Consider the following 265,917-nt stretch of genomic DNA (forward strand, 5'->3'; position numbering starts at 1 on the left):
ATTCCAGACAAATCGCTAATTATGTTCTTTTAGTCAATATTTTCACATAATATTTGTCTTAATGGGAGCAATACCAAATTAGACTATTTTTCTTGAATGATTGTGGTCTTCCCATATTTTTTATTAATTTCAATTTGTAGAAAATTTGCTTTTCTAAGGCAAAACCAACTGAAGCTGAGAAGAAGATGTTTAAAGCAATATGTAAAGTTGGGAGTGAGCCATAAATTCTATTTATCATGTTCAAACGTTGTAATAGAGTCAATATAATGAATTATCTTAATCACAGAATATGCTATAAAATTTCAAAATTTTATCATATAAATTGCTATCTCTTATATCAATTCTTTACTATCTCTAGAAGCAATATTTAGATCTACATAATATTATCGAAATTCTTTCAAAACTTTGATGCTAGAATATTATTTTTTAAAAAAGAAGAATGGCAATATCTGGTTATCTTTCTCTCTGAACAACATATTGTTATCTCTAGTGGACTTACAAAAAGTTTGGATGGAAATTAATATAGATATGCGTGGTGTCGCATACCTATAATATCAGCAGCTCAGGAGGCTGAGACTGGAGGATCACCAGTTCAAAGCCAGCCTCAGCAAAAGCGAAGTGCTAAGCAACTCAGTGAGGCGCTGTTTATAAATAAAATACAAAATAGGAATGGGGATGTGGCTCAATGATTGAGTACCCCTGAGTTCAATCCCCAGTACTCCCCCCCCCAAAAAAAAGCAAGAAATTAATACCCGGATTTTTATATATGAATCTTAGCCTTTGGAGTTATGGAAACTCTTTAGTCCTTTCTTAAATTCTTTTTATGTTATTGAAGTATCATTTTTGTTACATGTTTAACCTGCAGATTTCCTTAACTTAGAAAAAAACGATTCCTCTCAAAATTTGAGCACTATTTTTTAAAGAACTATTTGTATGGTGTTGGTGATGTTGTTCACAAGTTGTGTTTAATGTTAGTAACACAAGCCAACATTTCTTGAGATGACTGTGAATAATACAAATTAAACTTAGTCCTATTTTCAGCAACCAACTATGATTCACTGTTTATGTAAGGATATGCTCTTGTTTCTCTTACCATGTTTAAATTAAATTAATTGTTTTTAAGAGCATTTGGTTGGCATTTCCACTAGATGCCTAACTATGGTTGAAAGGTCAAATTAAATATGCCTTGATCAAAATATTCCAACTTCAATAGATCCAGGATATACTGTACATAATCTTTGAGTTATTTCAGAAAATGTGATATGTTCTGACACACCTGGCCATGTCTTCAAGTGACCAATTCAAACTAGGCATATGTATATAGCAGGGGCTGGGGATTGTGGCTCAGTGGTAGAGCACTTGCCTTGCAAGTGTGAGGCACTGGGTTTGAGTCTCAGCACCAAATATAAATAAAGAAATAAAATAAATGTCCATCAACAACTCAAAAAATTTTTTAAATGTATATAGCAAAAAAACAAAACAATTTTTGACAAAGATACATTCATTTGGATTAATGCTGTTTTGCTCAAAATATTCATATAAATATCCAAAAAACACAATAATCTCATATCTTCATCTAATAACACTCAAGAAGTCATAAAATTTGCCCATTTGAGGGATGTGGCTTTCTTCCTCTTAAAACAGGCAGTTCAAAGTTGCAGTTCAAGCCAGGCACGGTGGCACACACCTGTGATCCTAGTGGCTCAGGAGGCTGAGGCAGGAAGATCTTGAGTTCAAAGCCATCCTCAGCAATGGTGAAGCACTAAGCAACTCAATGAGAATCCTGTCTCTAAACAAAATACAAAATAGGGCTGGGGATGCGGCTCAGTTGTCGAGTGTCACTGAATTCAACCCCGGATACCCATTGCCCAAAAGAAATTGCAGTTCATATTTCCAAATTGTAAGTTTGATTTGAATAATTCTCTTTTTTATTCTCATAGTTTTTATTAATAAGTAAATTCCTATTTAGTAAAGGATAGGAAGTTATAGACATTTCCTTTCATCTGTTTAGATTGTAGGTTTTAATTTTCTTATTATATGCATCATCTGCATAAATCTTAATGAAATTAATCATTTATGTTTTAATTACAAATTTTATGTAGGTCTTCTAGTCAGAATTGTTCATTTTCATTGTGCACAGTCCTAAATAGTTCATTCTCTTTATCATTTTTTTACAGCTTTTTTAGGAGCTCAAGGGTTTTAATTTTCCTATTACATTCTTATTTATGTTCATTCTCATTGGCCTAAAGGATTTTAAAATTTTCTTCTTTCAAAGAGTACAAAATTTGAATATGCTTTTATTAAAAACTCAGTTTAAATATGAAATATTTTATGAATAAAATAATGTTTATGTTTTTAAGAAAGCTTTCTTTTATAATGCTTAGCTATTCAAATTAAAAGGCAAATAGGAGTTATATTTGGTAAATATCAAAATTTTAATTCAAAATTTGAGTTGAAATTTTATGTGATATTTAAATTTTTACCCACGCTATCTCAAATACCATTACAAAATCAAATTATTCACAGGTGTAGATGTCAATGGCTATGTATTTGTCAGTAGACAGTATCAGGGCTATGTGTTTTGAAAATTTTGTATATTATGCTGACTATGAATATCTAAGCTTAAGAGTAATGTGAATGTTTAACTTTGTAAAACATTCCTCATCTGCCATATGCAACCTGTGCTAGTTGGTGAGTCTCTGTGGATCCACTAATTGGAATGCAAAGAGAAGCCGGAAAATGGACAGTCTACACTGCTGGGAAATGATAATCCTTTATATAAGAGCTCACTGCATTCATGTTATCTGAGAGGACAAATTTGACAAGTTAATTAATTTGTTTTTTTTTCCTGTTAAGAGCTTCTGTCATTCAAACCTCTCCTCTTGGTAGGGAATATCCATCTTATAATGCCACAACCCACCAACTTGATTGTATTTGGACATAAATACTTTTAATTTTGAGGACAAAGGGCAAGAGACATGGAAAAAACATTTCTCCAGGGGAGTGGAAGTTGTTATTGGAGCAGATGTTAGTGTTTTGTGTCAGCACTGGATACTGGATCCCAAGGGTAGAAGCATCTCTGTTGTTTTTTTTTTTTTTTTAAATTGATTTTTGGCTGTTTGGTGGGACCTATAGCAAAAGTCCCTTGGCCCAAATTAAAAAGTGTTACTGACACTAACAATTGTGTAAAACGTTTTCATCGTAATAAAAATCTCAAAAGTTTAGTTTATTAGCATATGTATTTGTGATGAGAAGCCATGACAAATTTTGACTTTATCTCTACTGGTACCTCTCACGCGTATCAACAAGACTCATTCTCTATCTCGAATTTCAACCTCCTCCTTTTCAGTTGTAGACATTAGTGGCTACATTTTTACTTTTCATCCGTTTCTCTTTTAGTTAAAAAAAAAAAAAGGAAATTAAAAGAAAGGAAAAAGCAAAAAAATATTTTTTTCTAATAATTGTACCGCCCCAATTCTGAGCTGTGTCCAAGGGAAAGGAATTTTGTGATTGCTTGAACTAGATTATCTACTTATGTCAGTCTTGGGAGAGATGGGGTCCCTGCTGGTCATGTGATACATGACGGTCCTTCAGAGGTACCTTCCTTACCCTAGACGGGATGATTAGTCAGAGGTGGGAAGACAGCCCCAACAAGGACAAGGTTTTCTGGGGATTATATGAACTTTGAGATTTCTTTACTCAAAATGGTCCAGCACTAAAAACCATGTAGGCCTAGAGATACCACAGACTATGTTGGCCACAAACTTAGAGAATGCCTATCTGAGGAAGGAAAAAAATTAAGAGAAAGTGAGCCCCTGGATCCAACCTTACCTCACTAAGTGATACGAATAATGTCTTCACCAGCTTTTTCACTGATGTGACCAAAAGTCCTGACAAGAACAACATAGACAGGAAAGGTATTTGGTGCTCACAGTTTCAGACGTCTCAATTTCTAGAGGCCCAACTCCATTGCTCTGGGCCCAAAATAAGGCAGAACATCATGATAGGAGGGTGTGGAGGAGGAAATCAGCAACAAGGAAGCAGAGACTGTTCACGGGGGACAAGATATAGACCCTGAAGTCATGTCCCAGTGACCCACCACCTCTAGCTGCACTCTACCTGCCTACAGTCACCACCCAGTTAACCCCTGTGGGTGGACTCATCCACGGATGTGTTGATAACACTCATCATCTAATCATTTCACCTCTGAGTAATCTTGCACTGTCTCATTATGGGGGACACCTCACACCTAAACCATAACAAGTAATTACATTAATTACATTCTTTCATTCTCCCCTCCCTTTCTTATCTAATCCAGTTATATTTGTGTCACTTATAATCAAAATGTTCCGAATAATACATGACCTTCCTCCCACTGCCTTTTGGTCTTGTTACTTCATGTACTTCAGCATTTTCAACATGACTTCTCCATTCAAGTCCCTGTGACACTGAATAAGAGTGAATGAAGTCAACGATGGCTTACTGTTTTCCCACATATGGAAGCATTCACTACATCGTCTGGCATTTGTTTCTTTGATGTGTGTATTATTATGTGCATGATTACAATGGAGGAAATATTTGCTTGCCCAATATCAACAGGTAGAAAGCCACTGAGGCAGGATTCAGCACCTGGACTATCTCCAAAACCTAGACTTTCTAACCCTCTCTCTCGCTGAATCACCAGTTTAAAGAAGAAATAGCCTTGTTTGTTGGTTGATTTGTTGTTTGCTTTATATGCCCTCGATTGAAGTTCTCTTTCAGTTGCTTTTCTCTTTGTCCACCACATCTTCCCATTTACTCCTCTCCAAGAGATCATGGATCTTTCCCTCGGGTCTGAAAATCAATTAGTGAAACTCAGGTTTGCCTTTCAGATTTCTTCTTAGAGTTTTTAAGGTTCTTCAGAATTCCCAGCACCAAGTACAGACCCTGACATGGGCTGGGTGGCAGGCCTATGGCTACATGTTGGAGAATCAATTTGAGTCACTGATTATTTGCCACTTCACTACTCAAAAATAACAACTGTATTTGCCTTGACTCTTTTCTATGGTAAACCTCTTTAGTCCTTTCAATTCTTCTGCACATAAACATGTTCCAGCTGAGGAGGGTTTCAGTTATTATAGTCTTTCTAGGTATGAAGATACAGTTCCTCAGGAAAATTAATTCAGTGCTCACAGAATGTCAAAAAGCAAACAGACCCATGATAGTCCATTATAGGAACAATCAATGAGTTTATCACAGCCTTTATTCATGGATGATAATTATTCATTTGTCTATCACTACTATTAGACTATCATCTCCATGAGAGTGGAGACACTATTTGTCTTATTTTTTCAATACTCAGTACAAAGCACTTGGCTTCACACCTGCACTTAGGCTTTATAGTCAGACTAGTTGGGTTCAAATCCAGGATGACCTCAGCAAGCTACAAAATTTTCATGAAATTTGATTTCCTTCTCTTTAAATGGGGGATAACTGTCATTCCTGTCTTAAATAGTCATTGTGAACATGAGGTAGTCCACCAAGTGTTCAGCAAGATGACTGGCACACATTAAGCACTCAAAAACTATTATTAAATCCTCAATAAATATTTATTAGTGAATTACTTATAGGTTCCAGATCTTTAGTATTCCTGTCCTGAAACTCTCCCTCCAATCCCGTTTGATAGTATTCTGCTCATTCAAACAATACATAAATGGGATGTGATCAATGGGATGTCACAAAGACCAGCCCCCTCCCTTTTGCAAGGTCAGCTTTCACGTCTAATTGGGAGATAAGTCCTCTCAGGCTTTTTCAAAAGTGTGTCCCTTATCAACTTGCTCAGGGAAATCCTGGGGTAGAAATCAAGAACTCACCAGATTGGAACCTAGCAATTAGGGGGATGGTTTTGGCCTCAGCATGAGGTGTAGACCTGAGGACAAACAGAGAGGACATTGTCTCCCCAGTGCAAACAGGTCTGGATGGGGAGGGAACAAAAGCTAAAACTGGGAAGCAGGATGGAGATGATGATAAAGATGTGCTTTATGTGTCAGCAAATGCCAGGCTAAAGAAATAAAACTGTACTTAAAACTATTCACCCAAAAATAGTCTGTACCGGGAGAGCTTTGCATGTTAAAGTAAAGTGACTTTGTCCTCTGAAACAGCTGTGGGGGAGGGGTAGAGCTAAAGAAGCGAGGGGAAAGCAAGTGGGTCCCAGGGCGTGATCGGGGGAGGAGAGACTCCCCTCTGCTTATGGGATGCTAGTGGAAATGGGCTCACTGGCAGAAGGGGTCCAACTGCCTGCTGTCGGAAGATGCTTCCGGCGCCTGCTTCATTGCATGTTCATGGAAATCAGGTGCTTTTACCAGCCCAGATGGACACTGCTTGTGTCTGTGCCAACATCCTGAACTTTTGGGCACTGAACGGTAGCCAAAGGGTTGTGTCCTGACTAAATCATCGCCGTGGGCCCGGGCCCTATCACTGTTTTTTTTTTTTTCTCCCAAAGTCCAGAGGCCTTGGGAACATATAATACAATAAATCCTGGAGCCCTGTGGGACCAGCTTGCATTTAAAGGCACTCTGAAACCAGGAGAAAATAGTGTGATCAGTTTTATTGGTTCTCTCAAGGAACATTTATGAGAATTCCCATTCAAAATCCATATTTCCGACTCAGATTTAACATTCCATAAATAATAATTTTCTAATGCCATTAGTATTTTCCACTTATTATTGCTTTATTTTAATGCTTTCTCTCCAAATTTCTACCTCCAAAGGGGCTCTGTCCCAGCACCCTAAATTCTTTTCACAAAAGCCCAAGTACACATCTTATCTGAATCACACAGAAAGCCATTATCAGCTGGGGACTCGGCTTAAATTAGTTTATCAGATTGGCTTCGGCTACTTAACAGAGACCAAAGTAACTGAACCTGGAACACAGTCCTAAGTAGAAGTTTTAAAAGTGTCTTACACTCCAAGGTGAAGTGCATTCAAAGGGGTGTAAGTGGCTCAAATTTCCTAATCTAAAAGCAGGTGTATCCTTTGAAGGACTACACAGAAAATCAACAATCCACTTAGTGAAGTTTCTCCTTATATTCTTGGAGAAATTTGTGAATGTGAGAAGATATGTTCTTAGGCATCCTATGTCGCAGAGCAAGTGACATAACACAAATAGAGCGATGAGTTTCTGTTTTCTGTTGTATTCTCCAAGAAGCATTACAAATCAAGAGTGCATGTGTCTAACACTGACTTAGAGAAGCCGTTCCATTATTGAGAAATATATCTTGACAGGAAAAGGTCAATTCATCAATCAACAGAAACTTTATAGTGTTACCTTTTCAAAGCATCCCTCTCCCTTTTAATTCCAAGTTCTACAAACAATAACAATAAAAAAAATTTAATAGTTTTTAGTTCCCTACTTTGGCCAATTGTTTAACTTAGTCAAGTCACCTAAGCTTCTGGGGTATCTCTTTAATAGCACAATGAAAAATCTGAGCTAGAGAATCACCAAGTTTCTCTGAAGTGCTAAAAGTTCGTGTAAACTATATAATTTGCAATCATAGCTCCTGCGCAGGACAACCCACCAACAAGTCACTGTAAAAGAACTGGTTCCAGTTCTTAAGGTTTATGTAACGTGCACCTTTTACTACTTAACTGTTCCTGCCTCTATTTACCAGAGTCTGAACCAAATGGTACATTTCATTGGGGTAATATTGTTATTCACAGTAAATACCATGTTGTGTTTTAAAAGTGATGTTATGCTGAAAGAGAGCCCAAAAAAGCAGAGAGCATGGCCTCAGGCATCATAAAGCCTGGATTTGATCCCTTCTCCACTACTTAAAGCTGCATGACTTGGGATGGTTATTGGTACTCTGGTCTTGTTTGCTTCAGAAAGGAGATAAACATGTAAGCTACTTTGTGGGGTTATTGTGAGAATTAAATGAATTAATACATTAGGGTGTTTCAGAAAATTGCACAGCTAAATCATGTCTATTGATTTTCACAAGGATAAACAGATATTTCCAAAGACTCTTCCGATGAAGCAGCTGGAGGATGAGTTGAATTGATTGGCAAAGGTCAATTAAGAAGAATCCAGTGCTGAAAGTGGACTCCAGGCTTTCTAATTTCAATCCTAGTGATCTCTCCACACACTGTGCTTCCCCTGTGAAGCCAAGAGCTGGGTTTGACCACGGATTGGTCTGATGAACTTCACTCCAGTAGAACTCTGCCTGCTAGGTTAGACTTCACCCCAGCAGCTAGCTAACCATCTCCAAGTTTTGTGCTTGAGGACCTACAAACAGGGCTAAGTGCTACCCAAGTTTCTGTGTGGAGCACAAGCTAGTATCATATCTTCCAAAGACATCTGTCTTTACTACTGTCTTTTCACTGGAAGTAATTAATCTCTTCTTTTGACAGCCACGTCACTTTCTCTATATCTTTTAGAGGATTATTCACTTCCTGGCAATGTTGAAGCACCCTGCAAAATTACCATCTACTCTGCTACACTGTTCAGTCCTTAGTGAACTGTTGATGTCTGTTCATTTTGCACCCTGTTATGTATGCTATAAACTTCTGTTAGTAGAAGGGAAGAATACATGAGTGAATGAATGAATGAATGCATACTTGAAGTTTGGGGATCAATATTAAGCCTCTGCAGAAAGAGAGAATATAATATGGTTCAAGTAAACTTTGAGTGGCAAAAATGTACCTAGCACTTTACTAGATATTCAAAATGTATATTATACTCTCTTAAAAATTTTTGGACAAGCAAAACTTATATTCAGAAATTATACCTGAGGGGAAAATAAGGAAATGATATAAGAGAGTAATAGTAATCCTCAAATTAGGATGCTTCTCCGAAAATTCATTTTAAGTTAGTTGTTTGAAGTTTGAAGAGCATCTACCTATGGAAACATTGTCATAAATTTTATGCTGTGTTTCTAGTATTGGTCTATAATATTTTGCCAGAAAAGTCAAAGATTAGAAACAGCTTTAGGGTTTATACGATCAAACTCTTATTTTGTAGAAGAGATAGTATGACTTTCTCAAGATCACACTGTGCGTGAGCTGGGACAAGACTTCTGATTTTAAAAGCCCTCAGTGATAATAATAATAATAATAAAAAAATTGGGCTGGGGATATAGCTCAGTTCATAGAGCACCTGCCTCAAATGCACAAGGCCCTGGGTTCAATCCCCAGCACCACATTAAAAAAAAAATCATCATGACAGTGACATGTTCTTAGGTACTCATCAAATGCCTATGTGTGGCAATGACTGTACAAATAAATGCATTTGTGGGTGTATGGGGGGTGGTCGTGGGGATTGAACTCGGGGTGTTCCACCACTGAGCTATATCTTCAGCCCTTTTTATTTCATTTTATTATAATTTTGAGAGTCTCAAAAGTTGCCCAGTCTGGCTTTTAACTTGTGATCCTCCTCCTTTAGCTTCAAGAGTAGCTGGGATTACAGGTGTGCACCACCCATGCCCAGTACTGTAAAAATGCCTTTTACTCAAGCGACAAACTAAAGTATCATTCTTCTTGCTTGCTACATCTCCCTCCTCTGCCCATCTCCTGGTTCCGTCCTGCTGATATTACTACCTAGGTACTCCTCTGACCCATCCCTTCCCCCATCCCTCCCATCCCTTTCCTAGTTCAAGCCATTTCACCTCTTTTTCGGCTCAATACAGCAGCTTCCTAATTTGCTCCCTCAAACCCGTTATCTCTAAAATCTCCAAATTGATTTATCTAAAATAACTTTTAAAAAAAAGTAAATTAAGTTAAACTCTGATCATCTCATTTCTCTGCTAAAATCCTAATGATACGTCCATGCAGCCTACCAGATAAAAATGCATGCTCCCTAACTTATTCTACACTCTCTCCCTGGTCTCTTTTATTAAAGATTGGTAACAGAGATATCCCTTTGCCTCTGTCTCCAGGTTGCTTCGGTCCATCCCCTGAAAATTGATTTTTGAACTCTTTACCCTCTGGATGGTGAGAGAAGAAAAATTCACTTAAGCATTGCCGATAAGAAGTGTGAGCATGTAGCTCAGTGGTTTAGCAACTTGCTTAGCTTGTGCAAGATCCTGGTTTGATCTTCAGCACCTGGAGAGAGGGTGGGGAGAATCATGATTGATAACATCTGTGAGGCAGAAACCAGGCTGCATTCAATGACTGAGGTGCCAGAGAATAAGAGTGGTCAGGGGTTCAGATATGGACGGGCTAGCTGTCACTCAGAAGATTATCCCCAGAAGGCTCTACTGGAAGGATCCTTTATGGCAGCCAATACTTCCAGGCCTCCTGCTCTCTTATCCACCAGTCCCAGTCTCCTGCCTAACTCTCTAAATAGCTGCCTCGGGGACTCAGGCAGGACCCTGAGCTTTTCCCCTTCTGTGTCTTCATGAAACCCTCCCACTTCTTCCCTCAGACCTTTCCCAACAAAGTGATTCCACTGCTCTTATGTGTTAAGAGTGTGGGCCAGATGTTGGCCCAAAAGCCTATTTACAGGTTATTGTCTGGGCCATTCAGCCATTACAGACAATGAAGCAATTTTCTCTCTCCATTTAAACCCAAAGACTGATCATTTTCCTGATGAGGGGAAGTTAGGCTTCATTTTGCATCCCAATGTGATTAAGAAAAGGGAAATGGGATGGTATTTATTTAGAAGAGGGCATTCTTAGTGAACTTTAAGATTTAGTTCAGCATCACCACTGAAAGAAGCTACCCTGACAAGCAGTAGTTCCTCCACTCCCCTCTGTGTTCTGCGATAGGCAGGGCAGTGTCTGCAACACCAGCCTCACCACACGGTGTTGCAATGACCTGTTTTCTGCCTATTTTCACCATATCCATAAATTTTTTCTGAGAACCTACCCTGTCCTATACATCTTTGTACTTTTTTATCCTAACAGTACTCTCTGACACAGAATAGATGCTCAATAAATTATTGTTTTACTCTATTTCATTAACCCCCTTGGATGTTTGGAGTAAATCAGAAGGCAGGCCTTTGTCCTCAGGGAAGTTACATCCAATGTAACCTCTATTATTAGGACTGCAAATAGCCATCTTTTTCTAATGTGAAGAAAGATGAGGCACCAGGAATCATTCTACAGAATGGAAAATACATAAAAATAGCTCTAGCAAACCAACAACCAACAGCTCAGATGAGGTTGAGTGGCCAGCCAGAGGTGTGATGATTTAGCTTCAATCAGAGTCTTGTAATAAAAAGTCCACCAGGAGCCCAGGGGTTTTACATTCTCCCCAGGGTTCTGAATGAGAAATATACTTTGTCAGGGTGTGGCAGCTACTCTGACCCTCCATGCACAGAGTCAGAGGCCAAAGAGGTCTTTAACAGATACTTCTTTCAAAGCAGTTTAATGTTAAACAACCACAACAAAAAATCCTACAGTCTGGATAACAGTTGATTTAAATAATAATAATAATAATAATAATAATAATAATAATAATCTCACGGAGTCTGAGGCATATACGAAGGGTATTTAGAAGAGGATGTCCTTATAGGAAAGTTCATTCTTACCGAGGAGATGAGGCATGCTCATGTGCAATTGGCACACAGATATCTCTCTAATCTCTTTTCTCTGAATTGCAAAAATTGGCAGAGAGGCAAGATCTAGTGGTGATGAGGGACTTCAACTAGCAGGACATCTGCTGGAAGTCTCATGCAGAACATCTGATGAATTCTTGCCTGGTCTTGCTGACAACTTTATCTCTCTGTAGGTAGAAAAAGCAATGAGGGAGAACTGATTCTCAAGACTTAATTATGACCAGTAAAGAAGACCTAGATAAGATGTGCATGTGTTAAGAAACTGGGAGAAAAGTGCCCCTATTGTTTTCAAAAAACTAATAATAAATGATAGGGTATCCCCTGATGATAATAAAATATGGCAACCATCTTAATACCTTTTGGTAAATAGGTAATATATGAATAAATTAAGTAAAATATTCAGATCAGTGTACCCCAGACACGGGAGGAGTATATTCGTAAAAGTTCAGATTAGAGGATTACGGTCTTGTGACCTGTGATGCAAAATAATAATGGGATGGGAACTTCTAAGAAATGAAATTCAAATAAAATAATCATGAGTTATTCTGGAAAAAAAAAAGGAAAAGGCAGCTAACAAAACCCATGGGGATTCATAAAGAGCTCTTCAATGAGCTCAGATTGAATAAAGACTTGCACAAACGATAAAGAGGAGAGCATAACTCAGAACAAATTTGGAAGTCCACGAGGCCCTATAAGGACAATGACAATATTAATATTAATGTTTGATTTTTACTGAGGGTTTTACCAGGTGCTGTTCTCAACACTTTGGCATATATTAACTCATTGATTCCTCAGAAGAACATGATAAAGTAAGTGTAATATTTAATCTTCTTTTTACAAATGAAGGTTCTAAGAAATAAAGTGGGTAAGTTACTGGCCCAAGATCAAAAAGCCAGTAAGTAGCAAGAGTTGAAATTTGAATCCAAATAAACTGTTCTCTTAATAAACTGATACTCTTAATCCCTCTATTCAGTTTCTTTTTTACTTCTCGATGTTTCTCAGGGCAGTGTGTGGCACGTTAGAGCAGAATACATAGGTTTTTGATAGAATGATAGTTTCAAAAAGCTTTTATTGGACTATTCTATGTAAAATGAAGAAGAAGAAATAAGGAGTAAAAAATGAAGGTGGTAATATGGAAACGGACGCCAAAGAAAAGGAAGCCCTGTTAAAATTGTTTTGTTGTTACTTTTTCCAGAGAGAAAGTTTTAAAGTTGGAAAAGTAGATTAAACACTGCTGTAGTCTTGAGACCAATTTGAAGAAAGATCAAAGCTTCTCATTGCTCCAAAACATTCGCTGTCCTGGAATTTGGGGAGGTGCGGGATGGAGGTTGTTAGCCGGCCAGAAAGAAAATGAGGTCCATTTGTACTGAAATTCATGCATAGAGTAGTGGTCTGAGTCAGAGGGTGTCATTGAACCTAAGACTGAAAAAAACATCGAATCCAGTTCTGCGTCCCATTTTATTTATATAATCAACTAGATCTGAAGATTGTGTTCAATTCTGGGTGAAATATTCTGTGGGGAGTGTTGACTAATCATATTCCATCCATGTTCAGAGGAGTAAAAACTGATGGTGCAGAAGAGACATCATGCTGTGTAAAGATGTCTTAGAGGACACAGGCAGTCTCGCTTAGCTAGGTGTAATGTTTTCAGGTGACTTTACCATGCCCAGAGTGAAGTAAACAGAAGGTGGCAAAATGCATTAAGATCACTTGTATTATGATCCTTGGTCCCAACCTATTTTTCAGCGGTACATGTTCCTGGCCAATTTAGCAGAAGTTTAGCAGAAGAAAGAAACATGCTAGCAGAACCGGAACCGATTCTAAGCCAAAGGCTGTGCCCTCTGTACCAAGCTCCTTCATGGTTGCCCTCTTCAAAGACCTGAAGGACAGTCATGCACAAGAGGGGTTAGAGGGGTGTGCTTAGCTCTGAGTTCTCCAGTGCACACAATTTCCAGCATCCCAGTTCAAACAGAGTCAAGAGAATGGCCGTATAAGGGAGCATTAATTTGTTAAAGCAGTGGTACTCTCATTTTTAAATTTCACGAACAAAACAACAACTCTAATAAATGGAGGACTCATGTAGGATTAACAATTTTACCACCTGCTTTTCATCAGCTCTTTTAAAAAGGGAAACTGAACATCAGAGAATTGTCTACCAGTATACTGCCTTTATGCTTTCTGTTTTTACATGCTACAGCAGGCTGGTTAAAAAAAAAAAAAATGTCACAAATTGGCAACAATCCACAGACCATTATTTTGAGAAATATTGGATTAGAGAGTTTTTCAGGTTTTTATTTTTACCCTAATTTTAAAAATTGGACAACTCTAAATCACATATTTTGGTACTTAATTATGCCTTTCTTATATTGTATCTCACACCTTGAAAACTTACTCGGTGCCAAGTACTGTGTTAAAGTTTTTTTTACATGTGCGTCAATTTAATCCTCCAAATAACTTGATGTAATAGACACTTGCTGGTCCACTTTCAGTAGAAACTGAGCCTCAGAGAGATTCTGTGACTTGTCCCAAGTCATACAGCTGCCATTTGAGCTCAGACTTCAGCGCCTTTGCTCTCAATGACTGCTGCAGACTGAACGTCTGTGTCCCAACTAAATGTATATGTTGAAATTCCAGCTCCCAATATGAGGGTTAGGAGGAGGGGCCCTTGGGAGGTAATGAGGTTATGAGGGCTTGGATTTAGTTCCCTTATAAAAGAGACACCAAAGATCTAGAGCCTTTCGCTAGGGATGCTACATGAGGATGCAACAAGACAACAGTGTTTATGAACCAGGAAATCAGTGCTTACCTCCATGGAATCTGCTGGTACTTGATCTAACTCAGCCTTGACTTTTCATGGTTCTGGCTCCCCTTTGGGTTACTTCGACACCCTGCATCATTAAAAGGCTATTGGGGTTCGGTGCAGTGGTGTACCCCTGTGATCCTACCCACTGGAGAGGCTGAGGAAGGGCTGCGGAGGCAGCTCTGAGATAGAGCATCCTGGGTTCAACCCCCAATAACAAAGAGAGGGCGGGGAACAAACCTGTTGGGAAGAACCCATTTGGAGTTCAGTAATGGGGGGCCGGGCTGATTCTCCAAGGTGAGCAGATTTGGGATAATACAGTTATAAGGAAGATTCCAAAGAGATTAGAAGCCTGAGGTTTGACTCCTTGACTTACATTCATATAATGCTCAAGGTCCACCCATGGTCCAGTGTGCCAGAAGAGTGTTTGGTGTTGCTCTGCCACCTTCGCAAGGAAAGGCACGGTGATCTGCTGAGGACACCCAGCACAGACAGGACAGATGTGACTGAGCAGCAGCCACAAAGGTTTGGACTCCAGCTTGGCTGCAGGAGCTGCCCTGGCTGCAGCTGCCCACGTCACCTCTTGGAGGCGCTCACGTTCCCGGTTCCTTCCCGCAGAGCCCTCCCTACAACATTCACACACACTCCTGCATCCAGAACCAGGGCTCAGGCACTGTGGGCGGGTGAGAAGGGAAAGTGAGAAGAGCAAAATCTATCCATGACAACCCGAAGGTGGCAATAATCGCATTTACTTGAAAATTGCCTGAGAATGAACTACATGTTCCTGTGTGGATATGCAAACATATGCAAATGTATGCAAATGTGAGACCCTCTTAACCATTTTCTCCATCTGGATGTGGCCCCTTGTGGTGAGGCCAGAAGGAAGTGATGGATTCTGTTCAAGTTCTCCTTTTAGGCCCAATGTTTAGGTAGAGAAATATTCCTTTTGTTCTCCTGGCCATTCTCCTCCCATAACTCTGAGGGGCCTAAGGCACCTAGGTTAGCTCTGGTGTTTGATCCTCTTTTTGTCTAACGTAGAGAAGTCAAGTTGTCTGATCCCTTTTCCTTTCGATTTTCAATGACTATTATCTCTTCCTGGCCTACAGCAAGATGTCTAGGATTGCCTTCCACTTCCCAGAGCCTTAGCCATCTTCCATAAGACAAGATGGCTGTACTTGACTGACTTTAAGGTTCCTCCTAGAAGGTCAGATCTGAATGTCTTGAATTTATGATGTGAAATACAGCAACATGTGCTATTATGACTCACCACCAGCTGGAAATAGGAAAAAGAAAGAGCAAGGGCTTTGAAGCGTTTCTGAAACACAGACCTGGGTTCAGATCTCAGCTTTTTACGGTTCCTAGGAAAAGTTGCATAACTTCTGATTGGAGGGCCCCATTTTTCTCTTCAGTAAGAACAACACATTAGTCTGCAAAGGCCCATCCTTTATCCTTGATTTATGCATTAATATTCATAATAGGTATTTAAAAACTTATTATGCATCCAGCACTGAACTAATTTCTAGAAATCCAAAGGTAAGAAAGCCATAAACTCTGCCCTTTAGAAATTTAGTCTCATGAGAACAAAATACAAGGGTCGAGGTTACATATTGATGCTCAAGATGCTTTTGGAGCACAGAGTAGGCACACCTAAGTCAACAACCCAGCCTGCAGGACATAGATGGTGGTTGTGGGTCAATGGACACCTAAGCTATGTCTTGAGAAATAAGCAGGCAATGACCACAAAAAGGGAGAATTGTAGAGAGCTTTCTAAGAGAATCCTCATGCAAAAACAGGGAAACCCCAGAGAAGGTTTGGAGGGAGTATCTGCTACTCATGTCTGCATGATTGACAAGACTGGGAAGGAAGGTTTAGGAAAGGTAGGATGGACCTTGGGAACCATGGTAGTATTTGGCTTTATTCTGGGATGATGAGAAGCCAATGACATTCAGGGGAGGGAGGCAAATAAATTGGCATGTTTTAAGTCTCTCTTTGGCTGCAGGTGGAATTGTTTGGGGGTGAGTCAGGCTGCAGCCTGGGAGGCTCTTCGGGAGGCTGGAAAAGCTAGCTCCCCCATCTGCACCAGAGAAGCTGCTATGTGATCCAAGCCAGCATCCTACACTGTGGCCCAGAGATGCTCTCTGCACAGTTAGGAGGCAGGTTAAGTCTGTCTTTGGTTTCTGCTCTTGTCTTTGATTTGATTTCTTATCTCTCCTCAGCTGCTTCATCTCCCATTGCCCTTGACCCTCCTCCCAGTAACATTTCTAATACATTAACTTGTAAGCAGTGTCTATTTAATTCATTTTCCATGTTAGAGAGAGTTCTAAAAGAAAAGAGGAACATAAGATAAGGCAGTGTTTACCAATGAGAGAGAGAGAGAGAGGAGAGAGAATCAAATGGCAGTCACTTCAGGCATCCCTGCTGTGTGTAGAGAGGGGATTCAGCTGTGAGGGGCTCTGTGCCACCAAATGCATACGAGACCTGGCTGCTGGAATGGCATAGCATGGCCTCTGCCTTGAAGGGTATGGTGCCCAGATGCAGGGTCCAGAGCAGGAGACTGTGTGTGGCTATGCACATCATGTGTAAGCATGCTTGGTTGCCCTTGTGTCTGTGGATACAGGACAAGGGATACTGTGTGTGGTGACCCTGTGTGGTCTCCTGCGACTTGCAAAAGCACTGCTTTTCCACCCTGTGGCCAGCTGTGCAGTGCCCACCCTGACCCTGCTCTCCCTTTATCCCCGACGTACTGACCCTTTCCTGCAGTCACCTTTCCTTGGAGGCCTCTCCCACCCAGAGTAGAAGAAAGAAAGAAATGTAGGAAGACCTGTGCCATTTCGTGGGGAGAGGTTTGGGGAACGTGTACATTTCCGAGGCAGAGAGAGCCCGGGTAAGAATGGATGATGTGACTTTTTGTCACTTTTTCTAAAACATGGAAACTGTTCAGGGCTTGTCCCCACTGCATGGCAATTCTTCAGTTCTGAGGTGGAGTCTGGAGACTAGGGAAAGGACCTATCTGCCGAAGCTGGGCAGGAAGGACAAATGGAAGTCTGTGGATGAAGACAGAGGCCACATTGAATATTCAGCCAAATGTGGAATTCTTCAACTTCAATGTGTGAAGTAGTTGCTTAGGTTCTTGTTCAAGTGCAGATTCTGATTCAGCAGCAGGTCTGGGGAGGGGCCCAGAGTCTGCATTTCCTACAGACTCCCATATGATGGTGATATTGTGATCACAGCTCACACTTTTGAGTGACAGTAGAATATGTAGCACTTGTGTATTTTCATTGAGTTGGGGGAAGCTGAGCAGACAGATTCTCCCAGTGACTCCACCCTCTCACAACAAGGAGCTTCCAAATGACATCATAGTCCAAGGAATGGAAACCACAGGAGAGGAATTGTGAGCTGTGTTGGAAATGTGGTTGTTTGAGGATCCCCCAAATAAGGTTAGGTTTGATCAAGGAGACTTCAGAGGAACCACTACTTTTTGACAGTCCATGAGCATTTAATGATCTTCTGTAGATAATACCATAGGGTAGCACAATCGAGCCCAAATACCAGCAAAATGTCCACGAATATCCCCTATTACTACCACTACCATCTTCTCCCCTCACCTCCATGTTGACCTCTCCTATAAAGGACTGCTTCCGAGAGCTTCCTTATTAAACACCGTTGCAGGCAGATTCTGTTAGCCCTTTGGACACAAGGCTAAATGGAGAGGCAGGGACAGAGGTGGAAGGGTAATTCCCACAGTCCAGTTCCCATATGCTCCTGCCTTTGGAAGAACTTCTCTTTAGGTGGAATGGCCCCAAAAAGCAAGGAACATTTTCCCAACTGGCTGCAGGGTAAATTTTTCTTTAATACTAATAGCAATGTATTTGCTCTCAGCTGTAATTCATTTTACAGTTTCCACATCTGTCAGCTCATTTAATCTGTACATCAGACCTATGAGCTAAATGGGGCAAGTGTTATTACGTGATTCCTCACAGATATGAACATTAAAACTCAGAAAGCTGGTTAAGCGAGGTAGCACAGGATACATGACCCAGGTCTCCCAACGCAACCCAGCGCTCCAGCCAACCACCCAAGACTGATGTGTTACGTATTTCCCCCAAGGAATAAAAATGACTCTGGGAATCCATGATTAATGGCCTGGTACCTTGAGGAAACCCTATCTGGTTAGGAAAAGTTGTGTATCCCTCAACCTTCTCTAATTTTAGATCATCTAAGACAAGGCAAAAAAGGGAAACAGGGTGAATTAGGAAAGCAATTTCTGAGATCTGCCACTTCTATTTTTTTTAACATGGATTCTAGGAAAGAACTTCCCAGAACATGTGTTAGGCTTCTTTGCTTTCTTTTCTAGGACCTCTTGGTTTCTCTTAGAGCCCCCTTCGGCAAATTCCCAGGCCAAACCTGGGTGTGGAAGCAAAGTGGGAGCTGAAGTGACAGCTTCTGACCACTAGAGGGACCCCAGGCACCAGCTACATTTTCTGCAGTAATTGGTGCAGAGAAATGGTACCCACCTCTTGGAAAAATTCAGGTCAGGTGCACATCTGGCTAAGAATTCCTTCATTGTTCTACAAACCAGGTTCTGACGAGACCAAAGAATTCAAGCTTTAAATCAGAGGCATTTAATTTCCAGGATTCAAACAAAGAGATTAAAATCATCATAAGGGAGACCCAGACACCAGAATCTATGAATATGCATTTTTATCAAGCTTTTTCATTTAATATATTACCATAGGGCTCCAGAGTGTCTGGGTATCATAGTATCTTAGGTTTGGTAAAAGACTATTGAAAATCTCTCTCCAGGTGGTCCTGATGCTCTGCCATTTGGGAGAAAGCCACTGGACTTGTCCCAGCTCTATCCCAATGCACAGTGTGTCCTCTACCGCATTCTGATGAACTGTTACTACAGCCTCACGTTTTGAATCTGTTCTAAAACTGTGAACTCGCAACTCAGATTATTTCAACACTCTTATTCTCTTCTTGTTCATAGTCACGCCAGTTCTTTTTTCTTACAACAGCATTTCTGATTTGTGGTGTGTGTGTGTGTGTGTGTGTGTGTGTGTGTGTGTGTGTGTGTGTGTGTGTGTGTTGGTGTTTATCTATGCCTTTCATATTGGTCCCTAAAGTCCACAAGGGCAAGACATACACATGTTATGTTCGCCACTGTAAAACAAGAACATACATCAGTGTAGAGCAATGGTGTTCTTATATGCATTATTATCTATCTACCTACTTGTTCTTCCTCCCTCCCTCCTTTCCTTCCTTCCTTTCTTCCATTAACAGGAATGTGACAGCCCATCCTTGCAGCAGATTCAACTGTGAAAAGCTTTCTCTAACATTCAGCCAAAACAAGTCTCCCTGTTATTTCTTTCCATCCAGTGAGCCTAGTTCTGAAATATACACCTCTAATGCTTCTTCCACAGCACAACTATTCAGCTATTTAAAGATGGCTAAATATTTCCTGCACTCTTCCAGTGTAAGTCTCCCACAACCCGTACACACACCTTCGCTCCTTCAGCCCCGCTTTATAGCAGTAGCAGAGCTCTATTTTATCATCAATTTGGCCTCCACCTATTAAGAGCTTTAACTTGTTAGTGGTTCTTTCAACACACAGGTCCTAGAGCTGAGCTCTCCATTCTAAATATGTCCTGTCCAGGGCAGGGGTGGTATTGTACGCTCCCTTGTCCCGTATGCTGTGCCTTAATGCAGGTTGAATTTGCATCAGCTTTTTGGCTGCCATACATACTACTGAATCATCGTTAGCCTGTAGCCAAGTGAAACCTCTAAGTCTCTCTTACAAGAACTTCTTTCTGTTGAGCCAAGCCTTTTCCATTGCACTTAGTGCAATTGATTTTTTTTAAATGTAGGTTTTGCATTAATCTCTATTAAGTTTTATTTAATTTCTGTAGTTTTTGCTAGCTCAGTGACCTTCCTCCCACCCCTTGCTCCTTTCATATTCCCCAAAACTGTTCATAGATAGTCCCTATCCATCAACCAAGTCTCTGAAGAGAGCTGTGTTGTTCTAAGGCTTGAAGGGGACAATGGGGTGGAGGAGAAGCACGATTGTATTTTTGGCAGCTTCCAGGCTGAGGACAGAGGTAGTCCACTTCTTTCTCAGCTTTTTCTCAGATCACAGACAGGAGTAAACCAACCAATTATTGATCTATCTGTCTATCGATAGATCGATCTATCTATCCATCCATTCATCCATTCTTCTTTCCTTCCTTCCATTAGCAAGAATGTAACAGCCCATCCTTGTGGCACAGATTCAATTGTGAAAAGCTTTTCTTAACATTCAGCCAAAACCAATCTCCCTATTATTTCTTCCCACTGGGTATTCCTAGTCCTGAGCACTGGATGAACAGAACCTTCTACTCCAATGTTCCATGCCTATTCTCTCATCTCTGGGTAATTTTTTTTTTCAGTGTATTTGTACCTAGAATCTAGCACGACCATCTTGGAAATCCCCCCTTACATTTCCACCATCTCTGCACCTGCACATAAAGAACATTCCTAGAAAAAAAAAATATTGTCTAAGTGGGCATGGTGGGGCATTGTAATCCTTAGCTACTCCCGTGACTGAGCCAGGAGGATAGCAAGTTCAAGGCAACCCTGGGTGAGACGCTGCTATAATGAGCAGTCCTAGGCTCAATCTGCATTACCATGGGGGACAGGGAAGGCCCCGAAGCTTTAGTATTGCCCGTGAAACAGAAGACTCATCTGGAAAGTCTGGGTGCCTGAGGGCTTTGAGGTTCTCCTGTGTGTCCTGGGACCCACATATGTTCAGGGTTGTCCTGGAGAAGACCAGGACATCTTGAGAATCGAAGAAAGAAGGGAGGGGTTCGGGGTCACAAGATAGGTTCGGGGAGATGCTGATATCTAGAATTGCACCTGACTTATTTCTACCTCTTTCAGGACTTCTCACAGCATCATCAACTTAGTGGGCAATAATTTCTGTAAGTGACACGAACTGTATACCCTTAAGTGCCTTAAAGGGTTAACCAAGTACCCAGAACTGCAGGAAGATAGATTGCCACAGGGGGGCGACAGAGGCCAGGAGGTGAAAGGGGACTGGGTTCAGAGGTGGGGAAGGGGTAAGGCTGGCCCAAGCTAAGGGGAAACCGAAGGGAAAAAATCAACATGGAGACTGAAATGACCTTTAGTTTCAAGGGAGTGTGGCTCTCTTTTTGAGCGTGATGAAATCCGAGGAGGCGGTTGGACTCTAAATTTGATTCTGGGCCAATAGAAGTCTCCTGGAATTTGGGGAAGTGTCCTGTGACTCATTTTTCCTCAAGTACAGATGAAACATGACAGCCCTTCCCAGTTTTCCCCTGCTGTCCCAGGACTCTTCCTCCAACACATGCTCAGGAACTGTGGGGAAGTCCCATCTGCCCCCCACCCCCCACCCTCCGGCTCTGCCAGCCATAAATTGACACAGAAAGCAGGTTCATGGACCAGAAACCTAGTCCTGACAGTCCTTCAGGCTTTTCTGCCCTGAACGACTGAATGACATGAGAGAGAGGTGCCCTAGAGGACTTAGGGGAAGAAAGTCACTTTCCAACATTTTTCTGCATCAGTTATTTGCTTGCTTGTTCCTGTTCCCCACTGGACGGGGGCCCTTCTAGCAGGTGGTGCCGTGCTTTACTCACAGGGAGTCAGTTCATTCATATATTTATCCCACGTTTACTGAACTCTGACTACGCACCAGCCACAAAAGAGAAAAGGGTCTTGTTCTCATGCAGCTTACGCTCTAGTGGTGAAGGCAAACAGTGAATCAGGGAGCCGATAAAGGAACGAACAAGACAGATTCTTACAGGAGTGCCTGCTGCAAAGGACACCACCTGAGCACGTCGGTAGGGAATACGTGGGTGCACAAGGTGACCCGGGCCACATTCCATCTTTGAGGACTTGAGATTTTCACTGAGACACCATGCAACTCACACAGAAGGCACAGGAAAGAGAGTTCTGGATTGAAGAGGTGTCATGTGCAAAGACTCTTAGAACAGAGAACAAATTTGTCCATTTGTGAGACCAAAAAGTCTCCACCAGGCATAAAGCTTAGTGAGCAAGAGCCATGAGCTGATTGTGGAAGTCCTATGAGAGAGAGAGCAAAGCACTTGAGATTACCTTTAAGTATAGTAGGGAGGAACTAAATGCCAAATTTTGGGTATATTTTCTTAAAGAGAAACATTTGTCAGTTTTTCTTTTTCATTTCTTTCTCTCTCTCTCTCTCTCTCTCTCTCTCTCTCTCTCTCTCTCTCTCTCTCTCTCTCTCCCTGTGTGTGTTAATTATTGGAGGCTGAACTGGGGATGCTCTACCACTGGGCTACATCCCCAACCCATTTTTATTTTTATTTTCTATTTTGACACAGGATCTCCCTAAGTTGCTGAGGCTGGCCTTGAACTTACAATCCTCTTGCCTCAGCCTCCAGAGTCACTGTATTACAAGCATGCACTACCACACCGGACAACTATCACCAGATTTTCCAAGAGGTATATGATCCTTCTCCCTTCTTCCTTCTAAATAGTAGTCACACTTGATTTAAAGACAGAAGACAAGGCCCAGGCTATTAGAAAAACTAAAAAAATCAGAAGATACAGTTTGGAGCTACATAGGATAAGTTCTTTCAGACACTGAGAACTACGGAGGAAAAAAATACAATGATCCTTGGGGTCGATGGGACCTGAGACATCATCCTAGAAATCTTGAGGGGCAGGCAACTTTAAGTGCCCCCAGAGATGGGAGGGGAGAAATGGCAGGATACGGACGTGCTGATGTTAATGCTAGAAATCAAGTTTGCAAATGACCAGACAGTGAATTATAGGTATTTGAGAATTATAATAAAAGTGCATCTAAAAGATGCCCTAAAACTAAGTGCAATAAATACAAGGATACCTGATGTATCCCCCTAAAGTGTTGGCACCAAATTCTTCTAAACCAATTATCCAGAGGCCACCCCTTGGAGAGTCCCTCTTTCCTGTCTCCAATTGTTGAGGGAGAGATGACAGCTAACAGACATTTTTGCTGAACTGATTTCTCAATACTCCTTACCCCACTGTGTGCCCCACACCCCTCCTGCCCAAATCACCTAGATGTCTGGAGATGATTTGGAAGGACTTGGACTTGTTAATTAACCTAAACAGTCACATTCATCTGCAAGGTGCATTATTGTTAATTAAAACCGCGATTCTCCTTGTGCCCAGACGGCGGGCTGCAGTTGTCAGAATAATTAGATAGCATACGACAGTTTTCATGCAAATCCCTGGCAATTAGAGTTGGCGATGAATTGGGTCTGAAATCCCAGTGAAGTTCTCAATCAGAATCCCTCTGGGAGTGGCTGCAGCAAGACAGCGGTGGTGGGGATGGAGGACAGGGAAATAAAGGTGGATAAAAAGGTGTGAGGACCAGGCATTCGTTTCCTGGATCCTCCAGGAGCGGTCCCAGCCTGAAATACATGAATTACGAGCCTCGACATGATTTTCAAACTTCCCTCCAGAAACAAGTCCCTTTCCTTAATGCAAATTGACCCTCCCGGGGGCTTTGTGTGCTCCCCAGAGCTAGCCTCCACGGCTCTCATCTCTCTGAGAGGATTTTTCTTTTTGCTTAGCCAGGAGGCCCCATAACTCACACACCGCTAAAGTCCCTGCCAACCCTCAGATGAGATTCTTCAGGGTTCTAAGGAAACAGGATTTGTATTCCTGAAGAGTGGCAGAAGAGAGGCCAGGTTCAGACCAATTTCAGAGTGGTCGGTGGCATGCAGTGAGTTAAATGGACAGGGGCAGCTGGTCCCCGCGGAAAGCTTTAAAGAAATGGCTGAGGTCAGAGTTGGATGTAAGAAAGAACCATCCAGAAGGATAGATAGATAATGGCAGGGAAAGGGCAGCCTCTGAAGGGACCAGGGCAAGGCCAGCAGGGGTGGGAATGAGGGGCAGATAACCGTGGGGACGCCAGTCTCCAACCCACTCTGACCTCTTATCAGTGGCCGGCTTCTGCTCCTGCCTTTCTTTGGTGAGGGATGCAATAGCTGATAAGCTGCTCCCCAAGAGTCTGGGCTCTCTCTACCTGGGCAAGTGAGGAGGGACTGGTGTCTGTAGGCGCTGGTGGGGCTGGGGGTGGGGAGGTGGTCTGAAACCAAGCCTTCCTCACATCAGGTTAAGGCTGGAAACTTCTGGAAATCCAAAACAGCCTCTCCTTCCCCTCAAACTAGGTCAGCCTTTCCAATCCGGTCCCTGGTCAGGGAGGAGGGCAACATCTGGCAGGACTGAGAGAGTGAGTGGTCAGGGGTGACAGAGGGGGGGGCGGTTTTGCAAGGAGGCTGGAAAGGGAATAGGAGAAAAACCAAAAAAATAACCAGGACAGATTCACCGACGGTGGTGAATATCCCTGAGCAAAAATCTCGGTTTGTAAACTATTTCCTTTTTCTTCGTTTCTCTCTCTCTCTCTCTTGTCTCTCTGTTTCGGAATGTCCCCCGCGTCTCCAGCGGTCCCCCAGATCCCGCCTCTCAATTTGGGCTGCACCAATCGGGAGCTAAACCTGGCGGTTGCTAAGAGACCAGAGGTGGGAGATTGAGAGGCCTTGTCACAGCACCCACCCAGGACAATTCCCTGGGCCTTCTGGACCCTCCTGCCCGACATGTTCTCTGTTCTCTCTGCTGCCCCTCCCTTACCTCCTACTTATCCCCAGACCCAGAGTCAAGCAGAAAACAGGGAACAACTAGGCAGGGCCTGTTCTGGGGAACAAATGGAAAGATGGTAACTAGGCTCAGACAGACGGGAGGGCCCTGCTCAGGTGTGGCCAGCCTTCAGTTGGGTTGTGGGTGGCGGGAGGTCTTTGTGGCTTTTCTGGGAAGAGGTGAATTTGTTGGCAATGGAGGTTGTGCCCCCATATGAAGAGGGACTTGCTTCCCTTCCAATCGTCACCTAAACTTGGCCGGATACCGTGTAAGCAGAAGCTTCCGAGGTCATATTTAAACAGCCAGAGGATCAGGGGCATACCTGGGAGAGAGAGGGCTTCGTACTTTGGGGTATTGTGTGGGAAGCAGGAGGAAAGGTTTGTGTGGGAAAGAAACGTTAATTTGGTAACTGGGGATTGAAAGGGAAATTCTAGGGGATTCCAAATAGATGAATCAGATTAGGGCCTCCCCTTTTAAGTTTCTCCGTTCTTCATGACTTCTGGATTTTTCCTCCCTCTACACCAGAAAACAAACAAACAAACAAACAAACTGGGTAATTCATTTGTTTAAGGAGTAAATCCTCCCAACCTGCTTCCGTTCCCTGAGAATGGGGATTGTCACAGAAGTAAGAGGGGACAGGGACCCTGGAGAAGTCTGTGCACTTATACGGGGACATGGGGTTCAGATCCCGGCCCACCCGCAAGCACATGTAAAGAAATGTGTCATTACACACAGGCACCATCGAAAACGCATTTAGGTTCTAACAGACTGAGACACGGACGGACGTGTACACCACACACACACACACACACACACACACACACACACACACACAGAGGAATCAAGAATAAACTTCACCCTGGACTGAGGAATGTCTCTGAGGATACTTCTCCCTCCTTCCCCTCCTGCCCTGGTCTCTAAACAAAAGTCAGAGAGGAGATAAAAGACAGAGGGGGAGTCTACACATGGTGAACAGGAAAGAGGAAATATACCTCTGGCTTTATTGTTGTTCTTCTCTCCGTTTCTATCATTTTTTTTTTTAAACCAGGGGCCCTTTTACCACTGAGCTACATCCCCAGTCCTTTTTAGTTTTTTGTTCATTTGTTTGTTGAAACAGGATCTCACTAAGTTGCAGAGGCTGGCCTCAAACTGTGATCCTCCTGCCTCAGCCTCCCTAGTAGATGGGATTGCAGGCATGGGCCACCGCTCCTGGCTTTTTCCACTTTTTCTTCCTATCCCCTTTGCTCTCTGCACGAGCTTCTTTTCTTTGTTTACCTATTAAGCGTGTCTTCTCGTTTCCAGGGCTCATCTGCTCCCCTCGTGCTCCTGTTTCTCCTCTCTTCCCCCTTGAGAAGGCAGGAGCCTCACACCTCAAGAAGACAGGTGTGTGTCCCGCGGATGTTCAGACCTCATTCCCTTTCTCCCCAGGCCGGCTTGCGAAACAGATGCTGCCAGGAAAATCTGGCAGGAAATGTCCTCCTCTCTCTCCCTTCTCCGTCCTCTCCTCTTCATCCCCAGACAAAATCAGAAACTACTCACTTCCTAAAAGCCGGGTAAACTTTAATTCAGGCTGACAGGTGGGAAGGGAGGGAGGATTTGCTTTCAAAAGTGTCCAGATGAGAAGACCGTCTTGCAGGAAGGGGCAGGGAGGGCAAGGAGGCGTGGGTGGCCTTGTGGCAGAACAGGGCCACCAACAGGGGAGACACGGCACAGTGCAGTATGGCCAGGGCTTCTGCCAGGTGCAGGGCCAGGTCCAGGACCTGCTGAGCCAGACACGTTGGCAGCAGCAGGACCTTGGACCTCACCAGGGAGTCGAATCCCAGAACGACCCCGTGAGGCCACCAGAAAACGAACCAGACCCACAGGACGCTGATCCAGGGACATGGCCCCCTGTACAACGCCTTCTGCAGCCCCTTGGCTCCCAACAAACCCAGGGGCAGCAAGACAAAGATGCCAAAGCAGATTGCAGCGTGTATGGACTGCAGAGTCCCCAGGCCCCTGCTGGACGCCAGGGTGCACAGGCCATGGGACGTGTCCGTGGCCAGGGTGATTGGCAGCCCTAATACAGCAGCCATTCCCCAGAGCCCCACGGAGAGGCCGAGAGTGAGACCCCAGGTGTGGCCTGTCCCCAGGTTAGGGTCCAGGCAGGCGTGGTACACTATCAGTAGAGCCTGGGCAAAGGCCGAGCTGTACCAGAGCCAGTAGCCCAGGTGGCACAGGGTAGGGTTGTGGGCGCTGGTTAGCCCTGGGGCCAGAATGGGCACCGCCGTGCTGAAGAGGGCGCTTCCCACAGCCAGCTGGGCCAGGACGGGCCAACTGGGGCAGAGCCGCCAGTGGAAGGGAGATCTGCAAAGTGCCAAGAGGACCGCGCCACTAGCCACAATGCCCAGGACGCTGGCCAGGATGAAGAAGGGCAGCGAGGAGTCATCGAGCAGGTTACACGAGTGGCAGGGGGCGACAGCGTCCGGGATGTAGATGTCCCCGTAGGATTCCTCACCGTAGGAATAATTCCAAGCAAAGTCTTCAAAAAACAACTGACTTCTGTTCTCGGCGAGGGAGGATTCCACCTGGAGGGTGACACGCAGCAGAGGGGGCCATCAGAGCATCCGGGAACCCCACCCAGAGCCTCCTGGCACCTCGGGGACTTGGGAAGGGAGGTGGAGAAGGAGAGCCGAGGGAGGCTGAATAGCCCGAGCAGGGACAGGGTGTGGAAAAGCCAGGGAAGGGGTAGGACCGGAGGAACAGAAGGCAGAGGGCAGCAGGGTCATCCAGGACCTGGATGGAAGTGGCTGAGAAATGAAGGGAAAGGAAAAAGATGGCCAGGGGAGACTGGGGTAAGGAGGAGAGAAGGAAGCAGATTGCTAAGAGGAGACAGAGCGAGGAGGGGGATAAGAGACCACGAGAAAAGGAAGGAGCTGGGGGCTCACCCAGGGCCATGGGGCCAGGGGACAGGCAGTGCGGAGGGGCTCTCCCACTCACCCGGGGCAGGCAGTTCCCCATGGCACTGTGCGCTCAGGGCAGGCCGAGAGCAGGGCTGGGACACTCTGTCTGCAGCTGTGGTTCCAAGATAAGTGCTGAGGCCTAATGAAGGCCCTCGGGCTCTGGGCAGGGCCCCGGGGGCAGCGCTCAGGAAGCCTTACCCCCCACGCCCACTGCCTGCCTGAGCCCGAGGTCCACATGGGGGGCCCTGGCCCCGGGCTTCCTGTTTTGAGGTTGGGTCTGGCGGGTCAAGACAGTCTCAGGAAAGCACCACGGCCAGGACCAGAAAGGGGGCGTTTTCCCGAAGATGGAAAGGGAGAAACCTGGGGGCTTTCCAGCAAGTGGAGACTCTTCAAGCACAAGGAAGGAAGAAAGGAGACGGCCAGGGGCGGCGTGAGAGGCAGAGATAAGAGAAGAGCTGGGAAGCGGGAGAGCCATGGCAGCAGATGACCTCAGTGCTGCCCAGCCCCTTGGACGGGCTCCAAGGAGAGAGTTCCAAAGCCACGGGTGTGTGGGAAGGTGTGTGCACGGTGCTTGGGGTTGGATCTGTCCAGCCTCGGGTCGGGGTATGCATTTTGGTGGGGGCTGTTTGTGTGTATTACGGGGGCGGGGGGGTAGAATGATTTACCTGTGTGTGTGTGTGTGTGTGTGTGTGTGTGTGTGTGTGTGTGTGATGTAGCCATGTGCCCCACATCTGAGTGTGTGATAGGTGTTGGCGGCGTCTGGGGAGTGTGAATGGCTGTCTGAGGCGTGGTGTGCCGGTGTGAGAGGGAAGCAGGACTGAAGGAGCTGTCAAGGCTGAATCGTGACCCTCCCCTGGGGACTGAGGGAGCATGGGCTTCACCACCTATGGGCTCAGTGAGTGTCTCTTCCACACCAGGCAGAGCGCTTGGTCTGCCATGTTCAAGGAAGGCTCTTGGGGACAACGAGACACCATATTTTTACCCCATGGGATCATCTCTACTCATGTTTCTGTTGGGGACAGAAGGGTTCTGGAGTTGCTTCGTTGGCCTGACATCTCACAATAAGTAAGGTTTCTTCTGGGGGACAGGGGGGAGTGGAACTGCTAGTTCCCTGGCTGGCAGAAACCCAGGGCATTTCCCTGCTGGCAGATGCTCCTGAGCCCACGGCTCTCCTTGGTGGGCCCGCCTTCGCTGCTTTCCCAGGATCTCTGCTATTTCGTCACCCCCTTTCTGCATTTGGTTTCTTCAGGGCGGGCGTGGTAGCCTGGATTTGGGGAAGCATGGGTCACAGAACGTCCACGTCAGAACAGTGAGACAGGAGCTGGACAGGGGACACTGGGATCCATTTTTTTCAAGAAAGCATGGAAGGTCTTAACTCCAGTTCTGTCAAGGACCTTTATCTCCGTCACACGGAGGGGTACCTGGGGACAAAACACCTCAGACCTGGTAGAAATGCCTCCATGATCTCCCGGGGGTACGGGGTCTCAGTTGAACAGGAGGAGGGCTGGAAAGTTAAGTTTGGCCATGATCGGGTCACTCTCCTTCCTGGACAGTGTTGAGGACGCCTCCAAGTGCCAGACAGAGGACTGGGGGGACAATCGGATGTCCCACCCCGAACCCTCTCTGGAAAGGGAGGACCCAGCAAAAGGGGGTGAAGACACTCGTCTCCCCTGTTTCCAGACCATAGAGGCTCTCGAGAGAACACGGCAAGGACACGGCAGCCCCTGGAGATGGCAGGTGCCAGGTGCAAGGGATTCCGGAACAGCCCTTGGCTACTGGCAGCCCTGCAGGGTGAGAGCCGCAGAAAGGAGGCAGCGGGACGACACGGGTAATCCAGATATATTGAGGGTGGTCCCTCTGAGATTAGCACAGGAGAGTTAGAAAGATTATAAAGATACACGATCCCCTCCCTGCTCCCTGCCCCCTCCCCCCCATGGACAGACACACACAGCACAACAGCCCCGCTCCCCCCGCCCCCCCGTACAAATATGGCTTCTGTGTTATATGGACAGAGTGGTTCAGCTCGAAGAGGAAAAATCATTTTTTTTTTTTCCCAAAAGCGGGTGCCGGGAGACAGGAAGCCCAAGAGACCTGGGGCCCGAGGCTCCCTTGCTGCTGAAAGAGGAGGGGGCCCTGGCTTAGGTGAGGGGGTGGGGGTGCTGCCTGCTGTGCCCAGGGCCCTAACCGGGGGCTGGAAGATTCACAAAGGTATTACCTGAACTGAAGGAGTGGGTCGACCTGCTGGATTGCAGATGTCCCATTTTGCACGCCCCGTTGTCAAAGCAGGGAGGACATGCTGGAGAGGGGGAGGGGAATGGCCAAGAGCATCCGGGGTCTGAGGGGTGGGGTGGGGGGCAGGCCTGGCAGCACAAGGAGGGTGAGCAGCCTCATCTCCACAGCAGCCAGCTTGGCCACAGGAGGAAAAACCGAAAACCCCAAGCAGGGGTGGGGACCCAGACCTATGGATATCCACAGCTGGGAATCCAGGGTCAGTGCCAAGGAGAGGCCTGTGGAGTGCATAGCAAAGGCTGGGACCCTGACTCCAGGGCTTGGAGGTGGGATGCTGAGGGAGGGGCCGGATGCTCTGTGTTTCAGGGAGGGATGAGATGAACAGCTGGGCAAAAACACATCCCGGGACTGCTTTCTCTGAAACAGACGGGCATTGGGGGGTAGCATGGAAAAGACCCGATGGAGCAACATCCCAGGTGAGGTACAAACCCTGACCAGGTCTCCTCCACTCCCAAAGCCCTCCTCTCCAAGCTCCATGCCCCGTCCACCTGCCCAGGACCCCGGGTCCTTGGCCCTCCTCCTCCTCCTCCATCCCTCTCTGTTTCTCATGCACACAGACACACAGGCACATACACACCCACACACATTTACACACAGTGACACACACACACATGCGCACAGAGTTCACATTATTCCCTTAGTTTGGGCAGGAAACAGCTCAGTGCAGTGAAGCTCCTTTTAGTATTTTTGTTGTTATGTCTGCCTGGCTGCTGAGGGAGGAAGGACCAAGGGCTGGTAGAGGGGACAGGAAGGGGCACAGGGTGGCACAAGATGGAGGCGGAGTTGCCGAGCAATGCCATGAGAGGAGCGGTTGCCGTGCAACAGTCCAGGGTGGTCGGTAAGAGTGAGGGAGCCCTCGGCCGGGGGAAGCAGATGCAGTTCAGGCCCCAGAGCAGCGCCTCTCCCACAGCTGCTGGGACTAGGAAGGGCAGCCGGGCCCTGCTGTCCCCCGAGGCCTGGCTTCATTCAACGTGAGAGGAGAGGGGTGGACAGGGCTCTTTCCACCATCCATCCTTCCTCTGCAGATCTACCCTTCCTGGCAGGGGCTCATGCCCTCGAAGGGGCAAAGCCCTGGGTCCCTACATCTCCCAGAGACCTGTTCCGCTCCGCTCACCCCTTCCTCTTTGCGATAGGAGGGAGAGCTTCAGGGTCACCGGCACCTGTCTCCCTGTCCAGGTGACACAGCTGTTCATGGCTCACAGAGGAAAAGCCACCGCCAGCCCCTGCTCACAGCTTTCCCATTCCTGGGTTTCTGAAGTCTGGGAAACGCCTCTGCTGGGGGAATGGAGGGGGGAGGGCTGGGGAGAGCCCCACCCTCCACACCTGCCCTATTCCTTCCCCATTTCCTACCCTTCCACCTCCATTCGCCTCCAGCGGTCCAGGTTTTCTTTTCTTTTCTTCCTTATTATTATTATTTTTTTTGATTTTGTTTTTTTCGTTTTGCGCTTTTTTTTTGTTTGTTTGTTTTTGTTTTTGTTTTTTTGCTTTCCTCACCCCAGGAGCCCTGCCTCTCCAGCCTGGAGACGGATTTGATTTGGGATTGTTACAAAAATAATAATAAACCCAAACGCAGAGAAGCCACGGAAAGGGCTGAGGGTAACCCTCCCCTCCCCCCCGCCCTCCTCCCTCCCCATTCCAAACCGAGTACAAAACCGCACCCAAAGCAGACATTCTGTACAGGGGGGTGGGTGGGCTGGGGAGCAAGCGGGAGGGGCGGCCCTGGGGTCGCTCTGTACAAGTCCGGGTTGGTGACGGCCCCAGCAGTCCCCACGGGGCCCCTGGTGGGGGGTTGCAGGAGGTGAGCAGGTGCCCCTAGATGAAATACTCCTTCTTGTCATCCCCTCCTGACTGCCCGCCTTCTGCGTTGATGATGGCCGTGTCCGCATCTGGGGCATCGTCGGAGCCCTTGGCCTCGTGCGTCAGGTAGGTTCCTGTGTGGAGAAAGAGGCTCCCCGTCTCAGGAGCGGCTTCTGGGCCTCCGCAGTCCACCCTGCCCACTTCCACTTTCCCGCCCACCCACCCACTTGCACAAGGCTTCTGTCATGTCTTCTCTCACCTGGAGCTTTCTGCCCCCTACCTCACCTCCTTTGCATTTATTTGCTCCCAGCATCCCTCTCCTGACCACACCCCAATGAATCCCGAATCCTGCCCTGATTCATTAGAATCTCCTCTATAATATAGACAAGACAGAAGAAGAGAAAGAGGTGTGCATCTGTGTGTGGGGGGTCTGCACGAGCATATATATGTGCAGGTACAGACTGGTGATGAGGAACTGCTATCTCAACTTAGGAGTAGCTTTTCTTTCTTTCTTTTTTTTTTTTTTTTTTTTTTTTTGCATACTGGAGATGGAACTCAGAGGTGCTTTACCACTGAGCTACATCCCCAACCTTTTTAGTTTGTATTTTGGGACAGGGTCTCACCAAGTTGCTTAGGACGTCCTTACATTAAGAGGCTGGTGTCAAAATTGCAGCCTTCCTGCCTCAGCCACCCAAGCCAAAGGGATGGCAGGCGTGGCCCACTGTGCCCTGGCTGTGAGCAGCTCCTCCGTGTGCAATGCAGTTGAGAGCTGGCTCACAGGGCACCAGCCCATGCAGCTAGGCTACTGGCTGGAACAATACCAAGGCAGGAGGTCTGAGTGGAAGGAATGGAAGAGGCGGGCGTGGATATAGGAGGGAAAACAAAACTCCCGGCATCAGTGACGACAAAAGAGAGGAGAAAAGAGATGGGGTGAGGCGGAGGAGTGAGGAGCTCAGAGAAGGAAGAAGAGGCTAACCAGAAAGGATGAGAGTACAGGAAAATGTGGGATGGAGTCATTTCAGGCGCTCTCCGTCTGACAGCAGAGACCCTGGAGGCAGGGCAGCCTGGAGCAGGTGTCTGAGTGGGAAGGTTGGATTTTACTTGGATGATCACCGAGCCATCGGGCTTCACTGTGGAGTTGGTGGTGCTCAGTGATCATTCAGGGTTGGCTCTCAGGGGCTTGACTGCATTATTTTTTTCCCCTTCAAACTCTCCAAGGGGCCGACTGAGTACCTGCAGGCCCCTAATGTAGGCTTCTTCTCCCTGCATGCCCTTGACCCATCTCCCAACCCACCCAAGCTCCCCTCATGCTTCTGACCTTTGTGCCGGATCAAGTAGTGTCCGAGGAAGATGAGCAGGATGAGCAGCAGGAAGACGATGAACGCCACGATCCCGCCGATGATGGCATGGTAGGTGCTGCTGGACGAGGGCACCGGACTGGGGTCTGGAGAGAGGGAGGCACACGGTCAGACCTGGGGGAACCATTATCTCAGCATTCGAACTCAGCCCTGGGGAGTCTGACTCAGCAGAGAAAAGGCCCTTAACATCGGGAGTCCTTCAGCAAAGGGGAGCTGACATCGTTTGTTCTCAAGATGGCTTCGCCAAACCTGGAACATAGCAATCGTTTAAAAAAAAAAAAAAATACTTGACATATTTGGGAAAAAGTAAAATCTGCTCACATTCAATCTCCCAAGTTGATTTTTTTTTTTGGCACCAAAACTTGCCCTTGATCAAAGACCATTGCTTTAATGCCTGTTACCAACCTCTCTTTCTTTCTCACTTGTGGGTGATCAATTGTTCCTTCCCCTTAGGCCATGCCCTCTTACCCTCCGGTCTAAATGGGATTCGGAGCTAGTTCTTTAGGGGGCTTCTCAGCCTCGTTTCCTACCACCCTGAGATCAGACAGGGAAAGAACAGTGAAAAGCCAATGCAGCCCACTTCAACCCTGTGCGGTGGCCCACACCTGGAACCCCACGATTTGGGAGAGTGAAACCAAAAGATGGAAAGCTTGAGACCCGTCTTGGAGACTCAGCAAGACCCTTTCTCCAAATAAAAACTAAAATGCGCTGGGGATGGAGGTCAGGGGTCGAGCCCTGGACTTGTAGGTGGAGGCCCCAGGTTCCATCCCCAGCACCACAAGCACAGAAACCATCAGTAACAACCATGAGATATCTGCTTAGCATAAAGAAGAGTGTTCCTTCTCGGCAGGAAATCTTAATGCTCCAGTAAGCCTACGGCCTTTTGGCCTGTCTCAACAAGGAGGCCTGGGATTCCGACTGCACTGATCACCATCCAAGGGTCAAGGGACAAGGACGGACTTGTTTTCTCCCATGACAGTTGGTGTCTCTGCCACTGGATCCCCATAGCAACAGGGGATGGGTGTGGCAAAAACAGCCCCAGCCGTAAACAGGGACTCAAATATCCAGAGGCCAGTACACAGGCCCAGGACATGGCTCCGAGGTATCCAAAATTACATTAGCCACAGCTGTAGTTCTCCCACCCATGGGAGAGCTACTGTTTTACTGCTTTGCTTTTCAAAACTCAGCTTGAGTCTGGATGTCTCATTGACCATTTCTATACTTTTTTTTTTTTTTAAAAAACTTTCCTATCTCTGTCTTCTCAGGCTTGAGTAGACATGGTTTTTAGTTCCGTGCTTGTTTATGACTTATTTGAAAAGCAAACATGGAATCCAGGGCTGCTGATCTACATCTCCAGTCCTTAATTTTTATTGATTGATTTTTATTTTGAGACAGAGTCTCTCTAAGTTGCTCAGAGCCTCGCTAAGTTACTGAGGCTGGCTTTGAAGTTGTGATCCTCCTGCTCACGCCTCCCAAGTCACAGGGATTACAAAGGCATGCCACCATTCCTGGCTTGTTCACTGGTTTCTCGTGTCCCGCTTAAGAGATAGGGAGAGGATGGGTCCCTGTGTACCATGAGAGGATCGGGTGGATGTGATGGTATAACCTGGAGGCAGCTGAAGGAGTTTAACACACTATTTCCTTCTGAAATCATATATGAGACAGTGTACACATCGGAAATTAATCCTGGATAATTATTCCAGAAACTATGGATGTGGAAATGCTTTAGAAGAGCACAAGTTTCCACTGCCAAATGACCTCGGTAGAGCCCCTGTCTCTATATTTAATTTCATCCTTGGCAAGTTTTCCACTTGGATGTTCCTGGAAGCCAAATGCAGTAACTCTGTTGGCCACCAGGCGTCAGCACTGGCAGCACATGAATCAAACGGGACTCCCTCTGGGCTTTTAAGCACTGGGCAGAGAGAGGAGATCAGCAAGATACCAGCTGCAGGACACAAGAACTTTCTCTCACTGCCAATCACCGTCAGACTTGGTCTGGAGTGATCTGGGGGCAGAGACCAGACCTCAGTTCTTTGTCTTTGCTCCTGGCATCTTACAATAGCCCTGTTTGTTGTGCCGAAGCAGCTCCCCCATGCTGTGATTGGCTCCTGAAGTTGGAATCACCCATCTAGACATTCTGGTCCCAAGAACTCAGGCCTCTTATCTCCCGGAACTCGGCTCTTATCCCCCCAGGCCCAACACACACACACACATACACACACACACACACACACACACGCGTGCACACGCATGCACGCACATACTGTATTAATGGGCATTTCAAGTCAGAGAGTCTCTGAAGTTCCCACGACAATGCATTTTCCCTATACTGCAGAAAAGTTCGCAAGACTTTCTGGCAGGACTCTGCTGCCATTGACTCTGCTGAATCTTAAAAAGAATTCTTTGCAAAGTGTCCTAGAAGGGAACTCTTTCCTGGGTTTGGTGGTTGCAGTTTTGAGAAGAACTTCAGAAAAGGAGCATCCACTGGTCCCTCTAGAAAATACAGCAGCTGAGAAAAGATCCTGACTCTTTCTCTGCACAGTATAAGTTTCTCTCTTGTTTTTCAGCCCGGACCCAGTAGCGTACTACTCCCCAAAATCTGGAAACGACAGCAGCAACCTGCATCTGATAGTTAGTCCTGGAAGGAGGAACTCTGAGATCAACTTGTTGGCCTGGGAGATACACGTACACTTGAACCTGACAGGCTCCAGGGCCTCCAGGTGCAGAGTTATCCTCCTGAGGTTGGAAGATGGTACCAGTAGAGCCGCAGTTTCTAGACAAAGGCAGGTGAGAACCCACCCTTTCACTGATTTTCCCTTATCACACATCCCAGAGTAGACCTAGAGCCTCAGTCCTCAGCCCTCCCGGGAGCGAGCTATTTTTCCTTAACTCCACTCCCAATCCAGGTGAGGGGAGAGCTCTCGGGAAGTGGGAAGAAGAAGAGTGTGAGATGCAGAGAGAAGGGAGACGCTGGGAGAGGGGACCTGGAGAGCTCACCGTTGACATTGAGAGTGAAGTAGGCCGTGTAGCTGCCCATGTTGCTGATGGCAGTGCAGCCGTAGATGCCGCTGTCACTCTTGTTGAGGAAGGGGAAGATGAGGGCGCTCTCCTGGGTGGTCTTCAGGGGCGGGTCACTGCCCTCCTTCATCCAGAGGTACTTCTGGGGGCTGTTGGAGTAGAACAATTACAAGTGTTAAGGAGAGCCTAAGCCAGGGGGCTGGAGAAAGAAAAATAAATGGGGAGAAGGGAAGTCAGGAACGGATAAGGCTCAAGAAGCGGTAGGATGCTGAGGGTTCCAGAGGCGGCGGGTGGGGGGAAGGTGGCCTCTTGGGCTAATTCTAAAGGAGGAGGAGATTTCCTAAAGTCACGTCTTACTATAACTTGGTTCCTCGGGAGAGGCTAAGGCGCTAAGCTAGAGAGGTGTCCCCACCCACTTCTGATGTGTTTCAGAAGAAACGCTCAAAGGATGGATGTTGGACAGAGTCAGAGGGTTGGAGGCTCAGCTGGGACAGTGCAGGGGAGATGGAAGAAGACATCCGGTGAAGGTGACAATCTGAGAGTGTGGAGGTACAGGAGGCCAGCAGGCGGGTCTTACACGGGATTGCCTCGACCCTCACAGTGCAGCGACAGCTTCTGTCCTTCACGGGGATGTGGAGGGTCCGGCCTGATCATTGCAGTCGGTGTGTCTGTGAGGAAGGAGAGGTTGTCAACACAAAATTCCCCGTTCCTACTTAGGACATCTCCCCAATCTTGAAATCACCCAGTTACACACTATGGCTTTTACCCATCAATGTCTCCAATCCCTAAGAGGCTTTCCTTCCCTGAGACTAACCACCTAGAGATGGGGTGGTCTCAGAAGGTCTGCCCTTGGTGGGGCAGACCGGAGGTCTTCACAGAGCTGAGAAGGGGAATAAGTGTTTTATTCATGCCTCGCCAACGGCCTTGCACACCGACAGGACCTAATGCATATTTTTAATGGAACAAAGGCACCTGAACTTGACGCTGACAGAGTTCACAACCTCTAAGTTTTGTGTACTCCGCCAGGGAGCTTAGAACCGGCAGCAATGTTTGAACACAAAACAGCACTTCGAAGGGTCAGTCCAAACACAAAATGAGAGCTTTGAAACAGTAAGAGATGGAGGGGGGAGGTGTCATATTTTGGCTGCAAAAATGGACTGACACAATATAGATGAGCTCTGGGAAGGAATAATGGCATCTGCCATTGACGCCAAAGGGCTGCTTAAGAGGCTGGGTGCAGATGGTGGCTTTGAACAATGCCACCAGATGCTGGTTTAGAACGGCAGATAAAGAGACTGTGCTTCCCCTAAGGAAAAAGCCAACCTTAACAACCAGTTAATGAACGTGTTCCAATCAAATAAAACAGGCCAAAGAGAGTCAGGCCAGGTGAGAGAATGGGTGTTCTGGGCCCCCCACAGCCGCAGAAACCTCTAGCACAGTGCCTGGAGTACAACATTTGTTGCCTGACTGCTGATCCACACTTGGGCCAAAAGATCCCTGGAGAGTAATTGCCAGATGGTCTGGATTCTCACAGAGGAGTTAAGACAGGAAAGGGCCTTCTTTACCTGGCCAGAGAACAGGGCTCAGGGGAAATGCCCAAGGCCAGGAGCCTCACACTCAGAGCTGGTGATTATGGGGTCCTTTGAAGTTTACAGAGTTCTTTCATATGTATTGTTTCATCTAATCCTCAGGATAACTCAGTGAAGCCAGCAGGAGGCACAGAGAAATGAAGCTTTGGTCAAGATAACATAGCTAGTAAGCAAGGGCACTGCGGCCAGCTCATCCGTGTGCAGACTGAGTACCCTCCGAATGGTCAGTGGTGCTACTCTGCACCTACTTCATGTTCAAGTTTGAATAGTGGGTCTAGCCATTGATGAAATGGCATTGAAGTTAAGAAGAATACTCCACCTGATTATCCCATAAAGAGGTTAAGGACTTCAGTTATTTGCAAAAGCTGCCCAACTGTTTTTTTTTTTTTTTTTACTTTAGGTCAAGAAATCCACTATTCTGTTACTCTTGAATCCTCTACCTTTGGATTTTGGCTATTCTTTTCCCCTGGGTTCTCCGTACCTAAGGAAAGTTCTTTCAGAAAATTTCCTTATTTCTTCAGATGAGAAACTTGCAAGTGTCCAAACTTCCTCAGAAGTTTCTGTCCGTTCTAAAGGCAGATTCCATAGTGGGGATATAGATCCCTGGAAAGGGTGGGAGTACTGATGGTGACCGTGGACCTTTCAGCTCAGCAGACCAAGAAAATTCATGGAGCTGGGGCAAACAGAAGAGTAAAGATCTGGGAATAGTTGGGAAAAGATGTGGGAATAGCTGGGAAAAGATCTGGTAAGAGGTGATGGGTGCCCGGAAGACTGTATTTTCCTTGCATTTGTACTCTTCTGAAGTCATGGAATGTTAGCTCCAAAGGAAACCTCAGTGATCCCCTTTCCATCTGTCTTGTTTCACAAATAATGAGTCAAGTTCCGTGGGGTAAACTTAACGTCACTTAGCTAGAAAGTGGTGGAGGACAGACTAGAAACTATATCCTGGGACTTCTGATTTGCTCCAGTTATCACTGTAATTTGCAATCTAATTGCCTACGGTACACTGGCTTAACTCAGGGGTTGGTAAACTGACCCTTGGACCAAATCCTGCCAGTTGCACACCTTTGTAAATAAAGTTTTATTGGAACACAGCCCAGCTCATTTGTTTGCCTACTGCCTGTGTCTGCTCCCCTGCAGCAAAGGCAGAGTTAAGTGGTCGAGAAAGAGACTGTAGGACTCTCCTAGGCTACAATATTTACTGCTGGGCCCTTTACAGAAAGAGCTAAAGCACTGCTACCTGTGGGCTCCTTTTTACGTATTCACTTCCGTGTGTGTGTGTGGTGCCTCATGAACATTGGGCTCTCTTTCCTTTGTACCCAACCCCCAACTCATACCTGGTCCTTCTTCACCCCCAAGCCCATGACATACATAAAACTTCAATATGTTGAGAGGTGGATCTGTCAGCTCCCTTTAGAGATTCGTGGTTCACTGAGCACACAATGTCTGCTCCATCATCCTCCCGGGTAACCTGTAATGTCACCGAGCTGCTCACAGTGAAGGTCTTCCCATTGGAGTCTTCCTGTATTCGGGTCGGTTCTCCTGGGAAACAGAAACAGGAAGACACACACAGATGTGAGTCCTAACACACAGCTGTCACGTGGGCCCTCCTGAAGACACAGAGGGTGCGTCTCAACTTAGACAAACTGAAGATAGGTGTTACTTGTAATCCCAGCTACTCAGGAGACTGAGGCAGGAGGTTTGCAAAATCGAGACCAGCCTCAGCAACTTGGCCAGGTCCTTCTCAAAATAAAAAATAAAAAGGTCTGGGGATGTAACTCATTGACAAAGGACCCCTGGGTTCAACCAGTTGACAAATGGAGCTGTAGGCCCTGACACATACCCACATATCAGCCATTCCCTTTCTCTTTCTATCCCATGGCTCATATGCACATACACAGACATATACCCACCTTCCCTACACCCCCCTCCTCCTCCCGTAGCCCGAGCGGGAGGTACTCACCATGGAGTTCTTGGTCACCCTTCCTCCAGGTAAGCTGGGCTGCAGGTTTGCTCCCAGAAGAGTGACAGTTGAGCGTCATTGTGTCCTTTTCTCGTAATGATGATTTGTAACCAGTGATGATGGGCTTCTGTGGGATTCCTGCCATGGATAGAGGATGGCCAGGATAGGAAGGAGAGGCACCATGAGGTCACACTGCAGCTCTCCCTGTGGAGATAGCCTCTCTAGGGGTCAGTACATCTGGGTGCTATTCTGATTTAGAAAGATGAAGAGAAGACTGGAGAAATCATCTTTCTCTTTGATCTCCTTTCTGAGAACCAGAAGGGAAGACATAGGGAAGAGGCGTGCTAGCAGGAAGGTGACCATTCCTGAGAAAATACTATGTGACTGGACACCCCAGTGCCCAACTGAGTGGCCACAGAAATACTGTGAGACTCAAGGAAGCAAAGAGCAAATCGAAATACAGTATGAAGATGGTAGTCTATAAACGCCTGAGCTATCTGTATTGGAAATGATAATTAACCACGCATGTACATCTTCTGTCCCCCTCACCCGATTTCGGGAGATAGGTGGTACGAACATGATTATCCCTCCTTCAAAGTAAGGAAATGCCTGCTTAAAATAAGAAGTTTGTCCCAGATCAAACAGTAACGACAGCAGAAAGGATTAGAACTTAGGTGCTCTTTGCATTTTTATCCCATATGCAAGGGAAGCGCACGTCAAACTTTCAAAATTCTTGGAAGCCAGCCGGGCTCTGGGCTGCTGCAGGGGCCCACCTAGGGGGCGCTGTTTGCAAAGAAGCATGCTGGGGGCCTCACCCAGCACAGTGACGAGGGACTTGGCGGTTCGCACAGGCATCGTGAAGATGGAGCAGGTGTACTCGCCCTCGTCTGCCAGGGCCACGTTGCTGATGCTGATGCTGAGCTCGTGGGGCGTGGAGCTCACCAGCTGAATCCGATTATCTCGAAGGGCTGGAAAGATGGGGGGGAAAATGGGAAGCCAGTTTTCTACTGGCACCTTTCATGTTATTTATCTCGCAATCCCAGGTCTGCTATCTTTGGTGGGGTAGGGATGGCAGAAAAAAAAAAAATCTGCTTCTGAGTCTGAGCGGTCTTTGGCTCATTCAGTGACTTTTTTTGGGCCACTGGACCCTGTAGCTTAAGAGAGACTCAGAAAAGGAGGTTGGATCTCGTCGGCTTCTTTGTGAAATGCCTGGTACAACACTGATATCAACTGCCTGGTAGGGCTCCTCTGGGCTCAGGCCCCTCTAGGACTCTCTAGGACCCTGCGTGGTCAGGTTCAGAGCTGCAGAACTGAAGTTTCTCTGGATCCATGGAGGAGCCTGTGGTCTGCTGCTTCTCCAGATAGCACATCTCTACATTACTCCGTCTCTGGACCACAGGGACAGGACCCCTCGGGCTCAGCAGTCCCCTTACCCAGTCTATGTTTCCCTAGGAGAGAGAGAATTCATGGCGCACTACCTCTCTTCTCCCCAAAGTAGAGAGTCTGCTGGGCAGGATTAGACCACTGCAAGGAGGAGTCCTCGTGATCTTTCACTTGGCACTTGAGCACCACTGTGCCGCCGGCCACCACCGTTTCATCGGATGTCCACGGCTGACTATCTGCAAGAGGAGAGTTGGATTAGCAACCTGAGGAACCCTTAGAACTTCTACCCATTTCTGGGCCAAAGTCCATCTCAACTAACTCAGAACTATCCCAGGCTTTGGTGCCCAAGATCTCTGTGTCCTCTTTAAGACCTCATAGGGGACAGAAGAGAGGTGACAGTGGTGGTGGAGGGGAGACAGATCATATTTTCTTTTCCTTTGAATACATCAAAAAACCAGTCACTTGTGGAATGTTTTCTGAATGAACTGACAGGGCCACAAACCTTGAGAGGAATAAAGGCACCCCGAACCTGCACATACTATGGCACGTGTGTCTCTTCTAAAAGGTTCTACCGTTCGTCTTTGAGAACACACATCCATGTCCGTCCTCCTACATTTTGCCTCCCTGCCACCACCTACATGTCAAAGCAAAGACAGGAGGAGCAGTTGTGACTCATAATCCCCAAAACTAAAACAGGGAAGAGGCCCAACTAGTTCCCGGGTTGTACATTCATTTATGTAACAGCTAATAAAACTGCAAAAAAACAAACAAACAAAATATTAAAAAAAAAAAAAGACTGACACATTTTGACATACTTTTCAATATTTCTAACAAAAATTTTTCTTCCAACAAGTTCCTTAACACATTTCCTTTAATAGAAGTACTTCCCACCTCCCAACATACCAACCCAAACCACCATCCTGATATAAAGAGTTGAAGGTTTAAGTGATCACAGGGCATGGTGGTGCAGGCCTGTAATCCCAGCGACCTAGGAGGCTGAGGCAGGAGGATTGCAAGTTCCAGGCCAGCCTGGGCTACTTAGTGAGACCCTGTCTCAAAACAAAAAAAAATTAAAAAAAAAAAAAAGGCTCAGGATATAGTTCAGTGGGAAAGTGCCTCTGAGTTCAATCCCCAGTATAAACAAACAAACAAAAAGAAAAACTTGAAGTTTTCCTTTCAACACGATAAAAGCACATTTTTTTCTAACCCCTCTGTCCTGAGTTAAATTAAAAAGCAAAACAAAACAAAACAAAAAACAAACAAAAAAACTAATGAACAATCTTATGGATGAGCCATTTAACCTCAAATGTGCCTTGGAGACAGGCTCAGCTGGGAGCCCCTGAGTCTAGGACACCTGCTTCCTCTACCCAACATTGTTCTATGTCCCCCACAGCATGGATCCTGATTCCTAATATTGATTCCCTCATCTCCAGAATGACTTTCTATGACCCAACCACACTGACCTTCACAGAACTAATCCAAAATAAACACCTTCCAGCTCTGATTTTGAAACATCCACAAAATCTTCTCTAAGGCATTCAATTACCTAGCCAGCCTTGTTCCTGTCTGGATTGGAAACCAAGAAACTGACTTCCTATATTCCTCTATTAAGCACTTTCAAAACAATCCCATGTTCCTTCCTCTCCCCTTGTCCACTTACAATAGCCACTGACCTTCCCTTTCCCTTGACCATGTACTCCTTCCTTTCTTAGTCACCAGAACTCCATTTCCAAGAAATAGATAAACTGAGCGTTCCCAGCAGACAGGAACCCTGAACAGGGAAAGTATGTATGCTGGAGTTGATACCAAGCATCCACCAGTCAGGGTGTCTGTTTCCAAATCAGAGTACAAAGCCTGGTAGTTACTTTTACTGTTTAGAATGTTCAAAATAAATAGAAAGATAGATAGATAAATAAATACAATAAAAAGAACAACAATGAAGAAGACTTTAAGAATCATGGAATCTAATTACTTCATTGTACAGGCAGTGAGGAAATGGAGGTGAAATGACTTTCTAAGGTCACTCTAATTCTAGATGGGACTGGAACTCTACAGTCTGTCTCTCTTTTTATTGGATTGCTTCTCAAAGTAACTATTTAACTTGAGAAATAAAACTATGATTTTGAGATTAGCTTGCCAGTGACTGAGCCGGCTGAGTAAATTTGCAAGTGATATATTCTTAAAACCTCTCCGTGAAAGGTTTGAGAAACCTTTGATTTACCACAGCCACAGAACAATTTTTTAGCTAGTAATCCCTTTGTCTCCGGCTCCTTTTGATCATCCTTGATTGGATCTTCCCAGCACCTCTCTATTCTGAGTAACCTATTTCTCTGGAATCATTTTATTTTTGGAAAGAGGTGTAGGGGTACCGAGGTCTCTGTACTGGAGTGAGGGAAGAAGGAGGAGCAGGTGCACGTGAACTTGCTGGTGCAGAACTAAGAACTAAATGTCAAATGGGAAGGAGGAAAAAGTTGTGTGGTAATGAGGGGGGTGGTGAGGACATGGTGTGCAGGCAAGATGAGTGGCGGATGATGTGAGGATGAGCCAGGGATCCGAGGGACGTTGACATGAGGGGCCTGGATTCTCACCTTGACTGGCCAGCATGTCAGGGCTGCTCCAGACTGTGGAGCTGATGGGCTCGTCGAGTGGAGCCAGAGTTCCCAGCTCCAAATCCTGCTCCTGCCAGTAGCCTGGGGAGAGAATCTCCATCAAGGATGAGCCCTGCATATACTGCTACAGTTTGGGTCTATACTTTCATTGTGGGGATGCGGGAGAAGCTAGGCCCCTACGGAAAGGAGGCTCAGCAGGATACCTAAGAGAAAGGAGAGACATTAACTAGAGGCCTGAAAAAAGGAAGTGATTTCTCCTTTGACAGGGTAAATTAGAGGAGGATGCTACGTCTTATCACATGCTAGAGGCAAAGAGATCTTAAGGATCACCGGGTCCATCCAGTTCTTCCATTTCACAGATAAGGACAGTGAAGCCCAGAGAGACTATAAGTGGGTTGGTGGAGGGCAGTACAGAAACATGATAGATAACCAGAGATTTTTCAGTTCTTATGCAGGATTTTTTTTTTTTTTTTTTTTTTTGCTGCACCATATTATCTACCAAAATAACGGCAGGTTTAATAATTAGAAGACACTTCCACATTTAATCCTTTGACTAAATCTGTAAAATAAGTACCCTGGCATGATTCCTGTTTGGGAAGCATAACCAATGACTTGCCTAAGGTCCTACAAATTAGAACAAAGACTGGAGATTAAACGTCCAGATTCCAAATACAAAGCTCTATTGGTTTCAAAGGGAGACGCTCATTATCTCCGAGTTCAAGGTCAAAGGTTGAAAAAGCCCCAACGTGCCTTGCCAGATTGTCACCTCTTGTGGGGTGCTGAGTCTTAAGTTTTCCTTTTGGGCCTTCCGCCCCCCCCCCCCCCCCCCTTGCTCAGGCACGACACAACTCCTTTCTTCTTCCTCCTGGGCCTGAGTCACTCTCTTCTTCCTCACAGGCAGCTCCTAAACCTGTGTGTGTTGGGTACAGAAGTGTGGCGGGCCTGCTTCTCCAACCCAGACCGAACAGGCACAGGGACAAAGAAACTGGCCCCGCGAAATCCTTTCAGGATCTCCCGCCAGAGAGCCCCGAAGTAGCCAATCACGTGCCTAAACCCTCCGTGAGGTCACCGGCTGCTGAGCAGAGCCTGGGGTGGCCGCTCCTCCCTGGCCGGCCCAGGAGTCCCCGGGAGAACTTCACCAGTGGACCCTGCGCTGCGCTCCTGAGCCAGCGGGGGACCCGCAGCCGGGCGCGGGCGCGGGGGGCCAAAGGACAAGAAAGGAGCGCTGGGACCCAGGCAGGGCAGGTGGGTGGGTAGAGACCAAAGTAAGAAGTGGGGCCGAGGCTCTGGGTTCCCGGGAAAGAAACGGGGACCAGGATCAGGGAGACAATTGTTGAACCAGAAGAAAAGGGAAAGAGGGGGAGGGGGGACAGGGGGGAGGGGAAAGAAGAGAGGGGGAAAAGAGGGGGCAGGGGAGAGGGGTGGGAGTCAGGAAGGAAGGGTGAGTACCAGGGAGTCTTGCATCAGAAAGGGCTCTAAGAGAGAGCTTTAGAGGTCCACTGCCTCCGTGGAGGCAGCTCCCCTTTCCCGGACATCTCCCAGGAAATTTGAAAAATTGCTCTGTTCTGCCCAACTGGGGAGAGGGAGAAACCAGAAGCCTGTTAACAGGTAGCAAGTAGCAAGAAACCAGAAGCCTGTTAACAGGTAGCAAGTAGCAAGCAGTGGGCAGGGGAGGGAGTTGAGGGCTGCCCTCCTGAGAGGCCAAAAAAGGTGGGGAGGAAAGGAGGAAAAGGGGCCAGAGAAGGGTCCAGGGCTGTCAAGTCTAGCAGAGAGGCAGTCCCTGGATGCCCAGCCTTTGCCGTGCTTCTTTCTCTGGACATCAAGAATGGAGGAAACTTGAAGTCGGTGAGTGTCTCCTATTATTTTCCAGGTTGTGTGTCTGGGTGTGCCTTATCAACACACAGTAGAAAACCAAATGGGTTGTACAAAGGTGTAGGATGGTGGAGGGACAGAGAGAAGCCAGAGAGGGGGGTCTCTGCTCAGTCTCACAGTACTGGTACCCAGTGCACAAAATCAGCACCAAGCAGTGCACTTGCTCAGTTGAGCAGAGGAAATAGCCATCTTAGGGGACTTTCAGTTTGCAGAGTGGATTTTTCAACCATGAATTCCATTAATCTTGAAACAGTTCTAGAGATAGGTGGCCATCTTTAAGATGAAGTCCAGAGAGTATCTAAGGTGCACCCAAAGAGCATACCTCTTATGAATCCTTTCCCTGGTGGTGCTCCTCCCCAAAACTTTTTGAACAACTCCTGTTTCGGCGTATTGCATTGTGATGGACTTATTTAGCTCCCATTCTCCTCTGCTAAATTTTGAGCTGGTTAAGAGCCGGAGCCTCACCTTTTTCCTATTTGATCTTTAGCACTTAGCCCATCGTGGGCTGTCAGTACATTTAATTGGCTCTGGTAATGCGTTCAGCTACAGTTGGTCTTGTGCTAGGTGTACTGTTAATCGGGCAGAGTATGCACTGTGTCCTACAGCTTGGCTGTAGTCTTCGTTCTCCTGATTCTTCTCTCATCAGTGTTTTTTTTTTTTTTCCAGCATTCTGCTCATGTGCTTTTCTCCTTGTTTATATTTCTTTGATCCCTCCCCTCTTCCTGCATTTTGTTGTCACTGGTTTTGTCTGCATAGGAAGAATAAATGCAATGGTGATGTGTGTCATTCAAACCACCCGGAGTTGTCCAGATGAGGGGAATGGTGGCAAACACCTAAAATAAATGGCATATTTGGGATATTTATGATATATATCGCCTCTGTAGGTTTGCAGAGAACTCACGTGTTTTAAGAATGCTTAAGAGGTGACTGGGATTCCCTCCCCCCCTCCACCCCCCCTCCCCCCGCTGCGGGTGACATGTTTCTCTCTAGTACTAAAAGGTACTTATGATCTCATGTCTTCTCTTGAGAATTGTCTGTTTATGTGTCCAAAAGTTTCCTTGCCGTTTTTATGAAACTGTAGACCTGTACTGATAAATTCTGAATGGTCACTCCCCTGGGAGTGAATGAGTGACTGTAATGCCATCAACAGAAGCATGGATAAGTAGCAGAAATTAAAAGCTGGTTTATGAAAGGCTTGCATCTTCTTTGGTTTCAGATTTTATCAGTCATTTATGACATCATCATGATTTCCCTCAAAGAATTCAGATTGGACGGGAAGGGAGACCAGGAGTGTTCTGAAAGGGAGTTATGGACTTTGAAGTGGAATTAGTAAGAATTCTGCTCAAGGACCTTGGAAGGAGCTTCTGTCACATAAGTCAGACAATTGAGACCACACAACCATTACTGAAGGAAGGCCCTTGCTGTTTGGGTAGAACAATGGATGGATGAAAAGACTGGTTAAGAGCAGGAGCCTTACCTTCAGTCACATTGGTCACGTTTTATATGCTTAGAAACCTCCACTGACTCTCCAGATAACATCAGATGTGCTAAGCTGGCCTTCAAGGTCCTTTAACAGTCTGAGGTCAAATGCCTTTCAATTTTGTCTTTTCTCCACTAAACTCATCCCATATTCCAGGCGTACGAGCTATTTAGAATTTCATTTGCTCACCTGTGTCTATTCCCCTTTCTGTAATAACTTGGTTGCTGATGCTCTGCATCACATGTCTAAACCCTGTCTCTCCTTAAAGCCTACTGTTTGTAAGCACCTGTTTCAAGAAGCCGTCCCTGTTGGTCACACATGAGGATAATGTCACATTTCTCTCAGTTACAACACTTTATCTGCTTTTCTTAAATGATGAATCATTTTTCACTTTGTGCTTCACATTTAGCTTCCCTCCTAAATTATAAAATTTCTACAAGCAGGGTTGATATCTGATTCATCTTTGTACCCAATACTGACCCCATACATAGAGCATATTGCATATAGCAGGTGCTCGATAGATATCTAATTATTAAATGAATCAGATGCTGAACATCTACTATTGTGAGACATAGGCTCAAAATCTGTCCAGACCCAACAGAATAAGAAACATCAGGCCAAGGAGAGGGGAGACCTCCTGGAAATGGAAGCTCTAGAAATATACAAGATAGAGGGACTTCACATTTATCAATACTTTCTGTATGTCAAGATTCCAGTAAGTTGCTCCATATACTGTATTCCAGACAAGATTTTTTTTTTGTGTGTGTGTGTGTGTGTGTGGGGTACTGAACCCAGGGGTGCTTTACCACTGAGCTACATCCCCAGCCCTTTTTATTTTGAGACAGGGTCTCACTGAGTTTCCCAGACTGTCCTTGAACTTGCAATCCTCCTGCCTCAGCTTCTCAAGTAGCTGGGATTATAGGCATGCATCACTGTATATATGCTTTTTAAAATTGTTTTAATATTTATTTTTCAGTTTTCGGCAGACACAACATCTTTATTTTATTTTTATATGGTGCTGAGGATCAAACCCAGTGCCCCGCACATGCCAGGCGAGCACCTTACCGCTTGAGCCACATCCCCAGCCTCACACTGTATATGCTTTTAATAAGAAGCATTATCATGCACATGTTAGAGCTCAGTTAAAGGAAACTTGTCCATATAATTCATCTAATAGGGGTTGGGATGTGATGGACTTTGAACTTAGTTTTCACTGACCACACAGCCCAGGCTTTCTGCATCTTTTCACTGGATAGACTGTTCTCCTTTGCAGAATTATGTGTTTTGTGTGTGTGGTGGTCTGTTAGAGATAAAAGGGGAAAGATCCCTTTTTTGTGTTGCCTTCCGGGAACGGCTCCCCTAAACCCTATTCGTGATGCTCACCTGCGGTATGATAAGAACAGCACAGCAAGTTGGAAAGAGCTGCTTCTGTTGGCGGTGATGCTATGATTGGTGCCCACTGAATCACATTTTCAACTATATTTCTGCATTGTTCACTGTACCTTTGGTCCTCTTTCTTGTACCCCTTCCGTGATTCACGATGTGGGATTTTTAGTTAATCAAGCAACAGACATGTTTAATTAAAACTAACCAAATCTTTTCATGTTGTTGTAGCATTGTAGCACTTATGCTAAAAACGAAAAGATTATCTTCTTGTTTGCCTTCAGTTGCTTTGGGGCTTCTTGATTCTCGTCTTGTTTACCCATGGGTTCTGGTATCTTTAGGATTCTCAGCATTTTAAAGGACAAAGTAGCCCTTTCACCCACTGGTTTCCTTCTGATTGATTGTTCATATTAAGAGCAGCAGAGGTGGGAATTGGAGACTTACTAATGTGCTTCTTTAAAGCATACATTGACACCTATGATTCAGCTCTTCACTGCAAGCGCAGGACCTCACACATAGTAAGTGCTCAATAAATATTTATTGAATAAATAAATGAGTGACTCAAATGAATAAAAATGTATTATGTCTCCAATTTAAGTGACTCTAGGAGGGAAGTCTATGATAGTCTGCCAGTGTAATATCCTTGATTGCTTGGTTTATGTATCTTTCCTGCCCTGTGTGTTTGGAGAGCTACAGTGCCTGGGCCCTAGGGCTGTAAACAGGGTGCATATTAGGGATGGCAGGACCAGGGGGCAGGAGCCATCCTGCATAAATGCTGATGGTCTTACCAGTGCTTGGGGCCGGAGCCCCACTTCCCTGAAGGTAGAGAAAACCTGCTCCCTGAGTAGGAGTTGATGGGGATGATGATGATGGTGGTGATGACTCAGCATTTCTCTAGCTCCAGAGTTAAAAATACTGCTCCTCCCAGCCTACTTGTTATTCCTCACGACTACCATGACAGGTGGGTGGAGGAGTGTTATCTCCAAGGCAAACACATATTGGGGGCTGTGGCCCAGAATACTGAAGGGACCCACTTTTAGAAGGGTGTAGCCACCATTATTAGGAAGCTCACTGCTAGGCTGCTTGACCAGAGGCTCCCACTCCTAATTTCTCTCCCACTCCAGCGTCTTCGTGAATTCTTACGTGTGTTTGGGTTGTACATGGAAAGGAATGGCCCTGGTAAAATCAGGCTTACAGCTCGACTCCTGGGGCTTTGCTTTATGCTTGGAGCCACAATTCTGTTTGGCAGACAGCGGCTGATGGTGCATCTGGAGGAAATGGAACCCATCTGAAAGCCCCCGATTTGATAACTCTAAGATATGGGGGAGTCATTTTGACTTTAAAGCAAAAAAAAAAAAAAATTTCCCTTCTTCCCACAAAAAAAACCAACAAGAAACAAAACCTACCCTGATGATAAAGGACTCTCTTGACACTTCATTTCTGATAGTTACTCTGTGTAGCCATGATTACATCACATTTGCTGAAGTCACTGTCTTGGACTTGAGGTTGGCCTGTGTTCCAAAATATTCCCTCCTTCATTCCCCCATTCCCCTCTAATTTGGCCTGCCCTCCCCTATATTTGCTATTCCCTCATATCCGTGATATTCCAGCATGGTCAGGTGGAAGCTAGGCCCTAAGAGGTGGCCCAGGGTGTCTTCAGGGGCCTTCTGTGTTTTTAGGTGTCGGGTGTATGTTCCTTCTTTTCTGTTGCGCTTCAGGGATGAGCCTTGGTCAGCCCACGGGCAGCAGCAGAATGTCCTCAAGGATCTCCTTCCCTGAGTTCTGACACGCTCCAGCTAGCAGGCACTTAGAACTTCCCAGCTGAGTCTTCCCTGCTGCGGGAGCCTCCCTCCCTGATCTGGGCCTGGGGATTCTTGCTCCCTGCTGCTCTTTCTGACCAGGCTACCCTGCTCCTCCTTGCTCCTCCCTCTATTATGTCTGCTGCTGTCTGGTTTCTCCACCTGGAGCCTTGTTTATCAAGGAGTCTCTTGGGCCCCCTGTGCCTGCTGCCTCCTGGCTTTGCTGTGCTCTCTCCTAGGACGCATGCCAGATAGAATGGAAATAGGTGGTAAATGGGGGTGGGGACAGAATCTTCTCTCTTGCAAGTTTCTAGCATGTGGGCGAACCCCTCAACCTGGTAAAGCTTAGACCAGACATCTAGGATTTATAGACCTAGAGGTCTCACACCATTAGGTTATCCAAGAGATTTAGGGTCTGGAGGGACTCAGCCTGGGCTTCAACAGATTTTATAGTGCACTTCGCAGAGATCTTTTGGTTCTGCCCACCCCCCCCCCCAGGTTGAAAATGAAAGGTTTTTATTTCCTGGGTTTGTAATGGTGTGCGATTGGGTGAGGAGAGACTCTCTGGGGTAGTTTGGTTAGCTTGTTGTGGTGGGCGTGAGGGTGGGGTTAAAATTAAAAAAAAAAAAAAAACAACACTTATTTTTCTGTTAACTCTTGGTTCTTATTAAAAATATGGCTGGGGATACAGCTCAGTGGCTGAGCACTTGCCTAGCATATGTGCAGCCTTGGTTTCTCTAGTACTAAAAAAAAAAAAAAGAAACAAAAACAAACCCAAAAAACTCCAAAACAAAAACCAAACCAAACCAAACCAAACAAAACAAAAGCCCAAAACACATCACTTACTCAAAAATTTTCCATAGCCAAATGTTAAGAATAAAGTATCAAACTTATTTATTTATTTCATGTATTTCCTAAAGGACTGCAGTCAATTTGTATATCTGGTCATTTTCTACCGACTCCTAATGGCCAGAGGTGGTTTTTATTCTTATGATCTTTGATTCAACCAGAAAGGATGGAACTCATGCCCTTTCTGACTCTTTATTGCCCAAATTCAATAATTCTTTTCCTCTTTCTGTTACACCTCATTCTACCTAAAATAGTTTCCCCTCTATGATTTTTTAGAAGTATAGGCTTTTAGAGTTGTTTAGACCCTAAGTGGTATTCACTCTGACCCTCCCGTGTGTGTGTGTGTGTGTGTGTGTGTGTGTGTGTGTGTGTGTGTGTGTGTTGGTTTAGGCAGTGTTGAGGATTGGAGCCAGGGCCTTGCACATACTACCACTGCACCACATCCCCCAGCTCAGCCTTCTCATTTGAACAATGAGGAACCAAGGCTCAGAGAAGTTTAGGAGCTCAAGCGTGGCCACACCAGCAGTCAGTGGGAGCTGTGGTTATAACCCCAGTCTCCTGAGCCTGTTGTCATTTTACAGCAGGATCCTTGTGGACTAGCTTACTCAAGGCTTACGTGACTGATACGTGTGATTTCACACCCAGTGACATTCACCCTCCCTACTTCCCTGTCTCCCCTTAATGGTAGCGAGGAACCCCAGGACCCTAAACCTCAAGGAAACGAAATCTACTAAATATGAGGTTGGTTGGAGAATCTGGGGGCCAGGGGGAGAGGAGGAAAGAGTTCCTGAAGATGCAGCAGATGGAATCTTTACAAATTTCAGGCCTTCCTGGCATGTTCTAGTTCCCAAAAAAGAGGAGGCTGAAGGGCAGAAGCTACGGACATGTCCTTAGGAGCTAAAAGGAGTGACTCTGAGGTTGTGTGTGTGTGTGTGTGTGTGTGTTGTGTACGTGTACCTGTGCACATATCTGCCTGCGTGCACGGGCACTGTTGAGTGCCATGGCCATGCAGAATTGAAGTGGGAGACAGGGGCTAGAAGAGATGAGAGAGAAAAAGCAGAGGAACATGTCCTATTCTTGAGCTCAAGAGAAAAAAAATCTGGAGGCAGAAGTGGGCTTGTGGTAGGCTGGGGGTGGGGGGGCCCTCAGAGACTTAGTTAAGATTCCGAGGCGCAGAGGCTGGCAAGTGGGTGGCAGGGAAGGAGGTGGGGACAGCTGTTGCTTTGATTTGCTCTTGAGTCAGTGTTCTCGGTGCATTAGCACTGGGAGGGAGCCCTGGGCTGGCCCCCAACCCAAACAAGCCCCTCTGCCGCCAATATTGACTCGTAACAAGGAGAACTGCAGTCAGGTGGAAAGGGAGGGGGGATCTGATCCCCAAAGCGCCCCTTTCTTGGCTTAGCTCCTTCCTTCTAGGGCTGGGCCGTGTGGAGGTGGAGGAGCATCTAGCGGTTCTGCGCTGAGAGGCCGTGAGGGTGGGAGGGGGCAAGGCACAAGGGAGGGCGGAGTGAGGACTTATGGAGAGCTGGCTCTGTGCAGGTACTGACTCTTGTTGGGAAGATGACAGCTCTGAGCCATTTTCGGAGCGTCTGTTTACCCCATCTCCTCATTTCCTTCCCACCATGATCACACACTTCAGAAATCAGGATGGGTCTGACTTGGGCTCTGCATTCTAATACAGCTGAGTCAAGGGGTTGGACGCTGAGTTCTTAGATACCCTGTTAAACTGAATGCAAGGGGAGATTTTGTACCCTTTCCTTGAATTTGCCCTGCTTTCACACATATGTAATAGAACCAGGGGGGAAAAATCCCCCATCTGAAGAAAGTATTTGGGAAAAGATCCATTTAACTCCGTGGAAGGGCCTGGCTAGCTCCCTGGGCCTCAGGACCTGTCTGAATACACCAGTGGATTCCTTTCCCGAACGGTCTCCATCTCACTCTCCTCTGAGTTTTATGCTTTGCTGCAGATATTTTAGGATGATGTCTTGGTGCGTTGGGCTAACAATGCTTTGAAAAAGTTTAATTTGTTAGAAGGCAGGCAAGAAAGCATTTATCTCTGCTGGTTCTGATCTTTCCGACTTGTTTTTACTGCTTGCCTTCACCGGGTGATCAGAGTCAGGGTGCGGATGACAGGTTCGGGGCAACGGTTAGGAGCATTACATGAAGAAAAATGTGTTCTGCTCTACCCACCCACACGACTCCTGTTTCCCCGATTTCCCCAAGCCTCACCGAGATCTAGTCTCCCCTCCCCTCCATTCTTTTCACTTAAAAACTAAACAAAACCAAACTGTATTTCTAAAACAGCGGCACGTAGTTCACACGAGCCTTACTTTGTGCCTTCCTGGGAATTGAACTCTCCCCTGAAACAGACAACATTCCTCCAAGTCTACAGATCTCACAATCCCCCAAATGGCAAAGAATACTGTTTTGACAGAAATATATCTTCCGCGCTTCTTAAACCTTCACTGAGTGTCTCATCTTTGATGTGGATATACGCTCATTTTTGCTCTCTTAAGACGCATGCGTTCTCCAACCTGCTTACTCTTTTCCTCCAACACACATAAAAATGCACTGTGATTCTCATCATCCATATCTCTGTTTTTATTCTTTTTTTTTCTGACATAAACTCACAAGCTTTTATTATGACCCAGATACAGAGCCCTTTTCACATGCCCATATTAATCAGAAACCCTTACTTCCAGAAAACCATATGGCTTACACTCAGAGATTCTCCCCAAAGCAGAATTTAGGCTCTTTCTTCTGTTCAGACTCCCCAGGAGAGGGCCAAATCCTCTCCTCCCCAGGGCTGAGGCTCAGTCCATCTGTCACTGACATTGGACTCCAGGGCTTGGAAACCAAAAAAGAGTTGGCATTAAACAGCAGTTGAGGATAAATGAAAATATGAGAGACTCAGGGACTTAGTGATGGTGTTTTTGTTTGTTTGTTTGTTTGTTATATTTGGGTGAGATTATAGGATAGAGATTGGAGGGGAAACATATAATGTATGTTTGGAAAGATTTCATTCTTAAGAAATGAAAGAACTAATGAGTGCCCTTGTCCCACTGTAATTTTTTTTTTTTTTTTTGCATTTTGCTGGGTGACAAATGGTTAGGAGCAGATGGTAAAACTGGCCCCTCGCTTTATAATAACGGAAGAACTTGGCCGCAGGCTCTTTCAAGACTGAACATGATGATAGATCCCTAGCTACCTGTCATTGATGTACTTATTAGAGTCTTGCTGGGTTTCCAAGAAGTATCAGATACTTAAGTCAGAGACTCAATAAACGAGTTCACCTTCAGGAGCTTTTTACCCACCCTGTCTGAGGCTTTGGCTGGAATTCTAGATTCAGAATTGGAAGCAAAGAGCCAGGGCCTTTGAGGAGATGAAAAATAAACACGCGAAACAAGAAACGGCATATTCCCAGTGAAATCCAATATGGGAAGCACTAGTTCTCCATCTTACCTTGCCCATATTTGGGAGTCTATGACGGAAAGGGGAGAGACAGGTCATGGCCATCCTAGGGATGAATGGCATCGGCCTTCGTTTCTTTCTCTTTTCTCTTTTCCCTAGGGCAAGGTGATGCTCCTGACTTTCTTGACCCTGAGCTGGGAGTAAATGAGCTAAAGGTGCTTATAATTAGCAATCAATACACAATTAGTATAAGTCTAGCTGGGGTGGGGGGAAGGGAAAAGAAATCCTTAGGGCATACCGTATTTTAATTCTTTTAAATATTATTTAGCTTTCTTCTCCTTCTCCTGTAGACCCCCCCCCCCCGCACGAGAAAGGGAGAAAGAGAGATGAGAGGGTTAAAGAATCCCAGAGATAAAAGAGTTCACACAGTGGGATGATGTATATATTTAAAAATATGTTGGACTCCCTTCATTTGAGTGTTTCCTGAGACGTGTCTGTTCTTTGTGAGAACTGGGTCTTAGGGAGATGAGTAGGTGCCAGATACTCCAGCTGTTACTGTAACCCCCGTTCTGCCTTCCTGAAGGCTTACTCATAGAGATAAATCACTCCTATTACCTGTCCTTGAGGATGAAACTTCTCCTTGATTCAAATGAGGGAAGGAAGGAGGGGCTCTAGAAATTTATTCTGGAAGCCTGCTCCCCTGCCTAGATTTTGCTGTAGGTCATTCCTCAGGATAACTACTATATAAACTATCATGCAGAAATTGACATGGGTCAGTGAGCATTTAGGAAAAGAGGAACTTGTAGAATTCTGATGTGATGTGGGGAACCGCCTGGCTGGTCTAAGACGGACAGGGGCTGAGCATTCTCGGCGCTCTGCCATACGTTACGTCATCAGCTTACTGGCAGATGCTCTCAAAGAGTAGCAAAGTCCAGTTTAAAGATGTGTATACTGAAATCTGGGTGTGGTGGTGCATGCCTGGAATCCCAGCAGCTGGGGAGGCTGAGGCAGGAGGATGGCATGTTCAAAGCCAGAATTAGTAACCCAGAGAGGTCCTAAGCAACTTAGCAAGACCCTGTTTCAAAAAAACAAAACAAAACAAACAAACAAACAAAAAACAGGCTATGGATTTGGCTCAGTGGTTATGCGCCCCTGGGTTTGATCCCCAGTACTGAAAGAAAAAAAAAATGTCTATTGAGATTACTGCCAAGGACCTAGATTTTGGGTTGGAAAACTTCAGGCCATTTAGTTCTGTGCCAGATGGTTATAAAAGTGGGGGAAATGAGTCAGGGTTTTGATATTTGTTTTCTGTGTCTCTCATATATTGGATTCCTCTATTATCCATTTGGAAAACCCATTATTACATATTGTCTTTGCATTTGCTAAGGTTGAGGGGAAAGGGAAAATAAGTACCATGTCAGAACACTTAGAGTGATTGTCAGGCTCAGAGTGCTGGTGAGAGGTGCATGCTCATGAACCCAGTAGGACTCATTTTGCATTCCACATCTGGGGTGTACACATACTGTTCATATATGAGAAATAATGTAGTTCTGTTTTTAATCTATGAGTCCAGATATAGGAAAACATTTAGTTGTTTGGAGGCCATCTGAGGTCACCGTTGATTCCAGTTTCTTGAGAATCTCAAAATACAGTTTTTTTTTAAACATGAGAACTACTTGCTCTTTTATAATCTCCTACAGTTGATTAAAAAAAATGGTCACAAAAACTCACCAGCTCTATATCTAAGGGATTGGTTTCTCCTGGAGCAGCTCAGGAACCACAACTAAAATCATGTGTGATTGAATGGTTATAAGAACTCACCCGATCTGTAGCTCAGGGTTTGGTTCCCCTTGGAGCAGCTCAGGGACCACAATCAAGAGTGTGTCTGTGGTCGGGGTGGGAGGGAGATTCTAGCCCTGTTCTGAGAGCTGCACTATGGAGAGTAAAGAGAATATGAAGCTTGGAGGTAGAGCAGGACCATGGAGAGCAACGAGAAGAGCCTGAAGTGTCACTGTCAGTGGCTAGCACCATGGAGAGCTCAAAGCACAGGTAGTTTGTTCCACTGAGAACAGAGGAACTGGGATCATAGGTTAGGGCAGCCAGCTGTCATGTACGCAGACCTTGAACAGATATCAGGGTTTCTGTGAGGACCATGCTACACCACTGCCTGTTCTCAAAGACCTCCTGAAATACTTTATTTGAACCTGCCAGATATATATCCAAAAGATTGTACTAAAACATAGGGTATACCACCAGACTTAGTTTATGAACACATGACGGAGTTTATAATTATGTCAAATACCTAGGCGTTAGTAATGATGGTGCGGGTTTTACTTTGCAAGAACTTACTATGAATAAAGTTTGGCTTATCTTATAATAAAGGAAACAGTCCAGAGTTTGGCTTATCTTCTAATGAAGGAAAATAGTCCAGAGACCGACCCTGTGAGAAACCAGGACATGAGGAAGCCAAAAATGTGATGTTATGAGATGTTATCAGAATGCCTGGCACCCCAAGCTGCTAGAAATAGCCCATACTAGATACATATGGAGAAGAGGTATGGGGTCATGCCTCTTAAGAAGAGTATTGTCCTCCAGACTTAGAGACCTCCATGTTAGTTGGGAAAGTTGGTCACTTTCTTTCAACCCTAAGGGAAATTTTATTCAAGGAATAAGTGATTCTTTCTTCCATACTTGCTTCTTCAGTGAGAAGTGTGTAGTTTTACTGAGCCTCTGTTTTGTGAAACTTAACAGCTTCAGATGTTCATGACTCTTGAGAGTTTGGCTTCTTATTACTAGAAGGGATGGGTTTGTCATGCATAATAGAATTGGATTGGATTTTTACTTGCATAGTTATGAGCCCCGAGTATCAGCTGGTCTGACTTTGTAACGAATCACCACTGCTGTTGATCTTAGAGGTAGAGATGTGTCTTTGGGCCTAGAGACTTATTCTTCTTTGCTTTACAATGACATGGAGTATTTATTCTTAATTTGAGCTCTTAGAGACCTGTTTCTTTTCCTAATGGCTTGCTTCTCCAGGCTCTCTTTTTGATGGCTCTCTGTCTTTCTCTTAGGAGCATTCCCATGAGGATTGCTATTCTCAGAGCTTATGGGTGGACCTCTGGGACATGACCCCATACAGGAAACGAAATGTTCCAGTATATTGGCCTATAGCCACTGGTTAAACAGGAAATATGAAATTGTAAAATTAAAAATAAAAGAAGATATAATTACCCAAGCTTTCTAATGCCCTGGATTTTTTTCATTTCACTAGTCAGCAAGGAGTTGGTTTCAGTCCACAGCTTGCTTTTCAAAGAGAATCTGGAACCTAGATTGCCATCCTTAGATGAGGTTCCACTGACTGAGAATTAAATAACAAAAAGGGATGGCTGAGCTAGTAGACAGTTTCTTCCATTTTATCTCTCTGGTGATAACTATGAAGATAGTTTTCCTAGCAGGTGACTTAAGGAAAAACAGCTTTTGATCCCATAATACACATTGTTTGAATTACCAGAAAGTAGTTGACAGCAGCAAGGAGTACCAAAATAAAAATCTAAAGATTTACGGAGCAATGGCACGACTACACAGTCTGCTGTTTCAAAGTGACCAGAACACCAAAAAGATGCCATCTGTGGAATCTTATGGCTGCAGAACTATGAGTCACCCTCTCTAAGTGAATACTGAATATCCCAAACAAGACACTCTTGAAATTAGATCTGGACCTCCTTTCTTCTCCAGTTGGAAAAGGAAAGGAAGGAAGCCTAAGGGTCTAAACCGGGCTCCTTCCCTACTCTCAGCCTCAGGCAGAGGATTTTTGAATTGCAACCCAGGTTGTTCCTTGAGGATTCTAAGAGGGCGGGAAGCCAAGGGGGAAGGCAGCAAGGGCTACAGGTCTTACTTCTCTGTTTCAACAAGAATCGTTCTCCTTTGATCTGTTTTGCTTGTTTGAGAAGGAGTTTCACTGAAAGAACCACAGGCCTAGAGAAAACTACTGAAACCAGCCATGCTGCCAGACCCAGGGAGAGCTGAGGATACAGCGTTTGGCATGACTGCTGGGAAGGCTGTTGATAGTCCATGGATTGGGCTCCACATCAGACAGCCTGGTTCTTCATGGAATTCACTAAACTGTACTCTATCATCATTTCTCTGTGACGGTCTCAGCTTTCCTGTGCCAGAAGATGCCTGCGTCTTAAGGGAGAGCAGATCCTTCCTACTAGCTGCCACTGGGAAGAGAACAGGAACAGAAGCAGAACAGTTATCACTGCAGCTAGACCAGAAACTGGAAGGAATAGCTCTGCCAAGCAGATCCGTGGGCAGCAGTGGAGTGAAGGCCCGCTGGACTTCTGGAGCACATTGGGCACAATCTTCACACTGGGCAGATGGCCAGGGGGCTAGAGAATAGATGGCAGTGGACAGAAGGTCACTGGGAAGGAAAAAGACTTTCAGGTATGGGACAGTGAAGCACAAGGTTAAATTGCTATAACCTGGCCTGAAACAAAACAAGGCCGTCCGTCCATCTGTCTCTCTGCTAGGTCAAATCAGAGTGCTGAGCATACTGGGGAAGGAAGAATCCAAAGGAGGCTGGTCACAATGTTGAATGTCAAGCTGGGCACCAGAGCTGACCGCATTGGCATTGTACAATCCTAGGCCTTACATCCCTCAAACCTGGAGTTGCCAACTTCTGCCAATACCAGTGGAGAAACATAAGAAGGAGGGACAGGTGGCAAAATTCTGAGCTTTTAGCCAGAGCGCTAATGGCCAGGTTCAGGTATCAGTTCCTTGCCTTTTCCTGAATCTCCATCCCTCTTTCACCTTAGCAAGCTTAAAAAATTCATGCTGTACTCTGGGGAGCTATCTATCCCAGCAGTCCATGCAGTTTGTTTTCCTTATTCTAAATGCAAATAGCCACCCACCCACAACACCCCTGACCATTCAAAAGCATTAGGATATTAGGGCGTTTTAAACCTTCACAACCACATCTCTCCTCGTTTGGGTCAAACATTACCCATTAAGATATGTACTTCCTTGTCCCACGCCCAGGGCCTCCAGGACAACTCAGGGGTATGAGACACACCTCCTACATGATACTGGTCAGAATGACCTTCAGGACTGCTATCTGTGAGCATTCAATCCATGCACCTACCTCCCACCATCACAGCTGGCCTACTCAGATCCAGAACCTCAGGGGCAGAGTTACTTAAAGATGGAAGATCTTGTGGTTATGTCTCATACATCAGTATATCCCGAGATACTGCCCACTGGACAGATGCCCACTTTCTGTAGACCTGATGCTTTACAAGCCAAAACCATGCACAATGTGACTTTTCTTTGGAAAAGGACCCCATCTCCCATCTCCCTACCTCCCACCTCTTCCCTTAGAAAGTCCCCATTCAGAAGTTTCTGCCTTCCACTCTTTGCCTCAAGCCACTGCTCTGAGGATTATTTCTGAATTTGAGAATCAAGCATTTCTGTTTCTCTCAACTCTCAACCTGAGTAGGGAGGGGCTGGGTGCCCAAGTTGAGGACCAAGAAAGAATAGTGCAGTTGATGAAGGAAGACTGGGCTAGTGCACAGATTTACTCTAGTCTCTAACATTTATACCCTGAAGTAGAAGAGCTTCAGGCTTTGGGGAGGACATCAGTTCCCACTGCCAAACAGTGACAGTTTGGGTGACACTTGTCCCCTTTAACTCAGTAAGCAGGAAGGGAAGGCCAGGGGCTGCAGCTGAAAGTCCAGGCCCAGGAGGAGGGTCATTATTGAGGCACACACAGCCAGCAGCCTCTCTTTGCCTTGCACTTAGCCTGCTCTCTCCCCCAGGACTCTGCTCACCTCCTCTGTGACTAGGGTCATCAGAACAGTTCTCTGGAGATGGGGATTCCATGGAGGGGAGAGGAGAGGCTCCTGTCTCTGTGGTGACTGGGCAGGAACTCCCCTCAGGGAGTCTGATGAGTAGAGGGTGGAAGAGGTCAGCCAGTCTTCTGTAGGGAGGAGGGGATCCCCAGGGTCTCCATACCAGGGGAAGCTCTTGCACTATGATGGAGACAGGGCTGGGGGAGGAGGTCAGGCAAGGTGGAGCTATAATTCCTCCAGCACCCTGGCTCCTCGCCTGTTTTCCTCCGGATGAAATTCTCTACATCATCCTCTCCACTTTCAATCCCTCCCCTCTCCACCCCGCCCCGCCCTGTGCCCATCCTTGCTGGCCACTGGGTCCAAAGCCCAGGAGCCGCCTCCCCTTTTCTCCTCCCCTGCGGTTCTTCTGTTTTTCCTTGGCATCTGGCCGGGCAGAGCCGCCCTCCCCCCCAGCTCTCCTCACTTCTCTTTGCTCCGCAGAGGTCCTGTTCCCTCTTCTCCTCCCCCACAAGCCCACCTCTGACCGAGGCGGAGGAGAGTGGAGGAGGATACATTCCTGTAGTCCCTTCACAGCCCGCCCTCCCTCCTCTGGGGACTTGAGGCTCGGAGCTGAGGCTCCCTTCCTGCTCTCCCTACAAAGTGCCCCCATGCCACCCCATTAACCATCAGCAGCCTTTAAGAAGGCTGAGGTGCCCCCACAGCGCTGACCTACATAGCCTGGCCCTGGGCGGGAGGGGCTCTTCCCCAAGTCCCCTCACCCCTGGCCCCGCCTCTTTTCTCCCCTGACTCCCTTCCTTCCTCCTTCTACCTTTGCAAACCAAAGGTTTGAGTTGTAGACTTGGGTAACGGAGCTAGGTACCACCTACCCCACCCCGAATTGGGGGAAATCAGTGTTCAGCCCAGGAAAGCTTTAGATTTTTCCATGTGTCTTCCTCCCCAAACATCTTGATCCTTCCTTCTGCCCAACCTCCCCCTCCACCTTCTTCCCCCTCTCCTGTCTGGGCGTCTTTTTCCGATTCTGCCACCGCTAGGGATACAGCCAAACTGGGGCCCCCTCCGCCCTGTGTTGTTGTTTTGCTCCAAGGAGAAGCCCCCCTTCCCTGGCCCACGCCCCCCTCGGCAGCCTCACCCAGGCCCCCTTCCCTGCCCACTCGGAGCTCGCCCGCGGGTGGTGGTGGTGGTGGGGGGGGGACGGGCGGGGGAGCAGAAATGTTTGCACACAGCAGTTTGGGGGATGGCTCTGGTCACCCAACCCCTACCGACATACATACACAAACAGCCGACACACGCCCTGACTGAAACGGCGACAAATCTCACTCCGCCCCCAACACACACCGACACAGACATACACACAGATACTGACACAGAAACGCAAAACCAGACACCAACACAGACGCGCACACCCAGACACACACACACACACACACACACACACGCACACACGGACATCAACACCTCCAGACCCCGGGCTGCTCCTCATAGACATCAACCCCGAGGAGATGCAAACCCCGGGCGCATACGCAGATGACACCCACTCGACGGTGTACACGGGAGGGTGCACACGCCGGCACACCCCACGGTCCTCGGAGACAGGGATGCTCCGAGACAGACACCAGGGTATTACAGCGGCTGGCGACTTCAACCCCCCCCCCGGTTCCAAACAAAGCCAACAGGCTCCCACTCCGAACCCGGGCTTCGGGTCAGTCCCCACCTCCCCTGGCGCCGCCCCCTCCCTCACTCACCGTCCTGGGAGAGGTTGGCCCCGCCGGGCGCCCAGCAGCAGGCGAGGAGCAGGAGCAGGGCCAGGGCGGAGGGGGCCCCCATCGCGCTTCCCGGCCGGCTCCCTGGCTGGGCGCTGGCGATCGTGGGTCTCCAGGGACTGGGGCTGGGGAGGGGGCCGACAACGTCGCTGGCCGAAAGGGCGCCCCCCGAGCCGCTTCCAAGCCCGGGGCCGAGGCGGGGACCGGGAGGGAGCCGGCGCTGCTGCAGTCGCGGGGATTAAATAGGGCGCTCGGAGCAAACCATTCGGTTGGAGGTGGAGGGGGGGTGACGGGGGGCTGGGCTGGTCGCGGGGGGGCCAGGCTGCCGCATTCCCCATTCCCCCCGCCTCCCACACCCCCTCCGTGCATTGGTGGTGCCTTCCATCTTCTCCCTGCTCGGGCGTGGAGCAGAGGGAGGGAGCTGGCTCAGTAGTGGGACCCCGGGCACGCACCCCTCTTAGTCTTGGGGTGGAGGGAGGGGAGTCAGGCAGGGCGGTGGGCCAGCTGGCGGGAGCGGCCACTGCAGGCCTGGGCAAGGGCGTGCCCACTAGCCTGAGGTCCTCCAGCCCCGCCTTCTCCTTTCGCACTGGGGATCCCCCCAAATCCCGGGCTCCCCCTATCTATACCGTGCCCAGGGTTAACTCTCCCTTGTGGGTAACTAGTTACCATCCCCATTCTCCTAAACACAAACATCCCTTGTTCTTACCCAGGAGCTTCTAGTTATTTGTTCAGCAACAATTTGTGGCCCCAGCTCCAAAAACATCTTCTGGGAGATTCCCAGGCCATGGGTGTCAACGTCTCCTACAAATGCCAGTCAAGGAAATTACGTTCCAAAAAACATGATTTCATCTCAGACTGTCGTCCAACAAAGCAGCATAAACCAACTCAGTATTTTCTCCCTTAACTCTATTATACCCCTTTATTCCCAGCCCTTGCCCTCAGTGTTTTTCTTCTTTCTTAATCTTTCAGAAGATCTGTTGATCCTTCTCAAGTTTTAGTTAGTGAGATGCCTGCGTGAATGTCTGATCCACAGACCCTCTTAAGGACCCAGTGCATCTGTGACTAATGCAGCTCTTGTCCCCTAGACCAGAGACAAGATGAATGAGAGAGGCAGGGTGTTTGCACTTGCTCATGCTCCAAGAGTCCCGAGTCCCTGGTGTTTGCTGTTCTTTGTGAGAGAGGATCTCTAGAGGAGTTTTGGTACATCTTAGAAAAAGTGTCTGTCTGAGCTAGTTTTGTTGAAACTTAGCTTTTGGGAGTTAAATTTCTAAGTTTTAGGATCCTGGAATCAAATAATTTCAGGTATGTTAAGAGTTCTTAGAAAATATCTGATCTAACTCCTAAAGTATACTGGGATAACAGAGACCCCGAAGGAGGTTAACTGACCTATTCGGGGTTAAGCTGAGAGTTAATAAAAGATGCAGGTGCTGGCTAGGATATGGAACAATATGTTATTACACTGTCTTCCAATCCTGTGAGGCCAGGATTTTGTCCCTAGATGAGGGATTCGGGTGCCTGTTTTCCAACTCCCGGATCAGTTCTCTTTCAGTGCTGATCACTGTGCCTCCTTGTGCTCATCTTTAATGTTTGAGTAGTCTTTCCTTTTCCAAGATAAGGTATGTTAACTTTCTGTGATGTAGTTAATGCCTCTGTCATACCAGAACTCAGAGTCAAGGATGTAGAAAGCACTTTGTAACCAGTAAAGTCCAATCTATATAAAGGACTGTCAATGAGGGAGAAGCAGACAGGGAATATTCTCTGGATAGTCAGGATGCAGCTCTCCTGTCTTTCTCTTGCTGTTTCTAGAGCATATGGTTTCTGGAGAACATCTCTGCCTGCCTCTGCAACATTTCTTGAGTGCTTAGGTAGTTGTTATTATTTCTTGCAGGATGAACTTGCCTGACTTGATTGACTCAGTGACTTCGAGCTATTCTGCCTCCCTGGGTTTCTGGGCCACATTGGAGTCTCTGAGAAGTGAAGATGGAGGAGGTGGTATTGTAGGGGTATGCAGAGATCTGGGTGCTAAAGAAATAGGCTGGGAGGGGGGCATGGGGAGAGAAAAGGGGAAGGTCAGATTTTTCTAACAGAGGTGGGACCAGGTTGGCAGGAGGTTTAGTCCTTGAGACAGAGGGGAGAGAGAGAGAGAGAGAGAGAGAGAGAGAGAGAGAGAGAGAGAGAGAGAGAGAGAATGGGGGGTGGGGTTACAGAAGGAATCAGCTTCAGTGGGAGAGGATCCAGCTGTTCTAGTTAAAGGCTCCCAATGCGTAAAGAAGGTTGTCTTTGGAGCTGGAAGAAAACTTAGAGATCATCTAAGTGGGCTTAAGAGAGGGGACAGGGTAATGGGGGTGGGGGTGAGAGTGGAGTTGAGTGAGAAGGAGAGGGGAGGATGTGGGATTAAGTCCCTGGGTCCTCTAATTAATTGCCTTTTCCATCTGCTGCTCCTTAGTGATCTCCTTCTGCCTGTCCCTCCTTAATTCTCTGATGGCTGCGGGTCGGGGCCCCACCCTTTACTGTAAAGGCACGGGATGAGTACCAAGGGTGGGAGAAAGGAAGGAAGCTGTTTTGGAGAGAGAAGTATTAAGGTTAGCAAATGAGACTCTGGAATGCTCTTTTCCTACCGGCTCCTCTTCCCTTTTCTGCACCATCAGCATCATTTTGGCAGCAGTTTAGGTCTTGGGAATAGGAAGGAGTCATTGGCTTTTAGAATCATAGAGTAAAAGAGTATTAGAGTTGTAAAGGGCCTTACAGATGATCAAATTAATAATAGTACTTGAACAGACGAGGAAAATGAAACTCAGAAGCTTAAGTGACTTTCAGGGTTCAAAGAGCTAAAGAGGAAAGGACTTAACCAGTATCGGATTGGGGAGTTGGAAGGATAAGGATCTCATTCCCAGTATTTTAGAGCGATGCCCGAAATTTGAGGAATTCCTCATTCTTGCCTATCTCAGAATGGACAGGTAGTTTCTCCATGAGCTACTTACTCCTTCCTCATTTAAGTAGCTCCTTGAGGATCATCATTTTAGTGCTCTTTTCACCCCAGGCACCTTCTCACTTCTCCCTCCCTCCCCATGAAGAAAGATCAGCCTGCAAGAATTCTCCTCCTCGTAAAAATAGGTAAAGTAAAAGCATCCATGTTGGGTTGGGATCTCTATGGTTACTCCCTGCTCTAAAATGCTATGACATACAGTGTGCGTTTCCCAGAGACTTGCACAAAGTCTGGAGTAGGTTGCCTGTGGGATTTCAGAACTGGCAGCCACAGTGAAAATTGTGGGGAGCAGGGAAGGGGAGTGAAGAGAAGAAGGCTGGTTTGGCCTCCTGGATGCCCCTGTCCACTCAGCAACAGCCTGGGTAGCTGGGGGTGTGGAATGTGGTGCTGGCACCAGTGCTGGGCTGGACACAGCTGTGTGGGCCCTGGGCATTCCTTTCCCCACGCTGCTGCTGCTGCTGCTGCTCTGCTCAGGAGAGGAGAGGGAAGGAACTCAGCCTGCGTGGGGGGGGGCGGAAATTTACATATTCTTCTGGGGGAGGGGATGGAAGCACCTGGAGGGGAAAATCTCAGAGGACTTGGCTCAATATCCATTCAGATTCTGCATCACGCTCTAACCCTGCTCCAGCTCCCATTTTCCCATTATCGGTGAATTCTACGTAGGTTTCCACATTGCTTTCTTCTTCGGCTTTCCACCCAACTAATCCAGTACTCCTCATGCTGCTTCTCACTTCTATTATCCAGTTTTAATTAACACCATCCTTAATAATAACCTCCGTATGCATTTTAATTCTAACCTTAATTGAATTCTAATTTCAATCCTAACCCTAATCTGTTACAGACTTTAACTACTCATCTGAAGGCCAACCCCAATTTAATTGCCAGTTTTAACCCGCATCTTCTTACTAACCAGTTTTAAGCCAACCACCAGGAAAGCAACTTGCACATAGTAAAAAATTATCACAAGTTGCATTTCTTTTTTTTTTTTTTTTTGGGGGGGGTGGAGATACCGGAGATTGAACTCAGGGGCACTCGACCACTGAGCCACATTCCCATCCCTGTTTTGTATTTTATGGAGAGACAGAGTCTCACTGAGTTGCTTAGTGCTTCCCTTTTGCTGAGGCTGGCTTTGAACTTGTGATCTTCCTGCCTCAGCCTCCTGAGCCGCTGGGATTACAGGCAGGCGTGAGCCACCTCTCCAGGCTAAGTTCCATTTCTTGAGAAACCATCATGTGCAGTACTTTGTGCTGGGTGCTTCACATATACAGTAGTATCTCATTTTAGTGTGATTGTGATTCTAACCTCCCTTCCTAATACTAGGAAACAAAGGAAAAACAAGGTTACATAATTTGTAAATAGTGGATCCAGATTCAGGCCTGCTTGACCAGAACAGCTGTGGTCACTCCTCTTTCTGTTAAGAAATACTTTTTGATTTGGCTTTTTTTTTTTTTTCATTTTAAATGGTACATCACAATTTTACATAACAGTGGGAATCACTGTTACATATATGTAAATGAGCACCACATAATTTAATTGCATTCCCCTGTACCCGCCTCCCTTCCCTAATGAATACTTTTTGACTGAATTCCTCTAAAATCCTAAATAATACTGACTGGGGTGATTTCTAAAATTCTGAGTTTCTTAAAAGCTTCTTGTGATTAGCTTCGTTCTTTTTAAAAAATAAATAGTAGCACCAAATAGAAACTGGCTCTTCAAAATAAACTAGCCCCAAATCTCCCTGCCCAGAGACCCTATTGACACTTTAACACATTAAGGTAATTTATGGATAAAGTTAAAATATTCAAACTGTAGAAAGAAACAGACTGCAGAGAAAAGCCTCCTGTCCTTCCCAGAGTAGCCATATTGCACAACCCCAGGGGGCATCGTTCTAATTGGAGTTGTGGGCGCAGCAGCAGTGCGTCCCACAGCTTTCCAGAAAAGCAGATCAAGTCAAGGTAAATATCTACCAAATTAAATCACCCTGTGTGTGTATATGACTTAGGCATGAAAATCACCAGACACTTTGAATTTTATAATTGGCAAAAACTTTTAGAGGCCAGACTCTCTCGCTACAAAGCCCCTTACACTTCTCACAATATGCACAAGCCCTGTCTGTGGTATTCATTAACCCTTTTATGGAGGAGGACAGTGAGGTTTGGAGAAGTGAGATGACTGACCCAGGAGCACCAAGATGAAGGATGAGAGACCTTGGTTTCAAATGCAGATTTGTTTAAAAAAAAAAAATCCTTAGCCTCAAATCCTTAACCTTTCCACCTACCCGGAAAGGCTTTTAGTAGGAGGCCCTCTGGGCTTGGTTCTGAAATCCAGAAGGGGAGTTGCTTGATATTAGACAGGAGGACGACTTGGAAGACTGTAGATGGACTCAGATGGATATAGGAGGAGACAGGGCAAGGAGGGAGGGAGGCGGATAACTGCATTTCACAGGGAAAGGAGGAAAAGGTGAGAGAGTAAGAGTGGGACAGAATAAATGTGAGCAGAGACGGGACAAATTTTTTGTGATAACTTCAAGCAAAAATAAAATCATGTAATAAATATGTGTGTCACTATTGCTTCAGCGACAGGCTGATTGATGTATTGTGGAAAGACAGTAGACACATATAATCATCTGCAAACAAAAATGCGCATTTTCAGTTACATGGGAATCCGTAACCTCTCCAATAAAACATCTCCATGTTCCCCAACTTGCACTCGGCGCTCCAGCAATAGCAAATGGCTTGTAATTTCCCGAACATACTGTGTTGTTTCATGCCTCAGTGTCTTTGCACATACTATTTCCTGTACCGGGATTGCCCATCTCATTAGATTGGGTGAAAATTGTGCTTGGGTTTATCCATCCAAACTTTGATTAGCTTTTGCTGTCTCTGTGAAGCCTTCTACCTAGAGGTAATCACTTCTTGCTAAGTGCTACCACTGTATTGAATATGCACCTCCACTCTTACACATTTTTGTGTGTCGCAATGATCTGTCCACTTTTTCTTCTCTAACTGTGCACATTTTAAGGGCAGAAATGATATTTCATGAATCTCATTATTCTCAGTGCTAGGTGTAGATAGTAAAAAAAAATAGTAGATTCTCAGTTAATTCCGGATTAAGATGAAATGTTTATAAAGGCTTAATCAACTTTTTTCCATAAACCCATACATGCATGTGTGTAACCATACTTCACCGGTGTACTTCGTGCAGGTAGGTATGCATTTGATTGCAGAAATACATGCTGTGTAAGATAAAGTGATTGATTCTAATACACATATACAATATTTTCATCCACTTACTCAAAATACATTTTGTAATTCTTGGAATTGACCTGAGCATATCACAGCCTTTTACATCACTTTACTTTGTGGAAAGTGTTTATCATTGGAAGATAGCTTTTAATTTTGAAAATAGCCACGTATCTTTCAAATCCAAGCTTTATGCATAAGTTCGTATTCATACTGGGAGACACAAAAATAAGATTTTTCTGCAAAGTGATAGTAATAGATTATAGTTTGACTTAGATGTTGGTTCTTCAGGTGGTTCCCAAAGAGATATTCTAGAAAATTTCTGGGTAGAAACATGCTGGTCTATTTGTAAGTATAAATGAAGTCAAATAAGAATTTCCTCATTTTATAATCATGCCTGGTGAGCAAACTTGGTGTGTATAAGAACAGAGCTCCCTAATCATTCATTCATTTATTTATGGTTTACTTTCTATGTGGCATGCTGAATGCTAGTTGAAATTGATTGGTGGTTTGACCTGATTATTTTTTTTCTCAGCCTACAAAAGATATCTTATTAACTTTCAGATTTTCATTTTTTAAATTACAAAATAAAAGATTCAATGGATTCTCTTATCCCATTCCTAGTTCCCACATTTTGGGGCCTCATTTTCTCTGTGAGAGTTAAGGACAGGATAATATGCAAATACTTGATAATTAAAACCAATCTGATAGTAATGCTTTGCCTTTCAGAAAAAAATAAAGTGGGAGTGGATGTTAAAAATGCTATGAGAAAATTTCTATGTCTGGTGCTAGTCACTTGAGAGTACAACGATGAGTAAGTAATGAAACCTACTTGCAAGGAACTCATAGTCCAGTGGGGAAGATAGGTTTGCAAGCACAGAATTTCTATACCATGTGAAAAATGCTACCGTAAAATTATCCATGGGGCACAGTGGGAGCAGAGAAGAGGTAGAGATTAAATTTATGGAAAACTTTAAGATTAGGAGTTGTCTAGGTGTAAAAGGAAATGCAAGACCTTGTGAAAGAGGGAACAGTATATGCAGAAACAGCAAAGAAGGAAACCACATAGTTGTGGCTGGACTGAAGGGAATTCGTGTTAGAGATTGCTCTTTATTCTGCAGACAAGGAGGCATTGAAGGGTTTAAGCAGAGAAATGTCAGGGCCAGATTTGCATTTTAGAGCGATAACTCTGGCAGTGGTGGATGGATGGATGGGAGGATACACATCATTTGATGCAGAAGCCTGACCCTTCTGGGGACCACAAATTCAGTGCCATGATGTTGGATAGAACCCACTGAGTGTGGTCCTGTCTTGGATTCTATGGGTAAAGTAGAGAGAACACGCACACGCAGGACACTGTTATAGGACCTCGACACCAATACATGATGTCGACATTGCTGTCAAGAGGGCCAATTGAATGGGAGGGAGAGAGAAGCAAGCCTAAATAAGAGACAGACAATGGAGGTTCCACTCCACTCTCTCTGAGCTCTTGGACTTTCTGGTGATAAGGAAGCTTTGTAGGCTCAAACAACAAGCACTACAAACAGGGAAGTGAGTGTGTGTGTGTGTGTGTGTGTGTGTGTTTATAAAACATTTCATTCATGCATAAGTTTCCTCTTTTGTGCATGGATTTATTCATTCAGCATTTACAGGGTGCCTACAATGTGCCTGACACTTTGCGTATGCTGTATTACTTAGTATTTAGGCAGGGCCCTGCAACTTGCAGGTTGTATTTATAGATGAGGGAAATGAAGCCGGGGAAGTTTGGTAACTTCCTTTAAGTCAGTATGAATTGGCGAAGCTGAGATCTTAATTTAAGTGTGTCTCTAAACTCTCTGGTCCTTCCCATCTGGGCTTGATGAAAAGAGTTACCTGGGGGTACCTGTTAAAAAGAACACAGACACCCAGAATATTCCTGTTTCATATGCTAATAAAGAAGATTCCTGATCGGAATGCCAACAAGTGTTCCCGGCTGATTCCTACACCCTGAGGATCTCAGAACACAACTCAGCTTCAGCCTGCATCTTCTGACCAAGAGCTCATGGAGGGAACCCTGTGTGTAAATACTCTTAAAGAACACAATTGCGTTAAGGTTCCAAATTAGGGCTGGGATTGTGGCTTAGTGGTAGAGTGCTTGCCTCTCACATGTGAGACCCTGGGTTTGATCCTCAGCACCACATAAAAATAGATAAAATAAAAGTATTGTGTCCAATTACAACTAAAAAAAAAATTAAAAAATAAAAAAGTTCCGAATTAAAAAACCACCATTGAGTCATTCAACAAGTTTTCTTGACTATTCATCTCTGATGATCCCTAACATTGTAAAAGCCTGCTTAATCTGCTTTCCTGTTTCTTTCTTTTTTTTTTTTTTTTTAATATCTCCAGCCTGCCATGCACCTGTTTACCCCAAACATGTGCACTGGCTGATCGGAGTTGGAACCCTTCTTCTCTGCCCTAGGCTGAGCTGTTCTTGCTTTTGCAAATCAGCTTCAACTTCACTTTCTCAGAGAGCCCTGCCCATTCCATAGTAACTCATTTTTTAAAAATATATTCCTTTTTCTAATAAATATAAGCTCTACGGGAAAAGAAACTCTGCCTGCTTTGATCAAAGGTATATTGCCAGAAACTTAAAGGATATTACACATTAAAAAAAAAATGCCTGCCACATAACAGGTTCTTATTAAATACTGGTTGAATGGATGCATGAAAGAATCCGCTACTCATCACCATCTTTGGAGATGAGTGTTCAGATTCTTTGATTTTTACAGCTTGATTTTATAATTGAGAAGTCTTGTCTAAGGTCCAAAGTAAACCTCCGAGTGCCGTGTAAGGCTTTTCCCTCTGGTTCGTGAAAGAAGACATCCCATTCTGTTTACTAGCCACTATATTATGTCCCTCTAGGGGCCTTCAGACGGTTATTAAATTGTATCTCAACCTCTTATACATTAGGTGAAACGTCCCAATCCTTAACCTTCGGCCGGTTCCTTTGTCATTTCAGTACTTCTTGACTGATCCTTTTCTTTTAGATAGTTGGGTTCAGGACTGGTCCCAGTACATAAGTGAGGCTGATGGTTAGACGTTGAACACAAGATGGTATTCCGGTCCCTCTTGTATGTTTCTTGCTATTCTTTATTTTTAAACTGTCCTCTCTGGCTAACTTATGGTAGGTCGTGGTCCATTTGAGTCCTAAGATCTCTTCAGGACCCCCAAATTCTAGAGCTTGCTACTTCTAGAAGAGTTAATTCCTCATCAGATGATGCCTGTTGAAGATTTCCACCAGAGCTTCTGTGTGTGCTAGTGCCTGTGTGCACATAAGGATGATGGTTATTCCTACGATTACACCAGAAATAAAAGGGAATACATTGAAGGTGTTCTTGCTGCCGTAGTTAGCTTTCTGTGGATGCTGAAGGCCTACAAATGACTTGTGTATTCAACTCAAAAAAAGTTAACCGGGTTTTGGGCCCGTTTGAAGGAGACACTTCTGACTTAAAGGAGAAGTATGGATTTTGATGTTGGACTTGCCTGAGAGTTAAATACCAGCCGTGCCATTTTGAGATTAGATTTTAATTATTGCACATCTCAGAGACTTGTTATGAAGATAACTGAGGATATTTATGTGAAACTCCCAGCATCTAGAACTCATTCCATGCTAGTCACCTTTCTCAGTGCCTGCTCCTTCTTGGAGATGTGCCATAGACTCTTGTCCTGTGCTCATTGTGTGCAGGTAAAGAACTCCTTGGATCCAGATTTTCAGTTTCAGTCACTCCTTCCCTTTAACCCAGGTCTCTTCTGTTTAGCCTGCTCTCTGCTACCCTCGTGTGGCCACCCTGACCCCTTGTCATTCCTGATCCTCTGCCCCCTCATTGCGGTGACTTTGCTGTAATGCAGCGCCTTCCCAGCCCCTGGGCAGACGCATCCCAGCTCCTCTGAGTTTTGAATGCATACCTGAAACATTTTCCCAGTTTCACTGGTCTCTTCTCAGGTAGTGTTATTTCAGTTCTTTTAACCTCTCCTCATACCTTTCTACTGCGAATCTCACTGTCAGAGATGCGGCATGAAACACATCCCGCATCTTGCAAGTTTGGACCCAGTGAAGTCTCTTTGGGTTTCCCAGCATCCATTGCCTTGCTTGGCACCAATATCTCTGTCCCACAAATACTGAAAAGAACATGAATTTCTTTAGTTATGTAGCTGTAGAAAGCCCTTATTTTCCTTCTTTAAGTTAATGAGGAAGACACATCTACTCTTGCCTCGTGTCTTACGGTGTGGAAGGGTGGACCCAGAATGTCAGTGCTTCAGAATGAGGATGGACGAAGGATGTGTCTGCTCTCCCACTCTCCTAATTGCATATTGTTTCTAACATAGGGAATGAAGGATTATTTAGCATCGAGTTTGGTTGAAGAAAACTTTGTGGATCACAAAGGAAAATTAAATTTGGTGAGATAGCTTTAAACCAGACATGGGAGGGAGATATTGGACAATTTGGCCCTGAACATATTTTTTTTTCCTTCTTTTTCTAATGCTGTGCTGGGGATTGAACCCAGTGCCCACCATGTGCAATGCAAATGCTTTACCACTGAGCTATATCCCCCGCCGTTGAAAAGCTTAATCTTTAATCCAACATCAGTTGAAAAAAGAATTGTAGCAGGTTATTATGTGAGTTGATTAGTATTTAAATATGAATCCTCATTTTCAGTATAGTTAAGCTGTATTAATTTTTAATTTGTAAATTCGGTATGGCACTATGTTAAATTTCAGTAAGATGTTTTATGAAATTGACCAGACAATTCTAACATTCCCTTGGAAGAGAGAACCAAGAATAGGCAAGATTTTTTTTTTTTAAACACATGGGTATAAGGGGGAAACAGGGGTTTTGACCTGCCTTAAGGTATTTTACAATTATATCAATTATTGATAAGAGAGAGCATATCTACAAACTGACAAATTTAGTGTATGAAGAAGAAGTGCTGTCTTCATCCTGTAATACACGTGTAGTACATCATGTAATACACTTCTGATCAATGACCAGTTGATGGCATTGAAATCATCTGTCATATGTTTGTCTGTTGGGGTGACAAACATGTAACTCTAGCCTTTCCTAATTTCATTTGCAACAATATATTTCAGAAGGAATGGTGCTAACAATACAAATTTTTTAAACTACAGAAAAAAAATATTTAATCTTGGAGTGGGGCAGGCCTTCTTAAGCAAACATCAGAATCCATAAAGGAAAGAATTGGCAAGAGTTACTACATGAGTTTTTCATTGACATCGTTGTAAACACCATAGACAAAAAAATTTAAAAATAAGTTACAGGCTGGGAAAATCTTATTTACAACACATATACCAAAATATTAAAGTTTATAATAAACAAAATATCCAGTAATTAGACACGAAGGAGCAAACATTCAGTAGAAAATTGGGCAAAGGATAGGAGTAGGAATGATCAGAAGAAAATATAATTGTCCTATAAACATCTAAAAAGATGATCAACCGCATTTGGATCTTGAGAAATGCAAGTTAAAGCATGAAACAGGCCCTAGGTTGTTACAAAGCAACAAAGAGACCCATTAGATTGTTAAAAATTAAAACAGCATTCAGTGTTGGCAATTGTTTGGGGAATAGGCACCTTCATATATTATGAGCGAGAATGTAAATCGGCAAAGCTTTTTGGGAGATGCTTTGGCAGAATATATCAAAATTAAAAATGGAAATACCAGAGGTGCTATTTCTACAAATTGTGCTATAGATCTATTCACACATGAATGCCATGATTTATGTACAGAGGTGTGCATCACATCATTTTTTTTCCAGTGGTAAGAAATTGAAAACAACCCAGATATCCATCAATAGTGAATTGGTGAAATAAATAATGCTATATCATACTTTGTAATAACAGGTTGCAGTTAAAAAGAATGAGGTAAATTTATATGTACCAAGGTGGAAAAATACCCAAGATGTATTATTGTTAAGTGAAAATACAAAAGCATACACATAGTATTACTCCTTTGGTATAAAAACAGTAAAAAGCTTAAAACAATATAGGTGTGTATGTTAAATTTTATATACATGCAAATACGTATTAAAGGAAATGAATGATTGCTTATAGGTTATGTGACCTCAGGCAAGATACTTAGGCCCCTTCATATTTTCTTTTCTATTTTTTTTGCCTTCTAATATTTTTAAAATTTATATAGAACAGCGGAATGCATTACAACTCTTATTACATATATAGAGCTCAATTTTTCATATCTCTGGTTGTATACATAATATACTCACACCAATTCATGTCTTCATGCCTGTACTCTGGATAATAATGATCATCACATTCCACCATCATTAATTATCCCATGCCCCCTCCCTTCCCCTCCTACCCCTCTGCCCTATCTAGAGTCATCTATTCCTCCCATGCTCCTTCTCCCTATCCCACTCAGAATTAGTTTCCTTATATTAAAGAAAACATTCGGCATTTGATTTTTTGGGATTGGCTGGCTTCACTTAGCATTATCTTCTCTAACTCCATCCATTTACCTGCAAATGCCATGATTTTATTTTCTTTTATTGCTGAGTAATATTCCATTGTGTATATATGCCACATTTTTTTATCCATACATCTATTGAAAGGTATCTAGATTGGTTCCTCAGTTTAGCTATTGTGAATTGTGCTGCTGTAAACATTGATGTGGCTGTGTCCCTGTAATAGGCTTTTTAAGTCCTTTGGGTATAGACTGAGGAGAGGGATAGCTGGATCAAATGGTGGTTCCATTCCCAGTTTTCTAAGAAATCTATTTTGTTTTCTTTATAAGGATAACAGATACAGGAATTACACAGATGCCCTTAGGGTTGTATGATATGTGAGGATTACAGAACCTATTTCATATTGTTTGAATAGTGCCTGACACACAGTAGGCACTTGGTCAGTGTCCCTATTATTCGGATGCATCTTGAATTCCGACGATTATCATTTATAGAGTGGGAGTTTTAAGTCATCAAGGGGCTATAATTTTTATTAATATAGCATGTTTAATATTTTTGCAATGATTATGTGCTTACCTATCGAACAATCAAAAATCTAAAGGCTTATTCTAAAAAGATCAGCTAAAAGGTGATTACAGAAATCCCAAGTCCAGGTAAAATAGCCTTCAGAGCTGGGAAGGGGAAGGAGGGGCTCATGTTCGGGGTTGGTTATGGGAAGCCAGAGGGAGAAAGCAGACAGCTCCCAGCTTAGGCATGTGAGTGGCTTGAAAATGCTGAGCCGTGGAAAGATATAGTGGAGTCAGGAGAAGATTTTTGTGGGGTGCAGTATTTTGGGATGAAGGAAAGATTTGTGTCTGAGTTCAGATTGCTGTGACAGAATACAGCAGTAGGCTGGGTGCTTCAACACCAGGCATTCATTCATTTCTCATGGTTTTGGAGGCTGGAAGTCCAAGACAGAGGGATCGTCTCACTCAGGGCCTGGGATGTACTGCCTTCCTGTTTGCAGACCGCCTTCTCAATGTGTCCTTGAAGGGTGAAGAAAAGATCCTCTCTCTGGTGTTTCTTCTTGGAAGGAGACGAATCTCATCAATGGGGGTTCCACTCTTATTACCTAATTATGTCTCACCTCAAAAGGCCATCACATTGGGGATCAAGTTTCAACCTATGAACCTGGGAGAGACAGGAGCTTTCAATTCAGAGTAGTGGGCTTTGTTTAAGTCATGCTGAGTTTAAGCTGATAGGAACCCATTTAATAGGAAATACTCAGTAGATTGGATATGAAAACTGGAGATCCGGAAAAAATGGAATGTTCTACTATGTTAAGGTGGAATAGTAGAAAGATCATGAAGTTCTCAGGTCTCATTTCATGACTTCTCTATTATTATTTCCATTATAAAAAAATAATAAAAATTAAGAATGGTGATATTATTATGAAATGATCGCTGGGAGAGGACAGAGACCTCTTCCAGTGATTTTGGTTGTTCATTCCATTTATGTATTTATTTATTTATTTTCAGTAAACATACATTGAACAACCAGCATGTGCCAAGCACTGCTCAGACTGTCAAGAGCAGAAAGAACTTGAGTTGCTTACCATCTGGTGTGAGACAGACAGGCACAAGTTAATTATATAATACACTGGGCTCGGGGCTCCAGTAGCCATATGCAACTGGTTGCAGTAATGGTGTGAAGATGGGTGGGATCCAATCTGCTCCGAGTTGTACTGGATGTCAGGGAGGATATGGCTGAGCTGAGTCTTCAAGGAGGAAGAGCAGTCTTCCAAGCAGATGTGAGGGTGGGGGGAAAAGAAGGGCATTCCAGAAAGAGGCAACCTCTCTGCGTACCAAGGCATATTAATGAGGAACTAGAACCTTTATTTATTTATTTTCCCATTTAAGAAACTGCAAGTGCGTTGGTAATGCCCAACCAAGGCGAGGGGTAAAGATGGAGACAATATAAACGAAGTTGAAAAGATGGGTAAGACTCTGATCCTGGAGGGTCTTTAGCTCATCTCTAGGTGATAGAGAAGTAAGAAATATTGAGTTTGGCCTTCAAGAAAAATCTCCGTCGCTCTGCTGGTGATGTGGCAGATGGGTGGAAGAGGAGGAGGAGCCAAGACAGTTGCTCATAGACAGAGAGGAGTTATTAAAATATTAAAATTGTGCTTGTCACAGAGGATGAACTGTTTGAACTAAGTCGGAGGCAATGGCAAAGTGAGGGACAGATTTGAGAGCCGTGCAGAAGGCAAAACAGATAGACCTTAATAGCTGATTAAATTTGGAGGATCAAGATGGGGAGAGGAGTCTTCTCAGACTCCAGGATTTGGGCTTAAATGACTGGATGGCCAGTTTGGTCTTCCCAGTTCTGCTTTGACCAAGTCAGTTTTCTCCCTTCTGTTTACTGCTGTGTGTGTAGCCAGTTTTCTATTATCCTGGTTGCAATCTCCATTATAATTTACCTTGACTACTTACAAAAGCCTCCTCCTTGCCCTTCTGAAATCATCCACCGCACAGCCACCAGACTATCTAAAATGCAAATCAAATCCTAGTTCTCCCTTCCTTAAAACCCTCCACTGCCTTTGCATCTCCTGCAGGATTAAAATCAAAAGCCTTTAACATGACATCAGAGGAGCTTCACGGCCTGATCTCTGCCGCCATCCACTCTCTCACTTCCTGTCCTTGATGTTTAGCAACATCTCATTTCTTGTAATTTTTCACCCAGATATTTTTTTTTGGCTCTATTTTTACGCATGCTGTTCTCTAACTTTAGAGTGCCTTTCTTCCTCAGTTTCCCTCACACACACGCACACACACAGACACACAATCTATTTCCCAACTCCACTGTCTTTTTTTTTTTTTTTCTTTGTGAACTGGTTAGCAGCTGTTCTTCTTTTAAACCTCAGTTTAGGTCTGTAGCTTTAGAAAACTCCTCAGACTGGACTGGTTTCGCCCATTTTTATTTTTGCGGCATGCTGGATGTATCTCTACAGTTGAGAAACATTGCTTTATGACTCCCTTTATGTTCCTGACTTTATTAAGGGCAGATATGATGTTGTCATTATCTCTTTATCTTCAATGCATAACACATTTCTTGGCATACAATCGGGGCTCATAGGTTTGTGGAATGAACAAACTAATAAATTAGTGGGTGGAGAGTGCTACTACCATGAGCTAAGTTAGTGGATTACAAAGATCATATTTATGGGGCGATAGGAGCACGGATGTATTCTGCAGTTGAGATGGCTCAGAGTCAGAGAGATGACAATCTTTGGGCAGTGGAGTCTACCAATCTGGATTTCTTGTGAGATGTCTGATTTTAAGCTATGGATATGGAGGTTTTTCAGCTCTTAACTGATAGTGTGTGCTATATGTGCCATTCAAACTCACCCAGGGAGAAAATATAAAAGAAGAAAACCAAGGCATACTTAGTGCAGTATGTTTGACCACAGACCACAGAAAACTTTACTTACACTTTGCTATTCTCTAGAACACACATGCTTCTTGGATGTAGAATGTCTCCCAGAGGTATGTGTGTAAGACTTGGTCCCCAGGTATTGAGAGGCGGGGCCTGGGGCAAGTCTTAGATCATTGGGGGTGTGCCCTTGAAGGGGATATGGGACCTTGTCCTCTCTTTCTTTTCCCTTTCTCTCCATAGCTCATGCTAGAAGCAACTTTGATGGCCATCATATGTCCCCTACCATTGCCATCTAGCACATCCATCAGAGGCCTAAAGCAATAGGCCCAACTGATCTTACTCTGGAACCTCTAGACCTGTGAGCCAAATGAACCTTTTCTCTTTATAAGCTAATTATCTCAGGGATTTTGTTGCAGTGATAGAAAGCTGACTAACATGTGGGCTCATACATATTCATGGTGTAACTAAAAGATACATAAGATTATGAAACAATACATGGTTTTATTAGAGGGTAATGTCCTCTGGTATTTTCTTTTTTCATTCTGTCTTGTCCTTTCCTGTCCTATCCTATCCTACCTACCATTTCTCTCCTCTTTTATAAAAATGCAACCAGCATTCTATTTTGCTGTCTGATGAACACTGCTCTTCAGAAAGCTAATACTTAAGAAAGAGAAGGGGCTGGTGAAGGAATCTGGAAAGAAGGAATTGAAAAATAAAAACAAAAACAAAAACAAACAAACAAACAACAACAACAAAAAAACACTAAGAAGAGAATAGCATGTGCCAGCGAAGCCACTGGATTGAGTCTTTTTTAAGAATGAAGCTGTGGTCACAAGTGTGAAATGCTACAGGAAGGTGAAGTGAGACTATTGAATCTGACAATTAGGAAGCTATTAGTAACTTTAGCGAGGACACTTTAGCAGTAGCTGGATTGAAATCAATTGAGGAGTCATTGAGGGGAAGGAAAAAGAACCGGAGCCTACGCTCTTTTAAAAACAGAGACGGTGGGGCACAAGTCTGCTCAGGATTTTCTCACCTTTTATCTCATTTGTTTCTTATTCCGACCTTACAAAGAAGGCATTGCTCCTTGTGTGGATTTTTTAAAGGCAAATGTGTAATCTGCGTCTCAGAGAAGGTCATTCAGGTGCTCAAGGTTTCTATCAACACACAGTAAGTCGCCGCAGCGTGTGATTTAAACCCTGCTCACCCCAACTTTAAAGTCTGTACTTTTCCAACTGGACCATAATGCTTAGTGCATTTTTGTAATATTGGATCAGTAATTTAATTTCTATGGGCCTGAGTTTGCTAATCTATGTAATTACAGATGGAAAGGGTGGATAAAAATCACAGACTCCAGAGATATGGAAAGTAAGGAGCAAACATTCACCGACTTAGTGTTTTCAATTTAATCTTCAAACTGTTTTTTTTTGTTTTTTTTTTAAAAATTATAGAAGTAATAAGAGCATAAGCCAACATTTCAACTGATGCATAAGGTCAAAGGAAGCTTAGTTATTTAAAAAAACCCTCCTCTATTTTTGAGGATTCTGTGATTCTAGGCAGAGGTTATTCTATCCTTTTAATTTCCTGGTTTACCAGTTAAGATGGAATATAGAGCATTTTTGCTCTTCCTACCCTGCCCTTCCCCACAACGGAGACTATTTGGAGGATCAGTGGCACTATGGTGAAATACAAAGAGCACTGAATGAGGAGTCAGAAAACCTGGAACTGAAGAACAGCTGTGTAAGTGACCAGCTGATTGATTTGGAGCCAATCGCTTGTTCACTCAATTGGACGTGAGTTTCTTATGTTTTGACTTAAGGTAATTGGGAGGGAAATGGGCTGCTGAACAGCAGACCTCCCAGAGCTCAGTCACCTGAGGCTGCTTGTTCTGTGTTCCAAGTATGGCAACATTGTACCCCACCCGGTGGCCATTCCCAGGCCTGCCTGGCCCTCCTGTCCTCTCTGATGACCCTTTTCCTGGAGGCTGCCTGGAGTGGACAGAGGTCAGGATGCTGCACTGTTGCAGCATGATTTGGGGAAAACTTCCTCATGTCTTTGATCAAGGTGGTTCCTTTGTAAAAGGAAGACAATGATAATAATGTTCTCCCCACAGTCTGGGATAGTTCTGATGATAAAATGAGATAAAGAATTCAGAACACTTTTGTCATCCTCATTGGCTTTTGCTTGCTCTTCTTGGCCCAGTCCCGGAGATTAAACCCTGGGCCTTGTGCACACTTTTGGCAAGTGCTCTGCCACCCCGAGCCCCCAGCCCCAGCCACTACCATCATTATTCGTACTGTCTCATGATCATAGAAAGATAAAATGAAGAAGGACCATGAGAAATTCAACTCCCACATTATTTACAAGCTGTTTTTCAGCACTGAGGATTGAATCCAAGGTCATTCTGTCCCCAGCCCTTTTTATTTATTTATTTATTTTTTATTTTGAGACAGGGTTTCACTAAGTTGCCCAGGCTGGCCTTGAACCTGGGATCCTCCTTACCCCAGTCTCCTAAATCAGTGATGTTACAGGTATGCACCACCACGCCTGGTTGAACTCCCACCTTCTAAAGAAGAACTTGAGCCCGAAGGAGATGAGCTGATTTACTCTGGATAGAACACTTCCCCTTATCCCTGTCTTAAGTACAGAAATGGGATGTTCTTTAGGGACAGACTTTTGAAGGCGGCAACCCAGGTAGTCATTGAGTGTCATAGAAGGACGAAACACGTAGGACCTTTTGTGATTTGTCAGACCTAAGATTCTTGTGTAAAGAGACAAGTTTAGTCTCTGAGACTGTTTACCTCCTGAAACTTCCATAGTAATGTGTTTTGGCAGTAGGGGAATCGAACCTAAATATGCTCTACCATCGAGCTACGTCCCCCATCCTTTATTTTTTATTTTAAGACAAGGTCTTGCTAAATCGCTGAGGCTAGTCTCAGACTTGCAATCCTCCTGCCTCAGCTCTCTGAGCCACTGGGATTACAGCATGCACCACCACTATCATGTTTTTTTTTTTTTTTAATTAAACTGACACAATGTGAAAGAGGAACACCTAGTACTTGACTAGGTTCACCTCAAGGTTCCTTCCAGGATGAATGTGAAATGTCATCTATAGCAAGCAAATGACAGAGAAAGCCCAGTTCACCTGTAATATTCCAATGCTTTTGAATCTCTGTATGATTATTGACTCTTTAAGGATCTGCCTTCTGTTCTTTGATCTCTGGCCTAGAGTCCCTGACCTTTCGGGACCAGGGTCCCTCAGTAACCATAAAGACGAAGGAGACTGCTTTCCAGCTCATATCCATGGAAACTCAGTGCCGTGGGTATCAGCAGAGCCCCGGTCAGGACATTTCAGTTGTAAATCCTGTGACACACAGAAGTCCTAGGCAAAGAGTTAAAGAGGCACAAGAGTGTCGTAGAGCCCCGGGTATCTGAAGGTGAACCGGGGGGAGAACGGAAGTTGCCCAGGCTGGCCTTAAACCTGTGATCCTCAGGAAGCTGGCACCAGGTGGCCTGAGTAGAAAGGGACTCAGGAACAGACACTATCGGTTGTGCCTTCAGAAGGAGTCTGTCTCTGGGGAGACCAGGACTAAATGGATGATGGGTGAGAAAAGAAGTCTGAAGGATGAAATCCGGAGGGAGGAACAAAGGGCCTGAGGCTGAAGGGCTGATGGTGACTCAGACTCTGGGTAGCAGCCCAGCGTCATGAGAGAGGAGTCTGGAGGCTGGGGAGACTCGGGGAGGCTTAGGATGATGGCTAAAAGGCACAGAGGTCGAAAAGGGTAGTGGGCTGAGGCTGGGAGAGACCAGGAGCAGTGAGTCTGGGCAAAAGTGTTTGGAGTAGCTAAGCACCGAGTGGGGCTCGGCCAAGAAATTGAACTTTTCCAGAGAGCGACAGGGTGGTGAGAGGATCAGGGAATGCCAGCTGCAGAATGTGGGAAGAAGTGCGATGGACATGAGTCATGAGAGGTGCGGACCGAGGGGAAAGGGACATCTTAAAGCAGGAACTGACTGAGGGTTATGCGTCCTGAGGAAGAAGGAGACATTGGTGGGGATGGTGGAGAGGAACTGGAAGACGACAGAAGTGGGGACCCAAGAAAGCGATGGGCTGGGGGTTGGAAACAGAGGCATAGAGAGCCCACCTTCCACAGAGGAAAAGTGGGGTTGACACGGGGAGTTGGCACCAAAAATTGACGCATTTTTTGGAGGGTCTGGGTGAACCAGAAAGTTTTTTTTTTTTTTTTTTCCTAAATTCCCATAAAGATCAGGTGGAATCTGGTGGCCATTGCCCTTCCACCCATCAAAACTGCTGGCGCCCCCATCCTTCCCGGCCAGAGGGAGACTTGCTCTCCTTGGAGACATACTCCGGAATTGTCTAGACTGTTCCTGGAGAAGACTGCAGAGGCAGGAGAAAGACAGGGAGCTGAGAAAGATTCTATCTCCATTTGCTCCACTATTGTTAGGGGGTTGACGTCTGCAGGGAAGTCACTGTGACCTTGACTACCTCCAGGGTACAGCGCATTGACCGGTTCGAGTGGCCTGGGTCTACTTTTCTGGAATGCTTGCGAGGACTGTGTCACTTAGCTGGACTGAGCTAACGGGGAATGCTCTCTGAAAGCTGGAGATGAGTGAGGGAGGAAAATTGGCTCTGCATTGGTCTTCCTTGAGTTTGATTCTCAGGTTTGATTATTACCTGGATTATCTCCCATCTTCCTTCTCAGGGAAGAGCAAAGCAGGGTGAGGAGGAAGCAAACCATTTGCAGGAAGGAGGGACACAGGAGGCTTTGGGAACATGGGTGCTTCCGTGTGATGGGTTAGGAACATGCATGACAGGAGTCGGCCAATGAACAGGGAACAGGATTCCAGAAGGATGGAAGAATGGAAGGACCTTGGGTGATAGGTATGTCCATTTCATCCTTCTTTAAGGGCTAGGGAGTTAAGAGCTGACCATCTGTGGATTCTGCAGAGTAGGCCTGGCACCAGAGGCCCAATATTGCCAACCACCTTTTTCAACCTTCCTGGGAGGTGCTCACAGGAGCCATGAGGCGGGTGGATTCCCAGGGGTAAGCTAGTAAGAGGGAGCTGACGGACCACAGGTGGAGGTGCGAGGAGATGGTATATGGAAAGCATTTACACTGGACTGAACAAATAGGGTTGGGAATGTCGTCAGGACTGGAAGATGAAAATAAAATGTCTGAGGAGGCACCATCCAAAATAACCCTCTCTTTGTCTTGCTCGGGTAATATCCTTTAGTTTTTAAAATATGGACTAGTTGATATAGGTTCCTTTAGGAAAGCTCTAAGACCATGTAGAATGTGGGATTCGATTGTGATTTTTTTTCCCTCCTCTGGACCAAAGAGAGAAAATTTTTTCTTTTTGTATTTGTCATATGTATCCCAGCAACACTTTATGAATGAAATAAATGCATGAGCATCACAGTGTGTCTGTAGGGTCACTGAGTGGTATTCAATTAGAGGCATGAGTAATGTTTGAGTCACAGATCTTTGGAGAATTAAATCAGTATTTTTTTTTTTTTTTGGAAAGGAAATGCACTTATCTTCTTCTTAAGGGTTTACATAATCACAAATAGCATATACCTGCTTTAAAAGAAGAAAAAAATGTACTGTCCCCAGCCAATTTTGAGTGGCTTAACCTCATCTTTCCTGCCCCTTTAACGTTCTAGCTTTATTTGATTGTTTCCTACCTTATTTTTAAATTGGAAACATAGTTAGGAGACATTATTCATACTGTTGAGAAGCCTGTCTATCTTACGGATGATAAAAGATGTCAGAGAGACAAAGTTCAGTATTTTTGTTGACACAGATTATAAGTACAGAGTGTCCCTGAAAAAGTTGTGTTTTTTTTTTTTTCTTAGAATAGAGAGATTTCTGTGGGAAAGCGAGAGGAAGTTGAAGGAGGGGGATTTCAAGGGAAGGAAGAGACCCAGGCAACAGGGTCTCTGTGAGGCCTTGGAAACTTGACTCCTTATTTGCTAGGCCATAGAATGATTCCTTGTTTTCTGCCCTACATCATTCAGGGTCATATCCATATTGGAATTTACCTGCAGGATCTTTGAGGGTGGGATTTACCTTCTCTGTCTCATCCCCAGCAACCAGTGAGAGCATTGCAAATGAATGAAGCTCCCAAGGGAGTGGAAGATGGGGGGCCTCTACCCTGAGGTGGTGGAGAACACATGATCTAAGAGGCCGTGCAGCTTTGGGCTTAACTAGGGAGCGACAGGTTTCTTGGGTATAGGGCAGTGTCTTTGCTGAAACCAAAGGCTGTGTGTGTGTGTGTGTGTGTGTGTGTGTGTGTGTGTGTGTCTAAAAGATCATGGGCCTGGCAGGAAGTGTCCTCCCAGGCTGACCTTGCCTTTCCTTTGCATGTGAGCAGCTCTTTGCTGGCCTGTGAGATTGAGCTTCCCTTTGTAGACACCTGGGCTTCTTTGAACTGCTCCCTGACCAGCCCCTGCTTAGTGGCCACTTGGAGTACTCCAGGGTCTGCTGGCATTCAGTTTTTTGTCACAGGTCCTTGAACGAGTCTAGGGTAAATGTATTAAGAAAGACCAATTCTTTGCCTCCTTCTTATAAGTTCATAATGGACATTGTTTTCACTTTTCTGAGCGCCTGGCTGGAGGTCCTATGTGGAAGGCCATCTGGGTTGAAGCAGGTGTTGATTTCCCCCCTGGAGCTAGAGTCTCCTGCTTTCACTCCGGCCCTGAATCTTTTCGGTGGAACTTCCTACCGGGTCTCATTCTTGGGGCCATAGGATGGGTAGAGAGTGTGAGTTCAAGTGCTGTCTTGGAATGTGGAGAGTCCTTGAAGCTCTTCCTGTGTGGGTATTTATATTGGTCCCTTACTTGCCCAACGCCTGGTCTGACAGGTTAGGACTACCTTGCGTTATGATTGGAGTCTACTGTCAGCGTTCCGAGCTGTGGGTTGAGGAGACACCATGAGAGAGGAGGAGGGGAGTCTGCTCTCTGCTTTCCCTGTAACCTTTTGAGAGGGAGTAGGGTGGTAGACACTGAATCAAATCTTTGAATCAGTGCATTAGCATTGGAAGCATAGAGGTCAATTATCCCAGTGTGTCTGGGACAAGATAGGAGAAAATGAGCTGAGAGTAGGATAAGAAGGACTTGGATTAGACATTCCAAAGAACTGCCACAGTGGAAATTATGAACAACAGTGATAATTCTACAATCTTCTTGGGGAGGCTTTTGAAAATGGGAAAAGATTTTTTTTGGATCTGAGCTAGGTATGGGAGTCTTTTATATATGGTTATGGAGGGATAGTCAGTTCAATTATACTTGGATGCCTCTAGCTAACTTGGAAAGCTGAGAAATCCTCCTTTCTTAAATTAGGAAAAAATTTTTCCCTGAATGGAAAGAATTGTAGGGACTTAAGGGATAGGGTCGGTGCAGGGGAAGGGACACAGGTTTTCAAAGACTGTGTCCCTTAACTGTGAGACCCACTTGTATTTCATTAAAGAAATGCCACTCTTATCCGCCCTCCCCACGTGTACACACGCAAACTCTTAATTTTTGACACACACACACGTACACACTCACACTATACTGCTCCGTCTCCACTCCCAACCTTAATTCTAGTGAGGATGCTGAAGGCACAGCAAATCAGACTCCTGGTACCTCTTCTCTGGGCTCGACAGATACAATTCTGACAGCCGAGGAGTGGGCCAGTTTCCTGCAGCCCAGCTTTCTCTCCTGCCACTCTCTCTCTGCCGCCATTCAGTGTTTCTTCGAAGAAGCAGCTCCTTTGTTTCTGAGATCTAGGGTTTTCCCGAATCCCCCAGCTTTGCCCAGCCCCAGCCTCAGAATAGCTGGACCGAGCGAGCGAGCGACCAGGATGAAACCACAGTGAAGGAATGGGGGTGGAGGTGGAGATGGCTTCTGCCTTCTCGGCCAGGCTGGGTGCACTCGCCTTCATTAGCATGAGAATAGGAAGACTTTCCCGCATCCTTCCCAAGGGATGGAGAGGAAAGGAGAGCAGAGACTCTAGCTCTGTCCTACCCTATCAATAAAGATGCTGAGACTGGCAAAATGACCACTGTCACATTCCTCCTATCCTCCGAGAATCCTAGGACCCACAGTATTGAGGAAGGCTTTCATGGAGCTGGCTGGTGGATCTCCACTCCAGATTTTCCAGCTGTCCCTGTCCCCCCCCCCACCGCTCAGAGAGCAGGATGCTGAGATGGCTCGGTGATGCAGAAGGTATGTGCTTTTTCAGTTCTGGTGCTGATGCTGTGTGTGTGGTGAGGTCTCTGTGGCGCAATGGACGAGCGCGCTGGACTTCTAATCCAGAGGTTCCGGGTTCGAGTCCCGGCAGAGATGGTCACCTGGCAGGTGCCTCTTTTGTTTCGAAGGCTGTCCTGCTAGGTTGATAATTATATTTATTCCTCCCTGGAGGCTTTGGGGAAGAGAAAGGAAAGCCTTTTCCTTGGGAATCCTGGATCTCCTTCCCTTTTCCATTCCCTCCCTCTTCATTCTTTCTGTTTCTCCCTGACTGATTTTCCTTGTCCAGTGGAGGCTCAGATGTCCGCTGCATCTCTGCCCAGTCCGACCCACACAGCCTTTTTTGAATCCTTTGCTTCATAATGAGATAATTGATACATTGCGACCAAGACACCAGCTCACGGGTTCTGGAATCACTATGGTTCTCATCCGTTTTCCCTCTGGGAACACAAAAAGGCAGACTGACTCTTATGCAAAGGAGGAAATGTCCAGCTGTCCTCTAAGGTAACACCCACCTTGACCAAGCTCTTCTTTTGGGGGCCAGGAGATGGTTGGGTTCAGGAAGAGAATAATTCCTTGCACTTTGTCAGCTATCCTTTGTATTCCTGGGGCTTCGGGGGGACTAACGCTGATAACTCACTTCCTCTTACATTTCAGAGGTGAAATGTAATCATTACTCTCTGTCTCAGTGGAATAAACCTCACAGCAACACACTAATTACCAGTGGTAAGTTGGATGAGCTGGTCCCCAGAAAGGTGAAGTTCTTATGCTCAGATGCTTTTCACTGTGAAGTTTGCTGTACCCTTTCTGTTTGCAGGACAAGCTTTGAGGGTTGTGTTGTGAATTTCTTTCTTTTTTTTTTTTTTCCCTCCAACAAGCTGATGATCACCTCATCTCTCATCCTGCATTCACTTCTGTTCCCTGTCTCATCCAATGGGCCACATTCAGCCAGATTGGGAGCCTGGTCACATCAGGATGTAGCTCATGTTTCTATTTTCGGCTGGCCTGGCTCTCTCCCTTGCACATTGCTGCCTCTAGCCTATTAGCTGGAAGGGACGGCCCGTGCCAATGACTGACCTCCACCTCAGGTGAACCCAGGGAACCCCGACAGGACCCAGAGTCAGCACCCCTCTGACGTGGGACTCTGGAAGGACGGCCAGAGAACACAGCCATGGATTTACTCCAAGGAAGTTGAGGTTGGGAGAGGCAGAGGATCTCAATAACCAGTTTAACCAAACCATGCTAAGAGTGGGGAGAAAGATGAGAACTCTGGAGGGGGTTGGTGCTTTTTCCTTTGACATGTGTGTATTTGCAGCAAGTTGAGGCTCCCAAAATTCTTTGGAAGTGGTAGTCTTTTAAGGGGACTTAAGATTCTTGTCCTAAGAGCCAACATAACTCTACCTTTCTGCATTACCTTAGAGGAATGCCAACTCAGCTATGAATTATCACCCAACATCCCTCTAGATATGCCCTTTGGGTCCTTTCGATTATTGTTAACTCATTTTATTCTTGATCTATTTTGTTAAGGAAAGGGATGGTATATTTTCCACAATAATCCAAGCATTGTATGTTTTTCTCCCCTGCACCCGGTACTGGAGAATGGACCCAGGGGTGCTCTGACACTGAACTACACCCCCTGACCTTTTTAATTATATTTTGAGAAGGGGTTTTGCTAGGTTGCACAGGCTGGTCTTGAACTTGCAATCTTCCTTCCTAAGCTTCCAGAATAGCTGGGATTACAAGCAGGTACCACTCCATCTGGCTTCATATAGGTCTTTTGAGATGCCCCCGTCTCATGCTATTGTACTGGGCCTGCTCAACAGTAAGATGTCGGAGAGAAAGGAGGTGGTTGTCATGTGCATGGTTAAAAGTCAGGGAAGGGGTGCAAGTTCATTATGGCTCACTCTAGTATTTGCTCAAGCCTGGAAGCTTTTTGGGAATAATAATCAGACGTCATGGAATTGTGGGGTCTGGGGCAGGAGGGGGAACAGGAAGAGGGTATGTGCCCAGGTAGACACTGAGTTGAGATTTGTTCACGTTTGATCATCACCTGATATAGCCAGCTCCTTATGTGAAGTTCTATGCCAGTGACAATTAAAACTCAACCCTGATTTTAGCCTGTCATTTCTGTTTCCTAACAACTCGGAATCAGTGGACTTTGGTATAAGTTGCATCTTTGCCAATTTGCTTAACCTCTGAACTTTAATCTACTTATTTGTAGAAATGAGGTTTTATTCTCTTTCCTATACATGTAAAAGTGGATGAGAAAGCCCATTGTACAGTTCTGTACATAAATGTGGACTCTATTAACTTTCTGGTTGCTTTCATCTTGCTCTTCAGCATGGAGGAAAGGTGTCTGGCCACACAGTAGGGGAGGTGAGAGGGTCTGAATGGTTAACTCCTACCTGGAGCATCCGGGGTTGACTTTGTCTCATTAGCTAGGGCTGGTGCTGGCACAGAACAGGCCGAGAGAGAAGGTGGAGTGGATATGTCTAGTCACTGTGGTCCTCCAGAGCATGGCTGGTCCCTTTGCACCTCAGGGAACCTCACCTCCGCTGGGCAAGTGGAAGAGTCTGCAGGCCAACCCACTGGGTGGAATGAGAAGCTTCCATGGTCTTAGACATCAGCCGGATCTGGTTGTCTACATCTGTCTCGAGGGGTGATGCTTTGGGGACTTGAAGAGGATATCGTCAGGAACTGCAGGGAAGCTTTTCCGCATGGGTAAAATTCTTCTGTAAGTGATAGGAAATTTTCTTCTCAACATAGGAGGGATAACTCGTAATTTATGAATATCATAATTATCGTATTTTTAAAATACTCAGAATACAAAACAGAAATAGTTATTTTTTTTTTTAAAGTCACTTTACTGTAAGACTCAAATGCTTCAGAGGTGCTGGAGCTGATCATTAATTGCAAAGTATGTGGGCAGATATGTCTTATTTATTATTGTATTCTTAGTGTCTGAAACATGGTAGGCATTTGATGGATATATTTGAAAGAATTAACGCTGACTTAGATTGGCTATAAATTATGTAGATAGGAAAAAAAGAAAAGAAATTTCTCTTAGCTCCTAGGCAGCAGGAACACAGGCAATAGCTTCATGCATTAATTCATTCACTTAAGAAATATTCATCAAATGTTCACTTTGTGTCACTTTCCCAGGTTCCAGACACTGGCATCCAAAGTAGCAACCCCCATCACCCCCAGGAGTGCATGTTCTTATGACCGAGACACGAAAGGTTAAAACGTGTGTGTGTGTGTGTGTGTGTGTGTGTGAGTGTGTGTGTGTGTGTGTGTTTTACTTAGGATTGAACTCAGGGGCACTTTACAAATGATCTACATCCCCAGTCCTTTTTATTATTATTATTATTTTACATTTTGAGGCAGAATCTCATTAAATTTCCCAGTCTGACCTTGAACTTTTGATCTGCGTTGCTGGGATTACAGGTGTGCCCTACTGTGCCTGGTTAGATCGGTAAAATATCAAAACAGAATTTTAGGTGGACTTAGGTACTGTGGGGGAATTTTATGAACAATGGGGATAGAGAGTGATTTGAGTGGTCCTTCCGGAGGCCCTCTTGCAGGGAATGAAGACCTGAAAGACGAGGGCTTGGATGAAATCCAAAGACTGGTATTTCATGCAAAAGAATCAGCAAAGAGTGGACACCCTGAGGTTTGGACCAATTTGAAAGGAAGCCCAAAGATTAGTGTGGTGGGTAGAGAGGAGATGGAGAGAATTTTAGGGTCAGAGTTTAAGACTGGGCATGCCATGGAGAGCAGTGTTAATCCTGTCACATCCAACTCTGATTAAGTCCAGTATTTTCTCAAGTCTCCTCTATTCGCCTATAATTAAATCCAGAGCTAACATAACCTTCCTACTCAAATTAATTAAAGCAAATCAATATGATAGAGTAATTGTAATAACATATGAGAGAAATAAAAGGAAATAAACTGATAATAAACAGTATCCATTTTAGTATATAAATGCTACGTTCGCATTTTTCTTTCTTTATAAAGAATGGTCTTGAATACAGGAGCTTCATAGGCCAACCAAGGCGAGCATTGCTGCTCTGCTGACTTAAATATCATGAAAGAGGGCTGGGGATGTAGCTCAGTGGTAAAGCGCTTGCCTGATGTGTGAAACTCTGTGTTCAATTCCCAATACTGTGATAAACAAACCAACAAACAAACAAACAAATGCCATATATTTTAAAAATAAAAGGGACATCATCCATCAGCAGTGTCATTTCCAAATCTGGTGAAGACTTTTCATTCTTATTATTTTTTAAATCAAAGTCAAGTAAATCTTCTTGCAAAATACACAGTACACAGTACTTTGCATTTCTGGAAGATTAAGGAAGTTCTAAAACCATGCAAAAAAACCTCTCTTGTCTTTACGTATGTAAAAATGAGTTAGACTCAAGATTCAGATACCAGCAAATAGGATTTTGGTGGATGATTCCAACAAAGTGCATAACACAGGCAATTCTTTGCATGACATGCTCCTGCATGTCACAGGACACAAAAATCCCAGATACCCTTCCTCTCTACAGTTTTAATGGGGGTCTCCAGTTATTTGGGCAGCAAAAACTACCCAAATTTCAGACCACTCCAGAGGGCCTATTGCTGCCCCATCAGCAACGATGGATGTGAGCCTTGTGGCTCAGGCTTTCCTGCATGTTGGTGAGGGCTGCTGGTGGGTTTAGAGGAAGGCTGACAGGTTAAAAGGCTGTTGGCAGAGAACAGACTGGGTTGGAGCTGCAGGCAGGTTTGCACTTCTGCTAGGCCCAGAGCCTTGCAGAAGCAGCAGGGGGTGGCACTGTGGTTTCCAAGGGCTGGTTCTGCTGTCACCAGAGATGGGGAGTTTTATAATAGTGTCCACCTACAAAAGTGATTTATTAACTCTGGAGAGCAGACCTGGCACACATCACTTACATTTTGTCTGGGAACTGGTTATTTTTACTTATTGTCATTACCATACTTGTCACCTACCAGTGAACATGTTCATTTTGCTTGTATTTAAAATCCATAGCAAATAGAGCATACTCCCTAAAACAGTATTGCAGTGTTTATGTCCGTAGTAGCTCCCATAAATTATCATGGAACAGAGTGTCTTTAAACCTCCCTATGTCCTCCGCAGACTTTGGATGGATCTTTTTTCTTTTTTTTTCCCTCCTGTGATAGAAATACTGTTCTGCAGTGTTTCTTTTGAGAGAATAAATAGTGAGACATGGAATATTATGATAAGGGAAGCTGAAAACCATCAGCGCAGTAGAAGAAGCAATTTCATGGGAATGACACAGACCTGGGTCCAAATCTGTGGTCTTGCCATTTACTTGTGTGACTTGGGGCACACATTAGGTCTCTTTGAGCCTTGATTTCCTCACCTAGAAAATGGTCCACATCTTACCTAGAATTAATTAAGGGAAGATATAACAGTGTCTGGATTAGACAGTTAGATACCCAGTAAGAGCGAATGCAAATTCTGGCCTCCTTACTTTATGGATGGTTCTTTCAATCCATCTTCTCCAAATTGCATGTATCGAGCTAGTTTCTTTGTGTGAGCCTTGAGAGACTTAGCCTTGAACCGCATGTTTCCATCCCTTGAAAATGGTTGGGCTGAATGGAGGCCTGGTGGATGTAAACAAATGCATAATGTACTTTAGGTAATGGTTAACTCAAAAAGCACTTCTACTGTGAGCACGTTGGGAGCTCTGGATTTCTCTCTGGGGCCCTGAATAGAGAAACCCTGAAGCAATCCTTAGTCTAGCTATGGAAGCAAGGTTTCCTAAGCTCTGTGGAAATGGTCACAGGTCACCTTCTGTGTGTGCAGCAACACAGGAGTTTATAGCTAGGTATGCTGACATGCATGCCTATCTGGAGAAGGCAGGTAGACAGGCTCAAAATAAAACCCTGGGGAGCTTGGAGGAGATTGGAGATCAGGACTTGGCTGCTGCAATCCTGGGCAGGTCCCTATCCATGGATTCAGCTCATGACTCTCACTAATAACCCCCCCACCCCAATAATCTTGTCTTTTTTTTTCTTTTGCTGTATCAATAGACCACTTTTCAGGAAGGGAAATGTACCATCCAAAATAGCAGACCATTCAGAACCAGTTGTATTTATTTTGAGAGAACACGGAACATTTTCCTTTTCTAATTATGGCCAAACTTCTGACAGTGCTTTCCTCCCCTTTCTCTCTTTCAATGTGTTCCTGATGGCAGAAGAGAGTGATTGCTTGCTCCCAGGTTTCAGGACATGGCCCAAAGTGGCTTGTGTCAAGCACATTTCTCTGAACTCCTACACTTGATGTTACATTCTAGTACACATTTTGGGTTCTCATTCATTGTATCTGCACTTTGGAGGTATAAAAATTATTAGCTGGCCTCAAATCTTAGAGGACTAAGATATAGACTCCTGGCATACCCTAGTTATTAAGGCACAGAACTATATTAATATTAAAAGTGAGTTTGTGACACCTGAGGATCTGTTCTGAGATGAAAAGGCAGGTTAAGTAGATGGAAACTCATAAGGTCAAATGAATAAACATTAATTCACTTAAGAATGAATAAATATTAACCCATTTACTCTTTTTACAGAGATTAGTTTAGTGCCTACTATGTGCTAAACATTGAACTAGGTACAGTGATGAGCAAAAAAGAGAAAGATTATCACACAAATATATGCAAAATCTTAAGTTTGAATGGAAGAGAGCTCCATGGAGCAGGAAAGGCCTGTGGCTAGAGGAACAGGCTGTTTCAAAGAGGTCAAACCAACCTTCCTCCTGGATGTGTCTCTTGACTTGCAACGAAATGGTAAGTAGGAAAAAACTAGGCAAAGAATGCAGGAAAGAGCTTTGTAGGCAGAGCTAGAGCATACACCGAGGTGTTGTGGGAAGGGAAATGTCAGGTATGAAGAACTGAAAAGCAAGTTTTGTTTGAGTGCAAAGAGGGCGAAGGGTGGCCTGAAGTCAAGTTGGTTGGAGGATCAGGAGGACGGCCCCACAGGGCCTTGTAGTTCCTGTAAGGGGTCTTGTCCTTATCCCTGGAACAATGGGAGATCACTGCAGGGATTTAAGCCAAAGGATAACATGATCAGATTTGTATTTTGGAAAAGTGACTCCAGCTGCTACTCAGAAGGGTGGAAGACTGCCAGGATGGATGCTGGAGCTGAACCAGAAGTTTATACCAAGAGTTGTTGTGAGAACTGATGTTAGGTTGGGGTAAGGTAAAAATGGCGGCGGCGGCGGTGGTAATGGCAAATGGAGAAGGAGATGATTTTAGAGACATTTGTGAGCTAAACTGTGCAAGATTTGCCGATGGATTGGAAATGGTAGATAGAGGGAGAAGTTAAGAAGGGTGGTTCTAGGATTGTGCTCAGCCATGGTATGCAATGGAAGATGGCCAGATTTGAGAAAGAAAAGGGATGAGTTCGGTTTTGAGCTTCTAAATGTGAGGTGCTTTTGAGATCTGCAAGAGGGGACGTCACATTTATATGCAGTTGAGAGCTTGGCCAGGGTCTGAACTAATTTAATCTGGAATTCATCTGCATGTTGGAGGAATTTGTAGCCAAAATCTGAGGGCACCCAGGACAAAGTATTTGGAGGGGGAAGAAGAAGGGCCTAAGAATGAGTTAAGAGGAACTCCAATATTTAATAGCAGGGTAGAGAGGAATTATACCAGAATATTACAATTTTTGAAGCCAAGGGAGGGAAGGGAGTGTCCAAGAGGGATTTGATTGAGCATTACATACTACTGAGAAGTCAAGAAAGATGATAACTAAAATATATCCCTCAGAGTAAGTGACGTGGATGAGAGTTGTTTTGGTTTATATGGAATATTGGTAAGAAAAAACAGTATTCCCAATATTGGAGGGAGTGGGAGGTAGGGAAACTCAGGCAATGCATACTGTCAACTCTTGGAAGCTTGGCTGAGAAAGGATGAGAGGAAAGTGACGAGCTGGAAAGGATGAAGAGTCTAACAAGACTCTTTATTTTTGTTTGTTTTTCTTGCTTTAATTGATTTCAATTTCAAAAATAAATAAAAGTACACAGAATAGTATTATAGACCCTGGTGTACCCACCACTGACACACTTAGGGCCAAACACCTACCTACAGCTCCACCTATTTTTATTTATTCGTGGGACAGACATGAATTTATGCATGAAATCATTGGGAAGCAGAGTCCTGAATATTCAAAAATCAGATGAAAACCCATTGATGGCCCACATTTCTAAGAAGGTGGGAGGGGCATAGGATTCAGACTGTTGGTGAAGGGGTTCACTGTAGGTTACCAGAGGACCCGTTTCTCTGTTGCTATTAGGGTGTAAGAAGGGAGAGGGGCAGATGTAGAGGTGCATGTTCAACGCAAGAAAATTTCATCGGGCGGTGTGGGCAGGGGTACCTACCTTCCCCACCTACCTTTCTCATCAGGCCAAAGAGAAATTAGAGATTGGAACTTGGAAAATTCCACTCTTGTTGTTGGCTTGAGGTAGGATAGGATGGACTGTAGAGCTGCCAGAGGCCCTGGAAGTGGAGCGGAAAGTCCCAGAAAGGAGGGAGGCGAGGGTGGAATTTGATCCAGAGGTGGTGGTTCTGGCAGCCCTAACCCTAATTAGCTGTCAAAGTGGAGACCAGGACAAAGAGAGAGTGTTGGATATTTGAGAGCACAGACATGTGGACTATCTCTTGTGGAGAGTGAGAAGAGACTACTATAGCTGAGAGATCAGAGTATTTACTAGGCAGTGTTCAGGACTCATCTGGAAGGGTCAGCTTGGCTCTGAGGAGCAGATTCTTCTCACATGCACGGACACGGACTCCTGTAGGTCCAGCCTGTCAGTATTATTAGCCTTCATAACAGTGCTGTTGTTACTCTGTTCCCGAATGGAGGAATATTTCCGTGTGCAAATAAAAGTCCATGTTTTACACAGGGTGTGATATGCACAATCTTCTGAGTGTGTGGTCAGAATATTTATGTCACAAAAGGGAGGTGGTTTTCATCCTTACAAGGTAGGTGTGTTGAGTCCATTGGCACCTGTTTCTCATTAATAGGTCCAGGGCGCCACCTGCTGGACCGCTTGCTCATATGTACCAGCCCAGACTTTCCCTTTGCAACCTCTAAATTCTGTATTCTTGGAAGTCAGTGTTTTCCACTTACTGCATTCTTCCCCTATGAGTCGCGAGTTTCATCCTTTGCTTTCTATATTTGTAGGTCAAAGCAATAATATAAAAATATGTTCTTTTCTGATTTTATTTTGGTTATTCAGTCAAATACCATGTTTATCTTGCTTAAAATCATTTGTTGTCTATAAAGTTTATGCACAGTCTTAATATGTGAAAGAAGAAAAATAAAGGGCCATTATATAAAATAGTATGAATAAGAAATAGGTTACTAGATAAGGATATATGAAATACAAATGGTACAGAGAACAACCTTGCACAGAATAAGCAATGTTTTATTTAGCAATCTCTCAAATTTGGATTTGGTTGTCCACTTGATTCCTACTCCTAATTTTTCTCCTGTAGGTTCCTTAATTACAATGTGTATATATTTTTACCATTTTCCAAGCTGACCCTCAGTAAACTAATCTGCTATAAATGGGTTTTTAATTGTCTCTATTAACCTGAATGCAGTGCCATTAGAACTTTTCCTCAGGTCTTTAGGCCACACTACTAGCTCTCTCGATTTCTAGATGATCACAAAGTCATTTCTTTCTTTCCAATTTCCTCAGGCTATAAGAACAGGGAGAGAGCATTCTAACTTCTTCCTCTATGGTAATTCAGTCAATCACTTGTAATTATGATCATCTTCCATATATAAATGCAGTCACGATTCACACTGGATTTACAGGCATACCAGGGCAAAGTCTACCAAATCATTGTACAAGAAAAACATCATTAGTTCATTCACCCAACCAGTCTTTACAAAGTGCCTACTGTGGGTCAGGAGCTTTGGGAAGCTCTGGGTACCCAGAGGGCACAAGATGAGCATGACCCTGGTCCTTACTGGGCTTCTGCACAGTGTTGGAGACAGGTGTTAATGAAGTCATCCTGATACATTAGGGTGAACTCACTGTTAGAGGAAGTCCTGGGGGTCATCCTGGAGAAGTGACATTAAACCACGGAGGGAGGAGAGAACAATGAGATGCCAGGCTGGCTCTGAAGCCTAATGTGAAGAGCTAGATGGGGTGGGGTAGGTGGGGGCAAAGGCTAATCAACCTTTTTAAGGAGCTTGGGTTTTGCCCTAAGAATAAATATCAGTCAATCAAAGATTTTAAGTGTGTGTATAGGAGGGAGTGATGGGGGTGTCCAAATGGGATTTATAGCTTAGAAAGATGGTTCCAGTTGGAATTTAGAGAAGGACTGGAGGAGAGGCAGCGTGGGGACTTGTGCAGTCTGGCATTTGGGTGTATTAGGTGAGTGGAGAGGGAGACGGGGAATGAGATGTTGATTGGATAAGACTCTGTGGAAAGTGCTAGAGAGGTAAAGAGAAGGGCATAGTGTAAGATGATTCCTAGCTCTCTGGCTTGAGCAAACAGGAAGGGCCATTTGATGAGACAAGGAATACCGCAAAAGAAATAGATTCTCCAAATGGCCAGGAAGGGTAAATATTTCCACTTTGGACACATTGACTCAGAGGCGTCTTAAGATGTGATAGTAGATATACCTCATAGGCAGCTAAATAGATGAGCCTGGAATTCTGAAGAGACATCTAGTCCAGAGGTACGAGGTAGGAATGATAAGTCTGGTGAGAGTAAATCGATATCTTGGGAGTGGTCGATATCTCATAGAATGTGGGGTGAGATGAGAAGAATGGCTAAGAAGGAGCCCCGTGGAACCCATCATTTCAGAAATTGTTAGAGAAGGCAGAAGCCAGGAATTGAGCCTGGCCAGGGATTCAGTAAGAAAACCAGAGGGCTGGTGCTGCAGCCAATGAGATACGCCTCTCCTTTCTATTGCAAGTGCAATAGAATCAAATATAGCTGATGAAGGACTGTGGTTTCTTTTGAATTTAGTAGTATGTGGCTTGTCAAGGTGTATCCTAGTAGAGTGACAGAAGTCACACGAGAGTGAGTTCACAAGAGCGTGGGAGGTGAGGAAGTTGGAAGTAGGGGAGTACATAAAATTAAAATGTTTGCTGTTAAATGGGATTTTGTGGGTAAGGTAGGGAATGGAGGGAAAAGTAGGGTTAAGTGATGTTTGTATGCATTTATTCATTTTTTTTTTGCATAGGGAGTGGTTTGGAATACATACATGCTCATGGAAATTATCCTATAAAGGAAAAAAAGAAAAGGCTGAAGGATCGAGAGAGGGGATAGTCAGCAATTCAGTTCCTAAAAAGGCAGCTAGAGATGGTGATGATGATGATGATGATGATGATGATGATGATGATGATGATATTAATGAATTATTATGTCCTTCTTTGTGCTGGTACCATTTGAAGAGCATTATCTCATATCATTATTACACAGCCTCTCTGAGAGGGGAGCTATTACTGTTATCCTATTTTTTTTTTTAATGTAGAAATAGTGACAGCTGGGTACTAAGAAGAACCAACACTAGACAGAGTGGGGAACTAGGATTTGCATCCCGATTGTCTAGCACGAGCCTTGCACTGTTATCCATGGTAACTTATTGTGGGATCCACAGCCTAGCTGGAGACTGGAATCAGAGGTATTCCCTTTTGATACTGTAACTGTTAGAAGGTAGACAGGACAGGTATGGATACAGGTAAGTGATGGCTTGATTGATTTTATTAACTTCCTCGGAATGCCATAGTACATTGTGGCTCAAAAGTAACAGAAATGTATTTTCTCAGAGAATTTGAGTCCAGAAGTTCAAAATCAACATCAAGGTGTAAGCAGGGTCTCACTCTCCCTGAATAGGTTCTTTGATTTGGGGCTGTGAACCTTCAGTCTTTGTGAACATGTCTGTTCTCTGTTTCTCAAATCTCCTTCTCCGTTTCTTGTGTAAGGACACCTGACATTCAATTTCAGGCCCACCTTAAATCCACAGGCCCATCTTGAGATCCTTGAAGAAAATTACATTTGAAAAGATACTTTTCCCAGCTCTCAAGGATTAGAACTTTGTTGGGGCCCACTATTCAACCCACTCTAGTTAGGAGACGGAGGAAGTTTCTGTCTAGTGGAGTCTATATATTTTTTTTTTGAAAGAAGAATTTGAGTGATTTTCTGAGAGTTGAGCCCAGATGTAGAGGGATCAAATGTATGAAGAAAATGAAGAAATCTTGAAGTAATCACTGTTGAAATTTGGAGCGTCAGCTGACTAGGAAACATAGTTTGTGGATTAATGTGGAGAACCTAGATGAAGACTGTAATCATGAGTTTATAGTTGTGTGATTTTCTGTGCAGCGATGAGCAGCTTGGGTACAAACACAGAGAAAGCTGAAGGTTGAAGGTCTTGGAACTCAGGAGTTTTAGGACATATATATGGAGAGAGAGAGAGAGAGAGAGAGAGAGAGAGAGAGAGAGAGAGAGAGAGAGAGAGAGAGACTTATATAATTTATTATAAGGAATTGGCTCATGTGATTATGGAAGCTAAGAAATCCAGACCCAAGAAAGCCAGTGTATATAGTTCTGGTCTGAGCCTGAGGCCTTGGGAACTAGAAGAGCTGATGGTGTAAGTTCTAGCCCAAAAATGAATCTGAAGCTGAGAGCAGACCACTGTCCCAGCTTGAAAGGTGGTCAGGCAGAGAGAAAGAATTCTTTCTTATTTAGCTCTTTTTCCATTCAGGTATCCAACACACTGAGGAGGACAATGTGCTTTACTGAATCTACAGATTGGAATGTTTTTTCTCTTCCAGAAGTATCCTCATGGACACACCCCGAAGTGACGTATAGCCTAATATCTGGGCCCCTTGTTCTTGAGACAAGTTGAAACCAAAGGTTAACCATCACATGCGTTTCCATGACACACATGGTCCTGACATTATTAATATCATCTCAGTTGTAAAATGAAGGGGTGAACCACATCATTTCTGAAAGTCTTCCCGACTTTCACTGTTTGTTTATTTTTTTATTGCTTGTAATACTTGGGATTGAACCCAGGGGTGCTTAACCACTGAGCCATGTCCCCAGCCATTTTTATTTTTTTATTTCGAGACAGGATCTCACTAGGTGGCTTAGGACCTCACTAAGGTGCTAAGGATGACCTCAGACTTGTGATCCTCCTGCCTTAACCTTCTGAGTTGCTGGGATTATAGACATGCACTACCATGTCCAGCATCAGTAGAGCAACTTTTAACAGCAGGTGGGAAGAATGCTACTTTTGCTTGAAATAGACATGTTGTAAAGGTGGGTTGCATATGATTTGTAAAGTAGGTGTGCTTCGGATAAATAGGCAGTACTTGTTGGAGGTAGAGGGTGGGGATGAGGTGACATTTGGCGTGTCTCTCTATCTTTGGGTTAAGAATGCAGAATGTGAGTAGAGCAGTGAGTGGAGCCTTGGTTTAAACACTTCTGGTTGGAAGAGTCAGTAGAGGGAAGTTGACGGGATGAAGGTCTTTTCATATTTGCACACTACAACTTCTTGGATTTGCACACTATGTTTTCACTCTGCTTGGACTGCTCTTCCTCTATTTCCTCATTAGTGACTTCAAACATCCTCTGGGTGGCCTTTCTTGACTTACTCCACCCACCCCATCTAGATCAGGAATCCACCAATCCACCCCTCAGATCCTCTACCGTGTCACGCACGCTCCATGCTGTGTTTACTTGACTTTTATTTCTGTCTCATCAACATTGTGGTTGGCACAGAAGAAATTCATTTATAAGAAAATCATTATTTTCTTGTGAGTTTATGATATATTTGTTATCATTTTGTTCTCATCACCATATCTAGAAGTTGTTTTATTTTAGGCAGTATCCCAAGAAATGGAGACATCATGATACAAAGTCTGGACTCTCTTGAGGCATGTATTCTGGTGGGAGAGACGGGATGAAAAGGAAAGCAACAGAATAAATAATCAAATAAATGAAGTGGTAGCAAGTGGTTTGTTACAGAGGGAGCAGAGGCAATTGCAATGAAGATAGCTTTGTTGGGATAGACAGGAAGTTGCTTTTGGCTGTTGATATGGGAGAGAAACAAGGAGGTGAATACTATAGCAGAGGCAACAGCAGCACCAAGAGCCTGAGTTAAAGTGGGTGGTGGGGAGCTCGGGATGATTGGAACAGAGGAGACGGAGAGGCAGGAGTGAGATATGCAAAGGCAATTGCCCGACAGTTAGGACCTTGGAAGAGAGGACCTGGGAAGACAGTACGGAGGCATTGCAGGAATACCATGAGTGAGGGAAATACTACTGTCTTGGGAAATCTAATAGCAGTAATGAAAGAAGAATGTGCATTAGAGATAAATTTTAAAGATACAAATTGATCAGATTCACTGATGATTTGGATATGGGTAATGAAGAGGAAAAAAAGAAACATGAATGTTTCACTGAAATAATGAATTCCCAGTAACTGATTTGGAGAAGTTTGGAAGAGGGAGGAAAAAAAAAATCAGGCTTGAGAAAAAAGTTCAGAGTTCCATTTGTATTTGGAATGTGTGTAAGTGATTCAAGAGAAGTTTCCAGATGGACATTTGGATATGCATTTCAGATTTAGCTCAGAGGCTTCAGATGTCAACAAAAGGGATCTCCAAAGATTATGCATACATCTCTGGGATTGATGGACCATTTAGGAAAAGAATGTAGAGGGGAGGGCTCAGAGCCACCTCTTTGGGTCTCTGATATTTGACATCTAGGAAAAGGAGGAAGAGCAATTAATGAAAACTGAAGAGAATCATCCAGTAGGAGGGAGCTTTGGGAAGCAAAAAAAGAAGGTTTCAAATAAGAGAAAGTGCCGTTGTCAAAGGCTTAGGAAGATGAAGATAGAGAATTTTTACATGGCATGGAAGTCAGTAGGTGCTTTGGCAAGCAGCTTCAGGGCGTGGTGGGGTCTGCAGTCAGATTAGGGAGTAATAAAGGTGAGAGAACCGGAAGTAGACACAGAGTGTGTGAAGGACCCTTCCAAGAAGTGGGCTGATAAGTTGGGAATGCAGACATGGACCTGTGGTTTTGCAGATCTGTGAGTCAGCGGAGGATTGTGGCTGTTGTTATATTCTTCATGGCAATAGCAGATTATGCTGTGGCGCGTGAAGATAATTCAGGAAAGGGATGATGTAAGAGCTGCCGTCCTCTAGAACTTAAAGAAAAGGGAAAGTCCAGAATAAGAGGCGGAGGATGAGCTTTGGGTGGGAAAGTTTCCCTTTCCTTTTTGTCACAGAAGGAGAAAGCAAACGTTGAGTGAGTACAAGTAGGTTAGTTTGCAGGTCAGAAGCTGTGAGGCTTTATATCCAGGCCTTGTATATTCTCACTGAAACCCAAAGAGGAATCATTAGCTTGGGTGTGTGTGGGGGGGCGGTGAACCAGCTATGGGATCCACTCTTCTTCTGATGAGAAGGAAACCAGTTTTTCTGATTACCAAGGTCGTCAATAACCTACGTTTTTTTGCCAGTGCTCCTTGAATTTTTTTACTCCTATTTGGCATGCATGGATTTCTATTCTGTGCTTTTTCCTTTCTGAAAAGGAAAGGAAAGTAGTTTGTAGTGGTAGTCAATCGTTTTTTGATGAGGTTCAAAAGGCTTCATCGTTTTTGTGGCAGTAAATATCCCAAATCATGCTTTTAGGACAAGAGCTGGTCAGAAGAGTGGAGGCTGTAAGGTGGGAAAGGTTGATGGTTCTGGTTTATAGAGGGGCCTCCAAAAGGCTGTTGAGGAGATGGATAGAGGAGAACCAGGGCATTTTTTTTTTAAAAGCAGTATGTAGATGACTAATGGGAAAGTTTAAGTTCTGTCATGGCTTTCGATATAAAACACTCATTTCCATGTTCCAAAAACCTTAAATAAAAATTATGTTACTAGTTGTCTTGGTCTATTTGGGCTGCTGTAAACAAAATGCTATAGGCTGAGTGGCTTATGAAGAACAGAAATTTGTTCCTCCTGGTCCTAGAGGTTAGGACGTCCAAGGTCAAGGCAGATTCCATGTCTAATGTGGTCTCACTCCCTGGCTCATAGATGGTACCTTCTTGCTCTATCTTCAGGGAGCAGAAGTGGGAACAACTCTTAACTCTCTCTTTTATAGGATCCCTGGTCCCATTAGGGATCCCAATGGGGAATGAGTCATGAGTTACGGTTCTGCTCAGCTTTATGAGGGTACACTTTGTTGTTTTCCAAAATGATTCTGTATATTTTTATTACTGCAAATACCAGAGATTTTGCCTCCCCCAAAGCTCCTGTCTCCAAACACCACCACTTTGGGGGTTAGGGTTTCCCCATTTGAATTCAGGAGGGCATCAACATTCAGACCACAGCATGAGTTGAGGCCAACCCTGGTGATGTTCCTTGACTCGGGGGGAGTCAGAGCAGATATGAACCAAGGGCCCCCATACACATTCACTTTACATTTTTATTTCAATTGTTAAATAAATTATAAAGACCCAGGGGTGTACGCAATGCATCTGAACTGCTAAAAAAATATAATTACAACCACAAAAATGAGCACTCTGGGTCCTACAAGCAGCTTAAAACGAGGACATTTTCCATTCCTCTGAAGACTCTTGAGTGAAGTTCCTCAATGGTACGTGCTTCTTAGTCCCCAGGGTTAACCAGTAGCTTTCTTAGCTTTCTTCATGAGTTTTATCTTACACACACACACACACACACACACACACACACACACACACACACATATCCCCAAATAATATGCCGCTTCATTTTGCTTTTTATTTTATCTTTTGTGGTACTGGGGATAGAACTCGGGGGTGCTCTACCACTGAAATACACCCCCATCCCCTTTTTTGGTTTATTTTGAGATAGGGTCTCACGAAGTTATCCAGGCTGGCCTATGAACTTGTGATCCTCCTGCCTCAACTTCCCAAAGAGCTGGGATTACAGGCATGCACCACCATGCCCAGCTAATTTTGCTTGTTTTTTTTTTTAACTTTAAATAAAGGAAGATATAGTCTTGCATGAGTTGTTTCTGCTCCCTTCGCCATTACATTTTTAAGACTTACGCGTGTTCTTAGGTGCACCGCAGTTTATGTTCACTGATGTATAGTTATCCAAGGTAGGAGATGACCACGATGTATGAATGCATTCTGCCTTTGATCAACCAGTGGTTTGTTTTCAGGAATTTTTTTTCCTATTATGAACAATGCTGCTGGAATACATTCGTGTCTCCTAGAGCAAATAATTTCAGGTTATATACCTGGGAATAGGATTGCTGAGTCATAGATTATATTTCTGTTCTGCTTCACCAGGCATGTTTTATTGCTTTCCAAAGTGATTCTGCCAATTTTGGGTTTTATTTTCATTACTGATAATGCCAGAGACTTCACAGACGGGAGCTGTTCCCCAGCAGCTCCTGCAGAGAGAGGCAGTGAAATTTTAGAAGTGCATTTTCCTTTTTGTGTTTTTTGTTTTGGTTTTCCTTCTTCCCTGACTCTCATTTTCAGATAGGAAATATTTCTTGTCACATGAATGTGTTCAGAAAGCTTCAAGGAAACTGATCATGTCAAAAGAACAGAACATTCAAAGTTAGAGGCAGAAAAGAAGGGTTGATTCCCTGGCACCCATTTTTTTTTTTTTTTTAAATTGTGAGGGTCTGGAATTCCCATCAAAGAGTGGAGGGGAAGGGGTTCACTTGCAAAATTCTTAGCCTCAGAGTTGAAATGCTTTTTTTGTGGTTAGGGATTGCCATAGTCACAGTAGGACTGACTGTGAGAACTGCATGTTTTCTACTCTTGTTCAAAAGGATGCGGAAAGAAGGATGTAGTTCTGCCTGAAAATCTGGTGTCTTGACACTCAGGTTGGTCTTGCCTTTCTGTTTGCCAAAACAAGGGATCTGGAACCTCCACTCCTTTCTGTCTCTCCTCTTTCCCCTCTAGAGGGTCAGCCATGGTCCATTCCCATTAGAGAAGGAGTCTCTAATGCGCTCACAAGACCCCTGGAAAAGTAGATCTTGTTCCAACATTAGAAACAAACCATCTGAGGTTCAGAGAGGTGAGCAGCACAGCTTCTGGGTTACAGATTTGAGACCAAAGCCTTGTCTGTCTGATTCCATCTTTGCCTCCCCTGTGGATCGCTCCCTGACCCCTCCGTTCTTTGTATTGTGGTGTATATAACCATGTGATCTTGAACAAGGGTTTTATTCTGTCTGAGCTTTTGGAAGATAACAATTTCCATATTTTTTCCCCACTTTTCCTTTTTATTCTTTTTTTTTTTTTTTTTTTACTGGTGCATTATAGTGACATGTTACCTTCCAGTTCACATAGTTTTAGTACATATTTATTAAACAATAAAAATCACCGTATGGATTTCTTAAGTCCTAGTAGGAACAACATTGTGAGCTTACAGAGGTCTTTCCCCTTGGTGCTCTAATTGTTTTGCTATTTGTCTCCTCAATCTACTCTCTTAGCCCCTGGTTAAGTGTGACTGTTATTGTTCTGTGCCCAGTATGGGTCTGCAATGAGGTGGGTCTTGGCCATAAAACTTGCTCCAGTATATTGTTTATCTGTCACTTTGCTTTCACCTGTTTGGCTGGCAGATGGCATATTTCCTCTCGTAATAACGGTCAGAATTTTTAGTGGAGGCTTTCGCCGTGCACGCTGTGACTGCATACTATGGCTCTGATATTTGTCCCCGAGACGCAGTCAGGCTTGGCGGCACAACCAGCATGCCAATACCCTGTTCCCCCGGGAGGCTGCTATCACTGCCTCCCAGGCTGTTTACCTCTCCAGTCACACTTCCCTCTGCTAACAGGGGATTCAGAAGCAGAGGGAAGGTGTTGTTCCGATGTGGGAAAACAGTGAAACCAGTGTCTAACTTGGTGTGGCTTGGGAGGATCCATCGCCACCACCAAAGATGCATCCGGAAGATCAATTTTTCAGACCTTTCTCTTGCATGTTATTTCACATGCCATGGGTACCTTACCTGATTCCATTTTCCCCTGCACTGAGGAGACAGGTGTGCTGGCTCTTGGTAGAGCCTTGATACCCAGAGAATAGAAAGGCCATGGTCTGAGGAATTCTTCTTTGTGAACCCCAATACTTTACTCTCAAATAGCAACTAGAACAAAAGGAAATGCCTGACTTTTTGGTGGTGTCATACCATATGAAGAAACATGTTAGGGCCTCGGGCCCAGTTTTGTTTTTTTCTAAATTGGTTGCACTCCTGTTAGTAAACTGGGCAGAAATTTTCAAGAATAATAAAGATGATTGAGGATGGCCATAAGAGACCAGAGGTAGAGGTCATAGCCTAGAAGAGGGGCAGGCAAACTTTTTCCATAAAGGTCCTAATAAGCTTGCTGGGTCCTCCGTCTCTGCAGACTATTATTCTTTGTTTGATTTGCAATCCTTTAAAAATGCAAAAAACCATTCTCAGCTCAAATCCTTGCAGAACTAGGCCACAGGCTAGATTTGGCTTATAGTTTCCAGTTCCATAATCTCATCCTTGATTTTACAGCAACAAAATATCATAGGGGAAAAAAAAAACCCTTAATATGGTAAGTTTTGAGAGGAAGCAATGAGCAAGCATGAATAATTAGGAAAGAATTTCTGGAGGACAAAATGAGCTAAGAAAAGGAGAGGAAGGACAGAGACTATGAGATAGTTGTTGGGAGAAACTGGGGACAGGAAAAAAGAAGCAGATATGATATGGGATGAGAGCTGCACAGTATCTTGAACAAAGAAAAAATCTGGGAACATGAAGCAAACAAGTTAGCTTTCCTCCTAAGCAGAGCTAGTGATACATCCTCCCCAGCCGTGCCATGGAGCAGAGCAGATTCATATGGGATTTGAGAGGGAATTTATTCCCATCTTTGGACTCGCCAGGACAGTCCCCTTTAAGCCCACATGACAGGTGGTAGACCTTCCCTTGCCTTGTTTCACCTTTCAGTGCTGTGGCTTAGGGCTTGTTCCATCTGTTTCCATCATTGAAAATAAAAGGGAGGGCAAGGGCCAAAGCTACCTGGTTGCAGGTTGGCAATTGTGGGTGGCAAGGACAGCAGCCACAGCTGTGGGACACTTCCTGTGAGCTGGGAAGTATATGCAATAAGATGAGCCGTGCCACTTCAATTGACATGCCATCTTTTCTCCCACAGGTAACCGACCTTCACAAAACAGGCAAGACGAAACCCTGAACATGGACGGGGAGGTACTAGACCTCAAAGGGAAGAGAAGGAAAAGAGTCTCAAACATGAAACCAGGTTAGAGAACCGATAAATAGGCTGCTTTTTTTTTTTAGCTGGAAGATATTTGAAAAACAGAGACTTCTAAATTTCTTCACCCCCATAAGTCCCAAGTTCTCAATTCTGTGACTATTTCAATGAAATTATCCCAGGTGCATTAAAATAGATTGGGAATTAGGATCTCGAGTTCACTGTAAAATTTATAATCACTAATATTATCATAAGTATGATTGCTAACATAATTCTATAATTTATTATCATTAATATTATCATACATAGTTTCACTAATCTTTCATCTATTTTCTCAAAGGAGAAGAACTCTAAAGTCGTAAATATTTATTTCAAAATTATCATAAGTGGTGTGTTTGTGGCTCAATTTAAGTTTCTTTCTTTTTTTTTTTTTTTGGTACTGAGGATTGAACTCAAGGGCATTGCAGCACTGAGCCACACCTCCACCCTATTTTTTTTTTTTTTTTTCACTTAGAGACAGGGTCTCACTGAGTTGCTGAGTATCTCGCTTTTGCTGAGGCTGGTTTTGAACTTGTGATCCTCCTGCCTCAACCTCCTGAGCCCCTGGGATTACAGGTGTGCACCACCATGCCTGGCTCAATTTAAGTTTTTTAGATGTTTCATAAACGGGGCGATGTAACATATGGGTTAAAAAATACTAGATATCACCAGAAGGGCCCCATTCCCCTCCGAATTAGGAGAGAGAGCACTGGATTAGGAGTCAGTGTATCTAGACTGTGTTCTCTAGCCTCTTCTTTACTAGCCTTGGGCTTTCGGGAAAGTCATTTAACTCCTCAAGTCTCAGTTTCCTCATGAGGAAAACAGATGGTGCACAGTCCCAGTTTCGTAATGGTGTTTTTATTTGTAAGTGAATATTAAGGGGCTTTGTAAACTGTAAATCGCTGTGATAATGACAGAGACTTTATTTGTGTTAGCATTTCCTTGGTGGGTTGACCTCCCCTGTTCATGACAGGTAGCTTGCTCTTTGCTGTGATCTGAGGAGTGCCTGAAGGATCAGCTGCCTGTCAGATTTCTCCTAAATTGGACTGTGATTAAATGACTAACCCATTCGTGTGGGGTCCAGAGTTTTTACCGTCCTCAGGTAGTTAAATGAGGAACACAAACATGCAGATGTGATTGAAGACAGGGCTCAGCTCAGCCGCGGATGTCCTAACTCTTTACCAGCTGGATTCCTAGGAAGTGACCTGAGCAAATGGAGCAGAATTGCCACCAAATACAGGGTTTGAGGAGCCTGGGGTGTGACCCTGAGAACTTGTGAGGGGAGCAAGCCCTAAGAAAGAGTCATTCTGTGAATGACGTCACCGCTTTGACTTAGGCTGGTCTGTTCTGCACAGATCCAAGGGATGGCAGCCTGTGCATCTTGACCTTTGAATTCCTTCCCCATGCCATTTTTTTTTTCCCACTAAAGCAAGTGGCTCTCAGGATAGTATCCTGACTAATGCTCTTAGAGCTCTTGTGCATCGACAGCTAACTTTATACAACAAGTCGCGTTTCCCTTTGAAGAAACAACCACCACCTGTTCCGGCCTCCCCAGTTTGTAGTTGGGACCTGACACCTGGCATGGTGGATGTGATGGGGTCTCTGAACGGCCCCAGTGGTTACAAAGCAAAATGTACAATGTGCTTTCTCCACTTTGTTTTTCTTTTGTTGACTGTCTGGATATTGATGCCAAGGCTAATGCTGGCAATCGAATCTTGAAGACAGAACGGCCATCTGAGTGGAAGGAAATTGCATTTGAGTCACTGCTTTTTGGAGTGAAGCCACCAGACCAGGAATGGTTACATCTGACTGGTATGTGAACAAAATTCTATTTTTTTGTTTTAGCGTTTCGCCACTGGGATTTTTGAGTTTTCTGGAACAGCAGCGAGTGTCACTTGGGTTAATACAGTGACTGATGTTTGCAGATTTTCTTCTGGCTGTTTTCTGTTCCCTACTAACTCGGGTCTGCTTAGCCTTTTTTTTCTTGAGGTGTCACCCTCATCCTTTATCCTCTCTCCCCACGTTCTTTTTATTCTCTTTCAGATCGCATCTTCCAATGAATAGTAAAAATCAACAAAAAGCAAAGAAAATAGAGGGATCATGACAATTTTATTATCATTTTTTTTTTTCCTTCTTCATTTGACTGCATGGGAGTAGCTCAAGAGCCTGGCAGAAGTCCAGGACAGATGTTTGAAGGTCCTTGGCTGAAACTTGTGTGCTGGATAGAAAACAGGTTTAAACACTAAAGACTGTAAGTTTTAATGGCATGAGTTTTAAATTGAGAGCCAAGAGGAGAGCTTTCTCAATACTTCACTTCCATGAAATTAGTTTCGTTTTCATTTCTTACTCTCCAGTTGGCACAATGCCCTTGAAACGTGGACTTTGTTAACAGAGCACCCTGCAGTCATTACCTGGTTGAAGAAAATTGGCAGAGGGAGCTGAGAGAGTTGTTTCTACCTCAGTCCAAGCTGTGGGGCTGGAACCCAGATTGAGATGCTTGGATAGGAGGGAAAATAGAGCCCTAGAGCTGAAGGAAAGGTAAAGGAAGTTAAATATCCAAAATAAGTAAGCAAGCAAAAACCTGGAAAACAGCAATAAAAGCATTAGGTGCTTACAAAAGTATACTGAATGGATATCTGAGATCTCATAATTTTCCCATTTCTAGAGGTTGTGTGCACAGGTACACTGACAAGATGATCCATTGAGCTTGTACAGTGGCCACCGTGTGTTATTGGAGAAGTGGTATTGGGAAAGACTATGGCTTCTTAACGACAAAATGGCTCCACACTCATTTAGGTTAAGTGACCCAGCTGGCTTGAGGACTCCCTCAGTAGTTTCTAGAGGCAATATAGAACCACAGTTGTCTTGCATAATCCTTTATCTTTCCACAGACAGAGTCCTGGCTCCATGATGTAATAGATTCTAATTGAGAATCTTGGATTTGAGTCCTGACTTTGCAACTTAACTATCTCTAAAGACTTTGGGTAAGTGTATATAAAAAAAAAAAAAAGAAAAAAGAAAAAAACAAAACCAAAAACTTTTTCCTGCCTCAGTTTCCCCATTTGTAAAGTGAAAATTGGCAGAGGATCTACCACATAAAATTTCCAGAGGGATTTCAGGACTAGCCAGAGGGATTACAATAGTACCTACTGGAAATGTCACCTGTCCTTGCTGGTTTTTCTTTTATGGGGTACCTGCGTTTCCTTTTGTTTGAGCTTTTGCTTAAATGGAAATGTCCTCTGACATTTAAATGTGGCACCACCTTTTCATGGCGTATCATCTTTTCTTTCTTTCTTTTTTTTTTTTTTAACTTTTGTTACCAGAATTGAACCCAGGGGTGCTCTATCACTGAGCCATATCCACAGAATCCCCCCACCCCGCTTTTTAAAATTTGAAATAGGGCCTCACTAAGTTGCCCAGGCTGGCCTTGAATTTGGGATCCTCCTGCCTCAGTCTCCTGAGTCACTGGAATTATAGACATGCACCATGGCACCCAGCTTGGCAGATTTTCTGACCCACATCTTCCTTGCTTAGGGATGCAAAGTGACAAGAGAATAATGTAGGATGCTGTTGGTCACTGTGGCAAGGGAAAGGAAGGTGCTAGAAAACACACCACAAGTCTGCTCAAGTTTCACAGGCCCAAGCAAGTTACGTCACCATTGCCAAATGTAGGAAATAGCTTTCTCTTCTGCTCTTGCCCAAGGGTAAAGCACACTTTCTCCCTTTACTGATTTTGTGATTCGCTTTGTCCAAGGCAGTGTGGGTGGAAGTGTCAGCATGCTGGTCCCCAGAAGAGGTTTTAACAGACATCCCAGTGCTTTCAGTCTCTCTTTGCACTCTCTGCTCTCCAGTAAGAAAAGAGCAGACTCCTGGGAGCCATTGCTTCTTTTTTGAGAGTTGTGCTTTGAGAGACATGCAATGTCTGATGCAGAGCCACAGCTGAGCCATCAAAGTCACAAACCTGTGAGCAAGAAATGTTTGTTGTTATGAGACACTGAGATTTTGGATTGTTTGTCACTGAAGCAAAAGCTGACTAATTCACTCATCATATACTTAGAAAGAAATAAAACAAGTCAGAACAGGATATGGGTGAATAGTCCAAATGACTGCCACCTTGCTTTATTTTCCTGTTTCAAAATTTTAATCAACATATAATGTCTATATCTATCTATGGAATATAGTATAATAATTTGATACATGTATATGTAGTGTGTAATGATCATATCAAGTTAATTAGCATTTCCATCTCCTCAAACATTTATCATTTCTACAGTGTCTTTTTTTTGTGGTGCTGGGCATTGAACCCAGAGGTGTTTTACTACTGAGCTATATCCCCAGCCTCTTTATTTTTTTTTTTTAATTTTAAGATAGGGTCTCACAAAGTGGCCCAGGCTGGCTTCGAACTTGCCATCCTCCTGCCTCAGTCTCCCAAGTCCCTGGAATTATAAGAGTGCACCATCATGCCTGGCTGCACAATGTCATTTAAAGAAAGATCTGTTGTATTGCAAAAGATTGCCAACTATAAATGTGGAAGGGATAATACCAGTAGAAATTGCCATTTTGTCATCCTGAAATAATTGATTGCAGGCAGAATTATCAATGAATTTTGGAATCATTAGATGAAAGGTTGTTATGAATTATAATGTTTTGAGGAGGCCTGACACCCTACAGATTATTGGCTCTTTTGCAAGAGTGAATTGTCCTTTGATATAGAGAACTGTCATCAAGCCATGCCAAAGTGACAGTGGATGGCTTGATTTGTCTGCTTGCTGATCTAATGCCATATAAAGCAACAGCACTGCCTTGGGTCTACCTTACCTAAAACGTTGCATCTGTGTTTAATCAAGACCTTAGTTCTGCTGGGTGTGGTGGTGCATGCCTGTAATCTCATTCACTTAGGAGGCTGAGGCAGGAGGATCCCAAGTTCAAGGCCAGCCTGGGCAACTCAGTGAGACTCTGTCTCAAAATGAAAAACAAAAAAGTCTGGGAGTGCAGCTTAGTGGTAGAGCACCTCTGGATTCAATCCCCCGTACCACGTACGCACAAAAGATCTTAATTCAGATTCCCATTTACAGTAGACACAGGTACATGTTAAATAATACCATGAGAAACAGTAAGTCAGGTATGGTTGTTTTTCATAAGGCTGCTATTCAAGACTCTATATATTATGCCCAAGTAACTGGGATCAAATAGCAATACGTAGCTTGTTCCATGGTATTAAAATTAACCAAAGATGCAAACAGTTAAATGCAATGTGTGATCCTTGATTGGATTAGTTTGAAAGAGCCAACCAGAAGAGGATTTGTTGCTCAATTTGGGATGTGTAGCCTGGACATTGGATGATATCAATGTATATTTGATATTTCTGGGTATGATAAAAGTATCAAAGCTAAAATGATTGTTCCTAGTCTAGGATATGCTTGCTGACATATTTTGTTAAATATGATATGTAACCCAGTTTTAAGTGGTTTATAAATAAATTTATACAGAGATACAAACACATACACATCATATTTGCAATTAAAGCAAAATGTTCACCTTCTCAATCTAAGGGAAGGATATATGTGTTCAGGATTTCTTGAAATTTAAATCTGAATTTTTTTATAATAAGAAAGTTTGAAAAAAAAAAATGAAGGAAGACATTGAATGAGGTGGGAGATGGTACACATATAATATTCCAACCTGTGCTGAAAATGTCATTCTAGCAAGATGAACATGACCTCAATTTGTATTCCTTCTTCTGAGCTGTTTTATTTCAGGGGTCTGATTCTGAATTGTTGCTCTTGACCATCTGCATCCTTCATAATTTTTCCCTTATACAAAGAACAATCCGTTGATTTAGGGAAAGAGATCATTAATCATACTTTATTTTACAGGGTCTACCTGCAAAATCTGCATCTGACCAGATAGTTTAATGGTTCTCAGTTTTAGAAACAGATGTTATCTCTATGCAAAGTGTGTTTTTGAACTTGACCTGTTCTATTTCCTGTATTTCTACCTCTTCTGCCTTAGTGGGTGTTTCTTCTCTTCACTAGGAAGGGTTGACTGAAGGTGACTTTTCTTAGAGCTCATCTTTTCTGGATGCCTCTCAGATCTTTATCTGATCTTCTCTTACCTTTACCCTTTCTGTAATTTCTGGTGACTATTCAACCTGATACGCATACTCTCTCTGATGTGTCTATGCACACATAAACATGCATTTAGGTCACCTCCATTTAAAAAGTAACTTCTTTTTCTGACACCCACTCAACCTTCCAAGAGGTGTTGGCTTACCTGTGTTCTTCCCTTGACAGCTAAATTTCTCTTAACTACAGTCTATGCAAATTATTGCCATTTTTCTGGCCACTTGCTCATTATTCTAATTTATTTCTGAAATGACTGTCACGAAAGTCCCCCAAAAAGTAACTTTCAAATCCAATTTCTATTTTTTTTTAATTCATCTATCTCTTTCTCTTTCTGCAATTTTAAAAGAACTTTCCATACTTCTTCCTTTTAAAATTTTCTCCCTGCAGCACCCAGGAAACTTTTTACAGTACCTAATACCTTTGCGTCTGTTTTTTTTGTTATTATTATTATTATTTTTGTGTCTGTGTGTTGTGCTACTGGGGTTGAACCCAGAGATCTCAACCACTGAGCCATGTCCCCAACCCTTTTTTACATTTTATGTTGAGATAGAGTCTCATTGAGTTGCTTAGGGCCTTGCTGAGTTGCTGAGGCTGGCTTTGAACTCGAGATCCGAGGTCCTATTGCCTCAGCTTCCCCGGCCACTGGGATTACAGGTGTTTGCCACTGCACTTGGCTAATACCTTTCAGTCTGGAAGACTTGAGGTTTTTAGGCCTTCTCTAAGCAGAACTGGTTACTTTATTGGTTTTATTGAACCCTTTCCTACCAAACCCAAGGCTACTGTGGTTCTGTTAACCCAGGCTTCTACTTTCTCCCAGACTCAATTTCCCTCCTCCATTTTAAACCCTTTATGCTCATGTATTTTTTGCATTCTAGTGGCTGTTACTTGGACTTAGCATAGTCTCTCATACTGACCATCTGTTTGGGATGTTTTCTTAGCTTTAACTTGAATTCCCATTATGCAATTGTTATTCCTCCTTACCCATAACGATATTTTCCAAGACCCCTGATTGTATGCCTGAAATTTCAAATAATACTGAACACTCAATAAACTATATTTCCCCCCTGTATTTGCACAGCTATGATAAAGTTTAACTTATGAATTAGGCATAGTAATAGATCAACCATAATAACTGTTATGGTTTGGATATAAGGTGTCCCCCAAAAGCTCCTATGTTGATGCAGGAATATTCAGAGGTGAAATGATTGGACTGGGAAAGCTATGACCTGATCAGTCCATCCGACTTTGAATGAACTGGGTGGTACCTGCAGGCAGGTGGAGTGTTCCTGGAGAAGGTGAGTCACTGGGGATGTGCCCTGGAAGGGTGCATCTTCCCTCTGGTTGCTTTTCACTTCTCTTTCTCTCTGCCTCCTGGCTGCCATGAGATGAGCAGCTTTCCTCTGCCATCCCCTTCTTCCATGATGTTCTGTCTCTCCTGGGGCCCAGAGCGATGAACTCAGCCATCTATGAACTCAGACCTCTGAAACGGTGAGCCCTAAGTCAATTTTTTCTCCTTTAGTTGTTCTTACCAGGCATTTTGGTCACAGTGCTGCAAAGCTAACTGAGACAATAGCTAGTCATAAAATAAAATAGTCATAACAATATATTGTCATCAGGGTTATGGGAATATGTTCTCTTTCTCAGGATTTCTGCTTGTACTGTACTTGCCCATCTTCTGGGGGTAGATACAAGTTAATGGTTGACTGAAGGTGCCTGAAACCAGGAGAGCAAGGCTTCAAATAAGGGGACCACTGCATTCTCTTTTTTTTCCACTGTTCTGAAACTCCTTTGAAACATGGAATCATTGTTTTAGTCAGTTCTTTTTTTTTTTTTTTTTTTTTAATTACTGGACCCAAAGACCTAACAAGAACCAAATAGAGGAGCGAACGTTTATTTAGCTCCTGGTTTCAGAGGTTCAGTTCATAGTCAGATGGCTCCAAAGCTCCGGACCCAAGGTGAGGCACAGCGTCATGGTGGAAGGGCATGGAGGAGGAAAGCAGCTCAGGACATGGTAATCTGCAGAGGCACAACACATGAACCCCAAAGGTGAGCCCCCAGGGACCCACCTCCGCCAGCCACACTCTACATGCCCAGTTGATCCACATCCTTGGATTAAACCACTGATGAGGTTAAAACTCTCATAATCTAATCACATCATCTCTGAGCATTTTGCATTGTCTCACACATGAGTATTTTTGGGGGACACCTCATATCTAAAACATAACAGATACAGAATTTTAAAAAAAAGAGCTTTTGGCTTTCACTTCCCTATACCCTCTTTGGCCAAGATCTCGAGTTATTAGAAAAATTGTTCAGGCTTATGTGAAAAAGGAAACAGAAAGCAATGAACTTTGTTGGGGTGGAGTCTTTAAATCCTGTAACAACTGGGCCCTTTCCCAGTGTTGGGCGCTCAGTTGAATAAGTGCTGTCAAGCTTCCAAGCAAAAGTAGCCCATGGCACTTCTTCCTTGTAATTTATCAAAACCTTTCCTGAGGTCCCGCCATTAATGAGTGAGTGATGAGCTCTATCCGAGGTGTGGTTCTACTGTGTAAGATGCCTACTCATCTCTGAAACTCTGACTTAAGGACCAAGCTGCTGTGCAGAGAGATTGCAGAGAGGTAAGGCCCGAGGGAAGTTTTCTAGAAAAAGCTCTGGGTAGCTCTAGTTGCTAATCAGCAAATTGGGAGGAAGGAGTAATTATGGATTTCTGTGGTGGAAAGACTGTTGACTATATCCCAGAAAAGAGAAAGCTGTAGGCAGTCTGATTCTAAACTTCAGTTGATTGAAGGAACAGAAGTCATCTTTTATTTTACTGCAACTGAGATCTTAACAAAAGAAAATACATTTGACTGCAGTAGGAATGAAAATACATTGTTCAGAGGGTTGACCCAGACCGAGTCTAAAAGGAATTCTGATGTTCTGGGTGTGTTGGTCTGCAGGTGTCTTATTGATAGGACTTTATATTTAGAAGAGGGCTTTTGATTTCTGGCTGAAGGAGAGAGAAACTTAGGAGCTGGAGAACTGTTCCTAGATGAAAGATAAGAATAATGGCATGACAAAATACCTATGATATAACATTAGGTTAAAAACATCAGAGTACAAAACTCTGTTGTACAGTATTCTTGTAGTTTAAAAAAACCCTAGTAGGTAAAATTTCATTCCAAAACTTAGATATGGCTTTTGCATTTTTTCTATTACATGTTTTAATTTATATTTCCTTCAATTGATTACGTCAGAAAATATATTTCAGTTCATTCAACATTGGACCCCACTATTCCTGTAGCCATAGCTAAATTTCCTAAGATTAAGAGAACAAATTAGATTCTTAGCTGAATGTTCCATGAAGTTTGTTGAGGTATCTTTTCTATACCTATTGAATATATTAAAAATATTTTTTAAGTATTCCGTTTGGTCAGAGTTGATAATTGTGTTGTTCAACTTCACTATGTTTTTTCTACTTTTTTTTAGCTGCTTAAATCATAAGTTATTGAAATAAGTGTTCTATAGTCTCTTCACTATCATAGCAGATTTGTCAATTTGTTCATGGAGGTCCATCTATTTTTATTTATATCTGTTGAGTCTATTTAATGAGGTGCATACATGTTTAGAATTGTTATTTTGCTTTGGTGACTTTAACATTTAATCATTGTATAGCAACTCTGTCCTTAATGATGCTATTTGTCTTAAAGTCTTCTCTGACTAATATTAATATAGCTGTGCTAGCTGTTTTCAGTTATCATCTGACTGATATAATATATCTTCACATTTTTTTCCTTTTCAGCTCTTCAGTATTTTTATGCTTTAGGTCTGTCTTTCATAAATAGCACAAAAACTGCAATGCGTTTTAATGCAGTCTGACAGTCTGTTTTAATTTGTGAGTTTAGTTTACATGTACTGGGTTAATTGATATATTTGGATTTTGTGTTACTATCTTGTTTATTTTCATATTATATTTATTTTTCTATGATTGCTTTCCTCTTTTGAAAATATATTAGTAATAATCTTTTAAAATGATTTTTATTGATGCATTATAATTATATATAATAGTAGGATTCATTGTGACATATTCATACTTGCATTAACTATACATATATAATTTATATATATGTAAATGCTCACACACACACATATAGAGATATATCTTATGTCATGAATTTTGTGGGGACATGTTATTTTTTTAAAGCCAGAAAATTACTTCTAGGTGTAGCACTTTTTAAGTAAATGTTTAGGAGCAAGTTTTCCATTTCCAACTGAGGTACACACATTACATTTTTTTTTTCTATTTCAGAGATAGAGATTGGGTTTATGTAGAAGTAGGATCATGGTCTTAGTCTGAGCAAAGTTGATCAAGGTAACAGATTACTCTTAATCAAGTAGCTTCTCACAGTCTGGCAATAGGTTAACTAGTGCTCTAAGATATTCTTTACATATAACAAAACTAACCACTTCAGACTGAACAATTCTGTGGTGTTTAGAACATTCACAGTGTTGTACAAGGACCACCTGTATCTAGCTCCCAAACACAGCAAGGTCTCTTTTGCTTTATTCTGTAATGCATCTTATTAGGCCCTGTGCCAGGTGGTTTTGGCCTCTTCAAAAAAGGAGAATTCTCTACCTAGCCAGCATCTTCCAGAGAGATCTGGGCTGTCCTTGGCCTCATTTCCTGCCTACTTTTCTATTAGAATGATCATCAGTCCAACCTGACATTGAAGAGCAGAGTAACGTGCCCAGTTGTACCTGATCTCACTATGGTGACTGTTGTGAGCTCTCGTGTGTTTAAGGAGCGTGACTTTGTTGCTAACTGGGCTGAGCCGTGTCCTGCTGTTTATTGTAGATGCTAACTGCCAGATTACAAGAGAACCATCCCCAGTGAGAGTTGCTGTCAAAATTCTACCTGCCTCTCCCATTGCCGGAACACTTTATGGTGAGGACCTCTGGTTCCCTAGGTGGAAACTGAGTGTGACCCCAAGGGTCCATCACCCTCCCAACCCCCAACTCTTCTCAATGCTTTCTAGGTGCTATAATTTCTGAACCTGTGTGAAAAGAAGGGCCAATGTGAACAGATGATGTTTTCTCCATGGAAAAAGCAATATTTATCTGTTGAAGGGCTTTACCAGAGTATTCTGCTTGGTACAGGCTCCATTTCTCTAATCTGGAGGGGCAGGAATTGGGGGAGAGACATGGTTTCCTGTTAACTTTTTGATTTTAGGTGAACAGGTTTGGGGCAGCAAAGTTGATCAAGGTAACAGATTACTCTTAATCAGGCAGCTTCTCACGGTCTGGCAGTAGGTTGACTAGTGCTCTAAGATATTCTTTACATTTATCTTTGTCATCCTAGATAATTCGCTTCAAAGTTGGAAACAGCTGCATCTGAAGTTAGTAGCTGGGCTACATTAAAAACTATGGAAATATGCATAGTTTTAAAAATGGCACTTTTGAGTACAACAGAGTTGGTATATAGTCAGGGCACAGTGAGAAGGACTAAGCAAACAAAGAATTTAAACCTTTTGTGCACAAATGGTGCTTCTAATATAAACATAAACATATGGCTATACACCCAAGTTTGGTGGCAGCTCAGATTCTTGTTCTCAGAGTAAGATGCCATAGAATAGCTCCTGAGATAGAATAGGGTTTGTATAGAAGTAGGATCATGGTCTTGACTGAGCTACCTGCTCAGAGATCAGGGAAGAGGCTGAGGGGAGGGTCCCCTGTTCTGTGTTGACCTTTGTCCTAGAAGCTGGTCACTGACAGGTAGGTTTCATGGCTTAGCAAAGTTACCTGCCCTCTTGGACAAGTGCCTGAAGCACTCTCCTCTTCATAACTTCTAAATAGCAATTTTCCTCACCCCATGGACAATTTAGAGTAGTAGATCTCAGTGCATTTCTTGAGTCTTTGGAGGTCAGTTTGAGGCAAGTTGGTAAAACACTAAGAAAACAATCAGTTCAAATGACCTACATTCAATTCCAGACTCCATCATTTATATCTTAGTTATTTTCCCTGTCTTTCTTTTCTCATTGATATTATCACCACTTAACCTCTATTTTTATCCGTTTTTCCCACTAGACTCTAAGCCCCATTCAAGCATGGAGTTTATTTGCCCTTTTGGGATTGTATCTCAGTGCTTCGTAAGGAACCTAGCAAGTTATCGTTACTATTTATTGAATTAGGATTGTTTCCTTTTCATTTTTCTATCATAAATAAAAAAAGAAAAAAGAATATTAAATATAAATATTAAATAGAAAAAATAATATAATATTAAATATACTTAATATAATATCAAATAGAAAAGAGTTAACATTTCACGTTTTCTTTATACTTAACTGTAATGTGAACATCGTCTCTGTTTCACAAGCTACATCCCTTGAGTGCAATTATTATGTCAAAATTATAACTATTCATTACGACTTGACATGCCATATGAATTGCTTTCCAGGATGTCCTGCAAGTTATCAGAATCCCCAGCGATCTATTTGTTGTTTTTAACTTTGCTAAAACAATGACTATCATAATTTAATTAATTTCAATGTCTTTGGTAATGTTTCCTGGTGGCGTTATCTGTGCTTCATCTAATGTACTCTTATTCTGTCATGGAGGAGGAGCAGTGTTGCTTCGATTTCTCGGCACTTGCTTACTTTTAGAAGCATTAGGTATTAGGGATCTTTATGCCTAAAAGATATTTGGCTGCTAAAGAAAAAAGTACTTTGTGGGCATCTGGTTAAAGGGACAACCATCAAACAAAGTGGATAGTTACTTATGCATGACACTTTGTTGCTTTTCTGCATTGTCTTTCATGTACCTCATCTTTCTTCTGAAGTCTAAGTGAGGAGATGGCTCAATCCTCAGTAGGAAGAACTTTGGTTGGTATTTCTTTTCACCACAAAAAAGCATAACTTTCTGCAGCTTCCTAATCCATTCCAGAGGATGTAACAATTTCCAGAAAGAAAAGGGTTAAGGAGCTTCCTAGAGGTGAGAGGAACCTGACTGAAAACTAGAGTTCAAAGGCAAAGCTGTTCTTCCTGCTGGTGTGGGCCAGTGTGTCAGGGAGGAGAGGCGGGTTGGGGGGAACCAAGGTTGAAGAGGGCCCGTGGCCGTTATGTCTTGTATTCACTGGACAGTAACAGACTTGAGTGAACAGGAAACAACAGCAAAAGCCTTGGCTTAGTCAGTCATTCGATCTAATGTTTCATTTTTCTTACATGTAAAACACCCAGGCTTAGTACAATAGCTTTGCAAAATTTTTTGGACCTGGAATAGACACTTGTATCTACTCAGTAATACTTGGTGTGTGCTCTACAGCCCAGGACCGTAAATGGCTCTCTCAATGCCACCTCACCCTCTCTTCAAGGCAGTAGAAGTAGATATGCAAAAAGGTAGATGGAGGATGACTTTTGTGCCTCCACCCCACCTTTCACAAAGTTTCCTGTAAGACCCACCCTGCCAACTTGCTTGGTTAGTACTGTGTTATGTGGTATTCACTATTTATCAGAAAGCATGAGGAATATAGGAACTGCTTTGTTTTATCTTTCTCTCTTTGTGTTTGCTTGTAAACCGGGCACATTGAGACCATATGGGAGGTTTTAGAAAAAGAAAGTGAAGATTAATATGGAGTTGTATTTGGTGACACTGAGGTGCCATGGAATCCAGAGCAGAAGCTTGTCAGCCATGTGGTCCTCAGGGACCCCACTGGGTAAGTGTAAGGGAGAGGTAAGGCAAGGGTCAGAATGAATATTAAAATGCAAGGGAGTTGGGAGTGATGAGACATTCTGGGAATAAACAGTAATGGTGGACACACAGATGTCATGCTTAGTGCTGCCAATGGCTATAATAATATTATGTGGTATATAAGTTTTATGTGATATATATTTTACCTTAATTAAAGATCCATAGTCACCCCCCCTGTTCCTCTTCTGAAGAACTGAAGGGTATTCTCTTCTTGGATGTTGCTACTGGTTCATCCCTCCTTGATTCCATGAGCCAGCAAGTTGACCAAATGTGTCATAGGTGGTCGGTTCCACCCATATGTTGAGTAAACCTGCCATACAAGCTGTATGGAAGGAAAAGCAGAGGCTTTTGGAATCCAGATTGGAGGAACTATCAAGTATTTAATAACTTAAAAAAATTTAAAGTCTACCCACTTTCACCCATACAGCACACTGCTTTCTTGCATAAAACCCTTTCTTAAGGATTTTTCTGTCTGGCCACTGGACAGTTTCTGAATGCAGATTGACTAGGTGTGACTTCTCCTTTGCTTCAGAGTTAAAGCCGGAAGCCAGAGAAGGTCTTACTCTTACTCTTCTGCAACCGCAGCAGGTTCTCTATGGTTCCTTGATCTCTTGGGTGTGCCGCTGCTTGGATTTTTCATGTAAGTTGTTTTGTGTTTCTGTAATGCTCTTTCCAGATACCTACCTAATCAATTTCTTCACATCTTTGCTCAAACGTTACCTTCTCAATGAAGCGCAGTCTGACTGCCTAATTTGAGTCAAGTCATCCACTTCCCCCTACATCCTAATCTCCCTTATTTCAGTAATCTCCTTGGCCGTATATATTTGTTGAATGAATGAGTATAAGAACAAGTGAAAATTTACATGATATTTGACCCACTTCCGCAAAGACTTCCCAAGTACCTGGCTAGGTATAAAGAGCTGAAATGTTAATAGCCTATAGTAATTGTACTAGTTTATGCTTCAAGTGGATATCTTTTGCATTTTTATTTTCTAAAGGAGTATCAGAAATTTCATAGCATAGGATTTCAATATTTTATTATAAGACCATGTATTAGCTTTTCAGTGCTGTAGTCAAAATACCCAAAAAGAACAGCTTAGAGAAGGAAATGTTTATTGTGGCTCATGGTTTCAGAGGTTCAGTCCATGGTTAGTGATGCCATTGCTCCGAGTCTAAGATGAGGCAGAACGTCACAGTGAAAGGGCATGGTGGGGGAAAGCCACACGGCTCACGGCAGCCGGGAACAGAGAGCACGTTCCCAAGGAGCTAGGATAGAATATGAACCTTAAGATTACACCCCTAGGGACTTCCTCCAGCCATTCATTCCTCACCTTCCCTAGTTACCACCCAATTCCTTTATTCAAATTAATTATTCATTAAATGGATCCGTCTACCAATGAGGTTCCAGCTCTCAAAATCTAATCATTGCACCTCCTGCATTTACACAATGGCTTTTGGGGGATATCTCATATCCAAACAATAACAGAACACTTTGGAGGAAATTTGGACTGATATAAAGATGGAATAATTTGACTTAAATTATAAAATTCCACAGAAACAACAGCATGTTTTGTCTGGGAGGAAAGCTATTCCTACAATGCTTCTAAAAGTAGAAGGCATTGCCATTGGCAGAGTGCTGTGTAGTTTGCAGAGCTCTCTCTGTCCTACTACCTTATTTAATCCTCCTGATAGCACCTTCTGTTATTCCTATTTAATTGGAGGGGTAACAGAGCCCCAAGATACTGATGACCTTCAGTGGCAGAACAACTTTACACTTCTGGCTCAGTGCCGCATCTTTATTAATGATCCTTTCTAAATTAAATTGGGGGTACTTCTTCATTAGCTGTGCCTTCGGACTCTTGTAAGAAGTATTGACATGACAGAGAGCTTTTTGACCCACAGGATGTGAGAAAATGTCATTGGAGTCCTAATATACAGGGGAGCAGGGCTTAGGTGTTTTTCATTCAGATCCAAGTGGATGTTTGGTACGAACCTTCCATAAGAAAGAGAAGGGGTTTTGTTTGTTTGTGTTTTGTTTTTGGTACTGGGGTTTGAGCCTAGAGGTGCTTAATCACTGAGCTACATCCGCAGCCCTGCCCCTTGGCCCTATATTTTATTTAGAGAGAGGTCTCACTAAGTTGCTGAGGCTAGCTTTGAACTCATGATTCTCCAAGAATTACTGGGATTATAGGCATAAGCCACCACACACAGACTGAAAAGTTCTTTCTTTCTGAAATATCATTTTCTTTTGTAGCATCTTGCTGTCCCCTCACCATGACAACTGTAAAAGGAATAATATAATAGTAGTATGTAATGAGTACACTAGGTTCAATGGATTATTCTTTAATTATATGCATTAGTCGTAATTCACTTATACCTCACATTGATTCTATAGAATAGATACTATTAAGCATTTTTCTTAAAATAACAGGCCAAGAAAATAAAATATATTTCAGCTTATTCCATAGCTAGAAATTGGTTGAGATTGTGAACCCATGTAGTCCATGCTCTGGAAAAGTACTATTCAACAGAAATATATTGTGAGCACACATGCAATTGTGAATTTTCTAGTCGATACATTAAAAAAGTAAAAACAAACAAAGTCAATTTAAAATGTTTGATTACACTCTGTACCTAGAATGTTATCACTACAACATGCAACCACCCCAAAATGATTAATAATGCATTTTACATTTTTTTGGGGCTAAATCTTCAAAACATGTTGAATATTTTAGTCTCAATTCTGATGATGAAATTTAATCAGAAACATTTAATCTGTGTTTACGTTTCACAAAATTCACAGCTGAAGAAGTAGGTTTATATATTCATTATTTCAATCATATTTATTTTTCAGTAAATGAACTATGTGTTTTAATTTTGAATTAAATACAGTGTCATATTCAACCCTTCAGCTGCACATTCCGTTCTACATGAGAGCCATGTCTGGCGATGGCCACAGTCGTGGCCGTGGAGTCGATGCCTGTAAGGTGCTGTCTTGTCACTGTGGCTCTGCCTTGGTTGCCCTATGCTGGAATAGTCTCTTTCTATCCTCTCCTCATGGACTTTTCAGATCACCTGACAGGCAGACAATAATATTGGCACTTCATCCTCCCCATGCAGCATTAACATTTAAATACCTGGGCCCACAGGGATACTAACCTCTATTTGGAGAAAGGTGAAAATCTCTGCAAAACAAAACAGGTAGGGTTTCCCCTTAGCTCTGCTTAAAAAAAAAAAAAAAAATTCAAGATGAGAAAAGAGCTATATGTTACCAATCCTTGGGGGGAAATAGTAGCCCGAACAGATTTTATGCCAGCCCTCATTGCTTAATGAGGTTCCAAAATAGCTTCTGCAATTATTTTTGAAATCCTCTCACATCCTCCTTTTGTTGGTGTGGGCGAATTTGGGAGAGAGAATGATTTGTAAGAAATTGAAAGGAGAAAACTACACCTACAATTTCTTTCAATGCTTCAAATCTGTTCTGTAGAGAGGCTATTGAAGAGCAAATGAGAGGAGAGGCGAGATGGGTGGTGAGACAGCTGAAGAGGGGAAGGTCCTGGAGAGAGTTGTTCTCCTCTTGCAGAAGAGCTGCCCTAGCTGTAGAAAGCTCTCTGCCCAGAGGGTCAAGGAGCACGTTCCAGCCAGGGAATCTGGGACTTGCTGCTGATCCAAGCAGACACCAGACAGGTGTGGTCCTAAACTCAGTTCAAGCAGGTGACCTGACAAAAAAGAGAGAAGCTGCCTCTAGAATCGAGCACCGAGTGGCATGATGGGTCTGATAGTCTCTATGAGGAAAAGCAACAGTCAAGCAGGTCTGGGACAACCTGTGGGGAGTGTTCTGAGTTGTGCATCATGGTGTGAGTCAGAGCCTCGCTCCTGGGGGTTTTCATCTACCTTGTCTTTTCCTACTAGAACATTTTGTCCACCTGGTGCTATAGCTACTTTCAGAATTTTTTTTTTTTAATGTGAACAATAAAATTTGAACATTTTGCTCTGACCATATCCTACCTGCTTCTCCACCTCTCCCTCCAGTTCTGTTCCCCAGTTGTCTCTGCCCTTTTTCTCCTGCCTCATTGAGATCTGCTGTTTGACTTCCATTTTCTTGGTGCCTTCACTGCTTTACTGTTGCACTTGGATTCCATGGTCCAGAACTTCAACGACCCTTCCCTGCATCTTGGATTCCCTGGTTCACCCCTCCTTCTGTTGCAGGACTTTGACTGTCTGCCTGTTTTGAACCTTCTCCAGGGTTACTGAGCACCGATGGGGAAAATCACAAATCCATGAAACGCCCGTCGTTATTTATTTATGATTCCCGAACTAGACTGAGTTCTGACTTGTAAGCCAGCTGAAGCAGTCTCTCTCTCTGTCACCTATTCTTTTCCTCCGTAGCACTCACCTTCACCACAAATCATCTTGAGACAGCATGCTTATTGTCCTCCTCTGTTGAGGCTCTCTGAAGAAGAGCCTGTAGGAGTCTCTTGCTTATATCATTCTTCTGTATTTCCTGGACGTGGTACATGGCAGGTGGTACTTTGTAAGTGCTCAGAAGATGTTTATTAGACAAACAGGTCTCAGGTTAGATGACTGATACTGAGTCAGGGCTCACTGCCTGACTCACATGAAAGCCAATACTATGGCACTGGGTTTTTTGCCAAAATAAAGAGCTTTATTAAAGGTTTGTCTCTAGTTAGAATGGCAAACATCAAGAATACAAATAATAAATGTTGGTTAAGATGTTGGGGGAAAAGAATATTTGAGGGATTGTAAGTTAGTATAACCACTGTGGAGATCAGTGTGGAAGTTCTTCTAAAGACTAGGAATGGAACCAATATATGACCCAATTATACTGTGATGGACTGGCCATATGGGCAATGATCAACCAGACTCCATTTTACCCTGAGACTCCATATCATCTAAGAAATGCTTCTCTTGTGGGAAAGCCCCACCTCTGTACCCATTAATAGTTACCTAGCACAACATACTTGGCAACACAAAATAGCCATTCTTACATAATGTGAAATTGTTCTCTTTGGTTTCCATTTTTCTTGGGCAATGTACCTTGTCAGAGATTGATTGTGTAGACGTTAGTAACCATTCTCTAACATGTACTGAACTAGGGTCATTTTGACCCACTTCCCTTCTGCTTGCTTGCTGCTGTGCCAACCTGGAAAATCCCGTGGGAAATACCAAGGTACCCACTGCATTGTCTCACTAACTGCCCAATTCAGCTTCTGTACCTGCTTGCTTGCAGCAATGTCAGGTCAGATACGGTTTTTGCCTTTAAATATCCTAAAATGCTCAGGCTCTGGCTGTTCCTTGCAGAGACAGTTATGGGTCCTGTGTGGGGCAGTCTCCAGCCAGCCACATAAATAAAGACTGTTCAATTTGGATGTAACTGGGAGTTGATGTATTTTCTGAGCCACCTGCCCCACAACAATACTGTTCCTCAGTGCTTATCTAAAAGAACTAAAGTCATCATACCATAGTGATATATGCATAGCAATGTTTATACCAGCACGATTCTAGTAAACAAGTTATGGAACCAGCCCAGGTGCCTGGCACAGACAAATGGATAAAGAAATTGTGGTATTTATATACAATGGAGTTTCATTCAGCCATGGAAAAGAATGAAATTATGTCATTTGCTGTTAAATGGGTGGAATGGGAGAACATCATGTTAAGTGAAATAAGCCAGATTCAGAAAGTCAAGGATTGTATGTTTTCTCTCAGATGTGGAAGCTAGAGATAAAAAGGGAAAAATATGACATTTCATAAAAATAAATTAGAGGAGAAGAAGAGAATGAGGGGAGGGGGGAGGAGAAAGGGAAAGTACTAGGGAATGAAATAAACTAAATTCTGTTACGTGCTTATATGAATATATCACAATGAATCACACACTTTTGTATAATTATTATGTGGCAATTATGAAAAGGTCTACTCGCAAGGAGATAGGAGGCATGCTCCAATCTGTCTTCCCACTTGATTAATGGCAAAGGAATTTAAGCTCCCAGGGTAAGAGGAAATAGAAGGCTCATTGAATTGTAACTTGGAGTCTGGGTACAACAGTCCACACCGGGTGTGCCTGTGCAGGCAGAACTTGTGAGTGATTCTGGTTTGTCTTGCAACTCCTGACAGCAACCCTCACCTCCAATCTTCTTCCTCGAGGTCCTGTTCTCATTCCCCAGACTCTCCACTTCAGGAACTTTTGGTTCCACCAGGCACTCAAGGTCATTTTAGATCAGGGCCTAGAGTTCTGTGCCTGCATTCTGAAAACGGCTTGCGCCACTTTTGCAACAGGGAAGTTGCCATTTTATGTCTTGGTTTCAATATCACTAAGAAATTTTCCCCGATCCCCATCTCCCTCTTGAGTCTGAGTTAGAGGTTTTTTTCTCTTAGCCTCCTGTGTTTCTGCATCAAATCGTATTCACACTGCTGTCGTTGGGATGAGCGTTATCCCAGAAATCCATGTATGAAGGGCTTGGTCACCGGCCTGTGGCCCTGTTGCAAAGTGGTAGAACCTGTAAGGGCTGGGGGTGTGGAAGTAGAAGGAAGTTGGGTCACTAGGGGTGTGCCCTTGTAGGTGATATTGGTACCACTGCTTCTTCCTACCTCTTTTCCTCCTAGCCGCCGTGAAGCCAACAGGCTCACGCTACCACATGTTCCTGCTGTGATATAATTTGCTGCCACAGGCCCAAATCAGTGGACTGAAACCTCCAAAACCGTAAGCCAAAATAAAACTTTCCGTCGTATAATGTGATCACCTCAGACATTTTGTTACAGTAATAGAAAGCTAATGTGCATGCCATGCTCTCCTCGCCTGTTTATTTACTTTTGTCTTCCTCTAGATCAGCGATAACCGAGAGAAATTTCTACACGGTTAGAGCTATTCCCTTCTCTGTACTGTCCAGTACAGGAGTAACTAGGAACTTAGAGCTGTCAATCACTGGAAATGTGGATTGTAGGAATGAGGAAAATTTTTCATTTTCATTTAATTTTAATGAGTTTGACATTCAAATAGTCACATGAGGTCAGTAGTTACTGTATTGAAAAGCACACGATTCTCACAATTTTTAAGTTCTATGATAGAAGGGACTGTGTCTGTACAGTTTAACATGTTATTCCTCAAGGCCAGGACTGTGCCTGGCATTTGATAGACATTCGATATGAAGAAATATGGGCATATAATTGGTAGATTGTATGCCTCTTAGAGGTTGATCTTTTCTGTGTTAAGATGAAGGTTCAATGTGAGAGAATTCTGCTTCAGAAGGACTTGGATACCTGTGTTGATGAGTTTAAGAGATTTAAATTATTATTTTGGAGGGGGTGAAAGGTCTTAACTATGAGCTAGCAATAGATGATCGGCTTAAGGAAGCTGAAATTGCTTATTCTGCTTCAAGTATGAGCTATACCATAGAGATTTTTTTTTTAAAAATTGTATTTTCATAAATTGTCTGAAAATCTACAAAATGAGAAAAATGATGGTGATCCCTGCTGGGAATAAAACACTACTTCAGAATGGAGTGGGTATTCTATTTCTCCTTTGTTGCAGCGCCTGCAATCCTTGAGTGAGAAAGTTGATTTGCCAAAACCATGCTTTGTGCATGTTTGACTATGTCACAGTGAATCCCATTTTTTATGTTAGTTTATAATGCATCAATTAAAAAATAAGTAGAAGGGAAACCAGTAGAGGAAAGAGGTTAGGGGGAGGGAGAAGGGTAAAAAAAGTGTCGAAACTCAGGAATGAATGGAGCACTTATGAGCTCTTATGAGCATATCTCTACAAACCCGACCACTATCTTTAATTATAATGCACTAATAAAAAACATAAGAATAAAAAAAAGAAAGTTGGTTTGCCAATTTAGTAATATGAGCTAACTTACACTTGTAGTTTATGCCAAACAACAAGCATTATCTAAGTATTCTCTACACATTAACTTATGTGGTTCTTCTCTCAACAACTTTGTGATTTGGATACTAATAGCTCCATCTGAAAGATAAAGTAACTTAACTAGAGAAGGAAGGTGCCTTGCCACAGTTACTTAGCTAAGTGGAGAAATGAGGATTTGAACCCAAGCATTCTGGTTCCAAGTTCATGTTTATTTGTATTGTCTCTTGTGTGAACTATTTCCATATGCCCATCAAAACTCTAAAATGGTTTGCTGTGGTTGTCCAGTTGTGTATCTATTTGTGGTGGGTGTTTTGTGAAGATGATGGTTTTGAGATGACTGGAATGAATAAGGAGTGGGATAAAGTAGCGATGGCCCAGTGGAAAAGAATTCTCTGTGGAATTAGAAGCCTTTACTTTCTGACTTATGAAATTTGAGGAGATATCACTTGCCTCATTTGGTTATTAAAATGACATAAAATGTGTTTGCAAAAGGACTTTATAAAATATAAAGGGCTTCATTCTATGTGAGGGTGGGTGTCTGCCTTACACTGTAATATATTGGAACAGTGGCCATTAAAGACTGTCACACCTTAGAGGCTTCCCATTTATAGTATAGTGATTTGTCTGAAATTGAGGGAGAATTTCTGACTTTTCTGTCTCCTGAAGTTTTAGGGATTCATCTTGTAGGATGAAAAGAGAAGCCTAAAGACTTCCTACCTCTCCTATTCCCCATCTTCTCTCTGACACTCCAAGATTTTCTGTGCTTCTGAGTTGCTTCTGTCCCAGGGTTACCCAGATCAGAAGCAGGTGAGGGATTTAAGGTTGAAAGATTTCTTTTTTTTTTTTTTTTGGTCACTGAAGGGCCATTCCAGTCTCTGCCTAGCTCACCTGTCCCAATGCCCTAGAAATGAACATTTCCTCCAAGCCTCAACTACTTCTGCTTTAATGACTACTAACACTATGCATAGTCCCAGCTCCTTGCTGGCTTCTGTTCTGACTCTGTGTGGACAATCCATGGTGAGTCCGAGATCAGTGCTCACTGCTCTTGTTATGATCATACCGTGTGGAAGAGCTCATGGGCCAGAGGATTAGGACATATTTAGAGGCAGTCTTGTAAAGGAATGAATTTAAAATGTGTCCTACAGCTGGAAAAGGAGACTGTGGGAAAATAGCCTCAAAATTCCAGAGAAACTTTTGAAGTGGAATTAACTAGCCATTCACGTATGAAATCTTAGATTATTATTTCCCTGGCAAAAGTGGCATGGCTGGCATTCCTTAAACTCAGACCACCAGCTTGCCAGTGTGCAAGGTGGTATTCACATGTTATCCTGTTTCTCTTCACAGCATTTCTGCAAGGTAGGCATTCTGTCTTTATTTTACAGACAAGAATCAGAGTGGCCAAGTCACGTGCCCAGGGCCAAGTAGCTAGTGAATGTAAGAACCAAGAATTAAAGATGTATAGAAATTTTAAAGTTCCTGCTCTTACTACTATACCAAGTGGCCCTCTTGAAGCACGCATGAGAAGGCTTGGGCAATTAATTAAGGAGAATCTTTAGAGCCTGTGGTAGCAAGGTGGATGGATGAGAGTTAGGTAAATAGTTTCAAACAAAGTTTACATTGTTTCAGGAACCTTTCTTTTGGTAATGGAGCCTTCCTAGAGCCCAGATCTATTCTATTGAAACAGTTTACAATTGACAATTGGGCTTGTAGTAACTGGGAGAGTTTAGAAAAATGCCCATGTGTGATGCAATGCCTCCTGTTTTATTGTGATTTAATATGCAAGATGCTGATCCAATTCCATACTCTGTAATTTCTTTCCAGTTTGCTTTTCTCTTCTCGCCATCATAGAACTGACATAAAAATGAACATCTATAGTCACCTGCATGAGCACTGAATGGGGACCCAGATGCTTTCTTTTTCCACGTTCTTCCTAGGGAATTCTTGATAGGATGCCATGCACAGTACGCCAATTAAGTCATTAAAATTTCAGATGCTACTGTCCATAGCAGACTTCCTGGCATCCATTATGATATTTTAAAGGTAAGTTTTTTCCATTTCCAGGCAAGTTTGGTGCCTTAAAGATCTCAAGTTATACAAGCTTTCTCTATTGATCAGAGGAATCGAGGTACCTTTCAAAATAGGCTACGAAGGACAGAGGCAAAAAAGTAGTGCAGACTATGGTAGTGAGTATCGTAGAGCACCAGCTGGAGAGCAAGAGGTTTCAGAGGAATGTCACACATAAGCAGAGGCCCTGGAGACTGGGATGGCAGACACCGGGGGAAGGTCCTGAGTGCTCCCACACAGTTTCCGTCTCCTCAGATCTCCATACCACCGAGAAGTCACAGCTTTTCATAAAGTGCCTCAAAACAGAGCTCATGCAACCAAATCAGTAATTGATTGGAGTTGACACTTTTAACAAAACTATTCTCTACCCGGGCTCTATTTTTTTCCTGACTTGGGGAACCAACTGAATTATTTTATAAATCTGTTAGGATACAGAGAAAAAAAAGAGGGGGTGGATTTAAAAGTTTTCTTCCTTTTTATTTAGGTTGACTAAATAAATTATGGAAGCTGATAGAACATGCATTATAAAAATAACCACTCTTCCCATAATTATATGTATATATCTTTTATATATATATATAGTGCTTTGTTATATATTCATATATTTATTTAAATATTTATTTTTTAGTTGTAGTTGGACACAATACCTTTATTTTTATTTATTTTTATGTGGTGCTGAGGATCAAACCCAGGGCCTCGCAAGTGCCAGGTGAGCGCTCTACAGCTGAGATACAACCCCAGCCCATATATATTTAATTTTTTTATTGGTGCAATATAATTTACATAATGGTGGTATTCATTATGATGTGTTTGTACATGCACATAACATAATTTTATCAGTCTCATTCCTGATAAACTTTCTCTTTTCTGCTCCCTCCCCTGATCCATTTACTTTATTCATTTCCTTTCTATTATTATCATCATCATTTTTGTTATTATTTAAATTAGTGCACTATAATGATTTATATAAACAGAAATCATTGTAGTATATTTGTACATGGATAATATGTATAAGCATAATTTGATAGCTTTCATTCCCTGGTACTTTTCTGAAATTATATTAACTCAAACAGGAGTAAAAATCATCCGAAAAGATTTTTACACTTTGGATGGTGGGATGATTAGTGTTGTTGTCTTTTTTTTTTTTTACTTTGACTACATTTTCTGATTTTTTTCACTAATGATTTCCATTGCTTTTATAACAACAAATGATAAAAATAAATGACATTAATAAAAGAAATAGCAGAATAATTTTTGAGACTTCATTTGCTTTAACCTTTATGCTAGCAGAACAAGAATACCATTTTTTTTTCACCTTTTATCCTACCCAGAACAAGAATAACTCCATGCAGGGCTGGGGCTATAGCTCAGTGGCAGAGTATTTGCCTAGCACACCTGAGGTACTGGGTTGGATCCTTAGCACCAGATTAAAAATAAATAAAATAAAAGCACACTGTCCATATAGTACTACAAAATTTTTTAAAAGAATAACTAGCGGGGCTGGGGATGTGGCTCAAGTGGTAGCGTGCTCGCCTGGCATGCGTGCGGCCCGGGTTTGATCCTTAGCACCACATACCAACAAAGATGTTGTGTCTGCTGATAAGTAAAAAAAAAAATAAATATTAAAATTCTCTCTCTCTCTCTCTCTCTCTCTCTCTCTCTCTCTCTCTCTAAAAAAAAGAATAACTAGCTACAAATATATTAGAGATGCAGAGAATAATGTAAAAATATTCCTCAGTTTTGGAAAATCAGTTTTAAAAATGGAAACCTTCAAGACAGTGGCAAAAGTGCTGTGCTGAACGGTGTGTCGAATTACTAATATTTAAAAAAAATCCTCCTTCACAGAGAACATTTGACTTCCTAAATTTGTTGAAAACCACACGGCTACACAAAGTAATACCACCGATGAGTACATTTGTAAGATGTGGCGCTGTGGCAGCCTGTCAAGTAGATATGCAATGCCCACCTATTTTATGAAATAGAATCCTGTCAGTACTTTAGAAGCTTGGAGAGCCCGCCCACCTCATTTTCTTTCCACCCGGCTCAAGGGCCTACTGAATTTTCTGGTTACCACTCTGCTATTAAGTTTCGTGTCAATAAACCACATGTTATTTAATTTCTTACACATTTTATACTTTAGAGAATTGAATCAGATCCTGTATGTTCTTCTGTAAGTGGCTGAGATTCATGGGCATTTTTATGTCTAGTTCATTTTTCACAGTTGTATTACATACAAACCATTAATTATTTGCCCATTTTACAGTTTGTCTCTCTTGGCTTTAACAATCAATGCTGTTAAAAATTTCCCCAGGGGATTCCCAGCTCTTCTCTTCAGAGAAGTCTATCTGGATCTCTGTCTCTTTTACAATAAACCTACTTGCTTAAAAAAAAAAGAAAAAAGAAAAAATTTCCCCAGGAATGAAAGTGCTATGTATCTTCAAAATCAACCGAGAATGCCACATTTTATTTCAAACCAGTTGCATCTCTCTGTACTACTAGCAGTGAGTAAGATTTAGTGGACTTGTAGTAAATAGTAATCCAATTTCCTCACAGAATTCAGTGTGTTCTTCATCACTCCATTTGACCCTTAGGAAATTCAGATGCCTTTTAACGTGATACAAAGGGGAGGAGGAATTAGGGAGCATGCTAGACCTAGTAAAATTGTATATACCATTACTAATATTTTCTTCCTCTAGTAGGTATCATGAAATTTTGTGTGCATCTCCGTGTGTTAATCTCCCTTTACTGTTTATTCATGCAGAAGCTAATTGGCATGTGGTTAAGATTTCAGGCTCTTGAGTCAAATTATCAGAGTTCAATTCCCCACTCCTGTTTTTATACCTTAGTAACCTATTCCCTTTGCACCTGGGTTTCTCTGTCTGAACATGGTACACGATTTTTATAGGGTGTCTGTTGGGTCTGGAGAACACTGGGGATTTGGGGATTTGTCTTCTCACCAGCAGGTTCCTGACACAGGGCTGCCTGTGTGTCTCTAACCTCTTCACTCACTATGTTCTCCCCTTTCCAAAGATATTCACTCCAGCCTGCTTCAGTCTGATGATGTGGGGCTGGGCAGAGGTTGGGAGACGGTCTCTATTCTGTGTAATTGTGGCTGAGTTGTGGGGGTTGAGTGCCTCAATTACTATCTGCTATTGGAAACTCTTGATGCTCTATAGTCATGAAGTTTAGGTCATCTTGTATATAGTATGTGGTCACTTAACTGTTTTCAGATAATGCAATAATTTTCTGTGTCATTTTTGATGGTTGGTCTCATAGTTTTGCATGTTCAAATAATATCTGTATATTTTTACCATTAAAATTGTGTTAGTAAATCTAATCATATGTTTTAATATGATGTTTAAATAGTCATATCTCTGTTTCTTCCCCCTTTTTATTTGTTCTTTTTAGATGAACATGACTGTAGAGTGTATTTTGACGTATTATACATACCTGGAGTATAACTTCACATTCTTGTGGTTGTACATGATGTGGGGTTACACTGGCTGTGTTTTGTAAATATTATGTCTGATTCATTCAACTGTCTTTCTTATTTTCAGTCTCTCTCCCTTCCCTTCATTCCCTTCATTGTCTAATCCAATGAACTTCTACATTCCATCCCTCCTTATTGTGGTTTATCATCTGCATATCAGAGAGAGAGCATTTGGCCTTTGGATTTTAGGGATTGGCTTATTTCACGTAGCATGTTAATCTCTAGTTCCATCCAATTACCAGCAAATTCCATAATCTCATTTTTCTTTATGGTTGAGTATTTTCTCATGGTGTATATCATATCTCTATTTTATGGTAATTACAAAAAAGTAGAATTGCTAGGTTATAATAATTCACTTTCTTTTTCCAATAATTTTTAATTTATTGTAAGATTATAAATCTAGCAGGGCATGGTGGTGCACACCTGCAATTCCGCCTACTTGGGTGGCTGAGGCAGGTGTATTGCAAGTTTGAGGTTAAGCTGGACAATTTAGTGATACCTGATCTCAAAAAATTTTTTAAAACGCAGGGAGATGGGATGGAGCTCAGTGGTAGAACACCCCCAGGTTCAATTCCCAGTACCACACACCCAAAACACTGACTAATCTAAGCATTTATTCTAATCATTTCTTTTCTCAGTTAGAATACTAGAAATATGGCTGTCTGAGGGGATGTGTGTCCTTGTATCAGCATTGTGTATTGGCTTCCTGTGGCCCTGATACATCACATAAGCCCAGGGGTGACATTCATCCTCTATTCTATGGGCCCTTGAAGCCTGCTTCATGCCAGAACATTTTTCTACATGACATCAGTTTCAATGTCCATGTCCTAAAGTGAGCCTTTTCAATGGAGAGAGGTCAAAGGGGCCTCCTTTGCTTTGACAATTACGTCATTTTGATGAACACATGTGCAGGTACCCATGTGCAGGTACACACCTACTCCCTCTTCTTTCTCTGCTCTCTCACCATTTTAGCACTTCCTTTACACTTCACCCTCCTGAGTTCCTCTCCCAATAAAAGGGCAGCCAGAGAGGCAGACCCTGAGCTGATTGCCTTGATCCACTGTAGGTGAGATGTCTCTCAATGCAGAGAAGACGAGTGCCTTTGTAATGATTGTGGTATAGAAGTATGTAATTTCATTCATCAGCATTAGTTACATGCTTTCTGTCCTCAAGAATCATAGGACAGGGTCTGTTCAGGTCTTTTGCCCACTCCTTGATTGGGTTCTTTGGTTCTTTGGTGTAAAGCTTTTTGAGTTCTTTGTGTATCCTGGAAATTAACACCCTCTCTTGAGGTGCCGATGGTAGAGATTTTCTCCCATTCTGTAGGCTCTCTCTTCCTACTCTTGTACTCTTGATTGTTTCTTTTTCTGTGAAGAAGCTTTTTAGTTTGATGCCATCACGTTTATTGATTTTTTTTTGTTTTATTTCTTGTGCGTTAGGAGTCTTATTCAGGAAGTCAGTTCTTTGTCAATATGTTGAAGTGCTGTACCTACCTTTTCTGGTCGGTTTCCTAAGTCTTTAATCCACTTAGAGTTGATTTTTGTGCAGGGTGAGAGAGGGGTTAACTTTCATTCAACTACGTATGGACTTCTAATTTTTCCAGCACCATTTGTTGAAGAGGCTATCTTTTCTCCAGTGTGTGTTTTTTTGTACCTTTATCTAGTATGAGATAACTGTGTTCATATGGGTTTGTCTCTGTGTCTTCTATTCCGTTCCATTAGTCTTCTTGCCTATTTTGGCAGCAATACCACACTGTTTTGTTACTATAACTCTGTAGTATAACTTAACATCTGCTATTGTGATGCCTTCTGTTTCCTATTTCTTACTAAGGACTGTTTTAAGTATTTTGGGCCTCTTATTTTTCCAAATAAATTTCATGCCTGTTTTTTTTCTATTTCTATAAAGAACATCATTGAAATTTTGATGGGAATTGTGTTGAATCTGTACATTGTTTTTGGTAGTATGTCAATTTTGAAAATATCACTCCTGCCTATCCAAGAACATGGGAGGTCTTTCCATATTCTAAGATCTGTTTCAATTTCTTTCTTTAGTGTTCTGTGGTTTTCACTGTAGAGATCCTTTGCCTCTGTTGTTAAATTGATTCCTAAGAAATAGGAATGATTAACAAATATATGAAAAAATGTGCAACACCTCTAGCAATTAGGGTAATGCAAATTAAAACTACACTGAGATTCCATCTTACTTGAGTCACAATAGAAATTATTAAGAATATAAATAACAAAAAATCTTGATGAGGATATGAGGAATAGGGAATGTTCATACATTGTTGGCAGGACTACAAATTGGTGCAACCCCTCTGGAAAGCAGTATGGAGATTCCTCAGAAAACTTGGAATGGAACCACCATTTGACCCAGCTATCTCACTCCTTGGTATATAGCCCCCCAAACTTAAAAGCACCATGCTAAAGTACCTCACTCTTTTGTTACTGTAACTCTGTAGCATAGAGATATACACTTAACACAGCGCATCAATGTTTATAGCAGCAAAATTCACAATAGCTAAGCTATGGAACCAATCTAGGTGCCCATCAGCAGAAGAATGGATAAAGAAATTTTGATATATATACACACAATAAAATATCACTCAGCCACAAAGAAGAATGATTATATAACATTTACTAGTAAATGGACGGATTTGGAAACATGAAATAAACCAATCCTAAAAAACAAAAGTTAGAATATCTTGGCTGATATGTGGAATCTAAACCACAATAAAGGAGAGTGTAAGAGGAAGAAGAGAAGTTCATTAGATTAAATAAAGGGGAACAAAAGGGAGGGAGAGGGGATAGGAATAGGAAAGACAGTAGAATAAATCTAACATAATTTCCATAAGTGAATCCCCACGGTAACCATCCACAAAAATGGGGTCCTATTTAGAATGATATATATTTCATGCTTGGGTAATTTTATCATATTGTGTAATTTTATCATATAACTTAGATGAGCCCATTAATATAAATAAACAGAAGCAAACAGAAAGGCAGAGCCCACCACAGCATCCTGTGACAAAGGGCCCTTGTGCACTGACCACTCAGTTTTCAGTGGTCCTAAAGGCACACATACTATGAAGGTATTAACAGACTGAAGGAAAGCCTTTTGTCCTCTGTCCCTGTGAGATCAAGAAGAGCTGAATATAGAGAATCTGACCTTTATCTCACCAGTCTGTTTTCTGTTTATTTAATTAACCTTGTTAAGTAATTTTTTCTTTTAAAACTCTACTGGTGTATATTAATCATGCAGAATAATGGGTTTCACGGTGGCATATTTGTACCTGCACATAACATAATTTGATCAATCTCACTACCCAGTACCTCCCTTTAATTAACCTTTAAAGTTACTTTTATTATGCTTACATCCATACAAACCAAGTTTTGTGAATCTAATGTGGAGACTGAGCTTTCTTGTTTAAGGTTACAGACTTATAGCCTGTACCTTTATTCCCATGTCTCCATTCCAAGAAGAGACTGAAAGGGAAGGAAGGTCACTAGGAATTTACTTGGGAAAAGGGATCCCAGAAGGAAGTATTGGTGCTGAAGGCAAGGAAGTGGTTTTAGTCAGTCTCCTAGACCGAGGTGCTTCATGCTTATGTGGTGAAACAGAGTGAGTTTTCTCAGTGAAAGTTTTGAGCATCACTTTAAGAGAGGCTCCACCGCAAAGAGAAACCAAAAAAGTTATGTCCTAATGGTTTCCCAGAGTTGAATCATGACTTTCATAACGTTTGATGCTGGCTCTCACAGACAGATCTGTCTCCAGTCACCATAACTAGGTGAGCAGTTCAAGATAAAGCAAAACACAAAAGTAACCTTCAAATGTGACATTGTAGCAACGAGAGCAAAAGTTTTCACTAGGAAGATTCCAAGTGAGGTTTTGGACTCTGAAGTGATCACAGAGAGGAACTGATCAAACCTCTATACTCAGAGATTAAAAACAAACTTGAAACTGAAGGGCAAGGCATTTAAGTAACACGATGACAATCAGCAATGACGAAATTATGAAATTGTGAAGAGAACATAAACTCCTGGCGGCATATGAGAAGGACTGATTCACAGATTTCTTAATCATATATTTTTACCTTCTGGTATGTGTCTGAACTTTATATTCGTGTACCTTCTGGTGTATATCTTTTTTTTAATTCTAAAAAAAATTCTAAAAAAATTGTTCTATATGACAGCAGAATGCATCACAATTCATATACACATATAAAGCACATTTTTTTCGTATCTCTGGTTGTATACAAAGTGTATTCACACCATTTGTGTCTTCATACATGTACTTAGGGTGATGATGTTCATTTCATTCCACCATTCCCCTTTCCCACTCCCTTCCCCTTCCTCTCCTCTGCCCTATCTAGAATTCCTCTAATCTTCCCAAGCTCCCCCTCCCAACACCACTATGAATCAGCCTCTCAATATCAAAGAAAACATTTGGCATTTGGTTTTTTTTGTGATTAGCTAACTTCACTTAGCATCATATTCTCCAACTCCATCCATGATTTTATTCTCTTTTATTGCTGAGTAATATTCCACTGTGTATATATGCCACATTTTCTTTATCCATTCATCCACTGAAGGGCATCTAGGTTGGTTCCACAGTTTAGCTATTGTGAATTTTGCTGCAGTAAACATTGATGTGGCTGTGTCCCTGGAGTATGCTGTTTTTAAGTCCTTTGGGTATTTCCTGAAATAAATTGAAGAGCATTGATATTAGTTCTTCTTTAAAGGTCTTTTAGAACTTGTATCCATCTGGTCCTGGGCTTTTCTTGGTTTGGTAGGCTTCTGATAGTGTCTTCTATTTTATCTCTGGAAATTGATCCGTTTAAACTGTGTATATCATCCTGATTCAATTTCAGGCAAATCATATGACTCTAGAAATTTGTCATTGCCTTCAATATTTTCTATTTTATTGGAGTACAAGTTTTCAAAATAATTTTTCTAGTTATCTTCTGTAATTCTATAGTATCTGTTGTGATATTTCTTTTTTCATTACATATGTTAGCAATTTGAGTTTTTCTCTCCTTTTCTTCAATAAAATGGCAAAGGGTCTGTCAATTTTTCAAAGAACCAAATTTTTGTTTTGTCAATTTTTTCACTTGTTTTTTTTGTTTCAATTTTATTAATTTCAGCTCTGATTTTAATTATTTCCTGTCTTCTGCTGCTTTGGGTGTTGATTTGTTCTTCTTTTACTAGGGCTTTGAGATGTAATGTTAAGTCATTTATTTGTAGAGTTTTTCTTCTTTTAAGGAATGAATTTCATGCAATGAGTTTTCTTTTTGGTACTGCCTTCATAGTGTTGCAGAGATTTTGGTACGTTGTATCTGTTCTCATTCATCTCTAAGAATTTTTAAATCTCCTCCTTGAAGTCTTTTGCAACTCATTGTTCATTCAGTAGTGTATTATTTAGTCTCCAGAGGTTGGAGTATCTTTTATTTTTATCTTATCTTTGATTTCTAATTTCATTCCATTATGATCTGATAGAATGCAAGGTAATATCTCTATTTTTTCATATTTGCTGAGAGTTGCTTTGTGGCATAGTATATTGTCTATTTTAGAGAAGGATCCATGTGCTGCTAAAAAGAAAGTGTATTTGTTCATTGAAGGAAAGGATAAATTATTCTATATATGTCAGTTAAGTCTAAGTTATTGATTGTATTATTGAGTTCTTGATTGTATAATTGAGTTCTATAGTTTCTTTGTTTTTTTTTTAAGAGAGAGAGAGAGAGAATTTTTTAATTTTTTTTTTTTTTTTAGTTTTTTTCGGCGGACACAACATCTTTGTTTGTATGTGGTGCTGAGGATCGAACCCGGGTCGCACGCATGCCAGGCAAGCGCGCTACCACTTGAGTCGCATCCCCAGCCCCCTATAGTTTCTTTGTTCAGCTTTTGTTTGGAAGATCTCTCCAGTGGTGAAAGAGGTGTATTAAAGTCACCCAGAATTATTGTGTTGTGGTCTATTTGACTCTTGAACTTGAGAAGAGTTTGTTTGATGAATGTAGACAGTCTATTGTTTGAGGCATATAAATTTATTATTGGTAGGTCTTGTTGATGAATGGTTCCCTTAAGCAGTATGAAACATCCTTCTTTATCCCTTTTGATTAACTTCAGCTTGAAGTCTACTTTATATGATATGAGGATGAAAACCCCTGCTTGCTTCCCCAGCCCATGTGAGTGGTATGATTTTTCCCAACCTTTCACCTTTAGTCTGTGGATGTCTTTTCCTATGAGTCTCTTGGAGGTGATATATTGTTGGGTCTTCTTCTTTAAATCCAGTCTGCCAGCCTATGTCTTTTGATTGGTGAGTTTAGGCTATTAACATTCAGGGTTATTAGTGAGACATACTTTGTATTTCTAGCCACTTTTGTTAAATTTTGATATTTAACTTGACTTGGTTTCCTCTCTGACTAGATTTTCCTTTAGTGTAATACCTCCCTCTGCTGATTTTCATCATTCTTTTTCATTTCCTCTTCATGGAATATTTTGCTGAGGATATTCTGTAGTGTAGGCTTTCTAGTTGTAAATTCTTTTAACTTTTGTTCATCATGGAAGGTTTTTATTCCATCATCAAATCTAAAGCTTAATTTTGCTGGATATAGTATTCTTGGTTGGCATCCATTTTCTTTCAGAGCTTGGTACATATTGTTCTAGGATCTTCTAGTTTTAAGGGTCTGGATTGAAAAATCTGCACATAATCTAATTGGTTTTCCCCTTTATGTAATCTGATTCCTTTCTCTCGTGGCTATTAATATTCTCTCCTTATTCTGTTTGATGGGCATTTTCATTATAATGTTCCTTGGTGTGGATCTGTTGTGATTTTTTACATTTGGTGTCCTGTAAGTATCTTGAATTTGGTTTTCCAATTCATTCTTCATGTTTGGAAAATTTTCCAATATTATTTCATTGAATAGACTGCTCATTCCTTTGGTTTGGAACTCTATGCCTTCCTCTGTCCCAAAATAACCCTTAAATTTGGTCTTTTATGCTATACCATATTTTTTGAATGTCCAGCTCATGGTTTCTTACCATTTTCACTGTGTGGTCTACATCTTTTTCAAGATTATATATTTTATCTTCATTGTCTGAGGTCCTGTCTTCCAAGTGGTCTAATCTGTTGGTGATGCTTTCAATTGAACTTTAAATTCGGTTTATTGTTTCTTTTATTTTAAGGATCTCTGTTTTTTTTTTTTTTTAAAGAACCTCCATCTCCCTATTGAAGTAATCTTTTGCTTCCTGTATTTGTTTATGTAGCTCTTTGTCAAAATGGTCTTTTGCTGCCTGTATTTGCTCCTTTAATTCACAGAACATTTTAATTATGTACATCCTGAACTCCTCTCTTTCATTTCTTCTGCTGTGCTGGCCATGGATTCTAATAATGTGGCATCTTGATTTGTTTGGGGCACTTTCTTCCCTTGTCTTTTCATGTTGCTTCTGTGTCTTCTCTTCTAGCTCTGCGGATCCAAGGCATTACTTTTTTTTTTTTGTAGCTTATAGGTTTATAGTGCCTCTGTAGAGTTCCAATACCTTTGAGGTGAAGGAGAATGTTAGCAGATCCCAGTATAAACAATATACACCCTAAAAACCAATGTTTGTTATTAAGACGTTTACAGTTTGGTCACAATGTACAGAAATGGTGAATTCAATTATTATCTAGATATACTCAGTAGGTTTGTAAAAGAGTTTACAGTTTCTGATGGTGGACAAAGAACCAGGCATCAAGAGTAGGGTGATATGGTGATGAGGTAGGAGGTGAGGATATGGTGTTAGTATATTTAGGAAATGTGAAAGAGAAATCTAAAGAGGAAGATTAGTAGCAGGAGAAGAGAGGGGAAGTAATTTTGGGTAGACAAGTAAGTGGGAAGACAGTAGAGTACATAAAACAAACACATATATATATTAAGAAAAATAAAAAAGTTTAAAATAGTAGAAATTGGTGGAAAAAAAGAGAAAAGGAAAACAAATAAACAACCAAAAGAATTTACAACACAACTGTAATGTACTACTCAGATGTCCCAGTCCTCAAAATCCTAATTCATGCAAAGTACTTAGTTTCACATATGTTGGGGATGTGAGGGCGAGAGGATAGAAAGAGAGAAAAAAAAATGAAACCTTGAAGGAAGAAACAGGGATAGTTTCAGTTGGAGATCAGTGTCTTTCCTGCTTCCCTTCTCATCCAATAGTTGGGGTCGTCTGTTGTTAGGTGGTATCTCCACCCTCAGGATGATGAAGGTAACCAGGATGTCACTGTGCTGGGTTAGTGTCTACTGGGGAGAGGGGGGAGTTAGAAACTGGGTACCTGGCCAGCCGGAGTCCCAAACTGGGAGTTGTCCCCATTGAAGTTGGTGATGAAGGTGGGCCAAGATGGAAGTGCCTGTTTTCAGTGATGGGGTGTTGGATTGGGTTAGGGGGACCCAGGTGATGGCGTTGGATGATGAATTCAGAGTCGAGCTCTGTGGCGTGCAGTGTATGGCTTCTGGCTGAATTCAGAGCCTGTGTGAAGTTCCTGGGTGCAGGCAGGCCACTGTGTGTAGGGAACTGTCTCGCCTCCTGCAGAGTCCCAAGGTGGCATCGACCTGGGGAGCCCATTGGTGGTGGATTGGAATCCACATGAGAGTGGCAGCCAGAGTTTTTGCATGTGGGAAGCTACCAGGTGTCCTGCATTGGAGCAGTGTCTCTGATTTCTGCTAGTATGGGTGGCTGAAAGTTCTGTGTGGGTGCTGATGGTCCCACTGGGGTACCTGGTAGTCCTGTGTGGCCGAGTCGTTGGGAGACCTACTCTTGACTCTGGAGCCTGGAGCATGATTCCTGCATGGGAGCAGGAATGTCACTTGCAGGGAAGCAGTATTCTCACTACTTGAGTCACAGGTCACAGAGCGACACAGAAGGCTGCCTCCCTCTGGCCCGCCATCTTGGATCTCCTTCTGGTGTATATCTTTACACTGCATTCTTGCACTTTAGTTAAATGACAGTATTTATGAATATGGTTGAATATTATCTTAGGTGGAGTTCCCAAGAAACAGACCTGAGATTTGCCTGAAGGTTTGTTGGAGGGTGCACTCAGGAACCCTCCAATAGAGAGAGGGAAACTGGACTGGGCAGAAGGAGAAGTTAAACTATATTGCACTTATAATGGGGGATACAGCCAATCCCCCAGGTACTAGAAAGCTTGGTGCCTCCAGTTCTCCTTCATTAAGGCAAGAAGGCTGTGACCTTGAATGTCACCAAAGGGCAATCCTTGAATTCAGGCTGCCTACAGGGAGGGGTGTAACAATGTGCCAGGAGCTCCTTCAGCATAGGGCACCTCTGGGAGACAAACTCAGCTCTCATGGCTGCCTGTACTCTTGCACACTGGAGGAAGCCATGCTTTGGTTGTGAGCTCAGGGGATCTGGATGGTGACAGTCCAGCTACTGTAAGTAAATACTTTAGTGACTAAAGTAAAAGCCAATGGAGTTGATAGGGCACACATGAAAGACCAGTGACTTATGGAAAACCTAGAAGGATAAATTCATCGTAGGAAATCATGGGTATATTTTTGTGATTTTCATGCTTCAGTGTCTTAGGGATCATGTCCTTGAGTGACCATTTTTATTTGGACTGGTATATAATTAAAAGAACTAAGCAGAGTGATCTTGCGTTTTATTTTCATTCTGCTAGCCTGAGAATAAATTGATGAAATTTGGAGAACTTGTAAAGGAAGAATCCGATAGTGAGGCCCAGCAGGGAAGGCTGGATATGGTGGGGTTGTGCAAACAATCCAACAGAGGGGCGTCTTTGAGCCAGGCCTGTAATGTGTATCCATCTCTTGTGCCTCTACATGCTGATCCACTGGGTTTTCATCCTTTTGGTTACAGAGTTGAGCTTCTTCATTTGGTCACTAGGGGGCAATGTTTAAGAGTGTGCTCTGACTTCAGGAGGCTAAGGTTCAAACATTGTTTCTCCCTTTGGTTAGTTATATGATCTTGGGCCTTTCACATAACATAGGTAAGCCTCTATTTGATTGTCTATATAATGGAGATAGTGGCTATGCTTACTCTGGAAGTTTTCTAGGAATATTAAATTGAAACAATGCTTCTTTAACCCCTAAGTCAGTGGCTCAAAGGAAGGAAGATGCATGTAGTCAGGTGCATGATGGACTAAGATGAAATGTGAGACTAGAGATGTATGTACCGAATGTATAAAAGTTGTTTTAAACCATCAATATTTAGGGAAAACAAGCTGTCATTTATAGTTGATATTGAACCCTGAAACAGGAACATCTTTCACCATTGTGGAAGTGCATAATTTGATATTTAATTGGGAAAACCAGGCTGAAGCTGTAGGTCATGACCTTGATGTCATAAACCAACAAATGTCAAGCCCAGCTGACTGATGAGGCTTCTAGTATCTGGAACTCCTTTGTCCTATGGCTCTGAGGCATGCTTATTGATAAAGCATCAGGGTTAGTATTCAGGAAGATGATGGATCCAGGTGTCAGAGACACAGCTTTTATGTTTCACATATGCACCCATCTTTCCATTCGCCAGAGCCAGCTTATCACCCCTGGACCTCACTTAACCTGAGAACATCAGAATAATCCTGTGCCTCTTTCTTCTTCTTCTCCCTCTTTCTGCTCATCTGATTTCCAAGTTGGGATGGCTATCCTGACTTATCACCAGTTGCATTAATTCTTTTCATCATTTTGTAATTTCCTCTTATCTACTCTGGTAAATGAGAAATAAAAAGAGAGGTAAGAGTAAACTAGAAATTTTCTAATTTCAAAAGGCCTCTTTGACACTCCCTGCAAAAGCCTACCCCACTGTGCTACTTCTCACCGTTAAATTAAAAATTAGACTTGCCAGAAGGGAGGAAAAGCCTAGAGTTGCCTCTTATTAACATGCAAATAGCATGATAGATTATTATCATTAAAAGTTCATTAATAAATGATTAATATAAATGTTGAGATATAAATTAAAAAAGAAAACCTGTTCTTGTCATCAGGTACTCTTTTGCAGGTCAACATAAGGAAGGTTCCTTCAGCCAGGCTTCCCATTGATATTTGAAGGTTAACTGAGTCTTGGGTGTGATGGATCGTTTTTATTTTACTATAAACTCACCTGCCTGCCATCATCTCTGCCATCACCCCTGAATCAGGCTTGTCACTTGTATTATCAATGTGAGTGACATTGAGCAGACATGGTCAAGTAAGAGGGAAGGATTTTTAGAGCTGTGGGTCTATTAACAGTACAAGGGAAGTCTAGTTGAGAAGGTGCTTCGAACCCTCTGACAATCGGTGATTTAGGATGTGTTGACTGAACTCTTCATTATACATCTGGGTAGAAATACAGAGCACGTAGTTTTGAATGCACACCTTGAGTTTTAGGGTTTGGGTTGAGATTGAGTCTTGGTGATTTGAGTTTGGAACACATATTTAACAAACATGCATTTAGGTCTTATATATTTCAGCTTCTGATGATTATTTTCTTTCATTCATAAACATGATACAGTTTCTGCTCCTGTGATGTTTGCATTTTAAAAAAAAAAATGGGGGGGCAGAGATGACACTAAACCATGTCGTGAAGCGACATGATGATGATGATGGTAATAATAATGGGCCATTGGTGCTGAGTGCTTTTCATCTTTCAATTACTTTGTTTAGTGTTTTAAGTGCAAAAAATCTTTTCATTTTCCTAACACCCCCTGGATTAGGTGCTATCAGGGTCTATTAGGAACTCTCAAGGAATAGATACTTCAGTAGATTAAGGAGGGACTTGCATAAAGCCACACAAATCGATGGAGCAGCTATTTCAGCTTATATGGTATGGAGCCAGATCTGTGCACTTCCTTGCTTTATGTTGCCGTGACAGGCAGCTCTTTGTATCCTGGGAATAAACAGTAGGAACACTAAACCCAGGATCATGCAGAGAGGGTTTAAAACGACTTTGAAGAAAGTGAAAAATGTAAAGGGAGACCTGGAGGTGAATAGTAATGAACCAAAGGCAGGGGGAAGACGAAATGAATGACAAGATCCTTGGGGGGCAGGTGTAGCTTGGAGTGTGGGAAAGGCCTGAGCACAGAGGGCAGATGAGATCACAGCAGGAGACCAGAGACCAACACACAGCCCAGGCCCCACGTTCCTGAGGTGGGAAGAGGAGGCTCTGACCATGTGGGCAACGACATGACTCAGAAGCCGGGGAGACTTGAGGATGCGCCCCCAGGCCTGCACTTTGGCCTCCGCCTTGGTGCCTTCACATCGACTTCTTGTTTCAGAACATCATGGCCCCATATGAGCAGAGCAAACCAGACGAAAAGTCTCGGAATGAGGGGCAAAATCTGGAGGACGTGAATAATGAATGACCTGCAGCATGATTCCTGGATCTGAGACAGAGCTGACAAAACCTCTGAACTTTATCTCTTCCCCCCAGCTTTACTGAGAAATGACTGAGGGAGAAAAACTGTGTATATTTGCAGGGTATATGATGCTTTCATGTAGTGCCTCTTAGAAACGATGGCTGGAATCAAGCTAATTTACTTATATGGCTTTTGCTGTGTGCTTGGTGAGAACACTGGGGATCTGTTCTCCGAGCAGCTTTGGAGTCTACACTACATTATTGATCCCCATCCCCTTTGAAGTACTGTCTGCCTTGCCTTCCAACACGCCACGCCACCAGCTCTTGCCTCTTTCCTCTAGTGCTCTGACCTTGCTCTCTAAGTCTCCCTGTTCCTCTTTCTCCTCTCCCGCACTCCTGACGGTCTGAACTCTGCATGGCTCCTCGGCCTGCTTCTTACCACTCCACCTTGCCCCCTCCGACTGTCTCATCCTGTTCACAGCATCAGTTGCCATCGGTATTCTGACGCCGAACACGTTATTGTCTGGAGCTCTGACCTTTCATCTAAGCTCCAGGCTCCTGTATTCAATTAAACATCTCCATTTCCATATCTCATGAGTACCTCAAACTAGCACTTCCCACGCTCACTCACAATCTTCTCACCTACTCTGACCTCCTCCTCCTCCTCCTCCTCCTCCTCCTCCTCCTCCTCCAGTGTCCCCAGTCTCTGTAATGATACCATCAGTCCCCTACTTTCCTGGCCCAGAAATCTAAGAGTAGTTGAATCCTCATCTGTTTTGATTGGGTTTTTAGTGCACATATGTCAGATTTGGGGCTTTCTAGCATCTTTTAAATAATTTGCATGCAATGATCTTTACCTCCCAATCTAGAAGTGCAATCTCAGTTTCTCTTGCAGGATGGATGGATGCAGGTGACCTGGGTTTTACCCTGTCTGATGCTCCAAGTGAGGCTTCAATTGGAAGTCCTTAGCATGATACCCAGGCACCCGTGGAGCTTCCATCTTGCCGATAGAGCTGGCTTTCAAAGAGTTTGTGCTCTTGGCAATAGTGGCAATGGAAAAGTAAAATTCCTGACACAGTTGGCATTAGTGCTGCAGGTAGAGTGGTTGCATTGCAATCATGTCTTGACATCCTGTGTTTGGTGGTCCAAGCAGTGAACTTAAATCATTCAGAAGAGTTTTGCTGTGTGGTGCGTGGTATGTGTTAGTGGGTAGGGGAAGAGGTGCGGGAAACATGGTGGTATAAATGTGTGTGGGAGGAGGTGTGGAGCCCATGGTGTATATGGTGAGGGATGAGGTGTGGGGAGCATGGTGGTATAAGTGTGTGAGGGACGAGGTGTGAAGAACATGATATATTTGGGTGAGGGAGGAGGTATGGGGAACATGGTGTATGTGAGTGAGGAAGGAGGTGTGGGTCACATAGTGTATGTGGTAGGGGAGGAGGTATGGGGAACATGGAATTATATGTGGTGTGGGAGGAGGTGTGGGGCACATGGTGTTGCATATGGTGTGGGAGGAGGTGTGGGGCACATGGTGGTGTTATGTGGTGAGCAAGCAGGTATGAGGCACATGGTGGTGTATGTGGTCAGGAGGAAATGGGAACATGGTGGTGTATGTGGTGTGGGAGGAGGTATGGGGAACATGGTGGTGTATGTGGTGTGGGAGGAGGTATGAGGAACATGGCGGTGTATGTGGTGTGGGAGGAGGTGTGGGGAACATGGTGGTGTATGTGGTGTGGGAGGAGGTATGAGGAACATGGCGGTGTATGTGGTCAGGAGGAAGTGGGGAACATGGTGGTGTATGTGGTGTGAGAGGAGGTGTGGGGCACATGGTGGTGTATGTGGTGGGGGAGGAGATGTGAGGAACATGGTGTAAGTAGTGTAGGAGGAGTTGTGGGGAACTTGGTGGTGGGTGTGGTCAGGAGGAAGTGGGAACATGGTGGTGTATGTGGTGTGAGAGGAGGAAATGGGAACATGGTGGTGTATGTGGTGTAGGAGGAGGTATGGGGAACATGGTGGTGTATGTGGTCAGGAGGAAGTGGGGCACATGGTGGTGTATGTGGTGTGAGAGGAGGTGTGGGGCACATGGTGTAAGTAGTGTAGAAGGAGTTGTGGGGAACATGGTGGTGGGTGTGGTCAGGAGGAAGTGGGAACATAGTGATGTATGTGGTGTGAGAGGAGGAAATGGGAACATGGTGGTGTGTGTGGTGTGGTCAAGAGGAAGTGGGAACATGGTGGTGTATGTGGTGTGAGAGGAGGAAATGGGAACATGGTGGTGTATGTGGTGTGGGAGGAGGTATGGGGAACATGGTGGTGTATGTGGTGTGAGAGGAGGTGTGGGGCACATGGTGGTGTATGTGGTGGGGGAAGAGCTGTGGGGAACATGGTGTAAGTGGTGTAGGAGGAGTTGTGGGGAACATGGTGGTGTATGTGGTCAGGAGGAAGTGGGAACATGGTGGTGTATGTGGTGGGGGAGGAGCTGTGGGGCACATGGTGTGTGTGGTAGGGGAGGAACTGTGGGGCACATGGTGGTGTATGTGGTAGGGGAGGAGGTGTGGGGAACATGGTGGTGGGTGTGGTAGGGGAGGAGGTGTGGGGCACATGGTGGTGTGTGTGGAAGGGGAGGAGCTGTGGGGAACATGGTGGTGTGTGTGGAAGGGGAAGAGCTGTGGGGAACACGGTGGTGTGTGTGGAAGGGGAGGAGCTGTGGGGCACATGGTGTGTGTGGTAGGGGAGGAGCTGTGGGGAACATGGTGTGTGTGGAAGGGGAGGAGCTGTGGGGAACATGGTGTGTGTGGAAGGGGAGGAGGTGTGGGGAACATGGTGGTGGGTGTGGTAGGGGAGGAGGTGTGGGGAACATGGTGGTGTGTGTGGAAGGGGAGGAGCTGTGGGGAACATGGTGTATGTGGTGTGGGAGGAGGTGTGGGGAACATGGTGGTGTATGTGGTGTGGGAGGAGGTGTGGGGAACATGGTGGTGTATGTGGTGTGGGAGGAGGTATGGAGAACATGGTGGTGTATGTGGTGTGGGAGGAGGTGTGGGGAACATGGTGGTGTATGTGGTGTGGGAGGAGGTATGGAGAACATGGTGGTGTATGTGGTGTGGGAGGAGGTGTGGGGCACATGGTGTGTGTGGTAGGGGAGGAGCTGTGGGGCACATGGTGGTGTATGTGGTGGGCAAGGAGGTGTGGGGATCGTAGTGATAGCCTTCTATGAGTTTAGACTAGTCTTTTTTTATTTAGCCTTTCCAGTGGATCTCTGAGTTCTTGTTTTCAATAAAGTCTCTTTCTCCTTAAATTAGGAGGAGTATATTTTGTTATTTGCAGTAAGAATCTTCACCGATTCCAGAGATTTGATTTCTGGTAGAAAGTCTGTGCTTTGAGCTGTGCGCCGGTGCAGGGAAGGAAGTGGTGAGCAAGAACTAGAAATGGGAGGGGCTGGAGGAGTTCGGGGACTGTACTTCTAGACTTTGATTATTTGATGTATTTGTACTCCTAAAAAAACAGTTTCTGTATAGTGAACCTATAAATATTCTAAGAAGGCAGGGCAGAGCAATGGGAAAATAAATGTATATCTTAACGGAAAACAGTAAGGTTAAAATTCGAATTAGACCACAAATCATGAAAAAGTGCCTTGAGATTTCTAAGTCCCAGCACATACATTATTTATTTGTTTACTTATTTATGCATTTCTGGGGTGCTGCTGTATTATTGAACTATATCCTCAACCCTTTTAATTTTTTATTTTATGACAGGGTCTTGCTAAGTTGCTTAGGTTGGTCTCAAATTTGTGATCCTTCTGCTTCAGCCTCCCAAATTGCTGGGAACACAGGCATGTGCCACCACATCTGGCAAGAACCCTCATTTATGAGGCACGATTAATATATTTACTGCATCGAGTAGCTGTGAGGTTACATGAAATAACCTGTGGAAGGGACCTAGCCCTTAGTGGCTGAGTGATAAAGGTCAGCTCTTTGTGCTACCGGCAATCGGGGACTATAGAAAACGGTCCAAGTGTTGACTACATGGGTGTGATCTGTGAGATATGGACTTCTCCATTACATTGGCCTAATCATCCACATTTTATATTCTCACTTAATAAAAATCTAATTCTGAAAGGACCAGTCCAAGTACTTTTTTGTTCCCTAATGGATCCTTCTCAATTTCATTGAGCTGGAAGTATTTAATTCCACCTCTGAAATATTATTTCGTATGTCACATTTGGAATTGATGGCATAGTACATAGATCCTTAGGATGAAAGAGTAGAAAGGTACTTCTGTGAGCATCAAGCAGAGCCTCTGAAGTTTTAAGTCTAATCTTTATCTTTGGCAAGTTGATACATTACTATAGATTAAAATTCAGACAGTATTAAGAAGGACAATAAAGAGTAGCTCTCTGCCCCATACCTTCCCACTCCCAAATCTCACTCACCGGAAGTACCTACTTTTAAAAGTCTTTTCTAATATTATGATCTAGTCCTTTGCTTTTCAATTTTAGTTATTATCTATTGATTTTTCTCAATAGAAGGTGAACTTGTATTTTCTTTTTTTAAAAAAATTTTTTGGCTGTAGATGGGCACAATACCTTTATTTTGTTTATTTACTTTTTTATGTGGTGCTGAGGATCGGCCCCAGTGCCTCACATGTGTTAGGCGAGCGCTGTACCACTGAACCACAACCCCAGTCCCTGAACTTGTATTTTGTTACACCTATAATTTCTTATTTGCATCTCCTAAGTATGTGTGATTCTCCCTTCCTTTTTCTCCAATATATTCATTTCACAATTTCTAGTTAAATAATAGCTGGTGTTTTACATTTCTATAACCACACAAATATAACTCACAGTTACGCCCTGTAGGATGATTACATTTTTCTCACACACATACACCACACATTTTTTTCCCACTTTGGAAATATTCTTTCTTGAGATTTCTGTCCTCCTATTTAAATTTGTTCAGATTGCTCACTATTCCTGTACCAGTCAAAGTTCAGGGGCTTCTCAGCAGTGTCATTGTGAGGTATTATGGACAAATGTTTGTGTTTTCCTAAAGCTCCTGTTGCAATTCTAAACACCTGTGATGGTATCAGGAAGGGAGGCCTCTGGGACCTAGGTAGATTACATCCTAATAAATAAGACTCCAGAACACCCACTTTTCCATTCTGTCATGTGACAATGCAGCCGGATCATGACCATCTATGAACCAGGATTCAAGTTTGCACCAGATACTGAATCTACTCACACCCTTGGTTTTAGACTTCTCTGCCTCTAGAACTGTGAGACATAAATGTCTGTGTTTTAAGACCCTTAGTATTTTTGTTATGGAGGCTCAAATGGACTGAGACATGGAGATTTCTAAAAACTTTTGTTGCTTCCTTACATTTACAGGTAATTAATTGCCAGCTAGGTATCCAACACCAGCCTGAATTTTGTTTTCCTTCAAATGCTAAAATAATTGTTCCACTTTCACTTCTTCCAGTGCTGGTAAATCAAGAAGGCTAATGCCATCTGTAATCCTAATCATTAAATGGGATATCTTCTCTCTAAGGAATATTTTAGGATCTTCAGTCTCTTTGGTATTTCATAATTTAAAGGATTTGCCTGGAACAGAAGAAAGATCTAAAATCAATCATCCCTAGAATGATTCTATCTGTGATTCTAAAAGAAGAACAAATTAAATTCGTAGTAAGGAGAAAGAAAGAAATAGGGCAAACCACAGCTGAGATCAATGACATTGAAAACAGAGAATCAGTAGTAGTCAATTGAAACCAAAAGCTAATTCTTTGAAAAGATCGACAAAATTGATACACCATACACCAACCCAGACTAGCTAAAAAAAAAAAGAAGACTGAAAACAGATAACCAATATGAGACATGAAAGAAGAGGTATCAGTACAGATCCCAGGACACTGAAAGGCTAATGAGTGAATATGATCACAAATTCATGTCTTCAAATTTGATAACCTAGATGAAATTCTTTATTTCTTCTTTTGTGAGTTTAAAAGAAGAAATAAAGAATCCTACTAGATCATTATTTGTTAAAGAATTTGAATCAGTAATTAATAACCTTTTATAACATAAAGCACCAAGTTCACACAGGTTCTCTGGTAGCTCTGCCAAACACTGATGCAAGAAATTATACAGTTTCTACAGTCTCTTTCAGAAGTTAGAAGCAAAGAGAATACTAAGTTATCTAATGAAGGCAGAATTATCCTGATACCCATACCAAACAAAGACATTACATGGAAAGAAAACCACTGTCTCTGGTGAATATACATGCAAAATATTAGCCAGTTGAATCTAACAACATATAAAAACAATTATAAATCATGACCAAGTGGGAGCTGCCCTTAGACGCAAGGCTGTTCAACATTAGAAAATCAGTTAATGTAACCTCTTACATCAACAGGTTAAAGAAGAAGGATCCAGAATTCATCTATGAAAGGGAGGGGGCAGGGGATTAGCCAGGATGGTGGAATGTGACGGACATCATTATCCAAAGTACATGTATGAAGTCACGAATTGGGTGTCAACATACTTTATATACAAACAGAGATATGAAAAATTGTGGTATATATGTGTAATAAGAACAGTAAGGCAAAAAAAGTACATATATAAAGACATGAATTGGTGTGAACATACTTTATATACAAAGATATGAAAAATTGTGCTCTATATGTGTAATAAGAACTGTAATGCATTCTGCTGTCGTATTTAAAAAAATGAAATCAATTATAAAAAAAGAAAGATCACGTGATCATGTTAATAAATGCAGAAAAACATTTGACAAAAGGCAATACCCATTCATGAGAATGTGGCAAATTAGGGATAGGGGAGTCTTCCTCAACCTGATCAAAATTGTCTACAAAAAATCCTACAGCTAACATCATAATGGTGAAAAACTCAAAGCTTTCCTGCTAAGATCAAGAACAAGGCAAGACCTTTCTTACTACTTCTTTTGAACATATATTGGAAGTCCTAGCTAAGGAAAAGAAGGAAATCATGCAAGAAAATGGAATAAAAGGAGTATAGATTAGATAGGAAGAAATAAACTGCCTTTGCACATGATATGGTCATCTTGGAAGAAAATCTGAAATAACTAAAGAACTGGAACCAGTAAGTGATTATAACAGTAAGGACACAAGATTAATATACGAAAGATATAGGATTCATATACAAAAATCAATTGCTTTTCTATACATAAGCAATAAATGGAATTTAAAATTGAAAAAAAAAGACAGTATCATTTGAATTAGCACCATCAAAAATGAAGCACTTAGGTATAAATCTAGCCATGTGTCATATATATATATATGGTATTCTATAATTTAAAGAATTTGCCTGGAACAGAAGAAAGATCTAAAATCAATCATCCCTAGAATGATTGTATCTATGATTCTAAAAGACCAAGTTAAATTTGTAGTAAGCAGAAGGAAAGAAATAGTGCACACCACACACAAACACAGACACGTGTGTGTGTGTGTGTGTGTGTGTGTGTATAGATGAGTAAAATAGCAGAACTCTGAAAAAATGAAAATAAACTGAAGAAGAACTAACTAGAGGGAGATATATTCCATGTTAATGGTGAGAAAGATTCAATATTTTCAAGATGTTGCATCTTCTGACTTCATATATACATGCAATGCAATCAAAATCCCCGAGAGTTACTTTGTGAATATTCACAAATGGACTTTAAGTTTTATACGGAGAAGCAAGAGAGCTAGAAGAACCAACACTACTGGAGAAAAATGACCAGGTTGTAGGAGCTAATGCTCCCCAACCTAAAGCTACAGTAGTTAAGATAATGTGATGGCGGCAAAAGAATAGATGAGGAAATCAATTAGACCTACATCAAACCAAATTAATCGATCTTTGACAAAGGAACAAAAGCAATACAATGGATAAAGTCTACTGTTTTCAGCAAGTGATACTGGAAACTGGGTATCCGCATGCAATAAATAATAATAATTTAAACAGACTTTCTATCCTCCATTAAAAAATAATGCAAAATACATTACAATTTAAACATAAAATATAAAACTCTTAGATGATAACAGAAGAAAAATGAGATGACATTCAGTATGGCTTGCTCTATCTATCTATCTATCTATCTGTCTGTCTGTCTGTCTGTCTGTCTGTCTGTCTATCTATCTATCTATCTATCTGTCTGTCTGTCTATCTATCACTCATCTCTCTATTTTCCAGTACTGGGATTAAACCCAGGGACACTTTTTACCACTGAACTATATTCCCAGCCCTTTTTATTTTTCATTTTTGAGGCATGTTATGCTAAGTTGTCCATATTGGCCTCAAACTGTGATCCTCCTGCCTCAGCCTTCATGGGGCCTGGGGTTTTTAGATATATTTTTATATACAGCCTCCTGAGTGGCTGGCATTTTTAGTGGAATGACTTTTTAGATATACTGCATGGGCTTGAGCCATGAAAGGAAAAACTGATAAGCTGGACTTCATGAAAATTAAAAATTTCTGCTCTGCAAATAACTATCAAGCAAATGAAAAGCTACAGACTGAAAGAAAATACTTGCAAGAACCACATATGATAAGTACCCTGAATATACATAAAACTCTTAAAATTCAATAAAAAGAAAAGCAAGAACACTATTATGGAATAGGCCAAGCACTTTAACAGACTCTTCACCAAAGAAGGTAGACAAATGACAAATGTATATGTGGGGAAAAATGGTCCACATCAACATTATCAGGACCTGCAAATTAAAGCAGCAATGAGATGCCAGTGCATATCCATGTGGCCAAGTTTGGAACACTGACAACACCAAATGAATTGCAAGGAGATGGAGCAACAGGAACTCCATTTTGCTGTGAGTGGAAATGCAATATGGTAGACACTTTGGAAGACCATTCTGTGTTTCTTATGGAATTAAACATACTTTTACTTTATGATATTGGAATAACACTCCTTGGTATTTACACAAAGGAACTGAAAACTTAGGTTTATATAAAAATCAGCACAAGGCTATTTATGGCAGCTTTATTCATAATAGTGAAACTTGGAAGACTTTATCCTTCAGTAAGAGAATGGATAAACTGTAGTGCATCCAAATGATGGAATATTATTCAGCACTAAAAATGAATGAGATATCAAAGCATAAACAGACATGGAGAAAACTTAAATGCATATTACTAAGTGAAAACAGCCAGCCTACAAAGCCTGCTTTATGTGTGATGCCAACTACAGTACATTCCGGAAAAGGCGTAACGATGGAGACAGTAAGAACATCAGTGGTTGCCAGAGGTCGGTGGGTGGTGGGGGCAAGCATGAGTAGGCAGAGCACTGTTTATGTTTTGCTGAGGTGGAAGCTTAGTATAATTCATTTTTTTTTCAAACCTATAGAATGCACAACACCAAGTGAACCCTAAGGTGAACTGTGGACTTCGGCCAGTACTAATGTACTCATGTAGGTTCATCAGTGGTAAAAACAGTGTAGATTCATCAGTGGTAGCCGATGTGACAGGAATGTTGAAGTTACAGGAGACTGTGCATGTGTGGGGAAGGGGGACCATGGGAAATCTGGACTTTGGGCTCCGTTTTTCTTTGAACCTAGAGTTGATTTTAAAAATAAAGGTCTGGAGCTGGGGCTATAGCTCAGTTGGCAGAGTGCTTGCCTTGCATGCACAAGTCCCTGGGTTCAATCCCAAGCACCACAATAAACAAATAAATAAATTCTGTTAAAAACTTAAAAGGAATAAAGTTTTTTGCTTTTCCTTGTGTTATGCCATTGTTTATTAAATGAGATATTATTTCCTAGATAACTTTCTTTTCTCCATTCTCTCGGTTTGCTCTTCCCTGAGCACTTGGTAGCTAGTTATCATTCATTCTAGCATAAGCCTTTACTGTCTTCCTTTTCTTTCTTTTTTTTCCCATTCCAGTTGTCTTCCAGTTAACACTTTTACGGAGATCTTCAACTTTATCTACTACCACTCTATTAACTATGATTTTTTTCTGCTACCACATTCATAAAGTAAATGTCTAAAAAATCTCTTTTATTACTGTTTCATTTTCACATTTATCAGCACTACTTTTTTGGTTCATTGATGCAATGAATGCCTTTTCTTCTTTCTGTGATGACTGTGTTTTATTCGACCTTGCACTTTGTGCCTATTTCTTTTAAGTTCTTGTTCCTCAGCCACCTTTTAAATAAGAGGCTTTTCTGCATGTGATTATCTGTTTGCTCATGTTTAACACACACACACACACACACACACTCACAAATTGGAGTTCTTGGTGTGTGAATCAGATTTATGTATTAATTAGCTTTATTATAGGATTAGCAGGACAGTGTTTGTCTGTCTTGGGGACCCAAAATGTCAGTAACCATGGCGTTTCTCTGTCTTGGGCCAGTCATGGTGGGTAGCAGGGTGGGGTGTTTGAGGCTTCTGCTGGTTGCTCCCACCTGCCTGTTAGCATTCTGGGAGTCAGTGAGAAGAGGGCTTGGGGACCCCATTTTTTTTTTCTGTATAGACTTTTACTTGAGCATGTTGCCTCTGCTCCACACTTCTGTGCCTTGTGTCCCCCACTGGGTATCTCTGATTACAAAACTGGAGGACAAAGACTTATCTTGCTGCCCAGCATGCCACAGTGCACCTGATCCTCACAAAGACCTTTAATAACTGTGCTTTCTTACACTTATTTAGCCCACTTTTATGGAAACCGAACCCTTAAACTACTGTGTCTCTTTGGGGTTGTGTGGTATTTGTATTGGGCTCTCCCAATGGGGGGCCTTTTCTTGTTCACTAAGTTGGTCATGCTGCACCCATCCATTTTCTATCTTCTAGAAATGCATGAATCACTCTCCTCACTGCTGTCCTTGTTGGCATGTTGTAGTTTTATGAGATTCACGCATTCGTTCAACACATATTGTTGAGGGACCTTCTGTGTGCCTGGCATTGTGTTAGGTGAAGTGGATCCAGGGAGAAATCCCTGCTCTCAGGGGGCTTACATTTTAGGAGCAGGAGTCAGAGGATAGATAAGTCAAATAGACAGTGTATCAGATAATAATCAATGCCACATGTCGGGGAAAGTCATGTAGGGAGGGGGCAGACAACATGCTGGTCACAGTGGCCTCGGTGATAAGGTGCTTCTTCTGGCAGAAGCGTGGGGATGAGGCTTGCAGCAAGAGATGAAGGAGGCCCTGCAGCTCTTGACTGATCACTGGTGTGGTGAGATGCTCTTCCTGAGCTCTCAAGAGCGTCTGCAGCATGCTTTAGTAGAACTGCTTTCATAGTGTGTCGTTGTCATTATTAAGTTATGTGTCTGTTCCCCTGACTTGACACAGCCACTCAGCAGCTGGAACCCTATCTTCCTTTTATATCCCAGAACCTGATACATCATAGGAAGTGTTCAGAATGTCATTGTTGATTCAATGCATAAGAGATGAGATCCTCATTCAACAGTCAGGCCCCAGCGTTCCGGCAGAGCTGACTCACACAGGACCCTTTCTTAGACATCTGTCACTCCAGCGCTTTCCTTCAAGCCACAAAATCCTCTCAATCCAGCAGGGCTCCTCCACCTCTCCCATGCTCTTCCTTATCTGTCCTTTTAAAAACAGTTTTAAAAAGACACCCATCCACCTTCTTTTCTCAGTCTCCAATACAAGTCATCATCTCCCAGCTTGGGTAAAACTGTTGTGATAAAATATTACTGTGTTTCTATCACTTTAGTAATTTTGAACAATCGTTCTTTGCACAGCTGTCGTAAGTTCTTGACTTACTTGTATGGGATCACCCTACTCTAACAGTCGCCCTTTAATGGGCTCATTTTACACTTGAGGATCTGGGCACTTTGGAAGGTTGTGATTTGCTGGCTATCACACAGTTACCCAATGACGGCGCCAGGATCTCTTTCTGGCTATATAGCTGTCAGCTGTAGCAGCAAGTCAACACAGTGGGGAATCTAGAGGCATTCAGAATCACTGACATGGGGAAGGTAGGCGTTGTTCCTTCCAAGCAGATGTCAAGGGCAGGAAACGCGGGGTGGGCTTCCTTTGTTTCAGAAGGTACGTCTCAAGAGCCATCATTTTTAAGGTTTCATTTGCGTGAGCAATTTCCCTTTTTTTTGACACCCCCATCTTTCCTCCTCTCCTAGATCATTCTCATCAACGTGAAGCAGTCTGTGATTCCTCCCATGTTAGAAAAACAAGGAAACAGACCAAAAAAAAAAAAAAATCCAACAACCTTCTCAATCTTATGCCTCCCTCCAACCTCCATTTCATTTCTCTAGCTCTTTTACAGCAAAAGAGTAGGGTTTTACTTTCTTTCTTCCTTTTCTCTCCATCTACTTGAATTAAACTTTTTCCCCCTTATCATTTGCCATCAAATCTAGCATTGTTGCTGATCACCTTGGCACACTCTTGGAAGCTAAGGAAGGAGGACTGCAAATTCAAAGTCAGCCTTGGCAACTCAGCGAGGCCTTAAGCAACTCAATAGGATCCTGTCTTAAAAAAAAAAGAAAGAAAGAAAGAAAGAAAAAGACTAGGAATATGGCTCAGTGGTTAAGCGCCCCTGGGTTCAGTCCCTGGTACCAATAAAAACAAAACAAAATGGAACAAGTAAAATAATAATAACAACAACAAAACTAGTGATGTCACTGTCATTGGTGACCCCCACATCGCTAATTCTGTGTCCTTTCTGCAGTCTTTATCTTACCTAGCATCTCAGAAACATTGGATATATTTGATGTCTTTCTCTTCCTTAGCACCACTTTTCCTTGTTTTCTATGTTTTTCACTAACCACTCTCTGCGGCTGGCCAACCTTCTTCCCCATGGGATAGATATTGGAATGCCCAGAAGGTTAGCTTGGGCTTCCTGTTTCTCTCTGCATTTCCTACTTTGGTGGAAGTCACTGATCCTTGTGCCTCTAACTACTACTCCTTTTATGTAAATGACTCTCAGATTTCCATCTCTGGACTAGCACTCTCTCCTGAACTATATCTGAGTACCTGAAGTCCCTTGGAAACCCTAAGTGGTGTCTCCAACTTAACATGTCCAAATTCAAATTTCTTTTAACATGTCCCAAATCTTCCCTTAGACATCCTTCCGCTTCTCAGTATCAGTAGCAGCACTTGATATTACTCAGTTCAAGAATCTTAAGTGTTTTTCTTAACTCTTTTTATTTTCAGGACTCCACCATCTGCTCTATCAGTTAATCCCATTGGCTATAACATATATGATAAATAATATATATATATATATAAAATATATATTATTATTATATATATTATTACAGGTGTATTATTACTCTCCTGTATTACTACAGGTGCCTCCTATCTGGCCCTCTCACCTCTACCATGTTGCCAATTAGGCACAAAGAACGATGAATAAAAAATGAAGCCTATCTTGCACTTCTCAGCTCAGAATCCTCTTGTTTCAATCAGGTTAGAGCAGATTGCGTTCCAGATGATTTACGGACACAAGGTCTGTCCTTCCTCTCTGACTTCATCTCCATCTACTCTTCCTTTCTGACCGTCCTCTCCAGCCACGTTGATTCCTCTAACTTCCTTGAATGTGCGGGCCTCCGCCGTGTTTCAGGACCCTTGCATTTTGGGTCTTCTCTCTCTGGAAACTTCTTGGTTCCAACAGGTGCTTCCCCACCTCCTCAAAAACCTCTGTTTAAACTTTATCTTTTCATTTTCTGGTCTCTATCTTCTCTGATCACTCTAGTTTTTATTTCTTTTCATTTTGTATTTTCATTACTGCACATGAATTATACAGAGTAATGGGTTTCCTTGTGGCATTTCTGAACATACATATAACACACTCCATTGCCCTTCTCTATCCTCCTCTCTCCTGATTTTCTTCCCCTTTTCTAATAGGCTTTCTTTTACTTTCACGTTGCTTTTTTTTTTTTTCCCCTCCATAGATTGTACGTAAGAGAAAAAGATGTGATATCTTGTCTTTCTGAGTTTGCCTTATTGTGTTTAACATGATGATCTCCAGTTCCATCCATTTTCCTGCAGATGACACAATATCACTCTTTTTGACTGAATAATGCCCCACTGGGTTTATATACTCATGTTATTTGTTCTTAGAGCCTAGGCTGATCCCATAACATGTTTATGGTGAGTTGTGCTGTCATAAGCATGGGTATGCAGATACGCTGACTCATTATGCTGACTGATTCCTTTGGGTGTATAAAGAGGAAGGGGTAGTGGAATCATATGGTAGTTCCATTTTTAGTTTTTTGAGGATCCTCTGCACTAATTTCCACCATGGTTGTCCTAATTCATATCTCTGCCAACAGTGTATGAGAGTTCCTTTCTCCCTCATCTTCTCCAGTATTTATTGATTTTTTTTTTTGTATTCTTAATGACAGTCTTACTGACTAGGACGAGATGGAATCTCAATGCAGTTTAATTTGCATTTCTCTAATGGTAAAGATGTTGAATTTTTTTTTCATAAATTTACTGGTCATTTGTATTTCTTTTTGAAGTATTTGATCAGTACATTTGCCCATGTATTGTTTATGTTATTTGCTTGAATGTTTTGAGTACTTTATATATTCTCAATATGAGTCCTGGCAGAAGAATAGTTGACAAATATTTTCTTCTATTCCGTAGGCTCTCTCTTCACTCTTTTGGTTTTTTGGTGTGCAAAACTTTTTAATTTGATGCAATTAAACTTGTTGATTCTTGCTATTATAACCTGAATCTTTGCAATCCTGTTTGGGAAGTTATTGCCTGTGTCTGTATCTTGAAATATTTCCCTAAGTCCTCTTCTATCGGTTTCAAAGTTTCAGGTCTTAGAATTAGGCCTTTGATCCATTTTCAGTTGAGTTTTGCACAGAGTGAGAGATGGGGACCTAATTTCAATCTTATACATATGGATATCTAGTTTTTCTAGTACCATTTGCTAACAACGTTTTTGGTAACTTGTCAAGAATCACATGGCCATGACTATGTGGGTTTATTTCTATATCTTCTATTCTATTCCATTGGTCTGTTTTTTTTTTTTAATACAATTACTATGCTGACTTTGTTATTGTGGCTCTGTGGTATGTTTTGAAAATCACTGTGATGATATTTCCAGCATTCTCTTTTTGTTCATGATTCCTTTGGCTAATTGAGGCCTTATTTTTTTGCTCCCATATAAATTTCTGCTTCTGTGAAGAATGTCATTGGCTGAGCACTGTGATGCTCACCTGTATCCTCGCAGCTCAGGAGGCTGAGGTAGAAGGATCTTGAGTTCAGAGCCAGTCTCAGCAAAAGCAAGGGGCTAAGCAACTCAGTAAGACCCTGTCTCTAAATAAAATACAAAATAGGGCTGGGGATGTAGCTCAGTGGTGGAGTGGCCCTGAGTTCCCCTGAGTTCAATTCCCTGTACCATCCTCACCCCCCAAATGGCATTACAAGTTTGGTGGATATTGCCTTGAATCTGTAGATTGCTTTGAGTGGTGTGGCCATTAACAATGTTAATTATTTCAGTCTATGGACATGGCAACTCTTTCAATTTTCTACTGTCTTCAACTTCTTTTTTTTCAATATTTTATAATTTTCATTGTAGAGGTCTTTCACCTCCTGAGTTAAGTTTATTTCTAGGTATATTTTTTGATGCTGTTATGAATGAGATTGCTTTCTTGATTTCTTTCGCAGTGAGTACGCTACTGGTGTATAGAACAGCAGCTAAGTTTTGTTATTCTGGTTATGTATTTTTTCTTTTTATTGGTTCTTTTGGTTACCCATAACATTAAGATTTATTTTGACAAAATTATAAAAGCATGGGATATAACTTATTCTAATTCAGTGCCCAGTACTTCCCCTCTTCCCTTTCCTCTCTACTGATCTTTCTGTTGTTTACTTATAGATTTGTTTAAATTAGTGTATTGCTTCTGATTTTTGAACATTGATTTTTGTATACTTTTTTCTTACCAAATTTGTTTATTAGTTTTCAGAATATTTTGCTTAGAAAGCATGGAATCATCTCATCAGTCAACAGGGATAATGACTTTCGCTTTCTCTTTCCTATTTGTATCATTTTCTTTCTTTCTATTACCTAATTGCTGTGGCTAGAATTCCTAACGAATTAGAGTGGTAAGAGTGGATACTCTTTTCTTGTTCCTGATCTTAGAGAAGATGCTTTCACTATGATGTTGATTATGGTTTTGTCATAGATAGCCTCTGTTATGTTGAGAAATGATCCTTCTAGACCTAATTTATTCAGGGTTTTTATCATGAAGGGATGGTGGATTTTATCAAAGACTTTCTGTATCTTCCAAGATGGTAATGTGGTTTTTATCCTTCCTTGGGTTTATGTGATATATTTTATTTATGATTTGCACATGTTGAGCAAGCCTCACATCCTTAGAATGAAACCACTTTGATATGGTGAATAATCATCTTCATATACTGTCAAATCATATTTGCAAGTATTTTATGGAGACTATTTGCAAATATTGGAATATTGTCTACATTTTTTTTCTGTTATTGTGTTCTTCTCAGGTTTTGATAGCAGGGTAATGCAAGATTCATAGACTCAGTTTGGAAGAGTTTCTTTCCTTTCCATTTTGTGGAATAGTTTGAGAAACTTTGGTGTTAGCTCTCTTTTAAAAGTCTCCTGAAATTCAGCAGAGAATCCACCAGTCTTGGCTTTTCTATGTTGGGAGGCTTTTTATTACTGTTTTAGTTTCATTACATGCTATTGCTTTATTTATGTTTTTGATATTCTATTGTTTAATTTTGGTAGAGAATATGAGCCTAGAAATTTATTAATATATTCTATATTTTCCAATTTATTGGCATGCAGTTTTTTTTAATATTCCCTATTGATTCTTTGAATTTCAAGGGTATCTATTATAATGTATTTTTTTTTTGCACATCTGATTTTATTTATTTGGTCATCTCTTTCTTTAGTTTGGCTAGTTTAGCTAAGCATTTGTCAATGTTGTTTAATCTTTTCAAAGAAAAAAAAAATCTCTGTTTCTTCAATCCTCAGTAGCATTTTTTAAGTCTCCAATGCATTTATTTCTGTTCTCAACTTTATGATTTATTTCCTTCTACTGATTTGGGGTTTGGCTGGTTCTTGTTTTCTTTAGACTGTGAGGTGGATCATTTGTTATTTATTTGAGATTTCTCTCTCTCTCTCTGATGTAAACACTTACTGTTATAAATTTATCTCAGTACTGCTTTTGCTGTAGCTCACAGGATCTAGTATTTTTTTTCCATTTTTCTTTGTTTTTAGGAATTTTAAAATCCCTCACTCGTGAATTTTTCAATGACCCACTGTTTATTCAAAAAGTGTATGATTTGATCACCCTGTGCTTATATAATGTGCATAATTCCTGCAGTTTCTTTTGCTATTAATTTCCAATTTCATTCTATTGTGGTGAGATAATATACAATAAATTATTTTGTGATTTCCTCTATCTTATATTTTGGAAAAAGTTCCCTGTGCTGGGGAAAATAATAGGTATTCTAGAGTCACTGAATAAAACAATCTATAGACATCTATTACCTCTTTTAATATATAGTGTAAACTTACTCTGATATTTCTTTGTTGATTTTTTTTTGATGTGGATAATCTAATGAGAGCAGGGTGTTGAAGTCACTCTCTGATTGTATTGGAGTCTGTCTCTCCTTTTATGTCCAGTGGTGTTTGTTTTATAAAATTGGGTGTTCCAATGTTCAATGCTTTTGTATTTGTAATCATTATGATTTCTCGATTCATTAGTCACTCATAATATATAGTGATCATCTTTGTCTATTTTAATTAATTTGTCCTAAAGTCTAATTTTGGATATATGTATAGCTAATCCTGCTTGCATTTGGATTACATTTGGTTGGAATATAATTATGCATCATTGCACTTTCAGTCTCTGTTTTTGCAGGTGAGGTGAGTTTCCTGTTGGCAGATAGTGTTGGGTATTATTTTGAAACCCATTCATTCCTGAGTTATTTTATTTATATAATTATCTCCATTTTCATCCATGTTGTTGCAAGTGGCAGGTTCTCATTAATTTTATAGTAGAATAATATCCCATTATGTATATGGACATTTTCTTTTATCAGTTTATCAGTTGTAGACACTTAGGTTGTTCCCATTTATTGGATATTGTGAATAGACCTGCAGTTAACATAATAATGCAGATGTTGACATACAGGCCTCATTTCCTCTGAACATATATATACTCAACACTGGAATCACTGAATCACTTTAACTTTTGAGGAACCTCCATACTGTTTTCCACAATGGCGATACTAATTTATGGTCCCACCAACAGTGTGCAAGAGTTCCCTTCTTTGCATGTCTATGCTAGCACTTTTTTACTTTCAGTGTTTTTTAAAATACTTATTATTATTGGAGTGAGGAGATATTTTACTGTGGCTTTGATTTGCATTGCCCTGATGATTGGTAATGTTGAACATTTTTCCATATACCTGTTGGCTATTTGTATGTTTTTTAAATGTCTAGTTTGGTCTTTAATCTGTTGGCACATCATGATTTATTTTTGCTATTGATTTCTTTTTACATATTCTGGATACTAACTTCTTTTCAGATGTGTAGTTTGCAAATATTTCCTCCCATTCTGTAGCTTGTCTCTTTACTCCGTTGTCTCCTTAGATGAGCAGAAGCTATATCAGTTTTGTGTAATCCCATTTGTAATTCTCACCTCTTTCCTGTCTGTTGGGCCATTCTGATGTCCCAAAGTGTATCCCCTATGTTTTTCTTCTATGAGTTTCATAGTTTTAAGTACTATGTTTAAGTCTATAGTCTATTTGCAGTTGATTTTTTTTTTACATATAGTGAGAAATACAGATCTAGTTTATTTTTCTGCAGGTCGATATCCAGCTTTCCCAGCGTACTATGTTGAAGATTGCCCTTTTTCCACGGCACGTTCTTAATACCATTGTAAAAAAAAATCAGTGGGTATACACGCATGGGTTCACTTCTAGGCTCTGTGTTGTGCTCCACTGCTCTATGTCAGTTTTTATGCCAATACTTGGCTATTTTGACTATTACAACTTTGTACTATGTATTGAAATTCAAATCATTTGGTGCCCCCTGCTTTGTTCTGTTTGTTTAATGCTGCTTCGTCTATTCAGAGTTTGTGTGTGTGTGTGTTTCCACACGAATTTTAGGATTTTTTCCCCCTAATTCCATGAAGAATGTCTTAGTAAGGAATTGCACCAAATCAGTAGATTGCTTTGGGTGGTATGGATATTTTTACAACATCAATTCTTCCAATCCTTAATCATGGAGTGTCTTTTTACTGTCTCTCTCTCTCTCTCTCTCTCTCTCTCTCTCTCTCTCTCTCTCTCTGTGTCCTCTTCAATTTCTTTTATCTTTTTTTTTTCTGATTTTCATTGTAAAGATCTTCCATTTCTTTGGTTGAATTTATTCTTTTTTCCTAGCTATTGTAAATAGAATTGTTTCCTCAATGTCTATTCCAGATGACCTGCCATTGCATACAATAATGCTAGTGATGTTTGCATTTTGATCTTGTATCCTGCAGCTTGACTGAACTCATTTATTAGTTCCAAAAGTCTTCTGGTAGAGTCTTCAGGATTTTTATAAATAAGATCATGTCCTCTTTCAACAGTGATAGTTTGACTTTCTCTTTTCCAATTTGGACGCAGTTTATTTATTTGTTTTTCTTGCCCGGTTGTTCTGACTAGGTTGAATAGAAGTGGTGAATTTGGGCATCCTTGTTTTGTTCCATATCTTAGAAAGATAATGTTCCTCATTGAGCTCTTTATTGCAAAAGGTCTTTTTTATATTGACTTTCATTCCTTCTATACTTAATTTGTCCAGAAATTTTATCATGAAGTGTTAATTGAATTTCATAAAATACCTTTTCTACATTTATTGAGATCATTGTTTTGTCATATATGGGGTCTGAAATGTTGTATTATATTTTTGACTTTTATATATTGAACCATTCTTGCATCTTTGGGATGAATCCCACCTGATCATGGTGAATTATCTTTTTAATGTTATGTTGGACACAGTTTGTTAGTATTTTGTTGAAGATTTTTGTTTATCATGGATATTGGCTCATAAATTTATTTCTCTCTCTCTCTCTCTCTCTCTCTCTCTCTCACACACACACACACACACACACACACACACACACACACACACATTATGTCCTTGTCTGCTTTGGGTATAAGGATAATGCTGACATCAAGAATGGGTTTGAAAGAATTCTCCCCTCTTCAATTTTTTAGAAGAATTGGTATAAATAAAGACTTCGGTTCCTGGACTTTTGTTGATAAAAAAACTTTTTATTCCTGATACAGTCTCATTCATTGTTGGTCTGTGCAGGTTTTCTGCTTCTGCATGATTCATTCTTGGTAAGGTTTATTTTTCCAGGAATTTATCTATTTCTTATAGGTCATCAAATTTGTAGTCATATAGTTTTTTGCAGTTATCTCTAATGACGTTTTATATTTATGTGGTATCAGTTATAATGCCTCCTTTTTTCATCTGATTTTATTATTTGAGTTTTATCTCTTTTTCCTAGTCTAGATAAGAGTCTGTCTATTTTGTTTATCCCTCTGAAGAAACAGCTCTTTATTTCTTTGCTTTGTAAAATCTCTATTGCATTAATTTCGGCTCTCAGCTTTATTACTTCTTTTATTCTACCAATTTAATTTTTTAAAAATAATTCCTTGCAGGTACAGTATGTTTATTGGAGATCTTACTGCTTTTTTGAAGTGAGTGTTGATTGCGGTGACCTTCCGTCTTAGTACTTCTTTTGCTGTCTCTCACAGGTTTGACATACTGTGTTTCCATTTTTATCTGTTTAAAGAAATCTTTTAACATTTTTTTTCCATTTCTTCCTCAATCCATTGGTTGTACAAAAGTAAGTAGTTTAATTTACATGTATTTTTATGGTTTCCAAAGGTTCTCTTGTTACTGATTTCTGGCTTTATTACACCGTTGTCAGAAAGATAATTATATAATTTTAAATTTGTCAAATTTTGAGACTTGTTTTTTGGCCTATTATGTGGCCTATCTTGGAGAATGTCCCATGTGCTCCGAAGAAGAATGTGTGTCCTACAGTTGTTGGATGGAATGCTTCTTTAGGTCCATATGGTCTAGAATACAATTTAACCCTTTGGTTTCTTTGTTGATTTTTCTGGCTGGATGATCTCTCCATTGCTGAAAGTAGGTGGTTAAAGTCCTTTACTATATTTGTATTGGAGTCTGTCTATTAATATTTGCTTATACATACAATCAATCCACAAGCACATGAGAAAATGCTCACCATCTCTAGCCATCAGAGAAATGCAAATCAAAACCACCCTAAGATACCATTTCACTCCAGTAAGATTGGCAGCCATGATGAAGTCAAACAACAATAAGTGCTGGCGAGGATGTGGGGAAAAGGGCACACTTGTACACTGATGGTGGGACTGCAAAATGGTGAGGCCAATTTGGAAAGCAGTATGGAGATTCCTGGGAAAGCTGGGAATGGATCCACCATTTGACCCAGCTATCGCCCTTCTCGGACTATTCCCTGAGGACCTTAAAAGAGCGAACTATAGGGATACTGCCACATCAATGATTATAGCAGCACAATTCACAATAGCTAGACTGTGGAACCAACCTAGATGCCCTTCAATAGATGAGTGGATAAAAAAATTGTGGCAGCTATACACAATGGAGTATTATGCAGCACTAAGAAATGACAAAATCATAGAATTTGCAGGGAAATGGATGGCATTAGAGCAGATTATGCTAAGTGAAGCTAGCCAAGCCCTAAAAAACAAATGTCAAATGTCTTCTTTGATATAAAGAGAGCCACTAAGAATAGAACAGGAAGGAAGAGCATGAGGAAAAGACTAACAGTAAACTAAGACGAATGGGGGGAGAGAAAGGGAGAGAGAAGGGAAAACATATGGAAATGGTAGGAGACCTTCAGTGATACACAAAATTATAAGAGGTTATGAGGGGCAAGGAGGAGGGGGGAAAAAGGGAGAGAATTGAACAACAGCAGAGGAGGTAGAGAGGGAAGATGGGAGGGGAGGGGAGGGGAGGGAGGATAGTAGGGGATAGGAAAGGTAGCAGAATACAACAGTCACTAATATGCCATTATGTAAAAATGTGAGTATGTAACAGAAGTGAGTCTGCAATATGTATTTGGGGAGTTCAAAACCCAATTGAGTCAAATGTATGAAAGATGATATATCATGAGCTCTGTAATGTTTTGAACAATCAATAAAAAAATGAAAAAAAATAAAAAAATAAAATTGAAAAAAAATATTTGCTTATATATCTGAATGTTCTGATATTGAGTGCTTATATATTTAGAATTGTTCTTTCCTTTTACTGAATTTACTCTTTTATCATTAGATAATGGTCCATCTTGTCTCTTGGATTTAAAGTCTTATTTTATCTGATATAACAGTGACTACTCCTATTTTCTTCTGGGTTTTATTTCCATTCAACATTTATTCCATTCCTTTACTTTCAGCCTATGCATGCCCTCAGAAGTTTCTTTCTTTCTTTTTTTAAAAAATTATGTATTTATTAATTCTAATCAGTTATACATGACAGTGGAAAGCTCTTTGATTCATTGTACACAGTTGGAGCAGAATTTTTCACTTCTCTGGTTGTGCATGAACTAGAGTCACACCATTCATGCAGTCATACATGTAATGATGTCTGTCTCATTCCACCGTCTTTCCTACCCCTTTGCCCCCTCCTCTCCTCCCCTTTACCCCATCCAAAGTTCCTCCACTTATCCCTTGCCCCCTGCCAATATGGATCAGCATCCACGCATCAGAGAAAATATTCAGCCTTTGTTTTTTACTTAGCAAGATATTCTCCAACTCCATCCATTTATCTGCAAATGCCATGATTTTATTCTCTTTTAAATGCTGAGTAATATTCCATTGTGTATATATGCCACAATTTCTTTATCAATTCATCTATTGAAGGGAATCTAGGGTGCTTCTACAGTCTAGCAATTGTGAATTGTGCTGCTATAAACACTGAAGTGGTTGTGTTATTGTCGTGTGCTGTTTTTAAGTCTTTAGGGTATAGACTGAGGAGTGGGACAGTGGTGTCAAATGGTGTTTCCATCCCAAGTTTTCTAAGGCATCTCTGTACTGCTTTCCAGATTGGTTGCACCAATTTGCAGTCCCACCAGCAATGTGAGTGTGCCTTTTCCCCTACATCCTTGCCAATACTTAATTGTTGTTTTTATTCTTGATAACTGCCATTCTGACTGGGGTGAGATGAAATTTTAGAATGATTTTGATTTGCATTTCTCTAGATACTAGAGATGTTGAACATTTTTTCATTGTTGATTGATTGAATATCATCCTCTGAGAAGTGTCTGTTCAGCTCCTTAGCCCATTTATTGATTGGGTTGTTAGTTTTATTGGTGTTAAGTTTTTCGAGTTATTTATTTATTTATTTTCAAGACTATTGTGAATGGGATAATTTTCCTAATTTCTCTTTCAGAGGATTCATCACTGATTTATAGAAATGCATTTGACTTATGTGTATTGGTTTTATATCCTGCTACTTTGCTGAATTCATTCATTAGTTCTAGAAGTTTTCCTGTGGAATTTTTTGGATCCTCTAATATGGAATCATGCAGTTGGCAAATAATGATAGTTTGAGTTCTTCTTTTCCTATTTGTATCCCTTTAATTTCTTTCATCTGTCTAATTGCTCTGGCTAGCGTTTCAAGGACTATGTGAAAAGAAGTGAAGTGGTGAGAGAGAGCATCCCTGTCTTGTTCCCATTTTTAGAGGGAATGCTCCTAATTTTTCTCCTTTTAGGATGATGTTGGCCTTGGGTTTAGCATAGATAGTTTTTACAATATCAAGATGTGTTCCTACTATCCCTAGTTTTTCTAGTGTTTTGAACATGAGAGGAGTGCTGTATTTTGTCAAATGTTCTCTCTGCATCAATTGATTATAATCATATGATTATACGTATGATTCTTTAAGTCTATTGATGTGATGGATTATGTTTATTGACTTCTGTATGTTGACTCAAACTTGCATCTCTGCAATGAACCCACTTGATCATGGTGTACTGCATTTTAAATATCTTTTTGTATGCAATTCGCCAAAATTTTATTGAAAATTTTTGCATCTATGTTCATCAGGTATATTGGTCTGACATTTTCTTTTCTTTCTTTGATGTCTCTCCATGTGATTTTTGGTATCAGGGTGATACTAGCCTCATAAAATGAGTTTGGAAATGTTTCCTCCTTTTCTATTTCATGAAATAATTTGAGGAAAGCTGGTGTTAATTCTTTTTAGGTCTTGTAGAATTCCACTGAGTATCTGTCTGGTCCTGGACTTTTCTTGGTTGGCAGGCTTATGAAGGCGTTTTCTGTTTCCTTGATTGAAATTGATCTGTTTAAAGTGTGTAAGTCCTCCTGGTTCCATTTGGGTAGGTCATATGCCTCTAGAAATTTGTCGGTGTCTTCGAGGTTCTCATGTGCTGCTGAGAAAAAGGTGTATTGGTTTGTCGATGGATGGAATGTTCTATATATGACTGTTAAGTCTAAATTATTGATTGTTTTAGTGAGTTCTGTAATTTCTTTGTTTAGTTTTTTGTTTGGGAGATCTATCTAGTGGTGAGAGACGTATGTTAAAGTCACCCAGTATTATTGTGGGTTGATCTGTTTCATCTTGTAGTTGAGAAGGGTATGTTTGATATACATAGAGGCTCCATTGTTTGGGGCATAGCTATTTATGATTGTTATATCTTGTTGATGTATTTTTCCCTTAAGTAGAATGCAATGACCTTATTCATCCCTTTTCACTAACTTTGGTTTGAAGTCCACTTTATCTGATGGAGGATGGAAACCCCTGTTTGTGTATGTGGTCCATGTGAGTGAAGGTTTCACCTTCTCGCTCTGTGGATGCCTTTTCCTGTGAGATGAGGCTCTTGAAGGCAGCATATTGATGGGTCTCTTTTTTAATCCAATCTGCCAGTCTGTGTCTTTTAATTGATGAGTTTAGGCCATTGACATTCAGAGTTATAATTGAGACATGGTTTGTATTCCCGCTCATTTTTGTTTATTTTTGGTTTTTAACTTGACTTGGTTTTTCCTTTGACTGACCATTCCTTTTGTGTAATTCTTCCCTATTCAGATTTTCATTGTTGTTTTTCATTCCTCCTCGTGGCATATTTTGCTAAGAATGTTCTGCAGTGCAGGCTTTCTAGTTGTGAATTCCGTTAATTTTGGTTTATCATGGAAGGTTTTTATTTCATCATCAACTCTGAAACTTAATTTTGCTGGATATAAGATTCTTGGTTGGCACCCATTTTCTTTCAGAGCTTGGTATATGTTGTTACAGGGTCTCCTGGCTTTGAGTGTCTGGGTTGAAAAATCTGCTGAGATCCAAATTGGTCTCCCCTATATATTATCTGATTCCTCTCTCTTGAAGCCTTTAAAATTCTATCCTTATTCTGTATGCTAGGCATTTTCATTATGATGTGCCTTGGTGTAGATCTGTTGTAATTTTGTACATTTGGTGTCCTGTAAGCCTCTTGTATTTAATTTTCCAATTCATTCTTCATGTTTGGGACATTTTCTGATATTATCTCATTGAAGAGATTGTATATTCCTTTGGTTTGAATCTCTGTGCCTTCCTCCATCCCAATAAATCTTATATTTGGTCTTTTGATGTTATCCCATAATTCGTGGATGTTCAGTTCATGGTTTCTTACTATCTTCACTGTGTGGTCAACTTTATTTTCAAGTTTGTGTATTTCGTCTTCATTGTGTATGGTTCTGTCTTCCAAGTGATGCTTTCTATTGAGTTTTTTATTTGGTTTATTGTTTCCTTCATTTCAAGGATTTCTAATTGTTTTTTTTTCTTTTCAGAATCCCTATCTCTTTCTTGAAGTGATCTTTTGCTACCTGTATTTGCTTTCTTATCTCTTTGTTGGTGTGATCAATGGTTGCCTGAATTTGCTCTCTTATCTCTTTGTTGGAGAGATCAATTTTTGCCTGTATTTTCTCTCTTAGGTCATTCTTTAATTTGCAGGTCATTTTATTTATGTATATTCTGAACTCCTTCTCTGACATTTCACCTACTGCCCTTCAATGGATTCTATTGTCATAGTGTCTCAGTTTGTTTGTGGGTTCTTTCCTCCCTTGTTTTCTCATGTTGTCTATGTGTCTTCCCCTCTTGCAGTGCAGATTTGAGGTATTGCAGCTTCTACCCTATAATCTTGTAGTGTCCCTTCAAGTTACCAATACCTCACCTTCAAGGGATATATCAATGTTTACAGCACCTAATGCAACCAATAAGTAGCCATAAATCGATTAGCTTCTATTTTGACATTTACAGTTTTGTGGCTATAAACAGAAATGATGAGCTCCATTATCTTCTGCCCTATAGCCAGTAGGTTTGCATAAGGGTTTACAGTTTTTAATGGTGGGCAGGGGGCCAGGGTAGGCTGTGATGTTTATGAGGTAGGATGTGAGAACATAGAGGTATTAGATTATAGGACTAGTGAAAGGGTCATCAAAAGAATTTGGCTGTTAGCAGAAGAAACTAAGAGAGAGAGGCAACCCCTGCAGGGCTCCCTGTTGCCTCTACAATAGGATGGTGTCTGTTAGAACAACTAGTGAACATACCTCTGGTGCAACCCAGCCCACAGGGACCTTGGTGATGGCTTTTCCAGGCTCTGATTGTTGTCCCTAGATGGAAGCAGTCATGTCCCTTGTTGGTGGCAGCAGCAGCATCAAGCCCATAGATACCTTGATGTTGGGTTTCCAGGCCCCACTCAGTGTCCCAAGGTGGAAACTGCCCCAGCTAAAGATGGCAGAGATAGCAGCTGGGTACCCTAAGATGGCAGTGGGGGTGTTCCAAGATGGAGGCAATCACTTTCAGAGATGGGGCTGGAAGAATGGGCTGCACGATGGCATTGGGTGGCCTGTTCATCGATGCTGCAGTGTGGTGTGTGGTGCTGCAAGGGGCAGCTGCCTCCTGGCCCTGTCTGATGTCCCGTGGTGGAGATTATCATGTGGGGAGGGCCATGGCAGGGGCTGCGATGTCCCCAAATGGAGGTGGCTTAGATGCAGCCACACACTGGTGAGTAGGGAACCACAGTGTCTGTTCCTCCCGGGCAGCGGGTGGTGTGGTGTTCCTCTTGAGTGGTGCTCAGCTCCGGGGTGGATCGGCCTCTCCTCCGAGGTTTCTTGTGAGTAAGTATAATTAGGTCTTCAATTTTTATCCGTTCAGTCATTTCATATCTTTTCATTGAAGAATTTAATTCATTCAAGGAAATTATTGGCAGATAAGTTTGCATTTTGTATGCATTTTGTACCTTTTTTTCTGGGGATTTTTTTTTTTTTTAGCCCCTTTTATTTCTTTCTCATTCTCTTATGGTCTACTTTTGTGGTTTACTCTACTAGTGTGTTTTGATTATTTGTGTATTATTTTGTGTTTATTATAGATATTTGCTGTGTGGTTTTCATGAGAGTTACAAAAACATCTTTTGATTAGGACAAACTTTTAAAAATGATAGCAGTATAACATGATCATAAAAATAAGAAAAAATGAAGAGAGAAAATATACTAATTAAAAAGTCAGCAAAGACATTCCATTTCTTCACATGTTTTGATTTTTTTGATATTTTATTTTTTATCTTTCTATTTTCCTTATCTCTTAAAATTAAGGCAATTGTTATTTTTAATTTTTTTTGTTCTTCAGGCTACATATGAATGGCTTATGCACCATGTTTGTAATATTAGAACATTGTATAATTACTCTTACCAGTGAGTTTTATACCTTGCTAATGGGAGCAATGGCCAGCATCTCTTTGGAGGGGTGGGGTTCTTCTCCCTGCCCAAGAGGATGTAAGCCACCCTAAAACTTAAAGTCTTAAATAATTAATAAATAACAAAACACAAATATTCAGACATATATTTACAAAAGCAAAACCCCTGATAGATCTAGTCCATGTGGGTGCTAGAACTAGACAAAGAAAAGAAGGCTTCAGTGGTTTATTTAAGGCGCTACATAAGTGGTTTATTTAAGGCAGTACATCAAAGGCAGGGATAAGGTTTCAAGAGCAGAGTCTTGTTTCATGATGTCTTGCAGTCAGTAGGTTGATTGACATCTTGACAGGTCACACCCATCTCAGATGCTTTATGGGCAATAGCAAAGTGGGATAGAAATTCACACTGTCCCTGGGCAAATGTCCACTGGTCATTCCCAGACACCAGATGTTTCAGTCATGGAAGACACCATTAGGGGCTTCCATGTACGGTCACCCACATGCAACCCATGGACAGCTTGGGACACCTTGCTCCGTTTTCCTCTTACTCATGAGTCAGTCTGTCTCTGTCTCTCTGTCTCTGTCTCTGTCTCTGTCTCTCTCTCTCTCTCTCTCTCTAATTAGAGAGCTCCCTTTATCATTTCTTATAGGAGAAATCTGGTGCAAGTATGTTTTCTCAGTTTTTGTTAGGGAGTACCTTTGTTTCTTCTTAATTTCTAAAGGATGTCTTGGCTGGATGCAGTATTATCCGTTGATAGTTTGTCCTTCTGTACAGTGAAAGTCTCTTGCCACTCTCCTGGTCTATGAGGTCTCTGTTTACAGGTAAATTAGGGAAACTCTTATTTTTATTTGTTTCTTTTCTCTTGTTGCCTTGACTCCTTTACCTTTAGACTTGGTTAGCTTGATTACTGTATGTGTTGCTGTGGACTTGGCTGAGTTAAATTTGACAGGTCGTCTTTGATCTTCTGGTTCCTAGGTATTTGTTTTCTTCTCTTGCCTTCTATGATTTCTTTGAATCTTTTCTGCTTCAGTGGCATTCTCAAGTTCCCTTTGTAGCCCAATAACCCAAATATTAACTTCCTTAAAGTCTCTATAAGCTTTCTTCATTTCTCCTCATTCTTTTTTCCTTTCTTCTCTTCCAACTCTATATTTTGAGCTCACTGTTTCTTTCTTGTGTTTGGTCTCTTCCATTACTGATGTCTTCTGTTGTGTCTTTCTATTGCGTTTAGAGTATTTTTCAGCTCAAGGATTTGTTTGATTTTTAAAATTACTTCCATCTTTCTGTTAAGTTTCTGTGTTATATTATCGAATCATTTCTCTGAGCTCTCTTGAAGCTGATTGAGTTTCCCTAAACGAGCTGTTTTAAATTTCCCATGCTAAAGTTCGCCCATACTGGTTGCATTCTGGTCAGTGTATTCCAGTTTATTTTGAATATTGAGTGAGGTGATAGTTTACTGAAAAAGTTTTTGATGCTTGTTGGTATGGTGATGTTGTCTAAACATTAAAGGAATAGGTGTTCCGGTCTTCCCAACCTGGCTTTGTTTGTGCCTGTCTTCATGGAAAGTCTAACTGCTTGTTTTCTTTGAGCCTAGAGTCCCTTCCACGATTTTAACACTTTATTGCATCGAGGCTTACCAGGAATCAGCTATCCATGTGCGATAACTGTTTCAGTACTAGACAGTGGTCTAATTCCATGTTTATTCCAAATCAACAGTTACTGTATTGACCAGCATGAAGCAGGGCGGTCGCTAAAAAGGGCAGGCCATCCCCAGGAGTCTCTCTGGGGCTGGGAGAGGCCCAGACATCTCATTCACAGTCACCAGCCTGTGGTCAGGTACTTCACAGCCCTGGGCAAAAGCACCATGGAAGGGCTAGCCCCAGGCTGCTGTGCCATGCCTCTGGCCACCAGTGCCCCTGAACTGTGTCCTACCCGGAGCTCACAGCCCACAGAGACCATGCAGCACTGGGAAGGAAGAAGACGCATATTGGTATAGGTTTCCTTGTGTTCTTGGGGCCCAAGACCGCCACAGCCAGCCACAGGGGATGCTAAGTGGAGGATAGTTGTGAGAGACACTATTTCTGCCCTCTAGCAGGGCTGTTCCAGAGGCGCCATTTGCAGGTGCTGATCTGGGCTTGGCAGCCATTAGGACCTGCCCGTTTCTCGAGCCCGTCACTGAGTTCCAAGGCAAACTCAGAACTTGTTACCTGGTCCTACCCTCACTGAATGGCGTCCTACTCTGTCACCCCCTGAGCAACGTTTCCTCAGTTTCCCAGAGGAGGACAGGTGAGAGGATTAGAAATAAAAACAAACAAACCCACAAATACAGGAGAGTGGGACCCGGTGGGAAAGCCAAGCCCTAATGAGGCTTGGCTGACCCCATTGCGGGCTCAGCACGTTTATTATACTGGTTTTTGGTTTTTTAATTTCTATTTGTTTTAATTAGTTACACATGACAGTACAACGACCTTGACATATCATACATTTGAATCAGATGGGATATAATTTCTCATTTCTCTGAGTGTACAGGTTGCAGAATCACATTGGTCATGCAGTCACGTAGATACCCACAGCAATGGATTGACTGTGAGAAAGCGTCTTCAAGATAAACAAAGTCATGAGCAGGAACAGCTCAGTTAAGAGCTTATCAGAATCAAAATGCATTCTGCTGTCATCTATACCTCGTTTTAAAAAATCCTGAAAATTTGGAATACCTAGTAAAAGTAAAAAGAAAAAAAAACAGCTTATCAGCTTGCACTTAGATCTCTACTACCTCCCGACAGCTGGTGTTTGATCCCAGGACTGTTTGAACCAATAAATTCTGTGAGGCACCGAACTCCCTTTTGAACAGGGCGTCACCAGCCACTGAGCATTCTCCATTGCGATGGTTTAAAGAACCCTGTAATGTATTCACAGCTCCTGACATTACTCCATGTTGTTCTGAGGAGGAATTAGGCTGGTGAAGGTGCAGCAATTTGGCCACCAAGGCTGACACCAACCTGGGTCACACCTGAATCTCACAGCCACAAGGACCTTCTCAGTCTTAAGCCTTACAGCACAGCTGTCAGGGACACAGGCCAAAGCACCAGCCCATCCCCCTGGGACATAAGTTTCTGCCTAGTCCCAGAGCAGGTCTAGAGGCTCCATGTATGAGCGCTGACCTGTGTTACCCAAGGTTGGGGGACAGGTGGTGGAAACAGCCCCTTGACCATGAAGGGTGGTATTAGACTGGGTCACATCAGGACCACACAGTCACAGGGACTTATGCAGTCTCAGGAGGACAAGGGTGTACCTAGGCCCACACTGAGGCTGGTAATGATGTAGGCCAAACTTGTGTTCTTTCAGCAGCATGTAGGTTAGTGTGTGATGTCTGGCAGGTCTAGAAGCTTTGTCTGTGAGCTCCTGGATAGGTAGACACACTTTTGGTTTCTGCCTAAGGCCACATATCAGCCCAACAGGCTGGGCTCTGAGCTCAAAGGCAAAGTCTTAGGCTAAATTTCATGCCCTGATGCCCAGTGGGTGGAGCCTGGCTCCTGGTTTCTTGGCCCTAAGTTGGGGGAGGTCTGGTGGAGGTTCTCAGTGGCCTGACTACACAGGTTTTAAGAGTCCAGACTGGGGCTCTGGAGCACGGGGCTCACCCTGGCAGGCCTGGCACTGGGGTTCAAGTTGAAGTCGTGGTCCTAATTCCTTCTCTTCCTTACAAGGAAGAGACATTCTCTCCATATTACTTGGAGCTGGGGAAGAAGTGACGTGGGTGACTCCTTTTTTCCTGTGTCCTTCAATGTGCCTTTTCTTCCTGTTGTACTAAAACCAGGCACTCGGGAGTCTCACCTGGCTTCTTTAGCTAATGAGAACACAGTTTGGTGTGTGAACAGCTGTTCAAATTGATGTTTCTGTGGGGAGAGGACCACAGGAGAGTCTTAGCCACCATCTTGTGGAAAAGGGATAAGTCGTTTAGGCTAAGAAAATGATTGCCAGTTATTATGATATTATTATTGGAATTATAAGAGGGTTAGATACTTATGATGCTCTCCAAATCACAGCCAATAACATCAGCTTTTTTTTTTTTAAGCGTTATTGCACATTCTCTGAACAATAAAAAAGCAGTTGGCAAAAGAAGGAACAAAGGGTCTGGATTCAACAATTTGAGTTCACACCGTTTTATTGCCATTCACTAGCTGTGGGGCCTCAGGTAAGCCATTCCATCTTGAAAAGCTAATTTAGCCTGTAATAATTGAGAGATTATAATAAATGAAAATGTATTTTTCAGACATATCATGCTGGGTACTTATACCTAGGGGTAGAAATTATCCCATTTTAGAGATAAATGGGCACTTCCTAAATATTTTCTTTCCTTTGTACTATACACATTCCATGTGGAAGCACTTGGTAAATTGCAGAACACTCTCCAGTGATCAGTTATTATGCATGATGCAGAATCATGCTTCTTAAATCACAGTGTGTGGACTTTGGGGCCACAAAGTCACCAAATTGATCTGAATGCATTTGATTTCTGTATAAATTTTACATAATAACAAATATCTTATTGTTTTTTTTTTTATGTTTTGTGGTGCTAGAGGTCAAACCCAGGGCCGTGTGCACGCTAGGCAAGCACTCGACCTGGGAGCTATATCTGTATTCCAACAAGTACTTCAAAACAACTTTTTAAAGAAGTGGACAGATATTATGAAGTAAAATGCTAATTTTACATTCATTAGATAAAAATAAAACTTCAGAGAAATAGCTGTCTTAATTTTCTCATTAAAATGTGATTATGTTATTTTACAAGAGGGTTCTAGCAAGATTAATGTCATGTAGACAAGTAAGAAGCATGCTGAGTTGACTATCACATTACGGATATTTAACCAAAGCTAACTTCCTTACTGCTTTCTTGAGTAAGGAAGGACTAGAACATTTGAGAAGATTAATTTCCCAGGTATTTTAGGGGCATTCTTTATTTTGAAAATGGTGCTGATAATAGTTTTGGTTTTTAACTCTACATGTTTTCAGTCCTTACCTACTGGAAAATTAATAAGGCCATTTTAACCATAATAACTTTATTAACACTGTCTCTATGGATGGAGTCTTCAGGCTTCTGAAATTCATGATCCATTATTTTCTAGTAATAAACATGCCATCTTTCATTCTTTGGCTTATTTCTTGAACCTCATATGTTGCTTCTCTGGAAGTTACTAATTGCTAGTAATGCCAAACATCTTTTTTTGAAAGTTTATTAGACATTTGAGCAAACATTGCTTATTCATATATTTTGCCCACTTTTCAGATAGACCATTTATATTTTTCTTATTGGTTTGTGATTCTCTATATATTTGGAAAGCAAATCTTCTGTTAGTTACACACATTGAAGATCGTATCTTCCCAGTTTATTTTCACTTTATTTACTGTGTGTGTGTGTTTTTCCTACAAAGAGGTTTAGAATGTGCACATACTCAAATTTGACTTTAGGCTTTTCTTATCTGGCTCTTTTTGAGCCTTATTTAAGAAATGCTTTTACCTCAATGTGATAAGAAGTCTTGTGTTTTCTTCAACAGCATCACGAAATATATATTGTGTGTGTGTTGTGAGATAATGATTCAATATTGTAATTCCTCATATATAAGTGTCTGAACACTTTTCGTGTTCAGACATCCTTTCCTTGTGATGTATAATGTCACTTTGATCAGATACCATGCTTTTATTTCTGTTTCCATACTCTATTATTAGTTAATTTTTTTCTGTGACACTATCATATCATTATATAATAATATATTACAGACATAATAAACTCATTATATATATTTATGTGAAGGATTGGTAAATTAGGAAGAATAGTGGTTTCAAACAAACATTTTGAACTTATTTTGTATAATTTTGTCTTTATCCTTTGATGTAGATTTTAGGATCATCTTGTTAAGTTCTCCAGGAAAAGCCTTTTGAGATTTTGCTTGGAGTTTATAGACTAATTTGGCAAAACTGCCATCTTCATTTTATTGAATTCTTCCATTCAAAATATCTTACATATCCGTAATTAATTATGTACTTTAAGTCTATCACTAAAGTTATAACGCTCTTTAAAGCATTGTATATTTTTATTACATATTCTAAATACTTTGTAGGTTTGTTATTATTAGAAATTATACTATTTTATTCAATGTTTTCTCCCTTTGGATTATTACTGAAATAAAGAAATGAGGCTTTTGCATATGTTAACCTTATATTTAGAATCAATGCTCATTCTTATTTCTAATAGTTTTTGTATTATTTTTGATACCATACAAAGACAATCATATTACTACAATATTGTATAGGCATAAAACCCAATAAGTCAATGGAATGGAAAAAAAGAATTAAAAAATGGACCAAATCATATTTGACAAAGGATTTTTGACAAAGCACAAAGGTCAATGAGTGGAAAAAGAATAAAATCATGGCAAAACTAATATCCATGTGAAAAACATGAACTTTGAATCAGACCGTGTACCATATACAAAATGATTCAAAAGAGGTCGTAGATACAAGTGCCAAAAGGCCAAACTATAAAATTTCTAGAGGAAAATATAGGACAAAGTCTTCTGATCTTGCTGGACGTGACACTAAAAGCATGATCCATGAAAGAGCAAATTAATAAATTGGATTTCAGCTACTGTATGCATACATACATCAAGATTTTCAAATTGTATGCTTGAAATAAATTCACTGTGTTGTGTGTCAGTATGTTCAACAATTCCGTTTGCAGAGTGAATCCTGTTCTCTAAGAATTACAGATTCATTGTAACACCTCTGAAGATGTCCTTTCTCAGTAGTAGTGGGCATCTTGCTTAATAAATATCCTTAATGTACTGTAAAATGTACTGTAGACATTTTACTCTCCCTTTAAAAAGATGTTAACTCTGAGCAAGGTTGAGCACACCTGTGATCCCAGTGATTGGGGAGGGTGAGGCAGACGGATTGCAAGTTTGAGGCCAATCTCAGCAAGTTAGTGAGACCCTGTCTCAAAATAAAGTATAAAATTAGCTGGGGATGCAACTCAGTGGAGTTCAATTCCCAATACCATCAATCAATCAATCAATCAATCAAAAATAGATAGGAAAAGAAAGAGTGGGGGTGGGGAGGAGATATTAACCTCTCACCTCGCTTATTTAACTTTGGGTGGTGTAACTTTATGTGTTTTGGGTTTCTTATAGGCTGACCCCAAAGTTGGGAGATGGAGAGCAAATACAGAGAAATGCTGTTACTGAGGGGCCTGGATAACATCACTGATGAGGAACTGGATAGGTTCAAGTTCTTTATTCCAGATGAATTCACGATTGCCAAGAGCAAACTGCAGACTGCAAACAGGACAGAGTTAGCCAACTTGCTGATTCAAAATGCCGGTGTGGTGCCTGCGGTGACTAAGACCATACGTATCTTCCAGAGGCTGAATTATATGCACGTGGCAAAAAGTCTTCAGGACGAGAAGGCAAGAGGTACATGGAGTTCTTCACCTTTTCTGGCATCAGAGGGAGGAGACCCCGGGGCACACTGGGATTTGTTTGCTAGCGCAGATGTCCATTTGACCCCTTTTACTGATAATTGCTAGAAGCGGTTTTTAGAAATTCCACCAATGCAGCCCAGCATGAGTGTGCCACCTCTGGTTCCAGCCCTCAGAACGGTTTTCTCATGTTCCCTTTGCCCATCTTTGCTTCCGGTCCACTTGCAGTGACCAAGCACACAGGATGGATGGCAGTAGTGCTTCAGACTCTATCACGTGGTCTCACACTTGACTGAAGCACACTGTAGCCCTGGCAAGCCATAAACCGGGGTATCAGGCACCTCTGCCTCTCCTCACAGGTTCTGCGTCTCCCCTGGGCCAGCCTGCCAGGGTCCCAGACTGTCTGTCTTTCTTCAAGAAAGACCCTGTCCTTCTAGTCCAGGGATTCTTCTGTCTCCTCTTCATCTCCAATGACAAGATACATTTCCCAGGACACCATGATTTATATTATTCACTGAACTATTGACCAGTCTGTAAGAAATATCTCCTTGTCATTTAAGCTCCTGATTGTTGCGTAAGAACAACTGATACATCCTGGCTTTATTGACAAAATGACTTAAGGAAAAAAAAAAAGGTCAACCAAAGACGATCTCATCCAAAGACTCTCCAAAATGAAAGACACCAAAAGTAGTAGTTTTAAGATTCTAATATAGTATTTGCTTGTGTGTACAATGTGAATGACTTAGCTTCTCATATGTGATTTCTATAAAGGCTAAATGAGGCCCATTTAAGTGATGATATAAATGTACAGATATGAATTTTTATCTAAGGCACTTTAGAGAAAGGATTGATTGTGTGGCCATGCCTTCTATTTTCCTTGGATTGCTGAAACTTGGAGGTGTTCTTCTTAGATAGGACCACTAGGTGGCAGTAATGGCACACAGTTGCTCCGCGAAACCAATTGCCCTGCTTCTTTGAATGTGGACAGACATAGACTTGTTAGTATGTTTTCATCCGCTCCATCTCACCCCAATGAAAAATTCGTTCCTCTTGCCTGGCATGGTGGCACACATCTGTAATACATCTACTTGTGAGGTTGAAGGAGAAGGATTGCAATTTTGAGGTCATCCTGGGCAACTTAGTTACACCCTCAGCAACTTTGAGTCTGTCAAAATAATAATAAAAGGACAGAACCCTCCCCTCCTCCGAACCCTCATCCTTCCCTTTGGCTCAGGGAACTCCAAATTTCTCTAACCACAGTCTTTACTCCTTACTCCAGTTTGCTTTTCTAATGATCCTGAAATTGGATTACCTCAATTAGCTAAAAATGATCCACAGTGGTCCCAGGCTAGAAATCTAGGAATGACTGGCAGCTTCGTATGCTGTGTGAGAAATCAGTCAAGTTCCTTTATAAGTCAAAATTCTATCCATAGTTGTCTTTAGGCCTACTTTAAATGTGCCAGACTTATTTGTGCCCCATGTTACCTCTCCTATGTTTGGGGATCAGTTTTGTGTCTTTCTTTGTAAATTTCATCCTCTGTTATGTGTTTTTGTTTGTTGAATGTTACACCAAGGGTCTGCATGCTTCTGCATGCTTCTACTGCTTGGAAGGTAGGGGATATTTGGAAGATTCTTAGTATTATTATTTTTGTTGTTATTGTGTGTTTGTGTGTGTGTGTGTGTGGGGGGTATTGGGCATTGAGCCCAGGAACACTCTACTAACACTCTACCCATCCTTTTTAATTTTGAAACAAGATCTCACTAAGTTGCTGGGGCTGACCTCAAACTTGTGATCCTCCTGCCTGCCGCAGTCCGGCTGGGCTAAATAACCCAGAGGTGACAAGCAACTTGAAGGTTGAAGCGGGAACTAGTTTATTGCAAGTGAACTCAGCAGGAACTGAGCGAGAACTGAAAGTAGTGGGCACCCGAGATAGCAGGAGCCGCCTCTCTGCCGGACAGCAGAGGTTTATATACCTAACTAATTACACACAGCCTGACTCAATTAGCATCATCTAGATACAGCAGTCAGCCAATAAGGAATCCTCATCATCTTAGTGGCTCCCTGGCTTTGCTTCACAAACCACTCCTCCTGGCAAGCTGCCAGGCGCCATCTTGCCTTGATCTGCATCCCCAACACCTGCCTCAGCCTCCTGAGTATCTGGGATTATAGGCATACACCGCTGCACCTGGCTTGCTGAAGGAATCTTTAGTGACTCAGAGTCAATGGTTAGGAGACAGAGAGGCTTTTGGGGAAGAAAGATGAAGACTAAGAAGGATACTTAAGCATGATAAAAGGAAGCTGAGAGAGAACATGATCAAAGTCTGCAAAAGTCATGTCAGATGAAAATAGAGGTTGAAAATGGTAAATCAAATAGATGAAAATGTGAACCTGATGATTAAGGAATGTAAGAGATGTGTAGTGGGCAGATGTGTTCTTTGACAAACATTTCCTTGGTCCCTTATGAATGAGATGAAAGATGGCTGATGTGCGGGGCAGGAGGACATGTTGAGTCCCTCGACCTTCCTGACCCTTTTCTCTCCTATACGGTCTGGTCCGCTTTGAAAGGGGGACTTTCATCTACACACCTCTCTGAAACCAGTTTCACGGAACTCACTTACCGTGGGAAGGTCACTTCAACTTTGGGGGCAGAGGTCCCCCTGTGATCTTCCTGCCAGAGGGTCCGGTCCTTCCTGCTGTTTGAAATGTAGTGACAGAGAACTTACTGCAGCAGAAGACAGCTCATTCTGCGGTGAGCCCTGATAACTATTCTTCTTTCCCATAAAATCAAAGTGACCTTGTGACTTCAGCCTAGAACCGCTCAAGTTCCGTCAGGAACAACATCCAGTGATTTCTCATGCCCTCTTCTTCCTGAGGGTGCCTTAAATAATTGAACGGAACCATCTTGATAGATATAGGGTCATTTTAAAACCAGAGCCCAAAGTGGCCTGAGTAAAATATAATCTGACCCTAGGCCTGGGGTATCCAAGCCAGACCCTAAGGCTGCGTGATGGTGACACTGTGAGGAGCTGGCATGCCATCCACCTGTCTATCCATCCACCCTTTCTCTAATATCGATTGAATTCCTGGTAGGCACCAAGAATCCTTCTAGATCTGGTGATAAAGCAGAGAGATAACAAGTAAATGAGAAGTTCGGCTGTGCTGTTGTTTATTCAGGAACATGTTGTAGAATTTCCACATATTCCTGAATATCCTAGAATTTTTTTCATGTTTTTGGTTTTGGGTTTCTAGGTGGTCAGTTCTGCTGTTTCACTGCTTGGCATCTGTATTTTGGTAGAGCCATAGGCTGGGTTGGAGGCTGAGAAAGTGGGAAAAGTTATTGGGGTTGCTTTGGGGTCACTCCATCTGGGAAAGCCATAAGCCATGCTCCAAAGATATATGGGATCTCAGACTTGCTTCCTTGCCTGGGTCCAGCACAAGTTCAGATTGTGCTCCAAAGCTGGGTGGCACCACTCCTTAACCACTAGGACTGGAGCGGCCAGATGTTCTCCTCTGAAGATGTGCAGGGGCACAGGCTTGGTGGTGGGTGGGGTCAGTTGCTCAACTGCTTGTGTCTGGCAAGGCCAGATGCTCCCCTGCAGAGGTTTCTGTGGAAGTCGGCTTGCGTCTTCGCCTGGGGAAGCATTATGCTGCGATCTGAGGTTAGGCAGCTTCCCTCCACAGGTGTGCATACACGTGCACTTACCTATATTGTGGGGAAGACCACGGCTGGGTGGGAAAGCTGGTTAGAGAACTGAAAACCATCAGACCAGCTGGGCACCAGGGCACACACTGACAAGTCCCACCACTCAGGAGGGGAGGAAGGACAATCGCAAGTTCCAGGTCACCCTGGGCAACTTTTTGAGACCCCCCCATCTCAAAGTTAAAAAAATAAAAATAAAAAGGACTGGGGATATAGTTCAGTGAGAGAGAGCACCCCTGGGTTCAACCCTCAGTACCCCAAACAAGAAACAAAAAAACAAAACAAAAACCCAGCAGACCTATTGGTCATGTTTCCTGCAGAACACTGCTGTTGGGACCTCTCGCTGGTTTGGAGCCTCCATCGGCCAGAACGTAGGGCCACCAAGATCCATGTGCTGATCCCTGTGATACCCACCCCCTTCCTTCTTTCTAAGTGGGCCCCCAGGGTGGTCTATCACTGCCAGTGCCTCCAGTGTTCCTCAAGACCTAAGTGAGCCTCCTGCAGAACTTCCCAGGATGCTGGGGACCAAGTGCTCACCACGCCTCCTTTCTCCTTGCAGCACCCGTGGGTCCTGGGTCCAGGGGAATTCTGTCTGAGTGGTGCTGGGCTGCCTCGGGAGAGGGGTGGCATGGGAACAGTGAGACCATTCCTCTTTCCTTCCGGTGGAACTTCTCTCAGAAGGAGCCTTGGCTGCACTCCCAGGTGGTGGCAAAAGTCCCCTTGTGTGTGACGGCTGTGAGGCGGACTTCTGTGAGGCCAGCCGGATCTGGCCAGCTCTTGGTCACCCCTCCTGCTAGGGTCCTTCTTCTTATTTTGTTCCTGAGAGATAATGCTGTTTGAATTTCTCAGCCAACTTTGTCCCTCTTCTGGTTAATATGTCCTTTTTGTTAAATTTTTTTTTAATAGTTGATGATAAGTATATGGGAAATAAAAAGACCAAAGAAGCAAGTCTGACAAAAAGGAAAAGTCTAACGGAAGTGGGTTCTGTGGCCTCCGCAGTCAGCGGCAATGATGCCGGCCAGCACCGGGTGGCACCAGCAGTCTCTCCTCCTGGGAAGGTAGGACGGCGTGAGCAGAGTGGCCTTCATCCTCATGAGAGTACCCTCTAGTCACTGTCCCTGTCCTTCCCTACACGAGGATCTCTGTTCTTTATCTCACAGCTTTCAATTAAGGAAAGACAGTCTATCATTTGAGAATTGTTCCTAGGTTACAAAAAGAAAAGTGGACTCAAAAATACTTACGGAGTTTCTAATCACTAATATGTTCTGAACATTTTAACCCCTTGTTAGACTGGATCCCATCAGAAGAAAACTCAGAGAGACAGTCATTTCCAGGAAGTATATTTTAGAGTGCTTTTAGTATTCATGCCCACGTAGAAGTAAAAGAAATAGAGTGGGGTCAATGTCAAGTTCAGTACCTTCATGACAGATATCTCAGTCCGTCCCACAGAACACTTAGGAGCCCAGGACGCCCACACACAGGAACAATTACTATACACCGGTGAAAGCCAGATAAAATTAAAAAAATAAAATTCAATTTCTGGCATATTTAAGACAAAGAAAGTGCTCAAAGGAAAACAAAAACAAAACCCCCAAGTCTACCAAACGTGCAGTTTTGTCTCCTGTGAAGTAGGAATCATGTAACTTTACAGATGTGTGAGCTAAATAGAAATTGATGGAATGTTTTCCATTCTCTTTGCCCAGAGCAGCCACTTCTTCTGGGTTTGGCCTAGAAACTTCTGAAGTTGTCAAGGAAATGATATGAAGATATAAGTAGTGCATTTCAGAAGTTGGTCATTAAAATTACTTAGTCTGGAAGACCTAACTAAAGGTACCCGGACCAAAGACAAGAAATTTTGTACTGGGCCTCAGGGAAGCTGATGTTTTCCTGCACTGGTCCAAACGGAGTCTGTGGGTACTGTCCGTCAGGTCCCCTTATGGACCCAAGTGCCAGGTCCCACCAGAGATCCAATTCAGACACATTTGCACTTGGTCTTACATAGTTCTTTTTCCCCCCTCTACATTTTCCTTTGGCTTTGGAGAGCATATTACTATTTAAAAGTAACATTTGCTCCTAAAACAGACACAAAGAATCTCATATCTCTGTTAATTTCAAAAAACAAAAGCCATAGAGATGACAATAAAATTACTCAAGATCATGTCACCTAGAAAACAACTTACGTGATATTGGTGAATATCTCTGTGGAGTGTGAGTACTGTTTAATTGTTGATTTAGCCAATAAGAAAAACATTGTACATTCTGTTTCAGACTTCATCCTTTGTGAAATCAATTATAACCATTTACCATAATATTCTTCTAAAGCATTTTTAATATTTGCATAGTAATCTATGATGCAATTATACATACTTATTTAATCAAATACCTTGTTTTTGGCATTTATTTTTATTTTTTTAAAAATGCAATGCAATAGTTTATAAACAGCAAGATCCTACTATCCAAAGATCACATTCTTTTCAGTATTACTACTTTTCTGAGATGCTTAAGATTTTACTGTAGTAAAAATAAACAACCCTGTTCAGTCCTTGCCATTTAATAACAGGGATATGTTCTGAGAGACATATCTGTCATTAGTTGGCTTTATTATTGTGTGAACATCATGAAGTGTACTTACACAAAAATAGATGGTGTGTGCCAATCAGTCTTCTCTCTTTCTTTTTTTTTGGCATTTAAATGATTTCAAATTTTTGTAATTAAAAACAACAATAAAAATTTTAAGGTAAACTGTAGTGTGCCATTCAGTATTTCTAGGGGTTAATTCATAAAGGTAGACTTGATTCTCCTTTTTAATTAGCCTTTAATTTATTTGTAGGATCTCTGTCTTAGGTCTCTCTCTTTATTCACATTTAATTTAATGTGTACTTTTATTATTACTATCCCTAGGAATTTGGGGAGACTTGTCAGATCACTGAGCTCCCTCACCTTCATACCAGAATAAAATGAATATTCAGGACAATATTGGATAGAGCACAAGGGCACCTTATGCCCCAATGCAATCAGCAGAAGACGACGAGAACAGATTTACCCCTTGGCCTTGGCAATGCTGCATAAATCGGATGTACTCTACCCACCCTTTAGATGAGAAAGCTGAGGATTCAGATTCAGGGAATCTATCTCCAAAGCTTGTTCCGCTGGCCCATTTGAACACAGGACTTGAAATCGTTCTTTTGCATTCTCTCTCCTATCCAGATAATTCTGAGTTCAGATCTCTTCCTAACCCCCTTCTATCTCTTCCTTTGGTTGCTCCTCTCTCGGGCTGGCTTCCTAAGGTTTAACACTAAGTGCCCCTTTACTCATGGCTCCCATCTTTCTTCCATGGTCTTCAGCCTAAGCAGAAGCAGGTGACGGCCCAGCAGGAATCCGTCCGAGAAGAAGGGTTGCAGAAAGACCGCCTCATAGTCCTGGTGCTGAAAGCAATGAAGCCCTTCGAGTTTGAGACTCAAGATGGAAGAAAGCAAGAGATGTTTCATGCTACTGTGGCCACGGAGAAGGAATTCTTTCTTGTCAAAGTTTTTAATATGCAGCTAAAAGATAAATTTGCCCCAAAGAGAACAATCATCATATCAAAATATTGTTGGCACAGTGGTGTTCTGGAGGTGAATAGTGCCTCCCTGATAGTTGATGCTAAGTCTGATCAAGAGATTAATGTACCACCGTATATTATCAGGAAAGCTGGGGAAACACCAAAGATAAATAAGCTGCAGACTCAGCCCCTCGGGACAATAGTGAACGGGCTGTTTGTAATACAGAAGGTAAGTTCCTACGTAGAGTTTTACATATTAATTAGTAAGAATAAGGTGTTCTTTAATCTGGCCTTTGAATGGACTTTAGAAATTATTCAGTTCCATTTTTTTCTCTATTAGTAAAAATCTAAACAAATAAACCCAAAGTTCTAGAGAGTTGCAGAGTTAATGTGCCAAAACTCATAGGCAACCCACTCCCCCAAATATTTTCATTCTCAAGAGGTTTTCATAAGCCTGTTTCAACTTCTTTTCATCCTTATTGCCTCTGGAGAAGGGCTACAATAGTGTTTACCCTTTGTGATATTTTCATGCTTTGTATGTACCATTGGTATTTTAAGTGATAGTTATATTAATGCAAAATAAGTCACTGAGCAATAAACTAGATTCACTGACCTGGAAGATCCATAAGTTAGGGCAGGATTAAAGAATTCTGACTAAATGAAGAAAATAGAAAGAAGAGTGTGCAGAGGCGTATTAGAAGTGAGAAATCATAAAGGATTGTGTGCTGAGCCTCTGGGAACTCGCCTTGTGTGGCCACTTTTTTCTGGAAGGACCTGAAGAAACACAGGAGGGAAGCGATAGCCCCTCATCCAGGGACCATAGCACAACCTCGGCCGTCCTGGGTGAGCTGCAGACGAGCGGACAGGAGGAATCTGTCCTGGAAAATTCAAGCCCAAAATGACCTCAGATAGGAAAGCACTTTCTTTCTCTCAGTTTTGAGCTTTTAATCTGGCCAGCCATCCACTCCTACATACTCATTTAGCCCATAAGATTATATCTCAAATACTATCAGTCTCTTAGGTGGCTGATCAACATCCTGTTTCCTTTTGATCTAGACTTGATTGTGGATGATTTCTGGCCCTTGGTTTCTTACTCTTAATTAGACTCTTTTTCTAGGTCCTGCCTCATTGGCTCGTGCCTTTCCTGGATTTGTTACTATAAATGAGTCCCCTGCAATATCAGGATCTTCCTTTCCCCTTGCTGTCCTGGCTACTGGCCTTGGAGAAGCCCCAACTTTCCACTCATTAGTTTTTCCTCTGGGAGTCATCCTCGCCCCTCCCCCCCCCAAGGAAGAGGGCAACATGCTCCATTGAGCCATGGCTGCCTCCTGTGTCTGAACTTGTTACATCGGTTAGGTGTAAACCAACTGATAGTGAAGCTGAAATTTTCCCTTACATTTCTTTCTTCCAGATGCTTCTGGCATGTCTGGTATCTGATTAATATGGCATCCCTTAATCAGCTTATCGTACTGGGTGCTGGTTTTCTTTTTACAGAAAACAGAAAAAAGGGATCATGTACTGTTTGACGTCAGTGACAACACGGGGAGCATGGAAGTATTGGTGTTCAAAAAACAGAACCAAGTAAACTGCGAGGAAGGAGATAAGCTTAGACTTACCTTCTTCGAACTGTCAAAAAGTGGAGAAAAGTTACAGCTGAAATCTGGAGTTCACAGCTTCATTACGGTAGGAACGACTTTAAGGACAGTCTGCTGAGTGGGTGGTATTGAACAGGAAGATCATGATACGTAGCATGTCTGCATCTCACAGAACGGAGGAACCTCCCTCCCAGAAAATGCACATTTTAGACACAATTAAAAAGTCATGGGCTTCGCAAGGAAGAGACACCCTGGTTCTCACTGAGGTCCACACAGAGTTCCTTGATAACACCATGAGTCCAATGCAGACAGCTTGCCCAGAGTTGTACAGATCATCCTGGCAAATGCAGATAGAAGGAGTCACAGACCGTAAACACCTTGAAGACAGATTTCTGAGTCAGTCCAACCATCCCTGCATCTACCAGAGGAGTCCTACTGCCTCCACTTTGCTCCTTTCTCCGGGGCTCGGCTAATTGCTCTCTGTCTTTGTAAGAATTGGGCTGAAGCCTTGACAAAACTGCAGGCATGCCCTTGTTAAGTAGAAGTGCGTATCTCAGAGCAGATGCACGTCAGGAGAGCAGTCCAGGAACGAATAATGTATTAGGAGGGAGGGAGGGAGATGGTACAAGAAAGGTTCATGTCAGGAGGACATAGTCACTGGGAAGAGGAGAGGGATAACTGATCAGCTGCATATCAATCTGTTTAATTCTTTTCCATCCAGGTTGTTAAGGCCAAAAAGTAAAATAAATAAATAAATAAATAAATAAACAAAAAGGATCAATTGAACTCAGTTCGTCTAAGCAACATTTAATTGAAGAATCCCTGATGTACACTCTTCGACCAGATTGTGAGCTACCTGGAGGCACCAGTTCACAGGCTCCTTCCCACATCAAATTAGTGAAGATGTGACGATCGCTGGATAAACAACCCCAAAATATCAACATATCATCGTAATAAAAGTTATTTCCTGGTTTGGTTTGGGGAAGGGATAGGATTCTGCTATGTATATATATGTATACTCAAGGATATTGCTGTTGTTCAATAAATATCTGCTGAATGAATAAAATTATTAATAAGAATTTTTCACTATATGTCATTGTATAAGTCAATATGAGTTAAGTATATATAAACTAAATACGTAAATTATCAAATCCAAAAGGACAAATATGAAAGGCTCATAGACATGAAGATTGTCATCTTTACTGATAATTTGAGAAATACAATTTCATAATTACTAAAAGGGACTCTGCTTCCACTGAATATGTAGAGATTTGGAAAAGGCATTATTCCCACTTTTACAACAACAAAAATAAGGCCAGATATTCTGAAACATCACAAGGTTTTCTGAATCTACAAGAGAGTTGAGGTTGCAGAGCAAGCATCTAATTAAAAAAAAAAAAATCTAACGAAAGATACTGCCAAGGAGAGAGCAGATAGAAGCATTCTTGCAACCTCGGGCAGAGGGTGGACTCAAGATGCCCTATCAAATAGAAGAATTTGGCTAAAATTTGTGATAAATTGAGGGTGATCAAGGTTGATGTTGGACTGGCATTAGAGTCTGGAACTCCTGGAAACTGCAATCTTGAGAATTTGTACTCACTTGCAGGAACTTCATGTATCATAGGATGGTCTTTAGAAAGATTGGGGACCGTCCTGGGGGAGGGAAAGATAAGCCACTGAGGGAAAGACATGAAGCCTTGACTAGATCCCTCCATAGAGAAAAATTATCTCTTGGGGAAGAAAAGCAAACTCTGCCATCTTTAGAGCACAGAAGCCTTTTTTTGAAGTGGAAGAAGTTGTTCTTCTGGAGGAAAGGAAGAAGTAGATTCAAGGTCCAACGTCTGGAGGACATTTAGAATTAGGGAGAAAATCCTACCCCTAAGATTCAGAGACACAGTGCCTGCCAAAGACAGGCTGAACAGGCAATAGATTGCTCACCCTCGTAGTGAATATGTGTGCAATTTATCACCAGGTAAAATCATCAGGTCACAGGTAACTAGAGCTAACTGCTAGGGGAGTGACTAAGGGCATATAAAGAGAAATTTCCTTAGGTTTGGTTGTAAAGGAAGACATGAAGCTGATACTGATGGAGGTATTGAGACACTGACACGGCATAGCTCTAGAAGATTTTTCCTCATGTGGGGTGTAACCAGCAACAATTGCAAACATGGCCTCTCATTTAGAATTACCAAACATCCATGGTAAAGTCATAGCAAAAGAAATTCCAGATACAATAGAGATGTACTGAAACTATCAAAGTATTTAAAAATCAAAGGACAGAAGACATCATCCAAAGGACGATATCAGAAGCAAAATGAAAACTGTGAGAAAGAATGAAATGAAAATGCCAGAAATGGAAAAAAAAAAAAAAAACAACTACAGAGATGCAGAATGCCCTCAGCAGGATCATCAGTGGACTTTATGTGGCCAGGGAATAAACTGATGAACCAAATATAGATCAATAAAAATTACTCAAATTAGAATACAAAGATAAAAAAGTGAAAATTTAAAAAACAGATTATGACAACCAAATGACATAGGATAACATCTCACAGGTTAAGATACTTGCATTTGGAGTCCCGGAAAGAGAACAGAAAGAAAATGAGGCATAAGCAATATTTGAAATGAGATGAAAGTTGAATATCATTCAAAACTATATAATAGACACCAAAATTGGCACAGACCCAAGAATCTTAGAGAACATCAAGCAGAATAAGTAATAATAACAATGGCATAAAATAGCAGTAAGCCATTATATTGTTATAGATATCATGCATATATCATATTTGAACTCATAAAAGGCAGATACGGTAAAAATCTTTTTTTTTTTTTTTTGGTACCAGGGTTTGAACCCAGGGGTGCTTAACCACTGAGCCATATCTCTATCCCTTTTTATTTTTTGATACAGAATCTCTCTAAGTTGCTTAGGGCCTCCGTAAGTTGCTGAGACTGGCCTCGAACTTGGGATCCTCATGCCTCATCCTCCTGAGCCCCTGGGATTACAGGCATGTGCCACCACATCCAGCTAAAGCAAAACCTTAAAGGGAGTCAATAAAAATATCACATATAAACACAAATAAATGTAGAAATTATAGCAGACTTATTATCTGCAAATAGGTAAGCCAAAAAATTATGGATTAACATCTTTAAAGTTCTGTCAAACAAGAATTATAATCCCCATAAAGTATTAAAACATGCAAATAGAAGAGATTTTGAAACAAATATATCATTTATAGTGAAAATTAAAACAAATGTTAAGAGTTTAAAGAAAATGAATGTAATATAGAAACTTGGATCTACATAATGGAAATTCAATGACAAATGGCATAACTGTAGTGAATGTAAGAATTCACTTATTCTTGTTATTTTTAAGTGCCCTAAAAGAAGATTGATGTTCAAAAAGCAAGGCCTGACCTTTTATGTCTATTAGGCTGTGCAGGACATATGGCCTCTGCTACAGCTGCTTAGGTCTGCACAGACTACAAAGCCATAGGTAATATTTAAATAAATGAGCATATCTGTTTTCCAATAAAACTTTATTTATAGACTTCGATGTTTGAAATTTATATAATTTTCTATGTCATGCAGTATTATCCTTTTGATCTTTTACAAACATTTAAAATTTTTTAAAAAAAATTTAGCTTGTAGGCTGTTCAAAAACAGGCAGTGAGTCAGACTTGGACAATGTTTTATAATTTGCTAATTCCTGGTCTCAAACAAAAATACTAGCAATGTATGGTGCATTTATATAACATCTAAAAGTACAATATACGGCAAGAATAGCACAAAATGTGAGCAGGAAAAATTAGCAGCATACTATTACAAAGGCCTTTATACAACAATGTGAACAGCATAATATTATTTGAGATTGGATTTATAATTAAAGATGTATATTGTGAATCTTAAGACAATGACTAAAAGTATTGCAAGGGATATTTAAATAATAAAATGACCATGATGTTGGAGGAATGACAGGCATATAGAGCAATGGAAGACAAAGTAGTCCTTCACTCATACCATCTGTTGAATTTCCTACAAAAGAACAAAAACATAGCCATGGAGAGAGGATATTTTTTCCCCAAATAGTACTGGAACAATTTGATATCCCTGTTAAAAAATAATGAATATTATCAATACCTCACTTTCAATATAAAATTAACTAAAAATAGACCATTAGCTTAAAGGTAAAAACCTAAAACTATAAATTTTCAGAACACAAGACAAAATTCTGTTTGATATTGATTTAAACAAAGACTTTTTAATATTTGACACCAAAAGCACAATCTACACAAGGGCTATTTTTAACAATGTGAACTTTATCAAAATGAAAAATTATTCTTCAAAAATATCATTAAACACATTGGAAGGCAAACCGTGGATTAAGGTTGAATATTTGTTAGTCATGTAGTTCCTCAAAACTTTGCATGTAGAATTTATAAAGACCTCTCAAAATTCAATATGACGAAAAACCAACTACATTTTGTAATGGGCAAGACACGATACATGAATGGCAGACACATAAAAAGATGCTTAATCTAATTCATTTTTATAGAGATACAAATTAAAAGTAAGAGATTAAAGTGAGATGCCACTGTACACTTATTAGAATGATTAAAATTTAAATTGATCACAGCAATTGCTGAGAAGGATATGGCAGAACTGGAATTGTCCTAAAATCTGGTGGGGTTGACAAGTGGTTACAATCACTTTACAAAAGAGTTTTTAAGAAGCTAATGGACATCTACATTGCTAAGCTCTGAGGGGGGATGAAAGGGATCTGAAACTCTCACGTATTGTTGGAGGAAATAGAAAACGTTATAGTCACTTTAGAGAATAGTTTGACAATTCCTTACAAACTTAAACATGCACTTAAAATAGGACCCAGCAATTTCACTCAAAGTTTTTTTGATACATGAAATGATAATGTATGTTCAGAAAATAATATGCATGGAAATATTTATGGAAGTTTTATTTATAATTATGCAAAAAATTTAGAGACCATTGACCCTCACCCGAGAAATGGATAAATGAACTTGTATCAATTCACACTATTTAACTGTATTCAGCAATAAAAAGGAATAAATCAATGTCAAACACAACTCCATGGGATAAATATTAAATGTATTTTAGTAAGTGAAAGAAGCCAGATTCAAAATTTTATGTTCTTTTGGATTCCATTTTAAGATATTCTGGAAAAGTTATAAATGTAAGTAAACTCTAAGTCAGAAGTTGCGTGGAGTTTGAACTTGGAGGAAAAGTTAAAGTAGATCTTACTTTTGTTGGAATGGACTATTCTGTATCTTGGTGGTTTATGATTATATGCATTTAGAAACTCTCACAGGAATGTCCATTAATTATAGTTAGTGTTACTGTGTACATTTTACAAAATAATCAACAGGAAATACGCATCAAGTTGGAAGATAGAATTGTGGACTTTTAAACATGCATTTGGTTGTTTTTATAAACATTTCTCTGAAATAAGTTCCCATTGCTTAATAATAAATAAGATGAAACTAAAAGACTCACAAAGACTAGATCAGGATTTTTAAAACAATGACTAATCCTTATCCATAAGGTTAATGATTCCCAGGTTTGTGAATGTGTCAATGATTTTTTTTTCAGATTTTAAAAATAATTTTTATTTTTTAAAAGTAAATTGTACATTACAGGAGAAAAAAAAACACAAGCAAAGAACAAAGTCATCCAGTCACAAGAAGCTTAGTTGGACGTGTCCCTCTAGGTTGTGTGCATATATACACAATATCCCATTTTGTGTGATTGAGATTGTGGTGTGTATTATGCTTTTCCACACATCATGAATATTTACCAATTCAAAATCCTGAAGCTACATGAGTATTTTTTGATAACCAAGAATACACCAACTCAATCTGTTATCCTTTCTTGGGAACAAAAATTTCACTGAAGACAGAAATGGCAACAGGCCTCTAGATAGACATATTGACAGAGTTACAACTAAAACAATTCATTCCCTTAATGCTCAATATAAAATGAAACAGCAACAGAATACACCAAGCTTGTTAATCATTAACAGATTTCTACTACTAAAATATTAGCAAGAATGCATGTTCCCAGTGAATTAAAATATTCCTATAGTACAGCCAGAAGATGCACACACACCAGTGGCTCACATCAAAATGTAAGTGTCAATGATTTGTAATTACTAAAAACAATGTCTTCAGAAGTATTAATTGATACATTTTATACATTTGCACTTATTCTACTATTATTTGATTTAGAAATTCTACTTATAGATCTAATCTGTTGGTTAATGGGCATTAAATAATTGTGTGTGTGGGGGGGTGTGGGTGTGTATATGTGTGTGTGTGTGTATGTGTGTGTTTTGGATGGAATCCAGGGACTAACCTTCGGTAGGAAAGCACTGTACCACTGAGCCTTCAGCCCCTGAAATTGTACAAAATCCCTGGAGGGATCAACAACAGTTCAATAAATTATGATAAATTTGTTATTAAAAATAGTTTAGAAGTATGATTTAGATTGACATGTTTTGATACAAAAAGATTTCTAAGACAATTACTAAATAAATGCAAGTTACAAACTAACTACAATGGCTTTCTTAATTGTTTGATAGATGGTAGCTAATTGCTAAGTACTTTATCTAGAATGTCTTCACTTAATATCCAGGCCAGCCATGACTATGATATTAATTCTGTTATCAGCCCTATTTTAACAGTGGAGAAAATGGAGGCAGGCAGTTGGGTGTGCCTCTTTCAATCATTGTCATTCTGGGATACTCCAGAGATCTTCACAATGACATTTCTCTGTTTCTTGGATACCTTAAAACCACCCAATCTGTCAGATGTCTATGGTTGCAGATTAGCATCTCTGTGAGCTGACCTGACCTCTTTGGCCCTCATGCACTAGCAGCAGCGCTGGATTTTGGCTTTTTCTTAAGTTTATTTTAATTCCAAGGAGGAGCTCTGATATCTGGTATGGCACAAGGATGTTAACTAGAGTGGGATGGTGGAACTAGAGGATGAAGCTATTTAAGTGAAAACAAAACAAAGAAGCAAACTCTTATGTAGAATGTGATTTTTTTAAATTATCTCTGTTGGAGACTCAGTTCTTACAAGTTCAAAGGGGAATCAGCATGACGGAAAGCAGGGCAGGAACACTGGGTACTGTAACTTAGTCTTTACTCTTAATTGCCACCATCTACAGACTCAAGAACAGCAAATTGTAGAAAGTTTTCATAGAGTATCAGAGTATCAGGACAACTCGGAATACAAATATCATTTGGGTATGAAGCAATCTTTTTCCTTATTGTCCATAAGTCAAGTTTGAATTTAGAGGAAGTTTTAGCAGGTGACATCCCAGGATGATCTCTCTCCCTAATTAGCGCCGAAGTAAGTGATTTGACACTTCATTAAATCTCTTTGAACTTCAGTTTCTAACTGTCCATGAGGAATACGTACCCATACCATGTAATACATTACCATGTAAGCACATCTGCAGTGATAGAACTGTATATAAGTATATAACATTATGTGTGTGTGTGTGTGTGTGTGTGTGTGTGTTATTAGAGTGGTTATAGGCAAGAAAATGTCTAATTAGCATCCGAGTCAACTATAAGAAAAGAAGTAATCAAAACAAAGGCAGTCTATGGCAAAGCAATGCAAAATTATTCCTTGGGCCTTGGCCCCAGAACCTCATGGTAGAACTTTACAGCCTCTTTTCCTTAGACAAATAGGGCTTCCGTAGTCTTGGACACATATTGTGGTAAATGTCCCCAGGCTCTCCAAATTTCCAACTCAGCTCTGGATTCTTCTCCATCACACCTCCCCCACACTAGAACTGCTCCCTGGAGTCTTTCTGTAGCTCTCTACTTTCCCATCCAAGTGTCCTTAGGAGGGTGGGTGTGCCTGTCTGTTGCTTGTCTGCCACACACTACACAGAGTAAAATGGAGAAAACTATCCATCCACCTTTTAGGGCTTATAGGAAGATTAAAGGACACAAAACAATCAGAAAATACCTGGTACCAATATGTGATCGATAAAAATACAAGAGTAAAATTTCTTTGCAGACATCTGCTTCCTGCTATTCTACTCTAAAGAAAATCAGTTCTCTTCAGTGATTGCCAAATGCAGAAGTGCCTGGGCAGCTTCCTGATGGATTCACCCACAGGGAATGTAAGGAGGCGGAATTGTGGGGGGATAGCTATGGAGGCCTATTGATACTTGGGTAGATTAATGGAAATACGTATTTCAGATACAGGGAGTACATCAGGGAGGGGCAGAAATTCTTTTAACATTCTAGTGTGTTCATGCTAATCAACAGACGACACCTCCACATAGTCCCCAGTTGTGGCCTCTCTAGGAAACAGATTTTCAAAGATATCCCCTCTTCTGTGCTAAAGCAAACCCTCCCAGTATAAAGGGGTTTGCAATTATAGCCCAGGGTGAATTTCATTGCCAAACATTCTTTTTTTCTCTTTTTGAGGAGGTCATAGCCTTTTCAATGGTGACTAAGACCTAGCATTGATTGAGAAAAAAATTATTAATCATAGTTACAATTATAGAAGTTATAGATGGCAAAATATAGAATTTAGAACCCACAAAAAAGTAGAAAGTAGAAAGACTTTTAATTAATTTCTTAAATTCCTATTTCCTAAAATTAAGTGCTATTTTTGTTTTTAGTCATTTATTACTCATTTATTTGTGTGGTGCTGGGGATTGAACCCAGGGCCTCATGTTTGCTAGGAAACCACTGTACCACTAAACTTTATCGTCAGCACAAAAGCTGGGTTTCATATGTATGATATTGTAATATGTATCTTTTTTTCTGTACTTGGTTCTTATCTCCATGAGCACTGTTATCCATGGCATCCTGGCTTTTAGGAGGATTCTTGTGAAGTGTTCATATTTGAATTACAATTGAGTTGTCCTCTGCTGAATCTCCTGGCCTTGATTACCTTGAAGAAGAAAGTAAGAAGTTGAGATGCAGCTGGCCACACATTTCTCTCTTCACCCACAGGGTCTCCTCCCCATGAACCTCATCTCTTTTCTCACTCCTGCTTATCTCCTATAACCATTCCTGTGGTTGGAGACACCTTTTTGCTTAGGACTAGAAAATCAGCTAGTCACTTTATCCAGCATGAACATAGGTGGTATCAGGAAACAGCAGAAGAGACAAGAGCTGGTAGACCCTATGGCAAAGCTGAGGGGAGGTTTTCATTGGGCAGAAGGGAGGGAGGAAGTTACAAAAGGCTTTCCTAGTGCAACTGGTGGGAGGAATATTTGACTGATGGTCCTGAGGATCAGAGAGATCTCAGCAGGTGTGCTTCAACAGGTCGTTTGCACATATCAGTGGCTTGAACAGGTCAGCCTTTTTATTTTATGTCTTTGCTATCCAGCATCAGCCTTTTGCAGTGTGCCATGACTTGCACATGAATGTGTGCATCAGTGTGACAAAGAGCACAGACACTGTCATCTACCATTTCTCTAAAAGGAAGTACTTGTGTTCTGATTTGCTCAGGGCAGCATTGGTAACCTAGATCTCTTAGGGGTTTTGTTGATGACCTGTTATGTTAGAAAATATTTCCCCACTTTATAGATGGTGACAGAGAAGTTCCTTGTGTTTTAAATCTTTAGTCATTTAGAAAATCACAGAGTCAGAATTTAAAACATATCTGTCTTAATTGAACCCAAATTTCTTATTAAATTATTTCTTGCTTCGATCAATTCAGTATATCTTCATTATTTAGCTTAGGATGTAATAAATTTTGAAAGTCTCTCTGAATATACTTTCTTCACTCTGATTAGAAATATCCTTCTTTTTTTAAAAAAATGGTGAAAAAAAGTTTATATGCACTAATGGGCAGAGCTTACTTTTCTTTCCATCTGTTGAAATCTGTGTTAACTGCTGCTATTTTGTTTTCTTAAAGTGTAGTATAAAGAAACTAGTTGCCATAATATTGATGTGACTGTGTCACTATAGTATACTGAGTTTACATCCCTTTGGGTATAAGCTGAGGATTGGGATAACTGGGTCAAACAGTGGTTCCACTCCAAGTAGAAATGGGAAAGTCAGTAGAATGAAACGGACATAGCTTTCCTATATTCATATATGAACACACGACCAGTGTAACTCTTATCATGTAGAAAATGAGAAGTTATACTCCATGTGCATATGATATGTCAAAATACATTCTACTGTCACATATAATTTTTAAAAAAAACAAATAAAAATTTTTTAAATAGTTTCCATTTGGAAGAATGACATTCCCATAGAACACCCACCTTGATATAGCTGTGCCTTACAGATCTAAGCTGCCACTTATCTTCATTGAAAGCCAATTCAAAACAGAAGAGATTAATTTTATCTCCTTCCTCACAGTTGACATAGGTCATCCATCCATACACCACCACTTCCATGTTCCCTGTGTCATCTCGTATTCCATAATAAGTGCAATCTTCCCTCATGTCTTTCTGAAAAAGATAATTAACACTCAACTTTATGAGAAATGTATCAGGAACTCTTAGATCTATGAAAAATAAAGGGTATAAATGAAAATATTCATCTGTGACAAAGTAAATAGATCTGAACCACAGGTCCAGATATTTTCCATCAAACTTCTCTCAAGATTTCCTTATTTAGTGTCTTCATGTGTTAGATTTTTCTAGGAGACTTTATTATCTTCCTAATTTTTACATATCTGCATTAATTGAAGAGTTAGCAGCAGTTAATTGGCAGAGTTGGGATTTCCTAAGGAGCTCAAAAGAGAGAAATCTGATTACCTTGGTAGGTTTCTTTGTTACTTCCACATGAAACGAGAAGAAGAAAAGCTATTTAGGGCTCACCAGGAGCCTGAGAGACTATGAGAAGTCCTCATTAAGTATTGCATGTTATTTCAATATACAATTTCTTTTTCTATCCTCTCCATTGATTTGCTCTGTGCCAAATTTTAAATCCAAAGGATTTAGTCCCACTGTCTTTGGTTTGTATATTACTATATTAATGAATTCTACAGCCACTTTTACATGTACAATTGTTTAAAGAGAGTGTACAAAAAACAGCACAGGAAAAAGAAAAATCCACACTCATCTGGGTGTGTTGCAGGCCTATGATCCCAGATGCTCTGGAGGCTGAGGTCAGCGGATCAGAAGTTCAAGGCCGGCCTTGTCAACTTGACGAGACCCTGGATAGATGCATGGATAGATAGATGGATAGATAGATAGATAGATAGATAGATAGATAGATAGATAGATAGATAGATGATAGATAGATAGGACTATGAAGGTATCTCAGTGGTGGAGTAACCCTGGTTTCACTCCCCACCATCAAAAAGAAAAAATAAAAAAGACCATCCTCAAAGACATACATAGCAGATTGACGCACTTCCAACATTAGCAGTTAACTCGGCCAAGGGTACTATTTACGTGGTATATTGGGACTGCCTAGGAAGACTGAGGAGTCTAAAAATTCACCAAGCTTCTTCGCATTTCATTGTCCCTTATAAATGGAGCGATTAAATCGCATGTTTCTTGTCTGCAGCTTCTGTTTCTCTTATGATTTGATGCAGACGAAATGTGTCACAATTTCTTAATAAAGAGTAATGAAGAGTAATGAATGGGAAAGAGTGAGAGCCTACAGTCCAGCTGATCAGATCACTGTTAGAGGTCACCCCATCCTGGGGCAGAGCCATCTAGTTAGGTTCCTTATTTTGGTCACCACAACCAGATCCAGATTTGGGAGGCCAACTCTTCCTTTACAATTAAGTTGTCATTGATACAGATGGGGAAAACTCAAGCAAAATCCTAAGGATACATGGGTTGAGAGGAACTGTATACTGCTGTAGACCAGGGTGGCTACGAAAGTATCAGAATAACTGTTAGAATGCCAAAGATTCTTGGTGATTCTTTTTTCTGAAGAACTTTCCTGGTGAGATCCTGAAAAGATAAAAGGTCTGAGATCGACTATGCCGTACTCTAAAGTGGGAAGTGAGTCGGTCAGGCCTGGATTTCCTGTACTCAGTCAACTGACCCATCTCCAGTTAGCAAGTGAAGGCTTTTAAAAATCTAGGTTTGCTGAAGAAATTTTATGAAATAATACTATGGCTTACCTTATACACCGTGTACACCCCATTCACATATTTCACTGTACATTGCGAGCAAAGATACTCAATTTTAGGAGTTGCATTAGCATTTTTAATCAGTCTACTTGAGATCTCCATCTTTCTGTCTGCGCTCACGTGAGATACACTTGAAGCACTGTGTATCTCCAGGAACCCGTTGCGGCCAATATAATCGGATATGGCAATAACTGTCTTTGGGATGAATTTGGCTTTCAAGTGGAAGTCGAAAACTTTCACTCGGAAGAATTCGCTCTCGGTAGCCACTGTAGCATGAAACATCTTCTTCCCGCCTTCTTTGAACTCATAAATAAATGGTTCTGTTACTTTCAACACCACTACCTCTTTGGGGCCCTTCTGGTGACCACGTTCTTCGGAAGCTTCCGTAGGTATCATTGTCAATCCTGGATTCTACTTAGAAAGCACACAGCAGAAACACAGCACAGTTATGACAGGGAATCCAGAGTCACTGTCTAGTGAGACCCCTCTCAGGTTCAGGGTCAATTCTCAAGGAATGTAAAGAAGATTCCCGATGTTATCCTCAAGGAAACATTAATTGGGCAGAGTTGGGGAAAATTTAGACAATAATGGCAGATGCAGTATGATTTAGGTAGTGAAAAAAAATGAAAAGATTTAGGTAGTAATTTCAACTGATACTAATCTTAATAGGACTTTTTAAAGACTCAAATCACAAAGCTTTTTTTTAAAGAAATCAGTGATGTATTGCAAAAGGGTTCATAAGGCAGACATTGAAAGAACCCCCAGGACTTTCCCAGTCTGAACAGGTCCAGGCTGAATGCTACCAGGCATTGAGGGGAATCATGGCATTGGAAATTAGTCATGAAGGAACTCATCCCTGATCACATTTCTCCACAGTGCTCTGCACTCTTTCTGAGTTTCAGCAGAGCACTTTGAATTACAGGGAGTCTACTGATCCGGAAGAAGAAGTATGGAGGAGACTATGGGAGTTCTAGGAATCAGCAGATGGATATTCTCCACAGATCAGCAGTGCTCACTGAGAAAGTTCTACAGAATACGACCTTCGAGGGATGAGGTTTCATGCTGCCTTCTCATCAATATGGTACTTTCCTACATCAGGAAATTCATTCCCAGCACCTCATGATGGTGACGATAACATCTGACAGAAAGTGTACAGAACTTGAGAAATAAATTATATCATTCTCTGCAGGTGATAAAAGAAGGACTGAGGGACACATGTTCTTCCATTTATTGCAGGTATAGGGAATACCAAAAGTAACATAAAGCCAGATAATGTGAAATTATTTTTATAATGCATAGAATAATCATGTAATTTTTTATATACAATAAAGTTATTTCAGTCTGTATTGGCTGATTGAAGCCAAGCACTTCAAGATATGCTAAAAGAATTTTTAAAGTCTGGGTTATATAAGAATACATGCAATGTGGCCCAACTTGGGAGAAAATGATATTTCTTATATACACATAACAAAAGATAGAGAAGATGATACACTTAAGCTTGGCATGTGATAGAGAAAAAATTCCAGACAGTTAAATCTTAATTATATTTGTCCATACATCTATTTTTTTTCATAAATTTTCTAAGATGATGTCATTGGTGTTAACAAAAAATAATGAAAGCAAAGCAATATTAATAGATTCCCGTTGGCTCTGTATTTCTACACACTATTTTACCCAAAGATACCATTTACATGTTGCAGTGAGGAAAAATGAAAAATGCAAACCAGAACACAAAAATAAAATGAAGTAAACTAATGTCTTGTTTTACTGGTTATGGAACTGGGAAGATTTAGGTACTCACTAATAATAGTCATAGATTATCCTGATGGAGTGGGGCATTATCTGAATTAGAATTCAAAGTTAGGATAGGATCTCAAAAAAAAATACCTAATAAAAATAACAACTGAACTAAATAAGTGAGTTAGAAGTTTCTGTTCTTCCAAGTTTCTGTTCATCCCTGTCCTTATATTTGCGGGAACAGGAAATTTTACTGTGAGGAAGCAACTGCTGAATGGGATTTGAGTCACCAGAGGACTCTGTAGACTGGTAGACAGTAGGGTTGCACCCACCTGCAGAGTCTGGATTCTGGTGGATGGTTCTGTTGGAGTCACCTGAAGAGTCTGGAAACTGCAGGATGGTGTTCTGGGAGCCACCTTAAAAGTGTGGAACATACTCGCAGTTGTTTGTGTGGCAAATGATGACAGTTCTGGAAGTTGACACTGTCCCTGAGATTCCTGTACCTCCATGTTATCATGTGTTTGGGTGTTTGTGTTGTCCATTTCCTGAAGGAAAATAAATTTCTTTACTTTTTTTTTGTTTAATGTTTTTTTAAAAAAATCAGATGAAATGCATCTTTTATTCTCATTTTTTAAAAAATATTTTACATAGAACCTATACCATGCATATTTTCTCCTGGGTCACAGGAGGAATAATAGCACACATTCAGCCACCTCCAACACCATGCCTCCTCCTACCACAATCCTCCTTTTAAATGTAAAAACCTCAAAGGATTGGCATTTCACTGGTCTAGGATGTAATACTGGTTCTCCAGATCCTATATAACTGGTCTAAATCATTCAGTTAGATACAACTCTTAGAGTTTTTGTTTTTGTTGTTATTGTTATTGTTGTTGTTATTGAAGGGGTGCAAAACAGACTAATGGGCCTTTGTTAACTAAGTCTTTCAATTACATGCACCAGTCCCTGTCCTGTGCTCTTTGGCATCTAGGAAATGAAAGTCTCCATCCTCTCGGGTATCTGATCATGACTGCAACAGGACAGGTCCCTCAAATTCACAGTTCCTCGGGAAGGATCCTGCCACCTCTATAATGTGGATCAGGAAGCCAGAATCTTTCTGGGTTCCTAGTTGCATTCACAGCAATTCAACATACTACCCAAAGCATTTTCTTTAGCTACATGGTTAGACAATTTCAAGTAACAATGGGAAATCTCCCTGAAATCTTATGGTATTGCAACCTTCAATTACACTAATGGAAGTCCATTAAACATTATCATAATTGAGTCAGCACAACACAGTACTGACCAGTTTTGACACCATTCAGTAATCTGACTTTAAAAAAAAAGTTGTAATTGTAGATGGACAGAGTGCCTTTATTTTACTTGTTAATTTTTATGTGGTGCTGAGGATCGAACCCCGTGCCTTACTCATGCTACACTTTTCCACTGAGACAGCCCCACCACTTGTTGATGGGTGTGAGAGAACTGCTTAGAGGGCCCTCAACTGGAGCACCCCTCCTTAGAACAGCTTCTGAGCACCCAGACACGTGTGCAACAGTAACAAGCCCAAAGACAACAAGGTCTATTCAAAAGTGTTCAAACATAAATTGGAGACATTTTAACATCTGCATACCTACCCTGCATTCCATCTATGATCATTCAACATTCAAGTTTTAAATTTAGTTCAAAGATGGCCGCGTTTAAATCCTGGCACTAATATGGACTCCCCTGTGACCTGTGTGATTTTATGCATCTCCATTTTCTCATGTGTGCAATGAGACTAACAATAATACCATTTTCATATGGTATTATAAAGAATAAATGAGATGATGTACATAAACCTGGGTTCTACATCTGTTGCCAAATGACTTAAAACAACTTGACCAAGCATAGTTTTAGGGTATGTTTGGGTAAACAACCCTCCTGGACTATAAAATGGGAAATTTTAGAGCAATGTCAGCTGTGGTTATGAATTTGGTTTATTAACTAAAACTTTCCATTAAGGGAATGCACAAATTTATTCCTGACACCAGTTTTGCAGACTCCTGAAAACAAAACAAAAAAGCCACCCCCCTGTTTTTTTTTTTTTATTCCTATGACTTTTCAGAAGAGATTTGGGGAAACATGGGTTCTTGGAACTAATAGCAATAATAGCAACAGAGGTTGGGCATGGTGGTGCACGCCTGTAATACCAGCAACTTGGGAGGCTGAGAAAGGAGGATCACAAGTTCAAAGATAGCCTCAGCAACCTAAGGAGGCCTGAAGCAACTTAGCAAGACCCTGTCTCAAATGGAAAATAAAGAGATCTGGGGATGTGGTTAAGTGACCCCGAGTTCAATTCCTCATAACAATGAAAAAATACAGCAGAAAACTAGGTCAAAATTGAAAGTCTCTTTCTAGAGGGACTCTGTCTTCAATATCAGAGTGTGGCTTGTTGGTAAGGCTGTGACCTAAGACAAAATGCAGCTTGGTCTTGAGTTAGAAACTATAGTAGGAAAGCGTGACTCAACTTGTGCGCTTACGTGCCCGCCCTGAAGATTCGAAGCAATTTTTTCTTGCTCATTCACCAAAGATACAGACTTCTCAATGTCGGGCCGCTGGTAACCACAGGAATCACATCAAGGCAGGAACAAAGAGCAAAACAAAAAGCAGATTGTGATGGAGTGGATGAGATAGGTGTTTGTCTTTTCTCCCCTCTGGCCCAGCTAACTATAATGTGAGTTTATCATCTAGTAGATGATAAACTCCCGATACCCATCTCTCCTGGACCAACACAGCTGTGGAGATCAGGAATTGTTTCATCAGTATATGCCTTGTAAATAGCATGGGAATCTTAATATATGCATTTGATAAATTAATTTGTGATTTAATTGTAGGAAGAAATGGGGTACAGTAGCATGGGAATCTTAATATATGCATTTGATAAATTAATTTGTGATTTAATTGTAGGAAGAAATGGGGTACAGTAAGGGATTTGGAGAAGCTCTTTCATGATTATAATGACCCCAGAAATATGGTGTGGGGAGAGACAAGTATTAGGAGCAGGAAGAGGTACCTCGATTGGAGGACTATTAGATGGTTCTGGTGGAGGCCCATGAGGAGTCTGGGGACAGACCGCAGTTTGTTCTTTGCTGGTGGCTGAAGGTTCCATAAACCGACCCTGTTCTGGGGGAAGCTGTGTTCTCTCAGGGTCTTCAGAGTTCTTGATTTCGTTTTCCTAAAAGATTTTTTTTTCCCTTTTAGTCTTGGTAAAGATAATTTTTCTTTTTTGGTGCTGTGAATTCAACCAGGACCTTAAACATGTTAATTAGATGCTCTACCACTGAGTCCAGGCCCCAGCCTTTGGTAACGCAATTTAATGTTAGTTGAAGCACAACATTTTCAGAGAAGGAAGTCCTTTTGTATAAAAAGATCCTAATTATACTTATATTCTTGGAAACTCCGGGGAGTTACAGTCTATCCTCTGAAAAGATGGCCAGAAGGAAAGCACTGGGCATATATGACTGCTTCAAAGAAAGACTGAGAAAAAAAATTCTGCATATCGCCCCGTACTCAACCTCTGGTGATGGAAGAGCAGGAGACTTGGATTTGAAACAGCTAAATTTGGACTCATTGTCTCTCAATAAGCTTTAGCAAGCCATTGTCCCAAACTGATTGCTATTTTAGTGCATATCTTACAAAAGTGTGATGATTTTCTGTTTCTGCCCTAGAGGGTCATGTAACCTAAGTTCAAGTGCACAGCAGTACTGAAAGAAAACGGGAGACCAATAGGTACGAGTGTGCAGGCTCAGAACCTCGTTTTCACTACATTCTATACAGAGACTGGAGGGTAGATTAAAAGGCAAGAAGTGGAAGATCAGGAGTGGATGCTTTTTCAGTGGGGGCTCAGCCGTCCTACCTTCGACGAAGGTATCTCCTCCTCTGACTCTTGTTCTGAATCTGTATTTGTTGTGGACCTGGACTGGGCAGTAGGAGATTCATCCTGCTCCACTTTTTTCCCTGTAGATTTTTTTTCCCCTGTGGATTTTCTTCCCCCTTTGGATTTCCTTTTAACTGATGAAGTAAAAGACAGCACAATAAATGCTGAATGTTTTCTCTGATATAAGGGGCGGGTGACTCATAGTGGGGTAGGGAGGGAGAGCATGAAAGGATTATATAAATTCTAGATAGGGAAGAGGGGTGGGGGGGGAAGAGAGGGAGAAGGGGATTAGCGAGGATGGTGGAATGTGATGGTCATCATTATACAAAGTACATGTATGAAGACTTGAAAATACCTTATATACATAGATATGTGGTATATATGTGTATTAAGAATTGTAATGCAAAAAAATACATGTATAATGGCATAAATTGGTGCGAACATACTTAATATAGAGAGAGACAAAAAATTGTGCTCTATTTGTGTAGTAAGGATTGTGATGCATTCCACTGTTGTCGTGTATTTTTTTTAAAAAATAAAATCAATAAAAAAGAAAGAAAGCACAACAAACTGGGGCTCCTGGGTGAAGTCAGTGGACACAGTCTCAGTCTGTTTCCTCTCTGCTCCTGCTTTTGTGTCTGACTGTGGACGTCCACCTCTAGCCCATCAGCTCAGCCTGGCAGAAGCCACCCAGGCCCAGCCTGTCCCTCGGCGGTTTCCTTACCCTTCCTGTGTGCAGTGAGCACAGCCTTCCTATCCCGAGGACTCCCAGGGACCTCTGTCAATCCCTTTCCTAACCCTCTTATTGTACATTTGCCTCATAAGCTTTTACACTTTACATGATGTTAAGGAGAGGTCATCTTTGTAGAAGACTCCTCCAAATTGGAGAAAATAGAGGAAGAAATTATCATCTGCTTTGTCACAGGATAAAGAAGTGATATTGGACTTTGAGTTCTTGCAAGTGGTTTTTAGATCCTTGATAAGAGGGAAGTTCTTCACATCACAGAGAGGCACGTTTTTATTAAACATTCTTTTATTTTTGTTGCCAGATATTAATGATGAAGCAAGTATTCTAATAGAGCAGTAATAATAATTGATTTAAATATTTTTGTGTTGGTGTGTATGGTGCTGGGGATTGAACCCAGGGCTTTGTGCATGCAAGACAAGCACTCGACCAACTAAGTTATATCGCCAGCTGTGATTTAAATATTTTTGAAATGCACATTTTTTTTTCTAATTTTACTGTTCATTTTCTTATATAAAGTATTTGAAGCCCTAGTCTCTCAATGGCTTTTCCTGATTTTTTTCTTCGTTTCTACCCTCAAAAGACATACTCCACTAACCAAAATACACTCGGTTGTAAAGGAGTTCTCTAAGTTGTCAAATGGTTGGCATCTCAAGAACCATGATTGCTATGGTAACTAACTGAGGTTTTGACTTGGGATGAATCAACTGTGAGCAAGTCAGAGCTCTAGTCAATTTTGGGGAAGGTGGGGGAGCAGAAAGGATGGGAGCCAGGGGTGCCTCCTGGTTACCTTTCAACCTCCGAGTTTTAAGAATTTCCGCGAGTTCTGCAAGTGCCGGAATGTCTTTGCAGAGTGTGATCAGTTTTCCCAGCCCAGCATCTCTGTGGAATTTCTCTTCCATCAAGTCAGCAATCCTAATTCTGTCATAATCTTCTTGCATATTTCTAGTCAGTTTTAAGTCTTTGGCCAATAAGGACTTAATCAATCTGAATTCATAATCCTTAATGGCCTCTAGCCCCACCAGCAGGACAATTTTCTTGTATTCGTTCACCATCTCTCAAGTTACGGATGAGCCTACGAGACAGAAACAGCACAGAGTCTGACACGTGCATACGGACACTTTCAAAAATGGCCTATGTGTATGTGAGTGACTGCCCTCCGTCCAAGTGCCATGCAGAGGTGTGTGTGCGATGAAGAGGGCTGGGTGACCAGAGGTGCTGCTGTGGAGATGGGGGAGAAATGCTGCAGTGCACGTTTCTAAGAACTTCTTCCCTCTGAGTGATGAGAGCTGAGTGGATTCAATGGTGGGTGGTGAAGGGGTCAGGAAACAGGCTGGGGGGGTGCAGTGTCAGAGCCCCTGGCTCCCCTTGCCGTTCTTTCTTGGACCTGGGCCCATCCCTGGGTGTATCTTGCTCCTGACTCTCTGCTCACCTGTTGGGAAGGAAGTGGCTGCTGGGCCAATGGCCGCGGCCTCCCCCACCCCCAGGAGTGACTGTCTGCTGCTGCACCCCACTTCCAGGCTCAGGCACTGACCCTGTCCACTTGGCTCTTCCCTACCCAGCTGTGTCTGTGTCTGTCCTTGTGTGGGAGCATGCACTCTGTGTCCTTTGTCACAATATTTATTGGTAGAATTATTTATTGGGTCATAGTATTTATTGGTAGAATTATTTCAACAGTTGCTTGATTTATATACTTTCAAGTCTAATTTTCTCCATTAGTTTTTATCATAATGTCTATTTTCTCTCTAAAACTCACAGTATATTACAGGTTTAAATTTATTAATAGTTTCTTAATTTTCTTTTAAAAAAATATCCCTGACTCCCTAAGTATAGTCTGAAAGGCCTGGATTTATCTTCATCTATTCATCTATTCTTTGTATACCTTTCTATCATATGCTTTTGAAATACACAACACACCTTGTCTTTTCACGCTTTAAGACTTTGCTAGTTCCCATTTCATGGCCTGAAAAGCCACTTCTGTATTTCTTTCTCTGATTACCTTCCACTACAACCTTGAAGACTGTACTGAGGTTCTGTCTTCCGGAAGCCCCAGAATTCCCACATGGATAAGAGTCACATCCCTGAACTTTGGTAGCCTCTTATTCTCTTCCCTAGTGACACTGGGTACATGGTATAGATTCCAATTTTCTGCTTACCTTACAAGCCTTTTTAGTTTAGGATTCTGGGTTTTTTTTTTTTTGTATATACCTCTAATTGACTGGAATGTTCAAATATCTGGAGCGATAATTGCTTCCTCCTGAGGGAACAGGAATATCGTCAAGATTGAAAAGGCACATAGAATAAAGAGAAGATTCACACAATGAACATTTTAGTGAAATGAAGAATATTTAAACAAAAAAAAAATGAGTACTCTGTGAGTCTCTAGAAACAAAGAATGAAACTTACAAAGAGTCAAGCATCAGATCGAAACTGATTTTCAATAGCACAACTGCCTACAGTAAGATAATGGAATAATGTTTCTATAATACTAGTTCAAAATCCCCATATCTATCGCACAACTCAAAAAGTTTTATTAAGAAATAGTTCAGGAGCTGGGTGGGGTGCACTCATGTAATCCCAGCAGCTAGGGAGGCAGCAGGATCTTGAGTCAAAGCCAGCTCAGCCAAAAGGAGGTGCTAAGCAACTCAGCGAGACCGGGTCTCTAAATCAAATACATGAAAGGGCTGGGCAGGTAGCTCAGTGGTTCAGTGTCCCTGAGTTCAATCTCTGGTACCAAAACCAAAACCAAAACCAAAACCAAAACAAACAAACAAACAAAAAACCACACTAAATACTTCAGGCCAAAATATTTGGAGAATGAAATCAAACTTGATTAAGTAGACTATGTCTTAAAAATAAAAACATGGTAGGAGAGAAGAGAAATAGGAAGTGCATCCACATGGTGAATGAAAGGGGGAAACAGAAGGTGACAGTTTCTGATGCATTTGTCTTTTAAAGCCTAAGAAAGAGCAATAAGTTAAAAAAAGAGAGAGAGAATAAAGAAGGGTCATAGATTAGAGTGAAGATAGCAAAAAATCAAGACAAAATACTTATAACCATCATGGACATACAGAGTTTAATTAGTTAAGGGGAAATTTTGGTCAAAAATAATTGAAGACATCTATTTACCTGCTTTAGAATGAAGTTAAAGAAAACTAAATCCTACTTTTCAAGATATTAAGATTATGCATTTGAATAACTGTGTTTATGAGTCTGAATACTTTTACAATGCCTTTGCAATTGTTCTCATGTTTTCTAAAATTGGGATAATGTTATGCATTCCAGATGTGTTTTATAATTAACATTACTTTATGCTTTTTTTTATGTCTCATTCTTGTCTTTTCCTGAGGCCCCTCACTACAGTCACCAAGTTTTTTATACTCTTTCCAAACAAGAAAACCAAAGTCCTCTTCTGCAATATGAACCCCTGTCAATTCCTCCTCAGCATTTACTTTACAATCTGCAATAGTCAATATGCACTTCCCTTTATTCAGGCCTCAGTGTTGGAGAATAAAGAGGTCTGTTATCTTTCAAAGTGAAGCATGAGAATCAATCACTGCAGTTGTCCCTGTTCTCAGCATAACTGATGCCAGCCCTACTCCCCTCACCCCACCACCCTGAAGAGCCCAGACTGATTCCCCTGGTGATCTTGTGATTTGGGGCTAAGTGTTCAGGTCTTCTCTACAGAAAGCACGGGCAGGACTCACCTTCCTGGAAACTTCTTCAGCAGTGGTCCAGGTTTCCAGAGCTTCAGTAATGCAGGAAGCAGGGCTTTTTTTGGTTTGCATTAGGAAAATAAATCGGCAAAGCTCTCAGAGAATGAACAGCAGGATATTGTGTTCTGAAATGCTAAAAATAAATAAATAAATAAAATCATTTCCAGCATTTCCAAAGATAACAGAGGCATAGCACACTGGTGAAAGTCACTAACTTGAGCAATGTTGGGTGTCTCATACTGCTCAGAGCCCACAGAGGAGAGGAAACAGAGAGGACTCCTCCCATCAGTGCTTCTAACTTTCGGTTTCTTGAGTCAGAAAAAACGGAAGAGCTTCCTGTAAACACAGTGATGACCACAACAAGTTAGAGCTCAGCAGTACTGACATGTTTTTCTCAATAGATGAAACTTTCCAAGAACTTTCATAGCCAACATTTAGGAACCTCTATTCCTTTGAATGAGGTTAAATTTCAAAGGGAAAATGTGCGCCTTCTAGCTACTTCCAAGGCACACTTCCCTAGTCTTTCACACAATGAGAAGAAAAGGGAAAGGCATTAATCTCATCTTCACTGCATTACACAGTAGGGAGTGTGTGAATAGATGAAAGAATTAAGTTTCCAGTTCAGCCCAGATACTGCTCTCTGACCCTCACTATTATGGACAAGGCAGATTTTCCCTACTATCCGTCTGCTTTATATTGCTGTAAGAGAATACCATACACTGGGTAATTTGTAAAGAACAGAAGTTTATTGCTCATAGTTCTAGAGGCTGGGGAGTCAAAGATCAAGGCCCTGGCAATTGGGATAAACATTTTGCTGCATGCTCATATGACAGAAGGACAAAAAGAGCAAATTTACTCTCACAAACCCTTTTTATGGTGACAGTAGTTAATTCATTTATGAGGGTAGAGACCTCATGACCTAAACATGTACAATGAGTCACCACCTTCCAGCAAGATTGCATTGGGGAGGGAGGTTCAGGTTTAACAGGAGTTTTGGAGAGGACAAGGACACTTAACTGTAGAATTTACCCGTCACTGCTTTTCTATCTCAATCCTCTATGTGTTCATTGAGAATCTTAATTATTTTTATAAATCCTTTATTTTTCTTTATTCCAGTACTACTTTTTTTTTTCCTCTCCAGATTTTCATTAATATTATTTCTCCCTTGAATTCACGATGAGATTTCTTACTTTTGCAAATAGTGAACTTCCTACCTGAAACATTTTGGTTTGGGAATTCTAACTTCAAATGAGAACAACCTATAAGTTATTCAGGTTTATTTAACAAAGGAAGGAAAAGGAACTGGAACTTAGATTTCACAATATTATTTTGCTCAATTTTGGGGTATTGGAAATATTGAGTAGAGAAAAATAATTTACAACAATGAAGAAGCAATGTTCGAATTTTCTTTTCTTTTTGGTTTTAGATGTGGGGCTTTAGAAATCTGGTCCAAGGGAAGAAACTCACATGCACTGAAATAAAGGTTACCATCTTCTCAGTTGTTTAAAATACCAGCTCATGGGTGTTAAAAGGGGAAAATTGGAATATGGAAGTATTAAATGGTGAGAAGTTACTGAAACAAACCCTTACTACTTTGTCCTTTCTTGTTTCCTAGCAAATGACAAACGGCTAACTGTTCCCTACACTAACGTAGAGGTCTTTTTACTCAGGAATTCTGGTTTTGGGATAATCAATCAGCAAAGAAGAGACAAAAATACTTAGCATAGATCTTCCAGGTCTTTGTAGTATGGCAAATTATTGCTTCTTAACTCTTCTGGCATGAAGTTAAGTGCTGTGTGATTTTTGTAATTGCATAGTATTATGACACATCTAGATTAAAAATATACCCATATCCTAAATTAATATTTTATTAACCAGTTAAATGGTGTTGAAAATTTAATAGCAGAAGCATAAAAATAAACTACACCTATCAGTTTGCTCTAGAAGTCTACACAAACTGACTTAATCCCCCGCCACCCACTTCCCTACAGTGTACTGTTTTACTTTCTTAAAGTCTTTAGCTGGTTCAATGAAACTGTAGGAGACTCACTCGACTATTCCCTCTGGTGACAGAAGTTTCTAAGTTCCCTATCTTGATTATATTTGATGTTACATATTTGGCATGCTATTTTGGATTTTGAAAAGCATTCTCAACCTTTTTTTTTTCTTTTGAAGTCATCCTACAAATATAACAGTGATTTAACTATAGTTTATTTGTTCTGTTTTTGTTTTGTTTTGTTTTTGTCTGTTTGTTTATCTATGCTATTTTGGGCTTGGAAAACCCCTTTAGAAAATGTTCAGTGATCACATTTACTCTATGAATGCTCAAGTAACTAGCCCTTGACGAATCAAGCTAAACGCATCAATAGAACCTAGTAGGTGGCAATGCCCAGGACTGAATTTTGAGAAGGGAAGCCTAGACTGTTGACTCAACAAATATTGTCTAAACAAATGCTTGTTGAATATCTTCTGTGTGCCAAATACTATTTTGAGAGGCAACATTCAGCAATGAACAGCAAAGTCTTTAGACTCAAGTCACTTCTGTCACAGCAGAGACTGGCAAACTAAAAAACCAAGCCAATAGCAACAGCACAGATACCGTGCAGTGTCAAGTAAGTAAGTTCCATGGAGTGATGATAATGGTGTGAGGTAATAGGAAATAGTGGTGTTACTGCTCTTTCGTAGTATATACCCAGGGAAGGCTGACCTTAGGAAGGGACAATGAGCAGAAACCTAGATCGAGGGGATGAGCTGCTCAGATATTCAGAAGTTATTTGACAAAAGACATAATCCCGAATACTCAGATTATGACAAGGGTAGACATTTGGGGGTTGACGTCTTCTAAATCACAGTCAATAACAACCTTTTGTCTTGCTTTGGTTTTAAAACGGTCTCATTCCACGCCGTACTATAAGAAGGTGGTTGGCAAAAGAAAGAGCAGAGCTTTGGAGCCAGAAGCCTTGGGTTCGGCCCTTCTCATTTGCCTTTTAATAGCTGTGTGGCATCACAGGACTCATTGCAGTTAAGGTGCAATGTGATAATTGGGAGATTATGATAAAGGGCCACCGTCATGTGTCAGGCAAACCAATGCTGACTACTTGAAACCTAGGATTGTCATCCTCTTTAGAGATATGTAGGGGTTCCCTGCATGCTCCCGATACCTGTCTTCCAGGATTCATGTCAGAGTACTTTGTAACTTCGAATACTCTACCCAGTGATCTGCTTTTATGCATGGTATAGTATAAAGGCTTCTCAAACTAGTGTGTATGCTCTTGAGGTCAGAAAGTCATCCAATAATTCAGGAATGTATTTCCTTTGGGTGCTTAAAACATTTTAAAGAAATAATTCAGAGCAACAGCTAAGTCTTAATTTCTCATGCATAAAATACGATATTTCGTGACTGTTAAAACATGATGAAATTATAGAAAGGTTACAACTTCATGGTCAAGTAGGAAACATGCTGGGTTGCCTGTTCACCATATGGTACATGCTTTTCTTTCACTGTCAAGCCTGGGAAATTCAGGTGACTTAATACTTTCAACTATTTCAAGTGTGTTCCTTATTTTGAAAATGTTCCTGATCGTGGTTTCAATGTCCACATAAATAAAGTTTTTCCAGTCCTCACGTGTCTATAGAAAAAAAAATCATAACAAGTCTATGTTAAATGTAATAGTTCAGAATTTGTTTACATGGATCATACTCACTGGGGTAGTCAAGCTTTCCTAAAAGTCACCATCAATTATTTTCAACTCATAAACCTCTTCTCTTTTTCTTGACTCAGGTCCTCTGTCACTTAGGTTGCTGCTCTGGAAGGCACTAATCACTAGCAATATGAGCATCTACTCATATGTGTATTGAACATTGGAATGAAGTGGTGATTCATATCTATTTCCCATTTTTTTTCAAGTGGGCTGTTTAAATGGTAGAATATGTGGTTCTCCATGTCTTCTGCATACCAACTCCCTATTAGTTGTATCACATATTGCTGCAATCAGCACGGCCAAACTTGTAAGAAAGAGAAAGACTCACACACACATATGATTTTGAAGATGAAGCTACAGTTGCGGGGAAGGCTGCTCTCTGATGGAGAAGCAGGTCTCAAGAGTTATACCCGTGTATGCGTTCCTGGTCACTGGTGTGTTCGATGGTCACTCGCCTACCTCGGTCGCAGGGGGTAGAGATGCGTTATCAAATCAACACATAGACACCAGGCGCTGGTGAGAGCTGGCAGGTGACAACCTCAGTCGACCTCCAGGCAAGCTCGTTAATTTTTGGAATGCATACAGCTGTTATAGGGTTCAGGTAGTGCGTGCCCGCCAATCACACATAAGCACCTTAACATCTATAAGCCAATCATCTTATGCTTAATGTAACTGCACTATGAGGAAGCACTGAATATTGCTGTCGTGATGGAAGGCAGTCTGGAAGGGTCTTTGTCCCTAAGGGAGGGGGACTTTATGAGTTGGGAGGTTTCATGCCCTGGAGCATCTGACCCTCGGTTTCCTGACCTGGTAGTCTGGTAGCTTGGCAACGCTAACCACAAGAGCTGAGGATGTGGTTTCACAGATGGCTCACTGAGAGCAGAGCACCCCGTCCTGCAGGTGTTCCTGTCAGGCCTGTACAAGCTTAGGTTTTCCTAACACTCTGAGCTGCTCGTACCTGCTAGCTGTGAACCAAAAGTCATTTCAACCCACCAGCAATCTTTCTTTATACAAGTTAAAGGCTATGCAAGCATTATTCTTTGTACTCCGAAAGTTACAGGGCTAGAAACACTTATGCAGCTTTTCTGCAGTTGCCAACTACGGTTGCAATGTGCGATGCTAGGAGCTCTGCGTAGCTCTAAAGAAGGTCCATTGTTTAAAGTTACTGTTAAAGGGGCAGGTTCAGCAGCAGGGGAGCTGGTGACACATTGTGGTTTCTAGCAAGAGACTTCCTCTAGTCCCTGGAGCTGTGTGCCCGAGATCAAGACTGAAGCTGGTCAGTCTCTTCCACAGAGCCTCCTCATTCAGGGCTTTACCACAGCAGCCAGGCATCCTGGCCAGGCTTGCCACAGCCATGAGGACATCCGAGACCCCAAACCAGACACTGCTTTCCCATTCTCTGTCGTACTCTCCGTACGGAACATCAAGGCATGGTGCAGAAAAGCTGTTCATCGCACGGCAGCAGGAAGCAGAGTGAGCAAGGTGCCAGGGACAAATTAGAGACCCCAGAGACTTGCCCCTGGTGACTTCCTCCAGCCACACTCTATTTGTCTGTATACCTGCCACTCAGTGCCGCAGTGTTACTTTAAAATTATTAATCCCTCAAGTGACTTAACTGATTAAATTACAGTTCTCAGTCCGATGGATTCGTCTCTGAATATTACTGTGGTCTCTCACAGAAATTTTGAGAGGCACCTTGTATCCCAACCACAATGCAGCCTTTCGTGGTGACAGAGGCGTAGGTTCTCCCGAGTGAATTGTTAGGATTTGTTTAGTAATTGAGCTGCTGTTTTGATCCGTTTTACTGAAAATACCTAATAAGTGACTTTAAAAAATTTTTTTAGAAATTCTTCAAAACCAACCCAGCATTATTTTGCCACCTCTGAGCTGACACTCCCCATCTCCTCATCTTCCTTTTGCCCATCTTTACCTCCAGTCCACTTGCCATGACCACGCACATGGGACAGATGTCAACCTGAATGCTCAAGGCACCATCTGCACAGTTTGAAATATTTTCACACTTTACTGAAGGCTTGAAGAAAAACAAAAGGAATTAGAACACTGAAAAGTCATAAACTTGGGTATCAGGCACCTTTTGATCTCCTCCTCATAGCTATCCACTTCTCCCCTGGGCCAGCCTGCCATGGCCCCAGACCGCTGGCCCTGCTTTATGGGCAGACGCTATCCTTCTGGATTTTAGCTCAAGGATTCTTTCTAGTTTTCACTTTTTCTTCCTTATTTATGAAACATAAATTACCTACATCTCAAAGACTATTTTTATATAATAACTATTGTTTCCATTGGAAGTGTGTGCATCTTCCCCCTAAAAACAACTCTTGCCCATTTTCTTTCAATCTCTGAATGATTAAAAGTGGCCAAGAGAGGAGCATCTCACTCAAACACTCCTTAAAATGAGAGTCCCCGAATGTAACAATTTCAAGATTTTAAGTTCGACTGTAATGAATAACAAAACACACAACCCCCTCACCCGCAGCTTTTTGTAATGTTTGTGTGTATGTTTTTGTGTTTGTATATACAAGGGGGATCACGGTTTCTTTTACGATTTCCCTAAAGTTAAATGGTACCATTCAGTTAGTGGATGATATAAATAATTAGTTCTCCTTAGATATTAACTATAAGATAGTTATCTAAAGCATTTTAGTAAAGACACTGTGTCACATTTTTTTTTTTGTTGTTGTTTCCTGGGTTAGCTGAAGTTAGAAGATGTCATTCTTAGAGGTGGCCACCATATGACACTAAACATATGTTGCACCAAACTAACGTGGTTCTAAGTTCAATACAGTTCTAAAATTCCACCACAGGTCACTCCTAGTCCTGCCTTGGGTGTAAAACGGTTATTGGTGCCGGATGCTTCCCCTTATTGTTATCATTCCCCTAAGTATTATAGGAAATTACTTTTTGTTTTATTTTGTGTCATCTTTCAGTCCCTGTTGGGAGTTCTTTGTGTATAACTGTTATATGAGTGTACACATAGGATATACTATTCTACTCACAACCTCACTTCATGGAAGGTGGCCAAACATCGCAGCTATTCACATGGTACATGGCATAATATGAGTTATTTACCCTCTTGATCACGAGGCCAACTGGGAACTAGGGCTTACTACCACTGCCCAAATCTCCAGAAAGTATCATACCACATATTTCTGGCCTGAGAAAAGATTAAAGTTCAGAATTCAAAGTATAGTTTCTATTGACCATGTATCATTTTTTTTCCCTCCATTGTGATGTACAGAAAACACCAGTTGAACCATTTATAAGTCACGGATCATCTGTTTTCTCAGAGAGACTTTCTCCATGCTTGTCACCCCCCCACCCCACTTTTCTGAGCTCTAAGTAGAATCTCCTTTAATGATCATATCTACCACTAATGTCCTCAAGACAGTCCAGGACTTTTTTTGTAGCATGCACCTCAAATTCTTCCGGTCTCTACCCATTATCCAATTCCAAACCCATTTTTGCATTTTAGGTATTTTTTGCAACAGCATCCTACTGTGAACAGTTCTAATGTCTGCTTTCCCTGTATAAGAGCCTTCTTAGCCCAGTATAACAAACTGAGTGGCTTAAACAACAGAGATGCATTGTTTCCCATATCTGGAGCCTCCAAATCCAAGATGGAGGTATTTGCAGGTTTGATCCTTCTGAGGTTCTGGTGGAAATATCTGTCCTGTGATTACCTCCTTGGTTCTGGTTGTGGGCTAACTCTGTTTTATTTCCTTTGACTTACAGTTGCATCACTCCAGTCCCTGCCTTTGTGATTACATGGTATTTTCCATGTGCATATGTTTTTTAAGGCACGGTCATATTGACTTATGGCTTCCCTACTGACTTCAGATTATCTTGTTTCACTTCAAAGGCTCTATTTCCAAGTAAGTTTGCATTCACAAACTTAAGACTTCAACACATGCGGAGGTGAGGTATAATTTAAGCCATTAGCACATTAAATGGGGAAAGACTAGTCATGATCAAATGGTGGTAAGATAACTAGATAGGAACATTGTGGTGAGCCATCCATGGGCTGCGTGTGTGGACTATGTGCATAGAGGCATATGAGGGAACAGGTCTGGACTGCACACTGATTGGGCTGTGAGATGCAAGTCCTCCTCTTCTCTTCCTCTGCCTGTGATCCCACACAGCATCTGAGATGGGTGTGACTGGCCAAGATGTCAATCCATCTGCTGACCACAGGACATTAGGAAACAAGACTCCACCCTTGAAACCTTATCCCCTGCCTTGTTTGGTGAAGAATATTCTATCAAAACTCCTTTGTTAGTTCCCCCTATAAAAATAAAGAGATTCTGGGTACATGCTCTCTTTTCCAGTGCCCAGCGTGAAAGCTGACCCTTAAGGTAGCAGATCCATCCTGATCTGAAAAACGTATGTCTGTGTGTTGCATGGTTTCTTGCCGCTTTCTTAGTTTAATGTTGCAACCAGCTCTTTTGAACACAGCTCATCTCATCAGCGCTGGTGGCTGGCGAGATAACGTGATGCACATAAATGAAGTTGGTCCATTATCACACACCATATGCAAAAATTAATCCAAAATGAATCAAAATCCTGGGTGTAAAAACTAAATTATTAACTCTCAGAAAAAATAGGTATAAGTCCCCAAGACCTTGGATTTTGCAATGATCAAAAGATTGAGCAAAAATTAAAAATGTAGATGATTGGAATTTCATTGGTTAGGGCTAGAATTCTGTGTTGACCTGTTTTTAAAACTGGCTTCAGCTAATTGTACTAGCAAAGCACAATTCTTTGGGTCATGCTTTGGTAGATACCCCTCCTAGGTTATACAATGGGACTCACAAAAATTTGGTCTCATTGATGGGTGTTTAGTTCTTAAGCCTTTGTCATCAAACAAATTCACATGGGTTCCTGTCACCTGCTACTCAGGCTCCAGGAACCCAAACTCTATGATGGTTTAGGTGCTTAGATGACCGCCACGCTAGAAGGGTTATCTCAAACACACAGATGCGGAGGTTTGCTTTTGGAGGTCTTATGACAGTCAGCCACAATTCTCCAGAGTTCTCAATCATATTCAGGAACATTCAAGAAACCAAGGAAGCTAGTCCCAATTCGTGGTTTGTCATGCCTTTTACCAAGGGCAAGGGGGTTTACCTAAAAATCGTAATTTGGTACCTTTATTTCCACCATTAGCAACATTCATAAAATTGGGTTAATTTTCACAGCTTTTAGCAATTCTGGAATAGTTATCTAATTCATAAAATGCACTCTCAGATGGAGAGGAGAGTGAAAGGATTGAAGTACCTGCTTCTGGAGAGAGGGTTTCTTATTAGAATATCCTCTGGCCACCCCAGGGCACCTCTTTCTTCACAAGAATGCTCTGCAGAACCTGGACTGGGCAAACAAACCCCAAACATGATGCTGTCGCTTCTGAAATTTTCTTAATATTAACCTTTGCATGTCATAGCGTCTATTCTAAAGCCATATATGCTCATTAATTAATCAAGGTTTAGATGTCATAAGGCTGGATATGAATCTTTTCACTACCAGTCATTATTTCTGAGAACATGGAGATTTTTAACCTCTTGTATACATTGATTTTCTTTTGTGTGAAGTGGGGCAGGGAATAACAGCCTCATGACTGTGTTATGAAAAGTGAATGAGATAAACTACATAAAGAACACAGACTTTAGAACCAGAAAACAGTAACTGCTCAAAAAGTATAAATATAATTATTGAAATAAAATTGTCATTGATATTTACCTTCTACGTTGGGTTTTGAATGTTTGATCTGATCTATAGATGTATCATGTAGTATGCCAACCCTGTTAAGAGAAAACTCAGATCAAGGAGGTATGAGAGATTCTTCATAAAAAATATGCTTTCTAGTCATGTCTGTGCCATGTAGCAGTTTTAATATCATCCACTAGAGTTTCCATGAAAGGAAAGAATGGGAGAAGCCATCAGTTCTGGAAATCTTGGGTCAACATGGATGTTGATGTCTAAATTTTGAAAACCATCTGTAATTCTACTAAAGCAAGAGTAAGTCAGGGGAGAGCAAGGAGGAACTGGTGTGAAGGCCACATACACCTGTGGGTTTTCCTGATTATATATTGCAGAATTTAGTGATGCTTAGATATATATGTAGCTAGTATTAAAGGGTAGTGAGGCTATTTATAATTAATTCTAGCATTGTGTTTAAAAACATGCTCTCATCTATTAAGGAACACTTAGGTTGGTTCCATAGTCTAGCTATTGTGAATTGAGCTGCTATAAACATTGATGTGGCTGTGACACTATAGTATGCTGATTTTAAGTCATTTGCATGTAAATCTAGGAGTGGATTAGCTGGATCAAATGGTGGTTCCATTCCCAGTTTTCTGAGGAATCTCCATACTGCTTTCCATAGTGGTTGCACCAATTTACAGTCCCACCAGCAACGTATGAGTGTACCTTTTTCTCCACATCCTCACCAGTATTTATTGTTGCCTGTATTCTTGATGATTGCCATTCTAACAGGAATGAGATGAAATCTTAGAGTAGTTTTGATTTGCATTTCTCTAGTTGCTAGAGATGTTGAACAATTTTTCATATATTTGTTGATCAATAGTATTTATTATTCTGTGAAGTAGCTATTCAATTCCTTAGCCCATTATTGATTGGGCTAACTTTTTTTTTGGTGTTAAGTTTTTTGAATTCTTTATATATCCTAGAGATTAATGCTTTATTGCAGGTGCGTGTGGTAAACATTTTCTCCCAATCTGTAGGCTCTCTCCTCACATTATTAATTGTTTCCTTTGCTGAGAAGAAGCTTTTTAATACAAATCCATCTCATTTATTGATGAATGGATAAATAAAACGTGGTATAAATACTCAATGGAATATTATTCAGCTTTAAAGAAGAGTGCAATTATGGCATTTGCCAGTAAATGGTTGGAGTTGGAGAATATCATGATAAGCGAAATAAGCCAATCCCATGAAACCAAAGGAAGGCTGAATGTTTTCTCTAATATACAAATGCTATTTCACAATAAGGCAGGGACACTAGGGAAGAATAGAGTTACCTTAGATTAGGTAGAGGGAAGTGATGGGAGGGGAGGGGAGGATATGTGGGGATAGGAAAAATAGTAGAATAAAACAGACATTATTACTGTATGTATATATGTGACTACATGACCAATGTGATTCTGCAACATGTACACTCAGAAAAATGAGAAATTATATCTCATCTATGTATGACATATCAAAGTGAATAAATGCATTCTACTGTCATGTATAAGTAATTAAAACAAAAAAAATTAAAAATAATGTAAATCTACTACTTTGTTCTATCTAAAAAAACATGATCTCAATATGAGAACATATAGAACATTAGCAAGGGTAAAATAACAGGACTATATGAGGAGGCAAATATAATGGGATTATGCAGTTGGTCATGTAAGATGTCAGTTGACATGATGGCAGTGTAGAAATAGTTTTATAGAACTGAAATACTCCCTGTAACTGTTATTAGAGTAGACAGCATTGATTATTTAAATCTTATGGTTATGGGTTCATGCCCTGACATCCAAAGAAATAGTAGGTCATCTAGTTCTTACCCTTACAACATTTTATAGCTAGAAGCCACAGTGTGTTGGAAACGTTGCTTGTTATTATTGAAAAAGTTGTGGTGGGGCTTAAACCTATGATACCTCAAATACATGAATAAATATTAAAGACAATTTTCTTCTCATGTGAATGATCATTATGACAAAACCCAGATATTTAACAACAACAAAAAAATCAAATGCCAAGCTCACAGAATGAATCATTTCCTAATGAACTACCAGGGAGACATCTTGGCAGGATGCATGGAAATAGAACACTTAGTCCCATTTCCTGCCCTATGGAAATACTTCCCCCAGGAAGCACTGGTCCAGGTATTCCTGGTTTCTGGTATTTGTTCACCAGGTGATGCATAAGAAGGCAAGTCAAGATTTAAAATGTGGGTGTTAGACTAACTGGCTTGCCTAGGGTTGATGCTTAGGAGGCACAAACACACATTCACCTGGAAAGGCAGAGTCACAACCATGCATTGAGCCTGCAGTAATATATCCAAAAAAAGACTGTTGTGCATTTGTGCTTCCTTTAATGGGGAAGCATTGAAGAGCTGGTCTCATTCTCATTAATGACTTCATTTGAAGAGGCAATGCATAAATAAGCTAAAATCATATAAACAGGTCCAAAGATATAGAAATATTCCTGTTTTCTTCCTAGTCCTCTAGTTCTGTTCTCTAGAGGCAAAACTGGTTTTAGCTCCGCCTATGCTCATGCAGATATATTTTATGAATAAACAGCATATGTTAATTCCGTATGTTGAAAAGAAATAGTCGGATGGTTGGCCCACTTCTCTGATGGCACCTGAGGCTCCCGTTCCTAGTACATGTGCCCTTTATAATCCTGTCTTGAGTGTGGGAAGGACCAAAGCAAATGATGAGATATCACTACCATGATTAGTTGGGCTACCAGCACCTCAGAGCCAATGGCTCTGAAGATATAAGCTGTCATGTTGTCAGAGAGCCCCATGCTAGGACGTGACGTGAGGTTGGTCCATATGAGCTGAGAGAGACCCCTGGTTTATAGTCAGCAAGGAAAAGACTTCTACCAACAACCTGAATGAACTTGGAAGAGAAATCCGAACTTCAGATCAGTGTAGTCCAAGTGGATACCTTGATATCAGTCTGGTGAGTTACTAAGTGGACCCATATCCAGATTTCTGATTTAAGGAAACTGAAATAATGCACTTCTGTTGTTTTAAGCTGCTATATTTGTGATATTTTATATTGCAATTGAAAACGAATACAAGTATAGTCATGTGCTTGCATAACAAAGGTTCAATGATGGACCACATATATGATGGTAGTCCCATGAGACTCTGTTGCCTAGTGACATTATGGCCATTTTAGTGTGTGTAAACACATCCTGTGATGTTTTCATAACAATGAAATCACCATATAACTAATTTCTCAGGATATATATCCCCATTGTTAAGTGACACATGACTGTAGTATTAGAAAAGTAGTTATTTATCTGTTTTGTTTATAATTTTTCCTTCATTTAAAACACTATTAAGTCTGAGAGTGGTGGTGCATGCCTGTAATCTCAGCAGCTAGGGAGACGGAGGTAGGAGGATCGCAGGTTCAAAGTCAACCTCAGCAACATAGAGGTGCTAAGCAACTCGGTAGGACTCTGTCTCTAAATAAAATACAAAATAGGGCTGGGGATGTGGCTCAGTGGTTGAGTGTTCCTGAGTTCAAACCCTAATACCAAACAAACAAACAAACAAAAAAACCCAAAACCAACAATTAGCCACCAGGAGTGGTGGCACACATCTGTAATCTCAGCAGCTTGGGAGGCTGAGCCAAGAGCACTGCTCAACAATTCAAAACCAGCCTCAACAATTTAGCGAGGTACTAAGCAAATCAGTGAGACCTGTCTCTAAGTAAGATTTAAACAAAAGGGGTGGGGCTGGGAATTTGGTTCAGTGGTTGAGTTTAATCCTGGGTACAAAAAAAAAAAAAAACTATTAAGAAGTGTGTGGTCCTTTTGCCATTTATTAATTGGGTTATTTGGGGTTTTTTAAAATTTTGTTTTGTTTTGTCTTTTTGGTGTTAAACTTTTTGTGTTCTTTGTATGTTCTACGTATTGATTTTTTTTTCTTTTCTGTAGACTCTTCGGGCTATCTTTATGTACACGTATAAAGCACTAAATATAAAAAAAAACAAGTAGAAAGAACAAATTCGGGGGTTAGGAGAGAAAGTTGAACAAAAATGTGAGCATTCACCTTATGTAACTTGTATTGTGAAGAATGTCAACCTTTAAATACTATTTGCTGTTTAGAAAATAAGTCATAAAAGAAAATACACTTCCAAGAAGTTAAAGGACCAATGAGAATATAAATAACAAGAAAAATCTTGAGTAGCATGAAGATGGGCACTGGTGACCACCGCAAGCCACCAACACACAATATTTTCAGTTATAACTGTTGTATAATGGGTTATTTTGGGAGCCCAACTCATTATGCCTGTTCCCAAGAAGCAGTACTGCTACAAGGAGTGAGAAAAACATGTGCTAGTCAACCTCCTCAAGTTCCTTAATTTTGAGCGGTCCCAGGGTATTCTCATTCAAGAACAAGAACTTCAACATGAGTAGACAGCATGTAAAACTGTAGATCAGGCTTGCTGAACTACATTTTCTATTCTCTCCAGGGTCCCAGGATCATATAAGTGGCAGCAGAACATGGTACCAGAGAAAGCTGCTAATGCCTAGCAAGAGTTGTGAAAGCAAAAGTTGGACTCTAGGCTTGAAGTTGTAGAAAATGGAGCAAAAGAGGGATCAGAGGAAAGAATGTTAAGAGAAAATGCCGGAGAGCTTGTGATTACTATCTAGGTCCCCAGAACGTTCTCGACAGACAACCTTACAGATACTTACACACTGGAACTTCATCCACAGTACTGTAGATTTTAGATCTGCGTGGGGACTGCAGAAATCACTGTCTGTCTTACAAGCGCAGGAAGGCATATGAGTAATCCTCTCCAGAGACTGAACTGCAGGATGTTGTGCAAGGCTAAGAAAATGAAATCGTTTGAAAAAAGAAAAAGAAAACAGCACAAGTTTAGGTCACTTGAATCTTTGATTAGTGCCAGCTGTTTCATGATGTCCTTAGACAGTTCTCTCCCTCATCTGCCCTCCTCCCAGGGAACAAGAAGTTATGTGGCAATTTTGAGACTCCTCCCATTGAGTTTCAAAGTTTCTATTCCATTAGGCAGGGAAACTAGAATTTCTTCTCATAAATATCTTACAGATAATGAAGAACGGTGGTGGAGTTATCCTCTTGTTCTCTTTACTCTGTTGAAGACTGATAGAAGTTCCATCATTAGCAGTTTCTTGAACAGCAGATGGGTCCCTAGACACCAAAGCCCCCTATGAGAGTGTCAATTGGGAAAGGTGAGTCACTCAATGACTTCCCCCTTTGCTCTTCCCAGAGTGCCAATGGAGAGATGGGATATTGGTTGAAGCATCTATTATGACCAATTCTTTACTGCACCTCCTGAATAGAAGAAGATCAGCTTTGCAGGTAATTTCCTTAGTACGTGACACTTTAAAGTTATTGCTAGCTGACATAATAGGGTATGAACTCAAAATCATTTTGTGAATCCTTCTTGGAATACCTGTACATGAATTTTGCCCTAGTTGCTCTTACCTGTGACTAGGATCCATGATTTCAATAATTAATTTCCTTGCCTTTCTGACTTAAAGACAGTTACCCCAAGTGAGTCATGGACTCAGCACTACAGGAGTGAGGCCTTTAACTTCTGGAAGAGCATTGAGGCTCCAAAGGCTCAAATACCTGATATATAATTTGGGAGAGGGGGCATTTTTTTAAAAACTGTCAAAGATATTGGCTCTTACTCTGGAAAATTGGAATTGAAATGTCCCCAAAGTGAGTCAATCCACAGATAGAAAATATAGGGCAAATCAGGGAGAACATTGCCATTGTCTGACTCCCACAGATACTCTGAATTTCATGGTAGTTTATTACAGATTTGCTTTTGCTGCTTCTGTGATGCATTGAGCTGATCTTACCAAGGTAGAGAGGCAGAAGAGAGAGGTGAGAGCATCGGAGTCCAGAATCCACAAAAGACAAACATGATCATGGCTCCTAAATCTTCTTTACTTTTTATATGAAAACAAAGTTTGTGGTGTGTGCCCTCTGATGTTTCTTCCACCAGATTAACACACAACTTAATAACCTAATAAAAAAAAAAGTCAGAAAAAAAATGCTTTCAAGTTCATACTCTACAGTTAGGAGTTTACTAGATAAACCAATATGTATTTTTCCTAAGCCTTAGGCAGTGGCCAACACATAGAAACTTCACTATTGGTTCTGTGCCTGAGTCTACTTGGATCAGCCTGGAAACCTGAGTTCTTGCAGGCTGGCCTAATGCCAAGCTGGTCACGAAGCTTGAGTCCACACGGGTAATTGTGGGTCCTGGGTTCACAGGGAATCACCCTGTGTGTGGCTGTGTAGAAGTGGTACTAGAGGATCAGCATGCAAGGGCCAGCTTAGTGCCTGAGCCCACTGGGGTGGGGCTGGACCCTGAAGATGTCATGGTACAGAGTGGGCATGGTGTAGGGTGGACATGAAGCATGTGTCAATCTGTGCTGTCTGAAATCCAGGTTTGGATGCAAATCTGGTGCCAGTAGTTAGGAGGCCTTACCTGGGTTTTGGGACCGTGGGGCTGGCCTGGAATTCAGTCCATAGATGTGGTCTGCTTGGGTCTATGGGAACCAATCCTGTGCTGGGTCTACTGGAATGGCTCCAGACCCTGTGTCTTCTGGAGTGGGCCTGAGTCCTGAGTGTGCTGGACCATGGGCTACAGTGACCAGCCTCTAGCTTGGCTGCAGGAAAGGTGCCTGAAGTTATGGGTACCAATCTGATGCTGGCTTGGGTCTGAAGTCTGTGTCCGTGGGGCCAACCTGGCACTGGACTGGTCTGAAACTTGGTGAGGGCTTAAAGGCTGGGACTGCTCTCTGTGACTTGGCACTGAAAATGCCTAGAGTCTACATAAACAGAGGCCCTATTTGTGCCAGTCTTGATGGCTATGGCTCAGGGGACAGCTTCATTTTGGGTTGGGTCATAAGCTTGGCACTGTGGGGACTCCGGGTAATGCCAGCGGCTGTCCAGGGCCTAGTGTTTTAACCCTGGGTACAGGTCTGAGGTCTGTGGCTGTGGGCTGGTCACCAGTATGGTTTGATTGGACAGGCCTGGCACTGAAGTCTGAAATTTTGGGTAGCCATTCATGAACTGTGCGTGAACTAAAGCAATGTTGAAGGCATTAGGCAGGAAAGCCTGGTATCAAGAATTCCCAGCAGTAACCCCGCTGGTTTGAGAATGTCTGGTCCATGTGGCGTCCTGCCTAGCTCCATCTCAAGTTCAGCACAGCACCAGAGATGGAGATGGGTGACCCTCTTGAGCCACACAGCCTCTTGGAGATGGGTGTGGCTTGCCAAAACGCCAATCAACCTGTTCACTGCAAGACCTCTACCTCATCTAGAAGCAAGATGCCTCCCACCGAAACTTCATCCCTGCCTTTGATGAACTCCCCCTTAAATGAAGAATCGGGGCCCTTTGTTCAGTTGTTCAGTTCCAGCTCCCACTAGGACTGGAAGACCCATCAGTCACTAGCTTTATATCTAATTTCTGGCTCTGTCTCTCTTTCTTACTAATTATTTCAGACTTTTGATTTCCCAGGCCGCTCACACTGCCTGAGCAGGAACCTACCCTGGTGGGGGGCTGGTCATCCCATTATATAAAATATAGTCCAGTGCTCCTGTTCTTCTCCTTCTCCTAAGTGGAGGCTCTCCCTCTCTCTACTATGGTGCCTGAGAACAGGGATGAATGATGCAGGGAAATGTAGAACAGCCAAATAGCCCTTCCTACTCTTCTTCAGTGAATCTTATTTCTGTGCTATCCCTGGGGGCTGTAATCTCTCACCTTACCACTTGGAACATATTTTGTGTGTAGACCATTATTCAAATTGATGTTTCAGAAAAACCTATTCTGCTGTCATTCAGATTTTCTATACTGAGGTTTGAATGCTGAACTTGTGTCTTAGCATCAATTTAATTTTTCTTCATAGAGCAGTGTGTTCATTTCTTCTATAGGACTGGGTTTAATTTGTTAATGTATTGTTAGGTATTTTGCACTAGTCTTCACGAGGAATGCTAGGCATCCCTTTTCTTCTAATATTTTATTTAAATTTGATATGAAGTTAATGCTATATATTATTTTTATCTTTTATGCCTTAAACAGGGCATTAAGATTTTTTTTGATAGAGTCACTAATGAAACTGCCTAGATACACAATTACCTTTGTGGAAATCTTTTCCTTTATTGGATGAATTTTATTCAACAGGCACAGGACTATTTAGATATTTAAATTGTTCATAGGATAATTTTTTTGTAATTGTGTTTTGTAACGTATTTTAGAAGAAATTTGCTCATTTCATCTTAGTTTTCAAATTTACTGGTGTAGTTTCTCAAAATATTATTTCAAAATATTATTTGTTGTTTTAATATTTGTAGTTACCATAGTGACATTTTGTTTTTCACAACTGAAATTATATCCATTAATCTTTGTCAAGGTTTATTATTAATTTTTGTGGAAACTCTCTTTGTTAATTTGTTCTAATTTTGTCTGATTTGTGGTAATTCACTCACATCTGTTTATTTAATCCTTTTTTCACTTAGTGTTTGCTTTCCTTTTTAACTTAAAATTTAAAGATAGAAATTTGTTAAGGAGTCTTGATGCCAGCATTTTGGGATGTCCCCTTTTCCTTTCTAATAGGATTTGCATGAACATTATTTTCCTCTGCTTTTTCCTGGTATCCCACACCCTTAGATAATGTTCTGTTATCTTCTGTTCAATATATTTTATAATTTCTGTAGACATTTCTTATTTGGCCTATGAGTTATTTTATAATACAAAATATAAACTTTTGGAATTTGGGGATTTCCTAGGCATTGTTATTGGTTATTAATTTAGTTCTGGTTGATCATAAAGTGTACTGTGTGAAATTTCAGCCTTGTAAAGTTTACTGAGTCTTATGTTCCAACAGTATCCCGTTCTGGCCACTCTAAATATTTTCTCTATGTCTTTGTTTGCAGTAATTTGACTGGGATCCCAGTAGTTCATTATATTTTATTTATTTTTTTGTATTTTGACTTCTTAGAGTTGGTTGATTCCCTTTCTTCTGTAAGTCAATGTTTTCAAACATGAATATAATTTTTTTGCAGTACCTTTTTAGATGTTTTATTCTCCACCATTTTCTTTTCTCTGGCTGGGATTCATATTACTTATGCAAGAGTGCTTGCTATTATTGTTTAATAATTGGTCCCTTAGGTTGGTTCATTTACCTTTAGCTGTTTTTCTCTCTGCGCTTTGGAGTATACAATATTACAATTTAAATTTTTCTTCTGTGATCTTCAATTTGCTATCAAGCTAAGTGAAGTTGTAAATTTCAGTTATTAAAATGTTCAGATCTTGAATTCCTATTTATGTGTTTATTTATTTATTTTTATTGGTTCTTTTTAGTTACACATGACAATAGAATAATTAGACATAATTTCATGAGAATGGGATATATCTTGTTCTATTTCATTCTCCAGCACCTCTTACTTCCACGCCCCTTCCCTCCATTGCCTGCTCCCTTCCCTCTACTGATCTTTCTGCTAACTTGTATTTTGGAAGAAATTTTGCTCATTTTCTCTCTCTCTCTCTCTTTTTTACATTTCCAATGGATGCCCACAATGGTGATATTTATTGTGATATATTGATATTTGTACATGGAAAGTTATGTCAGATTCATTCCCCTGTCTCTTTTTCCATCCCCCTCTTTCCCTTTCATCTCATCCACTGGACTTCTATTTTTTATTCCACCTTCCACCCTCTTATTGTAGACTAGCTTCCCCGTATCACAGAAAACATTCAACTTCTGTTTTTTGGGACTGGCTAATTTCACATAGCACAATAGTCCTCAGATCCATCCATTTACTGGCAAATGTCATAAAGCCCTTCATTTTTATGGATGAGAAATACTCCATTGTGTCTATATAACAAAATATCTTCATCCATTTATCTGTTGAAGGATACCTAGTTTGGCTCCATAGCTTAGCTATTGTGAATTGTGTTGCTATCAACTTTGATGTGGCTGTGTCACTGTAGTATGCTGATTTTAGATCCTTTGGGTATAGACCAAAGGGTGGAATAGCTGAGTCAAATGATAGTTCCATTCCTAATTTTTTTTTTGAGGCAATTTTATACTGTTTTCCAGAGTGGCTGCACCAGTTTGCAGTCCTACCAACAATGTGAATGTACCCTTTTCCCCCGCAACTTAACCAACATTTATTCTTGATAATTGCCATTCTGACTGACTGAGATGGAATCTCAGTGTAGTTTTAACTTGCATTTCCCTAATTGTTAGAGGTGTTGAACATTTTTTTTCTTATATTTGTTGACATTCATACTTCTTTTGAGAAGTGTCTGTTCCTTTGCTCATTTATTGATTGGGTTATTTGGGGGTTTTCTTGGTGTTACATTTTTTGAGATCTTTTTATATCCTGGAAATTAATGTCATATCCGAGAAACAGTTGTCAAAGATTTTCTCCCATTCTGTGGGCTTACTCTTCATGCTGTTAGTTGTTTACTTTGCTGAAAAGAAGCTTTTTAATTGTTTTCATCCCATTTGTGGATTTTTTATTTTGTTTCTTGCTCTTTGGGAGTCTTAAGGACAACATGTTGGAGTGTTATCCTACTCTTTCTTCTCACAGGTGCGGGGTTTCTGTTCTAATTCCTAAGTCTTGAATCCACTTTAAGGTGAGTTTTGTGCAGGGTGATAGATATGGGTTCACTTTCATTCTACCCCATATGGATTTTCAGTTTTCCCAGCACTATTTATTACAGAGACTTTTTTTTTTCCAACATGGGGTTTTGGCACCTTGGTCTAGTATGAGATAACTGTATTTATATGGAATTGTCTCTGTGTCTTGTATTTTATTCCATTTATTTTCACGCCTATTTTGGAGCTAGTACCATGCTGCTTCTGTTACCATAGCTTTGTAGTTTAATTTGAAGTCTGGTGTTGTGATGCTTCTTGCTTCACATTTTTTTTTTTACTAAGGATTCTTGGACCTTCCTGGGCCTCATATTTTTTCAAATGAATTTCATGACATCATTTTCTATTTCTATGAGAAATGTCATTGGAATTATGATGAGAATCACAGTGAATCTACACGACACTTTGGGTAGTAGGGCCAGGTTGACAATATTAATTCTCCCTACCCAAGAACATGGGAGGTCTTTCCATCTTCTTAGGTCTTCCCTGTCTCTCTTCAGTGTTCTGTAGTTTTCATTGTAGTTGTCCTTCACCTCTTTTGTTAGAACGATTCCCAAATATTTTATTTTTATTGGAGTATTGTGAATGGAATAGTTTTCCTGATTTTTCAGCAGATTCATTCTTGGAGTAGAGGAATGTGATTGATTTATGAGTATTGATTTTTGTATCCTGCTACTTTGCTGAATTCATTTATGAGTTCTAGATGTTTTCTGGTGGAGGTTTTGGGGTCTTCTAAACATGATAGGATCATGTTATCGGTAAATAGAGATAGTTCTAGCTCATCTTTCTATTCATATCCCTTTAATTTCCTTCTCTTGCTTAATTGCTCAGGCTAGATTTTCAGGACTATGTTAAATAGGAGTAAAGACAGTGGGCATCCCTGTCTGGTTTCTGCATGTTTTTAGATGAAATGATTTACTTTTCCTCCTTTCAGAATGATGTTGGGCTTGGGTTTGTTGTACACCGCCTTTACAATGTTGAGGTATGTTCCAACTATCCCTAGTTTTTCTAGTCTTTTAAACATTCATTGGTGCTGTATTTTTTCAAATGCCTTTTCTGCGTTTTTTGAGAAAAATCATGAGACTCTTGTCTTTAAGACTCTTTATGTTCTTTATTGATTTTCATGTGTTGAATGGACCTTGCATTCCTGGGATGAACACTCTTTGATCATGAAGCATTACCTTTTTAATGTGTTATTTTATGTGGTTTGCCAGTTATTTTATTAAGAATTATTGCCGGTATGTTCATCAAGGGTATTTCTGAAGATTTTTTTCCTTGATGTGTCTTTGTCTGGTTTTGGTATCAGGACAACCCTCGCTTCATAGAATGATTTTGGAATAGTTCCCTTCTTTTCTAGTTCAAGGAATAATTTGAGGAGGATTTGTATTAGTTCTTTCTAAGTGTCTGTTCGAATTTGGCTAAGAAAAAATAATCTGTTTTGGGGCTTTTTTTTTAGTAGACTTGATGGCTTCTTCAATTTCATTCCTTGAAATAGAAATCCATTGAAGGTACAATGTTGGCTATTGCATTACGAATTATCATTCAAGTGAAGCAGTTACTTATATGATCAGATTTGACATTAGAGCTGGTCATAGTCTACCATGTCCAGATGGAGAAAATCTTGTTGAATCTTGTGGGAGGCCATCCTAGCATGTGATTGAGTTACCTCCCCGGCTGGGTGTGAGGCGCTCAGACACTAGGTGTTAGAGCTTTCCCCACCCTTCTTGGGTCCGAGGGCTTGTCCGTGTGGAGGCGTGCCTCATCACTGCCCTCAAAGATCCAATCATCTCACACTGCCCCCACTTGATCTTCACTGGATGGGATTTTCCCCAGAATTTTTTGTTCCACAATAAAAGCCCTCTCCCTGGCCTGCTGTCTTGCTCTTGCTAGCCTCTTGAGTAAACCTTGCTACTTCCCTGGGTAGCTTGAGGCTGGGGTGCGAGGAGCCATCTGGAGCTGGTTTAAAGGTAATTGGAGTCTGTGTCTTTAATTTAAACTCCCTTAGGATTTTCCCACGTGGCCTAGCCGTTCACATCCTCTGCGCTGGCCTCGGACTAAAGAATCTTGCCTGTGGATCTTTCCTGAGTTGCAGGGGCACAAGGGTCAAACTACCAGGAATTTCTGAATTGTCAGCTCAGGAGCCTGCATCTGACTGATAGAGGGTTCAATGTGGTGAGTTGGGTGCTTCTATTGATTGCAGTAGTTCCGTATGCAGGCTTTGGAGTGTCCCTAAATTACTTGTGGGTCACTGTATACTTGTTCCCTTCAGTTGGATCGTATTCAGACCAGTGAAGCTCCCGATGGCGGTCTGTGAGTGCTAGAGTTCTGGTTTTGGTTTCTCCACAGGTGACCTGTGGTACAGTAGTCCCCCCAGCTAATGCTCGTTTCTGAGTTACAGTAGTGAAGGGTCTACAGCGGCTCACTTTTCATCACTCTCATATTTGGATACCCCAGAAACCTTCACAATGACACTTCTCTGTCTTGGACAGCTTAAAACCACTTGGTACCACCCAATCTGTCAGATGTCTATGGTTGCAGATTAGCATCTCTGTGAGCTGACCTGACCTCTTTGGCCCACATGCACTAGCAGCAGCTCTGGATTTTGGCTTTTTCTTAAGTTTATTTTAATTCCAAGGAGGAGCTCTGATATGCGGTATGACACAAGGATGTAAGCTAGAGTGGGATTGTGGAATTAGATGAAGCTTTTTAAGTGAAAACAAAACAAAGAAGCAAACTCTTGTGTAGAATGTGATTTTTTTTGATTATCTCTGTTGGAGACCCAGTTCTTACAAGTTCAAAGGGGAATCAACATGACCGAAAACAGGGCGGGGACACTGGGCAAGTCCCCTGTAAGTCATGCTTTACTCTTAATTGCCACCATCTACAGACTCAAGAATAGCAAATTGTAGGAAGATTACATAGAGTATCAGAGTATCAGGATAACTCAGAATACAATATCAGTTGGGTATGAAGCAATCTTTTTCCTTAGTGTCCATAAGTCAAGTTTGAATTTAGAGGAAGTTTTAGCAGGTGACATCCCAGGATGATCTCTGTTCCTAATTAGCAGAGTAAGTGATTTTGACACTTCATTAAATATCTTTGAACTTTAGTTTTCTAACAGTAGATGAGAAATACATACCCATACCATGTAATACATTACCATGTAAGCACATCTGCAGTGATAGAACTGTTATACAATATATAAATGTATAACAATATGTGTGTATGTGATATATATATATATATATATATATATATATATATATAAATTAATATATATATATTATTGGTGAGGTTATAGGCAAGAAAATGTTTAATTAGCATCTGAGTCAACTATAAGAAAATAAACAAAAAGAAAGGAGGCATTTTATGGCAAAACAATACAATACAATAATACTCCTTGGGCATTGAGCCACAAATAGGGCATCCGTAGTCTTGGACACGTATTATGGTAAATGTTCCCAGGCTCTCCAAATTTCCAACTCAGCTCCGGATTCTTCCCCATCACACCTCCCCCACACTGGAACTGCTCCCTGGGTTCTTCATGTTGCTCTCTACTTTCCCATCAAGTGTCCTTAGGAGAGTGGGTGTGCCTGTCTGTTGCTTGTCTGCCACACACTACACAGAGTAAAATGGAGAAAACTGTCCATGCACCTTTTAGGGCTCATAGGAAGACACAAAACAATTTACAAATACCTGGTACCAATATGTGATCGATAAAAATACAAGAGTAAAATTTCTTTGCAGACATCTGCTTCCTGCTATTCTACTCTAAAGAAAATCAGTTCTCTTCAGTGATTGCCTACAGCAGAAGTGCCTGGGACAGCTTCCTGATGGTTTCACTCACAGGAATGTAAGGAGGAGGAATTGTGTGTGTGGGGGGGTAGCTACGGAGGCCTGTTGGTACATATTTCAGATACAGGGAGTACATCAGGGAGGGGCAGAAATTCTTTTAACATTCTAGTGTGTTGATGCTAATCACCAGACAACAAACACCTCCACATGGACAACGTACCTGATTGTAGCCCTTTTAGGGGACAGATTCTCAGATATCCCCCCTTCCAGGACAAAGGGATTTGCAATTATACCACAGGCTGCATTTCATCACCAAACTTTTTTTTTTTTTTTTTTTGAGCAGGTCATAGCCTATTCAACTGTGACTAGAGCCTAGCATTTCTCTAGAAAAATCATTATTTTTTTAAAAAAATATAAAAATGATTGATGTAAAATATGGAATTTAGAAATACAGACAAGTAGAAAGTAGAAGGCTCTTCTAAATCCCATTTTCTAGAATCAATGAATATCATACTTTTAAAAAAATTTATTTATTATTCATTTATTTTTGTGTTGCTGGGTAGTGAGCCCAGGGTTTTATGCTTGCTAGGGGAGCACAGCACCACTGAGTGACAGCCACAGACTAAAGCTGGGTTTTGTTTTTAATATATTTCAAATATATATACATATATTTTTTCTGTACTTGGATCTCATCTCCATGAGCACTGTTACCAATGGTATCCTGGCTTTAAGGAGGATTCTTGTGAAGTGTCCATATTTGAATCACGATTGAGTGGACATATCTTGGATTTGTTGCCCTTGATTACCTTGAAGAAGAAAGCAAGAAGTTGAGATGCAGCTGGCCACACATTTCTCTCTTCACCCACAGGGTCTCCTCCCCACGAACCTCATCTCTTTTCTCACTCCTGCTTATCTCCTATAACCATTCCTGTGGTTGGAGACACCTTTTGCCACTTGCTTAGGACTAGAAAATCAGCTAGTCACTTTATCCAGCGTGAACACAGGTGATATCAGGAAACAGCAGAAGAGACAAGAGCTGGTGGACCCCCATGGCAAAGCTGAGGGGAGGTTTTCATTGGGCAGAAGGGAGGGAGGAAGTTACAAAAGGCTTTCCTAGTGCAACTGGTGGGAGGAATATTTGACTGATGGTCCTGAGGATCAGAGAGATCTCTGCAGGTGTGCTTCAACAGGTCGTTTGCACATATCAGTGGCTTGAACAGGTCAGCCTTTTTATTTTATGTCTTTGCTGTCCAGCATCAGCCTTTTGCAGTGTGCCATGACTTGCACATGAATGTGTGCATCAGTGTGACAAAGAGCACAGACACTGTCATCTACCATTTCTCTAAAGGGAAGTACTTGTGTTCTGATTTGCTCAGGGCAGCATTGGTAACCTAGATCTCCTAAGGACTCTGTTGATGACCTGTTATGTTAGAAAATATTTCCCCACTTTATAGATGGTGACAGAGAAGTGGCTCGTGTTTTAAATGTTTAATCAATTAGAAAATCACAGAGCCAAAAGTTGAAACAAATCTTCCTTAATCTAACCCAAATCTCTCATTAAATTATTTCCTTACTTTGGTTAATTCAACATATCTTCATTATTTAGTTTAAGGAAGAATGAATTTTTAAAGTCTCTGAATTTACTTTATTTATTACGTTTAAAAATAGAATTAGCTTTTAAAAATGATGTTCATATGTCCTAATCGGCAGAGCTTAGTTTTTCTTCCCACATGTTGAACACTCTAACAGCATAGAGAGTTTATTTTCCCGAAAGTACAACATAAAATATATAAATATACTTGTTTTGGAAGAATGATATTCCCATAGCACACCCACCTTGATGTAACTGTGGAATACAGATCTCAGCTGCCACTTATCTGCATTCAAGGTCAGTTCAAAACAGAAGAGATTAAGTTTATCTCCTTCTTCACAGTTGATATAGGTCAGCCGTCCATACACCACCACTTCCATCTTCCCTGTATCATCTTGTATTTCATAATAAGTGCAATCTTCCCTCACAGTTTTCTGCAAAAGATTATGAACACTCATATTCTGAGAAATGTATCAGGAATTCTTATGTATTTGACAAATATAGGCTATAAATGAAAATGTTTATCTCTGGCAAGGTAAATAGATCTGAAGTTTCTGAATCGCAGGTAACAAAAACTTAGGGTGTTTTCCACCGAACATCTCTCAGGCTTTCCTGATTTAATGTCTGCATCTGTAAGGTTTTTCTAGAAAACCTTATCTTCCTAATCTGTTTCCCTATAGGCATAGTCACTGTAAAAATCTGATTACCTGTATAGGTTTCTTTGATACCTCCACAAGAAAAGAGAAGAAAGGTCATTTAAGGCTCCCTGCGTGAGGCTGAGGAAAACTATTATATTTCCTCATTAAGTAGATTGTTATCTCAATATACAATTTATTGTTTGTCTTCTTCATTGACTTTCTCTTCTCCAAATATTAAATCTAGGTCATCTAGTCCCAATGTTTTTGGTCATATATCACCATATTTATTAGTTCTACAGCCACATATATTTGCACTATTTAAACAGAGTGTACAGAAAACATCCCAGGTAAAGGAAAAAGGTTGAGCTCAGAGGGTTACAAGCTCAAGACCAGCCTAGTCAACTTGGTGAGGTCCTGTCTAAGTAGATAGATGATTGACAGATAGACAGACAGGCAGGCAGACAGGTCTAGGAACATAGCTCCATGATTGATTATCCCTGGTTTAAATCTTCACTATCAAAAGAGAACAACAACAAAAACAGACCATCCTCAAAGACATACATAGCAGATTGACACACTTCCAACAAGCCATTATGTCAGCTAAGGGTACTAAGTTGCACGGTGTATCGGGACTGAAAGACCTTAAGTCTAAGAATTCACCAAGCTTTTTTGCCAATTGAGGGGTCTCTGATGGAGACTATAGGTCTCTGATCTTTCAGCTTCTATGCTTCTCTTATGATTTCATGCAGAGGTCAGTTGCTCAATCATCTCTAAATGAAAAGTAATGAATGGGAAAAGGTGAGAGCCTTTTAAAGGGGCAAGAGTCCGGCTGATCAGAATCTGAGGTCACTGTTAAATGTCACCACATCCTGGGGCAGAGTCATCTGTTTGGTTTCTTGTTATGTTTACCACAACCAGATCCAGATTTGGGAGGTCAACTCTTTATTTACAATTAAGTTGTCATTGATACCGATAGGGAAACCTCAAGCAAAATCCTAAGGATACGTGGGCTGAGATGAACTATGCGGTGTTATAGACTGGAGTGGCTATGAAAGTATCAGAATAGCTGTTAAAATGCCAAAGATTCTTGGTGAATCTCTTTCTGAAGAACTCTCCTGGTGAGATCCTGTAAAGACAACTGTTCTGAGACTTACTATGTCATACTCTGATGATGAAGTCTCCACTTCCCAACCCCTGATCAGTCAGGCCTTGATTTCCTCTGTTCAGTAAATTGACTTAACAAGTTAAGACTCTTACAATCTGGGCTTGCAGAAGAAACTTGATGAAACAGTGCTGTGGCTTACCTTATACACCGTGTACACCCCATTCACGTATTTTGTTGTGCTTCTTGAGCAAAGATACTCAATTTTAGGAGTTGCATTAGCATTTTTAATCAGTGTCTTTGAGATCTCCATCTTTCTGTCTGCGCTCACGTAAGACACAGTGGAAGCACTGTATAGCTCCAGGAAACCGTTTCGGCCAATGTAATCGGATATGGCAATAACTGTCTTTGGGATGAATTTGTCCTTCAAGTTGATGTCGAAAACTTTCACTCGGAAGAATTCGCTCTCGGTGGCCACTGTAGCATGAAACATCTTCTTCCCGCCTTCCTTGAACTCGTAAGTAAATGGTTCTGTTACTTTCAACACCACTACTTCTTTGGGGCCCTTCTGGTGACCACATTCTTCAGAGGCTTCTTTAGGTACAGTTTTTAATCTTGGATTCTACTTAGGAAATAACACAGCAAAAACAGGTACCGTTAAGACAGGGTGTCTTGGGTCACTATCTAGTGAGAGCTGACTCAGTGCTGATTCTCAAGGCACATCAAGAAGATTCTCAAGGTTGATCCTCAAGAAAACAGTACTTGGGCAGAACTGGGGGGAAATCTAGACAACACTAGCATAAATAGTATAATTTAGGTGGTGGAATAAATAAGAAGATTTAGGTAGTCATTTCACTGGCGCTATCCTCACTGATTCATAAACTAGTGTCTAATTTAACTCATTATGGAAGACGGAAGGGTAAGTGCTCACTAACAATCATATGTATCACTTCAATGAAGTGGAGTGTTATCTGAATGAGAATTCAGATGTAGGATGGGATCTCAAAATGGACTCAATAAAATGAGCCATTGAACTAAACAAATGTGGGAGAAGCTCTTCCAAGTTTGTAAATCCCTGTCATTCTAGTGTGGGAACAGAAAACTCTTACCGTGGGTAAGCCACTGCTGAAAGATGTCACAGTCTTCTGAGGAGTCTGCAGACTGGCAGATGGTGTTGCTGGCCACACTTGTGGATTCTGGATTATGGTGGATGGTTCTGTGGGATGGATCTGAGGAGTCTGGATTCTACTGGAGGATGCTGGAGATGAGTGAGGACCCTGGATTCCTCTGGAGGACGTTGGAGACAAATGAGGAGTCTGGATTCTGCCTGATGGATCTTCGGGACACATGTGAGGGGTCTGGAACTCACCGGGTGATGTCCGAGGTAAGTGTGGGGTGGGGTTTCTGCCATCTGGTGCTGCCGGAGGCATCTGAGGAGTCTGGATTTTGCTGCATGATGTTGGAGATGAGTGAGGACCCTGGATTCCTCTGGAGGACGTTGGAGAAAAATGAGGAATCTGGATTCTGCCTGATGGATTGGGGGGAGACATAGTTGAGGTCTGGACTCCGCTGGGTAATGTTAGAAGTAAGTGAAAGGCGTTGGTTCTGCCAGATGGGGCTGTCGGAGGCTTCTGAGGAGCGTGGACACTGCTGGGTGGCACTGTTGGAAGCATCTGAGGAGCGTGGACACTGCTGGGTGGCACTGTTGGAAGCATCTGAGGAGCGTGGACACTGCAGGATGGTGCTATTGGGGGATTCTGAGGAGCGTGGACACTGCTGGGTGGTGCTGTCGGAGGCTTCTGAGGAGCGTGGACACTGCTGGGTGGTGCTGTTGGAGGCTTCTGAGGAGCGTGGACACTGCTGGGTGGCACTGTTGGAAGCATCTGAGGAGCGTGGACACTGCTGGGTGGTGCTATTGGGGGATTCTGAGGAGCGTGGACACTGCTGGGTGGTGCTGTCGGAGGCTTCTGAGAAGCATGGACACTGCTGGGTGGTGCTGTTGGGGGATTCTGAGGAGCGTGGACACTGCTGGGTGGTGCTGTTGGAGGCTTCTGAGGAGCGTGGACACTGCTGGGTGGTGCTGTCGGAGGCTTCTGAGAAGCATGGACACTGCTGGGTGGTGCTGTTGGGGGATTCTGAGGAGCGTGGACACTGCTGGATGGTGCTGTCGGAGGCTTCTGATGAGTGTGGACACTGCTGGATGGTGCTGTCGGAGGCTTCTGAGGAGTGTGGACACTGCTGGGTGGTGCTGTCGGAGGCATCTGATGAGTGTGGACACTGCTGGATGGTGCTGTTGGGGGATTCTGAGGAGCGTGGACACTGCTGGATGGTGCTGTTGGAGGCTTCTGAGGAGCGTGGACACTGCTGGATGGTGCTGTTGGAGGCTTCTGAGGAGCGTGGACACTGCTGGGTGGTGCTGTTGGGGGATTCTGAGAAGCATGGACACTGCTGGGTGGTGCTGTCGGAGGCTTCTGAGAAGCATGGACACTGCTGGGTGGTGCTGTTGGGGGATTCTGAGGAGTGTGGACACTGCTGGGTGGTGCTGTCGGAGGCTTCTGATGAGTGTGGATAATATTCTGAGTTGGTTTTTCGCCAATTTCTGACGGTTGTGGAAGTTGACGCTGTCCCTGAGATTCCTGGACCTTCACGTTATTTGTTTTGCTATTCGTGGCTTCCATTTCCTGAAGGAAAACAGGTTTCTTTACTTCGTTGTTGTTTAATGGTTTTAAAATCAAATGAAATTCATCTTTTATTTTCATTTTTTTTTTCTTCTTTAAATAGGACTTTGACCCTGCAAATTTTATTCTGGGTCACAGCAGGAATCATAGCATACATTCAGATACTTCCACCCCATTGCCCTCTCCTTCCACAAACCTCCTTTTAAATGTTAAAATCAGAAAGGACTGCAATTCCATTGGTCTGGGAGGTGGTTCTACAGATCCTATAAAACGGATCTAAATCCTTTGATTAGATAAAACTCTTAGGATTATTTTGGGGGGAGGGCAAAACAGCAGATTCACATTTATGGGCATTTCTTAAGTAAGCCTTTCCAGTCAAGCAAATACATGCCCCAGTCCCTGTCCTGTGCTCTTTGACAAATAAGATAGACAGGTCTCCATCCTTTCAGGTGTCTGATCATAACTCCCACAGAACAGGTCCCTCAAATTCACAGTTCCTCAGGAAGGGTCCTGCCACCTCCATAGTGTGGATCAGGAAGCCAGAATCTTTCTGGGGTCCTAGTTGCATTCACAGCAATTCAACATACTCCCCAAAGCATTCTCTTTAGCTACATGGTTAGACAATTTCAAGTAGTAACGGGAAATCTCTCTAAAATCATATGCCATGACAATCTTCAGCTACATGAATGGAAGTTCATTAACCATCATCATAACTGGGTCAGCACAACACACTACTGACCAGTTTTTTTTTTAAAACTGTTTTGTAGTTGCAGATGGACAGCATGCCTTTATTTTGTTTATTTTATGTGGTATCAAGTGCCTCACACGTGCAAGGCAAGTGCTCCGCCACTGAGCTACAGCCCCAGTCCCCTGACCAGTTTTGACAGGATTGACAGCATTCAGTAATCTGACTTTTAAAGTGCCAGTTGTGTATAGGTGTGAGAGAACTGCTGAGAGGGCCCTCACCTGGAGTAGAGCCCCTTAGAACAGCTTCTAAGCACCACGGGCACTTGTGCCACAGTAACAAACCCCAAGCCTAGCACTTCACATAAAAGGGTTTAAAAATAAACTTGAGACATTTTAACATCTTCACACCTACCCTGCAGTCCATCTGTGTTCATTAAACATTCGAGTTTTACAGCTGAAAGATGGCTGGATTTAAATCCTGGCATGAATGTCTACTACCTGTGTGACCTGTCTGATTTCACCCACCTCTGTTTTCTCATGTGTGCAATGAGACTAACAAGACCATTTTCATATGGTATTATAAAGAAGAAATGAGATGATGTACATGAACCTGGGTTCTACATTTGCTGCCAGCTGACTTGATCAAGCACAGTTTTTAGGGTTATGTTTGGGTTAAAAAAAAAAACCCTCTTTTTTTTGTTGTTTTTGTTTTTGTTTTCTCTAAGGGAGGAAATTTCAGAACAAAGTCAGTAGCCTTTGAATTGAATTTTGTTTATTAACTAAAACTTTCCGTTAAGGAAATGCACATTTTTTTTCCTGACACCTGTTCTCCAGGCTCCTAAAAAGAAAAACAGACGAACAAAAAAGCAGATTTCTTTGACCTTTCAGGAAAGATTATTGTGGGAAATGTGGGTTCTGGGAACTAACAACAATACTAACAACAGAGGCTGGGCATGGTGGTGCGCTCCTATAAGGAGGAGGCTGAGGCAGGAGGATCACAAATTCAAAGCCAGCCTCAGCTACTTAATGAGGCCCTAAGCAACTTATCAAGACCCTCTCTCAAGATCAAACATAAAGAGGACTGGGGATTTGGCTCATTGGTTAAGTTCAATCCCTCCTGCCCATAAATAAATGAATAAGTAAATACAACAGAAAATCAAGCCAAAAATCTATAGTCTCTCTGTATAGGAGGTCTGTCTTCAATATCGGCACATGGCTTGGTGGTGAGGCTGGACCCTAAGTCGAAGTGCAGCGTGGGTGTTGAGTTAGAAACCAGAGTGCAGAAGAGTAACTTAACTTGTGCTCTTACCTGCTCCTCCTGAAAACTTGAAGAAATTTTTCCTTGCTCATTCACCAATGGTCCAGACTTCTTGATCTTGGGTCGCTGGTAATCACAGGAATCACATAAAGGCAGGGGGAAAAAAAAGGCAAAACAAAAAGCAGAGTTTGATGGAGTTGATAATACAGGGGTGAATCACTTTTCCACCTCTGTCTTTTCTCCCCTCTGGCAGAGCTGACTACAATGTGAGTTTATCATCTAGTAGAGAAGAAAGACATCTATTTTTTTTTTTAACAGTAGGATAAAAGCACAGAAAAGCTTAGGGTCAATGTCTGCTCTTTGGCATAGGGGGTCTTTCCATGAGGAATTATTTGAGGAATGCATTATTGCTGGCACGGGATGGGTAATAAGGAATTCCAAAGCAGGGACAGGGTATGGGTCAAAAGACGTGGCAAGCAGTAGCACAGGTGTCTGAAAATTAACTCAGAAGTTTGGTCAGTAAGCAAAGATAAAGGGTTGAGAAGAAATTGGAATCTAGAGTGAACATACTTGTATTCATGCATCCTTATATGTCTGGCCAACCCCCTATCCATACCCATCTCTCCTGGACCAACACATGAACACAACACTGTGGAGATCAGAAATTGTTTCATCAATGTATGCCTTGTAAATAGCACTGAGATTTTGATAGATGCATTTGGTAAATCAATATGGGATTTAATTGTAGGAGGAAATGGGGGTACAGTAAGGGATTAGGAGAAGCTCTTTCAAGGTTTTAATGACCCCTGAAATATGGTGTGGGGAGGGACAAGTATTAGGAGCAGGAAGAGGTACCTTGATTGGAGGACTATTGGATGGTTCTGGTGGAGGCCCATGAGGAGTCTGGGGACAGACCGCAGTTTGTTCTTTGCTGGTGGCTGAAGGTTCCATAAACCGACCCTGTTCTGGGGGAAGCTGTGTTCTCTCAGGGTTTTCAGATTTTTTCATTTTGTTTTCTTGAGAGACTTTTAGTCTTTCTTTTTTCTTGACAGAGGTAGGTTTTCTTTTTTGGTGCTACGAATTGAACCAGGGCCTTAATCATGCTGATTAGGTGCTTGACCTCTAAGCCACACTCCCAGCCTTTGGTAATGGGGTTTAATGTCAGTTGAAGCAGAGCATCTTTAGGCAAGAAAGTCTGTATTTATAAGCAGATTCTAATTATACTAATACCCTTGGGAACTCCAGGGAGTCAGTCCATCCTCTAAAAAGATGGCCAGAAGGTAAGCACTGGCCATACATGACTGCTTCACAGAAAGAGGAAAAGTAATTTCTGCATATCGCCCCGTACTCAACCTCTGGTGATGAGAGAGCAGGAGACTTGGATTTGAAACAGCTAAATTTGGACTCAGTGTCTCTCAATAGGCTTTAGCAAGCCATTGTCCCAAACTGATTGCTATTTTAGTGCATATCTTAGAAAAGTGTGATGATTTTCTGTTTCTGCCCTAGGGCGTCATATGACCTAAGTTCAAGTGCACAGCAGTACTGAAAGAAAACGGGAGACCAATAGGTATGAGTTTGCTGGCTCAGAAGCTCATTTTTCACTACGTTCTTGATCTATACAGAGACTGGAAGGTAGATTAAAAGGCAAGAAGTGGAAGATCAGGAGTGGATGCTTTTCAGTGGGGGCTCGGCCGTCCTACCTTCGACGAAGGTAGCTCCTCCTCTGACTCTGGTTCCGAATCTGTATTTGTTGTGGACCTGGACTGGGCAGTAGGAGATTCATCCTGCTCCACTTTTTTCCCTGTAGATTTTTTTTTCCCTGTGGGTTTTTTTCCCCCTTTGGATTTCCTTTTAACTGATGAAGTAAAAGAAAGCACAATAAACCGGGGCTCCTGGGTGAAGACAGTGGACACAGTCTCAGTCTGTTTCCTCTCTGCTCCTGCTTTTGTGTCTGACTGTGGGCGTCCACCTCTAGCCCATCAGCTCAGCCTGGCAGTAGCCACCCAGGCCCAGCCTGTCCCTCGGTGGTTTCCTTACCCTTCCTGTGTGCAGTGAGCACAGCCTTCCTATCCCGGGGACTCCCAGGGACCTCTGTCAATCCCTTTCCTAACCCTCTTATTGTACATTTGCCTCATAAGCTTTTACACTGTACATGATGTTAAGGAGAGGTCATCTTTGTAGAAGATTTCTCCAATTGGAGAAAATAGAGAAGGAAATATCATCTCTTTTGCAGCATGAAAAAGTGGTGGTATTGGAGTTTGAGTTCTTACACGTGGTTTTTAAACCCAGTATTTCGTAAGAGGGAATGTCTTCACATCGCCGAAAGGCAGGTTTTTAATTAAATAGTGCTTCTCTTTTGTTGTCAGAGTATTAATGATGAACTAGTATCCTAATAAAGCGATAATAATAACTGATTTAAATATTTTTAAAATGCACACTTCCCCCCGCCCAATTTTACTTTGTTATTTACCAATGTAATGTATTGAAAACACTAGTCTCTCAATGAGTCCTTCTACCTATTTTCTTCATCTCCACCCTCAAAAGACATAACCCCTTTGCCAAAAATACATCAGAACCCTTGACTGGAAAGGAGTTCTCTAAGTGGTCAAATTGAACCACTGTTATTATGGCTACTGAGGTTTTGACTTGGGAAACGGATGTATCAACTATGAGCAAGTCAGGGCTCTAGTCAATTTTGGGGAAGGTGGGGGAGCAGAAAGGATGGGAGCCAGGGGTGCCTCCTGGTTACCTTTCAACCTCCGAGTTTTAAGAATTTCCGCGAGTTCTGCAAGTGCCGGAATGTCTTTGCAGAGTGTGATCAGTTTTCCCAGCCCAGCATCTCTGTGGAACTTCTCTTCCATCAAGTCAGCAATCCTAATTCTGTCATAATCTTCTTGCATTTTTTTAGTCAGTTTTAAGTCTTTGGCCAGTAAGGACTTAATCAATCTAAATTCATAATCCTTAATGGCCTCTAGCCCCACCAGCAGGACAATTTTCTTGTATTCGTTCACCATCTCTCAAGTTACGGATGAGCCTACGAGACAGAAACAGCACAGAGTCTGACACGTGCATACGGACACTTTCAAAAATGGCCTATGTGTATGTGAGTGACTGCCCCCCGTCCAAGTGCCGTCCAGAGGTGTGTGTGCGATGAAGAGGGCTGGGTGACCAGAGGTGCTGCTGTGGAGATGGGGGAGAAATGCTGCAGTGCACGTTTCTAAGAACTTCTTCCCTCTGAGTGATGAGAGCTGAGTGGATTCAATGGTGGGTGGTGAAGGGGTCTGGAAACAGGCTGGGGGGTGCAGTGTCAGAGCCCCTGGCTCCCCTTGCCGTTCTTTCTTGGACCTGGGCCCATCCCTGGGTGTATCTTGCTCCTGACTCTCTGCTCACCTGTGGGAAATGAAGTGGCTGCTGGGCCAATGGCAGCGGCCTCCCCCTGCCCCCAGGAGTGACTGTCTGCTGCTGCACCCCACTTCCAGGCTCAGGCACTGACCCTGTCCACTTGGCTCTTCCCTGCCCAGCTCTCATTAGTACTGCGTCTGTCCTCGTGTGGGAGCATGCATTCTGTGTCCTCTGCCCCCGTTTCTGTCACTTGGCTGAACATCTATCTGCTTTCTGGTGTAGGGTCACAGTATTTATTGGTAGAAAAATTTCAACAGTTGCTTGGTTTTTCTTCTTTCAGCCTTGATTTCCTTAATTAGGTTTTTCATGGAGTCCATTTTCTCTCTAGGATCCACAGCACACTACTGCTGAAAATGTTTAATAGTGTAAGAAATATTTCTGACTCCTTAAAGCATCCTGGAAGGCCCTGAGTGACCTCCTCTGTTTTTCATTTCTGTTTTGCTCTTCATATCCCTCATGTCACACGCTTCTGATATACACAACACACTCTTGTCTTTTCATGCTCTATGACTTTGCTACTTCCCTTTCATGGCCTGAAAAGCCATTTCTGTATTTCCTTTTCTGATTACCTCCCACTACAACCTTTAAGTGTGAACTGAGGTTTTGTCTTCTGGAATCCCTAGAACTCCCACATGGACTAGAGTCACACTTCTGAACCTAGGTAGCTTTTTGTGCTCTACCCTGGTGACACTGGTACATGCAATGGATTCCAGTTTTCTGCTTACTTTACAAGTGTTTTCAGTTTAGGAATCATTTCTTTGTACACCTTTTGGATAAATGGAATGTTCAAATTTCTGTGGCTGTTAATTGCTTCTTCCTTGAGGGAACAGGAACATCCTCAGATTAAATATTGCATAACCCAAATATCTAATTGCATAACCCAAATATCTTTAAAATATAAAGTTTTGAGAGTGTGGCAACACAATTTGTTTGTAAAATATAACCATATGTGAGATGATAGGTGGCCATGTGTAATCCTTATTCTTCTGAAACCTGAACACTCTTGTTTGTGTTGTTGTTGAAATATTATTGCTTTTGGTATTGGAGTAAAGATACAGATTCTCAGTGGAGCTTGTAGTAGTACAATGTATACAACAGATGTTTCAAATAGTCTTCTGTGAACTTAAAAAACTGAATTTCAAAATATATCTAGCCCCTCGGTAGAGAAGAAGGTGCTCTAACATGGCTTGGGTGAAAAAATAATTTTGGAAGTGTAATTTTAACCTACAAAAATGATATTTAAGCAGGAAAGCCTCAACAACTACTCTGTTTTTCTCAAGGCCTAGGTAGTTTTGAAAGACAACAACCCACATGGAAATATCTATTGAAAGAAGTAGTCAATGAGAAAATAATAGATTAAGAAATACTTCAGGCCAGAAGATCAGGAGAATGAAAACAAACTTGATTAAGTATGACTATGTCTTAAAAATAAAGATATGATTGAAGAGAAAAAATAGAGGAAGCCCATCATCAGGGCGAAAGTAGGAGAGAAACAGAAAATAACAATTTCTTGATGTATTTTTCATAAAGCATAAGATAGAATAATAAGTTAAAAACAAAGAGAATAAAGAAGTGTCATAGATTGAAGTAAAGGTAGCAAAAAACAAGACAAAATACTTTATACCAGCATATACATAAAGGGCCTAATCAGTTAGGTGATTTTATGTGTTTGTCAAAATTAATTGAAGACATCTATGTAAGTGTCATTAAAAAAACATCACTGAAATGTGGAAAAAACAGACATTGTTAACAGATATCACCTAATAATAAAACATTCAACTCCTAGGAAACCCAGCAGTTTTAATTATGAATGTTTCTAATAACAGTTATAATGACTTTTTGGTCCTCCTGGTACCATAAATATATTTTTCTCCATATATACACACAGAGAGACACAGATGTATACATTATTACATTTATATAGCTATCTGTGTGTAGCTACACATATATGGATTTCAAGGAACCACAAGAAAAAGTGACAATTTTTTAGTTGGTGTGGCAGATCTCCATATCTTTTGGCCTGAAGTATTTCTTAATCTATGATTTTCTCAATTCCCGAATGAACAAAATTTTAAAAATATGTAAATATTTAGATTATCTGAGCAACATACCTGATGTACTTAACAATATTTTCTATATATAAAAAATCTGACATCAACAACTAAAATCTCATAATCTATTCAAGTGCACATGAAATATTGAAATTGGCTCTACAGAAAGTCTTTTAATATACAAGACTTCTTTCTACTTGACTTCCCTTCTTCTCCCGTACTTGAATTTCCTTTTTCTTCTCTACCTCTGAACACCAAAACCTATGTATATGTATGATAATGAATTTTCAGGCTGGCACAACTATCCAAAAGTGATTGAAATCTGCCACTAGTCCTGTTTTCAAATGGAATTAAAGGAAAGTTAAAAATACTTCTGAAAATATTAAGATCATATACTTGAATATCTGAGCTTGTGAACCTAAATTTTTCTACGATGCCTTTCCGTTTATTCTCATGTTTTGGAAAATTGGGATAATGCTACACAACACAGCGTCATTCCATTCCAGGTGTGTTTTTTTTTAATTAACATTACTTTATGCTTCTTTTCATGTCTCACTCTTGTCTTTTCCTGAGGCCCCTCACTACAGTCACCAAGTTTTTTATACTCTCTCCAACCAAGAAAACCAAAGTCCTCTTCTGCAATATGAACTCCTGCCAATTCCTCCTCAGAGTTTACAATCCGAAATAGACAAAATGCTCTTCCCCCTTTTCAGGCCCCCGTGTTGGAGGAATAAAGAGGTCTGTTGTCGTTCTAAGTGAATCAGTCTAGCTACTGAAGTTGTCGCCAATTCCAAAGCAGCTGATGCCAGCCCGACTCCCCTCACCCCAGCACCCAGAAGACCCAACACTGATTTCCCCGGCTGACCTTGTGATTTGTGGGAGGTGTCCACAAAATCTTCTCCACGGAAAGCACTGACAGGACTCACCCCCCTGGGGATTTCTTCAACAGTGGTCCAGCGCTTCAGCTCTTCAGTAGTGCAGGGAGCAGGGATTTTTGGTTTGCATTAGAAAAATAGGTGACATCTCTCGGCAGGATTTTGGGTTCCGAAATGCTGAAAAGATGAAGCATTTCCTGAAGAAAACGGGAAAAGTGCCCTGGTGAGTCACTTACTGACAATGCTGGGTGTCTCACTTGCTGGGCTCTCAGCCCAGAGGGAGAGGAAGCAACGTAGTAAACAGAGCAAGATGCCTCTAGGTTTCGATTTCCTCAGCCAGAGAAGCTAAGTGGTATTCCCCTAACATCTCAGTAACCCTGACAAGTTAGAGCAGTAGTTACAGGTTTTTCTTACAAATCTCAATAGATAAGGAAGTCTAGAACTGGAAAATTGGCAGAATGCTTCGCAATACAGCTTCATGTCCAGATGTGTTTTTTTACCTAATATTATATAATTTTTTTTCATCTCCTTCTTGTCTTTTCTTGAGGGCCCTCACTACAGTCACCAGGTTTTTTTTAATACTTTCTCCAAGCAAGAAAACCGTATGCTACACCATACAGCATTTCAGGAACTCCATATGCAGCATTTAAGAACCTCTCTTCCTTTGCATGATGCTAAAAAATCAAAGAGGAAAGGTGCAAATTCCAGTCACTTGCAATGCACCCCTCCTAGTCTTCCCCACAGTGAGAAGAAAAGGGAAAGGAGCACCATTCATCTCATCTTCATGGCATGAACGACGGGGAGTGTTTGGATAGATGAATGAACTGAGTTCCCAGTTCATCCAAGATATTGTTCTCTGACCCTCACTGTATGGACAGGGTAGATTTTTCTACTATCCTTGTCTGTTCAAGCTTCCCTGAAAATCACCATTAGTTATTTTCAGTCGGAAGGCACTGCTCACTAGCAATAATGAAACATCTACCCATATGTGTATCGGAGATTGGATGATTGTTGTTAATCCAATTAAAAGATACTCATGGGGCTGGGGATGTGGCTCAAGTGGTAGCACGCTTGCTTGACATGAGTGCGGCCTGGGTTCGATCCTCAGCACCACATACAAACAAAGATGTTGTGTCCACTGAAAACTAAAAAATAAATATTAAAATTCTCTCTCTCTCTCTCTCTCTCTCTCTAAAAAAAAGAGATACTCATATTTTTTGGCAATTTTATAAGTGGGATGTTTATAGTAGGATGTGTGGTTCTGTATATCTTCTGCATGCAAACTCTCTATTAATCATATTACATATTGCAGATATGTTCTCCCAGTGTTTGATTTGTATTTGTACTCTAATACCCTGTCTTATTTAAAAAAAAAAAAAAACTTAGAATTTGCATGCAATTGAATTTAATAAAGTTTTACTTTCTGGCTTGTACTTTTTTGTGCTTTAAGATATTTTCCCTCCCTCAATGTAATGAGATTTTCCTGTTCTCTGTAAATGATATCACTTATCACATTAGAACTTCAGTCTCTCATGCTATGTAATTTTTGTGTGATTTTGTGAGATACAAACCCAATGTTTGCCTCTCATCTATGGAGATTTCTCATCAGCCCAACACTTGATATTTGGCCTTTCTGTTGGCTGTGTTACAATACCATGTTTTCACATATATGTGCTTCTATCTTCGTGCTATCTATTAAGTCACATTCCATGTTGCCTTAATTATTATGGCTTTAATAGACATTGGCTTCTTGTAGAGCTGGGGCTTCCGAAATCATCACTATGATTTGTCCTTACTCTTTTATATAGGTTTTAGGCTTATCTCAACAAATTATTCAGCAATGTCTTTGAGATTTTTTTTAAAACTGAATGACCTGTACTTTTATACTTCTTTTTCATTAATTCATGGCAAACATACCTAATACTGAAATTCATTTTGATACAATTGTATGAGTATGGAATATGATTTTCTCCAATTCAGTCCCTCGGATTTTCACTTTCCCACCCATTCCCCCTTCTCCTCTTTCCTTTCTCCTGCTCTACAGATATTTCTTCTATTTATTTATAGTTTTTTAAATTAGTGCATTATGGATGGGCATAAGGGTGAAATTCAGTGTGATATATTTATATACGGACAGAGAAAAATTGAAAAAAATCTGTAATTTTACAGCAGTTTCAGCAGAAAGTACAGGGTGTTCTCATATACTTCCTTCACACACATGCAAAACTTCTCCCACTATTGACACCTTTACCAAAGGGGTGTGTTTGCAAGGATCTTTGAGGTTTTGTGTGGAGTTTATAGATTAGTGTGAAAAGAATTGTCCTATTCATGTTATTGAGTCTTCAAATTAAAAAAAAATCATATATGTTCCTATTTATTTGTCTTCTTTGCAATCCTCAGTAAAGTTTCATAGTTTTGTCTATAATGGTTTTACATATTTTTTGCTAGATATCCCTAAGTACATCATGGTTTTGTATTTTTTATCAATATATTTTCTATTGGTATATCTGCAAAATAAAGAAATGCAGATGTTTATGTTGATCTTATGCCTAGAATTATTGATGAAACATTTCTGATATATTGTATATTATTTGGATATTATATATAAGCAATTTTCTTTATTATTATTATTATTAGTTGTTCAAAACATTACATAGCTCTTGACATATCATATTTCATACATTTGATTCAAGTGGGTTATGAACTCCCATTTTTTCCACATATACAGATTGCAGAATCACATTGGTTAGACATCCACGTTTTTACAAACTGCCATACTAGTGTCTGTTGTATTCTGCTGCCTTTCCTATCCCTCTACTATCCCCCCCCATCTTTCCTCTCTACCCCATCTACTGTAATTCATTTCTCCCCCTTGTTTTTTTCCCTTTCCCCTCACTTCCTCTTATGTGTAATTTTGTATAACAATGAGGGTCTCCTTCCATTTCCATGCAATTTCCCTTTTCTCTCCCTTTCCCTCCCACCTCTCGTCCCTGTTTAATGTTAATCTTCTTCTCATGTTCTTCCTCCCTGCTCTGTTCATAGTTGCTCTCCTTATATCAAAGAAGACATTTGGCATTTGTTTTTTAGGGATTGGCTAGCTTCACTTAGCATAATCTGCTCTAATGCCATCCATTTCCCTGCAAATGCCATGATTTTGTCATTTTTTTTAGTGTATAAGCAATTTTCAATGTCTTGTTAGCATAAAAATAGAGAAGGAACTAATGGAATGGAATAAAGAATCCAGAAACTGACACACATATATAAACAACTGATTTTTATGTTTTCAAATGATATGTATGAAATGCATGCACTGTGTTATATGACAGTAAGCCTCAGTAAACCTGTTTTAAAAATAACAAGAATGGATGCCGTTCTCTAAGAATTTCAGAGACAGCATTTGAACTCTGAAGATTTACTATTTCAGTAATAATGAACATCTCAGTTGGGAGCTTTTGCTTATCTTTTGTCCAAATATCATTTACTGTACTAGAGTCATTTTATTTTTCATTGAAAATGACATTTACATCTCTCCTTATTTTGAATCTCCTTTACTGGTGTGATCATATGTCTTTGGATTTCTTACAGGGTGACTCCAATGTTGAGAGATAGAGATTAGATATAAAGAAATGCTGTTACTAGCTGGCCTGGAAAACCTCACTGAAGAGGAACTGGATCGGTTTTAGTTTTTCTTCCACATGAATGTGTGAGATCACCAAAGGCAAACTACAGGTTACAGACAGAACAGTTAGCCAACTTGCTGACTCAAAATGCCAGTGTGGAGTCTGCAATCTGAAGACCATTTGTATCTTCCAGAAGTTGAATTACATGCATGTGGCCAAGTCTTCAGGAAGAGAAGAAAGTCAGTCTTTTGTTGGTGTGACTTAAAAACCTGACAAGAACAACTTAGAGGAGGAGGAGTTTATTTTGGGCTCTGGGTTTCCAAAGTGTCAGTCCACGGTCAGCCAACTCCATTGCTCTGGGTCTGAGATGAGGAAGAACATCATGCAAGAAAGATGTGATGTGGGGAAAAAACTCACATCATGGCAAGTCAGGAAGCAGAGAGTGAGTACAAGGAGACAGGGACAAAATATTAACCCTAAAGGCATAACTCCAGTGACCTACTGCCTTAAGCTATACCCTAACTCCCATAGCTATCATCCAGAACAATAATCCTTTCCAAGTATTAATTCACCAAATGGACTAATCCACTGTGATTAGGTTACAGCTCTCATTTAATTTAGACAATTAAAATTTAATCAATTTACCCTGGAATAATACTTCACTATTTCACCCATGAGTTTTGACAAACACTTCATATACAAACCATGATATTGCACTCAGGTCCCCAAAAGCACATATTCACCTTAGAATGAAAAATGCATTTAGTTCATCACCAAGAGTCCCCACAGTCTCAACTGCTCCAGCATTGCTCAAAAGTTCAAGTTCAAGGTCTCCTCTGAAATTAAACTCTTGTTTGTGAGTGCCTGTAAACATAAAAGGTAAGTGCTTATATGTATATATGTAACAGCATAGAGCAAACATTTCCATTCCAATGGAGAGAGCTACCAGTATAGAAAGAAGAGATTAGGACCAAAGCAAGACTGATATTCAACTGCACAAATAAGTTTTCTAGCTCCATGTCTGGCATCTAGGTCACATGATGGCAAGATATGTTCTTTGAAGGGCATGGGCTATTCACCCCATGGCCTTGCTGATTGCAGCCCACATGGCCTCTCTTAGGCTGACCCTGTCTGCAGCCAATGGTTTACCTGGGTTTATGTTCCACCTTATTGTTACCTGTTAATCCAGGAGTCTCCTCTGCAGATTTGGGTTTCTTCTCACCCATTCATCCACAAACATGTCCTTGATCCCACTACGTATGGGATGAAAGATTGCTGATGTGATGGGGCAGGAGGACATGTTGATTGCCTTGACCTCCCTTGAATGTTTTCTATCCTATATGCCAACATAGAAGGGGGACTTTCATCTGCATAGCTCTCTGAAACCAGTTTCATGGAACGAACTTACCAGAGCAAGGTTAATTCAGTATCTTCCAGGTCCAGATATTTTTCTGTAATTTCAACCACTTTCTGTGGTTTAAAAGGTAGTGATAGGAAACCTATTAACTAGTAAGACATTTCACTGTACTCTAAGATTGTCCTAAGAAGTAAATTAATGTAATGATTCAATTATTTTTTTCTATTAAATCTAAACCAATCACTTTATTCTTTAGGAATGTTTCTATCAGAAATAATATCTAAATTTTACTTATGTATTTTTCTACTGTGTCCTTAAATAATTGAAAATGACCATCTTGACATATGACAGTTTTCAAAGAATGACTGGAAGTTGAATTTTCATGATGAAATATAATTTGCCCATGGAGCTGGGGAATCTAAGTCAAATTTTTGAGATTATTATTATTATTATTATTATTATTTGCATTTTGGAGTTGAACCCAGGGGCTCCTCATCACTGAACTACATCCTCATCCTTAGCCTTTCTTATTATTTTATTTATTTTTAGTTGTAGATGAACATAACATCTTTGTTTTTATTTATTTTTGTTATGTGGTACTGAGGATCCAACCCAGGGCCCCACACACACAAGGCAAGTGCTCTACCACTGAGTCACAACCCTAGGCCCCTTTTTCTTCTTTTTTAAAATTTTGAGATAAGATCTCACTAAGGTGCCAAAGCTGGTCTCAAATTTGTGATCCTCCCACCTCAGTGTTATCAATGGCTTGGATTACAGGTGTGTTCCACTATGTCTAGTTCTAAGCCAAACTTCATAGTTGCATAAAGGTATCACTAGGGGAAGCCTGCATGTGATTCACTCGTCCTTACATTTATCCATTCTAGTTAAAATGGGCTCTTTAAGATTCTGCAGATAAATTAGCGAATTGAAATTTTATACAGTTTATACTCAAATTGTTGAAATATTTTCTTAAGAACAAGTTAGTATAATAACTAAGTGCTCTGGACCTAAAGGACAATAGCCCCTCCCCCCAGAGTGTATTACTTTCCATAAATTACTATAACAAAGATCCACCATTGGAGGTCTTAAGCAACAGTCATTTATCACTCCATTTTTCTAGCAGAATTCGTCAAAGATCAAGAAGTCAGTAAGTTCGATTACTCCTGAATAAATATCTGTTCCACATCTTTTAAGTAACTTATGGTGGTTGCCAGGAATATTTTGGCTTCTGGATGTATCATTCTGATCTATACTTTCATCTGTACTTGATGTTTTTGTGTCCACATACACATTTTTTTTTATAATGACACTAGTGGTCATCTTAATGATTTCATTTTAATTAATTGCATATGCCACGACCCTATTTCTAAATAAGGTCACATTTTTAAGTATTAAGGGTGAAGAATTGAGCATGTAATATCTGGAGTGCTACTGTTCAACCCTTGATAGTCTGCTGTTCATCCTACAAATGCCTGTTCCCACATACAAAACACATTCATCTCATCTCAACAGCCTCCAGTCTTCACTCATTCAACAGAATTAACCTAGTCCAAACTCTAAACCAACATCATCAGCATAGGTAGGAATAAGACTCAAGATATGGTTAATCCCACAGCAAAAATCTTCTCCATCTCTGAAAATTTTTAAAAGATCAGTTATAATCCTGTTACCCACTTCCAAAATTTTATAGCCTGACAGGCATAGAGATAGGTATTTCCATTAAAAAAGGGAGAAATTAGAAGAAGAAAGTATGGGTCCCAAATGATCAAATAATTAGCTGGGAAAATTTCTCTAAAGTTTGTAGGCTTGGGAATGATGCTCTGACTCCACGCTCTAGTACTTCTGTACATACTGGCAGTGTTCCCTGAGATAGTGAATGACTCTGGATGCTAATGTCATTCACAAGTGGTTGTCCATAAACACCCTGTGCTTTCCTCATTGGTTCTGGTGGTGTGCTAAAACTGTTTGATGTCCTTTGATTACAGATGCATCACACCAATCTCTGCCTTTGTGATTACACGGTATTTTCCATGTGCATGAGTTTTTTAAAAGGCACAGTCATATTGGATTATGGCTACCCTAATAACTTCAGATTATCTTGTTTAGCTTCAAAGGCTCAATTTCCAAATGAGTTTGAATTCATAGGTCGTGCAGTTTAAGACTTCAACATATATTTGGGGGATATAATTTCACATTCAATGGGAAAATACTATTCATGACAAACGGTAGTGAGATAACTAGTGAGTAACCTGAATATGAGTTAGTGAAATTGGTCCATTTTCACACACATATACAAAATTAATCCCAAATGGATCAAAATCCTAAGTGTAAACTCTTAGGAAAAAAGGTATAAATCTCCAGGATGCTGGATTTGGCAAATTCTGGATCTACCTGTGATTAAAATGGGCTTCAGCTAACCTAGTTAAGCACATTTCTTTCGGTCATGCTTTGGTAGCTAACCCTCATAGGTTATAAAAACAGTTTCATACACAAAAAGATTGATGGGTGTTAATTACATAAGCTTTTGTTATCAAGCAAATATAGGGTCCTGTCATCTGCTACTCAGGCTCTAGGAATCCCAGCTCTATGAGGTGTTAGGTACTTAGATGATCGTAATGCTGGAAGGACTGATTGTATCAAACACACAGGTACAGGTGCAGAAGTTCACTGGTTTTATAGCCAGAATTCTTCAGGATTCTCAACCATATTCAGAAATATTCAAGAAATAGTCAAGAAACCAAACAGCTACCCATGTAGTGGGTTCTTATACCTTTTACCAAAGGCAAGGGAACGTATCTAAAATCATATAATTTGTGACATTTATTTTCACCATTAGCAATATTCATAATATTGAGTTGATTTTCACAGGTTTAGCAATTCTGACATTGTTATCTAACTCATAAAATGCTCTCCTTGATGGAGAGGAGAGTGAGAGGATTGAAGTACCTTCTTCTGGAGAGTGAGTTCCTTATTAGAATTTCCTCTGGCCACCCCCAAGGTACCCCTTTCTTCATAAGAATGCTGGCGGAGCCTGGACTCTGCAAACAAATCCCAAACATGGCATGGTCACTTCCAAAATTTTTATAATGTAGTATTCACATTTGCATGTCATAACCTCTGTTCTAAAGCCATATATGATTATTAATTAATCAAGGTTTAGATTTCATAAAGCTGGATATACATCTTGTCTCTAATATTCATTATTTCTGAGATTTTGAAAAGATTTTTTAACCTCTGTGTACCTCAATTTTTTGTGTGTGTGAAGGGGGAGAGAGAATAACAACCTCATGACTCTGTTATGAAGAGTGAATGCGATAACCTACACAAAGAACACAGATTTTAGAATCAGCATCTTGTAACTGCTCAAAGTATAAATAGAGTTATTGAAATATAATTATTGTCATTGTCATTCCACATTCTATGCAGAGTTTTGAATGTCTGCTCTGATCTATATGTAGTATATCGAGCCTGTTAAGGGAAACCTCAGTTCAAAGAGGTATGAGAGATACCTTATAAAATATGTATCATCCACTGGAGGTCCTGTGGATCAGTTCTGAAAGTCTTGGGTCAAGAAGGATCTTGATGTCTGAAATTTGGAAACCATCTGTATCCTATCACTAAAACAAGAGTAAATCAGGGTAAATCAAGGAGGAACTGGTGTGAAGGCCACATACACCTGTGGGTTTTCATGTTCCTATATTACAGTATTTAATGCCACTTATATGGATATATTTAGCTTGCCTTAATTTAAAGAGTAGTGAGGCTACTTATAATGAATTCAAGCATTTATAAACATGATCTCTGCATCATAACATACAGAATGTTAGCAAGGGTAAAATAACTGGACTATATGAGGAGGCAAATATAATGAGATCATGCAGTTGGTCATGTAAGATGTCAGTTGACATGACAGCTTCATGGAAAAAGTTTTCTAGAATAGTTTAGAATAGTTTTATAGAAAGAGTTTTATATGAGAGGAAATGGGCTCCTGACCTTAAGTTATGGAAAATGGAGCAAAAGAGGAACAAAAGAAAAATGTTAAGAGAAAATGCCCCGAGACCTTGGGATTCCTAGCTAGGTCCCCAGAACTCTCTCTACAGACAACCTGATAGATATTTCCTCATTGGAACTTCATCCACAGAAGTGTAGATTTTGAGACCTGCTTGAGAACTTCAGGAATCACTATCTTACAAGAGCAGGAAGGCACATTAGTAATCAATCCTCTCCAGTCACTGAACTGCAGGATGTTGTGCAAGGCTAAGAAAATGAAATCGTTTGAAAAAAAAAAAAAAAAAAACAACAGCACAAGTTTGGGTCACTCGAATCTTTGATCAGTGCCAGTTGTTTCATGCTGGCTTAGACAGCTCTCTCCCCCATCTGCCCTCCTCCCAGGGAAAGAGTAGTTATGTGGCAATTTTGAGACTCCTCCCACTGATTTTCAAAGCTTTCTATTCCATTAGGCAGGGAAACTATATAATTTCTTCTCATAAATATGTTAGTGATAATGAAGAATGGTGGTGGAGTTACCCTCTTGTTCTTTTTATTGTGTTGAAGACGGATAGAAGTTCCATCATTAGCAGCTTCTTGAACAGCAGATGGGTCCCTAGACACCAAAGCCCCCTATCAGAGTGTCAAATGGGAAAGGTGAGTCGCTCAATGACTTCCTCCTTTGCTCTTCCCAGAGTGCCAGTGGAGAGGAGGGATATTGGTTGAACCATCTATTATTACCAATTACTACTTTTACTGCACCTCCTGAATAGAAAGAGATGAGCTTTGAAGTTGCTTGTAATTTCCAAGTACGTGATACTTTAAAGTTATTGCTAGCTGACATAATAGGGTTTGAACTCAATATCATTTTGTGAATCCTTCTTGGAATACCTGTACATGAATTTTGCCCTAGTTGCTCTTACCTGTGACTCGGATCCATGATTTCAATAATTAATTTCCTTGCCTTTCTGACTTAAAGACAGTTACCCCAAGTGAGTCATGGACTCAGCACTACAGGAGTGAGGCCTTTAACTTCTGGAAGAGCATTGAGGCTCCAAAGGCTCAAATACCTGATATATACTTTTGAGGGGCCATTTTTATTTAATATCAAATACATTAAATATACTATGGAAAATTGCAGTTGAAATGTCCCATAAATGGGCCAGTTAACAAAAACAAAATATGAGGCAAACCAGGGAGAATGTTATGTGACTCCCATAGGTACTCTGGGTTTTCATGATAGTTTACTAAAGACTAGTCTACTGGGGCTGGGGTTGTGGCTTAGGGGCAGAGTGCTCACCTAGCATGTGCAAGGCTCTGGGTTCAATCCTCAGAACCACATAAAAATAAATAAAATAAGGGTATTGTGTCCAACCAACTACAACTAAAAAATAAATATTAAAAAAATAAAAGACTAGTCTACTGCTTCTGTGATACATTGAGCTGATCTTATTAAGGTTAAGAGTAGAGAGGAAGAAGAGGAAGGTCAGAGAGGATTGTAGTCCAGAATCCACAAAGGAGAAACGTGATCATGACTCCTAAATCTCCTTTACTTTATAAGCAAATAAAGCATGTGGTGTGTGCCCTCTGATGTTTCTTCTACCAGATAGTATACAACTTAATGACCCTAATTTTAAAAAGTCAGAAAAGTTCTCCCAAATCCATCCTCTGCAAGTGGTACTGAAGGATCAGTGTGCATTGGCCAGCTTAGCACCTGGGTCTACTAGGATGGCCTGGACCACTGGTGATGGCCTGGTGTGGAGGTGGGCATGGAGCATGTGCCATTGTGTCCTGTCTGGAACCCACGACTGTAGGTGAAAATCTGGTGCCAGTTGTTATATGAGGCCTTACTTGGGTCTCAAGACCATGGGGCCGACCTGGAACTTGGGTCCACAGAGGTGGTCCTGGAGCTTGGGCCTATGGAAACCAATCCAGGGCTGTGTCTACTGGAATGGAACTAGACTTTGGGTCTTTTGAGCTGGTCTGTGTCCTGAGTGTGCAGGACCACAGGACTACAGTGACCAGCCTGGAGAGTGGGGCTCCAGGGACTGGCCTGACCTATGTGCCTGGTTGCCCACCTGGTGCCTAAAGCTGTGGGTACCAATCTGATGCTGCCTTGGGTCTGAAGCTGTACATGGGGCCAACCTGGCTCTGGACTGGTCTGAAACCTCGTATGGGTTAAAGGTGGTTGCTGCTCTTTGTGGCTTGGCATTGAGCATGCCCAGGGTCTCCATCTACAGAGGTCTGCCTGGAGGCTGTGTGTGTGTACCAGCTGATGACTATGGCTCAGGGGTCTGTCTGGTGCTGGGATTGGTCGAAGTTTAGGGCTTGGGGATCCAGGTAGTGCCAGGGGCTGTCCAGAGCCTAGTGCTTTGGTTCATGGCTACTGGCCTGAAGTCTGGAGCTGTGGTCACCTGGCCAGTGTGGTTTGAGTGAACAGGCCTGGCATTGAGGTCTGAAACACAGCCCAGTGCTCATGTTCTCCTCCCCCTTTGTGGAGTGGATCTCTCTCCGTACTAGACTGCCTGAGAACAGGGCGGGCGGGAAGATGCAAGGAAATGTAAAACAGCCCTTCCTGCTCTCTTCATTGAATTTCTTCGCATTTCTGTTCTACACCTGGGTGCTTAATATTTAAGGATTTTCTAAGTATTTTTATTAATGCATTTCTGTTTTGTCATAAAGCATACTGCATAAGATTTCAGCCTTGTAATGTGTACCGAGTCTTATATTTCACCAGTATCTTTCTCTGTCCTTCTCGGGCTTCTGTAAATATTTTCTCTATGTTTTGGTTTTCAGCAGTTTGGCTGTGATGCTAATGGTTTGATGTTTTTTTTTTTTTTTTTTTTTTTTTTGTATCTTGATTGCTTAGGGTTGATTGATTCCTCTTTTTCAGTAAGTCAATGGCTCTACATGTATGTAATTTTTAGCATTATCTTTTTAGAAATCTTTTCTTCTTTCATTTTCTTGAGTTTAAAAATGCTTCAGTGAGTTTTATTTTTTAAAAAAAATATTAAGTTATATATGGAGATTCCTCTTTCTTTTTTTAAAATTTTTATTAGTTATTGACAGACCTCTATTATTTTATTACTTATATGTGGTGCTGAGAATCGAACCCAGTGCCTCACACATGCTGGGCAAGTGCTCTACCACTGAGCCACAACTCCAACTTTCTTTCTTTCTTTCTTTCTTTCTTTCTTTCTTTCTTTCTTTCTTTCTTTCTTTCTTTCTTTCTTTCTTTCTTTCTTTCTTTCTTTCCTTCTTTCTTTCCTTCTTTCTTTCCTTCTTTCTTTCCTTCTTTCTTTCCTTCTTTCTTTCCTTCTTTCTTTCCTTCTTTCTTTCCTTCTTTCTTTCCTTCTTTCTTTCCTTCTTTCTTTCCTTCTTTCTTTCCTTCTTTCTTTCCTTCTTTCTTTCTTTCTTTCTTTCTTTCTTTCTTTCTTTCTTTCTTTCTTTCTTTTCCTTACTGGCATAAGAGGGTTCTATTATTTTTGCAATGTTCTCTTAGATTAGTTCATTTACCTTCAACTTTTTTCTCTCTATACCTCTGAATAGACAGTATAACAATTTTTACTTACTCTGTCTTCTGCAGTCTTCAATTTGCTCTTAAGCTTATTCAGTTAAGTTTTAAATTTTAGTTACTAAAATGTTCTGTTCCGGAATTTCTATTCACCTCTTATAATTTCCACTTCTCTTGTTTAGATGTTCACTTATTGTTACAACATATTTAACTCTAATTATTTTAGCCTGTCTTACTTTTCATTTTTGCACATATTTACAGTATCTGCTGGAAATCTTTGACAAACATAATACCTAGGCCATCCCAGTATCATTTTATATTGGCTAAAAGATGAACCTAGTGATTTTAGATTATGTATTTAAATTTTTAATAATGTCTCAGGAAAACTTTGGATCATTTTTGAAATCTGCCATTTTTTCAGGTACTGATTCTGGCTATTTTTTTCATAGTTGTTTTAATTATTGTCTGAGCATTCACAATTGTAAGTTTATTTTTTATTTCTTATTACAGTTAATTGATATAAATCCTAAAAAATTTCTTTGCTCAAAATTATTCCAGTAGAATTCAGACTATCTGAATCAATTGAGGCTCAATTTCAGGCTTTGTTAGGATGGACAGAGACAGTTGTTAGTCTGCTATGTAACCTTTACTCTTATTTTTCCTTAAAAATGTTTACAGTTAACATTTATTTTTTGGGCTGAGGTTGTGGCTCAGTAGTAGAGTGCTTGCCTTTCACGTGCAAGACCCTGGTTCAATCCTCAGCACCACATAAAAATAAATAAGTGAAATACAGGTATTGTGTCCAACTACAACTAAAAAATAAATTTAAAAAACATTTATTTTTATTTTTAAAAAATTTTTTATTATTTCTTCTTAGGTTTACCTGGCAGTAGAAATCCATTTTGATACAATTACATAAGCATGGAATATATCTTATTCTAATTAAGACCCCATTCTTATGGGGTTCTATTGTGAACTGAGCTGTTATAACCATTGATGTGGTTATGTCAATCCTAAAATGTAACTTTCCTGTTTTGTTAGTTTGACAGCCAGTTTTTACCAGATGGGTCACTATTCCAGCAATATCCTGTATTTTCCGCACTATTTTCACATTTACCTTTCTTTTCTTTTCTCAACCCAAAGCAGATGCTCTCTGTAGATGTCACATTTTCTCATCCCTTAGATGTGCAACCGCAGGACTCAGCTAATAGGTGGGATCCGTCTCTGTATTTCTTCCTTTTCTCAAGATGCCAGCTCTTAGGTGTCATGAGAAGTGGTATTTTCCTCCCGTGCCCAGCGTGACTGCCACGATTTCCCAAATGCCCATTAGCCTGCAATCAGAAAATCTTCCCAGGCATCTGGGAGAGTTGTAGAGCTTGCTTTGTGAATTTGGTCTCTTATCTTTAAGTTGTATATTGTTCAAAGCATGAAAACTGTCAATTCATGTTATTTTATTGAATTATATTATTGCTATGGTGTTATGGTTTGGAAGTGAGGTGTCTCCCCAAAGCTCATGTGTGAGACGATGCTTAGAGGTGAATATGGCTTAGAGGTGAAGTGCCTGTGTTATGAAAGCCTTAACACAATCAGCGTGTTGATGTCTGATAGGGATTAACTGAGTGGTAACTGTAGGCTGGATGTGGCTGGAGGAGGTGGGCCCCTGGGGGCATGCCAATGGAGTAGACATTTGGTGAGCTGAGTTGAGTCTCCCTCTGCTTCCTGATCATCATGTGAGCACTTCTTTCTACCACATTCTTCTGCCACCATGTTCTACCTCACCTCAAGCTCCAAGGAATGGAGCTGGCTGTTTATGGACTGAGACCTCCGAAACTTTGAGCCCCCAAGTAAAGTTTTCCTCTTTAAAATTGTTCCCGTCAGATCTTTTAGTCACAGCATCGAAAAAGCTGACTAAACCAGTGGATATGCTACTCTTCTATCACCAGGAAAAAAAGACAGTAGCTACATTTTAAATATTGACTTTATACATTTGATTTCTATAGGCAATACTTACTGTCATGTAGAGTAGGTTTTATTGTAAAACCTGAATTCTTTTCTCTTGACCAACAGAACCCTTTCTCAGGGTACGAGCTTGCCAAGCTTAGATGGATTTAGGAATAACCCTGAAAATCACAATCAGAATGCCGACCCCAAGGCTGATAACCTGTGCTCCACCTCGCATGCCTCACCGCACACAAATCAACCACACCAAAGCAGTGCACTATTGCATTAAAGAGAACATATCTGGCAGTTTGTGGGAAAGATATCCTTTTTTTTTTTTTTTTTTTTAGAGGAGAAAAAGTTTATTTGTGGCTCATCGTTTCACCTGTCTCAGTCCATGGCTGGACAACTCCATTGTTCAGGGCCTGAGAGGAACAGAACTTCAT

The 265,917-nt window shown here is 41.5% G+C and overlaps 5 protein-coding genes and 1 non-coding gene across 12 annotated transcripts; 2 read left to right on the forward strand and 4 right to left on the reverse strand.

Annotated features, from left to right (window-relative positions):
- Positions 1-26,549: 26,549 nt before the first annotated feature.
- Positions 26,550-29,884, reverse strand: Ackr1 (atypical chemokine receptor 1 (Duffy blood group)). The gene is made up of 2 exons (XM_005339420.5): positions 27,986-29,884; positions 26,550-27,573 (listed from the first exon to the last, which is right to left on the reverse strand). The coding sequence occupies exons 1-2, from the start codon at positions 28,004-28,006 to the stop codon at positions 26,572-26,574; spliced, it is 1,023 nt and encodes a 340-aa protein (XP_005339477.1). The 5' UTR covers positions 28,007-29,884; the 3' UTR covers positions 26,550-26,571.
- Positions 29,885-30,899: 1,015 nt separating this feature from the next.
- Cadm3 (cell adhesion molecule 3) lies at positions 30,900-62,590 on the reverse strand. 2 transcript variants are annotated; one of them, XM_005339393.5, is made up of 10 exons: positions 62,334-62,590; positions 43,934-44,035; positions 41,441-41,581; positions 40,778-40,930; positions 39,963-40,100; positions 39,371-39,541; positions 36,988-37,078; positions 36,390-36,559; positions 33,353-33,478; positions 30,900-32,168 (listed from the first exon to the last, which is right to left on the reverse strand). In XM_005339393.5, exons 1-10 carry the CDS (start codon positions 62,413-62,415, stop codon positions 32,050-32,052), a joined length of 1,293 nt encoding a protein of 430 aa, XP_005339450.1. In that variant the 5' UTR covers positions 62,416-62,590; the 3' UTR covers positions 30,900-32,049. The 2 variants fall into 2 exon arrangements, with proteins under 2 accessions (XP_005339450.1, XP_005339451.1); XM_005339394.4 differs by lacking the exon at positions 43,934-44,035.
- Positions 45,384-191,709, forward strand: Aim2 (absent in melanoma 2). 2 transcript variants are annotated; one of them, XM_040287249.2, is made up of 11 exons: positions 86,845-87,222; positions 87,376-87,444; positions 106,873-106,977; positions 108,663-108,780; positions 109,012-109,952; positions 178,395-178,514; positions 181,507-181,788; positions 186,401-186,552; positions 188,839-189,264; positions 190,530-190,718; positions 191,352-191,709. In XM_040287249.2, the coding sequence occupies exons 7-11, from the start codon at positions 181,527-181,529 to the stop codon at positions 191,370-191,372; spliced, it is 1,050 nt and encodes a 349-aa protein (XP_040143183.2). In that variant the 5' UTR covers positions 86,845-87,222; positions 87,376-87,444; positions 106,873-106,977; positions 108,663-108,780; positions 109,012-109,952; positions 178,395-178,514; positions 181,507-181,526; the 3' UTR covers positions 191,373-191,709. The 2 variants fall into 2 exon arrangements, with proteins under 2 accessions (XP_040143187.2, XP_040143183.2); XM_040287253.2 differs by lacking the exons at positions 86,845-87,222; positions 87,376-87,444 and adding an exon at positions 45,384-45,799.
- Positions 86,744-86,817, forward strand: Trnar-ucu (transfer RNA arginine (anticodon UCU)). The gene has a single exon. It is a non-coding gene; the product is annotated as a tRNA-Arg (tRNA).
- Positions 191,710-197,686: 5,977 nt separating the features above from the next.
- On the reverse strand, positions 197,687-227,084 carry LOC101955835 (interferon-activable protein 203). Of its 4 annotated transcripts, none has more exons than XM_078027208.1 (12): positions 227,013-227,084; positions 213,072-213,192; positions 212,848-212,989; positions 211,297-211,397; positions 209,931-210,215; positions 208,375-208,529; positions 207,532-207,693; positions 206,999-207,073; positions 204,810-205,022; positions 202,732-203,151; positions 200,909-201,097; positions 197,687-199,581 (listed from the first exon to the last, which is right to left on the reverse strand). In XM_078027208.1, exons 5-12 carry the CDS (start codon positions 210,193-210,195, stop codon positions 199,504-199,506), a joined length of 1,557 nt encoding a protein of 518 aa, XP_077883334.1. In that variant the 5' UTR covers positions 210,196-210,215; positions 211,297-211,397; positions 212,848-212,989; positions 213,072-213,192; positions 227,013-227,084; the 3' UTR covers positions 197,687-199,503. The 4 variants fall into 4 exon arrangements, with proteins under 4 accessions (XP_077883334.1, XP_040143182.2, XP_021591666.2 ...); XM_040287248.2 differs by having other exon boundaries at positions 206,987-207,073; positions 211,349-211,397; positions 227,013-227,082; XM_021735991.3 differs by having other exon boundaries at positions 206,987-207,073; positions 227,013-227,082.
- A 10,200-nt stretch (positions 227,085-237,284) lies between these two features.
- Positions 237,285-251,330, reverse strand: LOC144368376 (uncharacterized). Of its 2 annotated transcripts, XM_078027205.1 has the most exons (9): positions 251,046-251,330; positions 247,477-247,761; positions 246,428-246,582; positions 245,583-245,801; positions 244,779-244,853; positions 241,214-242,785; positions 240,307-240,726; positions 238,610-238,798; positions 237,285-237,579 (listed from the first exon to the last, which is right to left on the reverse strand). In XM_078027205.1, exons 2-9 carry the CDS (start codon positions 247,739-247,741, stop codon positions 237,481-237,483), a joined length of 2,994 nt encoding a protein of 997 aa, XP_077883331.1. In that variant the 5' UTR covers positions 247,742-247,761; positions 251,046-251,330; the 3' UTR covers positions 237,285-237,480. The 2 variants fall into 2 exon arrangements, with proteins under 2 accessions (XP_077883331.1, XP_077883332.1); XM_078027206.1 differs by lacking the exon at positions 245,583-245,801 and having other exon boundaries at positions 251,046-251,329.
- Positions 251,331-265,917: the final 14,587 nt, after the last annotated feature.

Source organism: Ictidomys tridecemlineatus, chromosome 11 (assembly GCF_052094955.1).
Source record: "Ictidomys tridecemlineatus isolate mIctTri1 chromosome 11, mIctTri1.hap1, whole genome shotgun sequence".
NCBI lineage: Eukaryota > Metazoa > Chordata > Mammalia > Rodentia > Sciuridae > Ictidomys > Ictidomys tridecemlineatus.

Bases quoted from the DNA above. Each gene is read 5' to 3' on its own strand.
- Ackr1 (XM_005339420.5), bottom strand. From the start codon at position 28,006: ATGGGGAACTGCCTGCCCCGG. The intron at 27,574-27,985 runs GTGAGTGGGAGA...GTCACCCTCCAG, and splicing joins TGGGGAACTGCCTGCCCCGG to GTGGAATCCTCCCTCGCCGA.
- Cadm3 (XM_005339393.5), bottom strand. From the start codon at position 62,415: ATGGGGGCCCCCTCCGCCCTGGCCCTGCTCCTGCTCCTCGCCTGCTGC. The intron at 37,079-39,370 runs GTATGTCATGGG...CCTTCCTCACAG, and splicing joins TCAACATATTGAAGTTTTAT to ACACACCGACTGCAATGATC. The intron at 32,169-33,352 runs GTCAGAAGCATG...TTCTCCACACAG, and splicing joins CTACTTGATCCGGCACAAAG to GAACCTACCTGACGCACGAG.
- Aim2 (XM_040287253.2), top strand. From the start codon at position 181,527: ATGGAGAGCAAATACAGAGAAATGCTGTTACTGAGGGGCCTGGATAAC. The intron at 189,265-190,529 runs GTAAGTTCCTAC...TTCTTTTTACAG, and splicing joins GGCTGTTTGTAATACAGAAG to AAAACAGAAAAAAGGGATCA. The intron at 190,719-191,351 runs GTAGGAACGACT...TTTTCCATCCAG, and splicing joins GAGTTCACAGCTTCATTACG to GTTGTTAAGGCCAAAAAGTA.
- LOC101955835 (XM_040287248.2), bottom strand. From the start codon at position 210,195: ATGGTGAACGAATACAAGAAAATTGTCCTGCTGGTGGGGCTAGAGGCC. The intron at 207,694-208,374 runs GTAGGACGGCTG...AAAATCTTTTAG, and splicing joins AGGAGATACCTTCGTCGAAG to GAAAACGAAATCAAGAACTC. The intron at 205,023-206,986 runs GTTGAGTCACGC...ATTTTCCTTCAG, and splicing joins GCGGGCACGTAAGCGCACAA to GAAATGGACAACACAAACAC.
- LOC144368376 (XM_078027205.1), bottom strand. From the start codon at position 247,741: ATGGTGAACGAATACAAGAAAATTGTCCTGCTGGTGGGGCTAGAGGCC. The intron at 240,727-241,213 runs GTAAGAGTTTTC...TTTCCTAAGTAG, and splicing joins TCAGCAGTGGCTTACCCACG to AATCCAAGATTAAAAACTGT. The intron at 238,799-240,306 runs GTAAGCCACAGC...AATCTTTTGCAG, and splicing joins GGGTGTACACGGTGTATAAG to AAAACTGTGAGGGAAGATTG.